Raw genomic sequence first — 238,868 nt, 5'->3', positions numbered from 1 at the left:
AAAATCCTGAGTTTTATAAGAGAAGTGGTTGGCAAATGGTAAGGTAATAGTCAGAGCTTGCCTGAAGTAGATGAGTGAAAAAGTGGATTAACAGAATATCCAACACTTGCTTTCAGTCCTTACTCTTCACATACCAGGTAGAGACACCCAAAGGTTATAAGCATTAAAATGACTCCAAGGTGAGGACCACTAGCATTGAGTTGCACCTTCATGATCACAGCACTGGGCCAGTGCCTTCCCATCAGTGACCCTGAGAAGTCCACACCCAGACCAGCAATGGAGACCTTGTCGTGAGGTCTCAGGTGGCCCCCGCTAATGTATATCCTAAACACTTGAGTATACATGGTTTAAAGATGGTTATTGATATTTAACATGACACGTTGGAACAAATGTTTTCAGAGAACCCACACTGAAGCACTGATGTAAATGTCATTTTGAAAACTGCCTGTTTGCTGGAAATAGCCTGGGTTTTAGAGGCCACAGACCTGGGGTGGGGTCTGTGGGTGTTCGGGGAATTTTGTGAGGTGTTTGCTCATCTATAGTAGAGCACTTGGCTCCTAAATGGTTCTTGAACATGGGTTCTCAGTAAATGTTTCCTTCCCCATCAGATGAGGTGGCATTTTTGTCTCTGGTTTCTAGCAGACATTGGAACTGTCACAGTCAGCCATGTATTAAAACTAGGTCCTACCCTGGCTTCTTCCACCTTACAGGGGTAAAATTTTGACTCCCGAAGCATTCTGAACTGAAATTTGCACTAAACTGCAAATGTATCATTAGCCAAAGACAAAAGTTCATATATGTATTAAAGAATTTTTTTTTTTTTTGAGACAGAGTTTTAGTCACTTTGTTGCCCCAGTAGAATGCCGTGGCATCATAGCACACAGAAACCTCAAACTCTTGAGCTCAAATGATCCTCATATCTCAGCCTCCCTGGTAGCTGGGACTACAGGCACCCACCACACCACCACACTAGTTTATTTTTAGGAGAGATGGGGTCTTGCTTTGCTGAAGCTGATCCCAAACTCCTGAGCTCAAGCAATCCACCCATCTCAGCTTCCCAGAGTGCTAAGATTATAGGCGTGAGCCACCATGTCTGGCCAAGACTTAATTTTTTAACAGGTAAAGGTCTGCATGTGTACTGATGCTTTAAAGTTGTATAAAGGGAATGGGATGCTTAGAGAAACTGCTTGCTGGGGTTGAAGCAGCATTTAAGAATTCCTGAATCCTGCCATGCCAGCAGGATTGTGGAGACTGATGTAGCAACTGATAAATTTTAGGTTCCTGACCAAAGGCAGAACCAGGAGATGTAGACTAGCTTTCTAGGCTGAAGAGTGGGGAGGGCAGAGCCAGTGGGCCCATCTCATGCTGCAGATCCCTGAGGTAGGAATCAGAGCCAGCCTATGTGATCTTACTGTCCCTGTAAGAATTCCAGAGCCCAAAACTGGAAAAACAAGTGACAGCCTTGTGTTCAGATGGCCCTCCCTACCATCTACAAGGTGAGAGAAGCCCAAAGTTGCTGGATGTACTTAAGATGGGTCATCAAAGTTAAAATAAACATGAGTTAGTGTTAAGTGGGTGCTCCTCTGTATTTTGCCAGTTGGAAGATCAATCCTTGGAACTGGAGGTTCTTTTGAGTCCCCCCGAAAGTGCTGGGACCAACTGGCGTGCACTGTACTATGACAGCTCCCACTTAAGAAGTTCTTGTGAGCCCTCAGGACATGATCTGTGTCCTCAGGGGTGGTGTGATTTCTTTCTGTTCTTTTTCATTTGACTTGATACAATAAAGCAGGTAGTTGCTGTCTCAGACTCCTGGCTGGGTCTGAAGAAGACAGCAAGATGTCAGCTCGCCAGCCTGTATAGCCGAAAAGATGAGGAATGACGTGGAGGCCAGTATTGCCTCTGAATCGTTGCCATGGACCCCTAGAAAGGCATCTTAGTTTCAGTCGGTTGGGGGAGGGAAGGAATGGGGAATTAGACAGCCTTGCTCTTGGAGAAGCAGCCCAGAGGAGCCGAGAGGTGGCCCGTGGGGTGCAAGGCCTTAAGTAATGCCTCTCTGCTGACAGGAAGCACTGCCCAGCCAAGAAGGCAGCCACCTCTAGAACCAGAGCACACATCCAAAGAGATGCTCCTATGAGGGTGCCCTCAGGATGACTCAGGAGGTGGGCACTGTGAGGGCTGAGTGACAGACCTCAGAATGGCATTTCCTTGCTACATTGGCATCTTGGAAGCCTGGCAGGGGAAGCTTGACAGAGGAAGCTTGGTAGGGGAAGGGTCAAGAACCAATGTCACCAGCAGTGCTGCTCTTTTTCTTCTTCGCCTCCACTATCCCTTTCTCTTCCCAAATACACAAAGGATCTAATGTGATCCCCTGGCTTTGGTCACCCAGGGCATCATACACCTTCAGGTCAGTGAACTGGCCATATCCACACAGTCACCTCAAGGAGGCAGGACAGCTGGCTGGGACACCAGTGCTGAGTGGCTGAGTGGCTTTGAGTAGATTCTGGTTTTTTTTTGTTTTGTTTTTTTATCCAAATAGGAAACAGGAAACACATACCAGTCTTGCTGCTGCTCATGCTGAGCTGGCGGAAGCAGGTGCACACCTGGCTGCTGGGCTCTGAGGGCTCAAGGCAAGAAGTGCTCTCCCGGCCCCTCCTTGCCCTGCCAAGAAGGGGCAGAAAGAGGCTATGGGCATTGTGAGGGACTTTGAACAACCCAGTATGTGAACGTTTCAGTTTACAGAGCATTTGGGAGACTGTTTTCACTACAGAAAAGATTTTACTATAGAATATCCAATAGTATTTTGCATTTTAAAATACACAGACTTCATACAAGTAAAATTCCCAGTACCTAGAGGTAACTGAATTAACACCTTCATTCAGCGGGCTGTCTTCGTTTTGTTTTTTAAGAAAGCTATGCACTGAGCTTTACTTGTTTGCAGTGTCTTTTGCAGACTAGTCAAACCATGGTACAGGTGTTTCCACTAGAAACCCGGGGGTTAGGGAACAGAAATGGTTCAGTAAGTGACAAAGATGGTGACTTTGCTGACAGTCCTCCTGTCCCTGCCCCCTAGGTATGGTGCCCTCCTCACACACGCTTCCTTAGAGAAACAGACCTGTTATATACACAGAATAGATGCTATCAGGCTTTGTACCACGACCATCATGACTTTAACCTCTTTTTTTCCTTGCAACTGTGTTTAGCTGGCCCCTTGCCCTATTCCTAAAGCTATCCAGTTCTCCAGCCTGAAGAGCAAGTTCTTGCAAGTCCCCACCTCCAGCAAGTACCCTGTGTTGATCCTTCCCTTTCACCATGAAACTCCTAGAAAAAACAGCCAGTTCTATACACTCTGCAGCATGCAATCTTGCTGCCCCTTTGGCTGCTGCTTCTGCCCCTCCAACTGGCTTGTCTGTGGGACGTTTTGTTTGTTTGTTTTTTTGTGTTGCATCACAGCTCACAGCAACCTCAAACTCTTGGGCTTGTGATTCTCCTGCCTCAGCCTCCCAAGTAGCTGGGACTACAGGTGCCCGCCACAATGCCCAGCTATTTTGTTGTTGTTGTTGCAGTTGTCATTGTTGTTTAGCTGGCCCACTCCAGGTTCGAACCCGTCAGCCTCATTGCATGTGGCCGGTGCCATAACCACTGTGCTACAGGCTCTGAGCCCTGTCTGTGGGACTTTGCTGGCAGTCCTCCTATCCCTGCTCCCTAGATATGGTGCCCTCCTCGCACACGTGCTTCCTTAGAGATATAGACCTGTTGTTATTAACCACAGTTGCATATGAGTCTCTGCCAGGGATGCAGCAGAGGCCTCCTTCTCCAGGTACTTGGGGAGACTGTGAGAGCACAGGTGTCCCCACTGCACCAGCCTTTGTGACCACGCCTTGTGTACACACCCTGCTCCCCTACCACTATGCAGCTCTGTGGTATTAACTCAGGACTAGTTCTCATGGGCCAAAAGGATGTTAGCCCAGCCTTGTTAGCCAGAAGGAGGGAAGAAATAGGTTCACCTGAACCAAAAGGCCTGCTGCACTTGGCCTTGGCATTTGTCCTTTGCTTGCATGATGGAATCAGTGCCTAGAGCAGGGATAAACGTTTGGGGCCAGTTTGCCCTTGTCTTTCTCTACCCCAAGTAGGAAGTTCACCCATTTCCATATTGTAGTTGAGTTCCCCTTGACATCACCAAAACTTCCTGGAACCAGGAGAATTGGGAGTAGGAAAAGCTTTGTCACTCATTCTGTTTATGAAGCTCAGTTGTAGGAAGTTTTGACCCCTACCCAGTAAGAATAAACCAGAACACCTAAAGCTACAGCTTCTGTGTGCTGCCCTAGGTGAAGGCAGAGGAGCTGGCAGTAGGCTCTCTGCCTCTCCTTAGCTGGGTCTCCCAGAACACCCTTGCCAGTCTCATGTTCTTCTGGTGGCCCTGCTGCCCTCTAGGGCACTCTGTACCCTCAGAGATCATTGACAAAGCCTGAAAAGCTTGGACTGGGCTGAGAATAAGTGCTTAGCTATCTGCTCCGTCACCCCTTATTGCTTGGGGACCCTAACCAAGGTTTCCACCATGGGGTCTTGGCTTCTAATGGCTCTGGATATGTGACTCATTTATTTAATAAGTAATTGAGGGGAGAAGCTCTATGCAAACTTCGCTGGTGACTCAGACACATCCCTGCCCCTACTGTTCCATGAGATGACATGGCACTTCTGTTTCAGGCACTGTTTGCTGTCTAGTGTGTGCTGCCTATTAGAGAACATCAGACAAATATATTCGAAGACTCTCATCCCAAAAGAACAGGGACATGAAAAAGCCTCTTATAGTCTCCACTTAAAATGGAGACAAAGTTTTACATAGCAAATAGTTAGAAAGGTTTGATCAGAATTTTACCTTGCAAAATGAAACTATTATTAAAAGAAGTTCCTCTTTTTGAATTAATTTTAATTGACAAAAACTATATATACTTATCATCTACAACATGATGTTTTGAAATATGTATACATTGTGGAATGGCTAATTGAGCTGTTAATGCGCATAAAATACATGCATTATCTCACACACTTATCTTTTGTGGCAAGAACATGTAAAATCTACCTTCCTAGTGATTTTCAAGAATACATTACATTGTTTTTTTTTTGGCCGGGGCTGGGTTTGAACCCGCCACCTCTGGCATATGGGGCCAGCGCCCTACTCCTTTGAGTCACAGGCACCGCCCAAGAATACATTACATTATAATCAACTAAAGTCACCATCTTGTGCAACAAACCTCTTGAACTTATTACTCTTATCTAACTGAAATTTTGTATCCTTTGACCACTGTATCCCAAATGTTTTGTTAAAACAAATATCTTTTTTTTTTTTTTTTGCAGTTTTTGGCCGGGGCTGGGTTTGAACCCACTACCTCCGGCATATGGGGCCAGCATCCTACTCCTTTGAGCCATAGGCACCTTCCTAAAACAAATATCTTTTAACAAAATGTAATTGTAACTGTGGGCTAATTCTTTGAACAAAGGGAGTATTTTAGGTGTATTTACCTCCCCAAATAATTGTACGATTGCACAATAGGACATCATTTCATGTTTGATTTTCCAAAGTGTAATAAATCACAGGATCATTTTTGCAAAAGTTAAGGGCTTCTTTAATTTCCCTTTAATCATTTAACCATTGATATTCGTCATCTTCTATGAAACACCTAACTGGTTAGTCTATTGCCTCTTCTGTTGTTAATGGACCTACTATTTCAGATCCTTATTTGCCAATGGCTATACTCATCTGAGCAATTTCCCCACATAATTTTCTTCAACTTTATGAATTATGCATGTTTTACAAAACTTAGTGTACATTGGCACTTATTTTGTATTTTCAATGTCAGAAGTTTATAACATCTCACAATCCATTGACAAGCAGGAGAGTTGGGCTATGGTGGATGGAGTGTTACACAGGTAGAAATGTTAAGAATAAAGTTCTAAGTGGACGAGTTGTGTCAAGAACCTTTTCCTGTAGCCGGGCGTTGTGGCGGGCACCTGTAGTCCTAGCTACTCAGGAGGCTGAGACAAGAGAATCGCTTAAGCCCAAGAGTTTGAGGTTTCTGTGAGCTGTGAAGCCAAGGCACTCTACCAAGGGTGACATACTAAGACACTGTCTCAAAAAAAAAAAAAAAAGAACCTTTTCCTGTCTGATGATCTTAGCTTTCCACCACAACTTTGTGGCTACAGGAATTTGGATACTGACAAGTTTAGATGTATCTTGGAGGAAAAAGAGACTGCATTTGATCCGGGGAGCCTGCCCTTGAAGGGCAGCAGTGGCTTCAACAGATAGAAGGCAAGAGGCCATGTTTGGGGATCAGACCCAGAGGGCATGAGTCCCAACAAGGGAAGGCAGAAGTATGTGTTAGAAGTGTAGGGTGATAAGGTCCTATGTCAGGCCAAACATGGGTCTGAATTCTATAGCTATTTGAGGTTTGTGAACAGAAAATGGAACAAGATGATGCCACTGTTTAAGTACTTTCTGTAAATTCACACTTTTAATTCTCCTAAAAGCCTGATGAGGTCCTATCACATGCTTATTAGAAACTAAGGTGACTGAGACAGTAGAGCTGTTAAGGCCCTTGCTCAAAGTCACCGAGCAAATACACAATAGAGCCGTGCATGAATCCAGGCCCTCCACCTCTAGAGGTCACAATGTCAACCACTGCACTACCAGGTCTCTCCCAAGTCCTGGCCAGCTAGGAGGCAAGACAAGATAAGATGGGAAGAAACAAAGTGCTAGTGTTATTATAATGGATTTACATAGGACTACTTCTTTCTGAAACTCAGAGCTATATTAAATTATGCATAAAGCAGTCACCACTGCAAGAGGAAATCAGCTTCTCATTAAAATTCACTTTGTTTCTTAGGAGGAGCTCTCTCCCTCACATACAAGTTTTCTGTCTAACACAAGGATAAATCCACATTTAAGATCAGTTTGCAGCAGACAGCAGTTCTGTGAGGTGTTGAGACAACCTCAGCCTGAGGATGCTAGAGCTCAGAGTCTGCCCAGCTCCGTGGCAGCCAACAGAGCCCCAACTTGGGGTTGTGGGACCTGTGTTCTAGTCCCCTTAATAGCTCCTCTGGATTAAGAGTCACATAACAAAAAGTAAGAGCTCATGGAGTGAGCTCTCACTCTGTGTCAGCTACCCCATTAGGCACTAAAAGCCAGGATCCTTGTCCCAGTGGAGAGGACTGTTAGGAGCTAAGTGTGAAGAATGCTACAGAGCAGTCTGGAGGCCTGTGGGAATCTGGACTGAGCAAGTCAGGATAGGGAAGTCGTGTCTAAACTAAGGCCTGAGGAATGAAGAGGGAAAGACAGGGAAGATGCTGAGCCATGGTTGTCCTTTCATTTAGCCCTGAAAACAACCTTTTAAGGTGGGTATTGTTATTCTTATTTTATGGATGAGGAAGCTAAGGCTCAGAGAGGTGAAAAGTCCAGGTTAAGGTCACACAGCTAACATGTGGCAAAATAAGAACTTTTAACTCACTGGGTGTAGTGGCTCACACCTGTAATTCTAGCACTCTGGGAGAACGAGGCAGGTGCATTACTTGTGCTCAGGAGTTCACGACCAGCCTGAACAAGAGTGAGACCCCCATCTCTACAAAAATAGAAAAAACTAGCCAGGCATTGTGGCGGGCACCTATAGTCTCAGCTACATGGAGGCTGAGGCAAGAGGATCACTTAAGCCTGAGTTTGAGGTTGCTGTGAGCTATGATGCCATAGCACTCTACCCGGGGCAACAGGGTCAGACTCTGTCTCAAAAACAAAAACAAAAAAAAATAGAACTTTAAATCCAGTCTATGTGACTCAACCCATAAGTGAGGGGAGGCTGTTGTCATAAGGCCAGGAATGGTGGCGGTGTCAGTGGTTATGGAGCACAGTGGATGTGCAGCTCAGGAGCAACTTGAGGGTAGAAATAAATGATGTCCTATGGACTAGGGAGGATCAATCAGAGATGACGCCCAGCTTCTGCCCTGATTATCTAGGTCAGTGGTTCTCAACCTTCCTAATGCCGCAATGTATTTTCATTGTTAAAAAGGGGTCACGACCCACAGGTTGAGAACCGCTGATCTAGCTGGACGGTGATCCATGTTCACCAAGATGGAGAAAGCGAGGTTTGGAGGAAAAAAAATCATTCATCTAAATTTGATACATTCTATTTCAGTTTTGTTTTTTTTTAAAAAAACATTATTTAAATGAAAACAAAATGGAGACGGTTCCATCCCTAGAACCCTGGCCCTGTGCCACCTCTCCTTCAATTTCAGCATTCTCACAGACTCTTCATGCTTCTTTCTAATGTCCTCATGTACCCTGGTTCTTTCTGATCCTTGGGCCCTCTGATACTCAAGTCCAAGCAGTTCACATCTGGGAGGATCACCCAGAGGATGATGCCCTTGGCCATACCACCCACCACCTCACCTGCACTTTCTCCTGGCCTTTCCCAGACTCTCCTTCCTCTGCAGACGCTCTACAAGGGGAGGGACCACTTGTGTTCCTGAGCTCCTTTGGATAGAGTCCCCCTGTTCTTCTAGTCCTCAGACCACTCTGTGTGTAAGGCCAGCATCAAGGACATGCAACCTCTGCTGTCGTGCAGGGCCCCGAGCTCAGAAGGGCCCACCTTTGATTTAATGTTCCTCTCTTGCAGTCTCGAAATTCCTAATATATTTAACAAGGAGCCCTACATTTTCATTTTGCACTGGGCTCCCCCAAATTATGTAACTGGTTTTGTACATAATGTGAGCCAGTGAGTGGCAGCCTTCCCTCTTGGTGACAACGAACCTCATTTGTAACTAGGAAGAGACACTGCTTCAAATTACAGGGAGATAAAAAAGAGCTCACTTCCTTTGTTTCTATGAAATACACAGTTTTATGTGTAGCTTTATGGGTAATAATTTAGGAGGGAACTCTTGGGAGTAGAATACCAAAATAATAATTTATGCACCATTAACTGTGGCTAATTGTTCCTTTGCAGCTTAGAGTGCAGGCACATTTGAATTGCTTTGGCACTCACAGTTACAGGTAGGGAGGTAGGTCTGCTTAAATACAACGTAGGGCCCCTGGGGTAGGCAGAGGGAGTGGGAGCAATTTAGTACAAGTTCAGCATCTGAAATCCAAAAGGCTCCAAAATCTGAAAGTTTCTGAGCACTGACATGACACTCAAAGGAAATGCTCAGTGGAGCATTTTGTATTTCAGATTTTCTGATTAGAAATGTTGAACTGGTAAGTATAATGCAAATATTCCAAATCTCAAACAGTTACAAACAGGTACAAAACCAGTTAAAAACCAAAATCCAAAATCTGAAACACTTAAAAGGTCCCAAGCATTTTTGGATAACCTGTTATCCCAGCTTAGCTTCTGAAGCATAAAAGCATAGTAGCAGTCAAACACCTGGTTTGACATGGTTGAATAAAAAGCGTTTCCTGGGTGGCGCCTGTGGCTCAAGGAGTAGGGCGCCAGTCCCATTTGCCGGAGGTGGCGGGTTCAAACCTATCCCCGGCAAAATAAAAAAAAAAAAAAAAAGTGTTTCCTGTTTCACAGAACCCTTTTGTTTCTTCCCCTTTTTGCCCTGACAGAAAGCCATACAAGGATGTGTCTGGGACTATCAGAGCCCTCAAGAGAAAAGTTTGTTGGTCTGGTTCGTGCTCCCCCTAGAGCAGAGGTATCCAAGCTTTTTTTTTTTTTTCTGCCACATGTTAGAAAAATAAGTGTTGTCTTGGGTCACACATTAAATACACAAACACTAATGAAAACCAATGAGCAAAAGAAAAGATCCATGCATACCTTCTGCAATGTCTGATGTCACAGAGAAGAAAAACAGTCCTCAATAATCTGCATGTGGCCCATGTGCTATAGCTAAACACTCATGACTTAGAGGCAGGCCCAGGACTATTCCCACAGTCCAGACTAGAACCAGGAAGCCAGGCTAGGGATGGGTGGGTGATGGGTAGGCATGGGCAGAGAAAGAGGAAGACGAGAAATGGGTATCCCAGGTATCCTCTGAGGGTGACCCTACAGAAAGACAACTGGATGGGAAAATCAAGAAATGTTTTTACCACCCCCCGGACTCCACGGGTGTGGTGCTGGAGATTGACTCTGAGCAGGCTAAAGGGACAGCTTCTTCTATTTGTGGCAGGGTTAAAATTCCATGCTGTAATACGCTGGACAGTGAGTCTTCAACAGAGTTCAAAAGTAGGACTTTGACATACAAAAACGATTTTTCAAATCTTCAAGTTTTCTTTATTTGTGACTCTTTTGGATACTTTCAGGTCTTATGTCCATCATTTGGAAAGACAAAGCTCACAGCTGACCAATTCGTTGTTAGCATAAAGAATTCTGCAAGGATCACTGAACATAAACTGTGCTGGTTTGGGAATAAGACAAAAGAAAAACCACTCTTTCCATGATTGTGTGCTAGCCTAGAAGTACCTAAGCACCTTAGTAACTTATTTGACCTGACTTGACATTGATTTGATGTGATCTACATCTCTAAGTGGCTGCTCCTGGCTCTGTGCCCGTCCCAGGTCTGCTCAACACACCGTCATCACTCTGTATGCCAGACTTTGACTTACTCCTTCTTCTCACAGCTTCTTACAGCTGGCTTGTGGCACATGGGGTCGGTTTGCACTTCGCAAGAGTGGGCCAAGCTACCTCTCTGGTAGTGCTCTCTGAAGTGGCTGTTGTTTCTGAATGCAGAGCTCTATAATGAGCAGATACTGTAAGAACTGTTGTTCTGAAGATTAAATTTCATGTATCTGGACATTACTGAAGAAGGCTTTTCACTGAGCATGGCTAATGCTATGAATTCTTGCTTTCTGTTGATCCATTCTTTTTTTTGGGGGGAGGGGGGTTCAGGGAAAATGAGGTCTTACTATGTTTCCCAGGCCAGCTTCAAGCAATCCTCCTATCTCAGCCTCTCGAGTAGCTGGGATTATAGGCACATACCACAACACCTGGCTTATCAGTTAATTCTTAGTGTGCCAAGTTGTGTTTTAGCTGTACCAAAATAAAGGATCATGATTATCTTCTAAACAAAAAGAATGAGCTTCTTCTCTTGGGTCTAGGCACTAAGGCCTTTCCCTGCTCACTAATGGGGTTAAGGGTATTCTCGTTTGTTTACTGCCCATTGTGAAATTCTTATCTTTGCCTATTTTTATTTTTTTTTATTTTTTTGAGATAGAGCCTCAAGCTGTCGCCCTGGGTAGAGTGCTGTGGCATCACAGCTCACAGCAACCCCAAACTCTTGGGCTCAAGTGATTTTCTTGCCTCGGCCTCCCAAGTAGCTGGGACTATAGGCACCTGCCACAATGCCCAGCTATTTTTTGTCATAGTTGTCATTGTTGCTTTAGGTAGCCCAGGCAGAGTTTGAAGCCGCAAGCCTCGGTTTATGTGGCCAGCGCCCTACCCACTGAGCTACAGGCTTTACCCATTTTTATTGGGTTGTCTGTCATTTGTATAAACAATTTTTTTTCGTGGCATTCCTGTCAGTTACTAAGCTATGGCTCTCAGCCTCCAACCTGCCATTCTACACTCTGCTCTATGATGCTGGATCTGAAACAGCAAAACTGTAATTCTCCTTAGCCAGCAGTCTTCTTGATAGGTCTTGTGAGTGGGAAACTTGAGACTAGAAGGCAGGAAGAGAGCAGAGGGAGTTCCTCCTTCCTGGCTCTTGGTGTTCCGTCTGTGTCGCTCCAGCATTGGCTCCTTACCATGAAGACAACATTTAGTTCAGTTTCCACCTTCTTGTAGCAGTCCCAGTATAAACATCATTACAACTCTGGGAATTCCCAACCAGGTTGTACCTGTGCTAGGCAGAGCAATGGCCCTCCAGAGATGTCCACATTCTAATTCCTGAGACCTGTCAAATATATTATTCAACACTGCAGAAGAGATTTTGCAGATGTGATTAAGGTGAGGACCTTGAGATGAGAGATTATCCGGAGTAATCTGTCTGGGCTCAGTGTTATCATAAGGGTCTTTAAAAGTGAAAGAGGAGGGGCTCAGCATTCAGTGGTTAGGGCGCAGGCCACATACACTGGGGCTGGTTGGTTTGAACCAAGAGGGGCCTGCTAAAAACAGTTACAACTACAACCAAAAAATATCTGGGCATTGTGGGGGTCGCCTGTAGGCCCAGCTACTTGGGAGGCTGAGGCAAGGGAATTGCTTAAACCCAAGAGTTTGAGGTTGCTGTGAGCTGTGACTCTATGGCACTCTACCCAGGGCGACATGGTGAGACTCTGTCTCAAAAAAAAGTGGAAGAGGAAAACAGAAGAGTCAGTATCAGAGTGATAAGACATTTGAAGAATTCAACTTGCTATTGCTGGCTTTGAAGAAAAAGGAAAGAGTCATAAGTCAAAGAATGTAGGTGCTAGCCGGGCGTTGTGGTGGGCACCTGTAGTCCCAGCTACATGAGAGGCTGAGACAAGAGAATCAGCTAAGCCCAAGAGCTGGAGGTTGCTGTGAGTTGTGTGACGCCACGGCATTCTACCGAGGGCGATAAAGTAAGACTCTCTCTCTACCAAAAAAAAAAAAGAATGTAGGTACCTGTAGAAGCAGTAAAAGGCAAGAAAAATGAATTTTCCCAAGAGTCTTGAGAAGGAAACATAGCCCTGCTGGCACTTTATTTTTTAGTTCAGTGAGTTAAGCCAAGAATGGCTGTTGAGGTGCTAAGGAGAGCAGTGTCCTGAGGGCCTGAGTTCTAGTCTGGTTCTGCCATTGGAGACAACATGGCCCCTCTCTGGCCCTTAGTTTCTTCACCCACTGTATACTAGGCACCATTATGTCACAAAACAAAGTGAATGTATTTCTCATCCCTAAAAGGCTTTAAGTGGGGAAGGAGAATGATCAGATTTGTGCCTGAGAAAGATCACTTGGGCTTCAGCATGAAAAGTGGTTGACTCTTTCTTCTCATCCATAGTTGTCAAAAATCTTACCAATCTTTTAAAGCCCAGCTCAAATTTGCCTCTTCCACAAGTACCCTCCCTACCTTGTTGGACCTCTTAGTGGAAATTATTCTCTAACTGGTGCTCCCCATAAAACAGAGAACTACATAGGCTGCAAACCCCTTAAAATTGAGAATCATTTTCATCCATACGTGCTCTACATAGATCGGTCCATCCAAGGACTTAATAAATGTGTATAGAACTATCCTCTGCACTAAAAAGCCATTTTCGTGGGATGGAGGTAGGAATCAGTGAGCCACTCAATACTTGTTTGGGACTCAAGCCTTCTTTTGATAAGGGAGTTTATCTGCAACTTCAAGATGTGTGTGATTAAGCACGGCAGGATGTGTTTCCCCTAGCTTTGAAATGTTCAGATTTGCTGGGAGTACTGATGTTCTGGGAAACAGGTCCGAAGGCCAGCCTGGTTTATTGTCAAGGAGCATTAATCACATCCTGCAACTGACCTGAGAGCTTTCTTTTCACCTTGCACAATACAATGTGAGCTTTGCCTAGCTGGATTATTGGTAAATGGAAATGAGCAACAGTGACCTGCTTTTTCTTTGCTTTTGAGAGTTTTGCCCATTAAATATATTATTCTCCAGATCCATGCAATTCAGTATTATGGAAATAAAAAGCTTTTATCGAACACCTGTTTTCCAATTTGAAGATTAGTTCTCCTGTTTCATGATTTAAAATTACAGGAAAAAAACCCAAAATATCTATTATTATCTAAGGAAAACAAGAAAATTTCTGTGACTTCTACAGAGCCTATAATTAAGAACAGTGGGCCTAAGACATCCAGAAATTTCATAAATAACTTTAAGAAGTATTTCACTGCATATCAGTTAAAAAGTATTCTGGGATTGATTTTTATTTATTTAATTTTTTAAATTTTTTTATTTTTTGAGACAGAGTCTTACTATGTTGCCCTGGGTAGAGTGCTGTGGCGTCACAGCTCACAGCAACCTCAAACTCTTGGGCTTAAGTGATTCTCTTGCCTCAGCCTCTCAAGTAGCTGGGACTACAGGCTCCTGCCACAACGCCTGCTATTTTTTTCTTTTTTTCTTTTTTTGCAGTTTTTGGCCGGGGGTAGGCTTGAATCCGCCACCTCCAGCATATGGGGCCAGCATCCTATCCCTTTGAGCCACAGGCACAGCCCCGCCCACTATTTTTTGTTTGTTTGTTTGTTTGTTTAGCAGGCTCGGGCTAGATCCCCACCTACCAGCCCCAGTGCATGTGGCTGGCGCTACTAACCGCTGAGCTATGGGCACCAAGCCAATTTTTTAATTAATACTTTGAGAGTGTAGTGAGGAGAGGGTTTGATTGAGCAGGGGCATGGAAGAACTTTCTGTAGTGATAGTCATACTTTATAACTGGATACAAGATACGTATGTAAATACAGTTGTCAAAACAGACTAATTATAACAGCAAATTATAGTGATCAAAGTCACCTTGAATCAGAGTTCAGTCCTTGCCACACTCACTGTCCTGAGGCTTTCATGATGCTTTCATCTACCTGCCAGCCAGCTGATTAGAACATTGCCTTCACTGCAGACAACTGGGCTGAGAGAAAAAGACATGTTGTTTTCAAAACTGCAGGACCTGGAAAATACAGGAGATATAGTGGTAGAACAGTGGAAAATGAGAAAATACTAGTGAAGCTGTGAAATAAATAGTACCTAACAAAAGACCCAGTCAATACTTGGGTATTTTATTTTTCTTCTAGCAGCATGCTAATACAAGCATCTTTAGGGGGGTGGATCAGAGCAGCAGTGCCCAAGGGGTGGTGAGGGGGGACCCTAAAGGCTCTGAGAGTCTTTCTGAAGGTCAGGAAGTCTAAATTATTTTCATAATAATATTAAGCAGTTATTTGTCTTTTCACTTGCTTTTTCTTACAAATGTACAGTGAAGTTTCCAAAGGCTGAAGGACTTAAGGGATTTTAACAAATTAAATGCAGAGGCAGGTTTGAGATTCCAGCTGTCTTCTTTTAAGCTAGACATTAAAGAAATCTGCAAAGATGTAAAAATGTCACTCTTTCTTGCTGTCACTGGTGTCTGGGGGGAAAAAAGGAAAAAATGTCATTTTTCTCACTAATTTTTTTTTCTTAATGTATGATGAGCTTATTGTTATTTTTAAATGAGTTAAATATTTTATAAATTTTCCATTTCAGTTTCTAATATGGTGAAGTTTGATAGCTATTACATAAATAAAGGCTCAGTAATTTTTTTTTTTTTGGAGACAGAGCCTCAAGCTGTCACCCTGGGTAGAGTGCGGTGGCATCACAGCTCACAGCAACCTCCAACTCCTGGGCTTAAGAGATTCTCCTGCCTCAGCCTCCCAGGTAGCAGGGGCTACAGGTGCCCGCCACAATGCCCGGCTATTTTTTGGTTTCATCCATCACTGTTGTTTGGCGGGCCTGGGCTGGATTCGAACCCACCAGCTCAGGTGTATGTGGCTGGTGCCTTAGCCACTTGAGCCACAGGCGCCGAGCCAAGGCTCAGTAATGTTTTACTTAAATTTTTTAAAAATTAAGCATAATTTACGCACAGTAAAATACAGAAATCTTAAAAACACAGCTCGATTAATTTTTACATATGTATACATCATGAAACCACCTAATTCAAGATATAGACCATTTCCTTTATCCTGGAGAGACCCCTTCTGCTTCATTCACTCAATCCCCAATCCATCAGAATAACGATCATTCTGACATCTATTAGCATATATTTCATTTTGTTTGTTTTCAATTTTATGTAAGTAGAATCACGTAGTATGTGTTCTTTTGTGTTGGGCTCTTTTTCTCTCAGTATGAAGTTTTGGGGATTCATCTATGTTGTTCTGTGTATCAGTATTCTGCTCATTTTTATTGCTGTTGGTAGTTTTCCATTGTGTAACTATATCACAAATTGTTTTATTTGTTTGTTGATGGACATTTGGATTTGTACTGTGAACATTCTCACACAAGTCCTTCAGTGGATGTGTGAATTAATTTTTCTTGAGCGTCTGCATGGGTGCGGAATTGCTGGGTCCTAGAGTAGGTGTATGTTTGGCTTTAAAAGAAACTGCCAAATAATAATGTATGAGAATTACAGTTACTCCTCATCCACAGCAACATTGGATAATGACAGTTTTAACATTTTTAGCCATTCTACTGAATGTGTAAGGTAGCTCAACTATGATTTTAATTTGCATTTCTTTGATGTCATTCTGCATATATTTTACTATTAAATATGTGTTTTAGTCATTTGAATATCTTCTTTTGTGTAATGCTTGTTTAAGTCTTTTGCTAATTTTAAAATTGAATGTATTTTGCTCATTGATTTTTAAGAGTTTTTTTGTATACTCTGTGTATGACTTATTTATCAGTCCATAGCTTGCCTATTTACTTTTGTGAGGATGACTTTTGATCGGATTGCCTTAATTCTAATTAAGTCTAACTTATCAATTTTTCTTTTTAGGTCTACTGAATATTTTGATCTGATTAGGCAATCTTTACTTGCTCCAATATCAGGAAAATATTCTTTTATTTTTATTTGGAAGTTGGATTAGTTTTTGAATTTAGCTCTAGTTTTGAATTTAGCTCTAGTTTTGAATTTAGCTGTAACTTAAAAGCAAATCTCAGTGTATAGTTAGAGTTAAGAATGGGGGTTCAATTTTTTTCCATATACATCTCCTTATCCAAATACATTTATTAAAAGATCATCTTCCCCTATGTAATTAGAATGGCACCTTCAATGTGAACTGGGAAAGCATGTATCTGTGAGTGTATTTCTGGACTCTTTATTCAGTTTCATTTGTCTATCTTTCTTCCAGGTACCCTTTTTTAAATTCTGTAGCTTCATTGTAAAACTTGAAACCCGGTGATGAAGTCCTTCAACTTGTTTTCTTCATCAAGATTTCCCTGATATTCTAGTTCCTTTATACATAAATACACATTCTGGCTCAGACATATATAAAGGGTTTCTGAGACCAAAATGTTTGAGAGACAGTGATAATTTAAAGCATGGCTTCAAAGGCAGAAGCCTAGGATCAAATCTTAGTTCCACCATTTATTAAATATGCAACACTGGCAAATGATGTAATTTTTCTGTGTCTCTATTTCCTCATCTTTAAATTGGGACAATAATAGTACATGTAATACAGAGTTATGCTTGTCAAATATTAAGCATTACATGAATGTTTTATGTTTTCTTTTTTTTGTTGTAGAGACAGAGTCTCACTGTACCGCCCTCGGGTAGAGTGCTGTGGCGTCACACGGCTCACAGCAACCTCCAACTCTTGGGCTTACATGATTCTCTTGCCTCAGCCTCCCAAGCAGCTGGGACTACAGGCGCCCGCCAGAAAGCCTGGCTATTTTTTTTGTTGTTGCAGTTTGGCCAGGGCTGGGTTTGAACCCGCCACCCTCGGCATATGGGGCCGGCGCCCTACTCACTGAGCCACAGGCAACGCCCAATGAATGTTTTATGTTTGTTAAAACAAAGGGGACAGGCACATAAATTTTTTTAAAAAATACAAAGCCAAAGGGATACAAAGTCTAACAAATCAGAAAGGAAACATGTAACTTTTCACAATTTCAGGGTGTTTAGGATCCAAGTATATCAGCTTTATATAAAAATAAAAATTGTCCAGGATTGGTAGCTCATACCTGTAATTTCCACTACTTGGGGGGCTAAGGTGGCAAGATTGCTTGAGCCCAGGTGTTCCAGACTAATCTGGGCAACACATCAAGACTTCATTTCTAAAAAACAAACAACTGGTAATCAAGATCAGAAAAAGGATAAGGATAAACATATAGATCCACGGAATTGTACAGAGAGGCCAGAAGTCAACTCATACATATATTGTCAATTAATAAGGTACTAACATAACTCAATGGAAAAAAGGAAAGTCTTCTATAAAATAGTACTGGAGCCAGGTGCATTGTCTCATGCCTGTAACCCCAGCACTTTGGGAGGCTGAGACTGGGGGATCACTTGATCCCAGGAGTTTGACGCCAGCCTAAGCAACATAAGACCCTCTCTACAAAAAATTGAAAAAATTAGCCAGGCATGGTGCCATATGCCTGTAGTTCTAGCTACTTGGGAGGCTGAGGCAAGAGTATGGCTTTAGCCCAGGAGTTCAAGGTTGTAGTATATTTTACCTACGTTATAGAATGACACTCTGTCTCAAAAAACAAAGCAAACATGGCGTATAAGGAACTTACTTTAACACTATTAAAGCCATATATGAGGCTGCAGTGGTTCATGTGTATAATCTCATGCCTATAATCATGCCTAGCACTCTGGGAGGCCAGGGTGGGTGAATTGCCTGAGCTCACAGGTTCGAGACCAGCCTGAGCCACAGCAAGACCTCATCTCTGAAAAAAAATAGCCTGGCCAAGTGGGGACCTATAGTCCCAGCTACTTGGCTAGCTAAGGTAAGAGAATTGCTTAAGCCCAAGAGTTTGAGGTTGCTGTGAGCTATAACGCCATGGCACTCTACCGAGGAATACAAAGTGAGACTCTGTCTCAAAAAAAAAAATAAAATAAAATAAAATAAAAAAATAAAGCCATGAATGATAGGCCCACAGCAAGTATCATACTGAATGGGGAAAAAATAAAAACCTTTCCTCTAAGATCTGGAACAAGATAAAGATGCTCACTTTCACCAATGTTATTAAACATAATAATGGAAGTTCTAGCTAGAACAATCAGACAAGAGAAAGAAATAAAGAGCATCCAAATTAGAAAGGAAGACATCAAATTATCTTTGTTTGTAGATGATAGGATTTTATATCTAGAGAAACCTAAGGAGTCTGCAGAAAACCTATTATAACTGAAAAATAAATTCAGTAAAGTTGCAGGATATAAAATCAACAAATAAACATCAGTAGCATTTCTACTTGCCAACAGTAAACAATCTGAAAAAGAAACCAAGATGGTAATCCCGTTTGCAGTAGCTACAAGTAAAATAAAATATCTAAGAATAAACTGAACCAAAGAAGTAGAAGATCTCTACAATGAAAACTATAAAACACAATGAAAGAAGTTGAAGAGGACATAAAAAAGAGAAAGATATTCCATTCATAGGTTAGAAGAATCAATATTGTTACAATGTCCATACCCAAAGCATTCTACATATTCAATGCAATCTCCTTCAAAATACCAATGACATTTTTCACAGAAACAGAAAAAAAAATAATCCTAAACCTTATGTGGAACCACAAAAGACCAAGAATAACCAAAATCATTCTGAACAAAAAGAACAAAACTGGAGGAATCAAATTACTTGACTTCAAATTATACTACAGAGTTGTAATGACCAAAACAGCATGATACTGGCATAAAAAGAGCCACTCAAACCACTGGAATAGACTGGTATACCCAGAAAAAAATCTGCACATCTGTAAGTGCCAAGACATGTAGTGGGATAGGATACTTTATTCAATAAATGGGAAAACTGGATATCCATATGTAGAAGAATGAAACTAGACTCCTATCTCTTGCCATGTACAAAACCCAAATCAAAATGGATTAAAGAGTTAAATCTAAGATCTGAAACTATGAAACTACTAAAAGAAAGAACTAGGAAAATGCTTTAAAACATAGGTCTGGCCAAGGATTTCTTGAGTAATTCCCCCAAAGTACAGGCAACCAAAGCAAAAATTAGACAACAGGATCACATCAAGCTAAAAAGCTTCCACACAGCAAAGTTAACAGTCAACAAAGGGAGTCACCCACAGCATGGGAGAAAATATTTGCGAACTACCCATCAGACAAGGGATTAATAACCAGAAAATATAAGGAGCTCCAACAACTTGATAAGAAAAATCAAATAATGTAATTAAAAATGGGCAACAGATCTGAATAGACATTTCTCAGAAGAAAAAATACAAATGGCCAGCAGGATACGAAAAAAATGCTCAACATCATTAGTCATTAGCGATTACAAATCAAAACTACAATCAAAACTATCATCTCATCCTATTTAAAAGGACTTTTATCAAAAAGGCGTAATGAACACTGGTGAGGATAGGGAAAAAGGACTGTTGGTGGCAATGTAAATCACAGCAACCACTGATTGGAACAGTATGAAGGTTCCTCAATAGGAACTTCTGTTTGTAGTTTTCTTGTAGTCAAGAAACTACAAACAGAATTACCAAATGATCCTATAATCCCACTGCTGGGTATATATCCAAAGGAAGGGAATTCAGTGCATCAAAAAGATATCTGTGCTCCCCTGTTTGTTGTAGCACTATTCACAATAGCCACAATTTGGAATCAACCTAAGCGTCCATCAACAGATGAATGGATAAATTATGATACATAAACACAATGGAATATTATATAGCCATGTATAAAAATAATGAAATCCTGCCATTTGCAACAACGTAGATGGAACTGGAGAATACCATGTTAAGTGAAATAAGCCAAGCACAGAAAAGCATACATCATATGTTCTCACTCATTTGTGGGAACTAAATATTAATAACAATTGATTTTATGGAGACAAAGCAGAAGGATGGTTATCAGGCTGTGATGGACAGCAGGGAGTGAGGGATAAAGTAGAGATAGTTAATGGGTGAAAAATGCAGTTAGATTAAAATGAACAATATTTAATAGCACAGTAAAGTGACTATAATCAATAATAAGTTAGAATATACTTTAAAATAACTAAATGAGTGGAATTAGAATGTTCCTAACACAAAGAAATGATACATGCCTGAGGTGACAGATACCCTAATTACCCTGATTTCATTAATTCACATTGGATGCTGGTATCAAATGTAACTTATAAATACATACAACCATTTTTACCCAAATAATTAAAAATTTAAAAAAATGGAGCAAAAAATGACAAGATAATTGAAATGGTACACTAGAAAATATCTACAAAGAAGACAGTATAGGAGCAATAGAGAAATACAAAGACTTTAGACATATAGAAAACAAATAGCAAAATGCCAAACATAAATCCTACTTTGTCAATAGTTACATTAAACGTAAATGAATTAAACACTCTAATCAAAAGGTAGAGATTGGCAGTTGGATAAAAACCATATGATCCAACTATGTTCTGTCTATAAGAGATATCTTTTAGAATGAAAGATGCAAATCGATTGAAGGTAAATAATAGAAAAAATATCTTTTTGATAAATGAAAGATGCAAATCGATTGAAGGTAAATAATAGAAAAAAACATCTTTTTGATAATTGTCAGAAAGCTGGAGTAACTATTTCAGACAAAAAAAAGACTTTAAGATAAAAATAGTTACTAGAGGCCAGGCACTAGTGGCTCATACCTGTAATCCTAGCACTCTGGGAGGCTGAGGCAGGAGGATCACTTGAGCTCAGGAGTTGGAGACCAGCTTGAACAAGAGTAAGACCCTGTCTCTATTAAAAATAGAAAAAATAACTGGGCATTGTAGTGGGCACCTATAGTTTCTGCAAGCTACTTGGGAGGCTGAGACTAGAGGATCACTTGAGCCCACAAGTTTGAGGTTGCTGTGAGCTGTAATGCCACAGCACTCTACCAAGGTGACATAGTGAAGCTCTGTCTAAAAAAAAAAAAAAGTTACTAGACAGAAAAAAGGACTTTTGATAATGATAAAAGGTCAATCCATCAAGATATAACAATTACAAACATATATCCATCTAATAACAGAGCCCCAAAATACATGAAGTAAATCGTAACAGAAATAAGGGGGAAATAAACAATTCAACAGTAACAATGGAGATTTCAGTCCTTCCCTTTCAATAGAACAACTAGATAGAAGACCAAAAAGTAATTAGAACAATTGAACAATACTATAAGCCAATTAGACATAGGAGACATTTACAGAATACTCCACCCCCAAACAGAAAAATATACATTCTTCTCAAGTGCGCATGGAACATTCTCTAGGATAGACCATATGTTAGATCTTAAAACAAGCAATTTAATGCTTTTATATAAAAGAAATTATACAAAGTATAATTCTATGACCACGATAGAATGAAGAAATCAATAATAGAAGGAAATTTAGGGAGGTTCACAAATATGTGGAAATCATAGAACATGTTCCAAAATAACCATTAGGTCAAAGAAGAAATCACAATGGATACTAGAAAATACTTTGAGATGAATGAAAACAAAAACACAAAATACCAAAATTTATACAATGTGCTAAAACAATATTAAGAGGGAAATTTATAGCTGTAAATGCATGGTAGCTTGTTCCTGCAATCCCAGCTACTAGGAGGCTGAGGCAGGAAGGTCGCTTGAGCCAAGGAGTTTGAGGCTGCAGTGAGCTATGATTGTGCCACTGCACACTCCTAGGTAATAGAACAAGACCCTGTAAATTAAATCCAAAGCAAGCAGAAGGAAAGAAATAATATAGAGCAGAAATAAACGAAAAATAGAACAGAAAAACAATGGAGAAAATCAATGAAACCAAAAGTTGGTCTTGTGAAAAGATCAACAAAATTAATAAATATTTTGACAGACCAAGAAAAAAAAAACTTAAGTTACTAATAAAATAGCAACATTATTACCAACCTAAAGAAATAAAAAGGATTATAGGCAAATTTTATAAACAATTATGTGCCAACAAATCAGATAACCTGCATGAAATGGGCAAATTCCTATAAAGACACAAACTCAAATTCCTCTAAAGACACATTACTCAAGAGGAAAAAGATAATCTGAATTGGCCTATACTAAGCAAAGAGACTGAATAATAAATAATAAAAAAAAAAAGCTCCCCACAAAGAAAACCCCAGGAACGGATAGCTTGCTTTTGAATTTTACAAGACATATAAAGAAGAATTCAGTCTTCCAAAAAACAAAAAGGGGGACAGAACACTTCCCAATGCATTCTATGATACTAGTATTGTCCTGGATACCAGATAAAAGACATCACAAGAAAAGAAAACTATAGATCAATATCCCTTAGGAATACAGACACAAACATCTTCAAAAAATACTAACAAACTGAAGCCAACAACATATTTATAGGAGTATGCACAATGACCAAATGAAATTTATCCCAGGACTACAAAGTTAGATCAATATATCAAAATCAATCAATTTAACATACCATATTAAAAGAATAAAGACAAAACCTGCATGATCATCTTAATAGATGTAGAAAATGCATTTGACAAAATCCAATACCTATTCATGACAAAAAAAGCACCCACTTAACTGGGAACAGAGGAATATGCCATCACCCTGATAAAGGATATCTACAAAAAGCTCTAGCTAACATCATACTTAATGGTGAGAGATTGAATGCTTTCTCCTAAATCGGGAATAAGACAAAGATGTCCTCTCTTGCCACTTCTGTTCAATACTGTACTGGAAGTTCTAGCCAGGGCAATTAGTCAAGAAAAAGAAAAAAAGAAAAGAAAAATCAAAACTATCTCTATTTGCAGATGACAAAATCATGTATATGGAAAATCTACTTAAAAATTTATCAAAGTGGCTTGGTGCCTGTAGCTCAAGTGGCTAGGGCACCAGTCACATACACCAGAGCTGGTAGGTTTGAATCCAGCCCAGGCCTGCCAAACAACAATGACAACTACAACCAAAAATTAGCCAGGCATTGTGGCAGGCGCCTGTAGTCCAGCTGAGTGGGAGGCTGAGGCAAGAGAATTGCTTAAGCCCAGGAGTTGGAGGTTGCTGTGAGCTGTGATGCGACAGCACTCTACCCAGGGTGACAGTTTGAGGCTCTGTCTCAAAAAAAAAAAAAATCTATGAAAGCTCTAGCCCTAAACCCAACTCTGCCCCTACCTCTAACTCTAACCCTAACATCCTCTAACAACAATAACAAAAATCCATAAGAATTAGTAAGTTCAAAAAAGTTATAGAATCCAAGATCCCAATATATAAAAAGCAAGTATTTTTCTATGCACTACCAATGAACAATCCTAAAGTGAAATTAAGAAAACAATTTCCTTTATAATACCATTGTTATGGACTAAATTGTGTTGGTCCCCTACCACCTGTGCCTCCCCAGAACCCCACCCCTCACACCAATTCATATGTTGAAGCCCTAACCTCCAACATGACTCTATTTGGAGACAAGTCTTTTAAGGAGGTAATTAAGGTCAAATGAGGTCTTAAGAGAGGGGCCCTAATCCAAGAGAATTGGTATCCTGCTTGGGAGGCTGAGGCAAGAGGATCACTTGAACACAGAATTTGAGATAGCTGTGAGCTAGGCTGACACCATGGCACTCTAGCCTGGGCAACAGAGTGAGACTCTGTTTCAAAATAAATAAATAAATAAATAAATAAAAATGTTAAGAATAAATTTATCCAAAGAAGTGAAAGACTTATAAACTGAAAACTACAAACATTACTGATAGAAGTGAAAGAAAATCTACATAAATGGAAAGATATCTATGTTCATGGATTGAAAAACGTATTATTAAGGAGGTGATACTCCCCAAATTGTTGTACAGATTAAATGCAATCCCCATCCAAATCCAGGTTGTGGTCAGGTGTGGTAATTTATGCCCATAATCCCAGCACTTTGGGAGGCCAAGGCAGAAGGATCTCTTAAGGCCAAGAGTTCAAGACCATGGGTGGCGCCTGTGGCTCAGTGAGTAGGGCGCCGGCCCCATATGCCGAAGGTGGCGGGTTCAAACCCAGCCCCGGCCAAACTGCAACAAAAACAAAAAAATAGCCGGGCGTTGTGGTGGGCGCCTGTAGTCCCAGCTGATCGGGAGGCTGAGGCAAGAGAATCGCATAAGCCCAAGAGTTAGAGGTTGCTGTGAGCCATGTGACGCCACAGCACTCTACCCTGGGGCGGTACAGTGAGACTCTGTCTCTACAAAAAAAAAAAAAAAAAAAAAAGAGTTCAAGACCAGCTTGGGAAACACAGGGAGATGCTGTCTCTACAAAACGTTTAAAAATTGGTCAGGTGTGGGTTTGGCGCTCATAGCTCAGTGAGTAGGGCGTCAGCCACCTGCGCTGAAGGTGGCGGGTTCAAGCCGGGCCAGGGCCTGCTAAACAACAAGGACGACTGCAACCAAACAATAGCCGGGTGTTGTGGCGGGCGCCTGTAGTCCCAGCTACTTGGGAGGCTGAGGCAAGAGAATCACTTAAGCCCAAGAGTTTGAGGTTGCTGTGAGCTGTGACACAACAGCATTCTACCAAGGGTGACATAGTGAGACTTTGTATTAAAAAAAAAAAAAATTTGATCAGGTGTGATAGTATACATCTGTAGTCTTATCTACTTGGGGGGCTGAGCCAGAAGGATTTCCTGATCCCTAAAATTTGAGGCTGCAGTGAACTATGATCATACCAATGCATTCCAGCCCGGGCAGCAAAGTGAGATGTAATACCAAAAGAGAAAAAAAATCCCAGTTGTCTTTTTCAGTTGGAATTGACAAGCTGATCCTAAAATTTGTATGGAAAGCTAAGGAACCCAGAATGACCAAAACAATCTTGAAAATGAACAAAGATAAAAGACTCACACTTCTCTAATTTCAAAACTTACTGAAAAGCTGTAATAATTAAGACAATGCGGTAGTGGCATAAGGAGAGACACGTAAATCAATGAAACAGAAATGATAGCCCAAAAATAAACCTTCACAATTTTGGTAGACTGATCTCTGACATGCGCAACAAGACAATTAAAAGGAGGAGAGTCTTTTCGATAAATTGTGCTTGGATAATTGAATACTCACATGTAAAAAAATGAAGTTGGATCTCTATCTCACACTATATATGAAAATTAACATGGGTCAAAGACTGAAATGTAAGTATAGCATTCTTAGTAGAAAACATAGGCATAAATTTTTATGGCCATGAGACCAAAAGCATAAGAAACAAAATAAAGGGCGGCGCCTGTGGCTCAAGGAGTAGGGCGCTGGTCCCATATGCCGGAGGTGGCGGGTTCAAATCTGTCCCCAGCCAAAAAAAAAAAAAAAGAAACAAAATAAAAATGGATAAATTAAAGACGGGTTTTATGCTTTAAAGGATATTATTAGGAAAATAAAGACAATCTACAGAATGAGAGAAACTATTTGAAAATCATATATCTGCTAAGGGACTTGTATCCAGAAGATGTAAAGAATTCTTACAATGCAACAATAAAAAGACAGCCCAGGGTGGCGCCTGTGGCTCAAAGGGGTAGGGCACAGGTCCCATATGCCAGAGGTGGTGGGTTCAAACCCAGCCCTGGCCAAAAAAAAAAAAGACAGCCCAACTTCTTATTCAAAGAAGATCTATAATGGCCAACAAGAAAATGAAAAGATGCTCAATATCATTAGTCATTAGGGAAAAGCAAAGAAACCACAATGAGATCATCACTTCACACCTACTACAATTTTTTGTTTAAGGAAGAAATGACAAGGTAAGAATGTGGAGAAACTGGAACTCTCATACACAGCTAGAGTGAATGTAAAATGGTGCAGTTGCTTTGGAAACAGTTTGGTTTCAAAAAGCTAAACACAGAATTACCACATGACCCAGCAATTCTACTCCTAGGTATATACCCAAGAAAAATGAAAACATATGTCCATACCAAAACATGTACATGAATGTTCATAGCAGAACAGGAAAGGTGAAAAAAAAACCCAAATGTCTGTCAACTGATGGATATACAGACAAAATGTAGGAAAGAATGGAATATCATCCAGCCATAAAAAAGAATACATGTACAACAAGAATATCATGCTTTAATTATTATTATATTATATTAAGTGAGAGAAGTCAGACACAAAGGCCATAATACATGATTTCATTTACATGAAATGTCCAGAATAAGCAAATCCTTAGTTGCTTATTAATGGTTGACAAATTCTGGGGAGAAAGGAATGGCGAATAACTGCTAAAAGCATGGAGTTACTTTTGGGGGTGATAATTTTCTGGAATTAGGTACTGGTGATGGTTGCGCAACTTTGTGAAAACCCTAATAAACACTGATTTGTACACTTTAAACTGGTGAATTTTATGTATATGTTAGTCAAAAGTACATTATAAAAAGAAGATGGATTTTTGTATGCACACTATATTTGAATAAAAAATTATACACAAACGATAATGGTTTCAAATTAAGATAAGTGGAAAAATAATAAGCAGCACATTTGCAATGTAACTTTTCAGAGAGCAACCCTATTATGCATAATTTGAACATATCCTAGTAATTTCAGTAAATCTCAGTTAATGATTGGGATTTTTCCAACAACATATGTACATTCAGCCAACATGTGCTTTTTTTTTTTCTTTTAGTTTTTTAGAGACATTGTCTGGCTTTGTTCCCTAGGCTGGAGCATAGTGGTGGAATCACAGCTCACTGTAGCCTGGAACTCCTGGGGTCAAGTGAACCTCTTTCCTCAGCCTCCCTAGTAGCTGGGACTACAGGCACACATTTACCATACCAGCCTAATTTTTCTATTTTTTTGTAGAGATGGGGTCTCACTGTATTGCCCAAGCTGCCCTTGAAATCCTGGGTTCAAGCAATCCTCCCACATTGGCCTCCCAAAGTGCTGAGATGTGAGCCACCATGCTCAGCATATATTTATAAAGTATGTATACCAAAGCACTCTTCAACAAAAGGGGAGGGATCCACAGTTATTGATAAGTAGGGGTCACACTTTGGATTCTCCCAATCATAAAAAATCTTTCTGTACTATGCACTGAGGTTAACACAGCTGCGGGCACATGTAAAAATCTGGCTTCCAAGAAAATCTGGCTTTCTCTGAGAAAGACAGTTTCCTTAGATATAAGTTCTAGCAAACCTATAATTGATACCTTCTTCCAATTCTTTCTCTTTACCATTTTATTGTTGTTGTTGTTGGAGGAGGAGGAGGAGACAGAGTCTTCCTCTGTCATCCTGGGTAGAGTGTTGTGGCTTCATAGCTCACAGCAACCTCAAACTCTTGGGCTTGAGCAATCCTCTTGCCTCAGCCTCCCAAGTAGCTGGGACTATAGGCACCCACCATAACACCCAGCTTGTTTTTCCATTTTTATTTATTTATTTATTTAGAGACAGCGTCTCAAGCTGTTGTCCTGGGTAGAGTGCCATGGCATCACAGCTCACAGCAACCTCAAACTCTTGGGCTTAAGTGATTCTCTTGCTTCAGCTTCCCAAGTAGCTGGGACTACAGGTGCCTGCCACAACACCTGGCTATTTTTTGGTTGCAGTTGTCATTGTTGTTTAGCAGGCCTGGGCCGGGTTCGAAAATACCACCCTTGGTGTATGTGGCCAGCGCCCTGCCAACTGAGCTACAGGCACCACCCTTTTTTCTATTTTTAGTAGAGATGGGGTCTTGCTCTTGCTCAGGCTGGTCTTGAACTCCTGAGCTCAAGCAATTGAACTGCCTTGGCTTCCCAAAGTGCTAGGATTACAGGTGTGAGCCACCACACCCACCCTCTCCCTACCACTTTTAAAGCTGGGTAGGTAATTTTCCTGTGATGCCTTTCACTTTCCAGCTATTTACCCTTTTTTTTGGCAGGAAGGAATTGGTTTTTGTTTGTTTAATGAAAAAAGATGTAAGAAAAATCTGCCTCAGATTTCTCATATTATTGTGCTCAATTTTGTTAAGATCATAAAATTTCTGAATCTTAAATTAGGGACCTTCTCAATACTCACAAATTTAATTATCGTTGTTAGTATAAACCAAGGCAAGAAAAAAAAGCTGGCCAAGACTGCAATATGGTCTTATAGGAGTTCTAAACCATTTTGGTGTTATTTGCTAAACACCAAGAGGTACAGAAAATAAAGGGCCTAAATTTATAGGCTGTCAATAGTGTGATGAATTTTGAACATCATGTTAGATCTCTATGCAGATCTATCAAGTAGCAATCATGGAAAACCAGTTTAAAATCTATTTCATTTGCAACTTTTCTCCATTAAATGATAATCATTAAGAGGAACGACATCATTTTATATGTCACCAAAACTTCATATTCAGCCGACCAAACCAAGTAACCAAACAGAACATTTCTATAATGCTTGAGAATTCAATATCTTCCCAAATATCACTTCTTAGTCTGAGCACTCAAGCAGGCAGCAGCCTGTCTGTCACTTACAGCCGGTCATTCCTGTTCCAGTTCATTAAACCCTAGGCTTTCCCCAGAAACACACACTCACATGGAGATCCTTCTGCCACTCAGAAAAGATTTATTCAAAGGAGGCAGAAATTGATATGCAACTCTGAGTGAGCATGAAGGCTATAATGGACTTATATTTTGTAGGTTGACAAAATGTGGGCCGAAGCTGCAGGAGCTTATGTTTAGACCTTATATCATAGCTGGGGACTTATTTCATATTGACTGGCTTCTCCTTGGCTGCCAAAGGATGGAGGTCAGAAGCTACAGCCAAGCTGGCAACCCTTTACCTTTGCTGTTCTCTCTAATAAATATCTCAAATAAGTTAGCAATATATCCAATTTACTCACAGAGACTTGATTCAAAACTTTAGTTCTCTAAATTGGTTTACGTCTCTTTTCTTTTTAGTGATGCTTAAAGTTCTAGGACTCCAGAATTGCATTCATAAATAGATTTATAAACACCACTGGCCACTTCCCCCAATCCCATGGCTTCTGCATGCCCCAAGGGAAACCGGAATAAAATAATATCCTTACATAGAAAAAGCTGTTTTAAAATAATGGAGTCAAAAAAAGAGTCACATTTGACTTACCCTTGGTGAGGAAGGAGAAAAAGATGAAAGGGGACTCTAACCAGCTCTCTTCTTAACCATGAGTGAGGCCCTTGGAATTGCAAAGGCAACATTTAGCTTTCAGGAGCATGTTGCTGCCAGGAACAGAAAGGATCTTATACCTTCATTTCTCTCTTGGTTCTAAAGGAGTAAGCAAAAGGTCTGATTTGATTGGTTTGAAGTGGTCTAATCATTGCCAAAGAATAAATGACATACACATGCTCTGCCTCTAAAATGCCACCTTCTTTGTGAAGCTGTCTTCATTGTCAGCTCAGAATATATAACTTCCTTCTCTACACTTTATCATACAATTTACACCTTCATTAATATTTGCACACTATTTTCTATGTGAATAATGTGTTTATAGGTCTCCTCTCAATAAACTGTAAAATTTCACAGCTCAAGGACCAAGTCATTCTCTCTGATCCCTGTTGTACAAAGTAGAGTGTTTTATAAATGGTAGGTACAAAATAAATGCTTGGAATAAATATGGTGGTATCAGCTTCATGATGACTAGAAGTTACGATGCTTCTAAGAGTTCTAATAAAAATTGAAAGCAAACAGGATAAAGGAACCACCCTTCTTATTTAGCTATTCCCTCCAATCTCTTTTCTCTGTATTTGGTATCATGATTGTGTACATTGAAGGCAGACACATCTCCTAGGAGACATCCTCCTAGGAACACATTTTATATTCAACATGTCAATCTCTTTTTTTTTTTTTTGTAGAGACAGAGTCTCACTTTATTGCCCTTGGTAGAGTGCCATGACATAATGCAGCTCACAGCAACCTCCAACTCCTGGGTTTAGGTGATTCTCTTGCCTCAGCCTCCCGAGTAGCAACATGTCAATCTTGATAACACTTAAACCATCTTTGGGAGAAGATTTTAAAATGTCAAGATTTTAAACTAAACTTGATGGGAAATGTTCCAACCACTCTAGGTAGGCAAATGATAGCTCGGCTTCCTGTGACACAGTATGCTGTCAGATGCCTCAGAAGAAATTCCAAGATTCTAAAAGGTGAGAAAATGACTCCCTAAGACTCTACTAACCAGGTGCTGCCTGTATGAAATGTTCTTACAAAGAAACCTCCAATTCCTTTAATTGAGGATCCAAAAATGGACCTTTGCCCTCAAAGGACAAAGGTCTATCTAAAGCAATGATTTTCAACCAGCAAAAATGCTGCAAAAAATTTTAAAGACCATTAATTAAATTATTTTTGAAAGAAGTTCAAAGCACTGTAAGTATATTCTTTCTTTTATTCTTTTTAAAAAAATCAACATCAGTGTGCTGCAGAAGTTTAACTATAGGTTCAAATATGCCATGAGATAAAAAACATTAAAAACACTCATCTAGAGACTATTATATCAGGTACACAGTGTTTAAAGGTACAAATGTGTTTAAAGAGAGGAAGGTTAAATTTAGCGAATAAAAGTCATCTCAAATAATATTTTCTCCCTTCTCTTTTGACTTCTTTCATGTGTTCTTTTACCACTGAGAAGAGTTTGGTGAAACTTTAACAACCAGAGAATTTTGACAAAGGCCAAAATACTGGTTATTTGGAAATTTCTAAACAATGATCAATTTCTACCACAAAGCACAGTTTATCCTTCCAAAACAAACAAAAATACTTTGCTTTGACAGGGACAATTTCCAGTCTCTTATTACTGAAAGGTACAAAAGAAGCTGGGAAATTATTTGAATATCATAGAGCACTTCTGAGCTCATAAGACCATTATCCCCAGGGCTGGCTTTAATCAAAAGGCTCAAAGCTGTTTAGTTGACAATAAGCAAGTATTGGGCTTGGGATTTCGGTGTTTGAATTGTAAGTCAGGTTCATAAAAAAGTAATCAGAAACTAGCCTGGCTGGAGATAAGAAAGAGCATTGAAATAGGAGGTGTGAGACCATGACTTGTACTTGTGACTTGATCTCTTAACAAGCTTAGGGACCTTGAGCAAATTACTTAAACTCTCATCTGTAAAGTGAAGGACTAGACTTGATGATTTCTAAAGCCCCCAGTAGCACTATCAATTTTTAATTGTCTAATGTTGTTCCTTAAGTCACTGATTAGTTTATTCAACTATGTATTTGAAACATAATTTAAAAAAGTGAAAATTACAGCTCCTCCCATCAGGAATTGATAAGCCAACAGCAAAGGTGAAGGCTTCACCCACAGCTTCTAGCACGGGGATGGACACAGTTACTCATTCACCCATTCAGGCTCTAAACAAAAGTTACAGGAATCCAGCAAGGACTAAGGAAGGAAAGGAAGAAGACAAAGTCCACAGAAAGTTCCTAGGAAGAAGAGAGGGTAATTTATTGCTCCAGTTCACCAAAGTTTACTGAGTGTCTGCTGTGTGCCAGCACTGGAGATCCCATGGTGACTCAGTCAGACCAGGCCTCTGATGAAGCCTGCTTACTTACTTTAGGTGATAGAGAAAAAAAAGAAAGCTCGGTGCCCATAGCTCTGGGAGTAGGGCGCCGGCCACATATACCAAAGCTGGTGGGTTCGAGCCTGGCCTAGGCCTGCTAAACAACAATGACGACTGCAACCAAAACATAGCGGGGTGTTGTGGCAGACACCTGTAGTCCCAGCTACTCTGGAGGCTGCGGCAACAGAATTGCTTAAGCCCAAGAGTTAGAGGTTGCTGTGAGCTGTGATGCCACAGCACTCTACCAAGGGTGACATAGTGAGACTCTGTCTCAAAAAAAAAAAAAATAAGAAAGAAAGAAAGAAAAAAGAAAAGACTGCTTGGTGGCTCACGCCTATAATCCTGGCACTGAGAAAGGAGTAGATGGGACTATGGCTTGAGCTCAAGAGTTTGACACCAGTCTGAGCAGAGACTAGTCTGAGCGTGAGCAAGACCCTCTCACTACTAAAAACAGAAAAGAAATAGCTGGCATGGTGGCACAGCCTGTAGTACCAGCTACTCAGGAAGCTGAGGCAGGAGGATTGGTTGAGTCTAGGAGTTTGAGGTTGCTATGTGCTATGATGACATCACTGCACTCTAGCAGAGGCAACATAGTCTGTGCCTCAAAAACAGAAACAAAACAAAACAAAGAACAGAAAACAGGTTAACAAAGAAATGAAATCCAGATTGAGATAAATTCTACGAAGGAAACAGAATAATAAATGAAGGGGGAGTAGACTGCCATTAGTATAGGGCTGAGGGGTAAGGACTTAGGACATGTTGATAGTTGATGAAGCTCAGACCTGAAGGTAGATGAGAATTAGAACAGCCAGCATAGAAGGGCTAGTGGTCCAGGTAGAGAAGTAGGTAAGCGCTAGGCTGGAGAGTACTGGTGTAGAAAGACCAAGCTAGTTGGTGCTTTAAAAGCACTTACACTTTTGAAAACTATGTGATTAAAGCAGTAGTTCTCAATAGAGGTCGATTTTGCCTCCAAGGGCCATGTGGCAAAATCTGGAGACATTTTTGATTGGGTAGGTTGGAGGTATACTATTGCTTGAGATTGAGAAAACTTGTACTTAAGGTATATTTTTGCCCAAATTTTGGTACTAGTCATTATGTTCTAAACTCCTGTTCTCATCAACTTGGATCTTGTTTCCCTTTCCCAAAGAAACAAAATACGAACAGGTTTCAAGTGGCCTACTCCTCCACCCACTTTTGGGACATACCATTGCAGAGGTTCAAGGAACTCCGGGAATCTTTGGAAAATGCCACAAAATACCAAATACCTACTAACCACAGGGGAAAGGATCTGCGGAGACACACCCTCAGCTGCTCCGGAGGGTTGCCCAGGCAGAGAGGACTGAGATAAGGGACCGGGTAAAAAGGGCAATGCATTCATGTTTTATTTGGTTAACTTGCATAATTATGCGTTATTGTTAAAAGGAATACAAGGTGGGTTCCAGCTCTGGTTGAAAAGGTAAGAGATGTCCTCAAAGATCGGAAAGCTTTGCCCTCTGGACCTCCAGCTCCAGCTCCCCTTCCCCATGCGCTCCGTGCTGGCCTGGGGCCTCTCTGGGACTCTTTGGCCCACGGCTCTGGGCCGCCTTAGCACACAGAACCCGTCGGGCTCTAACCCCAGCCTGGCCCGACGCCTCACCTAGGCGGCCGGGCGCTACCTCTGGAAGCCCGGGAGCAGGCTGTCCTCGCGGTGCAGATTGCTCCGCTGGCGTCCGTGTGGCGCTCGGGGCGGCTCAAGCTCGGCTCCCTCAGGCCCTGGAGCGTGGCGCGAGCCCTCGGAAGGGCGGGAAACGCGTCGGGAGAGACGAGGCGCCGGCGGTCCGAGAGCCAGCGGACTCGAAGCCGCATCCCGGCGGGGCTGAGAGGCCGTGACCGAGGGGGCCCGGCCAGCGAGGGGCCAGCGCGCCACGCTTTCCTCTTGGCATACTCAGGAAGCCGAGTGAGGATGGTCACCTCAGCAAGCCGTGGGGAGATAATGAATTATTCATGAGCAAGCGGCTGGCCCCGCCCAGAAGGGCTGCTGAATATTCATGAACCCGAGGAGAGAGTTCGGGCCGGAAAAGGCGGTTGAGTCGCGGTCGGGAGGGGAGCCTCGGCGACCTGAGGTAAGCGGCGGCTCAGAAGCTGCGTCGCCTCGCGAGGCGGGCGCTTGGTCTTCTAGTTCTGTGGTCTTTGTGTCTAGTTGGTTTTTTTCTTCTTACTTGAGGCTTTATGTTTGATTTGCAAGTGTTTCTCGGGGGCAAAAATACTCTGAAGAGAAGCGGGAAGGCTGGGGTCTGAGGAGGAAGACAAAAGGGAGAAAAAGGAGAGCGCTGAGTTGGACTAGGAAGAACAGCTGCATTCCCACCGTCTAGGGGTATCTTTAAAAGTCAGATTTTTGTGGAGAAGAGGGTATAAATCAGCCTTGGTGTGGAGGCTGGAGCCATAATTAGGCACCGGTCAGTTGGTCAGGCTGACGACGTCTGTGTCACCGTGTTGCAAGTAGTGTGTGGAACTTTTGCAGTTTACCTTACCCGGGCAGGTTTTTCTCCAGCCTTTGAGATGTTCCGCCATTATCAATGCCTGGTACAGATTAAGAGGGGAGGGAGGTGGGGATGATCCTCCCTTCTTCTCCTCCTGCGACCTTACCTCCTCTTTCACCATATTGAGGACTTGGTGTTCAATCTCTGCGGACTTTGGCTCCCTAAACAGTACAGGGGAGAGAGTGTCTTGAAACTCCATATTAGCCAACCACCAAACGTGTTCCAAAGTGCGAGAGCATTGGACAGGCTGTGCGGTACATAATGTCCTTGGCTGGGGAAAATGAAGTAACAGTGTGATTCTTGCTCCCACCCGGCTTTCTAATTCCATTAGGATGATAATCTAATTTCTCCCCCCTTGGATCGTAAATCTCTCCAGATGGGAACAGTATTTTACATTCTGCAATCTTGCCCGTTGCCCGGCACATTGTAGTTGCCTAGTAAATGTTGAATGATTGAATAATTGAAATAGCATAGAAAAGGTATTAAAAAACCAAAAGAGCAGGAACAGATACCCAATTAATATAGTAGGAATCATTTACTCTGAGTGAGCATAGAGTAAGGGAATTATCAGGGCTAAATGGAACTTGTTAAAATGGTGAATAAAAATTTATTGAAGCAAGCTCTGTGGAAGGTCTAATTAACTGAAGTTTGGCAAACCAAGTTTCCCTTGCTGAGCTTCATTTTCCTTTTTTTAAATAGTTTTTTGGTTATGTTTAGATCCATTATCCATTTTGAATTAGTATTTGTATGCAGTATGAGATTTAGGTTGAAGTTCTTTTATCTCTTTTTTTTTAGCATTTGGAGGCATATATATATATATATATATCTACACACACACACACAGCCTATGGCTGTCCTCTTGTTCCAGCACCATTTGATTAAAATACCCTTTACTCCAGTGAATTGGCTTGCCTCTTCTTTAAAATGAAGGAGTTGGATTAGTAGTAGAGGACATCCCTGTTCCTCTTGAGCTTTTTGAATCTGCTGAACCCATTTATGTTGACATGCACTTCGTTTGAGTAAAGCCATCCTTTATTGATGCACATGTAAGGAAGGTCATCTAGTTACATTTCAGAGTCCAGCTATGGAATATTGTTCACTTGACAGGAAGGGGATTTTCTTGTTTTTTTTTTTTTTTAGAGACAGAGTCTCACTTTATGGCCCTCTGTAGAGTGCGGTGGCCTCACACAGCTCACAGCAACCTCCAACTCCTGGGCTTCAGTGATTCTCTTGCCTCAGCCTCTCAAGTAGCTGGGACTACAGGCGCCCACCACAACGCCCGGCTATTTTTTGGTTGCAGTTTGGCCGGGGCCGGGTTTGAACCCGCCACCCTTGGTATATGGGGCCGGCGCCTTACCGACTGAGCCACAGGCGCCGCCCGGGGATTTTCTTGTTAAAAATATGGTTTGGGGCCAGGCATGGTGGCTCACACCTGTAATCCTAACACTCTGAGAGGCTGAGGCAGGTGGATTGCCTAAGCTTAGGAGTTTGAGATCAGCCTGAGCAAGAATGAGACCCTGTCTCCCTGTCTCTACTAAAAGTAGGTAAACTATCTGGCTTTGTGGCAGGCACCTGTAGTCTCAGCTGCTTGGGAGGCTGAGGCAAGAGGATCGCTTGAACCCCAGAGATTGGAGTGAGCTATGAAGCCACAGCACTCTACCCAGAATGACAGAGTGAGACTCCGTTTCAAAAAAACAAAAATGTTTTTGGAAGATTAAGAAAGATGGGTAGAGACTCATCATAAATCAACTGGGATGATCTTTGGGAAAATGCAATAAAACTTTGATTTCTGCTTCACTTGGACAGGCCAAAGAAAGAAAGAAAGAAAGAAAAGGTGATTTAAACCTTAATAACTAAACAAAAGCTGTTGGTTAATCTTTATGTGAATCTTGAATTCATGAATAGAAAGGGTAAAATAGGAAGTAACTGTGCCACCATTTAAAGTAGGTCAAGAAGTAAGCCTAGAGTTAATCTTTATCAGAAGGAACACAGAAATCTTGACTGTTTTTCAAGAGGATCATAATCCTTGTCACAAAGTGGACCTATCAAACATAAAAGAGAATCATATTGATGCCCTGTAAAGTTTCAGATGTTTGTGTATCTAAGTTCGAAGCAAGTATTTAAGTGAAAGACATTTGAAAGTTAGAGTTCAGTTCTTAAAATCCATAGTTATAAAATCTCTTCTAGGTTTTTAAATAATGAGTCAGAACAAAGCAATTACAAAAAAATTAGACCTATTCTCTGAGAGTGCTTGATCTCTAGAGTCATACATCCTGGGGCTATCAATTTGTGAGCTTTCAAAATTAAGCAGGGTTTGTACTTGAATAGCAGTCCTCCACAGAACACCTGCTCAAAGGGAAAACAACAGTAGAAACGGCATAGTCAGAGGTTGAAAGGAGCCTGGTTATTTTGAATAATGATTTAGTTATTTTTGTGTTCCTGAAGCAAGCTCATTCTAGAACACCAGAAACAGACACTACTATGTTTAGAAATAAACAAGCAGGACCAACAAGTAGGGAGGCACTGGTAGTGCCTCATATTAGATAGAATGAAAGTAAAAAGGAATTTAATTTGGAAGAGACAGTCTAGAAAATCTCCTAAATTGTGAGTCAGACCACTTGAGTTTTAGTCTCAGCTCTGCCATTAACTGGCTGGCCAACACTGGGTAAGTCAATGATTTTTCTGGATCTTGATTTTTTCATCTAGAAAATTAGATGTTTGAACTAGATGACTATCTTAGTCCATTTTGTACTGCTATAATAATACCTCTTACTGGGTAATTTATAAAGAACAGATATTTATTGGCTCATAGTTCTGGAGTCTAGGAAGTATAAGATTGAGTGGCTGCATCTTGTTTTTTTGTTTTTTTTTTTTAAAGGAATATAAAACTATTGACCACTGTTCACTATTATTTACAATAAAAGTAAACAATATACAATTAGATAACATTCTGATTATTATGACTTTTTTTTTTTTTTTTTTGTAGAGACAGAGTCTCACTTTATGGCCCTCGGTAGAGTGCCGTGGCCTCACACAGCTCACAGCAACCTCCAACTCCTGGGCTTAAGCGATTCTCTTGCCTCAGCCTCCCGAGTAGCTGGGACTACAGGCGCCCGCCACAACGCCCGGCTAATTATGACTTTTTTTTATGGCTTCTGCTCAACCAGTAACCCAAATACTGAAAAGTTTGAGTCTACATGTAAGGAATGAGTTGCAATAAGGAAAAAACATGCACGTCAATAGTTTTAGATTACAGAGTTTGTTCACACATTTATGTAAAAAGGTATGAAACTGCCAACATGGTTTAACCATCTGATTAGGTTTCTGTAAGCCAAGCGTAGGAGTGGATTACCACAAGAATCTTTAATGACCATTTAACTAAGTCTTATTCATTTACCTCATTAGAACACACCAGGATTTGTCTAGTTTCCTCATGTGAGTGGGTAGGTTATTGGTTATGATAAAACTTTTCCTTTTAGAAATTTTGTAAACACAATTTTGCATTTATATGACTATACATACAGATTCTGACATGGATGTTTTTAAATTATCCATTTAAACTGTCGAATTAAGAATCAACTATTTAATTTGAAACATTATGGCTTCAGGAAAATTTTCTATTATTACATTGCTCAGAATGATGGTATTGCAGACACCTGGGCTTACCTGTGATTTTTGTTTTGGTGAATGTTTAAAAACAAAGAAAATCATTTACATATGAATGTCGCGTATACACATACAGAAACAAATTAAAAAAAAAAAAAAACCAGAATGGTCCTTAGGCAAAGAGTTAAACACAAGTTCTTACTGAATAATGGCTATGGAAATTTCCCTCAGTATTTAGAAAAGCTGTTTTCTTTTTCTTTTTTTTTTTTTTTTGTAGAGACAGAGTCTCACTGTACGGCCCTCGGGTAGAGTGCTGTGGCATCACACGGCTCACAGCAACCTCTAACTCCTGGGCTTACGCGATTCTCTTGCCTCAGCCTCCCGAGCAGCTGGGACTACAGGCGCCCGCCACAACGCCCGGCTATTTTTCTGTTGCAGTTTGGCCGGGGCTGGGTCCAAACCCGCCACCCTCGGCATACTGAGCCACAGGCGCTGCCCAGAAAAGCTGTTTTCTAATGCAGAGGAAATAATATACCATGGTATCAAGTGTTTTTTTTTTTTCTGATAAAGGAAGCAACTAGAGAAATCTTTTATTTGTTCAAAGTAACCAGTGCTATTGATGCAAGCCCCCCCCCAACGATTCTCCCAGTACTACTTTCAAAATGAACATATCAAACTTGATTTATTAGAATGTAGTTATTTCTTCACACTCTCAAGACCCAGATTTTATATATATATACATATATATAAAAAGCAATGCAAACAATTATTGAGCTTCATCTTCTGGACAAGAATGCCAAGTTAGTCTCTCTTCATAAAAAACAATAACAATTTGAGGACACTTCATGTTTGCTTCTTTTGCCAGCACCAAATCTGCCTCATCTGAATCTTTCCACTTCATAAGAAACATTAATTCTCCACTGCTGTCTGTGGCACCAATTATTCTTTCAGGATCAAGACCTCTGGCAAAGCCTCTTGGTTTGTCAGCAGCATCTCTTTTCTTTTTTGATTGGCTATCATTCGATTCACTGTCAGATACAGATTTTCTTTTTGTACCATCCTTTTCTTTACCAGCTTTTTGAGAATTAAGAAATGCTTCAATTAACTCTGGACAATCTAAATTTTCTTCAGGTTCCCAAGTATTATCAGCATCTGTAAATTCCTTCCACTCAGGAAATACTCCACCTTCCCATTTACTACTCGTCGATCCAGAACTTTTTCCACCACAAATTCTTCAGGCTCTGCCTCTTCAACCTTTTTACTCTTTCCGTTCTGCTTCTTTCCCATTTTTTGCAAGGTAGTTTTATTGGAGGCCATTTTTTATTGCAGACTTGAAGAGCTATTATTCACCGGCTCCGAGCTGCTCCGGGTCGCGAGTCTGCGGCGTCTCCCGAGTGGCTGCATCTTGTATGGGTCTTCTTACTGTACCATAAGATGGCAGAAGGCATCGCATAGTAGGGGTGATGGGGACAGTGCAAGGGTGCTGAACTCGTTTTAGTAACAAACCCATTTTCTGCATAATGATCCCACTCCTGGGATGACATTAACCTGTTCATGAAGGCACATCCCTCACGATCTAATCATCTCTTAGAGGTCTCACCTTAACACTTGCCCTGAGGATTATATTTGCAACATACGAACTTTGGGGACAAATTCAAACCATAGCAATGGCATTTAAAATTCCTCCTGCCTCTAAAATTTTCTGGGATTTTTAGACCCTTAGTTCTTCCTTGTTCTTCTAGTTTTTCTCTATTGACTTAGCAGTTATATATTGAGGATCTGCTTTATTCCAGTATTATGCTGCTGAGGATACAAGAATGAACTAAACAAGACACAAAAGGTCACATATTATATGATTCCATTTTTATGAAATGTTCAGAATAGTCAATTCCATAGAGATGAAAGGTAGATTGGTGGCTGCCTAGGGATGTGGGAAGGAAGGTATAGGAGTGACTGCTAATGAGCATGGGGTTGATGATGTGTAGTGATCAAATTGTTCTGGAATTATATTGTGGTGATAGTTGCATGATTTTGTAAATACACTAAAACCAACTGAATAGTACCCATAAGACAACATCTAGAAATAATGAGCTAGACAGATAAAATTTTGCCCTCATATTAGCTCACAGTAGGTGGTAGGATACATAAAGGCAACTACAAGATGAGTACGGAAGATAGTGCAAAGAGCACACAACCCAGACTTAGTAGTGGTAATCAGGAAACTATTTCTTGGGAAAATTGTACTAAACCATATCTGGGAGATAAGTAGGAATTGGGAATGGAGAAGAATGTTTCAGGAAGATGGAATATTGCATAAACCTGCAAGCTAGAGGGACTAGTCCTTTAGGGTAATTACAGCAGGTGAGAATGTGTGCTGCATAAACCTGTAAGGCAAAATGGTTACAGATGAGGCTAGCGAGGCATAAGCCAAATCTCGAAGCCATGTTAAGGATTTTGGATTTTATTCTGAGGGAGATTATTGAAGTATTTAAAATTACATAATCAAGTTTGTAATTTAAAAAGAAAACTCTGACTGCAATATAAGGAATAGACTGAAGAAGAGTAAGATTGCTGGGGTTACAGAGGTCCAGGTAAAAGATAAGGCTGGTTGATCTTAAGTAGAGATAACAACAACATGGAAAGTGAGGAGTGGACACATTTGAGAAATATTAAGGTAATTGAATATTAAGATGAGGAAGGGATCAGGGCTGAGTCACAGGTTTTAAGATCGGACAATTAGGTATTTGTAGATGTTATTCACTGAGCTAGGGAACAGAAATAGATTTGGGGGAAAAAGAATTCACATTTGGATGTGCTGAGAACATCGAAGTGGATCTGTCTTATGGCCAGATAGAACAAATCAGCAACTCCTGGGACAGAACTGGGCAGGGATACATAAGAATTTTTAGACTATAAATAGTGATTGAAACAACAGGAGTGTATTTGTTCATCCAGGTAATGTGTTTAGATGTTAAAAAAAAAAAAAGAAAAAGAAAAGAAAAGATAAAGAAGAGCTCTTAGGACAGAACCCAAAGAACACCAAACTGGCAGGGAAAGAATAGTCAGGGAAAAATGTCTGGAGAGGACAGTAAGAAGGAACAACTGGAAGGCTAGAGGAAAACCAGGACACTGAACACTAATCTGAGATGTTTTTAAGCAAACATGCCTTTTAACATATTTTTTTTTAAAGTGTGTCAGAAAGTATTGAGGGGAGGGCGAGTGGTGAAATTGGGGAGATGCTGGTCAATGAATACATATTTAGTTAGATAGGAGGAATACATTTAATAGTGACAATAGTTAATAATAAATGCTAAGAGTGGGTGGTAAGTGTTCTTACCACAAAAATGATAACAATATGAAGTAATGCACTTGTTAACCAGCTAGATGCAACTATTCTACAGTATATATACTTCAAATCATCATGTTGTAGAAAACAAATATATACAATTTTATATGTCAGTTAAAAACAGAAACTAGAAGAAAGGGTTAAGGGTTAACACAATCTAAAAAAGAAAGTGTCCCAAAGGCTTTACAAATAATGAAATAATGATGAATTCTTGAAATAACCCTGTAAGTAGGTACTATTATTATTTCTACTTTACAGATGAAAAACTGGGGCACCCAATTCACTCAAAGTCTTGTGTTGAACGAATTTCAGACTGAGATTTGACCCTGAGCAGTTTGGCTCCAGAAGAGTCCATGTGCTTAACTACTATGCTGTGCTACCTCATCAGATGAACACGTTTGGATAAACACCAAAAGAGCCCTGAAAAGTTGGATTTATTGTCTTCATTTTAGAAAAGAAAACTGAAGACTAGAGAAATTAAGTAATTTGGAAGGTTCACACAGATGCTATATAGTGGAGACAGAATTTGAACCCAGAATTTGAATCCAGATTCCTTAACTTTAAAGCCTCTTTCTACTAGATTATACTGCTGGTTATTTTTTTCTTAATGTACATATATGTGTGTATTAAATTTAAATTTACTCTTATAAATGTTAATTCCTAAGGAATTTACCAAATGCTAATAGTAACTAGCTTGAATCCTTTCTCAAAAGCAAATGTCCTGGATGTTTCAAAGTTTTCAGTGTTATCTATTTAATCCAGGCCGTCCATACATTGCAAAAAATATGGGTATAGTAATGCATGGTGTTCTAGTTGATTGATGCTATTTTCAGGGCTTGATTCTCTAGAAATGTCATCAGACTATCTTATGATCATAGAGAAATTTAAAAAAAAAAACACCAATAAAGAAAGTTTAAAAATCTTTTTTTTTTGAGACCGAGTCTCACTATGTCGCCCTCACAACAACCTCAAACTCTTGGGCTTAATTGATTCTCTTGCCTCGGCCTCCCAAGTTGGTGGGACTACAGGTACCTGCCACAATGCCCGGCTATTTTTTGTTGTTGTAATTCTCATTGTTGTTTAGCAGGCCCTGGCCGGGTTCGAACCCACCAGCCCTGGTGTATGCGGCGCCCTAAACACTGAGCTATGGGTGCCGAGCCTAAAAAATCATTATTTCTCTTATGCATTGTCTCTAAAGACTAATAACTATCCTAGTAGGGGATAATTTACCTTGGTTTACTAGGCTAGGACTATAACTTAAATTCTTATAGCTACTTTTTTCCCATTTTATTTTTTATTTTTAGAAACAGAATCTGTCTTTGTTGCCCAGGCTAAAGTGCAGAGGCATGATGATAGCTCACTGCAGTGTTAAACTCTTGGCCTCAAATGATCCTCTTGCCTTGGGCTCCCAAAGTGCTTGGCATTGTAAGTGTGAGCCCCATCACCTAGTGCCATTTTATCTCCTGAAATTTAAGGGGGATGCCTGAAGTGTTGAATCAGATTTGAAGGTTATACTCTGAAGTCAACAAAAGATACTTGGAATTTTCAAGGATCAAAGGACTATTAGGTACTTTTCAGACTCGTATATAAAATATTGTCAAAGAGTGTCCCCTAGTGCCACTCTTAAGAAGTAATTTGAGAGAAATTAAATATTACATGTTTATAATCTCTATCACCACCTTGTGGCAATGTCCTCAAATAATTCTGCCCTCTTATTGGCAAAATATTCCAGAATCTTGCATTAATCAATGTACAAAAACAGATCACAGGCTATCCTGGGCAATCCAGAGTGGAATTTCTCTGAAGGGATTATTTGACAAGTATTTTGGTCAGAACTCCATAAAATCTTGAAAAGAAGCCCTAGTTGAAATTAAATTAAGGCCTTGGAAAAGAAAAGGAATTTGCTTCTTTTTTATATTAATGAAACAAGAGAGTTCAAAAATTAGATGTATTTTAAACATTTATTTTAATGTGGTAATCTATGCATAGCATAAAACTCAGCCATCTCAAGTGTACAATTCAGTGGCACTAAACACATTTACAATGCTTTGCAACCATCACCACTATCAATTTCCAAAACATTTTCATCTTCTAGAACAGAAACTCTGTACCCATTAAAAGCTTCATTCTTTCCACTCCCCTAACCCATAGTAACATCTATTCTACTTTCTGTCTCTATGAATTTGCCTATTGTGGGTACTTCATATAAGTGGAATCATATAATATTTATCTTTTTGTGTCTGACTTTTTTCATTTACCATATTTTCAAGGTTGATTTGGAATCTCATTCCTTTTTAAGAATGAATTATGTTGCATTGTATGTACCATGTTTTATTCACTCACCTGTTGATAGACATTTTGATTGCTTCCATCTTTTAGCTCTTTTGAATATATAGTATACCTAGAGTAGTATCAACCCAAAAGAAAGAGGCCGAGGCATAAAATATATCTTACTTTATTTTTTAGAGACAGGTCTGGCTCTGTCACGCAGGCTGAAATGCAGGGATACAATTATAGCTCATTGTAACCGCAACTCCTAAGCTCAAGCAAGCCTCCTGCCTCAGCCTCTCAAAAAGTACAGACTACAGGCATACACCACCATACCCAGTTAATTTTAAAATTTTTTGTAGAGACAAGGTCTCATTATGTTGCCTGGGTTGGTGGCTGGTCTCAAATGTAATAAAAAGGGGGACAGAGAGTGGGCTGATAAAAAGTTGTTTGGTGCCTTCTTCAGCAGCATGTATACTAAAATTGGTATGATCCGGAGGAGATTAACATGGCCCCTGTGCAAGGACGACATGTAAATTCATGAAGCGTTCCATAGTTTTTATGGCACACTTCCTGGGTGAGGGCACAACTACAACAGGGACCTTACCTAACAAACACCCAAACATTGTAACCTAATCGTTTGTTCCCTCATATTAATCTGAAATTTTTTTTTTTTTTGTAGAGACAGAGTCTCACTGTACCGCCCTCGGGTAGAGTGCCGTGGCGTAACACGGCTCACAGCAACCTCTAACTCTTGGGCTTACGCGATTCTCTTGCCTCAGCCTCCTGAGCAGCTGGGACCACAGGCGCCCACCACAACGCCCGGCTATTTTTTTTTGTTGCCGTTTGGCCGGGGCTGGGTTTGAACCCGCCACCCTCGGCATATGGGGCTGGCACCCTACTCACTGAGCCACAGGCGCCGCCTTAATCTGAAATTTTTTTAAAAGTTGTTTGTTCAGGAATTTTCATTGGTTTATAGAAATAACATTTATCAATGATTGGCTGTAATTGTTAAGCTATAGGATGTGGGTTATAGTGTCTGGTTCAACATTATTAGTTTAATTTATAGCTATCTGTGGCAACAGCAAGCAGTTTCAAGAGATGAATACACAGCTCAAAGTGGGAAGTAGGATGAGACTGCTGTCTAATTTTAATTTCTCTTTGTGCCTGATAATTTAAAAGGACTTATATTCCTCAGATAAAAGTTTTTTTTTTTTTGGGACAGAGTCTCGTTCTGTTGCCCTAGGCTAGAATGCTGTGGCATCATAGCTCACGGCAACCTCAAACTCCTGGGCTCAAGAGATCCTCTTGCCTCAGCCTCCCTGAGTGGCTGGGACTATAGGCCTGCGCCACTGCATCTGGTGAGTTTTTCTGTCTTTGGTAGCAGTGGAGGCTCGCTTTTGCTCAGGTTGGTTTCAAATGCCTGAGCTCAAGCAATCCACCTGTCTGAGCCTCCCAGAGTGCTGGGATTACAGGCATGAGCCACCTCACCCAGCCTTAAAAGCTCTTATTTCTCAGATGGAAATACTGGATAATATGGCAATTCATTTAATTTTTTGAGGAACTCCCATATTGTTTTCAAAATGGCTGCACCATTTTACATTCCCACCAGCAATGCCGAATGGTTTTAATTTCTTGTCCTTATCAACGTTTATTATTTTCAGTTTTTAATAGTTATTTATATATTTTTAATTGACACATAATTGTACATACTTATAGGGGACACAATGATATTATAACACAATATATGTTTACAACGTGTAATGATCCAGAGTAATTAGCATATCCATCACTTCAAATACTTATCATTTCCTTGTGTTGGGAACAATCAAAATCCTCTCTTCTAGCTCTTTGAAAATACAGGGTGTCCATAAAGTTTGTGTGGAATTTAAGTTGCACACGAACTTTACGGACACCCTATATACAACAAATTATTGTTAACCGTAGTCCTTCTGAGGTGCTATGGAACGCTAAAACTTATTTTTCCTATCTAGCTGTAATTTACTATCCATTAACTGACCTCTTCTATCCTCCCCTCCTCACACCCTTCCCAGCCTCTAAGAGCTACAATTCTACTCTCTACTTCTATGAGCTGAACATTTTTAGCTCCACATATGAGTGAAAAACGTGACATTTTTCTTTCTGTGCCTGGCTCATTTCACTTAACATAATATCCTCATCCATGTTCCCAAGAATGACAGGATTTCATTCTTTTTTATGCTTGAGTAGTGTTCTATTGTGTGTACATACCACATTTTCTTTATCTATTAATCTGTTTGTGGACACTTAGGTTGATTCCATATCTTGGCTATTGTGAATAGTCCTGCAATAAATATGGAGGTGTAAATATCTCTTTGATATACTGATTTCTTTTCCTTTGAATAAATGCCCAGTAATGGGATTGCTGGATCATACAGTATTTCTATTTTAAGTTTTTTGAGTACCCTCTGTGTTGGTTTCACAATGGTTGTACTAATTTACATTCCTACCCATGATGTAGAAGTGTTTCATCTTCTTTCCCAGCATTTGTTTTTTATCCTTTTTTTTTTGTTGTTGTTGTTGAGACAGGGTCCCACCCTATGCCCCTGAGCAGAGTGCAGTGGGTGTGGTAGCTCACCACAACCTCAGACTCGGGCTGCCTCAGCCTCCGGAAGCCGCTGGGATTACAGGCGCTCGCTGCGGCGCCCGGCTGGGTTTTTCCATTTTTTTCACGAGTCGGGGTCTCACTGTCGCTCAGGCGAGTCTCGAACTCCTGAGCTCAAGCGATTCTCCCTCCTCAGCCTCCCACAGTGCTGGGATTACAGGCGTGAGCCACCGCGCCCGGCTGTTTTTTATCCTTTTGATCATAGCCATTCTACCTGGGATGAGAATGGTATCTTATTGTGGTTTTGATTTGCATTTCTCTGATAGTGATGTTGAAAATTTTTTCATATTCTTGTTGGCCATTTACGTCTTCTTTTGTGAAATGTCTATTCAGATCCTTTGCCCATTTTTAATTGGGTTATTGGTCGGGTTTATTATGGAGTTGCTTTATTTTATCTTATGTTCTGGATATTAATCCCTTGTTGTACGAATAGCTTGTAAATATTTTCTCCTATTCTATATAGGTTATCTCTTCACTTTGTTGATTGTTTACTTTGCTAAGTAGAGCTTTTTAGTGTGATAAACTCCATTTGTCTATTTTTGCTTCTGTTGTCTATGTTTTTGGAAGTTTTATGTACAAAATATTTGCCCAGACCAATGTCCCAGCATTTCTTCTGGGTTTTTTCCCAAGTAGTTTTGTATTTCTGAGTCTTACATTTAAGTCTTTAATCCATTTCAAGTTGAATTTTGCAGATGTTGAGAGTTATGAGTCTAATTTTATTCTTCTGCATGTGGATATCTAGTTTTCTGAGCACCATTTATTTTCTCCAATATGTATGTTCTTGATACCTTTGTCAAAAATCAGTTGGCTGTGAACATATGGAGTTATTTTGGGGTTCTCTATTCTGTTGCATTGGTGTATGTGTCTCTTTTTATTATACTAGTACCATGCTGTTTTGGTTACTATAATCTTGAAATATATTTTGAAGTCAGGTAGTAGGATGCCTCCAACTTTGTTCTTTTTGCTCAGGATAGCTTTAGCTATTTGGGGTCTTTTGTGGTTCCATAGGAATTTTAGGATTGTATTTTCTATTTCTGTATAAATATCATTGGTATATTTTTTAAATTTATTTATTATTAAATTATAGCTGTGTACATTAATGCAATCATGGGGCACCATACACTGGTTTTATATACCATTTGACATATTTCATCACACTGGTTAACATAGCATTCCTGGCATTTTCTTAGTTATTGTGTTAAGACATTTATATTCTACACTTAGTAAGTTTCTTTCTTTCTATTTTTTTTTTTTGCAGTTTTGGCCAGGGTGGGCTTGAACCCACCACCCCAGGTATATGGGGCCAGTGCCCTACTCCTTGAGCCACAGGCACTGCCCTATATTTAGTAAGTTTTACATGTACCCTTGTAAGATGAACCGTAGGTGTGGTCCCACCAATTACCCTCCCTCTGCCCATCCTCCTCTCTCCCCTCCTCTTCCTTTCTTCTTTCCCCATATTCTTAGGTTATAGTTGGGTTATAGCTTTCATATGAAAGGTATAAATTAGTTTCATAGTAGGGCTGAGTACATTGGATACTTTTTCTTCCATTTTTTTTTTTATGGTTGTGATTCTTATCCTTTAATGAGATCTGTGGGAAAGACAACCCACAGCAAGTGTTGGAGGGAAGCTGGTATAATGGCAACTTATTAAATCTGAATTGCACAACAGCTCTCCTGAAATGAAGAAAAGGTAATTGTTAAGGAAGAATGGTATTACTAACATCTTCTCCCAGCTCTACACTACTACCCTGTTTCCCTGAAAATAAGTCAGTGTCTTATTTTAAGGTGTGCTCCCAAAGATGCACTAGGTCTTATTTTCAGGGGACGTCTTATCTTTCCTGTAAGTAGGTCTTATTTTCGGAGGATGTCTTATTTTCGGGGAAACAGGGTAGTTTATGTGATTGCTAATAGGGGCATTTCATGACACTGCAAAGCCATGAACCAGAAACTTAAAAAAAAAAAAGCCTGTCATCTGCATAGAAATGATGCAGCAACCCAACAGTAAAGAATGAGGTGGGATCTCACAAGAATTTTTTTCTTCATTGAAGCAGTTTGAAATGCAAGTAGTCAAAAAAAAAAAAGGGAAAAAAGTTTTTTCTTGCTAAGATCCCACTACCAACACAGAATAAATTGTGTCATGAATAAAACAGTTTAAGGTGGCCATTTTCAGAAGGTAATAATAACACAAATACTGAGATTTGCAATGGAAGTCCATTTTATTGAAGCTGCAAAGCATCTCAGGAGCTTTTAGAGAACACTAGACAAACTAGTTGAACTAGAAAGGATAGCCAAATAGAATTATTATGGAGATATTGTGAAATGGTATAAACCAAAAACTTAAGACATATCTGTAAAAGCCCCCCAACCCCAAAGGGATCTATTCTTTCAAACCTGCTTCTTTGAATAAAAAATTTCCTTGTTTAGATTTCAATCCAAGTGCAGACTGGCCCAGACCACACATGTTGGCTCATGCCTGTAATCCTAGCTCTCCGGAAAGCCAAGGCGGGTGGGCTGCTTTGAGCTCAGGAGTTTGAAATCAGCCTGAGTAAGACCAAGACTCTGTCTCTACTAAATCAAAACACTAGCTGGACGTGGTGGGACACACCTGTAGTCCCAGCTTCTCAGGGAGGCTGAGACAAGAGGTCTCTTGAGCCTAAGAGTTTGAAGTTGCAGTGAGCTAAAACACCATGGCATTCTAGCCTGGGGCAACAGAGTGAGAGACTGTCTGAAAAAAAGCAGCTGTCCCAGAGAAGAATGGTATGAAATAGCTTCTTTGGCTCCTAGGAAGAGGTGGAGGGTAAAATATAAAAGCAAACACAGAAACTGTACAGATGGCATAAATTATAAAAGTCAAACAAGGCAATTCACCTGAGCTAGGTATGGAATTTTGGTTTGCCTTTTTCTACTTTTCTCAATTAAAATCATTATTTGCTTAAAGGCACAAAGTAAAGGAAACTTAATATATCTTAGTATTCCTATCATTTTTCAATTTAGGTTTAGCTTAGTGGGGGGCATACAAGGAGGCTTTCAAAATCTGTTCCTTTGCTTAAATTATTGTGTAAATTTAGAGCAACAAAGTGGTTTAGGTCAGTGGTTCTCAATCCTTCCTGCATAGCAGAATCACCTGGAGAGCCATAAAAAATACCAATGGCGGCGGCACCTGTGGCTCAGTGAGTAGGGCGCCGGCCCCATATGCCGAGGGTGGCAGGTTCAAACCCAGCCCCGGCCAAACTGCAACAAAAAAATAGCCGGGCGTTGTGGCGGGCGCCTGTAGTCCCAGCTGCTCGGGAGGCTGAGGCAAGAGAATCGCGTAAGCCCAAGAGTTAGAGGTTGCTGTGAGCCGTGTTATGCCACGGCACTCTACCCGAGGGCGGTACAGTGAGACTCTGTCTCTACAAAAAAAAAACAAAAAAACCGATGGCTAGGCCCCACTCTAAGAAAATAAATCAGGATCTATGGAGGTGTGGCTCAGGCATTAGTATTTTTATTTTTATTTTTTTTTAATTTTATTTATTACTATTATTATTTTATAATTAAATCATAGCTGTGTACATTAACGTGATCATGGGGCACCATACACTGGTTTTATAGACCGTTTGACACATTTTCATCACACTGGTTAACATAGGCTTCCTGGCATTTTCTTAGTTATTGTGTTAAGACATTTACATTCTACATTTACTAAGTTTCACATATACCCTTGTAAGATGCACCACAGGTGTAATCCCACCAATCACCCTCCCTCCGTCCCCCTCCTCTCTCCCTTGCCTCCCTTTCCCACTTTCCCCTATTCTTAGGTTATAACTGGGTTATAGCTTTCATGTGAAAGCCATAAATTAGTTTCATAGTAGGGCTGAATACATTGGATATTTTTTCTTCCATTCTTGAGATACTTTACTAAGAAGAATATGTTCCAGCTCCATCCATGTAAACATGAAAGAGGTGAAATCTCCATCTTTCTTTAAGGCTGCATAATATTCTATGGTGTACATATACCACAATTTATTAATCCACTCGTGGATCAGTGGGCACTTGGACTTCTTCCATGACTTAGCAATTATGAATTGGGCTGCAATAAACATTCTGGTACAAATATCTTTGTTACAGTGTGATTTTTGATCTTCTGGGTATATACCTAGTAGAGGAATTGTAAGATCGAGTGGCAGGTCTATTTTTAGATCTCTAAGTGTTCTCCAAACTTCTTTCCAAAAGGAAAGTATTAGTTTGCATTCCCACCAGCAGTGCAGAAGTGTTCCCTTTTCTCCACATCCACGCAAACATCTCTGGTCTTGGGATTTTGTGATATGGGCTAATCTTACTGGCGTTAGATGATATCTCAAAGTAGTTTTGATTTGCATTTCTCTGATGATTAAGGATGATGAGCATTTTTTCATATGTCTGTAGGCCATGTGTGGAAGGCTGACACCACAGCATCTATTTTATAGGCCAAGTGCTGACTTTGACCTTGAGCTGTTTTATTCTCGGTTTGTTCTCTGGCTTAACTTTCTGCCAAAGAGTAGGCGTCTTTTGTTACTCTCTGTTGGGTTCCTCATCACTGTCTAGTGAGATAAGATCCTCTTGCTCATTAAGCCGACAGCTAGGAGGAGTGCTTCCAGCAGCCCCAAAATCCTGGGACGGATCTTGGGATTTAATATCCTTTTCTTTGTGGTGATATAACAGTTCTTCTCCCTTTTTTATGACATCCGCAACCGTGGGACAAACACTGCAATAGCTAATAATATCATTAATGAGATTCCAGTACGAGAAAGCAGTGACTGGTATTTTTTCTGATTCTATATAAAACGAAGTATTATTTTTTTGAGATATCTCAAGTATGACAGTGGAGCTTTAATAGGGATTGCATTAAAATTGTATATTGCTTTGGGTAGTATGGACATTTTAACAATGTTGATTCTTCCCAGCCATGAGCATGGTATGTTTTATGAATGTTGATTTTGTAACCTGAGACTCTGCTGTATTCCTTTATCACTTCTAAGAATTTTATAGTAGAATCCCTGGTGTTTTTATCATTGGTAGTTTGATAGATTGCATTGAATCTGTAGATTGGTTTAGATAGTATGGTTATTTTACAATATTCATCACTCTTTTATAGTTTTCTTGTAGAAAAATAGGTTAACTTCCCTGGTTAAATTTATTTCTAGATTTTTTTTATGTAGCTAATGTAAACGGGATTGCTTTCTTGATTTCTTTTTTAGCTAATTTGATGAATAACCATTTTAGTGGATATGAAGTGTAAATATTCACTTTAGAGATGAATTTGCAAATAAATTACACATGAAGTTAAATTCAAGAAATGTTTTGAGGCTTGGCGCCTGTAGCTCAGTGATTAGGGCACCAGTCACAAGCACCAGGGCTGGTGGGTTCAAACCCACCCAGGGCCTGCTAAAAAAAGACAACAATAATAAAAAAATAGCTGGGCATTGTGGCGGGCCTCTGTAGTCCCAGTTACGTGGGAGGCTGAGGCAAGAGAATTACTTAAGCCCAAGAGTTTGAGGTTGCTGTGAGCTGTGACTCCATGGCCCTCAACCAAGGGTGACATACCAAGACTTTGTCTCAGAAAAAAAAAAAAAAGAAAGAAATGTTTTGAGCCCTTGCTATATACAGAGCAGTATACTCTGAGGCAGAAACAAGGATGAATAATATATTGAGTCTTTAGGTGATTTTCAGTTTAATTTCCTCCTCTCAACATACAAATAAGTAAATCATCTTATAACTTTTCCTGGATGGTTGGAAAAATTAATCTAGAAACTGTATGCCAAATTTATCAAAAATTGATGATGGAGATACAAATGTTTATTAAATGTATTTCCCAATGAATATGGTCAAATTCTAATTACATTGTTCTCCTTTGGAAAATTCACAGTAGGCATTTTTCCAATTCATTTTATTGTTTAGATATGTTCTTATAGAATTATTTTAGTATTCATTCTTACTTTTGTTTCTTCAAAATAGAGCTTGGTAAATTGCTCCCTATTCTGAATAAACTGGGAAACAGCTTATACTTAACTGACTTTGATTTTAGTTTTTATGTTTGTTTGTAGAATTTTTCAGTTCTATTAAAGGGAAGAGTAAGACAGGAAGTATTATTTTAGCCAAAGTGTCTAATTTTTTTTGTTTGTTTTTTACAGGTTAGAATTGTTGAAAGAATTCTGATATATTTCTACAATGGCCACTGCCCAGCTCTCTCATTCATTCACAGTACAAAAGGCATCTAAGGTATCTGTTAAGAATTAAAAGAAAATCAATGACAATTTAGTAAGTTAGTTTGGAATCATGATTTTAATCTTTGGTGTTTTTTAAAATTTTAAGCAGCAATTTTATCAGTTAATTGGCGCATAAAATTCTGGGAGAGTATGTGTTCATTTTAACTGCCTAATGGACTGAAGATAAGATATTCAGAAAATTAAAATAGATTTCTACAAAGTAACTTACTGGTTGCTTGTTTCATGTCTATACAGTACATTTAGATCTTTCAGAGCGAAAGAAATCAGAAATAAGTACACGTTTAAAGAAAATAGTTCTTTGTTAGACATTTACTTCCTGAAGCAATTAGGAAACTTTTGTTGCACACTGTGATGTAATTATAAGAACTGAAGGAGAGGACACTGAGAGAAACAGATGCCAGGAGCCTGGGGAAGTATGCCCAGGCCCGGTGACCTGGCTGGATTCATCTGGATAAGTTTAGCTTGTCCCATGACATTCATTAATGCATCATCTGTTTATTCACTGAGACTCAATAATATTTAATATATGTAATGCTGTGTTATTCACTGCAAGAATACAAAAGAAAAGATCATCAAGAAATTTATAATCTGGTTAAGGAAATAAGATCTATAGGAGTTAAGTCAAGATGAAAAGCAGCATATGATTTATATATTTATGGAAAAGAGTAGGGCAATACAAATCTTAGTAATTTAGAGATTTAGTGTGGACTGCAGTAGTCCTCTTGAAAGACGTAGGCTTTAAGGTGGACCTTGAATGATGAAAAGAATTGGAGTAGAGGAGAGAGAATTCCATGAGGAAAACCTAGCATATGTTTTGTGAATGGGAAATAAGCACAACATATTTTAGAGAATAGCAAAGAACCCGTCCTTACTGGAGTGGAGGGCTCTTTATATTGGACAAAGAAATAAAATTGGATAGGCACTTTAGGGACAAATTAATATAGATCTTAAGAGCCAAGCTAAAGAATTTATGCTTTATTTTGTAGTCTATGGAAAGTCAGATAGTTTGATTCAAGTAAAATAATTATTTTACAAAAATTAAGCTGTTGCAGAGGTAGAAAAGATTGGAGTTGAAGGAGAATTAGGACAAAGAGAAAACATCATTTTCCTGACTTATATTCAATATACTTACCATGCAGGTGGCTGATTTTATTTGGTTTCCTAAGTGTGCTTACATCCTGGGGGAAAAGACTGAGCTGGGTATGTGAATTGCAATCAGCCTGGCAGTTATTTTCCTCACTGTAAATTAACAAATTGACCTTTTAATAAAAACAAATCTTTGTTGGTTGGACTACATGAGCTACTTGCTGCAATAAAATTTAGGTGACTGTATGATTTTTGCTACTTAATACTAACAACAACACCAATAATAATTATAAGATCTGGGCGGTGCCTGTGGCTCAAAGGAGTAAGGCACTGGCCCCATGTGCCAGAGGTGATGGGTTCGAACCCAGCCCTGGCCAAAAACTGCAAAAAAAAAAAAAAAAAAAGTTAAAAAAAAAATTATAAGATCTAACATTTATTCAGCACTTACCATGTGCCAGGTACTGTGCCCAGGGTTTTATGTTATTATTTCAATTAAACCTTGCAATGGGGAGGGAACTAAAGCTCAGAGAAATACAGTAGCTTGCCCAAGGTCATGTAACTTGACAGGTAAACTGTCAAACATCACTTATATTAGAACTGTATTTCATTAAAATAATTGACAGTAGTGTTTTCTGTTATCAAGCCATAGCGTTTTCATAGAAATTTATAAAAACACTGATAATAATTCTGAAAGTATTATTCCAGCCGAGCTGAGAAAAATATCCCTGGAGTATATAGAACTCCAGAGGGCTTTTCCAACCATTGATCTTCATTACTACAAAGGACCTCTTAGATTTTTATATTTGAAGTAAATGTCTTTATACTTCCAAGTTATTTAGTCTTACAAATGGATTATTCAAATATTGACACTAAGTTTTGGAATGTTTTCAATAAGTTACTACATGCATGCCATGCTGCCTATTACCCAGTTACTCACAAAAACCTTAATTTTTCAGTATCTGTGGGTGCAAAAACCAATTTTCTAAAAAATTTTACACATGCACACATCCTCCCAGGACATCATATATGCAAGAGTAAATGTTATTATATACCTTTTAAAGAACTGACTGTAATATGATTTGACAAAAAGAATGGTGTGGTAATATATTGCCACTATATAGTGTACCAAAGAAGAAGCATTCTTCTTTTTTTTTTTTTTTTGCAGTTTTTGGCCAGGGGCTGGGTTTGAACCCGCCACCTCTGGTATATGGGGCTGGCGCCCTACACCTTCGAGCCACAGGTGCCGCCCAGAAGAAGCATTCTTATATAGCAAAATCGTGTCTAGAATGTCCAAAAGATATTCTAGAAATATGTAAAATATTTTTGGAAGTTCTTTTTCATCTAAAGGCATATTTGTGTCAATATCTGCCTCTAAGTAACAGACTTACGAAGACTTCAGCAATTGAAACCAAGTCAGTATAGTAAAGAGACCCCTGAATTTGAATAGTAAGGGAATCAGAAGCTGAGAGTTAACACTAGCTCTGTCATCTGGCACTATAACTACCTCTCCAGATTTTTTTTTTTTTGTACCTGTGAAATTGCATTATATTACATTATTTCTAAGATCCTTCCAATTTTAAAATATTGTGCAAGGTTAAAAAAAAAAAAGGAATTTGGATTTGATTTACCCAGGCAGTTGTCTCCGCTTTAATCTGATGAAGAAAGAGAAAAACTCTTCTGCCCATTTGTTATTAAGGCCTTGACTATTAACATTAAAATAATTCCAACTAGATTAGTGTAGTGTTTTCTCACTAAAATTGTAACAGTGGTAAACTTATTCTGTCACTAAACTTTGGAAACCTCCAGAACTTAACCAAATACATTTTAGCATCTGGAGGCTTACTAGTAAGTTGTAAGACTTGTTCTTAAAAAGAACTTCATCAACTTCTGAGGACTAAGTACTTAACCACACATGTAAGATACTTCTGGCAGTCCTAGAGCTGGAGTGATTTTCTTTTTTACTAAAGCATTTAATTTTGGAATCTTGATTATTCTAGTTTCAGGGATTTTCTTTCTTTTTTTTTTGAGACAGAGCCTCAAGCTGTCGTCCTGGGTAGAGTGCGGTGGCATTACAGCTCACAGCAACCTCCAACTCCTGGGCTCAAGCGATTCTCCTGCCTCAGCCTCCCAAGTACCTGGGACTACAGGTGCCCACCACAACGTCCGGCTATTTTTTTGGTTGCAGCCGTCATTGTTGTTTGGCGGGCCTGGGCTGGATTTGAACCCGCCAGCTCAGGTGTATGTGGCTGGCGCCTTAGCTGCTTGAGCCACAGGTGCCGAGCCGTTTCAGGGATTTTCTGTTGCTTTCAGGATTAATCCAGTTTCTTTAACTTGGCATTCTAAATTTGCCACAATTTGACTTCTACCCACTAGTTCTTATATTCTCTCCCACTCTCACCTGCTCAGACTCTCAGCCTTAGCTAAACTGGTATAATCCTTGAGCCCCAGGTATGTCATAACATTCTTGCCTGGTTGCATTTATTAATATTAATGACATTCTTCTTCCTTGCCACTTATCTGAATCCTGCCTTTCTTAAGGGCCCACCTAAGTCTCTCTTTATCTACACATCCTTTCCACTCAGAACTGTTTTCCAGTAACCAGCTGCTCCCACAGCCTCTAATGTCTCTATACTCATTTGACACTAAGGTTCTGCTATCCTGTGTGGTAACTCTTCTTTATGTTCAAGTCATTTCTCTCCAGTTGGTTTGTAAATTCCATGAGGGCAGAGGTGTCCTCTTTTACTTTTGGTTTTCTTTTGGCAGTTTTTTTTTTTTTTTGCTGGGGCTGGATTTGAACCCGCCACCTCTGGCATATGGGGCCAGCGCCCTACTCCTTTGAGCCACAGGGGCTGCCCTACTTTTGGTTTTCTTTATTTGATATTTTACAAATTACTGAAGTATTTCATGATTGTTGAAACCTGTGAAACTAAACACAAAAATAACAAACTGTTGAACCAGGTACTATTTTAAACATCTTATAGACATTAACTCATTTAATCTCACAATAAAATAGATATTATTCTTACCCACATTTAATAGAGAAAGGAATTGAAGTAAAGGGAAATAAGTAACCTGTACAAAATTAGGAGCTTTCTATCAGTTCTTATAAATAAAGTATTATTGAATCTTAGGTGAACCCATTCAGTTACTAAGAGTCTATGGCATCTTTTATGGGACAATGGCAGAATGTGTTGTGCCCAAGTCACTGGATTCCCCACATAAATCACCCAGAGACCAAGTCTGATGCAAAAGCAAGAGGTTGTTTATTTACAAGCTCGAGCCTGGGCTCCTTGGTCCTGGCACAGCAGGAGAGCAGAGAAGCCCCGATCTCAAAAAGGAGGGAGGTTTTTAAGGGTACAGAAAGGAAAAAAGGGAGGGGGTGAGGTGAGCCATTGGGGCGAGCTGATAGGGGGGTTAGCGGACTGAGCACTTGTCCTTGGTTGTCTGGGAGAGTGTTGTGCAAGGGTGAGGATCATGGGGCAAGGACGGAGGGAGGGGGAGGGAGCAGGTTGCCTAACGCCTTTGGTATGCAGCTGCAAAATGAAGACTGAGGAACAAGATGAAGTTAGTTTTAACAAAATGGAGTTAACTTGGTCCTTACATTCCCCCTCTTTTCTTGTGCCTAGAAGATCCAATCATGGGTCTTCAGTGCCTTTTATGAGCCCTAGCTCTATGCCACTGCTGGTGTGTTCAGTGCTGAGGGGGGTATACTGTGCCTGTAAGACCATTAATTGAACAGTATTAATTCTAGCTCAGATGAAAGCCAGTAATTTATTAATTATGCAGGGGCCGAAAGTTAATAGTAGTAATAGGATTACAAGTGGGCCCGCTATGGTTGAAATTAAAGTTGTGAGCCAGGGTGACTTGCTGAACAAAGATTCATACAAGCTCTGAGACTGTTCCCTCTCGAGTTTTCTTTTGTGGAGACCTTTTCTCACTAACTCCATGGACTATTTGATTACTCCTGAGTGGTCAGTATAAAAACAGCACTCTTCTCCTAGGGCTACGCATAATCCACCTTGCTGAAGTCTAGTCCTCGCCTATTTTGGAGTACTACCTCAGAGAGGGACGTTAGGGACTCTTGAAGGTGGGAAATGGAGTTTTCTATTCTTTCTATGTCTAAGTCTATTGCAGCATGCAGAGCTCCGTAGTTCTTGTCTTGTAGGACTAAGGAGGAGATTACCGTGCCTGCTCCTGCTATACGTAGTCCTATGAGCATGGTTAGAGTTATTGCTGTGACTGGTTCTCTCTTGGTTCTTGTAAGTGTGCCTGCAGCTGACTTGTATGCCTGATATAAGTCCTCTTCTGAGTGATAGATTAGCTTGGGGATGAGCTGCACTAAGACACAAAAGCCCCGGGTTAAATCAAGGACTGCCCCATGTAGACACGGGGTGAGCCCTGTTGAGCAAGCCCACAGGAATTGGTAGGAATTATATATCCAGTCCTATCCCAGGTGAGAGTTTGATTACATGGATGTTGATATTGGTGGGTGTCTGACCTATACAGGTTCCTTATCCTATAATGGACTGTAGGGTGACTCGGGGCTTAGACTGTGCCAATGGCAGTCGTGAGCCTGGGAGCTGATTTTAGGTTTGCTTATTAGGGCAATTCCCTCATAGTATGGGGGTCTGGCTTTTATACATAACCAACAGGACTTAGTAAGGTCTGGTCTGGAAGTATTTAAGACTTGGTATGTAGCACTGACTAATTTCCAAAGTGGATTGGGATCTGTGGTAGGCACAGGTGTGGAGTTTAGAGTTAGATTTTGGGTACTGAATGCTTGGTCCGGGGAGTCAGGGGAGTCACGGAGCTCAGGGGTGACTACAGGGGGAGGCTTAAACACTATATCAGGGCCTACTGCAGCAGGCTTATTATTAACAGGGGTGTATAAGATTTTGAGTTGGAAAATATTGCCTGGGTCTGCACCAAGTGTGTTGTACAGTCTCACACCCCACCATTTGCCGAGTTCCCAATCTAGCATTTGCTTTCCTTTCTCCGTAAAGGTGATACTGACTGTGTCAGGTTTGAGGCCTCCTGCACAGGAGTGCCCTCTCCAAACAACCCTTCCTCTTTACTTGGATCAAGTCTCCTTGTCTCGGGGGGTTCCACCATAATTGCCCGGTGGAAACACAGTTCCATGAGTTACAGAAATATGAACTTGCTCCTCCACACTTATTAGGAAGGTGACCGGGGCAGACATAAAAGTACTTGGTTAGAGTATTTCTGGACCAATATGACTGCCACCCTGAGGGGCAGGGTCTAATCCCTACCAGATTATGTAGGTCGACTAAGAGCTCTGGGAACCAAGTACCCTTATGGTGAACTCCAGAGGTCTGGTTGAGCACCGTCTCTGTGCTAGCATGAGTGACTAGCCACGTTATCTTAACGGGGCGATGAGGGTTAGCAGTGAGGGGTATAATCAGCAAGGCAGAGTAAGTCAGTAAGTGGTACACATACGGTGGCATTTCTGCAGTTTGAGCTTCAGTGGGTTATCAGGGTCCCATCGGAGTTTCCACTGGGGAGTGGAGTCTTCTTTGATGGTGAACAGGTCGGCTAGGTGAACGTGCATGTGATGTATCCAGGAGGTGATGCCGTCAACCTTGAGTGCGGTGAGAGTAACGAGGACCACGGTGTACAGGCCCTTCCACTGGGGCTCCAGCGGTTCTTGTCCGTGACGTTTCACGTACACCCAGTCTCCAGGCTGGAAAGCGTGTAGTTCAGGGACAGGTCCTGAGCTGTAGAGGGCTATAAGTTTCTCCCAATCAGCTCATTGTGCCTTTTGATAGAAATGTAAAGTTATTGCATAACCTTTCCAAGCTTTAAGATCCAGGCCCTTTGAAGTGAGGGCATTGTAATGCAACTTAGGGACTTTAGGGGGTTGCCTTCCAAAGAGAATTTCATAGGGAGTTTTTCCGGTAAAGTAGGGTGAGTTTCGCACTCTGTACAGGGCAAAGGGGAGGAGAGACACCCAGTAACCGCCTGTCTCCATGATTAATTTAGTCAGGGTCTGTTTTAGGGTATGGTTCATCTGCTCTACCTGCCCTGAACTTTGGGGACGATAGGCAGAATGTAATTTCCAATTAGTCCCCAAGGCTTCCGCTAGACTCTGCACTACTTGAGAAGTAAAGGCTGGGCCATTATCTGATCCTATCTGATTGGGAATTCTAAACCTAGGCATATATCTTCTAGTATTTTCTTTGCTGCTACCTGCACAGTCTCATTTCTGGTCGGAAATGCTTCTACCCATTCTGAGAATGTATCTACGAAAACAAGGAGATATTTGTATCCATATTTACCTGGCTTAACTTCAGTAAAGTCCACTTCCAGTATGTACCTGGCTCCGTCCCACGTTCTCTGGACCCTGGATTATGGGAGCTAGATACACTGTTAGTCACAATACATACTTCGCATGAAACTACAACTTTGTCAATTTTAGTATTCTGGTTTTGTATTTTGATTTTGGCGTGGCGCAGCAAGTCTTTCATTTTGCATGACCCTAGGTGGGTGGATAAATGGATTCTATGGAGGATTTCCTGTCCTAGTTTTGCTGGCACAAGTGCTTTGCCATCACTTGTGACATACCATCCGTTGTACTTCTCGGGGGAGTGGGCTTGTGGGATCTGCTTTATCCATTTTAGTTCCTCCGGAGTATACTCCGGGGGAAGTACTGGGAGTCCAGGGTCTGGCAATGTAGTAATAGGAAGCTCTTGGATAGCCGAAGTGGCTATAGTCCTGGCGACCTGGTCGGCCCACCAGTTGCCTCTGGATACAGGGGAGTCACCCTGCTGATGGCCAGGGCAATGAGTGATGGCTGTTTTCTGGGGAAGCCATAAGGCCTTTAGGAGGTCAAGTATTTCATTTTTATTTTTGATAGTCTTTCCCTCCGCTGTAAGGAGTCCTCTCTCCTGGTAAATTGCCCCGTGTATGTGGGCAGTGGCGAAGGCATATCAGCTATCGGTATAGATGTTAAGTCTTAGGCCTTTCCCCAGAATCATGGCTTGTGTTAGAGCTATGAGCTCAGCTTTTTGAGCTGACGTCCCAGCTGGGAGGGGCTCTGCCCATACAGTCTCGGTCTTAGACACTACTGCCGCTCCTGCGTACCTGCATCCATCTTGTATGAAGCCGCTCCCATCTGTGCACCAGGTGGCCTCCGCATCAGGAAGGGGCTGGTCTGTAAGGTCCTGGCATATGCTGTGAACCTGGGCTAGGATGTTAACACAGTCATGGAGGGGGGCGTCCAGGTCTGGATTCGGCAGTAGGGTTGCCGGATTGAGAGAGGTCTTTGGTAGGAACCAGATTCGTGGGGGGTTCAGCAGAAGGCCCTGGTAGTGGGTGAGTTGGGCATTGCTAACCCACTGATCCGGTGGCTGTTTGAGGACTCCCTCAGCGGCGTGAGGGGTCATGATCAACAGTTCTTGCCCTAAAGTTAATTTATCTGCGTCTTTAACTAGCAATGCAGTAGCTGCAATGTTGCGTAGGCATGGGGGCCAGCCTGCCACTACAGGGTCTAGTTTTTTTGACAGGTAGGCGACCAGCCAGGTCCAGGGACCAAGCAATTGAGCAAGCACTCCTTTTGCTATGCCTTTGTGCTCCTCTACATACAGATGAAAGGGCTTGGTAATATCTGGGAGTCCTAGGGCTGGGGCCGAGACCAAAGCTCGTTTCAGGGCCTGGAAGGCTCTTTTTTGTTTTGTGCTCCACTGGAAGGGCAGGCTGTGCCGGGTGGCTTCATAGAGGGGCTTTGCTATCTCCGCGAACTCCGGAATCCACAGCCAGCAAAACCCAGCTGACCCAAGGAACTCCTGGACTCCTTGCTGTGTTGAGGGGTGGTGGTGGATTTTCAGAACTGTTTCTTTTCTTGCCTGGGACAGCCACCACTACCCATCTTTAAGGATGTACCCTAGATAACTCACAGTTTGTTGACAAATCTGAGCCTTCTTGGCAGAGGCCCGGTACCCCTGAGCTCCTAGTGCAGTCAGCAAGTCCTGGGTGCCTTGGTGGCATTCTGCTTCTGTCTCGGCTGCGATCAGAATGTCATCTACATACTGTAAAAGAGTCAGGTGAGGGTGCTGCTGCCAGTACTCACTCAGGTCCTTGTGTAGGGCTTCATCGAAGATGGTGGGGGAGTTCTTAAACCCTTGCAGCAGCCGGGTCCAGGTAAGTTGACCATGGATCCCTTGCTCTTCATCGTTCCACTCAAAGGCGAACATTGCCTGGCTCTGGGGGGATAGTGGGAGGCTGAAGAATGCATCTTTTAAGTTGAGAACAGTGTACCACACTCGATCAGGGGTGAGAGCACTTAATAGTGTATAAGGGTTTGGGACGGTGGGGTGGATGTCTAGTACCCACTTGTTGACCTCTCTTAAATTCCTGGACTGGTCTATAGTCATTAGTCAGTGGCTTTTTTTACAGGCAACAGGGGAGTGTTCCATGAAGATTGACAGGGCACTAGTATCCCGCTCTTAAAAAGCCTCCGGATGTGAGGTGTGATGCCTCGCCAGGCCTCTTGAGACATGGGATACTGCCGTACTCGTACAGGTTCAGCCATTGGTTTAAGCTCTACGATGACCAGTGGTCAGTGGGCAGCTAGCCCCACTCCTCCAGTCTTAGCCCAGGCAAGTGGGTAGGTTTTCAGCCATACAGTGACATCTGTCGGCTGATGGCCCTCAGGCTACTGCTGGTGCAATCTGTACTCATCTTCAAGTACTCACCCTCGACAGGGTGAGTATTTGTATGGGACTCCCATGCTGGTCTGTGACAAGGGGTCCTTCATCTTTGAAGATGATATGAACCCCTACCTTAGTTAGGAGGTCTCACCCAAGAAGAGGGTAGGGGCAGTCTGGGATAACCATGAATGTGTGGGATACCCGGCCCACACCTAAGTCAACGGTTCTTCAGGTAGTCCATGAATATTGTTTGATGCCTGTGGCCCCCTGGACCCATGATTTCCTGGGATCCATAGGGCCATGGTCCTGTGTCAGGACTGAATGCTGGGCTCTGGTATCTACCAAGAAATTAATTGGGGTCCCCTCCAGTCTGAGAGTTACCCGGGGCTCGGGGAGGGGTGGCGAGCCCTGACCCCCCTACCCTTCGAGCCCGCTCAGTTCCAAAACTGGCACTGAGGGGTGGGGGACATGAAGGTCTGGGAGGTGGTTTCTTGGGGCACTCCGGGGCCCAGTGTCCATGTTCCTTACAATAGGCACACTGGTCTTTCTGGAGGCGGAGCCTTTCCCCACCTGGGGAGCCCTCTTTACCTCCTGCCGGCAGCTGGCACAGCCGCCTGTTTCTTTCATCCGAGGTCGCGGCTGTGGAGGCCAGGAGGATCCTGGCTAATTCCTGGGTCTGTCTTTTAGCCGCCTTTGTTTGCTTTTCTTCAGGGGTCTCACGGTTGTTGTAGACTCTTTGAGCAACTTCTAGGAGATCCTGCAAAGACTTCTCGCTCAGTCTATCTATTCTCTGCAGCTTGCGCTTAATGTCTGGAGCTGACTGATTAACAAAGAACATGACAACTGCTGCTCTATTCTCCTCAGCTTCAGGGTCTAGGGGTGTGTGCATACAGAATGCCTCCATAATCTTTCTAAGAAAGCTGCTGGGGATTCTGCCTTTTCCTGCTGCACATTACCTACCTTGGCCAAATTAGTCAGCTTTCTAGCCGCTTTACGGAGACCCCTCATTAGAGTCTGGTGGTAGACTTGGAGTCTTACCTGACCTGTTCCTGTATTAAAGTCCCAATTGAGGCGAGAAAGAGGAAAAGTGGCATTGATGAAAGCCTAGTTGGTGGTGGGGCTTCCGTCTGTGTCCTCCACAGCCTTCCTGGCCTTAGCCAAGATGCGGTTCCGTTCCTCAGTGGTGAAAAGGACCTGTAATAGTTGGTGACAATCATCCCAGGTAGGCTGGTGTGTAAAAAGAATTGAGTCTAAGAGGTCAATCAAGGCAGTAGGTTTTTTGGAGACCTTAGGGTTCTGCATTTTCCAGTTATAGAGATCACTTGTGGCAAAGGGCCAATAGTGGTACGGCTGATTCGGGGGGTTCACTCCATCAGGGGGGTCCGAAGCGCGGAGAGGCAACACTGTGGAGTCTGCCGTCAGATCGCGCAGGGATCTATGGCGGGTGTGAGGTGGGCTCTGGTGGCTACCCTTTGGACCTAGGGCTGGAGTGGCCTCGCTGCCTGGCGGACTCTGAGGAACAGGTGCCTCCCCAGGTGAGGGTTGATAGGGAGGGGGAAGAGCACTTCTGGATCAGTTCCTTCTTGGAGGACCGGGGGTGGGGTGGGGGGAGGGGCAGTGGGTTCAGGGGACTTCTCCTTTTTCTCCTTCAAGGCTAGGAGTTTAGCTACTTCCTTGCCTGACGGAGGAAGGAGGGGTTTTAACCAGTATGGTGGGTTCTCCACGAGGTCCTGCCAAGCAGTTATATATGGGATCTGGTCCGGGTGCCTGGTCCCAGATCTATAGACTATATCTTTGACCTGAAAGATAATGGGGAGATGAAAAGTACCCTCTGGTGTCTATCTGACATGGTATGCCGGCCATTCAACCCTGCAAAAAAACACAAGTTTTCCTCTGGACACGTTAAAGCTGTACTCTTGGGCTTTGTCTTTGAAGTCCTGGAAATGAGTCAAAGTTAGGGAGTGGGGGTCATCTGCATCTGTCCCATGTTGCCCTCCAAATATAATAAAACACAGACAAAACAAATAACACCCAAGATTCCTCCAGAAGACAGAAGCCTGCCCTTGCGAGTTTTCAGGCAAAACTGAAAATGAGATGACGGTGTAACCCCGTCTGGCGGTCACGACCCGCCTTGTCTCTCAACCAGAAGGATCGCCTCTCTGTGGTCTTCTTGACCAGAGACTGGGGAATCCATGTTCCAGTCCCCCATCCATGGGGCGTTCCCTCTTCTACTCTGTTGGGGATTCCACATCCCAACTACAGATTTAACAAATGGAACCAACATGGAACAGGACAAGACAAATGCCGGCACACACACACTCACCTCTGGAGCAGGTACTTGGTGATTTGGGGGTTTTTTCCCAGATGAGCCCCCAAATGTTGTGTCCAAGTCACGGGATTCCCCACATAAATCACCTGGAGACCAAGTCTGATGCAAAAGCAAGAGGTTGTTTATTTACAAGCTTGAGCCTGGGCTCCCTGGTCCTGGTACAGCAGGAGAGCAGAGAAGCCTCAATCTCGAGAAGGAGGGAGGTTTTTAAGGGTACAGAAAGGAAAAAAGGGAGGAGGTGGGGTGAGTCACTGGGGCAAGCTGATAGGGGGTTTAGTGGACTGAGCACTTGTCCTTGGTTGTCTGGGAGAGTGTTGTTATTGCTCGGAGCAGACGTTGTGCAAGGGCGCAGATCATGGGGCAAGGACGGGGGCGTGGGAGGGAGCAGGTTGCCTAACGCCTTTGGTATGCAGCTGCAAAATGAAGACTGAGGGACAAGATGAAGTTAGTTTTAACAAAATGGAGTTAACTTGGTCCTTACAAATTAACTACAAAGCCTAAAGTATTTATTATCTGGCCCTTTACTGAAAATTTTTGCTGACCGTTGCTCTAGATCACATAGCTTATTAGCAGCCAAACAAGGATTTGAACCTGGCTCTTTGGCTCCAGAGTTCATACTCCTAAGCACTGCACCATGTTGCCTCCCTCATCTTCCTCCACCCTCAAGCCACCCTCTGAGGTGACTAGTGTTAACAACTTCACGTGCTGCTTTCCACACCTTTTTTCTTGCACACCTTTTCATACAAATGTGCACAATCATCTATCAATACACAGAGTTGATTCTAGTTATTCATAGCAGTCATGTTCTATAAGTTGCTATGACAGTAAATTAGTGAATACTAAACTGCTCTTCTTAGGGGAGCTATAGGGTTAGGATTTTTATCAACCAGTCTTTACATAACTTGTGTTATGTCTGTTTCTATTTAAAGATACCTATTTAATATGTATTGCTTGTTCATTAACTTAAACTCACAGGCAACAGCAGTATAATTCATGAATTCATGTCTGAATTAAAATTATCTAACACATATATTTCCCTGTAGGGTATATCACAGCGTTCTTGAATTTAAGAACGTCAGCACTATAGTTGGGAGCCATTTTAAGTAGCAAAATCACTAAAAACCAACCAAACAAACTCACAGAAGTATATAAAACTTAGGGTACAAAATGGACCAAGGAAAGGATACATTGGAGTATGAGAGCTGAAACAAGAAGGCAGAGCATGGCCTTGTTTGACCTCAGCTAGAAATGTGCACTTCAGTGACTTACATTTGTGATCACTCTGCACCTAACTATAGGTGATCACAAAAATTAAAAAAGTATGGATTTGGGGGTTACAAATAAATTTTAGTGAGTAAGCAAATTCACAAATAAGGAATCTGCTACTATAAGGTTGGCTAAATATGTGTAAGGTGATATCCTCTATATGGATTTATTGATTGATTCACTTTACAAAATAGTTATTCCGTATACATTACTCAGAAATTTGCTTTTTGGGCGGCGCCTGTGGCTCAAGGAGTAGGGCGCCGGTCCCATATGCCAGAGGTGGCGGGTTCAAACCCAGCCCCGGCCAAAAAAAAAAAAACACCAAAAAAAAAAAAAAAAAAAAGAAATTTGCTTTTCTTTGATTAGGTCATTAAATATGAAACATTCAGTTTTTTTTTTGCGGGGGGGATGTCATTTATTTTATTCAAATACAGTATATACATGCATTTTTGCTTTAAGGTTTGTGACCAACATTGTATAAGATCAATGTTTGGGCCTTATGTTAACTTCTCCACTGGGACTTACACACAGCAGAAAATGTTAGTGTAACTTTTAATTTTTCTTTTTAGATGAATAGAATTCTAAAGTGATTTAGCCACCTGGAATATTTATGTAAAATATAAAGAGAATCTAGATCAGTGGTTCTCAACCTTCCTAATGCCACAATGTATTTTCCTTGTTAAAAAGGGGTCGCAGCCCACAGGTTGAGAACCGCTGATCTAGATGATTTCAATGTATTATAGATTTCTGGAATTTTATATTAAAAATACAAAGGGCTTATTATACAATTTCTCCAAAACATAGCATTTATTACAGTCTACTCAAAATCAGATATATCTTTCTCTGTAAATATTTTTAAAGCTATTTTAAAGTTTGGTCCCCTAAATGAGCATGATGAACAATATTAATAAAATTGCTCAAGAAATTTTCCCTTGAAAAAACTTTCTTATTACCGTCTTTGAAAAACAATACATCTACTTTAAGAAATGCTGAAATATAGCAATTTGAATTTTACTCATTTTTTCCACCAAAAAGATATTTCTACTTTAAACACAATAAACTTAAGATTTTACCTTGTCCCTATGAAGAGCCTAATAAGCAATGTGCTAATTCATATTTAGAAACAACAAAAAAAGAAAGACAGTGGTAATGCAACTAAGATCTAATTAATGATTCTGGATGTTCAAGTAAAATTGGAATGTTTATATTCTCAACAAAAGAAAAAAACGATTGAGCATCTGACTTAAGAAAGCCAAAATATTTTGTCAGTGCTCAGATGAAACATGGGGATCAAGAAATTAATAAGCTATATGTACTTCTGATAACTAGATTAGTGAACAATTATAACTTAAAAATGACATTTAATTTATTTAATTAATTAACCTTAATTAATTAAGGTTGAAAATGCCATTCTGAATTAAACCAGTTAAAGACATAACAAAATTAAAATTTAAAAAAATTCTTAGTTCAAATTGGCCACACAGTTTTAATGGTTGTAAAATATTTCAAATTGCTAAAATTTCGGGCGGCGCCTGTGGCTCAACAGGTAGGGCGCCGGTCCCATATGCCGGAGGTGGCGGGTTCAAGCCCAGCCCCGGCCAAAAAAAAAAAAAAAAAAAAAAAAAATTGCTAAAATTTAACTGAAGTACTGTATTTATGGCACAGTACTGTATTTTTTATAACAAAAACCTAATTTAGTGGTAACGTCCTAGGTGACAAAACCTTTTAGACAAAATGACAGATGGCTATCTTTAAAAAAGAAAAGCATAAGGAGAATACCATTGCCCCATCCTCCAAACAGTTCCCCTGGCAATTCCAACATCAAGATTCAATTTCTCTCAAATTTATACTATATATTTTAATCACTGTTCTCCACCTTTTAAAATTATTCCCTAAGGAAGTTTGATAGGTTTTTCAGTCTCAATCAACCAAACCTCCCCTACAGTTTCAATATCACAGGTAAAGAATCTGTTTATGTATTACATGCATACTTGTGTTTTATGCATAAAAAGATTTTTTTGTCTCCCAAACAAATTTTCACTAAGAATACATGATATAAACAGTGAAAAATTTACAGTATTACAACTTTTTTTTATTTGACAAATAAGTGGGGAGAAGAGAAATATATGTATTTTAGCACTTAGATACGCAGATTATTTCCAAAATAGTTTAACACTTAACTGGTCAGTTGTATTCAAATCAGTTTTCCCTGAAGTAGGCATTATTCCCAGCTACAGCCAGTCCTCCTTTTGTTGGAATGGTGTGGGACTGTAAAAATGGCCATGTGAAGCAATCTTAATAATCCATGCAGAAAAGTGTGATTGTTTCCTGACCTTCAAAAATCAATTATCCAGCATGTTTGCTATGAATTATTTCTCCCCCTTCACTTTCGATTTGCTCATATAACCACTTGCGGTCACAGCGGCACTCAGCTCCACATTTAGTAGAACCACAGGAAGGACAAGCAAAGGTCCATTCCACTGAAAATCAGGAGGCCCTGGCTGTCATAGACCTTACTCTTCGCCAGTTTCACTTGTCTGTCTGAGCCAGTAGATGTATTTTTTGTAAGCCTTCTTTTTTCTCTTTTACCAGTTTCTGGAGTCAATTCAATTCAATTTTTGCTTTCCTGGATTTGTGAATTGTAATGACCTCAAAGCTTTAGCAGTTCTTCCATCTGATTCAGGTTTTCTTTTCTGGCGGTCCTCAGAATCAACATCCACACTTCCATTAGTTATCTGTGTACATTTTGTTTTTTCTTTTTTTTTTTTTTTATTGTTGGGGATTCATTGAGGGTACAATAAGCCAGGTTACATTGATTGCAATTGTTAGGCAAAGTCCCTCTTGCAATCATGTCTTGCCCCTATCTGTGTACATTTTGGACAAAGCTTCCAACCAGGTACAAGTTGTCTTCCAAATTTTGCACTCAGAAAAGTGGCATCATGTAAGTCAATTACATGCAAATTTTTTTTGGCTAGTTCTTTGTGTATGTTAAATGGGTCACAACATGATTTCTGCAAATCCTCAAATCTGTCAAAGTAAATTTTTACATGATGAAAGCAAATTGTATTGTTCCCAGAAAGTGTCATTCCAGTTCTGAGTTGAAGTAAGAGCATATCATTTGATGATAATTCTTGCAAAGTCTTGAAACCTGTGTGATGAGTATAGTAGGATTTTTTTTTTTTTTTTGAGTATAGTAGGTTTTGTGGCACTCATTTGTGGTACGAAGCTGGACTCCAACTGAACATGGATCCATCATTCTTGGTTCCATCTAATCTTCCCACTTATTTTGTTTGGAGATCTCTCTTTAGTAGATCATGTGCTGATCACCCTTAGCTTGAGCGGTCCTCCACCAGTTTCGAGCAGGACGCCAGTCCCCACTAGGCCAGGCACAGTTCCCTGCCTCCCAACTAGTCCTGTGCTACCCGAAATGTTCAGTTTTGAATCAAAAGTGTAGTTTATTATATCTTAAATAAGAAGCAGCACAGTTAATCTAAGTATGCACTAAACAAAGGACACAGTTTTGCCATTTTTTTTTTTTTTTTAGAGACAGAGTCTCACTTTGTTGTCCTTGGTAGAGTGCTGTGGCGTTACAGCTCACAGCAATCTCCAGCTCTTGGGCTTAGGCAATTCTCTTGCCTCGGCCTCCCAAGTAGCTGGGACTACAGGCGCCCGCCACAATGCCTGGCTATTTTTTTTGTTGTTGTTGCAGTTTGGCCAGGGCCACGTTTGAACTCGCCACCCTTGGTATATGGGGCCAGCACCCTATTCACTGAGCTACAGGAGCTGCCCCAGTTTTGCCATCTTAATGGTAGCTTGCATATGCCAGCAGTGAAGAAGCCTGGAGAGGAAGTGGCTATGAAATCACAAAAGGTGTTTTCCAAAGCTTGTTGAGAATTGAATATTTTTCCTTGTAAGAAGTTGTCCAAAGCCTGGAAAAAGTGGTAGTCAGTTGGTGAATATGGTGCGTGACAGGGTTTCCAAGTCAGCCTCTATCATTTGAGCAGCAGTGTTCATTGAACAGCATTGTCTTGCAAGAGGATTGGCCTATCTCTATTGACCAATCTTGGCTTCTTAATCACAAACATCTACATCATTTTTCACCATAAGCTTTTTTGAGAATATTCTCTTTTGGGCTGAGTTTCAGTACTTCATCTTTATCCAACCATTGTGCTGAACGCTTGTGATTGTCAAAAGGCATCCATTTTTCATCACACATAAACATACGTATAGAAATGATTTCACTTTTATGTTGTGACAGCAAAGAAAGACAAGTTTCTAGACAATTTCTCCTTTGATGCTTGTTTAATTCACGCAGAACCCTTTCTGATTTACTTCAACTAGTCCAATATTGTTGGAATAGTAATGTCAAGCCTTGCTGCTAATTAATGCATAGATTAAGATGGATCTGCTTCCATTACAGTTTTTAGCTTTTCTTTATCCATCTTGGTCTTAGGTTGTCCACATGGCTCATTTTCACAATTAAAATCACCAGAATGGAACTTCTTAAACTCTTGACATACTGTGCATTCATTAGCCACATCCTTCCCAACCATGATGGAACTCATATTCAAAAATAACACGAATCTTATACTTATCCATGGTTTCACAAAAATTACTCTGAAAACAATTTGAAAGACACAATCCAAAATGTGCATTTGAGAAAATGAGGATATACCTTTATGATAAAAAAAAAAATCAAGAAGTGTCAAAGTGCAATGCTAGAGATAACCAGCTGTCAAACTTAAGGAAATTAGTCATTTCTTACTTAATAACCTAATAACAATGAATTATATTTACAAAACTTAGTAAATATAAACCTTTTTCCTTCTTTCTTTATGTCCCCATATGCTACCACACATGTTTTTTTAAATTAAAGGTGTTTATATACTAAATGGCTAATCTTTTTTATCTCTTAGCATTCTCAATGTGTGGCAATCAGTAAATGTTTGTTGTTTAGTTTAGCAAACATTAATTTATTGACTAAGATGTGCCAGACAGTACGCTAGGTAGGGGGTTCACAAAAGGGAATAAGACGTGGCACTCTGCCTTCAAAGATTGTATTAGCTGGTAGTAAGTATCATCTTTGCAGTGAAACAGAATGTAAGATACATGAGGGAGGGAATTTTTATCTGTTTTGTTCACTGCAGCATCTCAGAATCTAAAACAATAGCTAGATTACACTGAGAGTAAATAAATATTTGAATTAAGATTTCCATATTTGGGTACTGAAAAGAAAAGCATTTCTGGCTGAAAGAACTGCATAAGACCACATTTTGTGAACTTATTTGACCAGCAAACACTTAAATTTTTTTTCTGAGAATCTATGTTCATAAAATGCATATAAGTGTACAACTAAATGAGTTTTTACAAACGACACATTCTTAAAACCAGAAGTCAGATGTTCAAAAAACAGAACAGTACCAACACCCTCTCTTACGCTTCCTTCTACTTGTTATCTCCTGTTCCTACCAAGAGAAACCACCATCCTGACGTCCATCAGCATAATTTCGTTTCACCTACTTTAGTACTTTATGTAAATGAAATCACACAATAGTACTAGTTTGTATCTGGTTCCTTTTGCTCAGCATTACATGTGAGAGTCATCTATATTGTTAAGTATAGTTATAGATCATTCATTCTCATTGGTATTTCCAATTTGGGGCTATTACAAATAATGCTGTTATGAACATTCTAACATATGTCCTTTGGTGAAATGTATGTGTTGGGTATATACTTATGAGTGGAATATGGGTTATAGGATTTGTGTATATTTAGCTTTAATTTTACAAAGAGGTTGCACCAACTTATAGTCCCACAACCAGTGTTTAAGAGTTTTGATTGTTACACATCCTTAATAAATAACATTTGATATTTTCTGATATTTAAAATTTTTAGCTATTTCAGTGGGTGCGTAGGTTCTCTATGACTTTAATGTTCATTTTCCTGATGAAGTTCAAATACATTTTGTTAGTTGGCCATTTGGATGTGCTTTCTTGTGAAGTGTCTATTCAAGTCTTTGCCTACTTTTCTATGCAGTTGTCTGTTTTAAGGAATTTTGGGAGATCTTTATATATTCTGGATATGAATCCATTTTTCAGACATATGTATTGAGAATATTTTCTCCCATCCTTGAGTTGCCTCTTTGTTCTTAATAGGGTATCAGTGAGTAGATGATCTTAGGTTCATATAGTCTAACTCATCGGTATTTGGAAAATACTTTTCTTTTTTGGAGACAGAGTCTCACTCTGTCACCCTGGGTAGAGTGCCATAGCATCCTAGCTCATAGCAACCTCAACCTCTTGGGCTTGAGCAATCCTCTTGCCTCAGTCTCCCAAGTAACTGGGACTATAGGCATGCACCACTACGCCTGGCAGTATGGAAGAGGGATGAATAAAAGTAAAAGTGGAGATCAGGGGCCACTGCAATATCCAAGGAAAGATCCGAGTAGGTCCTGAGCCAAGGCAGTGGCCGTGAGAAGGGAAAGGAGAAAACAGATTTGAGAACTCTTTTAGAGAAAATTAGTAGAATTTAGTGAGAGACAAAGCTGCTTCTAGCCTGGATAACTGGAGTAGATGATGATTCACTTGTCTGAGAATGAAACTTAAGGTCCAGTTTTAGAAGTAGTAGAAATAAAATGAATTTAAGGGATCTACAAAGTGATCTAAGGTGCAGATGTTCAGAAAATAGAAGTGTAGATATGAGACTCAGAGCAGAAATGGGGACTTGCAGTCCTCCCCGTATAAGCCATAGTTGAAACTGTGAAACTAGATGAAATTATCCAAGAAGAGAGCTATGAAAAGAAAATAATTGAAGACAGAACCCTGGACAACCAACATTTAACGGGAAGAACAACTGGAAAAAATAAAAGAGACTGAGACAGATGTGTAGGGATAGGTAAAAAACCAAAATAGTGTTATGGTAGCTTGAAGAAGAAAATAGAGTATGTGGGCAATAGTGTCAGTTACTGCAAAGAAGTTACGTATTAGGAGGAATGAGAAGTCAATGGTAAGAAATACTTGGTGACTTTAGAGAGAACGGTGTACAATGAGGGGAGTAAAGTCAGATTCTAGTGGGGTCTGAGGACTCTCTCAGAAGGAAGGAGATTATATAATCATAATAAAACTTCAGTTTTGCTTCATATCCATAGATCATTGTGAAATAAATTGTTTTAATCTTGAATTATTGGGTAATTGTTTGCCTTTCTGCTGTGCCTTGCTTGTGAAGATCTAATTGAACGCAGTTTTTAAAGCTTTGTTTTCTTCTGGTTACCTATACAGTATCAAATTAGAAATGTTAGAACATTTTTTCATCATTTTTATGGTTAGTGGTGTGAATATACTAAAGAATAATAATCTTTTTTTACTTTTGTTGTTTTTCCAGGAAACAGTTTTTCCGTCTCAAATCACTAACGAGCAGGAGTCATTGATAATGGTGAAGAAACTTTTTGCTACTTCTGTCTCATGTATAACATATCTAAGGGGACTGTTTCCAGAGAGCTCTTACGGAGAGCGCCATTTGGATGGTAAAGTTAAACTAAATGATTATTTTGGCTGTTGTGGCCCTTATTTCTATTCAGCAGGAGTAAACCTTTCATTTCTCACAGAGTGTGCTAATTCCAACTCCTGGGCTTGTTCTCCAAGACCAATTTGCTAATCTATTTTCCATTTGAATTTTGCTATTTTTAGTGATTTTACTTATAGGAACCATTAGTTCCTGACTAGATATCAAATGACAGACTGAGGAAAAAAGAAATCTGTATGGATAAGGCCATTAATTCTAAATTACACTTATAAAAGCAATAGGCAGATCAAAATCTATTTGAATGCTATAGATTTGTGCCTCAGTTGAATTTGTTCTTTGAGGTATACTTTGGCATTGAGGAAGTTCAAAGTTCAAAAAGCTCTTCTCCCTGTTAATATATATAAATATGCTGAGAAAAAAATGCCAAGCTTATCTTTTTTTCTTGGCAAAAATGAACCTCTAATATTGCTTAAAACACTGAAGAGTAAGTTAAAACATGCTAAGAATCCTTTGCTGTGATAGTTAATGATTGTAAGCTTGACATTAAGGATCTTTGAATTTTTGTTTAAACAGTCAGACATGCCCTCATATTTCTCAATTATTAAAAGAAAAATTGGAGTTTTTTGTTTGTTTGTTTGTTTGTTTGAGACAGAGTCTCACTTTGTCGCCCCTGGTAGAGTTGTGGCGTCATAGCTCACAGCAACCTCAGACTCCTGGGCTCAAGCAATTCCCTTTTTTTTTTTGTTTTTTTTTTTGAGACAGAGTCTCACTTGGTCACCCTGGGTAGAGTGCCATGGCGTCATAGCTCACAGCAGCCCCAAACTCTTGCGCTCAAGTGATTCTCTTGCTTCAGCCTCCCAAGCAGCTGGGACTACTGGTGCCCGCCACATCACCTGGATATTTTTTTTAGTGACAGGGGTCTTACTCTGGCTCAGGCTGGTCTCGAACCTGTGAGCTCAAGCAATCCACATGCTTTGGCCTCCCAAGTGCTGGGATTACATGCATGAGCCACCATGCCCGACTCAAATAATTCTCTTGCCTCAGCCTCTCTAGTAGCTGGGACTACAGGTGCCCGCCACGACACCCAGCTGTTTTTTTTGGGGGGGGGTTCGCTCTATCTTAGGCTGGTCTCGAATCTGTGAGCTCAGGTGATCCACCCGCCTCTGCATCCCAGAGTGCTGGGATTACAGGCATGAGCCACCATACCTGGCCAAAAATTAGAGATTTTTAAATGAAGTATGAGCCTTAGTCTTCCTCTTCCTTTCTCTTTTCCTTTCCAAGCTCATTTTTGGTTAGCATGGATATTTATTCTAATCAGTTACATTCTTTTCTTAATTGCCAGGTTTTCTACTTTTATTCCTTTTGTTTTTTGTGCCCTTAAACTGTTAATCTCATTGCCTTATATTACAAGCTGTTTCTGACTCTTTTCCTTCTCTTGTGTATATATATATATATATATATACACATATATAAAAAGCTAGGACTCATCAATTTTTTTTTATTAAGTCATATACACATAGATCATGAATACATTTATGCATATGTGGGGTACAATGTTGTTTTTTTATACAGTCTGACATGCTTACATCAAACCAATCAACATATCTTTCACTTCATTTACTTGATTATTGTGTGAACCTTGTTGATTTGTCACTATAATAGGAACTGTCAATTGGAAATAAAGATATACAGATACAAATTTCCTTATGAAATGTTATTTTTCAAACCCTAATTTAAATTTTTTTTTTTTTTGGAGACAACTTCAAGCTGTCACCCTGGATAGAGTGCCGTAGCATCACAGCTCACAGCAACCTCCAACTCCTGGGCCCAAGCCATTCTCCTGCCTTTGCCTCCCAAGTAGCTGGGACTACAGGCGCCTGCGACAATGCCCGGCTATTTTTTTGGTTGCAGCTGTCGTTTGGCAGGCCCAGGCTGGATACCAACTCGCCAGCTCAGGTGTATGTGGCTGGCATCTTAGCCACTCGAGCCACAGGCGCCGAGCTCCTAATTTAAAATTGATCACATCTGTATCTAATGATATACCTTAGCCTCATTACAATTTAATCGGGTTTTTTGGGTTTGGGGGTGGGGAGGTTGAGACAATCTCAAACTGTTGCCCTGGGTAGAGTGTCGTGGTGTCACAGCTCACAGCAACCTCAAACTCTTGGGCTTAAGCAATTCTCTTGACTCAGCCTTTCAAGTGGCTGGGACTACAGGCACCTGCCACAATGCCCAGCTATTTCTTGGTTGCAGTTGTCATTGTTGTTTAGCAGACTCGGGCCAGGTTTGAACCTGCCACCCTTGGTATATGTGACTGGCGCCCTGCTGACTGAGCTACGGGCACCGCCACAATTTAATATTCTTAAGCAATATTTTATTCTTTTTATGAGCGTCAGTAAAATGCATGTGTGCTGTAAGTATATAATTATGATATTTGCAATTATGACAACCTCGTTTTTATTATGACCTCTTTTGGTCTATGAAATACAAATCTCTAATAGTGAATGTGTTTATATCTAGCATATAGTTGCAGTTCCCCTTATGTTTGGAATATAGAGTCAAATTCTTGTTAGAAAGAGTTTTCTTCAAACTCTTGTTTGAAAAAAAAGAGTCATATGGGCTGGGTACAGTGGCTTATACCTATAATCTTAGCCCTCTGGGAGGCTGAGGCAGGTTAATTGCTTGAGCTCGGGAGTTGGAGACCAGCCTGAACAAGAGAGACCCGCTCTGTACTAAAAATAGAAAAAAGTAGCCCAGCATACTGGTAGGCACCTGTAGTACTAGCTACTCAGGAGGTTGAATCACTTGAGTCCAAGAATTTGAGGTTGCTTTAAGCTATGATGACACCACAGCACTCTTCCTAGGGCTACAGAGTGAGACTCTTGTCTCAAAAAAAAAAAAAAAAAAAAGGGTGGTGCCTGTGGCTCAATGAGTAGGGCACTGGCCCCATATACCAAGGGTGGCAGGATCGAACCCACCCCCAGCCAAACTGCAACAACAACAACAATAAAAAATAGCCAGGCGTTGTGGCAGGTGCCTGTAGTCCCAGCTATTTAGGAGGCTGAGGCAAGAGACTCGCCTAAGCCCAAGAGCTGGAGGTTGCTATGATCTGTGATGCCTAAGCACTCTACTGAGTGCGACAAAGTGAAACTCTGCCTCTTAAAAAAAAGAAAAGTCATTTTTTTTGTAATTAAGCACTTACTATGTGCCATTCACTACCATAGGCATGTGGGTAATACCATTCCTTATGTTGTGGGAAGACGAGGCCCACTGAAGAAAACAAACACTGTCCATATTTAAGAGGAAAAAGGCTTTTTTACTCAGCCAGCAGAGCAAATGGTATAGAAGAATTCAAAATGGCCATGCTCCCCAACTGGCTAGGTCTTTCCCTTTTTATCTTCAGTCAAAAAGTTCCAACCCACAGGTATCTTTCTCATTGGTCAGTTTGAATTAAGCGGGAGAAACTGTTCCAGCCCCCACAGAACTACAGGAGAAGAAGCGGAAATTTCCAGGTTCCAAGAAGTTAAGTTTCTACAAATTCCTAAGAGTTGAGGCACCATGGGGAGGACCCCTCAGGTGTATCCTTGGGGGTCTCCTTGAGAAGACCTGTGCTCTAGATCTTACCCTTCCTGGGTATCCTTTCTCCCTTATAGCTTTATTATTATTGTTGTTATTATTATATATTTTTAGAGACAGAGTCTCACTTTATTGCCCTCGGTAGAGTGCTGTGGCGTCACAGCTCACAGCAACCTCCAACTCCTGGGCTTAGGCGATTCTCTTGCCTCAGCCTCCTGAGGAGCTGGGACTACAGGCGGCTGCCACAATGCCTGGCTATTTTTTTGTTGCAGTTTGGCTGGGGTCCGGTTCAAACCCGCCACCCTCTGTATATGGGGCCAGCGCCCTACCCACTGAGCCACTGGCACCGCCTGAGCTTTATTTATTTATTTATTTATTTATTTATTTTTTGTGGCAGTTATAGTGGAAGTGATGTCTCTCTCTCAATGTTTGTCTTTAGTGACCATCCTAAAAAAAATGTTTAATACTCCTGTGTCATTCTTTCTGGTAATCTCTCAATGTTAGAAAATTATTACCAACGTGGAATAATTTTCATATCCCTCAACAGAGGTAGAGTGACATCAATTTTAAGATAGGAAAACAATATGCAAACATGAAGTGACTCATGCAAAAATCATACATGAATCAGTGATTGATCTTGGACTGATCTAAACCAAAATTTTTTTTTTTTTTTTTTGAGACAGAGTCTTACTTTGTCACCCTCAGTAGAATGCCATGGCGTCTCAGCTCACAGCAACCTCAAACTCTTGGGCTTACGCAATTCTCTTGCCTCAGCCTCCCAAGTAGCTGGGACTACAGGCACCTGCCGCAACGCCCAGCTATTTTTTTTGTTGTAGTTGTCATTGTTTGGCAGGCCTGGGCTGGATTCGAACCCTCCAGCTCCATTGTATGTGGCTGGCACCCTAGCTGCTGAGCTACAGCCACCGAGCCTAAACCAAAACTCCTTTAATAAGATATTCCTGGCTCAGCGCCCCTAGTACAGTGATTACGGTGCCAGCCACAGGCACCGAGGCTGGCGGGTTCAAACCCGGCCTGGGCCAGCTAAACAACAATGATAACTGCAACAAAAAAATAGCCGGGCGTTGTCGTGGGTGCCTATAGTCCCAGCTACTTGGGAGGCTGAGGTAAGCGAATCACTTAAGCCTAAGTGTTTGAGGTTGCTGTGAGCTGTGAAGCTGTAGCACTCTACTGAGGGCAACATAATGGACTCTGTCTCAAAAAAAAAAAAAAAAAGATATTCCTCTTCTCCAATTATAGAAAGGTAGTTAGATTTTACATGGAAATAAATATTTGAGATTATGTAAAATTTTTTCATTCTTTGTTTTCCATTGAGAGGTAGAGAAATGACTTAAGATTGAGGTGTATGTTTTGAATTGGTGACTTAGAATTTAACAGGCAAAGAAGAGATGCAAATTGATTTTGCAACCAACTCAGCTGTACTACATTGTAAACAGGGCAGACTGCTACCCTATAGAGAAAATTGAGACAAAACTGATTATTAACATAGAATTTATGTTTCAAGTAGATATTTAGAGATTATAAATGTTTTTATAAGGTATAAAAAACAAGTTATATGACTTAAAATAGTTAAAGGAAATACCCTATTTAGCATGGACAATATCAGTACAGCAGTCACGTTGTAGATGAAAATAGTCTATGTTTCTATTTTTGTAGACCTCAGCATAAAAATCCTCCGAGAAGACAAAAAATGTCCTGGATCACTGCATATCATCAAATGGTAAGTAATTGGAATTCCACAAAAGTTAAACAACATTATTTTTATCATGTCTAAAATTACCCATAAAATTCATTTGGTGAGATCATTCCCTTAAAATCATTTTTTCTTTCCCTCTTTCTTTTTAAAATAATTTTCTAGAAATTTATAACGATTACTCAATATTATTTTAGATTGTTTTTAAAATAAAATGAACTTGTATAAAGATAAAATATATCGATCAAAATTTTAACATTCATCATATTCGTGTCAGTGTACTAAACATTAACGAGGGCAAAAAAAAAAAAAGATGTGGTTCCTACCTTAAAATTGCTCACATCAACATATTAAAAGATGCCAGGAGTTTTTAAAAAAGATTAATTAATTAAATAGGAAAGGTAAAAAAGTTATCAATTTAATGTGCTTCAAAGCAAAATACGTAAATGAATTCTGTACTCGGAATTTTTTTGGCTTTGCATCTGGTCTGAATTGACATCAAACATTTGTTTCTTGACAGGATTCAAGGTTGTTTTGATGCTTTGGAAAAGAGATACGTAAGAATATTTTAAAATTTACACCAGGATCAAAAACTTGTCTTTTATCCTTTAAAAAAAGAAGTTTAGACTTTTATTTTTTGTTGTGTTTCGCAGTGTAGCAGTGCCTACACTTGTGTTCATAAACCAGTATCTTTTTATTTTGTGTCTTTGTTGTCCCATTGATGTCTCCTTTACATCGATTAGAAATAAAACCCTCACTTTTCTGTTTGACATACTCATATCTTTTTGACCACAGAATTTCCTCTGAAGTCACTGGAAGAGATCCACAGGATGTGGGACAGGGGAGACAAGAATTTGGCATTTAGTGTGTTGAACATGTTCAGAATAGCAGTGATTGAATTTGCAGATATGAAAGGAAAAAATGGACCTGAATAATTGGTTTTTATTCTTAGTTATTTTGGTAACTATGTTTGGTTTATGTATATAACCTATTCCCTTGAAACAGCTAGTCTTGTGCCCTGACTTTTTAAAAAATGTAGCTTAAATTTTAGGTCCATCTCATCTTTCATGCTGCCCAAGACAGCTATGAAAGATGTAAAAACTGGAGGCTCTAGTCCTCATTGAAGAGACAAGCTACAACATATATAAATGAAATTTCTACCACTCTTTTCTCCCCTTTTTCCTAACTGTGGCTTCTTTTTATTCCTTTTCAATTCAAGAAATTCTTAAAGTTTCTTTAAGAAATCTTGAGGCGAGCAAGTCCTACCGTGGATTACTTAGCACATTTATACATTTCTCTTTTCATGCAGTTTTTACTCGTGATTTATTCAACACTGACCCGAGGGACTGAGGGATACAAAGATAAAACAGATGTGAGAAAGAACTTATAAACTATGGGAGAAGATAAGTGATGTTCATATAAAGGGCTGATGATCACCTGTTGCACACTGGCCCAAATGTACCTACTATTAAAATATTGAAATACTTCTGTATCGGTAAACAACTGCTTTTCTGAGACCTCATGTGATCCCCACCAGTATCCTCTTCCTCACCTCACCAGTGTCTGTTTTGGGGTCTCCCTAGACTGGTCTTAAAAACTAGCAACTAAAGGATTAATACGTAGTCCAAAGGTTGTTTCCAGGAACCAGCCTGTAGAGTTAAATTGGCATCCTTTCTAATTGTGAGTACCTATGCCATTGGATTAGGCTTTAAATATTGATTTTTTTCATATCAATTTGATATTTATGTCAGAGATATTTTGACTATCACTCCTATGCAAGTGTAAGTAACCATAACACTCATTAGAAAGGACAAATACCAATCATGTGCAATGGTATGTGTGATCTTTGGGAGAAAAATAGCTTTTGGGCTTTGAAAGCCTTGAGTATTTGGACAAGTTGATAGGGGGAGAAGACCATCACTGGCATAATGAATGAATAGTGCTCATTCTCTTTCCTCCATTCATTTAGCAACCTTTCTTGAGTGTCCATCACTGAGGGGTGGTACAATATAGTTAGAAGCTCCAAGTTTTGGAGTCAAGCGTCTGAAGTGAGTTCCAGTTCTGTCACTTAATACCTTGTGTGACCTTGGGCAAGTAATCTACCTCTTGGTACCTTACTTTCTTTACATATAAAATAGGGATAATAATAGAACCTATCTCTTAGTGTTATTTGAGAAGTAAATGAATTAATAATCTAAATCAATAGTTCACAATAGTTTGTATCAGAATCACCTGAAGGACTTGTTAAAACAGATTACTAAACTCCACCCCAAAATTTCTAATATGACAATTTGCATTTCAAATAAATTCTAGCCGACACTCTGACTGCTAGTCTAGGGGCCATACTTTGACAACCATTAATTTAAAATGTTTAGAACAATGCCTGGTACATAATAAAGACTATGTAAATGTTAAACATCCATTCATTCTTTCTTTATATATTGGTTATTTACTCTGTGCCAGACATCGTTCCTAGGCACTGAATGAGAGTTTCCAGTCTAATAGTCACTTCTTAAATAAATAATTACAATATTAACATAGCAATGTAATGTACAAAGCAATGTAATATACAAAGAGGCAGTTTGATGAATTTTATATTCTTAAATTATTTAAATAAGCATGTATATGTATATATATATATATATGGTTTTTTTTTTGTTTGTTTGTTTGTTTTGAGACTGAGTCTCACTTTATTGCCCTCGGTAGAGTGCCATGGCATAAGAGCTCACAGCAACTTCGAACTCTTGGGCTCAAGCGATCCTCTTGCCTCAGCCTCCAAAGTAGCTGGGACTACAGGCGCCCACCACAACACCTGGCTATTTTTAGAGACAGGGTCTAATCCTTGCTCAGGCTGGTCTCAGACTCCTGGGCTTATGCAATTTACTGACCTCGGCCTCCCATAATGCTACATATTTTTAGAAAATTATTATAAAAACTAGACTACCTAACTTGCCTCCTTATTCCCATTCTCAGCCTCTCACCATTCCAGCCCATTGTTCCACACTATATTCTTTTAGAAACCTGAGTCTGACCATGTAATTCTTTTGCCTAAACATCTTCTAAGGCTTTTAAAATATAGTTTTCAGTCCTTCACATAAACTGCAAGGTCTATATGATCCCTATCTGACTTTCCAAGGCATCACTCTCACTTCTGTATACAAGCCACACAAGAAATCTAGAACATGCCAAATTCTTTTAACCTTTGTACATATGTTCCTTTTGCCTGGAAACTTCTCTCCCCTACTTCATGTACTTTGCCTGGCTAACTCTAATTTATCCTTCAGGTTTCACCTTAAATACTTACTTCCCCAGGGAGGCTTTCCCTGACACACCCCCTCCCCCAGCCTTTAAACAGACATTAAACAGATTGTCCTTCTGTTTAATGTCTCATCATCTGCACTGCTTCTTCATAGTAATTAACACAGTTGTAATGATGTTGATGTAGGTGTCTGTGTTATATTTTTGCATAATGTTGGTCTTCCCTGAGATCAGAGGTCATGTCTATTTTTGAGTGAATGAATGAACTATTAATTAAATAATTAATATTAATTAGAGTTTCACTGTGTGGTCTTAAAACCAATTATATGCAGTAACCAAAATAACCACACAGTGTCAGTAAAGATTTAATTCTTTGATATGAAATCATGGTACTGAAATTTCCCGATTTGTTAACAGTTTTTAAAAAAATGTATCATAGGCTTACTTATATCTCTACCTGTACATTCTAATACTCTTTCAAGCAGAGAGAATGTGTTTGTAGTAGTGTCTATGTAGAGAGTAAGAGTTTTAGAGATGTATCACACTTTTAGATTTTTATGTTAGTAGATTAGTTTCAAAGGGCACACCTTTTTGAGGTACTTGTAGCTTATTTAATTTTTAGTAATAATGATTTATTTTGCCTCTCAAACTTGAATGTAACATTTTGAGAGTAGGGATAGTTAACCTTTTTTGTATTCCTCTCCTTTCCAGCAGAGGCCTATGTGTGTAATAGGCATTCACTTGAGTGAATGAATAATTAGTCCAGTCAACCCTCCATGTCAGAGCATTCAGCATCTGCAGATTCATCCAAACACGGATTGAAAATTATTTAGAAAAATATCTGATAAAACATAACAATACAACGATAAAAATGATACAAATTTTAAAAGGTGTTATAACTATTACATTGTGTTTGGCATTATAAGTAATCTAGAGTTGTATAGCCGAACTTATTACACATGTGTACAGGTATCAAAATATCACGTGTACTCCCCCAAACATGTATAACTGTTATATATCAATTAACAAATGATAGGAAAGAATCAATTTTTAAGTATCTAGGAAACATTTTAATAATACAAAAAGTTAGTATGAAATAGTTAATATACATATATTTTTAAAATACAATTAATTTTGACCAAAAAAGTACAGTTGACCATTGAACAACTGTGTGGGTCCTCTTATACATACATATGATTTCACTGGGCTCTGATTTTGGTATATGCAGGGGGTCCTGCAACCAGTCCACCCTGAGAACCTCTCTAAAGTAATATTTTAATTAACCTCCATTGAAAATAACAATAATGAAAGTGCAAGTATAATAACAATAGTTTTTTTCTTTCTCTTAAAGCTACACATGGCAGTACTTACAGTAAGTATACATTTAAAGACTAAGTCTCTGTCTCTGCTTACATTGTCTTCAGGCAAGTGAAACATTAAAATAGTATGCTCTCATTTCCTCCCTGACTTTATCTATGTTATGACATTTTGGAATTAAAAAATAATGACTATCAGAAGTTTAATAAAAGATTACAAACTATGTATTTCTTTGGTATATTATCATACATGGGAAAATTAAATCCAATATACTATTTGTTTCATCTATTGGCTCTCAAGATTTCTTTTTTTTTTTTTGAGACAGAGTCTCATTATGTTGCCCTGGGTAGAGTGCAGTGGAGTCAAAGCTCACAGCAACCTCAAACTCTTGGGCTGAAGCGATTCTCTTGCCTCCGCCTCCAAAGTAGCTAGGACTACAAGCACCCACAATGCCCAGCTAGATTTCATTTTTTTAGTTACTTAACAGACTCAAAGATTTTTGGTTTTGAAGTTTTGTAGACTTTTTTTTTTTTGGCCGAGGCTGGGCTTGAACCCGCCACCTTTGGCATATGAGGTTGGCGCCCTACTCCTTTGAGCCATAGGTGCCGCCTGAAGTTTTGTAGACTCTTAAAAAAAATTTTTGTGAGGGGCGGAGCAAGATGGCAGCCGAGTAACAGCTTCCTTGCATCTGGGCACCGTGAGTCTGGGGAGATAGGACTTCAGGCATCTCTGGCTGGTGGGAACTGCCTATCATCACTCCTATGAGGATACAGGGAGTCAGCGAGAGACTTCTGGACCCCAAGAGGAGGACTAAAACCGTGGAAAACCGGCAAGTGGTCGCGTGTGTTCAATCCGTCTAAACCCGCCCACAACTGTAAGTTCAGTAGCAGCGAGACTGCAAACCAGAAAGGCCTTACCTGTGAACTGTTTTGATGTCCTTGGACTTGGCACTGAGTTGAACTGCCTTGGGGAAGGCCTGAGCGGGAGTGTGGAAAACTTTGGCCATTGTCTAGGGCCCCAGTCTGAGCCGCTGAGCCAGACAGAGCTAATAGTGTTTGGCGGTGGGTCACACGGATCCATTGTCAGTGATCTGCCCCGGCAAGCTCCGCCCTCAGGGTCACAGAGCTAGAAACGGGTGGGAGCTGGTAACCCAGCAACCAAGTAGCCTAAGGGTGGGGTCTGAGCCGCCTTGCAGCCCTAACCCTCAGGGGCAGAGTGAGACCAGTTTTGGCACACTGGGTAAGTGGATAGCCACTTCAGCAGCGATTCCAGCGAGAAAGCTGGGAAAGCTTCTGTTCAGCAAGTTTACAAGTTCAAAGTGCCTTTTAAGTAGGCCGAAGAGAGATTTAGGGTGTCTACCTGCTGGGGTTTGAGAAATCAGCAGCCTCCAGTCGTATCAGAACTGTGACTAACATCTCATACCCCAGAAGACCACGTGCTGCCCAAACAATATTCAACAACATATACATACTGCTTTGTTTTTGGTTGTGTATTTTTTTCTTTTTTTTTTTTTTGTTTGGTTGTTTTTTTTGTTTGTTTATTTTGACGTTGCCGATGTTCTTTTGTTTTTTTAATTTCAATCTTTTCCACACAGATCCCTTTTTCTTTCTCAATTTTCCTAGTTTAATTATAATTTCCCATTGCTGCCTTTTTTAATAACTTCAACTTCATTTTTGCTAGTGTTTCTACCGATATCATTTGGTTTTTCACCCAATTTTATCCCTGTAAAGTTTTCTGTTTGCTTGTTTTGGTTTGATTTATAGCATTTTTGTCTTTCCTCTCTACTTGGTGGAGGTGGGGTACTGTGTCTGACCAGGTTAGCAAAGAGCTGCTGACCTCAAGGGAACCACGCAACTGGGCACCCCCAGAAGGTGGGGTTTTTTAAGGTTGTGTCAAAGTACCCTACTGTACACCTATATTGCCCTGTCTCCCTCTTTCTGTGCCTCTCTTCTTTTTGTCAATATTCCTTATACCCACCCCCTCTCCTTTCTCTATCTTTCTTTTTTTCTTATCACTCGGTCCTCCTTTCTTTCATCCCCTTTTTTTTGCTCTTCAACCTTCTCACCCTTCTGGTCCTGTAACCCTTAGTCCACAGGCACAAGAACTTAAAGAGCAAGAGGAAGTGAAAGGAAAATTAGGGCAAGGAAACAGATAAAAGAAATCACTCATGAGGAAGAATCAGCAGAAAACTCCAAGCAACATGAAGAACCAGTCTAGCACAACCCCACCAAGGGACCATGAGGTAGCTACTGCAGATGATTCCACCAGTATAGAAATGTTAGGAATGACAGAAAGGGAATTTAGAATACACATGTTGAAAACAATGAAAGAAATGATGGAAACAATGAAGGAAATTGCTAATAAAGTGGAAAATAACCAAAAGGAAATCCAAAAACAGAATCAAATAAGAGATGAACGATATGAAGAATATAAAAAGGATATAGCAGACCTGAAGGAACTGAAACAGTCAATTAGGGAACTTAAAGATGCAATGGAAAGTATCAGCAACAGGTTAGACCATGCAGAAGAAAGAATTTCAGAGGTAGAAGACAAAGTTCTTGAGATAACTCAGTAAAAGAGGCAGAAAAGAAGAGAGAGAAAGCAGAATGTTCACTGTCAGAATTATGGGACTTTATGAAGCGTTCCAACATACGAGTTATAGGAATTCCAGAAGGGGAAGAAAAATGCCCCAGAGGAATGGAAGCCATACTAGAGAATATTATAAAAGAAAATTTCCCAAACATCACCAAAGATTCTGACACACTGCTTTCAGAGGGATATCGGACCCCAGGTCGCCTCAACTCTAACTGAGCTTCTCCAAGACACATTGTGATGAACCTGTCCAAAGTCAAGACACAAGAAAAGATTCTGCAAGCTGCCAGGAGTAAGCGCCAGTTGACCTACAGGGGCAAATCCATCAGAGTTACCGCAGACTTCTCTAATGAAACTTTCCAAGCAAGAAGACAATGGTCATCTACCTTTAATCTACTTAAACAGAACAATTTTCAGCCCAGAATTCTGTACCCTGCTAAGCTAAGCTTCAAAATTGACGGAGAAATCAAATCATTTACGGATATACAAACATTGAGGAAATTTGCCACAACAAGACCAGCTCTACAGGAAATACTTCAACCTGTTCTGCACACTGACCACCACAATGCATCAGCAGCAAAGTAAGAACTCAGAAATCAAAGGACAGAACCTAACCTCCACACTGATGCAAAAGATAAAACTAAGCAATGGACTCTCACCAAATAAGACGAATAGAATACTACCATACTTATCAATTATCTCAATAAATGTTAATGGCTTGAATTCCCCACTGAAGAGACATAGATTGGCTGACTGGATTAAAAAACACAAGCCATCCATTTGCTGTCTGCAAGAAACACACCTGGCTTCAAAAGACAAATTAAAGCTCCGAGTCAAGGGTTGGAAGACAATTTTTCAGGCAAATGGAATTCAGAAGAAAAGAGGAGTTGCAATCTTATTTTCAGATACATGTGGATTTAAAGCAACTAAAGTCAAAAAAGACAAAGATGGTCACTTTATATTGGTCAAGGGAAAACTACAACAAGAAGACATTTCAATTCTAAATATTTATGCACCCAATTTAAATGCTCCCAGATTCTTGAAACAGACCTTACTCAGTCTGAGCAATATGATATCTGATAATACCATCATAACAGGGGACTTTAACACACCTCTTACAGAGCTGGACAGATCCTCTAAACAGAAATTAAAGAAAGATGTAAGAGATTTAAATGAGACCCTAGAACAATTATGCTTGATAGACGTATATAGAACACTCCACCCCAAAGATAAAGAATATACATTCTTCTCATCACCCCATGGAACATTCTCCAAAATTGATCATATCCTGGGACACAAAACAAATATCAACAGAATCAAAAGAATTGAAATTTTACCTTGTATCTTTTCAGACCATAAGGCACTAAAGGTGGAACTCAACTCTAACAAAAATGCTCAACCCCACCCAAAGGCATGGAAATTAAACAGTCTTCTGTTGAATAACAGATGGGTGAAGGAAGAAATAAAACAGGAAATCATTAACTTCCTTGAGCATAACAACAATGAAGACACAAGCTACCAAAACCTGTGGGATACTGCAAAAGCAGTTTTGAGAGGAAAATTCATCGCTTTAGATGCCTACATTCGAAAAACAGAAAGAGAGCACATCAACAATCTCACAAGAGATCTTATGGAATTGGAAAAAGAAGAACAATCTAAGCCTAAACTCAGTAGAAGAAAAGAAATATCCAAAATCAAATCAGAGATCAATGAAATTGAAAACAAAAGAATCATTCAGAAAATTAATGAAACAAGGAGTTGGTTTTTTGAAAAAATAAATAAAATAGATAAACCATTGGCCAGACTAACTAGAAATAGAAAAGTAAAATCTCTAATAACCTCAATCAGAAACGATAAAGGGGAAATAACAACTGATCCGACAGAGATACAAGAGATCATCTCTGAATACTACCAGAAACTCTATGCCCAGAATTTTGACAATGTGAAGGAAATGGATCAATATTTGGAATCACACCCTCTCCCTAGACTTAGCCAGGAAGAAATAGACCTCCTGAACAGACCAATTTCAAGCACTGAGATCAAAGAAACAATAAAAAAGCTTCCAACTAAAAAATGCCCTGGTCCAGATGGCTTCACTCCAGAATTCTATCAAACCTTCAAGGAAGAGCTTATTCCTGTACTGCAGAAATTATTCCAAAAAACTGAGGAAGAAGGAATCTTCCCCAACACATTCTATGAAGCAAACATCACCCTGATACCAAAACCAGGAGAAGACCCAAGCAAAAAGGAGAATTTCAGACCAATCTCACTCATGAATATAGACGGAAAAATTCTCAACAAAATCCTAGCCAATAGATTACAGCTTATCATCAAAAAAGTCATTCATCATGATCAAGTAGGCTTCATCCCAGGGATGCAAGGCTGGTTTAACATACGCAAGTCCATAAACGTTATCCACCATATTAACAGAGGCAAAAATAAAAATCATATGATCCTCTCAATAGATGCAGAAAAAGCATTTGATAAAATCCAGCATCCTTTTCTAATTAGAACACTGAAGAGTATAGGCATAGGTGGCACATTTCTAAAACTGATTGAAGCTATCTATGACAAACCCACAGCCAATATTTTACTGAATGGAGTAAAACTGAAAGCTTTTCCTCTTAGAACTGGAACCAGACAAGGTTGTCCTCTGTCACCTTTACTATCCAACATAGTGCTGGAAGTTCTAGCCAATACAATTAGGCAAGACAAGGAAATAAAGGGAATCCAAATGGGAGCAGAGGAGGTCAAACTCTCCCTCTTTGCTGACGACATGATCTTATACTTAGAGAACCCCAGAGACTCAACCACAAGACTCCTAGAAGTCATCAAAAAATACAGTAATGTTTCAGGATATAAAATCAATGTCCACAAGTCAGTAGCCTTTGTATACACCAATAACAGTCAAGATGAGAAGCTAATTAAGGACACAACTCCCTTCACCATAGTCTCAAAGAAAATAAAATACCTAGGAATATACCTAACGAAGGAGGTGAAGGACCTCTATAAAGAAAACTATGAAATCCTCAGAAAGGAAATAGCAGAGGATATTAACAAATGGAAGAACATACCATGCTCATGGATGGGAAGAATTAACATTGTTAAAATGTCTATACTTCCCAAAGCAATCTACCTATTCAATGCCATTCCTATCAAAGTACCTACATCGTACTTTCAAGATTTGGAAAAAATGATTCTGCGTTTTGTATGGAACCAGAAAAAACCCCGTATAGCTAAGGCAGTTTTTAGTAACAAAAATAAAGCAGGGGGCATCAGCATACCAGATTTTAGTCTGTACTACAAAGCCATAGTGGTCAAGACAGCATGGTACTGGCACAAAAACAGAGACATAGACAGTTGGAATCGAATTGAACACCAAGAAATGAAACTAACATCTTACAACCAGCTAATCTTTGATAAACCAAACAAGAACTTACCTTGGGGGAAAGACTCCCTATTCAATAAATGGTGTTGGGAGAACTGGATGTCTACATGTAAAAGACTGAAACTGGACCCACACCTTTCCCCACTCACAAAAATTGATTCAAGATGGATAAAGGACTTAAACTTAAGGCATGAAACAATAAAAATCCTCCAAGAAAGCATAGGAAAAACACTGGAAGATATTCGCCTGGGGGAAGACTTCATGAAGAAGACTGCCATGGCAATTGCAACAACAACAAAAATAAACAAATGGGACTTCATTAAACTGAAAAGCTTCTGTACAGCTAAGGACACAATAACCAAAGCAAAGAGACAACCTACACAATGGGAAAGGATATTTGCATATTTTCAGTCAGACAAAAGCTTGATAACCAGGATCTATAGAGAACTCAAATTAATCCACATGAAAAAAGCCAACAATCCCTTATATCAATGGGCAAGAGACATGAATAGAACTTTCTCTAAAGACGACAGACAAATGGCTAACAAACACATGAAAAAATGTTCATCATCTCTATATATTAGAGAAATGCAAATCAAAACAACCCTGAGATATCATCTAACCCCAGTGAGAATGGCCCACATCACAAAATCTCAAAACTGCAGATGCTGGCGTGGATGTGGAGAGAAGGGAACACTTTTACACTGCTGGTGGGACTGCAAACTAGTACAACCTTTCTGGAAGGAAGTATGGAGAAACCTCAAAGCCCTCAACCTAGACCTCCCATTCGATCCTGCAATCCCATTACTGGGCATCTACCCAGAAGGAAAAAAATCCTTTTATCATAAGGACACTTGTACTAGACTGTTTATTGCAGCTCAATTTACCGTTGCCAAAATGTGGAAACAGCCTAAATGCCCACCAACCCAGGAACGGATTAACAAGCTGTGGTATATGTATACCATGGAATACTATTCAGCCATTAAAAAAAATGGAGACTTTACATCTTTCGTATTAACCTGGATGGACGTGGAAGACATTATTCTTAGTAAAGCATCACAAGAATGGAGAAGCATGAATCCTATGTACTCAATCTTGATATGAGGACAATTAATGACAATTAAGGTTATGAGGGGGGGAAGCAGAAAGAGGGACAGAGGGAGGAGGGTGGGGCCTTAGTGTGTGTCACACTTTATGGGGGCAAGACATGATTGCAAGAGGGACTTTACCTAACAATTGCAATCAGTGTAACTGGCTTATTGTACCCTCAATGAATCCCCAACAATTAAAAAAATAAAATAAAATAAAATAAAAAATTTTTGTATACCTCTGAGTATATTGTGATGTATGTGTTTAAGAATAGAAAATGAGAAGATACCATTTAGAGTCTTAGAAACATGATTTATTTAAAAATTTTAAATCATAACAAATTATTTAGAGTTGACTTTTATTCAGCATTCATATAATAGTCTATAGACTTTGTTTACAAAATAAAAGTATATCTTTTCTCTAGCTTGAAATATATTTCAGTAATTAAAAGAACATAAATCAAACTCTTTATAGAGGAAAAATACATTCCATGAGGAGTAATCTAGTAAGTTTCAGAAATGAAATGCTGTTTATTTTCCCTTAGCTTTACGCAAATCCCAAGGAACCTGAGGTAAGAAGACACACATATAGGTGGGCAGTATGTGTGTGTATATATATATATATATATATATATTTAGTATAAATATATGTTATATTTAAATATGTTTACCTGAGTTGAGGCCATAGATTGTTACTAGACTACTGTATGAGCAAAGGAACTCATAGTGAACTCTTTCAATACATTTTATTATAAAATTTCATTATCATGAAATTTTCAAAAACTTTCTATGAGTATTGAGAGAAAAAAAGCATTGAGTAGAACTGAGCCTATTCCCTAACAAGTTAACATTAAGACTCTCTCTCTTTTTTTTTTTTTTTTTTTTTTTAGAGACAGAGTCTCACTTTGTTGCCCTTGGTAGAGTGCCATAGCGTCACAGCTCACAGCAACCTCCAACTCCTGGGCTTAGGTGATTCTCTTGCCTCAGCCTCCTGAGTAGCTGGGACTACAGGCGCCCACCACAACACCGGGCTATTTTTTTGTTGCAGTTTGGCCGGGGCCAGGTTTGAACCCACCACCCTCGGTATGTGGGACTGGCGCCCTACTCATTGAGCCAGAGGCGCTGCCCAACATTAAGACTCTTTTAATGTGCAAATGTATAAGATCACATTTGATTATTATTTATTTTAACAGCTTCTGAATCCTTTCAGTTATTGGCTTTTTGGAAAAATAAATGAAATATGGCACAATTCCATACTTTTTTTGCCAACGATATTCTCTCCTTTTTGAAGTTTTCATAGATTTTCAGAGCTTCATCCTTTTACTTCTCTCTCTAGATTTCTTCCCTCTGCTTAGTGAATCCTACTCATTTTCAAGGCCAATTTATATTCAAGTCTTTCATGAAAGCCTTTTTGGCTATTTTAGCTACACTAACTTGTCTAAATTCCTTTTCTAGAAGAACTTCACAATTTAACACTCTCAATTGATTTATGTAGATTACTTTATCCCTCCTAAGCAGATTGTGAATTCTTGTGGACAAGAGTCTTGTCTTGTTTTCTCTGTGTATCTACCGGAGTGAATATCAGCCCTGGTCACCTAATAGTTACCTGTGCCACTTTGTATGGTGGCTGTGACTGTGGCCCAGAAATGGAAGGAGAATCCTTTTGTTCTTCTCATTCTATCTGTGTCTTCCTCCTCTCTTTCTTTCCTTTTACTTTGCTTTCAATTTTCCTTCTCCAAGCCTATGGATTTAGGCTAATGGTGGTATTGAAGATTAAATTAAATGTTTTTTAGCTCTTAATATTCTTTCTTTGTATAATAACACATAGCTGTTTAAGCAAGGGAAAAGAAAATTGTATATAGGTGGTAGCAGTTCACCAATGCCCAAACTAGTTCTATGTCTTTTTATCTTTGCTGCTTATTTAGTTTTGAAATATTTTTTTCTCCAGTAGCTTTGAGAGGAAGTTTCCCAAACTAAAACCTCCCAATAAATTGTTAATAATAGGTATTTTTCTTAGGGCATTGTTTATCATGTTTTCTTCTGCATGCAAAACTCCTAGTTTGAAACTATTGGTTTTTGGGGTAGTGAAATTTTTTTTTTTCTCACATAAATTGGATTTAATTTTGACCAAAGTAACGTTACTTGAACATTAATTTTTAATTCAACTTGTTAATATGTTGTTCAGGATATTGCATCCTCATTTATAAGTGAAATATGTTTGTAATTTCCATTTATAATATTTTTTTTCCAATTTTAATATCAGGTATATCTACATGAAGTAGAATGATTTTGAAATAGTTTTTCTTTTTCTATTGTCTATAAAATTTGGCATGATCTGTTTTTTGAAATTATCTTTTATTTTTATTTATAAATATTAGTTGTCTATTTTTTGAGACTTTGGAAAAAAAATAAGTTAACTGATGGCTCCATACTGAACCTCAGAGTCAAAGCATTCTATGATAGACATACTGTTATCTGACAATGTGAATGTTACTTTTTTTGCATTATTATTATTGCTCAATATTTCTTTGCAGCAATCGTCAGATTACTTTTCTGAATGTATTTATCTTCATTCTTTCTTTATGAGGTTTTCATTTCTAGTCCTTATCTCAAACATTGTTATTGTTATTAAAATTTAAACCTTTTTAATTTTGTGAAGGCAAAAAGTGGAAACCAAATAAACACATGTATATGTATAGAGAAAAAAAAAGTTGAGGAAAATGGGAAAACACAGACAAGCATAAAGGAAGACATTAAAATGATCTATAATCCATGTATATTAGTTTGCTACGGATGCTGTTACGAAGTATCACAAACTGGCTGAAATAAAAGAAATTTCTTGTCTTATAGTCTGCAGACTGGAAGTCCAAATTCAAAGTGCTGGCAGGGTTGGCTCCTTTGGAGGGTTGTTGGGGTAGTGAAATTCTGAGCAAAGTGAACTTAACTGAGTTTTTCTCTTATCATATGTGTATGGTTGTTGTTAATCTACAAATTTCAATTTAGTATTGAGTACATGGGATGCTTGATTTTTTCCATTCTTGTGATACTTAGGAGGTGTTCTCCAAATTCATTGAAGTTGTAAAAAATATCCATCTTTTTTATGGCTAACTAGTATTTCATGGTATACATATACCACAATTTATTAATCCATTCGTGTGATGAAGGCCATTTGGGTTGTTTCCACATCTTTGCAATTGTGAATGAGGCTGCTGTAAACACCTGAGTGCAAATATTCTTATGATAAAATGACTTTTTTTTCTTTTGGGTAGATACTTAACAATGAGATTGCAGGATCAAATGAAAGGTCTATTTTTAGTTCTTTGAGGACTCTTCCATATTTCCTTTCGTAAAGGCTATACTAATTTGCGGTCCCACCCACAGTGCATGAGTGTTCCCTTTTCTCCACACCCAACAGTCAATTTTAATAGACTGCTTCAGGAACTGAATTATAAGTGGTTGCTGTTTCTAGTTACAATATACTTTTAGAGAGTTTGTTAAAATATAAAATCTTTGTAAAATGAAATCCTAATTGATCATGAACTCTATCCTGGCTGAATATTTATTCATTCAGCAAATATTAAGTGGGTTCCTTTTATGTGCCTAGCACTGTTGAAGGCAAAAAAAAAAAAAACAACCCAGGAGGGAATGGGATAGAAAAGGTCCCTGCTCTCTAGCAGCTTACATTCCTATGAGGGAGGATAAACAGTAAATAATGAAAATTAGTACAAATAGTTTCAGATACAGTGCAATGAAGAAAATTTTAAAACGTGCTGTGCTGGAGAGTGCTGAAATAGAAAATGAAGGAGGAATTGGACTGCTGTGTTATGTTGGGCAGTCCCTAAAAGGCCTCCCTGAGGGGCCAGAATTTGAGCTGAGACAGAATGACCTGAAGGTGTCAGAATGCCCAGGTCTGTGAGGAGCAATGCATGTGAAAGGCTGAGAAATACAGTATTTCAGAGTGTTGGCTACATGAGAATGAACTGAAAGCATTCAAGGCAGTGCCTAAATATTATTATCATAAACTGGAGACAGCATGTTCCAGAGTATAGCTGTGCAAAGGCCCTACGACAGGAAGAAATCGTGGGTGTTTGTGGGCAGAATTGGTGATATCAGTACAAGGGTGAAAACTGGTCAAAGATACGGCCAGAGAGGGAGGCAGGAAACAGATGAGTAGGGCCTTCTGGATTAAATTAGTGTTGGGATTTTATTCTAAGAGCAATGGAGAGCCATTAGGGTTTTTCTTTTTTTCTTTTTTCTATTATTACTATTTTTTTTTTTTTTTTTTTTTTTGAGGCAGAGTCTCAAGCTGTTGCCCTGGGTAGAGTGCCATGGCATCACAGTTCACAGCAACCTCCAACTCTTGGGCATAAGTGATTCTCTTACCTCGGCCTCCCAAGTAGCTGGGACTACAGGCGCCTGCCACAATGCCCGGCTATTTTCGTTGTTGTTGCAATTGTCATTGTTGTTTTAGCTGGCCCAGGCCAGTTCGAAACTGCCAGCCTCGGTGTATGTGGCCAGTGCCCTACCCACTGAGCTACTGGCACTGCCCCCATTGGGGGTGTTAAAGCAAAGGAGTGACATGGTCTGATGTGTATTTTTCAAAAACTTGTTTTGGCTATAGAACAGAGAATAAGTGTCAGATGTTATTCTCTTTGAATATAAACCTGAAAAGTCTTTTAGTGGATTGGAATGTGCAGGGAGAAGGAAAGGCTACATATGTTAATGTTGCTTTGGTCTAAGAAAGTGAATATATTTAATATGATCAATAGAAACTGTCAATGAGTAGTTTAAAGGTTTATTTTTATTATGCAACACATTAGTCTAAAAAGCGACTTAGGAAGTGTTTAGAAGAAAATATACTTTCCTTAATAGAGTCAGATTTTAAGGATCATCATAGAACAGTTATAAACTTAACTCTTTTATTAGTTGCTTCAAGGATCACATAATAAAGTGTAAATAAAATGATATCAATTACCAAAGGAGCTATCCTTGACAAAATTTATATATATATATATAAATATATATATAATACATGTATATAATACATATATATGTATATGTAGCTCAGAGCATTAAAAAAGCTAGAGTTGCCTGAGAAACAAAGACAGGCAGAAAGAATAGGCATTGTGTGCTTGACAGGGCAATTATACCCAGCTTTGGCTAAGAGCAAACTCTGCCTCCAGCCTATGTGGAGTGAAGCTGCTGCCATAAGCATCTGGGCATCTCTAATTTCACATGTCTTTCCTACCATATTCACAAAGCAGCCTTCTGAACTTTGATTTCTCAAGTAGATTGTCTTATTGGAAAAAATACTTTTCTCTAAAAATTAACCCCATTATAAATCGGTCTCCTCCTGCAGGGATGGGGACCCTACTGCCTTAAGACAAAATGTGGCCTTCTGGGTCCTTAAGTGTGGCCTTTTGATGGAATCCAAATTTTGCAGAACAAATCCTTTTATTAAAAGAGGTGCAACCAAGAAAGATGAAGCTTTTCTTGCCTCTTTTGGTGCTTAAAAAAGAATCTTGAAGTCAGAAGGCTGCAGGTTCCCCACTCCTGCTGAATGAGCCAATTTTCCCAGGACCTGTTCACCTGTGACTAAGTTACATGTTAAAGTTTAAGATCAGCACAGTTGGGAGACTAAATCTTAGAGAAGGTAACAGGAACACTGAGACTTTTTCTGATCAATCTAGCATTCTTATTCTCACATTGTCAAGGATCATACATTGTCAAGGATCATACACTGAACCAGATGAATGAGGCGCATTTTTTTTTTTTTTAATGATTTAAGCTAATACCCTTTACCTGTCTTTAGCACCTTCTCCAGTTCTGTGGACAAACTGTATAACATATTTGGGACAAACACTTGCTTTAACTGCTAGACAATATGTATATATTTTTTGAGACAGAGTCTTCCTCTGATGTCCCATGTAGAGTGTAGTGGTATTAATCATACCTCATTGCAACCTTAAACTCCTGGGCTCAAGTGATCCTTCTGATCCTCCTGCCTTAGCCTTCTTCCTAGGTAGCAGGGACTACAGGCACACCCATCATGCACAGTTAATTTTTCTAATTTCTTTTAGAAATGAGGGTCTCACTCTTGCTCAGGCTGGTCTCAAATTCCTGACCTCAAGCCATCTTCCCACATTCCCTCCTAGAGTGATAGGATTATAAGCATGAGCCACCAAGCCCAACCTAAGACAGTCACTTTATTTTAAATGGAGTATGTCTCATATGAGGAAATTTGTCCCTTTTATTTCTAGCTTTCTTTACAGTGAGGAGAGCACATAGCTGTAGTATCTAGTTTTTAGTGTAGGATTGAAAAAATAAGGCTTAATATTGTAGACCCATGTTCCTTTTCTAATTCTTCTAATTTTTCTGTTGACTTTCCTGTCTTCCCCAAATTACTGCGTGGCATCTTAATAACTCCCATGGCTCCTACTTCTTCCCCTCTGTAATTTTAAAGAAGCAAGGGTGATCTCTCACCTGCTTAAAACTCTTCACTAGACTTCTGGTTTACTTAGAATAAAATTCAAACCCCTTACCATGGTCAATAAGGCCTCTACAACGTCATCTACCTTGTCCCCTTTGCTCACTCATCTTTAGCCACTTCGCCTCCTCTCTGATCTTGGAAGAGGCATCCCTCCCCTCTTTAGAGCCTTTGTATTGCTATTTCCTCTGCCCAAGGCACCCCAGCCCCCAGATGTGCACATTGCTGGCTGCTCTTAAGGTTCAGCTCAAGCATCACCTCTTCAGCAAGGCCTTCCTTGGCCCTTCCAAACCAAATTGCCACTTCTCTCCTTCATGTTTTTTTGTTTTTTTTTTTTTAGAGACAGAGTCTCACTTTGTCGCCCTTGGTAGAGTGCCATGTAAATAGCCTCAAACTCTTGGGCTTAAGTGATTCTCTTGCCTCAGCCTCCCAAGTAGCTGGGACTACAGGCGCCTGCCACAGCACCCAGCAATTTTTGTTGTTGTTGTTGCAGTTCTCATTGTTGTTTTAGCTGGCCCAGGCTGGTTCGAAACTGCCAGCCTCTTGGGCTTAGGTGATTCTCTTACCTCAGCCTCCCGAGGAGCTGGGACTATAGGCTCCTTCATATATTCCTTATTGCAGCATCTGTTGCTTCTTATTCACAGCACTTACACTATCTGAACTTATTTTATTTGTTTACTTATTTATTGACTATCTCCCCAACAAGACTGTATATTCCAAAAAAAGTAGGGACCTTTTCTGTCCTATTCACCACTGTGATTCCAGTGCCTGGCCCAAAGTAGACCTTCACTAAAATATTTGTTACATGAACAAATGGTTTTTTGACTGGTTCCACTGTCATTTGCATAGTTAGTTGGGTTGCTTCACCCTGTGCCTTAGTTTTCCCAGCTTTAAGATGATAATTTCAATATTTGCCATCTAACTCTTTTTTAGCATAGAGAAAAACTAAGTTGTGTTTGTATTTAGAAATATTACTGCTGACTAGTGTAATGCTGTGAAATAAACAGATGTGTAGGAAGTGGTTATATGAAGAAAATGTTCCTTGATTATTATCTTGATTATTATCAGGTAAGATTCTAGATTTCTTTTCTAAATTAATTTCTTTCTGTATTCCTTTTGGTTTTTCTAGAAAGTGACTGAAATATACCAGTTCAAATTCAAATACACAAAAGAAGGAGCCATCATGGATTTTGACAGGTAGAATCTAACTGTTTAATGAACACAAGAAATAGGATTGAGGTAAACATAAGTTTCTTGAGGCTGGAGAAAGGTCTTATACTTCTTTTGTAATTTCCCCACAAACCCTACTATATATAAGAACCCTACTATATATAAAAAGAGGCTGTAGTAATTGTTTAAATCCCTGAAATCCTTAGACTAGGCTAGTGGGAATAGGGCAATGTTGGGCAGCATAGCAGTAGAAATTCTATTAATAAGGCTGTCTGAGTGGTAGTTATTGAAGAACTCCATAAGGCTCTGTTTAGTCATTAATCTGAAGTTTCTCACTGCTATGCCAAGATATTGATTGTCTCCACCTTTAATATAGCCAGAGTGGGCCTGGGGTAGATAAAGCACCTGCACTGTTTGCCTACATGCACAAATATTCTCATCTGCTTACTCCAGAATGTCATACAAATGCCATTTTCTATGTGTTTGCCTTTATGGAAAAGAGTGGAAAGCCTTGCCGTTTCTTATCACGTCTGAAACTCATGTTTTAGATACACTAATGGGTTCAATAGCAAAGACAATGTTCGCTGTGCAGATGGAGATGTTTTATTGAAGAGCATCATTTATTTTTCTCTCAGTACCTTTAGGATTCAGATCAGCCAGGGGGCATAAAGAGCTGAGTATTGATAATGAGATGTCATAGTAGCGAAAGGTGCAGGGATGGTGAGAAGCCCTGGATAATAGAAGATAAGGGGGATGGGTGTCCCTGAAAGGAATGACTCTGAAAAGAAATGTGGCCTAATTCTTTCTATCTGTCTATCTATCTCACTTTGTCACCCTCGGTAGAGTGCTGTTGTGTCACAGCTCACAGCAAGCTCAAACTCTTGAGCTTAAGCTATTGTCTTGTCTCAGCCACCCAAGTAGCTGGGACTACAGGCGCCAGCCAGAACATCCAGCTATTTTTAGAGACGAGGTCTTGCTCTGGCTCAGGCTGATTTTGAACTCGTGAGCTCAGGCAATCTACCTGCCTCAGCGTCCCAGAGTGCTAGGATTACAGGTGTGAGCCACTGCACCTGGCCTCTGCCTAATTCTTATCATTTACCGTGAGCATGAGGATTTGTAAAACCTACAGACAATACTAAGATCTGAAGAGAAAGTCACTTCCAAAAATGGGAATTAAAATATTATTCACCATTAGCTAACATGCAAGTGTATGTTTTTTAGCTTATACGGCACTTTGTATAAATTTTTTGTCACACATAAAACAGTTGGCTTTTACTCGCCAAAACTCAAATTTAATTACTACTGATGACCAGATTAATCTCTTGTTTTGAAGGCACATATGCCAAAAGAAAATAGAAATGGCTGAATCTTTTACATACTAAGGAGGAGAGAAGATAGTGCAGATTACTCATTTCCTAGAAAACAAAGGTTGGCATTTGCTTAAATGAGAGTCCTGGATATGATTTCACTGATGTATCCCAGAGGATCCCAGGAGTTACATGGCCATTCACTCTGGTTACTTATTTTCAAATTGGTTAAATCTTCGTAGACAAAACTTTAAGTTGTTGAAATTGAAAAAGGAGCTAATATATTCACTTAATAAATGTTTGCTTTATGAATTCACACTGCCTCCAAAGATCAGTTGATTTATTGAGTGCTTACTTTGTGCAATACAGTGGGAAAATATACTGTTGTAGTAGTCTTCCCCCAGAAACTACTCACACATGTGAAGCAAATTAGGGAAGAAAACTTTGGGGAAAAATGAAAAAGGTTTAGAATTAGAAAATAATTTAGTCCAACTTCTCCATTCATTCATTATTTCAGTAATTGTTTATGGAATTGCTGGGCACCAAATGCTGCACTATGCAGGCGAATGATATAGCCACTTAACAGTTTAGAGAGAGACAATTACTTTGAGGCCAAGGTGAGGAGATTACTAGGGAGAGACTTCCTTGAACAGGTGGCATCTGAGCTAGGTATTAAAGGATGAATTTGAGAGAGGAAGAGAAGTGGAAAAGCACAATACAAGCAAAGTGAACGGCACATGCAAATACATGTGGATGAGAGAAAACTGGGTAGTAGTTGCAGGTGAGGGTATGATTGGTCATGAAAGGCATTGTGTGCATACTACACTTGAATAATCAAATCACTATGGTAATCCATGGCAAGAGTGAGGAGGGGATACCTTTGAAGAATAAACAAATGGTAGAAAGGCCCAGAGCTGGATTTTGATTTTATGTCTGGAGAGCTATAGAAATGTCTGTAAGCTTATCTCACAAATTGAGCTAATTGATGTAGAACAGGGGTCCTCAAACTATGGCCCACGGGCCACATGAGGTGGTGTGATTGTATTTGTTCCCGTTTTGTTTTTTTACTTCAAAATAAGATATGTGCAGTGTACATAGGAATTTGTTCGTAGTTTTTTTTTAAACTATAGTCTGGCCCTCCAACGGTCTGAGGGACAGTGAACTGGCCCCCTGTTTAAAAAGTTTGAGGACGCCTGATCTAGAATGATCAGTTCTAGTCTAAGTGATTTGACTGAGGTCTTTTAGCTAATTAGCAGCAGAGCCAATATTAGATACCAGATCACTTAATCCAAATCCATTGTTCTCACTACTATGGCATGTGGTTATTTGTAAATCAACTTTAAAAAATATATAAGGTCATATTTTAAATGACTTACAGGTCTTTGCTACTTAAGAGAAATCTTTTCTATGTACATTGTAAAAAGTACAACCGTTCTAATTTAATTCTAAAAATAGTCTCAAAATATCCTGACATTTAATTTGTATTTATTTATCATATAGTCAAAAAATTTGTTCCTTTTCAAATAGATTGTCAATGTTGTGTATGATTTAAGAAGTATGCCGTTTTTCTATGTGGTTATAGCAGCACCACAAGCTTTGAAAGTGGGACAAACAGTGAAGATATTAAGAAAGCCAGTGTTCTACTGATCCGTAAATTGTATATGCTGATGCAGAACCTTGGACCTCTTCCCAATGATGTTGTACTTACTATGAAACTCCACTACTATAATGCAGGTAGGTGGAGACCTTTAATCAATTTTTTTCCTAAGTACCAAACTAACATTTTATATGAGTAGAATTTTGCAAGCATCTGAAAAAGTTGTCTATTGCTACACATGAAAGATTAATCAGACCTATTCTATTGAAACTCATTTTCCATGGCCTTTTGCCTTTTTCATTTTGCAGTGACACCAAATGATTACCAACCCCCTGGGTTCAAAGAAGGGGTAAATTCACACTTTCTGCTGTTTGATGGGGAGCCTGTCAACCTGCAAGTGGGCTTGGTCTCCACTGGCTTTCATAGCATGAAAGTAAAAGTCATGACTGAGGCTTCCAGAGTATCTGATTTGGAGAGCAACCTCTTTCAGGAGAATAGCACTACTGAGATTGCCTATCAGGGTCTAGACTGTGATGAGGAAGAAGAGGAATGCAACAGTCATGTAAGGCAAAGCTTTAGTGATTCTCCATTGCTTTGGTTAAACACTGTTGACATGTTTTAGTACCTGTACGGGTCACCTCACATGAAAGGTGCCAGATATAAAAACCGAAACAAAACTAGTCACTGATGTCTAGAAGTTTTTAATCTAGAAATGTATAGTCTTCAAGAAGGAAATATACTTTATTAGATGAAATTGGCCGGGACAAGGAGGGAAAAAAAGATTTTCCAGTATATTTCTTTAATGGTTCTCATGAATTTAGAAAATTTGAGGTTTTCTTCCTTTCATTTATAAGTTACATAATTTTAGGATTTAAAAAATTATTCTGGGTGGTGCCTGTAGCTCAAGTGGCTATAAGGCACCAGCCACATACACCAGAGCTGGTGGGTTCGAATCCGATCCGAGCCTGCCAAAACAATGACAACTACAACCAAAAAAAAAAAAAATAGCCAGGTGTTGTGGCGGGCGCCTCTAGTCCCAGCTACTTGGGAGGCTGAGGCAAGAGAATCGCTTAAGCCCAGGAGTTTGAGGTTGCTGTGAGCTGTGACGCCACAGTACTCTACCCAGGGCTCAGGGCGATAGCTTGAGGCTATCTCAAAAAAAAAAAAATTATTCTAAGTATTAATACTCATTGGAAGTATAAATCAGTTCTTGGGTAATTGGCTGAGAGGAGTTTGGGCAAGATAAAGTTTATAAACCCAAGGTAGAATGAAAACACTGTGGAGCGAGACAAGCTCTGAGGCTAGATCATTGGGGAAAGCCATGGATTTGGAGCCATTGCATCCAAAGAGGCAGGGCTCTGATTCCACCAATAGAGACTTAGGATTGGATACTTGCTAGGATCTCCTTATGCCCTCAGTAAATCCACATCCTTAACGGGCTGATGTCTGGATAACGTTTGCTGTATGCTAACGTTGTATTAAAGGGTTCTGAGTTGGGACGTGCTTGTACTCAATTTGTACAAAAAACAAAGCATGTAACATGTAACCCCCTAATATTCTGGAAAAAAAGAAAGAAAGGGTTCTGCCTTAGACACAAAAAGTTCAGACTGTTCAGTGGAAAATATTTTAAAACTGGAATAACTTGTTTGCTTGAGATAATTTGAGTTCGATTAAACTTAGATGACTGTACTAGGTAACTTCGATGTTTCCTTCTTGTTTTTTAACTCTGTGTTACATTTAATACAATGAAGAGAGGTTCTAGTTTTAATTCAAGTAATATAAATAATATAACCAAACTTTTTTTCATTTTTCATTTTTCACAATGTCAGACATGAAAATGGCTTTAAATTTTGGTTCAGTTTTTTCCTTCTGATTCTGCTCAAACAAGTTATAGCTAACATAGAAAGATTTAAAAAATAAAAGTTAATAAAAGAATGTTGGGCCGGGTGTGGTGTCATCCTAGCATGTTGGGAGGCTGAGGCAGGTGGATTGCCTGAGCTCAGGAGTTCAAGACCAGCCTGAGCAAGAGCAAGACCCCGTCTCTAAAAATAGCTGAGAGTTGTGGTGGACACCTGTTATCCCAGCTACTCAGGAGGCTGAGGTAAGAGGATCACTTGAGCCCAGGACTTTGAGGTTGCTGTGAACTGTGATGCCAGAGGACTCTACCGAGGCCAACAAAGTGAACTCTGTCTCAAAATAAAAATAATTTTTTTTTTTTTTTTTTGCTGGGGCTGGGTTTGAACCCACCACCTCTGGCATATGGGGCCGGCACCCTACCCCTTTGAGCCACAGGCGCCGCCCAAAATAAAAAATTTTTTAAAGAGAATGTTTCAACTAGATTTTTACCTTTTAAATATTAAAAATCTATTTCTCTTTTACCAAGTGAAATGAAAGCAGGGCAGCCTGAGAAAGGATAATTCAATTGATAGATTAATAAGGTATTTGATAATACTTCTCAAGCTATATTTAGTAGAAAGTATATGTGTAAGATCTGGTCTTTGTGGTAAACTCAGTTTATTGAAGTTATTCTCATAGCCAGCCAGTCATATGAGAGAACTTAGTAAGTCAAGTGAAGTGCTTACTGACGTTTTCCCACAAGGATTTTTTTTTTGTATTCCTCATGAAACACACACACAAACACCCACATACTCATATATATATATATATATATATACATGTGGAAACTTTATTGCTTTAAAAAATTATTTTATTTTGAAATGTATCATGCATATAGTACATAAAATATTATGTACAGTTTACATATTATTCTCATTAACAGAATAATGAGAATATCCACATACCCTCTGTTTCGACTAAAAAGTAGAACATTGCCATTACCTTAGAACCCACCATGAGCCCCTTCCCCTGATTGCACCCACACCCTCCAAAGGTAACCATTGTCCTGACTTTTATGATAACCCTTCCCTTGCTCTTCTTCAGAATTTGACCATCTATGAGTGTATCTTGTTCTAACATTATATAAAATTAATCATACCCTGAGTGTTCTACAATTTTCTTCTTTTGCTTGACTATCAAAATTGACATTCATTCCGTGTGATCGTTGTTCTTTACTTTTCACTACTGTAGGGTATTATTTATTTATTTATTGTTATTATTATTGTTAGAGACAGAGTCTCACTTTGTTGCCCTAGGTAGAATGCCATGGTGTCATAGCTCACAGAAACCTTAAACTCTTGGGCTCAAGCAGTCCTCTTGCCTCAGCCTCCCAAGTAGCTGGGACTACACAGGTGCCCACCACAAGGCCTGGCTTTTTTTTTTTTTTTTTTTACAGTTTTTTTTTTGCCAGAGCTGGGTTTGACCCTGCCACCTCCGGTATATGGGGCCAGCACCCTACTCCTTTGAGCCACAGGTGCCACCCAAGCCTGGCTATTTTTTAGAGACAGGATCTCTCTCTCTTGCTCAGGCTAGTCTCCAATTCCTGAGCTCAAGCAATCCGTTGGCCTTGGCCTCCCAGAGTGCTAGGATTGTAAGTGTGAGCCACTGAGCCTGGCCTTTTTTATGAATTTAGTATGGCCTGAGTGTATTGTGAAGATGTACTACAAAAAAACAAAAATGTAAAATATCTCAATTTCTGTATTGATCACATGTTGAAATGATATTTTTTACATATTGGGTTAAATAAAATACTAAAATTTAATTTTATCTGTTTATTTTCACTTTTTTTTTGAGACAGTTTCATTACTGTCACTCTCAGTAGAGTGCTGTAACATCAGAGTTCACAGCAAACTCAAACTCTTGGGCTTAAGCGATTCTCTTGCCTCAGCCTCTCAAGTAACTGGGACTACAGGTGCCCACCACAAGGCCCAGCTATTTTTTAGAGACAGTATCTCTCTCTTGCTCAGGCTGGTCTCCAACTCCTGAGTTCAAGCAATCCATTGACCTCGCCCTCCCAGAGTGCTAGGATTACAAGCGCACCCGGCCCTGCTGTAGAGTATTCTACTCTTGACATACCCACAGAAGAAAACATCTTTTCTTCTTTTTAATTGTTACGAACATTCCTGTACAAACTTCCTGGTATACTCCTGGTCAAACAGCGTCTCTTGGGAGTATAGCAAAGAATTTTAGACTTGCGTATTTTCTTCTTTATTGGGTTACACAAAACTGTTTTCCAAAGTGGCTGTACCAACTTATACTCTACCAAGTTGAGTGGAGGACAGTACCTCACATGCTTGTCAATACTTAAGTTTGTCAGAATTTATGTTTTCTGCAAAACTGCTAGGTATGAAATGATAATACCTCATGATTTTAATTATAATTTCTCTGATTATTAGTGAGTTTGAGCATCTTTTCTTTGGCCATTCTGGTTTCTTATCTATAAAGTAGCTGTTCAAGCATTTCTTACATTTTCTTCTATTGGGTTATCTTTTCCTTGTTGATTAAAAAAGTAACATTTGAATAATAATTCTTTTTCACTTTCTTATGTTGCATTTCTTTCTTTTAGTTTTGTGGCTTATCTTTTTCTTTAAGAGGTCTTTTGGTAAAGATAAGTTCTTAATTTAAATGTGGCTTAATCTTTTCCTTTAATATGCTTTTGGATAGTCTTAAGAACCCTTCTCTACTTGAGGTCATTAGTACTATTCTCCTATATTTTATTCTAAAACTTTTTAAGTTTTTCTTTTCACATTTAGATTAAAAAAAAAAAAAACAATAGCTGGGCGTTGTGGTGGGTGCCTATAGTCCCAGCCATTTGGGAGGCTGAGGCAAGACAATCGCCTGAGCCCAAGAGTTTGAGGTTGCTGCGAGCTGTGACATCATAGCACTCTATAGAGGGTGACATAGTAAGACTCTGTCTCAAAAAAAAAAAAAGTTTAGAGCACTTCCTAAGAGAGCTGGAAGTGGGTTCCTCTCATGAAGGGGAGGTGAGAGAGATGGAAAGAAGGTAAAGGCGATGCAGAGGTATAAATATATTTCTCTTAGTTTGAAATCCATCGCAACTCTGTCATTGGCAACACTGCTTGTTTAGGCATTATTGCCTATTCTTTTCTTTTTTGAGTCAGAGTCTCATTTTGTCACCTTTGGTAGAGTGCTGTGGCATCACAGTTCACAGCAACCTCAAACCCTTGGGCTCAAGCGATTCTCCTGCCTCAGCCTCTCAAGCAACCTGGACCATAGGCATTGGCCACAACGCCCGGCTATTGAAGTAGATACTGTTGTTACCTTGATTTTACAAGTAAGGAAACTGAGAGAAATTAGCCCAAGGCCTTATACACAGTGAAAGGTAGCAGGGCCAGAATTCGAACCAAGGCAGCTGGACTTCAAAGTCTGTGCTCTCAGGATACAGAAATAAAGATAAATTGGCACTGTGTGGGGAGGATTCACTGAGTTGGTGATTTTACGGATGAATCACATTTTGATTGGGAGAGATTTAGGCAGAGGACATTCTAAGCAAGTTGGAAAGTTGAGTGTGGTAGCATCAGAAATTCTGTCTTTGTAATTTGGAATTCCAATACTGAGGTTTCCATGCCTTTCCTACATGCTGAAACTTCTTTACTTTTGGTACCCACTAATTCAGATATTTTTAAAAACATTTTAAAATCATAAAAAAATTTTTATTAGAAAGTTCACAAAATCTTGATCGAACATTATGCTACCTTTTCACTAATGAAGAGATTTAATACAATCTTCTTCTGAGACTATTATAAAATTAAAAATGTAAAGATTTTAATATAATTATCTTTTTTCAGGTTATTCCTTATCTCAGTTGCAGAAAGACAAATATAATACAATTTCTACCAATACCTGAAATCATTCAGTAATTGTACTGTTCACTTTCTGGTGTGATCTTTAAGATTCAAGGAATAATGTGAAAGTGAGATTGTAATTTGATGAAGGACTCAGAACTGATAAAAACATACACAGTTGAAATTTAAAATTCTTAAATTATAAGAACTCTGAAAATCTAGCTTCATTTGAAAAACAGAACATGGAATGCAAATAGGAGACCAAGGAATCCTAGGACAATATAAAATTCTACAAAACTATCTGAAAAACCCTATCCTAAATGAGACCATATCATTTTATCTGCCCCCAATTATACATTCCTAACAGGAATGGTTTGGGCCTAAGGTCTACACAAATACAATGACACATCACAGACCTCTGGGAAGTTGACCTATCTTTCCTGTCATAGTCAATTGGACAGACAGCAGTAGACAAATATACCGAAAGTACCTTCCCCCAGAGAAAGACCTTAGACAGTCTTCTTCAAAGAACTTACCAGTAATGTTGACAATCACCACATATTATGGAATTGGATATAGAATCTTGCTTAATTTATGCTAAAAAATTTTTTTTGAGACACCCTAGGTAAAGAGTGCTGTGGTATCACAGCTCACAGCAACCTCAAACTCCTGGGCTTAAGGGATTCTCTTGCCTCAGCCTCCCACGTAGCTGGGACTACAGGTGCCCGCCACAACAGCTGGCTATTTTTTGTTGTTGTTGCAGTTGTCATTGCTGTTTTAGCTGGCCCTGGCTGGGTTCAAACCCGCCAGCCTGGGTGAATTTGGCCGGTGCCCTACCCACTGAGCTACAGGCACCAGCCAATTTATGCTAAATTTAAATACTGAAAGAAAGATACTTTCCTAGTAGGGATAATTAATCCGGTCTCTTTTAAAAGTCTCTAGTAATTATTGACACATACAGACAGCTATAAATTGTTTGGCAGGTCAATTTGGGAGATGGTTCTAGTTTATGAAACCATTATAGTTCTTTGGGAATTAATATGTTTATCATATTTTTAGTTAGGAGTTTATATGCCATAACTTTCTTTTCTTTGTTTTTTTTTTTTTTTTTGAGACAGAGTCTTAACTATGTCACCTTTGGAGGAGTGTCGTGGTGTCACAGCTCACAGCAACCTCATACTCTTGGGCTTAAGTGATTCTCTTGCCTCTACCTCCCAAGTAGTTGGGACCACAGGCGCCTGCCACTATGCCTGGCTATTTTTGTTGTTGTTGTTGTTGTTGTCATTGTTGTTTAGCAGGCCCTGACCAGGTTCAAACCTACCAGCCCCAGTGCATGTGGCCGGCACCCTAACCACCGAGCTATGGGTGCTGGCCTATGCTATAATTTTCTAATTTTCTAAAATCCTTATGAGGTCTTATACCTCCATGTTAGAAAGAGTTGCTAGATATTCTGCACAGACTTTTTTCTGGGACTTTCCTTTGTAACTAGGAATCTTGATCAAGGATTGTATATTTTTTCATCTGTAACACATTACTTTCCCTGAAGCATAAACAATTCGTAACAGTGATGCTTTTTTGAGGATGACCTAAAGGCAGAAAATACTGTTTTTTTATAAGAGCCACAAGCTTTCCTAAAGTTTATTCAGTAGTTTATCATTTGATTTAGTTACAATGAATGATTTGCTTTTTAAGCATATTCCAAACATAAATACTGTAGTCCACATTTGCATTGTGCCAGGATTTATGCATCTTATTTCCATTTAAAAATAATGATTTGAGGTGGGTTTTTCCTTTTTGATGAATTCCATGAAAGAATCCATAAATTATAAAATTGATAATTTACTTGGATACATTTTTTTTTACCTCCTGAATTCCATTTCTCACCCTTTTGTGCTAACACATTTAATTAAAGTACAATTTGTTTTGTTTTTTTTTTTTGTAGAGACAGAGTCTCACTTTATGGCCCTCGGTAGAGTGCCGTGGCATCACACAGCTCACAGCAACCTCCAACTCCTGGGCTTAAGCGATTCTCTTGCCTCAGCCTTCCGAATAGCTGGGACTACAGGCGCCCGCCACAACGCCTGGCTATTTTTTTTTGGTTGCAGTTTGGCCGGGGCCGGGTTTGAACCCGCCACCCTCAGTATATGGGGCCGGCGCCCTACTGACTGAGCCACAGGCGCCGCCCAAAGTACAATTTGTTTTTAAGAAATTAGAATGTCAAGTACATTGATGCTAAAGTAAATGGACACATTTAAGTATAGATTAGAAAGATTTTTTTCTGAATTCCTTAGAATTGCTTTGTATTCCAGCTAGTAGATTAAAAAAAGAGCTCTTTTATTCAGAACCTATTTTTTCTACTAAACTCTGAAGTTTTGAATTTTTTGAAATATAGTCCGATGATTTTCATAGCACACAACTCATGAAGCATATAGTTCTTGTTTGATACAATGTAGTGTTGGCAAGAATATCTTAGATTCTTGGAAGTGGAGTTGATTATTGAAAACATTGAAGGAGAGGCTTGGTGCCTGTAGCTCAGAGGTTAGGGCGCCAGCTACATACACCAGGGCTAGCAGGTTCTAACCAGCCCAGGCCTGCTAAACAACAATGAGAACTACAGCAAAAAGGTAACCTGGTGTTGTGGCAGTTGCCTGTAGTCCCAGCTACTTGGGAGGCTGAGGCAAGAGAATGGCTCAAGCCCAGGAGTTTGAGGTTGCTGTGAGCTGTGACACAACAGCACTCTATTCAGGGCAACATAGTGAGACTGTCTCAAAAAAAAAAAAAAAGAGAAAAGAAAAGAAAGCATTGAAGGAGGCACATTATCTACAGAATATATTCAGCCTTAAAAACCACACATCATTCTTTCTTCATCATGGGACTGTAGTCCTTTTCATGAAATTTCTTTTGGTCAAATAGGAAATCTTTTTCAATTTATTTTTCTGTTTTGCAACAGAATATAATAGTTATCTCTGTTAACCATGCCAAAGGGAATGAAAGTTATTTGGCTTTCTCATCAGTCTTGTAAGTCATCTCTATTTTTATATGAATCATTCTATAGCATATCAGAGAATTATTTTCTTCCTGTTGTGAGTGGGAAGAACCAAATTATTGATCTGTATGTATTTCACTTATGTTTAAAAAAAGAGTGCTCTCTTGGAGGTGGGACTTTATCTAACAAATGCAATCAGTATTACCTAATTCTTTGTACTCTCAATGAATCCCAAACAATAAAAAAAAGGAAAAAAAAAATTAAAAGAGTACTTACATATACAATAGCAAAAGAAAAGTCAAACATAGGGCGGTGCCTGTGGCTCAAGGAGTAGGGCGCCAGTCCCATATGCCAGAGGTGGAGGGTTCAAACCTAGCCCTGGCCAAAACCAAAAAAAAAAAAGAAAAGTCAAACATAGCAAGTAATCTTAGGGTAGTATGAGTGTGAATGTGTCCTGGAACCAATTCCCCAGGGATACCGATGGACCACCTCAGACATATTTATTCCTGCATTATGGAGGGCTCTTCCTGCTTTAATAGCCAAATTTAGTGCTTAGGGCACTGTTTTGACATTTAGACAGGGCTACATGAAGTTCATTGTGAAGAAAGTTTAAAATAATATTCTGGCTGGATGCAGTGGCTCATGCCTGTAATCCTAGCACTCTGGGAGGCTGAGGGAGGAGGACTGCTTGAACCCAGGAGTTTGAGGTTGCTGTGAAGGCTGATGCGATGGTATTCTAGCCTGGGCAACAGAATGAGACTATCTCAAAGAAACTAAACTAAAATAAAATAATAGTCTATTAATAATATATTCAAATTAATCATAAGTTATCAGCATATATTCAGTCAACAGATTTATCTCAAAGCCTACCATGCTTGAGTCACCACACAAAGATAGTGCACACAAAGAGAAATAGGCCAAATCCCTGATTCAAAATTGATTAGGGGAAGTCAACCATAAACATACAGCTATTATATGAATAATAATAATAGCCACCATTTATTAAGTGCCCACAAAGGGCTTTATATACACATGACCTCAATTAATCCCAGCAATAACTTTGCATAACATTTTGTAGCTGGAGAACAGAAGTTCAAAGACATTAAGTAGCATGTCCAAAGTTGCCCAACTAGAAAGCATCAGAATTGGTATTTGAACCTAGTCTCTCTAGCTCCAAAGTTCATACTAACCATTAAAGGACACATTCACCCATGTAGGAGAGAATGTGGGAAATTTCACAAGAGATATAAAAACCTTGTAGTAGAATGACCAAATTCCACTTTCAGTCATGAAAGAATAACATATCAAAGTTGCTCTCCTGTTGTAAACCACTAGTAAACTGGGCAAAATATATGAAGCAACTATTTTCAGGTTGACATTGGACAAGACAACAGAGTAATGTGATACTTTTTTTTTTTAATTTTTTTATTTATATACTTTTTTTTTTTTTTTTGAGACAGAGTCTCACTCTATTGCCCTATTGCCAGGGCATCATAGCTCACAGCAACCTCAAATTCTTGGGCTTGAGTGATCCTCTTCTCTCAGCCTCCCAGGTAGCTGGGACTGAAGGTATGCACCACCATGCCCAGCTATTTTTTCTTTTTTTTTTTTTTTTTTTAGAGACAGGGTCTCACTTTGTTGCCCTTGGTAGAGTACCACGGTGTCATAGCTCACAGTAACCTCCAGCTCTTGGGCTTAGGCCATTCTCTTGCCTCAGCCTCCCAGGTAGCTAGGACTACAGGCGCCCACCACAATGCCCAACTATTTTTTGTTGTTGTTGCAGTTTGGCTGGGGCCCGGTTCAAGCCCACCATTGTCCGTATATGGGATTGGTGCCCTACTCACTGAGCCACAGGCACTGCCCAGTTTTTCTATTTTTGGTAGAGCTGGAGTCTTGCTCTTCCTCAGGCTGGTTTTGAACTCCTAAGCTCAAGCAATCTACCCTCCTCAGCTTCCCAGAGTGCTAGGATTACAGATGTGAGCCACCGTGCCCAGCCTGTGATCCTTGATTTAAAAAAAAAAATGAGATGAGCCTATAAAATTGCTCCAACTGTCTGCCAAGAGGCACCTTTCAGAGCATTGGCATAGGGAAGGAGAACCCACATACATCATGGCAGTTTTGCTAGATTGAAGAAAGAGATTGGCATCTGGGAAAGCTAAGGCAGCTGGAAACAGAGATCTGAGGGAAAAGAGCTATATAGAGAAAGAGCTCCAGAAATTGGCATAAGGGCTCCTTGAGACTTTAGTTTAATACTGAACTTTTTAGATATGGGTTGAAACTCCACAGTTGTGCAAAGAAAACTGCAACTATAAGCTAAATATTTCCCAGAGCTATCACAGAAATGGGAGATTTTCACATAATGACCAAATAGAAAGACCTGACTAAACACCTGCAACATTCAGTAGAGACTCCAAAAAGGATATACCTTAGCAGTAGACCAGCTTATATAACAGAGATGTAATTCAGATACCATGCAATTGCCCATTAAAGAGGTAAAATTCAGGGCGGTGCCTGTGGCTCAGTCGGTAAGGCGCCGGCCCCATATACCGAGGGTGGCGGGTTCAAACCCGGCTCCGGCCAAACTGCAACCAAAAAATAGCCAGGCGTTGTGGCGGGCGCCTGTAGCCCCAGCTACTCGGGAGGCTGAGGCAAGAGAATCGCTTAAGCCCAGGAGTTGGAGGTTGCTGTGAGCTGTGTGAGGCCACTGCACTCTACCGAGGGCCATAAAGTGAGACTCTGTCTCTACAAAAAAAAAAAAAAAAGGTAAAATTCAATGGTTTTTAGTATATGCACAGAATTTTGCAACCAAAACTATAATTAACTTTAGTTTTCACCACTTCAAAAATAAAAATAAAAACAAAAGCCCATACATACCTTTTAGATTTTACCTCTCTATCTTCTCATTTCCCCTCTCCTCTAGTCCTGAACAACCATTAATTTATTTTTTGCTTCTAGTAGATTTGCCTATTGTGGATATTTCAGATAAAAGAAGCCATGTGGTATGTTGTCCTTTGTGACTGGCTTTGTTCACTTAGCATTATGTTTTCAAGGCTCATCCATGTTAAAGCGTGCATCAGTATTTCATCCCTTTTTATGACTGAATAATATTTCATTTTACAGATCATTCATCAATGATGGACATTTGGGTTTTTTCACCTTTTGGCCATTATGAATAGTGCTGCTATAAACATTAGTGTGAAAGTTATTTATTTAAATATCTATTTTCAGTTTTCTTGAGTATATACCTAGGAGTGGAATTTCTGGGTAATATAGTAACTCTATGTTTGATTATTTGAAGAACTTCAAGTTATCTTTCAAAGTGGCTACGTGGGCCGGGCACAGTGGCTCATGCCTATAATTCTAGCAGTCTGGAGGCTGAGGCAGGTGGATTGCTTGAGCTCAGGAGTTCGAGACCAATCTAAGGAATGTTGTCCTTAGAATGTTGTCTAAGGAAGAGTGAGACCTCGTCTCTACTAAAAATAGAAAAACTTAGTCAGGCATGGTGTACATGCCTATAGTCCCAGGTACTAGGGAGGCTGAGGCAGGAGGATCTCTTGAACCCAAGAGTTTGAGGTTGCTGTGAGCTACAGAAGTCTACCCAGGGTGACAGAGTGATACTCTGTCTCAAAAAAATAAATAAGTAAAATACAAAATAAAGGGGCCAGGTGCAGTGGCTCATACCTATAATCCTAGCACTCTGGGAGGCTAAGGCAGACAGATTGCTTGCACTCAGGAGTTGGAGACCAGCCTGAACAAGAGTGAGACCCCGTCTCTACTAAAAATGAAAAAATGAGGCAAGAGGATTACTTAAGCCCAAGAGTTTGAGGTTGCTGTGAGCTACAACACCACAGCACTCTACTGAGGGCGAAAAAGTGAGACTCTGTCTCAAAAAAAAAAAAAAAAAGTTTTTTAGATATTCTGGGTATGATTTCTTTTTTTTTTTTTTTTTTTTTTTTTTTTTTTTTTTTTATTGTTGGGGATTCATTGAGGGTACAATAAGCCAGTTACACTGATTGCAATTGTTAGGTAAAGTCCCTCTTGCAATCATGTCTTGCCCCCATAAAATGTGACACACACTAAGGCCCCACCCTCCTCCCTCCATCCCTCTTTCTGCTTCCCCCCCCATAACCTTAATTGTCATTAATTGTCCTCATATCAAGATTGAGTACATAGGATTCATGCTTCTCCATTTTTGTGATGCTTTACTAAGAATAATGTCTTCCACTTCCATCCAGGTTAATACGAAGGATGTAAAGTCTCCATTTTTTTTAATGGCTGAATAGTATTCCATGGTATACATATACCACAGCTTGTTAATCCATTCCTGGGTTGGTGGGCATTTAGGCTGTTTCCACATTTTGGCAATGGTAAATTGAGCTGCCATAAACAGTCTAGTACAAGTGTCTTTATGATAAAAGGATTTTTTTCCTTCTGGGTAGATGCCCAGTAATGGGATTGCAGGATCGAATGGGAGGTCTAGGTTGAGTGCTTTGAGGTTTCTCCATACTTCCTTCCAGAAAGGTTGTACTAGTTTGCAGTCCCACCAGCAGTGTAAAAGTGTTCCCTTCTCTCCACATCCACGCCAGCATCTGCGGTTTTGAGATTTTGTGATGTGGGCCATTCTCACTGGGGTTAGATGATATCTCAGGGTTGTTTTGATTTGCATTTCTCTAATATATAGAGATGATGAACATTTTTTCATGTGTTTGTTAGCCATTCGTCTGTCGTCTTTAGAGAAAGTTCTATTCATGTCTCTTGCCCATTGATATAAGGGATTGTTGGCTTTTTTCATGTGGATTAATTTGAGTTCTCTATAGATCCTGGTTATCAAGCTTTTGTCTGATTGAAAATATGCAAATATCCTTTCCCATTGTGTAGGTTGTCTCTTTGCTTTGGTTATTGTCTCCTTAGCTGTACAGAAGCTTTTCAGTTTAATGAAGTCCCATTTGTTTATTTTTGTTGTTGTTGCCATTGCCATGGCAGTCTTCTTCATGAAGTCTTCCCCCAGGCCAATATCTTCCAGTGTTTTTCCTATGCTTTCTTTGAGGATTTTTATTGTTTCATGCCTTAAATTTAAGTCCTTTATCCATCTTGAATCAATTTTTGTGAGTGGGGAAAGGTGTGAGTCCAGTTTCAGTCTTTTACATGTAGACATCCAGTTCTCCCAACACCATTTATTGAATAGGGAGTCTTTCCCCCAAGGTAAGTTCTTGTTTGGTTTATCAAAGATTAGGTGGTTGTAAGATGTTAGTTTCATTTCTTGGTGTTCAATTCGATTCCAAGTGTCTATGTCTCTGTTTTTGTGCCAGTACCATGCTGTCTTGAGCACTATGGCTTTGTAGTACAGACTAAAATCTGGTATGCTGATGCCCCCAGCTTTATTTTTGTTACTAAGAACTGCCTTAGCTATACGGGGTTTTTTCCGGTTCCATACAAAACGCAGAATCATTTTTTCCAAATCTTGAAAGTACGATGTAGGTACTTTGATAGGAATGGCATTGAATAGGTAGATTGCTTTGGGAAGTATAGACATTTTAACAATGTTGATTCTTCCCATCCATGAGCATGGTATGTTCTTCCATTTGTTAATATCCTCTGCTATTTCCTTTCTGAGGATTTCATAGTTTTCTTTATAGAGGTCCTTCACCTCCTTCGTTAGGTATATTCCTAGGTATTTCATTTTCTTTGAAACTATGGTGAAGGGAGTTGTGTCCTTAATTAGCTTCTCATCTTGACTGTTATTGGTGTATACAAAGGCTACTGACTTGTGGACATTGATTTTATATCCTGAAACATTACTGTATTTTCTGATGACTTCTAGGAGTCTTGTGGTTGACTCTTTGGGGTTCTCTAAGTATAAGATCATGTCGTCAGCAAAGAGGGAGAGTTTGACCTCCTCTGCTCCCATTTGGATTCCCTTTATTTCCTTGTCTTGCCTAATTGTATTGGCTAGAACTTCCAGCACTATGTTGAATAGTAAAGGTGACAGAGGACAACCTTGTCTGGTTCCAGTTCTAAGAGGAAAAGCTTTGAGTTTTACTCCATTCAGTAAAATATTGGCTGTGGGTTTGTCATAGATAGCTTCAATCAGTTTTAGAAATGTGCCACCTATGCCTATACTCTTCAGTGTTCTAATTAGAAAAGGATGCTGGATTTTATCAAATGCTTTTTCTGCATCTATTGAGAGGATCATGTGATCTTTATTTTTGCCTCTGTTAATATGGTGGATAACGTTTATGGACTTGCGTATGTTAAACCAGCCTTGCATCCCTGGGATGAAGCCTACTTGATCATGATGAATGACTTTTTTGATGATAAGCTGTAATCTATTGGCTAGGATTTTGTTGAGAATTTTTCCATCTATATTCATGAGTGAGATTGGTCTGAAATTCTCCTTTTTGCTTGGGTCATTTCCTGGTTTTGGTATCAGGGTGATGTTTGCTTCATAGAATGTGTTGGGGAAGATTCCTTCTTCCTCAATTTTTTGGAATAATTTCTGCAGTACAGGAATAAGCTCTTCCTTGAAGGTTTGATAGAATTCTGGAGTGAAGCCATCTGGACCAGGGCATTTTTTAGTTGGAAGCTTTTTTATTGTTTCTTTGATCTCAGTGCTTGAAATTGGTCTGTTCAGGAGGTCTATTTCTTCCTGGCTAAGTCTAGGTAGAGGGTGTGATTCCAAATATTGATCCATTTCCTTCACATTGTCAAATTTCTGGGCATAGAGTTTCTGGTAGTATTCAGAGATGATCTCTTGTATCTCTGTGGGATCAGTTGTTATTTCCCCTTTATCGTTTCTGATTGAGGTTATTAGAGATTTTACTTTTCTATTTCTAGTTAGTCTGGCCAATGGTTTATCTATTTTATTTATTTTTTCAAAAAACCAACTCCTTGTTTCATTAATTTTCTGAATGATCCTTTTGTTTTCAATTTCATTGATCTCTGATTTGATTTTGGATATTTCTTTTCTTCTACTGAGTTTAGGCTTAGATTGTTTTTCTTTTTCCAATTCCATAAGATCTCTTGTGAGATTGTTGATGTGCTCTCTTTCTGTTTTTTGAATGTAGGCATCTAAAGCGATGAATTTTCCTCTCAAAACTGCTTTTGCAGTATCCCACAGGTTTTGGTAGCTTGTGTCTTCATTGTTGTTATGCTCAAGGAAGTTAATGATTTCCTGTTTTATTTCTTCCTTCACCCATCTGTTATTCAACAGAAGATTGTTTAATTTCCATGCCTTTGGGTGGGGTTGAGCATTTTTGTTAGAGTTGAGTTCCATCTTTAGTGCCTTATGGTCTGAAAAGATACAAGGTAAAATTTCAATTCTTTTGATTCTGTTGATATTTGTTTTGTGTCCCAGGATATGATCAATTTTGGAGAATGTTCCATGGGGTGATGAGAAGAATGTATATTCTTTATCTTTGGGGTGGAGTGTTCTATATACGTCTATCAAGCATAGTTGGTCTAGGGTCTCATTTAAATCTCTTACATCTTTGTTTAATTTCTGTTTAGAGGATCTGTCCAGCTCTGTAAGAGGTGTGTTAAAGTCCCCTGTTATGATGGTATTATCAGATATCATATTGCTCAGACTGAGTAAGGTCTGTTTCAAGAATCTGGGAGCATTTAAATTGGGTGCATAAATATTTAGAATGGAAATGTCTTCTTGTTGTATTTTTCCCTTGACCAATATAAAGTGACCATCTTTGTCTTTTTTGACTTTAGTTGCTTTAAATCCACATGTGTCTGAAAATAAGATTGCAACTCCTCTTTTCTTCTGAATTCCATTTGCCTGAAAAATTGTCTTCCAACCCTTGACTCGGAGCTTTAATTTGTCTTTTGAAGCCAGGTGTGTTTCTTGCAGACAGCAAATGGATGGCTTGTGTTTTTTAATCCAGTCAGCCAATCTATGTCTCTTCAGTGGGGAATTCAAGCCATTAACATTTATTGAGATAATGGATAAGTGTGGTAGTATTCTATTCGTCTTATTTGGTGAGAGTCCATTGCTTAGTTTTATCTTTTGCATCAGTGTGGAGGTTAGGTTCTGTCCTTTGATTTCTGAGTTCTTACTTTGCTGCTGATCCATTGTGGTGGTCAGTGTGCAGATGGGTATGATTTCTTATCAGACATATGATTTACAAATATTTTCACCCCTTTGTTTAGATTTTTCTTTAATTTCTTTCTTTTTTTTTTTTTTTTGTAGAGACAGAGTCTCACTGTACTGCCCTCGGGTAGAGTGCCGTGGCGTCACACGGCTCACAGCAACCTCTAACTCTTGGGCTTACACAATTCTCTTGCCTCAGTCTCCCGAGCAGCTGGGACTACAGGCGCCCGCCACAACGCCCGGCTATTTTTTTGTTGCAGTTTGGCCCGGGCTGGGTTTGACCCCGCCACCCTGGGCATATGGGGCTGGTTGCCCTACTCCCTGAGCCACAGGCGCCGCCCAGATTTTTCTTTAATTTCTTACAGCATTATTTGTGGTTCTTAGAGTGTAAGTTTTGTGCCTATTTTAAAAAATTTATTTCTAAGTATTTTATTCTTTTTTTTTTTTTTTTTTTTTTTGGCTGGGGCTGGGTTTGAACCCACCACCTCCGGCATATGGGACCGGCATCCTACTCCTTGAGCCACAGGTGTCGCCCTAAGAATAGAATTTTTAAAATTTCATTTCATGGGCGGTGCCTGTGGCTCAGCGAGTAGGGCACCGGCCCTGTATACCAAGGGTGGTGGGTTTGAACCCAGCCCCCAGCCAAACTGCAACAACCAAAAAAAAAAAAAAAAAAATACAGCCAGGTGTTGTGGCGGATGCCTGTAGTTCCAGCTACTCGGGAGGCTGAGGCAAGAGAATTGCCTTAGCCCAGGAGCTGGAGGTTGCTGTGAGGAGTGTGACACCACAGCACTCTACCGAGAGCAATAAAGTGAGACTCTGTCTCTACCAAAAAAAATTCATTTCATTTTATTCATTGCAAGTATATATAAATGCAATTGAATTTTGTATATTGACTTTGCATTCTGCAACCTTATTGGGATTGTTAATTGAATGTGTCAATTTGGAGGGTGGTAGTAGATGAAGGTAACACTTCTATTAATGAACTTTAAGCAAATTACTCTGAGTAAAGTAAAACTAAGAATCCATTATGTGGGTAGGTGTCACCCAATCAGTTGGCCTAAAAAGAACAAAAGGGCTGGCTTTCCCTGAGCAAGAGGTAATTTTCCGGCAAACTGATTTTAGACTTCATCTGCACATTGACTCTCCCGTATCTCCAGCCTGCCCGCCTTCATTCTACCACTGTAATTTTTTTTTTAAGATAATCTTTCTTTGTCACCCTCAGTAGAGTGCCCTGTCATCATAGCTACAGCAATCTCAAATTCTTGAGGTTCTCAAGAATCAATTCTCTTAAGTGATCCCTTCGTCTAAGCCTCCCTAGTACCGGGGACTACAGGCACTGGCCACAATGTGCAGCTATTTTTAGAGACAGGGTCTTGCTCTAACTGAGGTTGCTCTCGAACTCCTGAGCTCAGGCAATCCAACTGCCTTGGCCAGAGTGCTAGGATTACAGGCATGAGTCACTGTGCCTGGCCTACCACTGTAATAATTGACTTTCTTGGGTTTCAAGCCAATCGGCTTACACTGTAGATATTGGACTTGCCACCCTCTGTAACTGCATGGACCAATTTCTTATAATCTCTTTCTATATATGCTATCCTACTAGTTCTGTTTTTCTGGATAACCTGATCATAGATTTGCTGAACTCATGTATTAGTTCTAACAGTTTTTTAAAGGATTCCTTAGGATTTTATATATACAAGAGCATGTCATCTGCAAATAGATATAGTTTCAATTCTTCCTTTCCAATCTGGTTGCTTTTTATTTCCTTTCTTGTCTAATTGCCGCAATTAGAGTCTCCATTACAATACTGAGTAGAGGTGATGAAGAGTGAACATCCTTGTCTTGTTCCTGATCTTAGGGGAGAAGCATTTAATCTTTCGCAATTAGGTATGATATCACTGATGGTTTTTTTTGAGATGCTCTTTATCATATTAAAGAAGTTCTCTTCTCTTCCTAGTGTGCTGAGTGTTTTATCATAGAAGCTTGTTGGGTCTTGTCAAATGCTGTTTCTGTGCCCCTTGAAATGATCATGTAAAATGCTTTTTATTCTTTTGATATAATGTTTTATATTATGATCAAGCTGCATTCTTGATCATAGCATATATATGTATTTTTTATGTTACTAGATTTGTTTTGCTAGTATTTTGTTGAGGATTTTTGTGTCCAACACATAACAGATATTGATCTGTAGTGTTTTTTCTTTTTTTAAATTTTTAATTATTATGGGTACATAATAGTTGTATATCTTTCATAGGGTACATATGATGTTTTGATATAGGCATATGATGCGAATGAATCAAATCAGGATAATATTCATCACCTCAGGCATTTATTGTTTTATGTTAGGAACATTCCAATTAAACTGTTTTAGTTATTTTAAAGTATATCCTAATTTATTATTGGTTATAGTTATTTGGTTGTGCTATCAAATATTATTCATTCTCTCTAACTATATTTAGCACCTATAACCATATCCACTTTATCCCTGCTTTCCTGCTAGCCTTCACAGCTTCTGGGAAACCATCATTCTACTTTGTTTCCATGAGATCTATTGTTTTTGATATTTAGTTCGCACATATAAGTGAGAACGTGAAAGATTTGCCTTTCTGTGCTTGACTTATTCACTTGGCATCATGCTCTCCAGTTCCATCCATTGTTATTGCAGACCATAGGATTTTGTTGTTTATCATGGCTACATAATATTCCACAGTGTTTATGTACCACAGTTTCTTTATCCATTCATCTGTTGATAGACACTTAGGTTAATTCCAAATCTTGGCTATTGTGAATAGTGCTGCAAATAAAATGGAAGTGCAGATATCTTTTCATTTCCCTTCTTTTGATATATACCCAGCAGTGGGATTCCAGGGTCATATGGTAGTTCTATTTTTAGCTTTTTAAAGAACCTCCATACTGTTCTCCATAGAGGTTGAGCTTATTTACATCCCCACCAACAGTGTATAGCAGTTTACCTTTCTCTATATCCTCAACAGCATTCATTATTGCCTACCTTTTTTTTTTTATAAAAGTTATTTTACCTGTGGTGAGATGATATCTCAATGTAGTTTTGATTTGTATTTCTGTGATGACTAATGAAATTGAGCATTTTTTTCATATACCTATTCACCATTGTATGTTTTATTTTGAAAAATATCTATCCAGATCCTTTGCCCATTTTTAATCAGATTATTCAATATTTTCCTGGTGAGTTGTTGGAGTTCCTTATATATTCTAGTTATTAATTCCTTGTCAGACAGGTAGCTTACAAATATTTTCTCCCATTATGTGGGTTTTTCTTCCCTTTGTCGATTGTTTCTGTTGCTGTGCAGAAGCTTCTTAGCGTGATGTGATCCTATTTATCTAATTTTGCTTGGGTTGCCTGTGCTTTGAGAATATATTACTCAAGAAGTCCTTGCCCAGTCCAATGTTTCCCCAAATTTTTCTTCCTTTCTTTCTTTTTTTTTTTTCGAGAAAGTCATAAGGATTTTTGTTGTCAAAATAAGAGACAGAAAACACAAATAAATTAATTGTTCTGATAATTTAAGACTCCAGGGCATCTTTATGGAAAGGTAAGCTCCCTGTGTGCTAATAAAATACTATCCATATCAAGTGTGAGACAGTGTTCAAGGCAGTGACTGAACATGTACACAGTGAGGAGAACTAAAAAGGCAGTTTCCCTATTTCCTTTCCCTTTTTTCGCTGCATAAAGGTAAGAGGCTCATTTTAGTGACAAATGCTTTCATAAAAAGAATTTTGAGTTCTTCCATCTCTACCCCCCCAAAAGTTTTAGGCTCTGACCTGATGATGAACAAGGAAATCAAAATAAGGTGATACTACTTTCATATGAACTTAAGACTAGCTAAAGTTACCATCTTAACATCCATTTATCAAACCAGTAGATTGAATTTTCTCCCTTAGAAAGTTTTCAACCAAATTGGAGTTATCTCACATTAAAGTACAAGAAAACATATGCAAGACTAGTGTTTGTTCTGTGGCATAAAAAAGAAACATTCTCCAGTAGCACTGGCCCAAGAGGTACCACAGGAAGAAGTGGCTGTAGGACAAAGTATTAGATCTACCAAAATGCACGATAACTCAAGTTTCAGCCTGAAAAGAAAGGTCCCTACCAAGTCTAGCTTTTAACTGTACCAGGTTTGAAACAGAAGTTAGGCCCATCTACCTGACAAGGCTGGAACACAGCACTAGCAGTCAAGAGGCCTAAAATCGTCTGAACTAGTCAGTGAGCAACTCTATGCCATGATTTGTCAGGGCTCACATTGACAGTGGTGAAAGGAGAAGTTTGTGTTTTTAGAGCAGCACAAACATTAATTGCCTCAGTAAGCAATAATCCAGGTCCTATCTAGGGTAAATAATATAAAAATAGATCATGAAGTCCCCATACACAACTGCTGAGATTTAATCTAACTTTAAAGCAGTACAAAATGGCTTCTTTCACACAAGGGCAAACTCTGCACTACTATTTCTCAAAAACCAATTATGTCTTCAGGTGTAGCTTCAGTTTAAGAGATTTTTTTTTTTTTTTTTTCAAATACACCTTTCCTATGTCAGAGTCAAGGTAAAAGGGAAGAGGGGCTCTAGAATCCCTGGCACAGAAAGAATTTAGGAAGCCAGTGGATGTGAGCACATTCAAGTCACAGGGTTTGAGATTATGGGTCCATGGTGATTGTTTTTTCCCTTCCATCACTGGGATGTCCAGCTTGGGCGGTTTGAAGCTTGTTGGATCTTCAGACATCCTAGTGCCTGGGCTCGGATCAGTTCCATTGGAGAGGGTTTCTGGGCTCCTTGGTAGGCCTGGGTGGTAAAACTTCCTGAATCATACTTCTGAGGGATCTTGGTTCAGTGAAACTCCATTTAGCTGATGGATTTCTATCCTTTATCCCCACTTCCGGAATCCATGGTGCTGGGATTTGGGCTAGGTAAAGCTATGGAAAAACCAGAAATGAACCAGCCTCTGGGCCTATGCTTGGGTCAAGAATGGCGGGTGCTGCTTGGGGTGGACTGGGCTGACACAGACTGCTTCTCTTCTTTTGTTATCTCTCCACTCTACAGCTTTCGTTTGTGGAGTGCTTCTGCCACTCCAAGGTACTTGCTCTCCTCAGTGGTGAGGCTCTTGTGGGGTGTGTAGCCAGCATCTCTCAGCCCTGCCTGTTGTTCAAAACGCTGAATGCTCTCCTGGGTCTGTTTTGTGATCAGAGAATTAATGATGACATGGGTAGTTTTAGCCTTCACCACTGGGACCTTATCTGTACTGTCAATGGCTGATGACAGAGTCCTAGCAGGGGAGGATATACTGGCCTCTTCTTCCTGATACTTGTGCTCTGGAATCACTAGCTTCCAGGGGATGCTGCCCGTGACCAATAGAGGAGGACTCATGGGCGTAGGGTCCTCCAAGGCATCATCATAGCTGAATGCCCAGTGGTATATCCCGATGGGCAGGGACATCTTGCTTAGAGGCCCACTAGGCTCAAGAGCAGGTACTTCTCGTCTTGTAGCCATTGAAAGACTGGGATCCAGGTGTTTTCTATGAAGAATTTCGAGCTGAGTCCCTGCCACCACAGTGAAATTATGTGACGATTATGTTGACAGACACAAGTTAATGAGGAACATTGTCCAACTGCTGCAAATTAGCAAAACTTCCCAGGAAGGGTCCATCCAGAGATTCTGTTCTGTGGCTGCTGCAGAGCTGCCTGCAGCCCTAAGTCCAATACTAAGGTGACTCTGAGGACCCACATCTCCCGAGAGGTTGTAGCACAGTTTGGACCAAAGCCATGGTGAGAGCGGCGGTGACACTGAATGTTTCCTGACAGCCAGGTTTCCCCAATGTTTTCTTTCAGTAGTTTTATAATTTCAAGTCTTACATTTAATCTTTAATCCATTTTGATTTTTTTTTTTTTTTGTATATGGTGTTTCATTCTTCTGCATATGGATATCCACTTTTCTTAGCACCATTTATTGAAGAGACTGTCTGTTCCTCACTGTATATTCTTGGCACTTCTGTTGAGGATAAGTTCATTGTGTATGTGCAGATTTATATCTGGGTAATGTAGTCTGTTCCATTGGTCTGTTAGTCTGTTTTTATGCCATTAGTATGATGTTTTGGTAACTACAGCTCTGTAGTATAATTCGAATTCAGGTAATGTGATTCCTCCAGTTTTGTTCTTTTTGCTCAGGATGGCTGTGGCTAGTCTAGGTCTCTTATGGTTCTATACAAATTTTAGGATTATTGTTTTTATTTTTGTGAAGAATGTCATTGGTATTTTGAAAGGGATTACATTGAATCTGTGGATTACTTCGGGTAGTATGGACATTTTAACAATATTGCGTCCTCCAATCTATGAGCATGAAATATCTTTTTTTTAAATATTAAATCATAGCTGTGCACATTAATGCGATCATGGGGCACCATACACTGGTTTTATAGACCATTTGACACATTTTCATCATACTGGTTAACATAGCCTTCCTGGCATTTTCTTAGTTATTGTGTTAAGACATTTACATTCTACATGAGCATGAAATATCTTTACGTTTTTTGTGTCCTCTTCAATTTCTTTCATCAGTGTTTTATAGTTTTCAGTATAGGGATCTTTTGCTTCTTTAGATAAGTTTATTGCTAGGTATTTTATTTTACGGGGTTAGCTATTGTAAATGGGATTGCTTTTTTGGATCCATTTTCAGATTATTTACTGTTAACAACTAGAAATGCTACTGATTTTTTTTTTTTTTTTTGAGACTGAGTTTCACTATGTTGCACTTGGTAGAGTGCTATGGCATCACAGCTCACAGCAACCTCAAACTCTTGGGCTTAAATGATTCTCTTGCCTCAGCCTCTTGAGTAACTGGGACTACAGGTGCCCACCACAACACCCAGCTATTTTTTGGTTGCAGTTGTCATTGTTGTTTAGCAGGCCCGGACCAGGCTTAAACTCACCAGCTTCACTGTTTGTGGCCAGTGCCCTACTCACTGAGTAGGTGCTGAGCCAATGCTACTGATTTTTGTATGTTGATTTTGTATCCTGCAAATTTACTGAATTTGTTTATCAGTTTTTTGTTTTTTGTTTTCTTTCTTTTGAGACAAGTATCTCACTTTCTTGCCCCTGGTAAAGTGCCCTGGTATCATAACTTACAGCAGCCTCAAATTCTTGGGCTCAAGTTATTCTCCTGCCTCCTAAGTAGTTGGGACTGTAAGTGCCCGCCACAACACCTGGCTTTTTTTTAAGAGACCAGATCTCATTCTTGCTCAGGCTGGTCTTGAACTCATGAGCTCAAGTGATTCACCCACCTTGGCCTCCCAAAGTGCTGCGATTACATGCGTGAGCCAGCAGAACTGGCTGTTTATCAGTTCTAACATGTTTTTTAGGTGGAGTATTTGATTTTTCTCGATAAAAGATTCTATCTATGCAAACAAGGATAATTTGACTTCTTCCTTTCTAATTTGGATCCTCTTTATTTCATTCTCTTATCAATTGCTCTAGCTAGAACTTCCAGTACTATGTTGAATAACAGTGGTGAAATTAAGCATGCTTGTCTGATTTCAGATCTAAGAGGAAAAGTTTTTATTTTTTTTCCCATTCAGTGTGATTCATGCTGTGGCTTGTCATACATGACTTTAATCATGTTGAAGTACGTTCCTTCTATAGCCAGGATTTTGAGAGTTTTTATCATGAAGTGATGTTGAATTTTATCAAGCACTTTTTCAGCATGAATTGAAATGTTCATATGGTTTTTGTCCTTCATTCTGTTGAAATGATGTGTCACATTGATTTATATACGTTGAACTATCCTTGCATCCCTGGGATGAATCCCACTTGACCATGATGAATAATCTTTTTAAAGTATTGTTGAATTCAGTTTGCTACTATTTTGTTGAGGACTTTTGCATCAGTGTTCATCAGAGATATTGGCCTATGGTTTTCTTTTTTGTTGTATCTTTGGCTGGTTTTGGTATCAGAGTGGTAACAGGTCTCATAGACTGAGTTTGGGAGCATTCTCTCCTCATTGATTTTTTTGGAATAATTTAAATAGGATTGGAATAATAACTTAAATAGGATTTGGAATAATTTAAATAGATTGTTCTTCTTTGAATGCTTGAAAGAATTCAGCGGTGAAGCCATCAGATCTTAGGCTTGTTTAGGTGGGAGATTTTTTCTTACTGCTTCTATGTTGACACTTGTTACTGGTTTATTCAGGCTTTGGACATTTTCCTGGTCCGTTCTTAGGGAGTTGTATGTGTCTAGGATTTAATCAGTTTATCCTAGGCTTTTCCAATTTATGATAGTTTAGAGACTATCATAGTAGTCTCTAAACATCCTTTGGATTTCTGTGGTATCAATTGTACAGTCTCCTTTTTCATCTCTGATTTTATTTATTTAGGTCTTCTCTCTTTTTTTCTTAGTCTGACTAATGATGTATCAATTTTGTCTATCTTTTCAAAAATCAACTCTTTGTTTTGTTGATCTTTTATATTTTTGTTGTTCATTTCAATTTTGTTTATTTCTGCTCTGATCCTTATTATTTCTTTTCTTCTACTAATTTTGGACTTGCTTTGCTTGTCTATTTCTAGTTCTTTGAGATGCATCATTAGGTTGTTTATGTGAAGCTTTTCTACTTTTTTGATCTGGGCACTTTTTGCTATAAACATTCCTCTTATTACTGCTTTTTTCTGTAACCCATAAGTTTTAATATGTTGTGTTTTCATTGACATTTGTTTCAAGGAATTTTTGTTTTTTTGCAGTTTTTGGCTTGGGCTGGGTTTGAACCTACCACCTCCAGTATATGGGGCCTGCGCCCTCTCCTTGAGCCACAGGCACCACCCCAATTTTTTTTTTTTTTTTTAGACAGTCTCACTCTGTTGCCCTGGGTAGAGTGCTGTGGCATCACAGCTCACAGCAACCTCCAACTCCTGGGTTGAAGCAATTCCCTTGCCTCAGCCACGCAAGTAGCTGGGACTACAGGTGCCTGCCACAACACCCGGCTAGTTTTTCTACTTTTTGTAGAGGTGGGTCTCACTTTTGCTCAGGCTGGTCTTGTACTCCTGAGCTCAAGCAATCCACCCACTTCAGCCTCCAAGAGTTCTAGGATTACAGGTGTGAGCCACTATACTCAGTCTTTTAAGGAATTTTTAAATTTCCTTCTGAATCTCTTCATGGACCATTGTTCATTCAGGAGCATATTGTTTAGTTTCCAGTGTTTGTATGTTTTCCAAAGTTCCTCTTGTTATTGATTTCCACTTTTGTTCCATTGTGGTCAGAGAAAATACTTGGTATGATTTCAGGTTTTTTGAATTTCTTAAGACTTGTTTTGTGGGTTAATAAATGGTCTATCCTTGAGAATGATCTATGAAGTTGAGAATAATATATATTCTTCAGCTGTTGAATGAAATGTTCTGTAAATATCTAGTAGGTCCATTTGGTTCATAGTTCAAATTAAGTCCAATGTTGCTTTGTTGATTCTCTGTCTGGATGATCTATCCAGTGAGGAAAGTGGGTGTTGAGGTCTCTAACAATTATTGTTTGGGAGTCAGTCTCTCTCTGATAATCTTTGCTTTATATATTTAGGTGTTCCAGTGTTGGGTGCATATATGTTTAAAATTGTTATATCCTCTTGCTGAATTGACATCTTTACCATTACATAATAATGATATCATTTGTCTCTTCTTTGTCTCTTTCAACATTTTTTCTATTGAAATCTATTTCATCTGATGGAAGTATAGCTACTCCTGGTCTTTTGTGGTTTCCATTTACTGGATTATCTTTTTCCATCCCTTTATTTTCAGTCTATGCGTGTCTTTATAGGTGCAGTGTGGTTCTTGGCTGTTGTTTTCTTTATCCTTTTAGCCACTGTTTGTCTTTTGACTGGAGAGTTTGGTCCATTCACATTAATAGGTAAGCACTTACTACTGTCATCTTGTTATTTGATTTCTGATTGTTTTATGATCCTTTCTTTTTTTCTTACTTCCTCCTGTCTTCCTTTGTTAAGTGATTTTCTCTGGTAGTGTTTTTAATTTCTTGGTTTTTATTTTTTGTGTATCTGTTTTAAACCTATTTTAAATTTGAGGTTACCAAAAAGCATTTCATAACCAATTATCTTAAACATATGACAGCTCTGCTTATAAGCAAACAAGGAAAGAGAAATCTAACAGAAATTCTACGCTTTAACTTCATCCCACCCCCACCCAGCTTTTTAACTTTTTATTATTTTCATCCATATCATTTTTTCTCTCAAAAAGTTGTAGTTATTTCTGATGTTTGTCTTTTAATCTTCCTACTCAAGATATAAATGGTTTATGTGCCACAATTACAAAAACAGAGGATTTTGTGTTTGTGTATTTACTCTTATCAGTGAGTTATATACCATCAGATGATTTCTTATTGTTCATTAACGTCTGTTTCTTCTATATTGAAGAACTCCTTTTAGCATTTCTTGTAGGGCAGGTCTGGTGTTGATAAAATCCTTTAGCTTTTGTTTGTCTGAGAAACTCTTTGTTTCTCCTTCATATTTGAAGGGTGTTTTTGCATGATATAATATTCTAGAGTAAAGGTTTTTTGTTTTTGTTTTTGTTTTTTTTAGCACTTCTGTGCCATTCTGTCTTGGCCTATGAGGTTTCCAGTGAGAAGTTTGCTGCCAGATTTATAGGAGCTCCTTTATGTGTTTTTTATTTTTTTTCTTTTTCCCTTGAAAAAGTCTTTATCTGTGACTTCTGGGAGACTACTTATTAAATGACTGGAAGCAGTCTTGTTTGAGTTAAATCTGGTTCATGTTCTAGGACCTTCTTGTACTTGTACATTGGTAACTTTCTCTAGGTTAAGAAAGTTCTCTGTTATTATTTCTTTATATAAACCTACATCAGTCTTTCTCTTTACCTCTTCTTTAAGGCCAATAACTCTTAGATTTTCCCTTTGGGTGCTATTTTCTAGATCTTGTAGGTATTCGTATTCTTTTTTCTTTTTTCTCTTCTAGCTATATATTTTCTTTCAAATAGTCTGTCTTCAAGCTCACTAGTTCTTTCCTCTGCTTGATCAGTACTGTTGTTGAGAGACTCTCATGCATTTATCAGTTTGTCAATTGAATTCTTAAGCTCCAGAATATCTGCTTGATTTTTTTAAAAAAATTTATTTCAATATATTTGCTATATTTCTCTGATAGGCTTCTGAATTCCTTCTCTGTGTTGTCTTGAAGTTTGTTGAGTTTCTTCAGAAGAATTATTTTGAATTCTTTGTTAAAAGGTCACGTATTTCTATTGCTCTAGGATTGGTCACTGATATCCTATTTAGTTTGTTTGGTATCATCATGTTTTCCTGGGTGTTCTTAAATCTTGTGGCTGTTTGTTGATGTCTGGTCATTAAAGAGTTAAGTGTTTGTTCTAATCTTTGCAGTCTGAACTTCGTTAAACCAACCATCCTTGTGAAACTTTTCCGGATATTCAAAGGAAATTGAGTGTTGTGATCTAAGTCTCTGGTCACTGTAGCTATTTCAGCACTGGGGGTGCCCCAGGTGGTACTGCCTCAGTGGATTTAGGAAAGATAGGAGAGAATTCCCTCGATTCCCAGGCAAAGTCTTATTCTTCTCCCTCATTCTCTGTGCTGGGCTACTGGAGTTGCAGGAAGAGTGATGTGGACCCTCCCTTGTGGCCACCAGCTCTAGGTCACACCTGAAGCTAGACCAGTCTTATCCAAAGCCCATGATGACTGTTGCCTAGCTACTCTGATATTTATTCAAAGCCTAACAGCTCTTAGTCAGCAGGTGGTGCATCCTACCAGAACTGGGTCCTTTCTTTAAGTGTAGCATGTTTCCTTCTGGCTCAGGATGGGTCTAGAAATCCCTTCTAAGAACTAAGGCTTGATCGCTGTAGGCTGGTAAGGTACTTTATTTTATTTCAGTCAATCTGGTCCTCAAGTTACAAAACAAAGTCCTCTGGACCTTTCCCTTTCTTTTCCCTACATAAAAGGAGGTGGGGTGGGAAGCGGAGGTGATAGAGGAACTGGCTTTGCTGCCACAGCTGGTGTCTTACTTGGTCATGTCCACTCCAAATCCACTGGCTCAAAGCTGCTGCAGCTATAGGAATTGCTCAAGGTCTGTAGGTTTTGTGGACTGTCTGCCTTATGACAGTCTCCAGGCTTTTTGTCAGCTGGTGATGGAGCTAGCCAAAACACAGATTTTGGAGTGAAAGATTTCTTTATGACCTGGCTGTTCTAAATGCTCCCTCTCTGGGCACCAGCAAAATTCTTCCTTCTGCTGCATTACGCTGTGCCAGATGGCCCTGAGTTTCAATGCAAAGTCCCACAATCACTTCACTCTCCCTCCCCAGTTACATAGATTCTCTCTCCACTGGGCTTATTGGTGAGGCATTGGAGGGCTTTGGGGACCCTGGGGTGAGTTGGGAGGGTTGGGGTAGGTGTGCTGTGGGCAATGCAAAACTGTCTTTTCTGCCCTCTTCAGCGCCTCTTTCCTTGAAATAGTGTTACCAGGTACTGTGATCATCCACCTGATTTTTGGTTCTTCTGAAGGTACTTCTTTGTGTGGATAGTTGCTGGATTTAGTGTTCATGCAAAGGGAGGTTGCTGGAGGTTTTATTCAGCCATCTTGCTTTGCCTCTATCCTAAACTCTTGATCTATAATTTTCTTTTGTTCTCTTTGGTTTTGGTGTCAGGGTAACGCCAGCTTCATAATGTAAATGGGGAGTGTTCACTCTTCTGCTTCTTTGAAGAATTCATGAAGAGTTCTTAAAATGTGAAGCTATCTGTGGCTGGGCTTTTCTTTGTGAGTGGTTTTAAAATTTAGTCATTCAATGTCTTCACTTTCTATAGATCTATTCTGATTTTTATCTTTCTTCTTGAGTTGGATTTGGTAATTTGTGTAATTTAGGAAATTTCCATTTCCATGTATAATTTATTGACACATAATTTTTCATAGTATTCCTTTATAATACTTTTAATTTCTATAAGGTCATATAAAGTCTACAATGTAGTGATATTGTTCCTTTCATTCCTTATTCTAGTAAATTTAATATTCTTACTTATTTTCCAAGTCAGCTTAGCTAAAGATTTGTCAATCTTTCAAAGAATTTGTTTTTGGATTCATCAATTTTTCTTATTGTTTTCTATTTTCCACTTAATAAATTTCCATTCTAATCTTTATTTCCTTCCTTGTGCTTGTTTTAGGTTTAATTTGGACTTTTGCTTGTTTTAGGTTTAATTTGGACTTTTTCCACTGTTTCAAGATAGGGTTATTTAAGATCTTCTTTCTTAATATTGTCCTTAACAGTTGTAAATTTCTCTAAGCACTGCTTTAGCAGAGCTATATTTTGTTATACTGTGTCTTCATTTTCCTATCCATATTCCATGTTTTCATATTCTTATCTCAGAATATTTTCTGATGTATCCTTTGGTCCATGGGATATTTAAGAGTATGTTGTTTAATTTCTACATATTTTTTACTTTCTCAACTTTTATTCTTTTACTGGTTTTTATTTCATTTCAGTGAAGACAGAGAACATACTTTTTTTTTTTTTTTTTTTTTTTGAGATAGAGTCTCACTTTGTCACCCTGAGTAGAGTGCTGTGGTGTCTTAGTTCACAGCAACCTCAAACTCTTGGGATTAAGCAATTTTCTTGCCTCATCCTTCCAAATAGTTGGGACTATAGGCACCTGTCACAGTACCTGGCCAGTTTTAGAGATGGGGTCTCGCTCTGGCTCAAGCTGGTCTCAAACCTGTGAGATAATCCACCCGCCTCAGCCTCCCAGAGTGCTAGGATTATAGGCATGAGCCACCACACCCAGACTAGAGAACATACTTTTTATTATTTCTATCCTTTTTAATTTATTGAGTCTTATTTTATGCCTTAATAGATGGGTTATGCTAGAGAATGTTCCATAAGCAATTGAAAAAATGTATATTCTGGTATTATGGGTTTAGTGTTCTATAGATGTCTGTTAGATCTGGTTGGTTTAGACTGTGGTTCGGATGAACTATTTACTGGTTAATTTGCTTAGTTTTCCCATTCATTACTGAAATTAGAGTATTGAAGTTTCCAACTATTATTGTTGAGCTGTCTGTTTCTATCTTGATTGCTATTATTTCTTCATATATTTTTGTGTTCTGACATTAGGTGCATGTATTCATTTTTGTCTTCTCAATGGATTGATCCTTTTATCATCACAAAATGTCCCTCATTATCTCTATTTATGATGTCTGCTTTTTGATTAGTTTATTTTGCCTATTCACATTTAATGTCATTATTGATATAGTGACATTTTACTTATTTTTTTGGAGACAGAGTTTCACTTTGTCACCCTTTGGTAGAGTGCCGTGGCATCATAGCTCACAACAACCTGAAACTCTTGGGCTTAAGTATTCCCTTGCCTCGGCCTCCTGAGTAGACCACCACAACACCTGGCTATTTTTAGAGATGGGTCTTGCTCTTACTCAGGCTAGTCTTGAACTGGTGAGCTTGAGCTCAAGCAATCTGCTGGCCTCGGCCTCCCAGAGTGCTAGGATTACAGGTGTGAGCCACTGTGCCTGGCTACTTTTTATTTTCTATGTGTTTCATATTCTTTTGTTGTACCTCCTCTAATCCTCCTTTACTGTTTTCCTTTGCATCAAGTAAATGAATCATTTAAATTTCTTTAATGATTTTTTTCATTATATTTTAATTTTTTTTAATTGAATGATTGCTTTAGGAGTTATCATTTACATCATAACTCATCAGAATCAGCTTCAGATTTCACTAGTTTAATTCCAGTGAGTCATGGAATGTTACTCTTTTTTTTTTTTTTTTTTGTAGAGACAGAGTCTCACTTTATGGCCCTCGGTAGAGTGCCATGGCATCACACAGCTCACAGCAACCTCCAACTCCTGGGCCTAAGCAATTCTCTTGTCTCAGCCTCCCGAGTAGCTGGGACTACAGGTGCCCGCCACAACGCTCAGCTATTTTTTTTTTGTTTGTTTGTTTCATCCGGGGCTGGGCTTGAACCCACCACCCTCTGTATATGGGGCCGGTGCCTTACTGACTGAGCCACAGGCGCCGCCCGGAATGTTACTCTTTTATAGCTCTAAGAGCACATGTGGTGAAAATAAGATGGAGTAAGTTAGACTAGGGCCAACATGATACAGCAGGTATGGTTGAGTTAGGTCTTAAGTGACCGTTACCTCCTATCTCCCATTCTTCTTGTTTTGTGAATTTAGCTCCGACCCTAAAGATGCCTATTTTGAGTAGTTTAGAAGGATCAATTTAGGAGATTAACTTTTGAATTGCAATGCTGTTTTGGATTGTGGGTTATGTTGATTATTATTATTTAAGATAAAGATTAACATGGTTTTTACTTTGAACTTTCATATATAAAACTGTCATTTTGGAAATGGTAGAACAGAACAGTCTTGGAGATGCTACTCTCACTGTTCTCCAGAATCACTGGCCTTCTGACGAAAATTTGGTAGACTTATTCCTATCTCTGCATAATGGCTGACAGTGACAGGCAGCCAGACCCTCTTCATCCAATAATAGCTCTAGTCCTTTGTCTCCTTTTTGGGGGTATAATTGTTATTCACATTATATCTGTTAATGTTACAACAATCGTTATTATAATTATTACTTTGCTATCTCTAGCCATTTTCTTAAACGCAGTACAACGTTCTCGCATGTTCTTTGTGCTGTTATTAGCAAACATGTTACATTTCTTTATGTTTTACTTCAAATAATACATCATATGCATATTATTTTATATATAATAATTTATTGTATAAAATTCATGTAAGAGAAGAAAGAAGAATAATATGCATTTACATTACTTTTTATAATTGTGTTACAAGAGCTGTTTTACTGGTGCTCTTTGTTTTCTCATGTTAATTTGAATTATTGTCTGGGATCCTTGCTTTCAGCATGATGAATTTCTTTTAGTATTTCTTATAGTATTTCAGATTGCTTTCAACTAATTCTCTTCATTTTTGTTTTTCTGGGAATGTTTTTATTTTACTTTTTTTTTTTTTTAAGTAGCTTTGCTGGATAAAGGACTCTTGGTTGACAATGGGTTTTTGTTTGTTTGTTTGTTTTCAATTTGAGCACTCTGAATATGTAGTCTCACTCCCTAACTGGCCTCCACTAATTCTGCTGGGAATCCAACTATTTGCCTTTTTGGAGTTATCTTATCAGTGATGAGTCATTTTTTATCGTTTTTAAAATTTTCTCCTTGTCTTTGGTTTTCAGCATTTTTACTATGATGCTGACTGTAATCTCTTTTGTACTCTCTTTTCTACTCAATGCAGCCTTGGTTATGCCTACATTATCCCAGGATAGTGGTAGTTTTATCCAGGCTTTCATTGACTATCTCTTTACCTGACTACATCCAGTTATTAAGCTCAGGGAATTGCTGATGATTGCTCTGTTGTTCTAAATAGTTCCCCAGGTATGATTACTCTACAGTCTAGTCCAGCCCAATTTGAGTTTCTTTGAAAGGATAGTTTCTGAGATTCCAGTGTTTGAAATTTTTTCTGACCCCAAGAAGGCTTCTCCCCTTTATCTACTTCCTGATTCTTTCCTGCAAACTAGTCAGCCTAAAGTTTAACATATATTTCTAAAGAATCTGTCAATCTTCTCTAAATTGCTTTCAATGCAACCTCCTCTGTATTTAAGCACCTGATTAGCCTTGAACTTCTCCATGCTCCTATTATAATAAAGTCACTGTCCTTGGAAAGAAATTAGGAGCTGTTTTATTCCCAGCTTCTCCCCCCTTGGAAAATTCTCCAGGCTTAGATCTAGAGATGGAACATGGCATGCTTCTTTCTGAGTGGCATTGCTGCTTTAGGAGCTGAATGATAAGTAGAGGGGGACAGTAGACTTGGGTCTTCTCAGCTTGCTTCTTCCGCTGTGGAGCAGTTGCTTTACAAGTCAGAGTATGAGTGATTGGGTCATAGAATTCTCATTGGTGCTATACCCAAGGTAGAACCTTCATCTCATCAGTGGGGACTAGGTGGATAAAAGGAGCTCCCACTTCATGGCTAATGGAATTCAGCCTCAACAATAGCAAGGGCCAAGATGAAAAATGCTTAATGTCTTTCTTTTCCCATGGAGAGAGTTCTCAGAGTGAGAGCTTGTGAGAGAAGAAAATTTGTGTTCCCAGCTACACCAGCATATAGTGGAATGGTGTGGAGCATCACTGAACTGGGAGAGCAGAGGGAATGGTCTTAGTTCAAATACCACTAACTTTTCTTGTTCTTAACAAATTTTGGTAGATACTTTTGAATAGAGGCTTTTTCACCTGCTGTATGTCTTTAGACATACTGGAGACTTTAATTTTTAAATGGTTTTTACCTATTTTTCTGGGAAGCAGATCTGTGGAGCTTGATACATTGAAATGTGGGAAATTGATCTCTTTTACAATATTTTTGCAAAGGCAAAACAGTAAGGACAGAAAATACATCAGTAGTTACCTGGAAATGAGGTTTATCTAGAAAGTGGCATGGGGATGTTTTGGGGTTGATGTAACTAGTTTATATTTTTATTATGTATATGCTGGGGAAGAAAGCTATTATGATACACTCAAAGATTTAAAGGAAAACATGAATATAATGAGAATAATGGAATGTTGTTAAAATGGGTTAAATAGACCCTACATTGAAAAATACCATATTTGAAACTTAAAAATACCACTGTATGGGTTTAGCAGCAGATTAGTAGCTACAAAAGAATAGATCAGTGAACTTGAAGATAGAGCAATAGAAACTATTTACATTGAAGGATAGTGAGAAAACAAACAAAACCAATAATGCCTCATTGACTTGTGGGACAAGAATGTCAAGCAGGCTCGGCGCCCAAAGCACAGTGGTTACGGCACCGGCCACATACCCCGAGGCTGGCAGGTTCGAACCCAGCCCAGGCCAGCTAAACAACAATGACAACTGCAACAAACAAAAATAGCTATGCATTGTGGCAGGAGCCTGTATTCCCAGCTACTTGGGAGGCTGAGGGAAGAGAATAAGTTAAGCCCAAGAGTTTGAGGTTGTTGTGAGCTGTGAGGCCATAGCACTCTACCAAGAGTGACTTAGTGAGACTCTGTCTCAAAAAAAAAAAAAAAAAAAAGACTCTTCTTACTTCTAGTCAACATTATACCAGTGGCCCGATCAATGAATTAGAGTAAGAGTAACAAATAAGAGGCATGTAGGTTAGAAAAGAAGAAGTAAAACTGAATTCCTTTGGAATCTATAAGGAAGACACTACCAGTACTATGAATTTAGCAAGGTCATAGGATACAATATCAATACATAGATATTTATTTTATTTCTTTATACTATCAATGAAAAATTAGAAATGAAACTTTAAAATATCTATAATAGCCTAAAAATTCATGAAATATTTAGGGCCAAATTAATAAGACATATGCCAAGATATGTGTAATGAAAACTATAAAACATTGCAAGAAAAATTAAAGGAGACCTAAATAAATACATATTTGTCATATTCCTGGATTGAAGTTTCAATTAAGATGTCATTTTCCTCCAAATCAATCTAAACGTTGAGTGCGATTCTAGTCAAAACTTGGCAGTGTTTTTATTTTTATAGAAAAAAAAATTTTTTTGAGACAGTCTCAATCACCCTGGGGAGAATGCTGTGGAGTCATAGCTCACAGCAACCCCAAATTCTTGGGCTCAAGTGATCCTCTCGCCTGAACGTCCTGAGTAGCTGGAACTATAGGTGCCTGCCACAATGCCTAGCTAGTTTTTCTATTTTTAGTAGAGTCAGGGTCTCGCTTTGCTTAGGCTGGTCTGGAACTCCTGAGCTCAGATGATCTGGTCCACCTGCCTCATCCTGTCAGAGTGCTTGGATTACAGGCATTAGAATCAATTTGTCAATTTCTTTTTTTTTTTTTTTTTTTCCACTTCTGTTTTTGAGACAGAGGCTCACTATGTCACTCTTGGTAGAGTGCTGTGGCGTCACAGCTCCAGCAACCTCTAACTCTTGGACTTAAGTGATTCTCTTGCCTCAGCCTCCCGAGTAGCTAGGACTATAGGTGCTTACCACAATGCCCGGCTATTTTTTTGTTGCAGTTGTTGTTTAGCAGGCGCAGGCTGGGTTCAAACCCACCAACCTTGGTGTATGTAGCTGGCACCCTTACCCAGTGAGCTATGGGTGCCACCCAATTTGTCAATTTCTATAAAAATATGCCCTAACCTATTTTTATAGGAATTGACAAGTTGATTCTAAAATTTAAGAGGAAATGCACAGGACCTAGAAAAATCATTAAATTAAAAAAAAAGTTTGAGAACTTACTCTATCAGATTTCAAGATGATAAAAGTACAATAAATAAAATGTGACATTGAAGTAAGGATAGACTTATAGATCAGTGGAATAGAATGAAGTGTTCAGAAGAAGATCCATACATATATAATTAAAGTTACCAAGTTAAAAGATAATCTTTTTTTTTGAGACAGAGTCTCACTATGTTGCCCTTGGTAGAGTGCTGTGGCATCACAGCTCACAGCAACCTCAATCTTGGGCTTAAGGGATTCTTTTGCCTCAGCCTCCCAAGTAGCTGGGACTACAGGTGCCTGCCACAACACTCGGCTATTTTTGTTGTTGTTCTTGTTGTTGTCATTGTTGTTTAGCAGGCCTAGGCCAGATTTGAACCCATGTAGGTGGCTGGTACCCTAACCACTAACCTACAGGTGCCTAGCTGACATCCTCATGTTTTAAAACATCAAGAATTTGAAGACATCTCAACAAAAATAAGTATCAATGGCCAAAAAAGTTCATGAAAAAGATGTTCAGTGTCATTATTCATGAGGGAAACACAAGTCAAAACCAAATGATATACTAACCTGCATTGCTAGAATGACTAAAATAAAAAATATTGACATTACCAAATGTCATCAAGGAAGTAAAGTTTTGGGATTCTCATACACTAGTGGGTGTGTGTGGTGATGGGTATGTAGAATGGTATAATTACTTTGGAAAATATTTTATCAATTTCCTGTAAACCTAAACATACACTTACTATATGATTCTGCAATTTTCACTCCTTTACCCAAGGGAAATGAAAACATACAGTCACAAAAATACTTGTACTTAGCCTGGCATGGTGGCTCACGCTTGTAATCCTAGCACTCTGGGAGGCCGAGGTGGGTGGATTGCCCTGTGCTCAGGAGTTCGAGACCAGACTGAGCCAGAGCGAGACCCCATCTCTATAAAAAAAAAAAAAAAGCCGGGCATTATGGCAGGCACCTGTAGTCCCAGCTACTTGGGAGACTGAGGCAAGAGACTCCCGTAAGCCCAAGAGTCCGAGGTTGCTGTGAGCTATGACGCCATGGCACTCTCTCAAGGGCGACAAAGTGAGACTGTCTCAAAAAGAAAAAATACAAAAATACTTGTACTTGTACTTGTTTATATAACAATTCCAAATTGAAATCAACCCACATGTCCATCAAAAGGTTGAAGAATCAGCAAATTGTGGTACCTTTGTACCATGAATTATTACTAGCAATAAAAAAGAACAGACAACCAATACATGCAAAAATGTGAATATATTTTTAAAAGTCATTGGATCTGTGTCTTTTAAAAATAAATAATAAGTGTCAGGAAAAAGTCAAACACAAAAGAGTAAATACTGTATAATTTCATTCACATAAAATTTTAGAAGCAGCAAACTACTTCTACAATGAGAGGAAACAAATAGGTGTTTACCTGGTGGGGGGATTTAGTGCAATGAAGCATAAGGGAACTTTTTAGGGTGATGGAATGTTCTGTATCTTGATTTGGTAATGGTTACAAGGATGTATACATTTATCTAAATACAAAGAAATATACACTTAAAATGGATATATTTCGTACATTTTATTGCATGTAAATTTTGTCTTATTATAAGTTGAATTTTAAAAAGCAGTGATCCACAATGTTAATTATTAAAGTCCTATTTATAATTGTCCCCAATTGAAGGACAACCTAAATGTCCTTTAATGAAGGATTAAGTAAATTAACATAAAGCATTATGTAGCCCAGGGGTCCTCAAACTGCGGCCCGCAGGCCACATGAGACGGTGTGATTGTATTTGTTCCCGTTTTGTTTTTTTACTTCAAAATAAGAAATGTGCAGTGTGCATAGGAATTTGTTCATAGTTTCGTTTTTTTTTTAACTATAGTCCAGCCCTCCACTGGTCTGAGGGACAATGAACTGGCCCCGTTTAAAAAGTTTGAGGACACCTGATAGCCCTTTAGAAACATATTAGGCTGAGTGTGGTGGTTCATGTCTATAATCCCAGCACTTTGGGAGGCCAAGGCAGATGATTGCTTTTAGCTGGGAGTTTGAGACCAACCTGGGCAACATAATAAGACTAGTACCTGTGGTCTTAGTAACTTGGAAACTAAGATAGGAAGATCACTTGAGCCCAGGAGTTCCAGATTCCAGAGCCATGGTCATGCCACCACATTCTTGACAGGGTTGACAGAACAAGACTGTCTCAAACAAAACAAATATTAGACAAAAAAATTATTAACCTGGAAAACATATTTGTACTTTTTTGATAAATGAAGGAAAAAGTAAAACAAAACACCTAACAATCTGAGTCATGTAGTAAGCTATGACTGCTTTTCCTTTCTGGTACAGTTTTTTGTTTTCCCTACAGTTAGTAATTGTTTTTCCTTTTCTTTGTTTTCTCCTTACTTATTCCTAATTGAACTTCAAATTTAGTCCTGATTATCTAAATCTGCACTGCTCAAAAATTAAAATAAATTATTATTATTTCTTTTTTTTGAGACAGAGTCTTACTGTCGCCCGGAAGAGTGCTGTGGCATCACAGCTCACAGCAACCTCAAACTCTTAGGCTTACGCGATTCTCTTGCCTCAGCCTCCCAAGTACCTGGGACTACAGGTGCCCACCACAACACCCAGCTATTTTTTGTTACAGTTGTCATTGTTGTTTAGCTGGCCCAGGCCGGGTTGGAACCCTCCAGCCTCAGTGTATGTGGCTGGCACTGTAACCACTGTGCTACGGGACCCGAGCCAAAATAAATTAATTTTAATTAAAATAAATGATAAGTTCAGTTTCTCAGTCACATTAGCTACATTTCAAGTGCACTGGCTAATGGTGACTGTATTGGTACTAATACAGAACATTTCCATCATCACAGAAAGTTTTAATGGAAAATGGTAGTCTAAATTGCCTCTCATTTATTTCACAAATAACAATTTCATCCTCAGTGAAAAATGTCTTCTGTAACTTTTCACCTTTGACTAAATCTCTCTGTCTGGTATTGGGCTCTTATCCTGGAATCTTCCTCCACAAACTTCAAGGGAATTCTTTGCTCTTCTCCTGTGTTAGAGCTCTTGTTCCTTATTCTTGGTTTCCCCTCTCATTTTGGTGGAGCATATCCTCTGGTAACTTCCTTAGAAAGGATTGCATGGAAGGTAAGTTATTGAGATCTTACATGCCCTAAAAATAACATTATTCTACCCTTATACTTAATTGAGAGTCTAGGTGAAAATTAAAATTAAGGAGGACAATTATTTTTCATGTTAATTTTTGAACCATCGTTCCTCTCTCTTCTATCATCCAGTGTTGCTGTTGAGAATTTCTGATTCTGAGTTTTTGTGCATTATCTGTTTTCTCCTATCTGGAAGCTTTTTCCTCAAGGTTCTGAAATTTCATAATGGTGTGCCTTAATGTAGGTCTGTTTTTATCCATTATTTGTGCTAGGAACTCAGTGGCCTGTTTCAAACTGGTAACTCAGATACTCCTTCACTCTGGGAAATTTTCTTGAATTATTTCTGTGATGAAAATTATGTACCATCAGATTTCTCTGTTCTTTTCTTTCTAGATCTCCCAATATTTTATCCCAGGAAGGGAGAGGAACACATTTGGGCCTACTTAGGTGGGGAAAGGATCTGAGGATTCCAGCTGCTTCATAAATATCTTTCAATAGATCTTCCTTGTTTTAGCTTCTCTACCCACCATCTTTATCCTTTCTCCAAAAGTTCCTGATACTGGAAATTCTTTAGAATGATATACATTTAGTTGGTCCTTGGTTTGGTCCACTGCTGGTTTAGGTTTTTCAGGTCAAAAATTTCACTGCTCTTAAGAAATGTGAGCAGTGAAAAAGAATTAAATAAATAAATAAAATTTCATTGCTGCTATTCTCCCTTTTATTCTTTCTGCCCTTTTCAATCTTTGACTTTTAAATAAATCTCTTTAATGTCATTCTAGAGGGCTTTGGGTAGAAAACTAAATAAATGTGTATGTCAATCTGTCATCTTTATCTGGAAGTCAGTAAATACATACATTTCTAAAAATATAAATATGTCAAGAGTTAGTTTATGACAAGCAATGCATTTTTTTTCCTGAAGCATTTTGGTCTGAAGAGTAAAAATTATGTTACTTGCCTCATATAGGATTCCTGAGAATTGGTAGAGTATTGCTTAAGAATTTAAATACAAAACTATTCATAGTATCATAAAAATACTACAAAACTGTGTTTAAGAATTTAAGTTAATGGCTCGGCGCTTGTAGCTCAGTGGCTAGGGTGCCGGCCACATACACCAGGGCTGGTGGGTTTGAACCCAGCCCAGGCCTGCCAAACAACAATAACAACTACAACAAAAAAATAGCCGGACGTTGTGGCAGGTGCCTGTAGTCCCAGCTACTTGGGAGGCTGAGGCAAGAAAATCGCTTAAGCCCAGGATTTTGAGGTTGCTGTGAGCTGTGACACCACAATACTCTCCTGAGGGTGACATAGTGAGACTCTATCTCAAAAAAAAAAAAGGCAGCGCCTGTGGCTCAGTGGGTAGGGCGCTGGCCGCATATACTGAGGATGATGGGTTCAAAACCAGCCCTGGCCGAACTGCAACAAAAAAATAGCTGGGCATTTGGCAGGCACCAGTAGTCCCAGCTGCTTGGGAGGCTGAGGCAGGAGAATCGCGTAAGCCCAGGAGTTGCAGGTTGCTGTGAGCAGTGTGATGCCATGGCACTCTACCGAGGGCAATAAAATAAGACTCTGTCTCTACAAAAAAAAAGAATTTAAGTTAAAATAGTCTCAAGAAGAGAATATTAGCTCATAGTCCTCCACTTGAAAAATACTTCAGCTGGTTAGAAGGCCACTGAATATAATAAATGATATTATATGAATATACTTGCATGTTTTTTTATTTCTCACTCATACTGTTTCTTTTCAGAGCTTGCCAAAACATCTCTGGTTTTAGTTTAACAATAACAAAAAAAGTGAAAGATGGTTTGAAAGTCAATATATATACTTTCCTATTAATTTATAAGAACACACAGAGAGAAATGAAATTCTTCTACTTGCTTTTGGATGCTTTGTGTCATAATTCTGACTTTGTTAAAAAGTAGGTCTTTGAGGGGCTGGATGAGGTGGCTCATGCCTATAATCCTAGCAATCTGGGAGGCCAAGGTGGGTAGATCACCTGAGCTCAAGAGTTTGAGAACAGCCTGAGCGACAGCAAGACTCCATCTGTAAAAAAAAATAGCTGGAAAAAAAAATAGTTGGGCATTGTGGTGGGCACCTGTAGTCCCAGCTACTTGGGAGGCTGAGGCAAGAGGATTGTTTGAGCCCAAGAGTTTGTGGCTGCTGTAAGCTATGACGGCACAGCACTCTACTGGCGGCAAGAAAGTGAGACTCTGTCTCAAAAACCCCAAAACAACAAAGTAGGACTTTGAAATTCTCAGAGTAGAAGAGGAGAAAAAACTGAATGAAGCTGGTCTAAACATAACATAGAAAAAAACCTTCAAATGATCCTGATTATCCCTCTACTGTCCTGTTTCCTGCCTTTCCTTGCTGAATTTCTCACAAAATGATTTCTATTTACTATCCCCCTCCTTAGCCATTTTTCCATGCAGAAAGCTGGCTTCTTCCCCCACTTTCACTTTTCTAAATAGTCTCTTCAAATAAATAATGATCCTAAAATATCTCACAGTCTTTGTTCCTTTTTCATTATTCTTAACGTAATTTTTCTTTTTTTTTTTTTTTTGCAGTTTTTGGCTGGGCCTGGGTTTTGAACCTGCCACCTCCGGCATATGGGGCCAGCGCCCTACTCCTTCGAGCCACAGCACCGCCCCCTTTTTCATTATTCTAATCTACCTTACAATGTTAACTAATTTACTCATTTAAAAACATTTATTTCTCCACACATGATCTTAGCCCAAAGGCTGTGAAGCGATCCTTCTTATTTCCCTGATATTATCCTGTTTTTATTCTCTTTCCATCTGTTGGACCCATTATCTGTTTCTTGCTTTTGCTTTTGTTCCTCCTTCCTCCTCAAATTGTAGGCATCCCCAGCATTCCCAAGGTCTTTGACCATATGCTCTTCCATCTCTATAGGCTTGGGTTCCTTTCTCAGGGCTTTGAGGATCACATGTATGCTATTGACTTCCAAATGTCTTATCTGAGTCTTGACCGTGCCCAAGAGCTCCAGTTCTATATCTTTAGCCTTTAATTGGGCATTTCCACTTTGATGTCCTAATAACATGTCAAATCTAATATGCCCATCTTTTTTTGACTACTGCTCTCCTTCTTCAACACACACAAGTTTTCCTACCCAGTTTCCTTGACTGTCAGCATTACCTTTATCTCATTGTCTTAAGTTCAGAGTCTTGAAATTGCTCTCCTGCATTCTCCTTATTTAGTCAGGTATCAGAATTCCCCCAAGCCTTTCCTTTCCAGTCTGTTCTTATTGCCAAAACTCGAGTCCAGACTTTTATTCTCTCTTATTTGAATTACAACCACAGCCTTTAGGCTTTCCCACATCCTCCTGCTCTGTCCTGCATACCACTGCCATCTAATCTTCTTTAAATATAACTTTTATCATATCACTTCCCTAATCAAAAATATGTCATGACTCTGTCATGACTCTACTACATCAAGTCTAAACACCTCTTCCTGGCTTTCAGGCTGCTCATAAACTGGCTCTACTATACCTGTCTTATTTCCTACTATTGCCTAACATGCTCCCCTTCCTTGAATTAGGTAAGTTTTCTTGCTGTCATGAGAACAAGCCAAGTTCATTTCTGTCCTCACGTTGTAATAAACATATTTTTTCTCTCTAAAATGCCTTTCTTTCCATTGACCCAAATAATATCCCATCTTGTAAAAGAATTGTATATGCGGGTGGCGCTTGTGGCTCAGTGAGTAGGGCGCCAGTCCCATATGCCGGAGGTGGCGGGTTCAAACCCAGCACCGGCCAAAAAAAAAAAAACCACAAAAAAAAAAAAAATAAAGAATTGTATATGCTTCCTGTGTCCATTTCCTTGCTTTCTATTCTCTTTTTTTTTTCTTTTTTTTATTGTTGGGGATTCACTGAGGGTACAATAAGCCAGGTTACATTGATGCAATTGTTAGGCAAAGTCCCTCTTGCAATCATGTCCTGCCCCCATAAAGTGTGACACACACCAAGGCCCCACCCCCTCCCTCTGTCCCTCTTTCTGCTTTTCCTCCCCACCCATAACCTTAATTGTCATTAATTGTCCTCATATCAAAATTGAGTACATAGGATTCATGCTTCTCCATTCTTGTGATGCTTTACTAAGAATAATGTCTTCCACGTCCATCCAGGTTAATACGAAGGATGTAAAGTCTCTATTTTTTTTAATAGCTGAATAGTATTCCATGGTATACATATACCACAGTTTGTTAATCCATTCCTGGGTTGGTGGGCATTTAGGCTGTTTCCACATTTTGGCGATTGTAAATTGAGCTGCAATAAACAGTCTAGTACAAGTGTCCTTATGATAGAAGGATTTTTTTCCTTCTGAGTAGATGCCCAGTAATGGGATTGCAGGATCAAATGGGAGGTCTAGCTTGAGTCCTTTGAGGTTTCTCCATACTTCCTTCCAGAAAGGTTGTACTAGTTTGCAGTCCCACCAGCAGTGTAAAAGTGTTCCCTTCTCTCCACATCCATGCCAACATCTGCAGTTTTGAGATTTTGTGATGTGGGCCATTCTCACTGGGGTTAGATGATATCTCAGGATTGTTTTGATTTGCATTTCTCTAATATATAGAGATGATGAACATTTTTTCATGTGTTTGTTAGCCATTCGTCTGTCATCTTTATTGAAGGTTCTATTCATGTTTGTTGCCCATTGATATATGGGATTGTTGGCTTTTTTCATGTGGATTAATTTGAGTTCTCCATAGATCTTAGTTATCAAGCTTTTGTCTTATTGAAAATATGCAAATATCCTTTCCCATTGTGTAGGTTGTCTCTTTGCTTTGGTTATTGTCTCCTTAGCTGTACAGAAGCTTTTCAGTTTAATGAAGTCCCATTTGTTTATTTTTGTTGTTGTTGCAATTGCCATGGCAGTCTTCTTCATGAAGTCTTTCCCCAGGCCAATATCATCCAGTGTTTTTCCTATGCCTTCTTTGAGGATTTTTATTGTTTCATGCCTTAAATCTAAGTCCTTTATCCATCTTGAATCAATTTTTGTGAGTGGGGAAAGGTGTGGGTCCAGTTTCAGTCTTTTACATGTAGACATCCAGTTCTCTCAACACCATTTATTGAATAGGGAGTCTTTCCCCCAAGGTATGTTCTTGTTTGGTTTATCGAAGATTAGGTGGTTGTAAGATGTTAGTTTCATTTCTTGGTTTTCAATTTGATTCCAAGTGTCTGTGTCTCTGTTTTTGTGCCAGTACCATGCTGTCTTGAGCACTATGGCTTTGTAGTACAGACTAAAATCTGGTATGCTGATGCCCCCAGCTTTATTTTTATTACTAAGAACTGCCTTAGCTATACGGGGTTTTTTCTGGTTCCATATAAAACGTAGAATCATTTTCTCCAAATCTTGAAAGTAAGATGTTGGTATTTTGATAGGAATGGCATTGAATAGGTAGATTGCTTTGGGAAGTATAGACATTTTAACAATGTTGATTCTTCCCATCCATGAGCATGGTATGTTCTTCCATTTGTTAATATCCTCTGCTATTTCCTTTCTGAGGATTTCATAGTTTTCTTTATAGAGGTCCTTCACCTCCTTCGTTAGGTATATTCCTAGGTATTTCATTTTCTTTGAGACTATGGTGAAGGGAGTTATGTCCTTAATTAGCTTCTCATCTTGACTGTTATTGGTGTATACAAAGGCTACTGACTTGTGGACATTGATTTTATATCCTGAAACATTACTGCATTTTTTGATGACTTCTAGGAGTCTTGTGGTTGAGTCTTTGGGGTTCTCTAAGTATAAAATCATGTCGTCAGCAAAGAGGGAGAGTTTGACCTCCTCTGCTCCCATTTGGATTCCCTTTATTTCCTTGTCTTGCCTAATTGTATTGGCTAGAACTTCCAGCACCATGTTGAATAGTAAAGGTGACAGAGGACAACCTTGTCTGGTTCCAGTTCTAAGAGGAAAAGCTTTCAGTTTTACTCTGTTCAGTAAAATACTAGCTGTGGGTTTGTCATAGATAGCTTCAATCAGTTTTAGAAATGTGCCACCTATGCCTATACTCTTCAGTGTTCTAATTAGAAAAGGATGCTGGATTTTATCAAATGCTTTTTCTGCATCTATTGAGAGGATCATGTGATCTTTATTTTTGCCTCTGTTAATATGGTGGATAACGTTTATGGACTTGCGTATGTTAAACCAGCCTTGCATCCCTGGAATGAAGCCTACTTGATCATGATGAATGACTTTTTTGATGATAAGCTGTAATCTATTGGCTAGGATTTTGTTGAGAATTTTTGCATCTATATTCATGAGTGAGATTGGTCTGAAATTCTCCTTTTTGTTTGGGTCTTTTCCTGGTTTTGGTATCAGGGTGATGTTTGCTTCATAGAATGTGTTGGGGAAGATTCCTTCTTCCTCAATTTTTTGGAATAATTTCTGCAGTACAGGAATAAGCTCTTCCTTGAAGGTTTGATAGAATTCTGGAGTGAAGCCATCTGGACCAGGGCATTTTTTGGTTGGAAGATTTTTTATTGTTTCTTTGATCTCAGTGCTTGAAATTGGTCTGTTCAGGAGCTCTATTTCTTCCTGGCTAAGTCTAGGGAGAGGGTGTGATTCCAAATATTGATCCATTTCCTTCACATTGTCAAATTTCTGGGCATAGAGTTTCTGGTAGTATTCAGAGATGATCTCTTGTATCTCTGTGGAATCAGTTGTTATTTCCCCTTTATCATTTCTGATTGAGGTTACTAGAGATTTTACTTTTCTATTTCTCATTAGTCTGGCCAATGGTTTATCTATTTTATTTATTTTTTCAAAAACCCAACTCCTTGTTTCATTAATTTTCTGAATGATTCTTTTGTTTTCAATTTCATTGATCTCTGATTTGATTTTGGATATTTCTTTTCTTCTACTGAGTTTAGGCCTCAATTGTTCTCCTTTTTCCAATTCCATAAGATGGCTTGTGAGATTGTTGATGTGCTCTCTTTCTGTTTTTCGACTGTAGGCATCTAAAGCGATGAATTTTCCTCTCAAAACTTCTGTTGCAGTATCCCACAGGTTTTGGTAGCTTGTGTCTTCATTGTTGTTATGCTCAAGGAAGTTAATGATTTCCTGTTTTATTTCTTCCTGCACCCATCTGTTATTCAACAGAAGATTGTTTAATTTCCATGCCTTTGGGTGGGGTGGAGCGTTTTTGTTAGAGTTGAGTTCCACCTTTAGTGCCTTATGGTCTGAGAAGATACAAGGTAAAATTTCAATTCTTTTGATTCTGTTGATATTTGTTTTGTGTCCCAGGATATGATCAATTTTGGAGAATGTTCCATGCGGTGATGAGAAGAATGTATATTCTTTATCTTTGGGATGGAGTGTTCTCTATGCGTCTATCAAGCACAGTTGTTCTAGGGTCTCATTTAAATCTCTTATATCTTTGTTTAATTTCTGTTTAGAGGATCTGTCCAGCTCTGTAAGAGGAGTGTTAACGTCCCCTGTTATGATGGTATTATCAGATACCATATTGCTCAGACTGAGTAAGGTCTGTTTCAAGAATCTGGGAGCATTTAAAGTGGGTGCATAAATATTTAGAATTGAAACATCTTCTTGTTGTATTTTTCCCTTGACCAAGATAAAGTGACCATCTTTGTCTTTTTTGACTTTAGTTGCTTTAAATCCACATGTATCTGAAAATAAGATCGCAACTCCTCTTTTCTTCTGAATTCCATTTGCCTGAAAAATTGTCTTCCAACCCTTGATTCGGAGCTTTGTCTTTTGAAGCCAGGTGTGTTTCTTGCAGACAGCAAATGGATGGCTTGTGTTTTTTAATCCAGTCAGCCAATCTATGTCTCTTCAGTGTGGAATTCAAGCCATTAACATTTATTGAGATAATTGATAAGTATGGTAGTATTCTATTCGTCTTATTTTGTGAGAGTCCATTGCTTAGTTTTATCTTTTGCATCAGTGTGGAGGTTAGGTTCTGTCCTTTAATTTCTGAGTTCTTACTTTACTGCTGATCCATTGTGGTGGTCAGTGTGCAGAACAGGTTGAAGTATTTCCTGTAGAGCTGGTCTTGTTGTGGCGAATTTTCTTAATGTTTGCTAAATCCATAAATGATTTGATATTTCCGTCAATTTTGAAGCTTAGCTTAGCAGGGTACAGAATTCTCGGCTGGAAATTGTTCTGTTTAAGTAGATTAAAGGTAGATGACCATTGTCTTCTTGCTTGGAAAGTTTCATTAGAGAAGTCTGCTGTCACTCTGATGGATTTGCCCCTGTAGGTCAACTGGCGCTTACTCCTGGCAGCTTGCAGAATCTTTTCTTTTGTCTTGACTTTGGACAGGTTCATCACAATGTGTCTTGGAGAATCTCTGTTAGAGTTGAGGCGACCTGGGGTCCGATATCCCTCTGAAAGCAGTGTGTCAGAATCTTTGGTGATATTTGGGAAATTTTCTTTTATAATATTCTCTAGTATGGCTTCCATTCCTCTGGGGCATTCTTCTTCCCCTTCTGGGATTCCTATAACTCGTATGTTGGAACACTTCATAAAGTCCCATAATTCTGACAGTGAACGTTCTGCTTTCTCTCTCTTCTTTTCTGCCTCTTTTACTATCTGAGTTATCTCAAGAACTTTGTCTTCTACCTCTGAAATTCTTTCTTTTGCATGGTCTAACCTGTTGCAGATACTTTCCATTGCATCTTTAAGTTCCCTAATTGACTGTTTCAGTTCCTTCAGCTCTGCTATATCCTTTTTATATTCATGGTCTAACCTGTTGCTGATACTTTCCATTGCATCTTTAAGTTTCCTAATTGACTGTTTCAGTTCCTTCAGCTCTGCTATATTCTTTTTATATTCTTCATATCGTTCATCTCTTATTTGATTCTGTTTTTGGATTTCCTTTTGGTTATTTTCCACTTTATTAGCAGTTTCCTTCATTATTACCATCATTTCTTTCATTGTTTTCATCATGTGTATTCTAAATTCCCTTTCTGTCATTCGTAACATTTCTTTACAGGTGGAATCCTCTGCAGTAGCTACCTTATGGTCCCTTGGCGGGGTTGTTCTGGACTGGTTCTTCATGTTGCCTGGAGTTTTCTGCTGATTCTTCCTCATGAGTGATTTCTTTTATCTGTTTCCTTGCCCTAATTTTCCTTTCACTTCCTCTTGCTCTTTAAGTTCTCGTGCAGTTGCGGGCAGGTTTAGACCGATTGAACACACGCGATCACTTGCCGGTTTTCCACTGTTTTAGTCCTCCTCTTAGGGTCCAGAAGTCTCTCGCTGACTCTCTGTATCCTCATAGGGGTGATGATAGGCAGATCCCACCAGCCAGAGATGCCTGGAGTCCTATCTCCCCGGATTCACGGTGCCCAGATGCAAGGAAGCTGTTACTCGGCCGCCATCTTGCTCTCCTCCTCGCTTTCTATTCTCTTAATCAGAGTACCAGCACTACCACTCCACTGTCAAGGTCATAATTAGTATTTTCCTGTTGTAGTCACTTCCTCAGTCTTTGCCATTTTAGTCAATGACATTGTCATTTACATAGTTGCTACAAACAAAACCCTAGGAATCACCCTTAGTTCTTCTTCCTCATAATTCATGTCTGGATGGATGTATTGTATCACACCTGTAATATGAGCGCTTTGAGAGGTGGAGGCAAGAAGATTGCTTGATCCCAGGAGTTGAACACTGCAGTGAGCTACATTTGTACCACTGCACTCCAGCCTGGGTGACAGAGCAAGATCCTGTCTCTAATAAATAAATAAATGCATGCATACATACATACCATCCTGGGTGATAGAGCAAGACTCTGTCATAAATAAATAGGCCTGGGTCTTGTCTTCTCCTCTTCAGACATCATTCTTCACCACTCATTCCACTGCCTTCTCCAGCAATTACTGGTCCCTGGGCTCAGTCCAGGCACCCAGCTACAGTGTCTGGACTGCCAGCAGCGCAGTCAGTATCTATGCGGGTACTCGGGGCTCAGGCTCCTGAATCTCCGTGTCCCATTCCACCAGCTTCTAGTGTGACTGGGGGTCCAGGGGGATAGCCGGGATCTGGTGGGAATGGGGAGCATCCAGACCAAGAAGGAGACCATGCAAGAACTGAACAACTGGACGGTGGAGCAAGATGGTGGCCGAGCTTCTTTGTAACCAGGCGTGGCGAGACTGGGGAGAGAAGACTTCAGGCATCTCTGGCTTGTGGGCTCCGCCCAGAATCATCCCTTTGGGGATGCAGGGAGACAGCAAGAGACTTCTGGACCCAGGAGGAGGACAAAAGCAGTGCTGAATGGGCAAGTGGTTGCATTAGGGTAGTTGCTGCCGCTGCTGTATCAGCAACAGCAGGGAGATTGCAAACAGGAAAGGCCTTTCCTGTGGGTTGTTTTGTTTTTTATGGACTTGGGCACTCAGTTGAACTACCTTGGGAGAACTTGGGTGAGAGTGTGAATGACTTAAGCATTGCCTAGCACCCTGGACTGAGCCACCGAGTCTGAATGGAGCTAATATTGTCCAGCTGTGGACCATGCACAGCCATTATGGGATATCTGCCCATTGGAGGCTACGACCTCAGGGTCACAGAGCTAGGCTTGGGCTGAGAGACCTTGGGTGAGTGCTCTTGTGACTGAGCAGACCAAAGGTCGGGATTAAGACACTGGGGAAGAGCCGAGCATTCAGGATTTGGCAATAGAAAAGCTGTCTTGCAACCTCAGCCATCAGGGACATAGACTGAGACCAATTTTGGTGCACTGCATAAGTGGGCAGCTACTTCAGGAGAGATCTCAGCAACAAGTGCTTTCCTGGGAAAGCTTCTGCCTAGACAAGGTTAACAGTTTAAAGTATCTTTTAAGTGGGCTGAGGAGAAATTTATGCTCTCAACCTGGGGGTTTGAGGAATCAGCAGAGTCCTCCAGTCTCCAACTCATATAGCTATATCAGCATTGCGATTAGCACTTCATGCCCCAGAAGATCACCTGTTGCCCAGACACCAGACAATATTCAGCATGAGTTATATACTGCTTTGGTTTGTTTGTTTATTTGTTTAATTTCAACATTTTTTCTCTCTTTTTCTTTCGTTCTTCATTTTTCTACTTTAAATATAATTTTCCATTGTTGCCCTCTTTAATAACAAGAGCTTCATTTTTGCTACTGTTTCTGCCCCTATTATTTGTTTTTTCCCCCAATTTTATCCTGTAAGGTTTTTTGTTTGTTTGTTTTGGTTTTATTTTTAGTATTTTTGTCTGTCCTTTCTATTTGGTGGAGGTGGGGTACTGTGTCTGCTCAGGCTGACAAAGAGCTTCTGTCCTCAAGGGAACCACCCAACCCAGCACCCTCAGAGGTTGGGGGGTTTTAAGGCTGGGTTGAAGTACCCTGCTGCACACCTTTATTACTCCTGTCTCCCTCTTTCTGTGCCTCATTTCTTTGTGTCAATATTCCCTTTTACTCATCCTCTCTCCTTTCTCTTTTGTCTTTCTTTTTTTATTTTATTTTATTTCCCTTCTTGCTCTTCAATCTTCTCATCCTTTTGGTCCAGTACCAAAAGGACTCATTGAAATGTAAGGCCAGAGGCACAGTAATTTAAAGAGTAAGAGAAAGTGAAAGGAAAATTAGGGCAAGGAAACAGATAAAAGAAAACACTTATGAGGAAGAATCAGCAGAAAAATCCTGGCAACATGAAAAACCAGTCTAGAGCAACCCTCTGCCCCCCAAGGGACCAGGAGGTAGATACTTCAGAGGATTCCGTCTATAAAGAAATGTTAGAAATGACAGAAAGAGAATTTAGAATACAGATGGTGAAAACAATGAAGGAAATTGCCGATAAAGTGGAAAATAGCCAAAAGGAAATCCAAAAACAGAGTCAAATAAGAGATGAACGATGTGAAGAATATAGAAAGGATATAGCAGAGCTGAAGGAACTGAAGCAGTAAATTAGGGAACTTAAAGATGCAATAGAAAGTATCAACAACAGATTAGACCATGAAGAAGAAAGAATCTCAGAGGTAGAGGATAAAGCTCTTGAGATAACTCAGATAGTTAATGAGGCAGAAAAGAAGACAGAGAAAACAGAATGTTCACTGACAGAATTATGGGACTTTATGAACCATTCAAACATATGAGTTATAGGTATCCCAGAAGGGGAAGAAGAATGCCCCAGGGGAATGGAAGCCACACTAGAGAATATTATAAATGAAAATTTCTCAAGTATCACCAAAGATTCTTACACACTCCTTTCAGAGGGTTATTGGACCCCAGGTCGCCTCAACTCTAACCGAGATTCTCCAAGACACATTGTGATGAACCTGTCCAAAGTCAAGACAAAAGAAAAGATTCTGCAAGCTGCCAGGAGTAAGCGCCAGTTGACCTACAGGGGCAAATCCATCAGAGTGACCGCAGACTTCTGTAATGAAACTTTCCAAGCAAGAAGACAATGGTCATCTACCTTTAATCTACTTAAACAGAACAATTTCCAGCCCAAAATTCTATATTGTGCTAAGCTAAGCTTTAAAATTAACAGAAAAATCAAATCATTTGCTGATATGCAAACATTGAGGAAATTTGCCACAAGACCAGCTCTGCAGGAAATACTTCGACCTGTTCTACACACTGACCATCACAATGGACCAACAGCAAAGTAAGCACTCAGAAATTAAAGGATAGAACCTAGCTTCCACAATGATGTAAAATATAAAACTAAGCAATGCACTTTCACAAAATAAGATGAATAGAACACTACCACGCTTATCAATTATCTAAATAAATGTTAATGGCTTGAATTCCCTACTGAAGAAGTATAAATTGGCTGATTGGATTAAAAAACACAAGCCACCGTTTGCTGTCTGCAGGAAACACAACTCAAAAGCCTCAAAAGACAAATTGAAACTCCAAGTTAAGGGTTGGAAGACAATTTTTCAGGCAAACAGAATTGAGAAGAAAAGAGGGCTTGCGATCTTATTTTCAGATACATGTGGATTTAAAGCAACTAAAGACAAAAAAGACAAAGATGGTCACTTCATATTGGTCAAGGGGAAAATACAACAAGGAGACATTTCAATTCTGAATATTTATGCACCGAACTTAAATGCTCCTAGATTCCTGAAATCGACCTTAATTAGTCTGAATAATATGATATCCTATAACACCATAATAACAGGGGACTTTAACACTCCTTCCAGAGCTGGACAGATCCTCTAAACAGAAAGTAAATGAAGATATAAGGGACTTAAATAAGACCTAGAACAACTGTGCTTGATACACATATATAGACCACTCCGTCTCAAAGATAAAGAATATACATTCTTCTCATCAGCCCATGGAACATTCTCCAAAATTGGTCATATCCTAGGACACAAAACAAACCTCAACAGAATCAAAATAATTGAAATTTTACCTTGTATCTTCTCAGACAACAAGGCATTAAAGGTGGAATTCAACCCCAACAAAAACTTTCAACCCCACACAAAGTCATGGAAATTAAACAACCTTATGGAAATGACAGTTGGGTGCAGGAAGAAATAAAAAAGGAAATCATTAATTTCCTTGAGCATAACAACAATGAAGACACAAGCTACCAAAACCTGTGGGATACAGCAAAAGCAGTCCTGAAAGGAAAATTTATCACTTTAGATGCCTACATATGAAAAAGAGAAAGAGAGCGCATCAACAAACTCACAGGCCATCTTATGGAATTGGAAAAAGAAGAACAATCTAAGCCTAAACCCAGCAGAAGAAAAGAAATATCCAAAATTAAATCAGAGATTAATGAAATTGAAAACAAAAGAATCATTCAGAGAATTAATGAAACAAGGAGTTGTTTTTTGAAAAAATAAATAAAATAGATAAACCTTTGACCAGACCAACTAGGAATAGAAAAGTAAGATCTCTAGTAACCTAAATCAGAAATGATAAAGGAGAAATAACAACAGATGCCACAGAGATACAAGAAATTATCTCTGAATGCCGGAACTCTATGTACAGAAATTTGACAATGTGAAGGAAATGGGTCAATGTTTGGAATCACACTCTACCTAGACTTAGCCAGGAAGCAACAGATCTCCTCAACAGACCAATTTCAAGCACTGAGATTACAGAAACAATAAAAAAACTCTTGACAAAAATATGCTCTGGTCTGGATAGCTTCACAACAGAATTCTATCAAACCTTCAAAGAAAGAGCTTATTCCCATACTGCAGAAGTTATTCCAAAAAGTTGAGGAGGAAGGAATCTTTCTCAACATGTTCTACAAAGCAAACATCACCCTGATACCAAAATAAGGAAAAGACCCAACTAAAAAGGAGAACTTCAGACCAATTGCACTAAAGAATATAGATACAAAAATTCTCAATAAAATCCTAGCCAATAAATTACAGCTTATCATCAAAAAAGTCATACATCATAATCAAGTAGGTTTCATCCCAGGGATGCAAGGCTGGTTTAACATATGCAAGTCCATAAATGTTATTCACCATATCAACAGAAGAAAAAACAAAGGCCATATGCAGAAAAAGCATAGATAGATGCAGAAAAAGCATTCAATAAAATCCAGCATTCTTTTGTAATTAGAACACTGAAGAGTATAGGCATAGGTGGGACATTTCTTAAACTGATTGAAGCTATCTATGACAAACCAACAGCTAATATTTTACTGAATGAAGTAAAACTGAAAGCTTTCCCACTTAGAACTGGAACCAGACAAGGTTGTCCTCTATCACCATTACTATTCAACATGGTGCTGGAAGTTCTAGCCAATACAATCAGGCAAGACAAAGATATAAAGGGCATCCAAATGGGAGCAGAGGAGGTCTAACTTTCTCTCTTTGCTGATGATATGATCTTATGCCTAGAGAACCCCAAAGACTCAACCACAGGCTCCTGGAAGTCATCAAAAAATACAGTAATGTCTCAGGATATAAAATCAATGTCCACGAGTCAGTAGCCTTTGTATACTCCAATAACAGCCAAGATGAGAAGCTAATTAAGGACATAACTCCCTTCACCATAGCTTCAAAGAAAATGAAACACCTAGGAATATGCCTAATGAAAGAGGTGAAGGACCTATATAAAGAAAATTATGAAACCCTAAGAAAAGAAATAGCAGAGGACATTAACAAATGGAAGAACATACCATGCTCATGCCTAGGAATAATCAACATTATTAAAATGGCTATACTTCCCAGGCAATATACCAATTCAATGCCGTCCCTATAAATACCAACATTGTACTTTAAAGACTTCAGAAAAATAATCCTTCGTTTTGTATGGAACCAGAAAAAGCCCTATATATCTAAGGCAGTTCTTAGCAATAAAAACAAAGCTAGGGGAATCAGACTTTAGGCTGTACTACAAGGCCATAGTGGTCAAAACAGCATGGTACTGGCACAATAGACATTTGGGATTGAATAGAAAACCAGGAAATGAAACTAACATCTCATAGCCACCTAATCTTCTATTAACCAAACAAAAACATACACTGGGGGAATGAACCCTTGCTCAATAAATGGTGCTGGGACAACTGGATATCCACATGTAAAAGACTGAAACGGGACCTACACATTTCTCTACTCAAAAATCAATTCAAGATGGATAAAAGACTTAAATTTAAGGCATGAAACAATAAAAATCCTCAAAGAAAGCATAAGAAAAACACTGGAAGTTAACGGCCTGGGGAAAGACTTAATGAAGAAGACTTCGGTGGCAATTGTAACAACAATAAAAATAAACAAATTGGGGCGGCACCTGTGGCTCAGTGAGTAGCGCACCGGCCCCATATGCCGAGGGTGGCGGGTTCAGACCCAGCCCCAGCCAAACTGCAACAGAAAAATAGCCGGGCGTTGTGGCGCGCGCCTGTAGTCCCAGCTGCTCTGGAGGCTGAGGCAAGAGAATTGCGTAAGCCCAAGAGTTAGAGGTTGCTGTGAGCCATGTGACGTCACGGCACTCTACCCGAGGGCGGTACAGTTAGACTCTGTCTCTACAAAAAAAAAAAATAAAATAAAAAAATAAACAAATGGAACTTAATGAAACTGAAATCTTCTGTACAGCTAAGGAGACAACAACCAAAACAAATAGACAACCTACGCACTGGGAAAGGATATTTGCATATTTTGAATCAGACAAAAGTTTGATAACTAGGATGTATAGAGAACTCAAATTAGTCCACATGAAAAAAGCCAACAATCCCATATGTCAATCTCGGTGATGCCCTGGACAGCAGCAACTCCATGCAAACCATCCAGAAGACTATCACCCACAGGATAGTGGATGGCAAAGTGGTGTCTGAGATGAACGATGCCAAAGTTCTGAGACACTGAGGTAGTAAGACCAGTGTGCCCTTATGCCAATAAAGAGTTCAGAGGTCACTGGAAAAATAAATAAATAAACAGCCAACATCAAGTCCATCAGCAAGTCCAGTGACTTTCTATCCAAAATATATTTCAAATCTGACCACGTCTCGCTATCTCAGTACTACTACTCAAACCCAAGCAAACTGTACTCTGCAGTGGTCTCCCTACCTTCATTATTGCCCTTGCACAGATTTATTTGACATAAATCATCTGTAAAGAAATGAATCAATTCATGTCACTTCAACAAGTTATAACTGTAAGGCCATAACTGATCTGCTGTAGCCCAAGTCTCTGACCTTACCTTCTTTTATTTCTCCCTATTTCTTCATCTCTAGATTCTATAGCTTTTCTTTCCATGTTTTTCTTTCTTTCTTTTTTTTTTTTTTTTTTGAGATGGTCTCACTCTCTTGCCCAGGCTAGAGTGCCATGGCCTCAGCCTAGCTCATAGCAACCTCAGACTCCTGGGCTCAGGCAGTCCTCTTGCCTCAACTTCCCAGGTAGCTGGGACAACAGGTGCCCATCATAATGCCTGGCTAATTTTTCCCCCCCATTTTTAGTAGAGATGGGATTTTGCTCTTACTCAGGCTGGCCTTGAACTGCTGAGCTCAGGCAATCCACTGCCTTGGCCTCCCAAAGTGGTAGGATTATAGGCATGAGCCACCGCACCCAGCTCTTTTCATTCATAGAATAAACTAAGTTTATTGTCACCTCACTTACACATAAACATATTTCAGAATAGTCACTACATAGGTTAGAAAAGAATAACTGTCTTCCTTTTCCACATTACTTATCAGTAAAACATACTATGTCAACAGGAAAAAACTTCTAAAAATCAGTATTTTTGTGTAAATTTATTTTTATTCTGGAATAATCTCAAGCTTATAAAAAAGCTGCAAATACAGCACAAATCATGTTTTTTTCTGAACCTTTTCTTTCATCACCCCTGAATACTACAGTATGCAATTCCTAGGAATAAGGACTTCCTCCTACATGATCACAATACAACCATCAAAACTGGGAAATTAACTTTGGTGCATTAATACAACTTAACTCTCAGACTCCATTCAGGTTTGCCACTTGTCCCAATAATGTTTATTATAGCAAAAAGATCCAGGTTGCAATCACATGCTGCACTGAGTTGTTAAATTTCTTTAGCCTCCTTTAGCTTGGAATAGGTCTTTTCTTGACTTTCATGTCCTTGACATGTTTTAACAGAATGAGCTGATTATTTTTGTAGAATGTTCTTCAATTTGCATTTGTCTGATTATAGATCTAGGGTATGCTTTAAAGAGAGAGAGAGAGAGTGTCTTGCTGTGTTGCCCAAGCTAGCCTCAAACTCCTGGGCTCAAGTGATCCTCCCATCTCAGTCTCCCAAATAGTTGGGCCACAGGTGCATGCCACCATACCTGGATTTCAGGCATATGCCTTTTTAAAGAACACAGTAGCTCTGGAGTTCACCTTTCTCTTATACCTGAGGCTGCATCGGTTGGATTTGTACATGGGAATAAAGTCACTTTCCTCCAAATTAAAAAAAAAAAAAAAAGGAACAAGTGAAAAGTGGGGCTGAGTAATCATTACATCCTTTCAGTGGCACATTATTTTGATCTCACTACTGATTATGTTTATTTGGTCACTTGATTAGGGTGGTGTCTTTCAGGCTTCTCTAATGTGAAGTTACTCTTTACACATTGTAACTAGTAAGCAATTTATAGGAAAATACTTTGAAACTATACAAATTATGCTGATCCAAATCAAACTTCCCATTTACTCATTATTTATATTAGTATGGACTCATGAGTCCTTATTTTATCCATTACTGTCATCATTTATTTTGATGCTCACATTCTGTAAGATTTTGCCAGTGAGCACCGCTTAGAGTTGGGCCCTATGTTCTTTGCTATGTTCCTCTAATTCATTGCACACTTCCTTACATTCTGACTCACCAAACTGTTCCAGACTCTTCGTATACTTTCTCTGATTTATTCCTGTAATCAACCATTCCTTTGAGGATCCCTGGTTTTTTTAGTGATTCCCTTTAGTAGCCAAGATGTGGGTCCCTTCACTGGGCAGAGCTAGAGAATGTATGTACATAGTTGGACAATGAAATTCACAAATTCATCCTAGAAACAGTGCTACATATCTCATTGCTGAATATCACTACAGGCATCAGATGGCCAAGGGGAATACTTCAAAGGTGACTGTAGTGATATTTAGCAATGAGGTGTGTAGCACTTTTTCTAGGATGAGTTTGTGAACTTCATTGTCAGACCACATATATAGACACACACATACACAAACAGCTATATTCATTCCTCTGTATGAAAATCCATGAATTTACACCAATACTACCAATTATAATCCAATACTATAAAGGTCATTCTAGTTTTATCACTTTTTTATTTTTATTTCTTTTGAGACAGTCTTGCCCTGTTGCTCTGGGTAGAGTGCCATGGCATCATCATAGCTCACAGCAACCTCAAATTCTTGGACTCAAGTGATTCTCTTGCCTCAGCCTCCTGCATAGCTGGGACTAGCGATGCCCACCACAGTTGCCAGCTAGGTTTGAAATTTTTAGTAAAGATGGGGTCTTGCTCTTGCTCAGGCTGGTCTTGAACTCCTGAGCTCAGGAGATCCACTTGCTTTGGCTTCCCAGAGTGCTAGGATTACAGGCATGAGCCACTGTGCCTGGCCTTACTTTTTGTATTTGTAATTTCTTTCTTCCTCAGTGAGAAATCTGGCTGCCATTATCCTTAACATATTTATTCATTTAGTAAGTTTCCTCAAGTATAACCAAAGTCCCATACTTGCCACCCTCCTTGCACACATATAGATAACCCATCTCACATCGCCATGACTGACTTTCCTCCCCGGATTATCTCCTCACCCTGCTCAAGCTTTGACTCTTTGCCCTGGGTCTTTTCCCCATGTACATGCCTCCCTCACCCTGCTTCGGCTCTGACACCCCATTGTGGGTCACCCACACTTCTAATGCCCTCCTTACTCCATCTGGGGTCTGACTCCTCAAGCCATGCTTGTCCTCCACATGGCTGCCCTCCCTTGGACCAAAGTTAGTTTTGTCTTTTAAAACTGAGAAATCCAAATGTGTAATCACAATAACATTACTGGCTTCCAGTTATACCACAAGATTCTACATTGAATTGATTATCCCTTAGAACGTTAGAACTAAAACCTCTGCAAGATCTCCCTTGATAATCTCTTCACAGAGATGAAGCACTAGTGAGGAGTTAGGACATTGCCATCAAAGAGATGAGACTCCTGCAGACTATAACTTTCTCAGGAGAAAAATATTCAAGTTTCTCTCCAAATCTTTTCAACATTTGAACTAGCAATTCCAAGTAGTAGCTTTGTCATTCCTACTCTTACTCCAAATTTTGTTTGAAAGGCAAATTTATCTTTTTTTCCTATATCAAGATATGATCTGATTAGATTTTTGTTTAATTCTAAGCCAAAAGTACCCAAACTCCCACTGTATTCCTTGGAAGCCTTGAACGCTGTTGAAGTGCTCTCTTGGCTACATCTCTCTCCCTTAGGGAGTCAACACTCTCCGTCTGTTTGCTCTCAGAGACCATGAAAAGGGAAAACGGCCTCTGTGACTTCTCCAACCAGGTGGGTCAGATTAGCTTTACAGTCCACTTATGAGGAAGCTAACAAGGCTCCTCTGTAGGTATTTGAGCACATTTTACAAAACTGCTGATGACCTCATGAGCCAGAGAAACCAGGTCTCATATTGTGAACTAAGCCTAAATATTAATACTACTTTATATTTATGTAGTGTCTTTTTTCCAAAGGACTCCAACCTCTTTACAGACATTATGTCATTAATCCTCAAAGCATCCCTGTTTGGTACATGGCAAATATTATCCCCCTCCCTCTTTTTTTACTGTGATGGAAACTCGCAAGTCGATGATGGAACCCAGTCCCTGGTTCTTAGTCTATGTGCTATATGATGAAAAAAGCCAGACGAACACTTTTTCAAGCTTATTCATTGCTTCTTGGGTGGGATTTGAGAGGATGTCTCGGTTTGAATGCATTTCAGTTTTCAGTTTCTCTAGCTTCTATATTCTTTTCCTCCTTCATTTTGTCAGGCATGTTTAAACATATGTACTTTATTTTCTATTGCATTTATAGGAATACTAGAAGTGCGTATCTGAAATTTGAAGTGAAATACTTTGGGGATTTTTTGTTGGTTTTGTTTGTTTGTTTGTTTGTTTGTTTTGTTTTGTTGAGACAGAATCTCACTCATGCCCTGGGAATAGTACAGTGGTGTGATCATAGCTCACTGCAAACTCAAACTCCGGGGCTCAAGCAATCCTCCTGCCTCAGCCTCCAGAGTAGTTGAGACTGCAGGTATGTACCATCACACTGGACTAATTATTTCTCTTTTTTGGTAGAGACAGGGTCTCGCTCTCGTCCGGCTGGTCTCAAACTCCTGAGCTCATCTCAGCCTCCCAGAGTGCCAGGATTACAGGCATGAACCACCACACCTGGCCTAATAGTTTAGTGTAGAATATATAATTATATAATTGCACTTATCACTCAGAGATCCTTTACCCTTTTCATACCCCAAAAGAAGTTAGATCTTCTTTTAAACAATATGCCAGCTCAGGGTACATTTTCTTTATAGCAATTGCTTGTTCACCAAAATTGGGTAATATTCAACTAGCTACAACCAATTTGTATGGAATGATTAACTGTAGCACATATTGTGCCAAATATTTTCAAATATACCATCTTATTTTACATATACATATATGATATTCCATGTAAACCCATTAGATTTAAGTCCTAGGTATGTGGAGATACTCTCCTATAGTAGGGCAAGAAAAAAAGAGCCACTATTAGAAATATGGCTTCAGCTGCCATATACAAAAAAAAAAAAAAGAGCTCCGTCAATTAACTCTCGATCTCTTAGTGGAAATCTCTAGTGTAAATATTTCCACAAAAGAGGAAAATATGGGTAAATTCTAAAAGTCACTAGGAATAAGCTTAATACCCACAAAGCCAAAACACTTAAAAAATTGATTCTTGCATAATCAACAACTAATGCAAAGCACAGAGAAAAGAACAAAACACAACCATGTCTAAGAATGACAAATACTTCTTGATTTCAGTCAGTTAGACACTTGCTAATCAGGATTATGAACAACCAGGAATTATGAACTATAATGGCATAACTTTAAACACAAAAATCAATTTCACATCTCATTTTAAAAAATTTTTATATGACCTACTATCATGTTGTTTTTCACACTGATGGACCTCTATACTTAGCTAAATTAGGTAAGAGCAGTGAAATGGGAAATACCCAGGAAAAATCAGAAGAGCTCTTATAAAACAAGGCAGAAACTTTTAAACTTCAATCATTAAATTCTAAAAGCCTTGCAGTAAATACATGCCGTATGACCTGCAACCACACTGTTCTGCTATGCTCACTAGCCTAGCTAGATTTGAAATAGCCCTACATTTCCAGATAAATAGTGTTTAATTTGAAAGCGAGCAGCCCTACCACATCATGGAAAATCTTTATGGGTTGGAAAATATGTATAGCATGCCACACTCTAGCTCTATAATCTAGCCATATTCTGTAGCATAACTTTGCTATAGTTTATACTCAACAACCTTAAGTTTTTTTTTTTTTTTTTTTTTTAATTTGGCCGGGGCTGGGTTTGAACCTGCCACCTCCGGCATATGGGACCGGCGCCCTACCCGCTGAGCCACAGGCGCCGCCCCCAACCTTAAGTTTTAAGAAAATAAATTTATAACATTCCAAACGTTTGTTTTTTTCTTGTCATAGGACATATTAGCCAAAAGGAATACCCTGTATCCCAAATAAAAATTTAGTGATAAGGAAATTTAGAAAGTATTAGTCAAAAATGGAATGTCTGCCCTAGCAGGGTTTCCATGTATGGTTATGGTGATTGTGCACTGCACAATTCCAGGGACAAACATGTGAATGGCACCCCCTAGAGTCCAAGAATGCCTGGTAGCCTTCATTTTAACTTAATAGTACAACTTTTGAAAATGTTCACTTTTTTCTGTGATTAAAAACTAAAAACCAGGTGTGAGCTGCAGGGAGGCTTTTATTCCTCTTTTTGTGTGTATATGCAAGGTCCTTAGTTTTTTCCTCTCCATGTTGGCTCCAAAAGACTTCCTGACTGACTGAGCTTCAACACACTGCTCTGGCATTCTCCCAGCCCTAGGTTTTCATGAGTAAGGGAAAATGTGTGCCCTCTGAGAACCTCGTCAGACGTGCCTAACCAGCCCAGAGTTAATTTATAAAGTCCCTCCCTCCATTCTCCTTCTCCCTGTACATTCCAACAGCATGCCGCTTGTACCTTTATTTAGCCCTGACATCATCTTACCTTTGTTATACATCTGTGTTCCTCTCTACCTTGAAATGCTCTACTGCCTGTCCCTGCTGTCCTGCTGCCACTGTGCCCTTCCCATCACCACCATAGCACTTAGCAGGTACTTTGGAGCTTCAGCTTTCCTCTCCCTCCTCCTTTACCCTTCCACTCTTCCATTTCCTTTACTCAGAAGGAAAATGTGTGGTCTCTAAATGGGGAGAATAACTGGAGGCAATGTCTAGGCTCAGCACCCATACCACAGCACCCAGCACTGCCATACAAGATCAACGGTGGCTCTATAGATAGGCCTGTTACTCTGCCACAATCCTCCACTTCCTCATTTACTCGTTCTGTGGCCAGACCTGGTCCAGCCTTAATTACACAACTTGAAGAGAATGATACCATGCACTGTATAGCAGTTTAAGGTTTTAGTGAGACAACTGATTTCAAAACAAACACAGGCCAGAAGGTTTTTACAAGGATGTACAAGAAACTGGTAACAATGTTTGTCTTCTAGGAGGGAAAGTGGGCAGCTCTGGGATAGCAGGGAGAGTTTACCTTTGTATTACCTTTTGAATTACGTATTATTGACTGCACTAGCTACAGAAATAAACAAACAAATGTGGAAGCAGACAAGTAACTAGACTTGATGCTGTAGAAAATTCTGTTAATTATAGGAAAGGAATAGAAGTAGGTCAGAAAGAGAGATATAATTATTTTCATTTTGTATTGGAAACTCTGAAAATGTTTCATCATTTGCTGGAAAAATAATATAAAAATTAAATTTAGGTGTCTGACCTTCACTCTAAACACCCAACCCAACTACTTTTCTTTAGGGGTTTTCCTTTGCTTTTTCTATTTCAGCGTATTTAGTACAAATTATAGAGAAAATCTGACTTCTTAGTGACTGTATCTTGCAGCCTGGCCTTGCCTTGTATGGAGGAACTTTTTAGGGGATGCCAGTGTTCCTAAGAACTCTGGAAACAAGAGTAGGCAGTTTTGACCCAAGGTTTGTAAATCTTACCAATAAAGATCTTCCATCGTAGACAATCATCCTGCCAAAGTGGTTGTTTTCTGTATTTTTTTATGGAACCTATCTCTATAGTCATTTCTGTACTTACAGTTATACTGTGTTCCTTTCAACACTTAGTACAGCCCTTATGGGGACTCACATTCAAGCAAATGACCTACATACCACGTCTGTGAGAAGGAGGGTATTGCATTTCCAATTCTGTATCTATTATCAGTTCATCTCTTTTTTGAAGAATCAGCAAACTTATATCAAATTTTATACAATAACAGCATCATGTCATTGCCTGTAGATTTCCTCTATTCATGCCATAAACCAAGAAGCAACTTTTTTCATTTTTATAATTACTTCAAGAATGTGCTTGAGTGTGTTTTCGTGTTTAATATGTCTACCTTTAGCTATCACAGAATTCATAATTAATCAAGCATTTGAAAGTAGGATAATAATTGAATTTTCTGTTTAAAAGGATCTATTAATATTTTAGAATTTTATAATTTTAAAAGTAAGCCAATAAACTTTGTTTTTTTAATTTTTTTTATTACTTTTCCAACTTGCAAATAAAGTTTCCTAATAGAATTTTATCACATTGAAATAAAGGAAAACAAAGAGATGAAAGTAATAAACATGTTGATTATAAATATCAAATAAGAAAAGACATAATTTTAACAGGATTCATAAATAAATTAATATGAAACTTCATAATTTTTAATTTAACTTTAGTTATATAAGTTACATATGAATACATTCTCATAGTTAAAACTATCAAAGGATATTCCATGCCTTTTACTTTGTATTTAAAACACACACATACATACACACACACACACACCATGTGCTGCTCTTCATGGCAGCCACTAGACATGTGATTTTTTTTTTTTTTTTTTGCAACAGAGTTTTACTACCTCGCCCTCGGTAGAGTGCAGTGGCGTCACAGCTCATAGCAACCTCCCACTCTTGGTCTTAAGGAATTCTCTGGCCTCAGCCTCCCACGTAGCTGGGACTATAGGTGCCCGCCACAACACCCAGCTATTTTTTGTTGCAGTTGTCATTGCTGTTTAGCTGGCCCCAGCTGGATTTGAACCCTCCAGTCTTGGTGTATGTGGCTGGTGCTGTAACCACTGTGGTATGGGTGCTGAGCCTAGACATGTGTTTACTGAGCACTTGAAATGTGGCTACTTTGAATTGAGATGTGTTGTAAATATAAAATACATATTGGATTGTGAAGATGTACTACAAAAAAACAAAAATGTAAAATATCTCAATTTTTATATTTATCACATGTTGAAATAATATTTTTTGTATGTTGGGTTAAATAAAATATTAAAATTTAATTTTATCTGTTTCTTTTTACGTTTTTTGTTTTCTTGAGACAGTCTCACGATGTTGCCCTCGGTAGAGTGCCATGGTGTCACAGCTCACAGCAACCTCAAATTCTTGGGCTTAAGCGATTCTCTTGCCTCAGCCTCCCAAACAGCTGGGACTACAAGCGCCTGCCACAACGCCTGGCTATTTTTTTTTTTTTGGTTGCAGTTGTCATTGTTGTTTAGCAGGCCCAGGCTGGGTTCGAACCCACCAGCCCTGGTGTATGTAGCCTGAGCTATGGGTACTAAGCCTGTTTCTTTTTACTTTTTAAAATATATCTGAAATTTTAAATTTCAGATGTAATTGTGTCTTCCATTCTAATTTTATTAAACAATACATCTATATATAGATACATGCATAAATTTGATTTGTGGATATCTTAAAAGCAAGAATGGAATATTGTCTGTTTTTGGAACTTGCTTTTTTTGCTTAACATGTATCTTAGACATGAACCTCATTCTTTTTTTTTTTTTTTTTTTTTTTGAGACAGAGCCTTAAGCTGTCGCCCTGGGTGGAGTGCCATGGCATCACAGCTCACAATAACTCCAACTCTTGGGCTTAAGCGATTCTCTTGCCTCAGCTCTCAAGTAGCAGGGACTATAGGTGCCCGCCACAATGCCTGGCAATGTTTTGGTTGTAGTTGTCATTGTTGTTTGGCAGGCCCAGGCTGGATTTGAACCTACCATCTCTGGTGTATGTGGCTGGCGCCTTAGCCGCTTGAGCTACAGGTATCAAGTCAACCTCATTCTTTTTAATCATTCTTTTTAACTGTGGCATAGTAATTCTTAGTATTAAAATACTTAGTTTGTTTCAAGTTTCTGCTATTGATTTAAGTTGTTTTTACTGTTCCTTAGAACACTGCTTCAGGGAATGTCCTTGAACATGACTTTTTGAGCCCATCTGGGAGCATCTGTCTAGAATAGATGTTTAGGGGTCAAAAGACATGTGCATTTGGAGCTTTTGTAAGTTATCCAGATTTTCCACCACTATTCATTTCCAGAACTTTTTTGGTCTTCCCAAACTAAAACTCTATGCCCATTAAACATAACATAATAGAACATAACTCCCATCTACCTTTTTCCCTGATGCTTGGCAGCCATCATTCTACTTTCTGTCTCTATGAATTTGACTACTCTAAATACCTCATGCAAGTGAAATCGTACACTATTTGTTCTTTTGTCTCTTATTTCACTTAGCATTTAGCATAATGTCTTCAAGGTTTATCCCTGGTTTAAGCACATATCAGAATATACTTCTTTTTAAGGCCAAATAATATTCCATTATATAGAGAGAAGGTATGTTATTCATTCATCCATTGATGTACACTTGGGTTGCTTCTACCTTTTGTCTATTGTGAATAATGCTTGTTTCAAGGTGCTGCTTTCAGTCCTTTGGGGTATATACCCAGAAGTGGTATTGCTGGATCATATGGTAATTCTATTTTTAATTTTTTCAGGAACTTTCCTATTATTTTCCATAACAGCTGCACCATTTTATCTATCTTTCTTTTTTCTGTTGTTCTTTTTTTTTTTGAGACAGAATCTCAAGCTGTCACCCTCTGTAGAGTGCTGTGACGTCACAGCTCATAGCAACCTCCAACTCCTGGGTTTAGGTGATTCTCCTGCCTTAGCCTCCTGAGTAGCTGGGACTACAGGTGCCCACCACAACACCTGGCTATTTTTTGTTGCAGTTTGGCCAGGGCCAGGTTTGAACCTGCCACCCTCGGTATATGGGGCCTGCACCCTACCCACTGAACCACAGGTGCCGCCCCATTTTACCTTTCTATCAGCAATGCACAAGTGTTGCAGTTTCTCCACATCATCCCCAACATTTGTTTATTTTTTATTTGTTTTGTTTTGGATAATAGCCACCCTATTATCCAAAACATGAAGTGTTTTTGGCATGAAGTGCTCTATCATTGTGGCTTTGATTTGCATTTCTCTAATGATTAGTGATGTTGAACATTTTTTTCACGGGTTTATTGGCTAATTGTTTATCTTCTTTGAAGAAATGTCTTTTCAAGGGCTTTGCCCATTTTAAAACCAAATTGTTTCAGTTGTTGTAGTTGAATTATAGTTCTTTGTATATTGTTAATATTAACCCCTTATCAGATATATGACCTGCAAATATGTTTTCCCATTCCATGGGTTGCTTTTTCACTGTCTTCATAGTGTTCTTTGATGCACAAAAGTTTTCAATTTTGATAAAGTCCAATTTTCCTGTGTTTTCTTTCGTTGCCTGTGTTTTGGTGTCATATCCAAAAAATTCTTGCCAAATTTAATGTTATGAAGATTTTCCCTATGTTTTCTTCTGTAAGTTTTGACTCTCAAGTTTAGATCTTTGATCCATTTTGAGTTAATTTTTGTGTCATCTAAGATAAAGGTCCAACTTCATTCTTTTGCATATGAATATCCACTTCACTCAACAGTGTTTCTTGAAAAGACTGTCCTTTCCTCATTGAATGTTGTTGGCACCCTGTTGAAAATCACCTGACTGTGTATGTCAGGGTTTGTTTCTGAGCTCTCTATTCTATTCCATTGGTCTGTATGTCTGTTTTCATGCCAGTACTGCACTGTTTTGGTTACTGTAGCTTTGTAGTAAGTTTTAAAATCAGCGAGTATGAGATCTCCAACTCTGTTCTTATTCAAAATTGTTTTGGGTATTTGGAGACCATGATGTTCCATATGAATTTGAGCAGGGGTTTTTCTACTTCTAAAAAAAAAAATTATTGGGATTTTGACAGGGATTGCATTGAATATGTAAATTATTTGGGGGTAGTATTGAATTCTTAACAATGTCAAGTTTTCTAGTCCATGCATGTGGATGTCTTTCAATGGTTTCATCATTTTATGTTACTTAAGAAGATCTTTCCAATGCTATTTTTCCAATGAAAAATAAACAATATTTTCCTCTGATAAGCTTATAGTTTTTTTCCCCCTATATTTGGTTCCTTATACTAGCTGGGATTCTTTTTCTGGTATGAGACTTTTTGCCATTGTATTGGTACCAACTGAATAGTCTGTCCTTTCCCTTCTAATTGAAATGCCACTACTATCATAAACCAAATTCCCGTATATTCCTAAGTTTGTTTTTAGACTTCCTGTTCTATTTCACTTATCCATGTATCTATTCTTATACATTGCTATCATGTTTTAACTTTATAGCAGTTTTTGATATTTGGTGGGGCAACTCTTTCCCCTCATTATTCTTCTTTTCAGTGTTTTTAAGTTTTTCCCATAAATTTTCTTTTCCATATTACTATTAGAATCAGCTTAAGTTCCAGAAGATATATTAATGGAATTTGGTTGAGATTGTATTGATTTGATAAATTAATCTTGGGAAAAATTGACATTTTTATAACAATGTCTTTGTATTTTTAGGAAACATTATTTCTGGTATCTATGTTTCTATTATTAATATAATCCTAGGAAATTTTCTATGTATTATATCCTCTGTAAAGCCACTCTGCCCAATAGAATGTTCTTTGATGATGAAAATGTTCAAATACGGAACAAATATAGTGATGTCTAACAGATTGGCACTTACCGCATATGGCTACTGAACACTTGAAATGGGGCTAATGCAACGGAGGAATTGAATTTTAAATTTTATTTCATATTGATTCATGTAAATATAAATGGCCACATGCAGCTAATGGCTACCATACTGGACAGTGCAGCTTTTGAATATATTCACTGTTTGAACACTTTTTTAAGTAGTAGAGGTAGGGTAGTAAAGCATTATCGATACCTACTATGTGAAAGACACTGCAGAGAAGCTAACCACCATAAAATTAAGACAAACACATTAAAACTTAAAACCTAGTTCCAGGTATAGGACAAATTATTTATAAATATTGATGGTGTCAGAAAAATACAAATACAAAAATGTGCTGGTATTTGTTGGAAAGAAAGCTTGTATTAGATTAAAGTAGCAGGAGAGGCTTTGAAGATGAAATACTATTAGAAATTGGACTTGAAGGAATTATTCAAATTTATAAGAAAAAAATGAAAGATTTCTGTTTTGTTAAATATGGAGGAAACAGAGAAGGAAAAAAATGTGGGAAATTGTGAATTTACGTAATAGTTCCCTTGGCTGGTGTAACTGATTACTACTAATTTGGTGGCTTAGAACAATAGAAGTGTATTCTCTTTACAGTTCTAGAGGCCGGAAGTCCAAAATCAGTATCACTGGGCTAAAACCAAGGTGTTGGCAAAGCCATGCTTTCTCTCAGGAATCTAAGGGAGGTTCTACTGACTTTGCCTCTTCCATATTATGGTAGTGGCTAGCATTCCTGGTCACGTAACACCAATGTCTGCCTTTGTAATCACATTGTCTTCCTTTTGTGTGTTCAAAACTTTCTCTGCCTCTTTCTTATAGTATACATATGATTATATTTAGGGCCATCCCACTTGGAAAATTAAAAGTAATTATTCTATCTCAAGATCCTTTTTTGTATCTGTAAGAATTTCCCTTTTCATCTTTGCCATATCAGTTCACATTCACAGAATTTAGGACATGGATATCTTTTGGGGCCCATTTTTCAACCTACCCCGAGGGTCCAATTTGATTGGCGTTGGGGATTCATTCCTGTGACAGTAGGAATGATAATACTATCAGTGACTGACTTAAACATGTGAAATATTATATCATGTTCTCTATCTGTGCTATTCCATTTACTCATTACAAGAACACTGTGTAGGTAGGCATTAGGAGATGAGGGAGGAATCAAAGATGACTGCGTTTTCCACCTTCATGACTGGGAAGTAATGATTAACAGAAAGTATAGAATCGTGAGGAAAAATTGGTTATAAAGGAAAAACAATGAATTCAACTTTGGTTGTGTTTGGGTTAAGGTGCCAGTAGGCTATGCCCAAGAAAGGGTCAATCCCAGATAGAAGGCTAAGAGCCTTACAAAGAGTTCTGATGGCCTCTCCTACAATTTCCTACCTTTGTTTTCTACCTTTGGGTTCAAGAAGCGGATTATAAGATGCACTAAATTTGAAATCAGGAGAACTGGGTTTAAGACTTCCATTTACTAAATGTGTGAACTGGATAAGTCATTTCACTTCTCTGAGCTTTAGTTTCCACATCTATAAAAGAAGAATAAAATGTCCCACTCTCTGATCTCACACAGTTATTGTGAGGAATAAATGATATAACGTGTACTGTTTTTAGTATATGGTCCATTGTAAGCATTCAAATATTTGTAACTTGCAGAGCAAAACATGTCAACCTTAATATGTCAACCGTAAGGGTTTCAATTTGAAAGTAATTTATCTTGAAGCTATTTGGATCCTAAGCAATAGTCAACATTATTTTTATAAAGTCTATGATCAGTTTCCTTTCCCATTGTCCAAATGACTATTCCATACTTTCATCACTTAAGTACCACCCAAGACAAATTCCCTCCCCTTCCAAACAGATGATCTAAACTCTGTTTCATAGAAATAAGTAAGGTCATGAGGCATGAATCATTCAACTTCCTGCCCTTGTATTTAAATATTTACCTGTGTCTATATCCACTTCACTGCTTTCCTTCCAGACCTCAGAAGAAGTAATATTTCTTCTTTTGTCCAAAGTGAATACTTCTTTCTCTGTGTGCTCTTGATGCTGTTTCCTCCACCCTTAGCTCCAGGTCATGCAATCAATGCCTGGATATCTTACCTCCAATTCAGAATCTGGAAAACAGTCAATTATTTCTCCATCTATCCTCCCTACATGTTCCCACCTCCCACTCTCTTAACTTCTTCTCTTTCCCATCTTAGTCAATGGCATAACCAGAAACATGGGTAATTTTTGTCCTTTTTGACTTCTTTCAACAGACCTGTGCCTATTCCAGTTAATGGTCAAGTCATAGTAGGGCTCAGGTGCCCCCTGTTCATGTTGACTCTTCTCAGCCCTCTAAGCCCATTAGTGCTCTCTAACTTCATTGCTACTCTTGTCTTGGTCAGATGATTCTCTTCTGAAGTAGTCTTATTCCTTCTCATCTTGCTTCTCCCTGATCCACCCTTCACACTGCTGCTATAGGGGTCTTTCTAAAGCAGGTTGAAATTGGAACCCTTCAGTGCACTCCATTATGGAGCAAATTCCAGACTTTAAAGAATGACGTCTGACCCAGCCCACCATACCTGCACTCCTCCTGTTAATCCCAGTGAACTATTCCAAATCCTCCAGAGTTATTCTGGTTTATATGCCTGTTCTCCTTCTGTATAAAATGTTTTCTCTGCAACCCCATTCCCTAATGCTATTTGCCTAGTGAATGTCTACTCATCTTGCACTACTTAATTCAAACTTCACATCCCTTTTGAAGCCTTGCTAGAAAGAACTGATAAGATCTTTTTGGAACCCCTCTATACCCTATACATGACTCTCTCATGTACAGAGTACATGGCGACCCGTTTATAACCCATTTGTTTTCCCCTACCAGGCCCTCTTTGAGGACATGAAGTATATCTTGATCACTTTGTATCTTTAGTGTTTAGTACAATGTCTTGCACAAATAATGTATTCAGAAAAACAAGTGTTGAATAACTACATTAATTATAAAACTTTTAAAGTCATATAGTACTTTAGAGAAGGGAAGAAGGGAGGACTGATATAACTTTTAGAGATAAATGAAAATATCTGGCCATGATGCTCAGAAGAATACACATTTACCTCCTAAATGGAGATAGTCATGGTCCAGAACTCTGGTTATAAACTACAGAAAATAAAGAAATTAAATGAATGGGCAAACCTTTTATAAATCCCAGTAAGACATTGGACTTTCCCAACATATCAAGAGAGTTTACAGCTCTACTGAAGTTGGGTATTTTCTTTTGGCATTTGCTTTCTTCCTGCTCATTCATCACAATGAAAACGTACATTAATAGCATTTATTTTACATTGTTCCAGAAGGATGAATGCTAAGGGAAAGATATCAAAACTAACATCAGTAATATAACTTATTTATAGGGACACTGACCCTCTGAACCATAGAATTCCTGGATCTGGGAACTGCCGATCCCAAAAATTCTAGGCTTAAGATTTAATCATAAATTTATACTGGCAAAGACTGGTTTCTAAAGAGAAAACATTTTGCCAGATCTGATCTAAAAAATAACTTTGACATAGCAAAATTCACTGCACTCTTACCCTAGGCACATCAAATATTCACAATTTATTTCCTGGTTGCTTAAGGCTAGCTTCTACATTGATCACCCACGTACTCTCTCTCTTAATGCAAAGCAAATACTGTGCCCTGAACTGCTCTTTCTATATTGAACATATTATGTCTTTTTCTAAGGCCCTGTGTTCAGCAAGCTGCCTCTTGGAGACCATTTGATAAGTTAATTTATACTAACATCATATTGAGAGGAATTTACTTTTGCTTTGTTTTGTTTTGAGACAGTCTCACTCTGTCACCCTGGGTAGAATGCCCTGGCATCATCATAGCTCACAGCAATCTCAAGCTTTTGGGCTTGAGTGATCTCCTTCCCTCAGCATCTCAAGTAGCTGGGACTACAGGCGTGCACCACTACGCCCAACTGGGTTTTTCTATTTTTAGTAGAGATGGAGTTACTCTCTTGTTCATGCTGGTCTTGAATTCCTAAGTGCAAGCAATCCACCAGCCTCAGCCTCCCAGAGTACTAGGATTACAGGTGTAAGTCACCACTCCTGGCCCAGAATTTACATTTTTAACAGGAGTATGGTGGATCCATAACACCTAACCCTAAGAGCCAATCTAATAAAAGGACATTTCTCACTGTCTCATATGCCTTTCATGTCTTTTCATGATTCCCATTTTCTTTAAACATGCTAAACCTTTGGCCTAGAAGAATAACCTCTCTTGCCCCTACCGTCACTTCTAGTCTGGTAAATTGCTATTCATCCTTTAAGACTCAGAGATCAATGTCCCTTTTCTAAGAAGCCTTCTCTAAATTCCCCAGGCAGAGTTAGTCACTCCCTCCTGACTTTTATAAACTTTGTGTACTTGTTGCCTCAATTTCTTTTATCTATGCACTCCTGAAATGATTTCAATGTGACTTCTGCCATCCCCAATCTAATTCACTCAGTAACCTCCATGTGGCTAAGTCAAGTGGACATATTTCAGTTCTCATCTTTCTTGTTATCTCAGCAACACTTGATGCTATTGACCACCACCTTTTATTTTCTTCACTGTCTCTTATTGAAACTCTCTTCCCTTGACTTCCTTAACATGACAGTCTACTAGAATTCTTTTATGGCGTTCATTCTCAGTCCCCTTTGTCAATACATCCTCTATCTGATAATCTCTAAATGTTGGAGTTCCTTGAGGCTATGTCCTGGCCTCTTTCCCTTCTCACTCTTTGATCTCTCAATAAGAAAATTCTTCCACACCCATGGCATTAATTATCCTCCATATACTTGTGACTCTCAGATTTGCATCTCCAACCCAGACCTCTCTCCTGAGCTTCAGACTTCCAAATACAGCTGTCTATTTCAACATGTCCATGTGGAGGTTTTGCAGGTACTTTAAACTCAGCAGTTACCAGGTTCCCACTGTTCTCTACCTGAGAGAACAGCACCGCCATCCATGCAGTTAGCCAAACTAGAATCTGGAGTACTCTTATTGACTCCTCTACCTCTCTTACCGTCATATCCAATTGGCCATCTTTCTGCTTCTACCTCCTAAGTATTTCTCTCAGTGTTGACTACTCTCTACCTCCACTGCCACCCAAGTCATCACCTGAATACCACTATGGCAGACTCGTCACCCTGTATCCACTTAATGCATGCCTCCAGCACATTTCTACACTGCAGGTGGAGTGCTCTTTAAAGAGTCATTCATTAATTCACTCATTGTTCACTGGAATTGAATTTATTGAGCCCCTACTATGTGCAAGGTTCTTACTAGCTGTTGGAGATACAAATGTGATAAAGAAAAAGTATGTTCCTGATCTCCTAGAACTCTATAGAGGTCAATGACTGGGAGACCTAACTAAATTGGGATGGGAATAAGAAAAGTTTCCTTATGGAAATAATTTTTTATCTGAGATCTGAAGAGTAAGTACGAATAAACTAGGCAAAAAGGAGGGCTGGTGAGGGAGAAAGAACATTTTAGGCAAAAGGAGCATCATGTGCAGAGGTCCAGAATCAGAAAGAAACAAGGTATGAGAAACAAGGTGTAAGGCTGGGCATGGCTAGGTCCTGAGGAGTCATAACTCTAATTGGGAGGCTTTTTGAATATCTAGTAGCTGCTCAGAAGGCCTGCCAAAGTAGGTAAGTGTGTGAGTGGTGGCATGAGCATTTTTCTAACGACGGAGTACATAACTTTCATCAAGGCTTTCCCTTTCCTGAAAATGTGAAGAACCACTGCTGGGGGTATGTAAGGCCATTTTTAGACTTTGTCCTAAAAGCAGTGCTTGCCATTAGAAAATATTAACCCCAAAAGTAACATGGCCAGATTGTAAAATCCACAGGGATTTTTCTCTCTTTTGTTCACTAATACATCCCAAGTACCTAGAACAGTGCTATGCACATAGTTGGCACTCAATAAATAACTGCTGAATGAATGAATGGCTATTTTGGCATGATATTGTATTACATGATGTTTTACTCACTTGCTTAATTCCGTTGCATTGTAAGGCTCAATCCTGGAAAACCAATTATGCCTTATTCATCTTTATATTACTAGAGATACAGTATTAGTGCTCAGTACAGCGCCTGACTAAAATCATTAATTCAGCCAATTCATTAATTCAGAGCATTACCAGATGCCAGGGAATTGAGAATTCAAAGATGGTATTGTCACTAGTCTCAAGGAGGTTACAGTCTGGAAAGGAAGACTGGTAAGTAGTCCTGATCATTCTATGTAGTAAATTCTATAAAAAGAATAAGGTCAGAACATAGTCCTAAGAGTGTCAGAAAGCCCAGCAGGCAGAAGGAATTCCAGAGCTGCCCCTGGGTCAGGTTAAGAAGTGAGGAGCAGAGCATGAGAATGGACATTAAAGGCAATGTAGGAGGTGGGCAAACAAGACCTGTTAAGACTACTGCAAGTGGTTAAGTAAGTACAGGGCAAGATGAAGCTACGGAGATGGGCCAGTGCCATAAAACTTTATCCTGAGGACAGTGGGACATTAATATATGAATGACAAAGCAGAGAATGAAGTGGTCCAGAGTGGAGAATGGATTGGAGAAGTAATAATGGGTGGAGGCACTAACAAATCAGCAGCATATCCTATCTGTGCGTAAGGCAAATCCTGCTCTTTGGCTTCTCAAATACAGAATATGTTACTATGCCAAAAAAAAAAAGAAAAAAGAAGAAGTAGGGAAATGTGTATCTTCAGGGCTTATTTTCACACACATGTGTGGATACTCTATTCCTAAAGTTCTGTTAGTAGACAGACGATAGTAGCTTCTGGTTAGTCTGCATCAAGATACGCTTTAAAAACTATGTGCTTTATTAGGGAAGACATTAAATGTTGAATTTGAATAAAATTCTTCCAGCATTTTTATACTTTTAAAAATAAAAAAAAACTATGTGCTTAAAATAGAATCTGAAATGCTTTAGAAGTCATATGATGTTGCTCAAATCTTCCAGATAATCTGTCTACCCTGCCTGATGGCTGGCCCTTTGCTTAGTTGGTTGGCTTTAGCATCAAATCTGCAAACTCATCCAGTTGGATATATATGTGAAAAATGTTTTTCAAATGTGGATAAATTTATTGGTTTATAAAGTTCATGTAGATCAGGGATCCTCAAACTGCGGCCCGCAGGGCACATGAGGGGTGTGATTGTATTTGTTTTTTGACTTCAAAATAAGATATGTGCAGTGTGCATAGGAATTTGTTTATAATTTTTTTTTTAAACTATAGTCTGGCCCTCCAACGGTCTGAGGGACAGTGAACTGGCCCCCTGTTTAAAAAGTTTGAGGATGCCTGAATTATTTATCTATGCTAGGAAGTATCTGCTAACTGATAAGTACTTACTTTTGAACTCACTAGTTTTCTATAAACCATGAGTTCCCAGGCCTCACTGGTTGCCTTCAATACTATTGTATATAGTATTGAAGATGTTTTGACAGACATACTGCAATAAAATTGAAATTCTACAACTTGCAATAAAACTCTGGTTTACTTGAACAATAGAAGTATAAGAGAACAAAATTATTAAACCCATCAGGTCAGCTGGTCATATGAGAATTTGTGCACTCACCTTCTCTTCTTTCATGTGTACAAGATTTGATAGATGTGAGGATAGTTTGGTTTGAATGAAAAGCATGCCCAAGCTTCATTTCCAGAGAAGCTGACTTTTACCAAGTACATTTTCATGCAGCCAAACCAAAACACACTCATCTCTTAGATAAAGAAGGTGGTTCTTGTGTTTTAGGTTTTTATGTCTCTATTTCTGTTCCTTTGGAGCAATCCATTTCTAACTTTTACATGTATAAGCAAAGCAATTATTTGATAAGCTGCTTTATTTATTTTCTCAGAAGTTTAATGTTTTATATAGTTAATGTTTTAGTTTAAGCCATAGGCAATTTTTGGTTTCTGAGATCAGGAACTCGACTGCTTTCTAAAAGCAGAGAATAAATTATGGCTTGAATTAGACCCAATCTTTGTTTAGACCCAATCTTTGTTTCTAAACGGTGGTTAAATGTTCTATTGACATTCCCACTATTTTGTAGTGGTAACATATCAATAATAATAATAACATGCCTCTATTACAAAAGAAAAAAGGATAATGTTGGAATTTTTACTATATATTCTAACAAGTCTTACTTTGAAATATATATCTTATTCCATTTTCCTTCCAAAGAAAGAAGAGAGGACATAGAAAAATATTTCCTCCTGGTGGTGCCCATAGTTCAGTAGGTGGGGCATTGGCCACATACACCAAGGCTGGCGTGTTTGAACCCGCCCCGGCCAGATAATCACTTAAGCCCAGGAGTTTGAGGTTGCTGTGAGCTGTGACGCTACAGCACTCTACCCAGGGCGACAGCTTGAGACTCTGTCTCAAAGAAAAAAAAAATCTTTCCTCCCATCTAGAATAGAAAATATATAAATGTGTTTCTTGGAATTCTAGGCAGTAAGGATTATCTGATAGATTATAATGTATCCAATTGTTCATCATTGTTAAGCAAAAGTAAGTTTTAAAATCTTTACCAAAGCCGAATCCAATGGAGAAATACATCTCTGTGATGATTCACTAATCAACTTCCCTTTAATCAATAACATATACCTCTCTTCAGTAAAAAGGTCATGGTCCTTCTTAATTCATTAATCTGAACATACGATAGAAAAGACAAGGCTGTATGTCTCTGCTAACTGAAATTGGAACTTAAATTATATTTCCTTCAAAGCAATGAGTGTACTAGAATTCTCCTGACCCTTAATTGCTCCTTGTTCACCCCACACCTTGACAACCCTTCCCTCAAGAGTTGGATGTGCTGAATTCTCTAGAGAGAGCCAAGAAACTGTCCCAGAACCTGGCTGCTTCCAAGGGACCTCAACTCCTGAAACTTGGAATACCAGACTCTGATACTGGCAGCAGGGCCTCTGTGCAGGGCCAAACCAACCCATAGGAAAGCAGGTTTGGATCCGTTATGCAGCTCAAGGGATTAATGCTTGGTCTACCTGTCTTATGTATGTCTTGTGCAAATGTCAAAATCTCTGCTGAATTGTACCTCTCTCTGGTGATTCTCACAGATTCAAAGAAGGAATTTTGTGCGCCATCAGCAAAGTTTCGAAAACTTCAGGAAGAAGAGGAAGGTCAGCGAACCAGAGAAAGTCTTCATCCCTAACAGAAAATGAAAGTTCAATACTTTTGCTACATGTATTTGAGAATAATTTTATTTTGCGAAAACACATGAAATGCCTTAGTAGGGAAGTAAGTTGTTATTACCAAAACCTTTTTCTAAATTTGTTACTCAACTTTTCTAGTCAGTTTACTAAGTGCTAAATTATGGGTGGGACATAGATTCACTCTGCTACAAGAAACAAGGTCACCAGGGCTGCCTTGGGATAGCGTTACTTCAAAGCTGAGTTAGACCTTCTATATTTGTAAAAGAACCGTGCCAACTATTTTGAAAAGAAATAAGCTGTTGTTCTCAAAGGAAAGAAGGATTTTTTTTTTTTTTTGCATAATTAAACTCTTCAGGTATTTAGACTGCTGTGAAATGTTTTAACTTGTTGTAACCTGTCTACTGGAACCCTCTATAGCTTTATTAAAATTCCCACAGGGTTGCATAGGATGTGTGTGGAGGTGCTTATCCAGGTGTGATTTATGTGTTAACTTCAATCACAGGGTTGATCAGCTAATTGTGGGACCAAAATGTGCTCTCCTTGTAAAGTTCCTTAGCTCAGGCACTGTTCTATTAGCCAATCCAAGACAGGGGACATGCTGCAATTCAGAAGCCTGGCTCCCTTTTTAAGGTCTATGTTCATTTCCCAACAAGCACCTTAGTTTATTAGTCCGTAACCTGCAGATGTGTCTCTCCTTATTCAGGAAGAAGTTTGATAGACTTAGTGATTGGTATGAGTTGAATAATAAATACCTTAAAGTCTTATTATTTATATAACACAGGATTTAGTAATTTAATTTAAATGCATAAAACCAACAAGTTAAATGTTAAGTGTGTGTGCTTTATGGTTAAATAAAACCAAAATGCAAGGTATTGTTTTACTTTTTTCACACTGGGAAGAGTTTCTTCGCTACGTCAGCGTTTCACCATATGTAAAGTTTAATCAGGACATCAGCACCTAGGCCTGCTTTACTCTACTAAATCAAACTCCCAGTGGGTGGGCTCTGTGGAAAACTCTCCAGATTCTAACAAACACACAAAAATGGAAAATCCATGACTTCTGACACAGACTAAGGAGAGTTCAGGGCCAGCAGAAAGCTGTGTGTTACAGTAACAGAGAGGAAAATCCAAGGGAACCTGCCTGTCCAGCACTGTCCTTTACCAGGTTCTCATCTGCTTCTGACCATCCAGGACAGCCAACCAACTGGGTCCTTGAATTGGGCTGTAGCACCAGGGCCTGCCAACAAGGAACATTTTCCCTTCTCCCAGCATATTAAGTGGACTCATGTAAACCTGCTCTGCCACTGAAAGGAAAGGAGGGTAAAGCTATGGAGTTTATTATATGCTTGATAGAACTGTAGTCTGAGTCACCATAATTTCTTTTAAGAGAATCACATAAAGAGATTAGCTGTCTAGTAGAGGGATTAGGTTTATTTTGTGTCTCTCCAGAGGGCAGATCTAAGACCAAATTGGTGAAAGCTACAGGAGGTTAATTTGGCTCAGTATAAGGAAGAGATTTTTAACTCCACAGGTTGTCAGAATTTTGAAATGGGCTATCCGCTGAGTTATAGAGCTTACCTTCATAGCAAGTGAAGAACTTGAATACAACAGAGCTTCACAAAGACTCTGAATTTCAAAGCAAATTACTTACACTAAATAATTAGTCAATCTGATTTCAGAAGGAACCATTTTGTTCAAAATGGGAATTTAGTTCTCAATCTATATTCATAATTTTCACAAACTTAGCTCAGGGTTGATAGATACTTTAAGTCAAAGTCCAGAATCTAAATCTGTCTGAAAAATTCTATAGTGATTTTATTGTCTCTGTTAATACTCCCTTCCCCACCATAACAGTCTATCACTGCCAATAGGTGAAATGTACATTTCTTTTTATTTTGCTTATGTATTTCTTTTTTTAATTCATTGTAGAGGCAATGGCACAATCATAGCTCACTGCAGCCTTAAACTCCTGGCCTCAAGTGATGCTCATGCCTCAGTTCCCATAGGCCCAGCCACTATGCCCAGCTAATTTTTTTTCTTTTTGTAGAGGCAGGTCTCAGTATGTTGCCTAGACTGGTCTCAAACTCCTAGCTTCAAGCAATCTTCCTGCCTCACCACATGTTCTGGGATTACAGGCTAACATGTGTATTTCTGATGTACTATGTGTGTGAGAGGCAGCAGAAAAAAGTTGCTGGTCTTATGCCCTTGGCTGAGCATGCAGGAAAGGAGATCTGTTATCAAGAGGATCTGAGACAATGAAAATGTGAACTAGCTGATTTTACATAGCATAGCTTATATATGCAAACAGCTATCAAGCTATCAATTCTACTTATTGAATGATTTATTAGAAGGAAAGAAGTCTTTTTATTCTATTCATTATGTCCTTAATTACAATGGGATGAACACAAATGCATCAATGAGCTGGCACTTCAGTGAAAAGAATGAAAACTTATTTAGACCCAAGTTGGGAAGCCTGAGCTGTACCAGAAAAGCCATTCCCTCAGCCTGACTGTTCTTGGTTCATCAGTGTGATTACACAGATTAGATGATGATATCTTAGAAACTGGGACACTGTTAAATTAAAAATTAAGCAGGGGAAATGTGAATTCAGCTGTTTGGGGTTTTTCTATCTTTACAGAAAGTTGGTCTAGCTGGAAAGAGCTGGGTTAGGCTTATGATTGCCTCTAGCCTTTGAAGGCAGGCACCGAAACTGCATCTTCATTTCCCCTCTTGCAGGTCCCTCTAGTGTCTGGGTTCTTTCGTTCTCCAGCTCATCTCTGCCAGGAAGAGGCTGGAAATGTTCATCAGTATTAAAGTTGCATTTGCATTCACAGAAGTTGAGAGTTGTATAAATGTTTTTGAAATTCCACTAACCATTACAGCCAATTTTCAATATGTCTTAAAATTGTCAATTTATGATTTCAAATCAAATAGTTTTGAATTGTTAGGGACTTCCATAAATTCTTATAGTAAAAATAATTCTCAGTTATAATCATCATCATTTAGAAGGAGGTTGCAAATAATAAAATGAAACAACACACTATGACTTATAAGTGTTAAAGGCAAAATCCTCCACACTGTACAATACTAGATTTTATAGAATTGAGAAAATGTCTAAATATATCCCCTTTAGAAGTCATTAGTTTGTTTTCTTTAAAAATGGTAATATTCTCAGTGTGACTGTGGTTTCTGTACTGAGGTCCTAGTTGAGACCTGCTAGGCAATTTTTAGTTTCTATAGAAGATGAGGGCACCGTTGCGTTGGTTAAAAAGAAAAGAAAAGCTTTTATTAGTGGGCCTTTTGGTTATGCAATGATAAAGTAAAGCTCCTATTCAAAACTGGTGAGACTTATAGTCCTACACTAATCTGCTCATATAACATTCCTTTGGGTGCACTACAGCTCTGCAAATAGGGTTTCACCCTGGAAGTCAAACTCAGTCTTGTAGCAGGTGATGGCTCCCAAGTTACCGCTGGGTGTGTGTGGGACTAGGGTAAATCTGTCCCTGCAACCTAGCTGGAAGTTGCACATGAGATTTACTCAATAGAGGACCTAGAGAAGGTCTGGGCCACCAGTTCTGAGAATAGGCTGATTGCTTGGCTTCAGGGTTTTTTTCTCTGTTATAATTCCATTATCTTACCTCTGAGCCTTCAGTGAAATCTCATGAAACATTTTAGTCTGGTCTTGTCTGTGCCGTAGGGTTCATCAGTACAACAGTTTCTCCATGGCAGGAGGGGAGAGGCAGCTGGTTGAGATAGCCAGAAACATCTAGGGGGTACTAGTTGAATATTCTTTGGGGTTTCAAATACTTATGGAAACGTGGTGCAAGAGTGGATTTTAGGGGGCTGTTACTTGAGTATTTCAGGACTCCTGAAGGCTAGAGAAGTCGGGGGCATCTAGTACCATTTAGATAATTACTAATTGACTCAAGGGTAAGAAGGTAAAGTTAGTTTTCCATCTTCCTTTTAGCAAGGTGGTTAATGAAAAACCTGGGCTGCTGAATCAAAACCTATCATTTTCTAGATAACTTATTTCATCTCTCTGGCCCCCAGTTTACTCAAATGTGGATAATAATGGTACTTGTGTTGTTACGAGGATTAAGTGAGGGCATTTAAGAAAACTACCCAGCATGGATATAGTCAGCACTCAAGAGATGTTCAGCACTATTGCTAGTTTTTAGCTCTTAGCATGTCCACTTCCTTAATCTCCAGGAGCTTAGAATCCCTGTGCTGCTTCCTGCCTCCCCAGAGCTCCTACATCAATCTCCTCTCCAAGTCTCAGGCTAGCACCTGGATCACCCATTTGCCTCTGTTCTCAGCCTCCTCCCCATTCCTCTTCCCAAATCTAAATTCACATTCCCTCAAGACAGTGTGACAGAAGGGAAGTGACAGAGGACACTTAGTGTGCTGCCACCCACGTTTACATTTTAAAACAGTAGCTTGTTAATAAGAAAAAGGAATCTCACTTGGGGGCTTTGGTATGCAACCAGATGGAATAAACAGGGAAGAACAAAGTTTAAGGAGACTTTATGGCTGTCTTCAAATATATGAAGGGCTGTCATGAAACACAGGGAACCATAGACACATTTTGTTGCTCCAAAGAGCAGAACATGGACCCAGTGGGAGGGTGTTGCAGGAAGGCAGATTTGGCCTTATCGTATCAAAGCGTTTTTGTTTCATGCTCTAGCAAAGTGCTTGACGTGACAAGTACTATCAACATTTGGTCATTTTATTAGCTATTACTTCTGTCAGATGCTGACTGCTTCTGCTGTAACGAGTTTCTTCTCTCTACTTTTCAAGCGTGTTGTCCAGGATGTTGTCCATTTGCGTAAGAATCGAACCAAGTGAATCCTAAGTCTCTTCTAGATATAAAATTCGATGACATTTTTATTAATAGTAGAATTTCAACAGAGAGATGTTGGAGCAAGGGAAAATTTTATAAATGCTTTGTCCAAAAGGCACTAAAGTGGTTTGAAACAAAGGGGCTCTGGAGTTAGGCATTATCTGAGTTCAAACTCTGGTCATCCCACTTACTAGATGTGTGACCCTAGGCCAGCAGTTCTCAACCTGTGGGTCGCAACCCCCTTATAACAATGAAAATACATCCTGCATATCAGATATTTACATTACGATTCATAACAGTAGCAACATTACAGTTATGAAGTAGCAATGAAAATAATTTTATGGTTGGGGGTCACCACAACATGAGGAACTGTATTAAAGGGTTGCGGCATTAGGAAGGTTGAGAACCACTGTCCTAGGCAAAGTATTCACTCTGTCTGTACATCAGTTTCCTCATCTGTAAAGTGGAGGCAATAAAAGTGTCTTCCTCGCAGAGTTATTGTGAGAGCTGAATGAGTTAATACAGGAAAAGCACTCAAGAGAATAGTTGGCACATAGAAAGTTAATGTTCAATAAACATTAGTTCTGAGGAATTATCTGATAATCCTTGCCACATCTACAACTTTTTGCGTCTTCAGTATGTGGAAGAGGAGGTCCTTTGAAGCATAATTGGCCATGGCTGCTGTGACTAACCAGTGGTCCTTCTCCCACAAGCAAGCTTTAAAGCTAAACAAGCAGACAGGGCCTGTGACGTGCAGTGTGTGGAAGATCCCACCGATGAAACACAAACATGGCTGTGGATACTAACCCTGCCATGTGCCCGGCAAGAGGCAGATACCCAGTAAATATTTGTTGGATGAATAGACGAGCTTGGCAGGGATCTTATTATTTCCTACATTTTATTTATTTATTTTTGATTAGGTAATACCCTCACATGATTCAAAAGTCAAAAAGAACAAAGGCATATATAGAGAAAAGCATCCTCCCACCCTGTCTCCCAGCCATCCAGTTCCCTTCCCCACAGGTAAGTAATATAACCACTTTCTCATATGTCTTTCCAAAGCTATTTTAGGCATAAACAAGCAAACATACTTGCTTACGCACATCCATTTCTTTCCCTCCCTTTTAAATAAATGGCTTACACACTGTTCTAGGCACGATTACTGAAGTGGCCCCAGAAGTGGGGGTGAGCGTGGGCATGCTAAGAAGGAACTGGTTAAGAATGAGCTCAGAGACAGAAAATCGGCAGGAGACTGTTGCATTAAGACAGATGTAAAGTAGTTAGTGTCTGGACTAGTATATTAAAGGTAATCATGGAAAGAATTACTTAATGGCTTTCTTTGTTGTTGTTTTTTGTTTTAAGACAGAGTCTTGTTCTGTGGCCTTGGCTAGAGCGCAGTGGCGTCATAGCTCACTATAACCTCAAACTTCTGGGTTCAAGAGATCCTCTTGTCCCAGCCTCCCAAGTAGCTGGGACTACAGGCACACACTACCACAACCAGATAATTTTCAAACTTTTTTGTAGTGACAGGGTCTTGCTATTGCCCAGGCTGGTTTGAGTGTTTTTTAGCTCACCACTATCTATAATCAAGATATAGAGCATTTCTGTTAACCCCGCCCCGGAAGTTCTCTTGAGTCCGTTTGCAGCCAGTCTGCACTCCCCAGACACCCACTCCTTTGCTTTGTCAGAGTTTTTCAGCTTTCGTATTTACAGACCTACATGCCCGTGGTGGGTCTTCCACTCAGCAGAGCTAATCACAGTGTCAGTCAACATCAGCAGCTCTTTTTCTGGGCCAGGCTGTCTACTAAACATCTACATGTCCTCATTGGTTTAATCCTTCCCACCACCAACTGAAGCAGGTATTCCTGTTATCTCAATTTCAAATGAGACATCTAAGATACAGAGAAGTTAAATCACTTGCCCAAGGTTGCACAGCTAGAAATAGCAAAGCCAGAATTTTGAACCCAAAGCCATCGCCTCTAGAAATCATATATGAAAATAATAAAGAAAATATTCAAATTCCAACAGAATGCCTCTGCTGCTCTTCAGCAAGATCAAGGGTGAAAAGCAATCCTCAGTAGATCGTATAGAAAAACTTGTCCTGCAGCCTTCAAGTGTGCTTCAAACAGCTGGTAGTAGCCTTTCTTCATAGGCATTAGCCAGTGGACAGAATTTCACTTCATTCCCCTGCCTGCAATGTGTACATAGGCCAAATTGCTTTCTTCTAAGAAATTGTAACATTTAGAACTATCTCTTTGTGTTAAAGAACTAGTGTGGTCAGGACATTACTAAGAATGACAACTATCTCTGCCTATCTGTGGGTCCCAGAATATGCATGTCATTCTCAAACCGCAAGGAATGTGGTTAAGTATCTGTTTTCACTGTTGCCTCCAAAGAGCTTTTTTCCTGGACTAAGATGTTAATTCATACTGATGTCTACTAATGGACCTTCCCTAAAGAGGAGACTATTAAAGGAATGAATTACATTGCATGTACAGAAACTTCTCAGTATAATGAAATGATTCCATACCTCTAATAGTATGAGAAGGGAACCACTGAACTAAATCATAATGGAGACAAGTTCCTATAAAGTGAGAAATAAATTTGCTAGGATAGCTGCAGACTGTCTGAGAAACAGGATAATAAAAATGTTAACAGTGAAATCATTTTTCACTCATTGATGGGGTTTTATTAAATATAGATCATATTTTTCCAAACGTTTTAAGTTATTACCATCTGTTGGTTGAGACCTAAGTTTGCCACTTGTTAACATTACCAATTAAACTTAAAATGCAGTTGAAATGTTTTGTGGTTTTTTTAAAGAACATAGTTAGCTTCAGTTAACATAGAATAAAAGAAAAGGGGGTTAGGATGCATTAGGTGGCAAGCAAATTTGGACACACGGTGTGTTTTCTGGAAGTCTAGATGGATATTGACATTGTGCTGCCTAAAACCTGGGGAGTAGATTAGACAAATTTCTGCTCTCTTATTCCTCTATATGGTCCATTTTCACACTACAAATCCCCAGAAATGACTATAGCAGAAGAAAAACATAATGGCAGGTGAAGTGTGGTGCTAAGGATTGTGCTGGTAACTGGCATACCAACCAATTCATTGGTTTCTAGGGGATGGAGGAGCAAGGCATTGTAATGTGGAGAATTCACTAGAGAAAAAGTCTGAATTGTAATCTTAACCTGGATTCTCCTTTTCTTTCTGGACAAGTTTTTTAGATCTGTATTCCTCTCTCTTTTTTTAGCTGCAAAATGTGGATGCTGAACCTGTCTCCCACCTGGGGTTTTTAATAATCAGGAGGTAGAAGCAGTGGGTTAAGACGCTCTATTTTAAATCTGGTGCAGTATTTGGGTCCCTCTGCTTGGGCTTTGGGATAGTTTGGAGAAGGTGTGGAGAGCTCCCTTGGGGGGCCCAGCCCATTAATCAGTGGTTCTAGAGAGACTTGATTCCCGGGAATCGGGAGCCTAGGCAAGTCCTCTGGCCCCTTTTCCAAGCATGGGGGTTACTGGAGCAAAAGCGAAATTTATCAAAAGCTGGTCTATGGTTAACTGAAGCATGGGCTTCAGTCAGAAACAACTCAGCCTTAAGGATGGGGCTCAGGAGGAAGTTATTTTTATTAATGAAATTAATTTAAGGCCAGGCATGGTGGGTCACACCTATAATCCTAAGCACTCTGGGAGGAGTTTAAGACCAGCCTGACCAAGAGTGAGACCCCTTTTCTACTAAAAAATAGAAAAATTATCCAAGTACTGTGTTGGGTACCTGGAGTCCCAGCTGCTTGGGAGGCTGAGGAAGGAGGATGGCTTGAACCCAGGAATTTAAGGTTGTTATGAGCTAGGCTGATGCCATGGTACTCTAGTCTGGGCAATAGAGTGAGACTCTATCAAAAAAATTTTTTTAATTTATTTTATAGTCTATAAAACAATCATTTGCATGCTATAAACTCTTTAAGAGATTATAGTGATGATACACTGTGTAAAGAGTAAAGTTATAGAAGTTGTAAGATGGCAAACACCTTTCAGTGTCTTGCTGTTATTTAGATTTTAAGTGTGTCTTCTAATAGAATGTATAAGCTAAATAAAATCTAACATAGTTCTAGATGAAAGTCATAACACTTCTGATGGAAACTGTTAAATCAGTTCTGCTTAACCAAAAGGATAAACAGCTTAAAACTTCCAGGTATCAGTATTATTGTAATATTCCCTTTATCAAAAACCTATAACTGAAATTTATAGGTAAGAATTTACGGTAAGTGGCAGGTACTTGGAAACTTGTCAGTTAAGGTTTCCCATTATAGAAGAACTTCTGCTGTAAGCTTTTTAGCTCTCAAGTCAAGAAAATTAAAAAAAAAAAACCAACTTTCACAATTAGTTTCTAAGGAAATAATATAAAGGTCATGATACTAAGAGAAAAGCTTTAAATTGTCATTTCCAATAGGACATGAGTTTCTTATAGGAGGGAAAACTGACATTGATCTTTTAGGGAATATATGTAGATAATAATCAAAATCTATTTTCTTGATTTACTTCTAAAGGAGATAGTTAATTAAATCACTTCAAAGTGACTTCATTTCCTGCTGCTCCCAACCTCCACAAAATTGAGAATACAACAAATATTTGCATAGGTTTATTATTCACATTTAATCATGAATAATTCACTTTGTACAGACAGCTGGGTAAACAAGTGATCTGGAATTTCCTTTTTGTAGAATATTTTTCCATTGGCTGAAAGCAAACAGCATCAGTGGTGATTTTATATGATTTTCAGCGCCATCTCTTCTCTCACTTGGGCAGAAGACCCCTTTTCTCCCTCCCTTCTTTCTGTCAGTCCTTGGGCTACATCTTACCCACATTTGTTTTAATACAATGAAAAAATAGCTCAACTTTTTCTCTGCAAGACAACATAAAATATGTTTTTCACTTTCCACAACACAAGAGTTTTTTGTAAACTATGGATTTGCTTTTGTGTGGAAACTCTCTTAATGGAAAAGATCAGAACTCTTTCTGCCTCATCATTACCTCCTTCATATTTTTCTATCAGTCATTAACAATTTCACAATTATTTGACTATCCACCACAAAGCCGGTTCTCACTTCCCTCTGCTCCTCCCAGGCCTACGTGACAAGGTGAAGCACGTCTCACCGTCTCACAGAACCCAGGTTTTCCCAAGGCATTTCAACTCCTGGGCAAGGGGGCATAATTTACCAAAGGTCAAGTGTCCTTCCAGTTCTGTGAATGTCCTTAATCAAATTGTGACAGTATAACCTGTGGTTTAGGAGAGGATTAGTCTTGCCATAATACATCTATGACCAGATTGGGGTGGGGGTGGGGGTGGGGGGTATTCACAGTATATCCTTGGGAAATATCTCCTTCCTCTCTTGTTGTGACCTAGCAAACAATTTCAAGAATTTTAGCCACCCACCAAATGTCATGTATCCATCCTAACTCTATTAGTTGAGAACAAACATAGGCCTACAGGTAGAAATATGCATCTTCTATTTAGCAACACACGTCACAATTTGACTAAATTAAAGATTAGTATTGTCTCCCTTTAACAAACACTTAGTGTTTACCATGTACTAGATGTGTTCAAGGCACTTTATACATACTGTATTATCTCTTTAGTTCTGATAACAACCCTTTGAGATAGGTACAGTCCTTATCCTGATTTTATATGAGGACACTGAAGCCCAGAGAAACGAAGTAATTTGCTTAATTTACCACAGGAAGTGGTAAAGCCAGAATTTGAACCAGGCAGTCTTGGCTCCAAAGTCTGTACTTTTAACCACCATGTTCTGCCATGAATAAAATACCTGCTTATGATAGAAATTTTGGAAAAAAATAAGAAGACCTTAAAGAAAAAAAGATTATCTGAAGTTCTACCAGCCATTTGAGTGTATTTTGTGTGTGCGTGTGTGTGTGTGTGTGTGTATATGAAAGCATTAATGGTCTTTCTCTCTCTCTCTCTCTCTATATATATATATTCTCTCTCTATATATGTCTCTCTCTTTCTATATAGATACATATATGTATATATATATTCTTTCTTTCTTTTTTCCAATTAACTATTCTATCATAGAAAGGTATTAACTTGATTCAAGACATTTTCTTAGTCTACTTCTAGGTACAGGCCCAGCCCAGTTTGGAAACACTTATGATTGATGAAATTGAGTGGGGGTGTGGGCCTGCTGATTTATCAAATGCCTTATTTCCCTAACTCAAAGAGCTGCCCTAAAAATGGACTAAATACAATTTCTTTTAAGTAAACTGAAGAAAAGTGTTTTAGCCTAGAAATGCAGCGTGACTTTTTACTTCAAAGGGCTTCATATTGTTCACTTTTCTTAGGAGCAGGGTTTAGGGTGGTGGCAAGGTGGTGAATCTTGGTGCAAAGAAAAATGCAGGCTAGTCAACAGGAAACCCAGAGTCCTTGACACAGCACAATGGCCCTCTAATTGTGCTTTGGCATGGCCACTTTCTCTTTCTTTGATAGGTGTTGCAAAAATAATAATAACAACATTTTTTTAAAAATTTACCTGGTAAAGTGTTGTTATAGCCAAGACATTAAACAGCACTCCCTAAAGCCAAGACAGCAGTGGTCATTGCCATGGCCAGCTACAGCCTTTAGCCAAGTCACATGCCATCCCGTCAGCAGCCAGAGAGGTAAACAGCACAGAGAGATGCTGACCTAACTTCAAAATCTCTCAGGAGCCCAAGGAATTTGGCTTGAAAAGAATTCCTCTTTTTCCCTCCTTTTTAATTGAATTTCTGTTTCTAATTAAAGAGGCAGAAACAGAAAACTATATTCAAAAGGGAAAGTCAAAGAAAGCTACCCATCTCTGGGGGGAAAAATATCAAGTCACAAGAAACACAGCTGCATTGATCCTCACTCTTCCCTGAGCTGTTTTGACCATTTCAGGTGAGGAAGTGAAGAGGGGGTGGTCAGGGCCTTCTCTGGGAATTGCTTTCATATGCACATAAATTTTCACAGTAAGTATCTTCTGGAGTTTTCATGCAACTGAGTCGCTTCTTGTCCAATGTTCTAACTTGAGTTTTGCTACCAGAAAATTGGGTATATCTCAGTTGCTAAGTCGAACTTGGCTTTTTTTTTTAGAAACCAAAACTCACTAACTTGAGCCCCTAAATCTACCCAATGCCTTTATTGTTTTTTCCTTTAAAATACCTTTTCCCCACTTCCTACAGTCACTGGTCTTAGATCCCCTCATAGCCACTGCAGGCAGGAGCTATTTAAAATTTAAGATGCAGTAGCAAGCAACCAAATGGATAAAATGAAATTTTTCTTTAACCCTCAAACTAAGGTCAAATCTGTCTCTGTTTCAAGTATTTTGAAAACTAGTTCTAATTTTGTCTAAGTCTTCCCTTCTAGTCTTGGGGGAATGACAAGGCCTCGGGACAGGGAACTAATCAGCTTTTCCAACCAACTGTCTATCAGCTGTCGAAGGTTATCATTTAGATTCCAAAGAGACTTCCTTGAGGGAAGGGTTGAAGGTTTGGGGAGCAGTGAGTGCCAAGGACCAGACTAGAAATCTTTCTCTAGAGGTGACTTAAGTAGGCAATAGCCACAACTCAGGATGGTACAGCACTCACAAACAGATCTGTTAAATGAAGCTGTTGAGTAGTCAACATTTGGATTTGATGTCTGTCTACATTCTTTCTGCCTACTATCCTCGCCTTCTCACGCCATACCTGCCAGCTCCCAGGACTCCCTGAGGCCAGAGCCCACTCAGGCTTCCTCTCCTGGAATACCATTTGTGACTTGAATCTAGACCTTTCTCCCACAGTTACACTCACTGCCCCAAGTCTCATCTAAGTCCTTCTAGGGGGTCTATTTTTGCTAAGAAGCAATGAGATGGCAAGGGCAGGGTATTCCAATACTCCACGCCCCTCAGGACCACGTACTAGCTGTGTGAGCTTGGGTGAAAAATTTGGCTCCCCTGAAAATCACCTGTAAAATGAGGATAATAATTCTTTATAAGGGAGGACGATATGAAATCATTTGGAATGTAGTATATATCAATTGAATTTGTTCTCTCCCTTCAATAGATTTCAGGGTATCCTTATCTCCTGCCTAGATTACTCAGCAGCTTCCTGACCAGATTCCCTGCCTCCAGGTCTGGTCCCCACTACACATTCTCCCCCTGGCCAAGGGTATAAGCATGACCAGGTTTGTCCCCTGCCTAAAACTTCCAGAAGCTTCCCAATGCCTCAGGGTGGAGTCGAGAAGCCTTCCCATAATCCACAAGACCTACACACTCTGGCTCTTGCACACCTCACTAGCGCCCCCTGTGCTGAGCTCCTGGCATATACAATTTTCATTTTTTCCCCCTCTTTTAAAATTTTTAAGTATTATGAGTATTCAATAGTTGTATATCTTTATAGGATACATGCTGTTAGAAGCATACAATGTGAACTAATCAAATCAGAGTAATTAAGGTATCCATCGCCTCAGACTTTTAACATTTCTTTGTGTTAGGAATGTTTTTTTTTATTGTTTCAGATTAATTGAGGGTACAAGAATTAGGTTACAATGTTTGCATTTATTAGGTAAAATCCCTCTTATAATTGTGTCCTGCCCCTAAGAGGTGTGCCATACACCCCAACATTTTGCCCATTAAGTGGGAGCACACCCATTCTTCTCACTTGCTCCCTCATTCCCTTGTCCCCCACGTTGAATGATTTGAGTTTTTCTCTTATATGGGCGTGTATTAGATCATCGACTGGCTTCATATTAGTATTGAGTACATTGCATTCTTTCTTCTCCATTCTTGGGATACTTTACTAAGACGAATGTGTTTAAACTCCATCCAGGTTGATACAAAAGATGTAAAGTCTCCATCTTTTTAATGGCTGAATAGTATTCCATGGTATATATGTACCAGAGTTTATTAATCCATCCATGGGTTGGTGGGCTTTTAGGTTGTTTCCACATTTTGGTGATTGTAAATGAGCTGCGATGAACAGTCTAGTGCAAATATCCTTATGATAAAATGATTTTTTTCATAGATGATTTCATCTGTTTTCCTCAGAGAAGATTCTGTTCATGTATCTTGCCTAGTGATAGATGGGATTGGCATGTACTATTTAAAAAAAAATAAGAATCAACTGACAATGAATGGATAAAGAAAATGTGTTCTAGATTGGGCATGATGGGTCACTCCTGTAATCCTAGCACTCTGAGAGGCTGAGGCAGGTGGATTGCCTGAGCTCACAGGTTTGAAACCAGCCTAACCAAGAGCAAGACCCCATCTCTAAAAATAGCTGGACGTTGCGGCAGGCACCTGTAGTCCCAACTACTTGGGAGGCTGAGGCAAGAGAATTGAGCCCAAGAGTTTGAGATTGCTGTGAGCTATGATGCCATGGCACTCTACTGAGGGTGAAAAAGTGAGACTCTGTCTCAAAAAAATAAAAAAAGTGTTCTATCCAAACAGTGGAATACTATTCAGCCTTAAAAAGGAAGAAAATTCTGTTACATGCAATAACAATGATGAACTATTATGCTAAGTGAAATGAGCCCATCACAAAAGGACAAATATTGTATGATCCACTTATATGAAGTACCTAGAATAGGCAAATTCAGGATAGAAAATGTAATGGGGGTTGCCAGGGGCAGGGAGGAGAGTGGCAGAGTTAGTATTTAATGGGTACAGATTTTTGGTTTTATAATATGAAAAGAGTTCTGGAGATGGATGGTGGTCATGGCTGCATGACACCATTAATGTACTTAATACCACTGAACCACTTAAAAATGGTTAAAATGGTAAATCATATGCAATGCATATATATATATTTTTTTTAAATTTCAGATTAATATGAGGGTACAAATGACTAGGTCACATTGCTTGCATTTGTAATGTATATTTTACTAAAATTTAAAAAAACAGGCAGCTCACACCTATAATCCTAGTACTTGGGGAGGCTGACATGGGTTGAGCTCAGGAGTTAGAGACCAGCCTGAGGTAGACTCTGAGTAGACCCCTGTGTCTACTAAAAATAGAAAAACTAACCAGGCATGTGGCAGGGCACCTGTAATCCCACCTACTCAGGAGGTTGAGGCAAGAGGATCCCTTGAGTCCAAGAGGTTGAGGTTGCTGTGAGCAATGACACCATGGCATGCTGCCCAGGGCAACAGAGTGAGACTGTCTCAACAACAACAACAACAACAAATAAAAAATTTCTCTGCAGTTCAAGTAGATTTCATTTACCATTTTGTAGCTGGGAAGACACATTTACAAATCAGATGGTTTCTGGACATTCAGTTCCTCCAATTGCTTTAACCTTATGACTTGGGCCACCCCAGAATGGTTATGTCTGGCAATGACTGCCCTTATGCCATCTCTGTCTTTTGATGGTACTACAAAGTCACCATCATGCCTCAGCCCAACCCCTGCTCAGGGGGCCACAGGGGCACCTTGCTTCTAGTGAGGTGGAGGCACTCATCTCGTGGAGGCTCACTCAAGAGGGAAAGAAAAGCAGAAGGAAATGAGGGAAGGAAAGGTGGAGGCTGGAAAGACGCTTTGGAAACTGTGAAAGTGGCCCTGAGCTCACATGAAATGCAAGCCAGCAAAAGTGTTGAGATTGGAAACTTTAATGTGGCCCTTTTGAGAGAACAGCTGTAGCACTGCAGTTTCCTAGAAATCTGGATGGACACGTTTAAAGACAGTGAAGCCCCGAATGGAAATAACCAAAAAAGAGGCTTCCTTCTGATCTTGGAATGTCCTATCACAAAGACATTGTAAGAAAGAGCAAAGCTAAGAGCACATTGTAAATTTGATGTGTAAAGCTGAGAACCCACATTCCATCCTTAGTCAAAAAAAGGGGAACATGGGTGACTTGCTATGAGCAAGAAAGAAACAATGGAGGAGAGGTCAGTGCCGGCTTTGGGGAGTGAAATTATAATGAGTTTTTTCTTTTCCTGCCCTGAGAAGTTTATCTGGTGGTCCCAAGTTCCTGGCATTGGGCAATTTTCCAAATCTTTGGGGAAGTTACTCATGAAGAAGAAGCCAACTCCAGACAGTTTGTCGGGTAATGTGGAGAGTCAGTGCCTGGGTGGTTTTCATACTAATCCAGGATTTATTAAAGCTCAGAAAGCAAGCTGCAGAGAGGGTTTTTATAATGAGACATTTTGCAAATAGAGTCATCAGCATTTTGATAGGAAAGTTTTTCTCTGAAGCTTTCTGAAGGAGGTGGCTGGCCTGGAAAACTGGGAAGAGGAGGGGGCTCCTTCTGTGAACGCTATGGCATGGGGTGGGGGGACTCCAGCAATAGAGACCCATCACTTTCTAAGTCCCCTCCCTCACACAAAGTTTCTTTTTGCAGTTGGAAGGAATTGGACTCAATGACCTAATAGAGCTAACTTTTTCCTCTCAAATACGGCATGAAGTGGCACCTCTGCCAGATACCGATGCTTCCGGGGGGAGTTAAATGCAGGTGAACTTTGCTTTATTACGTTGACTTCCAAAGTTGTATGGAAATTAAATTGTTTTCAATCTACAAAGTAGTTAAAGAAGAACTATTTGAAACCTTTTATAAATCTAAATATGCTTCTGGAAAGTAAATAAGACATTTCTGGAAACGTTTTCCTTATAGCTCTGAATTTTGATTTGTCTCCTTTGCTGCTGGAACATTTACGGCCCACAGGCCGCATGCGGCAGTGTGATTGTATTTGTTCCCGTTTTGTTTTTTTACTTCAAAATAAGATATGTGCAGTGTGCGTAGGAATTTGTTCATAGTTTTTTTTTAAACTATAGTCCGGCCCTCCAACGGTCTGAGAGACAGTGAACTGGCCCCCTATTTAAAAAGTTTGAGGACCCCTGGTTTAGATGAATCATCTGTCCATACCCAGTTTGACTCCCCAGAATATTATATCAGACAGATTGGTTTCCCTTAGGGCAAAAAGAAAAAAAATTTTCAATAATTCTGCAGCTTCCCTAGGTGTTTATCATTTTTTACTTTTTTATGGGCACACACAAGGTAGCAAATACAATTTTTTACTTAAAAAGAAACAAAAATATTTTAAAATTTTCCAAACATGTTTGAAGACAGCCTCATCTGGCCCTTGAATGACAGCTTTGGCAGAAGTTTTCATGAGGGACTACCAGGGCCTGAATAAGCATCAGTTGATACTGATTTTCAGAGGTTAAGTCAATGCGTATACCTTGCTGTGAGAGGGTTCAGTACAAAGCCCCAGGTGGGTACCATGAGAGGAAGGCCTGGGCCATTGAGATGGTCCAGCCTAGGCAACAGCAACAAGCCCCAAGAAGGAATTGAGTTGTCAAATGCTGCAGGACTCAAAGCTGCAAGGTCTGGCAAGGTGAGGGAAAGCTTCAGAGAGAGGAAAACTTTCGAGCTGCATCTTGAGGATTTGGACAGTTTAGAGTTGTGCAGAAAGAGCATTTCCTACTAGGAGAAATAGAGAAGCGACCGCCCAGAAGTGTGAGGATAGAGGAGGGTTTATTGACAGAAAATAGACCAGTGGGGCAGGATTTCCAGAAAAGAGATCCTGAAAAAGTTTCAGAACAAATTATGAATTAAAGGTTTTGTAAGCACTGATGAGAGAACAATAATTGTTGAGAGTCAAGCATGGGTTCACTTGAGAACTAGTCATTTCCTGTTTTGTAATAAGGTCACTAGACTAGTAAACTAGAGGATGTTGTCAAAGGGATTCTGGTGATAGGGTGGACTTTGGTCTTTTCAAATGTGAAATTTCTGTGGTCCTAAGCGGGAGTAGCATGGAAGGCCTCGGGTCACTGATGCCACTCATTTCACCAGGATATCTGACATAGGCTCTGTGATAGTCTTTTTTTTTTTTTTCCCCGAGGTGTGAGTTTCCTCTTTTTTTATTAAATCATAACTGTGTACATTTATGCATTTATGGGGTACAATGTGCTGATTTGATGTACAATGTGGAATGCTTACATCAAACTGATTGACATAACCATCATCTCACTTACTTATTTCTTGTAGTAAGACATTTATACTCTTCATAGTTTTGAAATGTATCATTACATTGTGCCCAATAGGTGAGATCCCACCCAAATACCCTCCTCCCCCCACCCTCCACCCTCCCCTGCCCTCTCCTTCCTCTTCCCTCCTTCTTTCTGGACTATAGTTGTGTTTTATCATTCGTATGAATGTGTAGGTGATTATATATTGGTTTCATAATAGTATTGAGTACGTTGAATACTTTTTCCCCATTCTTGAAATACTTTACTAAAAAGAATATGTTTACTAAAAAGAGGTGGGAAGTTCCATCCATGTAAACATAAAAGATGTATGGCTGCATCTTTTTCATGGCTGCATAGTGATATTCTTGGATATGTCCAAGAATATCCACTGTAGTCTGGATAAGTAAATATTCATCCCCAAAGAGAACTAATGGTGGGTGGATGGCAGGATAGAGGGTGGCTTTTGTACAATGACAGGGCTCTGCTTGGGCCATGTCTTTTTTCCATCTTCATTCCTGTTTGTCAATGACATAAGGAAACACACAGGACACAGCTCTCTGAGTTTCAGATAATATGATACTGGAAAGGATGAATAAAATGTATTCATTGATATATCAAAAAAGATCTTTTGCAGCTAGAAGGACAGACAGAAACAAGCAGCTGAGATATGTAAGGTAACTCAATGTAAAATACTGTATCGGGGGTCGAAAAAACAAGCTCTCAAAAAGCAGATGAAGAAATATTTCTCACCTACAGTTGATGGGGAAAGAGACAGAAGGCTTCTAGTTTACCCCAATAGGACCCAACAGTGTAATATGCTTGGCAAAAAAGGCTACGTTTAATAACCATACCGAGTCAATATGTTCTTATGTAGCCCCTCAGCATGTGTCAGGCACACACAGAGAACAAGACAGGGCACCTGCCTGGAAGCCGGCTGTAGTTAAGTATTACCAGGGAGAGAAACAAACACATGAAATCACTAAATCTTGTGACAGCGTTCTGGAAGGAGACAAATAAAGGTGGGAAAGGGTGACGAGGGACTTGCTTTTCACCAAGTGGTCAGGGCAGGCCTCTCTGAGGAAGTGGCATTTGTGCTGAGGCCATGAGTAGAGGAAGGAGAGTCAGGGAGGCAGAATGATCCAAGCAGGACATGAGTGCATCAGCCCCGAGTCTGGAAGGAGCTTGATGGGTTCTTTGAACTGAAAGCCAATGAGGCTGGTCCCTTTTGTGGCTCCCAACTTCCATTTTCCCCCTTTTCCAGCCTGTCTGGCTGTACCAGCTTCCTTTGGAGTCAAATATGCCCATGGGACTGAGTTCTTATGAGTGGAACTGGGGGCCTTAAGAGGTGGTAAGACCCCTCCTCATGCTCTTCCCTTTTCATGCTGGCCACATCTGAGACTTAGCAGCAACCCGACTCGTACCAGAACACCCCATGGAATAGGAGAAACCCGAAGGAACCTGGGTGGCTGAATGACTGCAGGGACAAGAACCACTTGTTAACCTGGATCACTCACTCGGGCAAAAAAGAGAAAAAAATGTTTTATATTCCTTAAGCCACTTAAGTATTATATGGTATCTCTTACCTAAACTATAATTGAAACAAAGGAGATTCTAGTGCCACCAATCAGTCCACGTGTGCATTTAGTTCAAAGTGTCACTTTTTAAAAAGAGACAGTGACTGCTTAAAGTACATCCATGGAAAGATAACAACAACAACAACATTTAGGAGTCTGAAATGAAGTCAATGAAGATCTGTTAAAGATGTTATAGTTGTTTCGTCTGGAAGAGAGGTTTCTCAGGGATGACATGATAGCTGTCTTCAAACATCAAGGAAGAGGAATGAAAGTGAACTGGGGTAGCTTCAATAGGACCTTGGGTTGGGATTTATGATGAAGCAGATTTTGACTCAATATAGGGAAGAAAGCTGGAGATAGTGGCACACGACAGTAGTCCCAGCTACTCTAGAGGCTGAGGCAGGAGGTTCACTTGAGGGCAGGATTTCAAGTCTGGGCAACATAGCGAGACTGTCAAGGAAGGAAGGTAGGGAGGGAGGGAGGGAAGAATGATATATGTATTTATGAAAGAAATTTCTAATATTGAGGCGTGATTAGGAAAAAGTCGGATTGCTTTACATGTTGGAGGCTTCTCCCTACCACCGCATCCAATCGGAGGTGGGCCACCCACTTGTAAGGAGATATTGGAGGGATAATTCTAATATCACTGTAGAGAGTCCAGTGAATTCCAGGATTTTATGTAGGAGAGGTAGTAAATAATGCAAGTTGAAACCAGGTCATAATGGAAATTGAATGTCAGATTGGACTGAATCCTGGAGGCAAGTGGGATCTTGACAGTTTCTGAGCAGCATAGCAACATGATCAAAGCCATCTACAAGCCACACTGTTTTGGCAATATAGAGGTGAGAAAGTCCTGATTTTTACAACTCGTGTGGTCATCTTGTGCTTATATTCCCTGAACTAGTAGAGAATATTGATTTTCTTTCTTTTATTCTTGAGATAATCCGAAAAATATTTATGAGCAAGCATCTTTTTTAACTTATCTTCCAAGATGAATGATCTTTTCATTCCAAGGAACTCAAAGTACTTTACACCCTAAGTTTCATTCAAGCTGTCTGAACTGCTATGTCAAGGGCAAGACTTTCAAACCTCCCCACCTCCTCTCTCAGAGATAAGGAGGACTCACAAAGAGGGGAAATGAGTTGTTCAAGGTCACGATGAGTCAATGGCAGGGCAGCCTCCTTGACTGAGGACTCTCAAGCTTGCACCCAGCCCTGAACCCACACTAAGGGTGCCCTCAACGAGGAACGTCCCCCACATGCCAGAAAAACCAACCCGAACTTTCTTTCTTTCAGGAATTGGAAATTACCCACAACATTTAAGATTCAACCAATTTCATTTTGCTGATGAGGAAAGTGAGACTTATTGAGGTCACATGGGCGAAGGCCTTTCAAAGACTTGAAGCCAGGTCTGGGATTCCTTGTTCTAGATCTTTCCATGCTACCTACCCACAAAACAGTAGACCCAGGAACCCCCACACAATTAGCTAGAATCAACTGGGCTATTGCCACCAGCTCTGCTGTCTGGAAATAAAAAGGCTCATATTGGCTTTGGCCACCAAAGAGAGGAAATATTCTGCAATCCTTAAAAACTCACAGCTGAGGGGGGGTGGGGGAGAACTGTTTGAGCCTTGTACTTACAAAGTCAAAAGGGAAAACATGTGTTTCACATTTGTCTTGGGATGGGAAAGAAAAACTTTTCCTTTCATTTAATCTTGGTTTAAACAAACAGACTGCCCTTTTTGTAAACTCACCGAATGTCAAATATTGTTCACTAGCGTGGCATCAGCTTACTAAGATCCACTACAGAGCCACTTTCCTCACGTAATCCCTTCAAGCAGAAGGCAGTTCAGCTTGAAGAGAGTCAACTGAAATAATAATACACATCTCCTCGGGTGAACTGAACAAGAGTCAGCCGATAGACTCAGCTTCCCAAACCTACAACCTCTAGTTTCAGCCAGAGACCTGAGGCAATAGGGCTTCAGTTATGACTCAGGATTTTGTAAGTGAAAGCAAGCACGTCAAGTGATGTAAGAAAATTCCCCCGTTCCTCCATCCCACTGGCCTCCTCCTCCCCCGGGGATTTCACTTTGAGACCATTGTGTGTTAGGGGAGGTGCAAGGGGGATGTCTTGTCATTGTGTGTTGAGTTGCCAGGCGCACCTCCTATCACCACTGCAGTGGCCAGCATCATTGCCTGACAAAGGAAGTGCTTAGTTACCATTACTTTCCTGTTGGCTTCTGTGCTCAGATAATTGCTTTGCAATGTGTGTGAGAACCTCATAAAGTAAACCAAGAGACAGAGGGGCCAGGTCTGGGCTAAAGGGAAGTGTCAAGTCGGGGAGCCTAGTGATGCAAGCCTACCTTTGAAGTCACTTTGTTTGTGAAAAGTCTGCCGTGCTCTTTTAAGGAAACTCCACTGGAATGAGGTTTCTGTGCATGTGGGGTTTAGGGCTATTGTTTTTGGCTCTGATTTTCACCTCAAGCCCTAGCTAGGACATGTATAAATCCCATAACAACAGCCTGACATGAAATTGCTCACCCTCTCCTTGCATCAGGGGCCTTTTACTCAGGCAGAATTTGAATGCCTCATTGTTTAATAGGACAGGAAGTTTACTCTCAATGTAAATGAGGAATCTTTATTTTTTTTTTCCCCTTCCCTCCTTGGAAGATTTTTACAGAGGGCTGCCTTGTTGTCCCTAGTCTATCTCTTGTCTAGCTTCTTCCATGACAGCAGCAGCTGCCCAGCTTCTTTCTCAGAGTAGGGGTTTCCTTAGCACCAGAACACTGGGCAGGCTTTTCCCTGCAGGGAACAACTTGGTGATGGGTTAAGTAAGAGTCACCAGGGACAGGGCAGGGTTGGATCTTCTGAAAAGCATTGGGTGATCTCTTCTTAGTGTCTTCATTCTGATCTGGGCATAGGTTTGTTTATTACACAGAGAGTAAAGCCCCGTCCCCAAACCTTATGATGCTTTTTACCCTTGGCATATACCACATGGTGGCCAGCTCACATTGGAAATATCAAACTAGGACTCCAAAGATGAAATGTGTCAGACTGATTAGCTTCAGCAAGAAAATGGCTAAGTCAGAACCATGACCCTGCCCTCTATTAGAGCAAACCTCTGAGAAGAATAGAAACTTCTAGAAAAAGCCTGTGGGCCTCCTCATCTCCACCCTCAGTAGGCAAACCCTAAAGGAAGTAGGAGTGTGACCCTCTCAACACTGCTGAGACCCACAGCCAAGAGAGGAGCTGGGAGAGGCCTTCACGGAAAGGGTCTCAGATGTAACTACCTTTAGACAAAGGAAACCAGATAAAGACAACAGACAACAGAGACACTAACTCTGTAAGACAAGGAAGTCCTAGTTTATTCTTTATCTCCAGAATCTGAAAAGAAATCAATAATGGGTTGTTACTTTGTTTTGTTTTTGAGAAAGAATCAAATCAAGCCTTTGCATAGACCTAGAGATTAGCCTAAAGTTGAATTATCATCCCAATTGTCTTCCACACACAGCTTCCTCATCAATGGAGATACCTGACAGCTGATAAGAGGTTGACAATGAAGTTCATAAACTCATCCTAGAAAAAGTGCTACACATCTCATTGCTGAATATCATTAGGGTCACCTTCGAAGTACTCCCCTTGGGAAGCTGCACACCACCGATGCCAGAGCCTAGTTCACCCTTCAAAGCACTTTTTCCAGGATGAGTTCAGGAACTTAACTGTCAGCCCTTGTACGACAAAAACTCTAATGGCCATTCCAGGAAAAGAATTGCAAAATTGTTTTGAGGGGTGGACTAGGTACAGGTGTCAGTGCATAGCCTCCCCAGGGGAGTACTTTGAAGGTGGCCATAGTTATATTCAGCCATGAGGTACTTAGCACTTTTTCTAGGATGAGTTTGCAAACTTCATTGTCCGACCTTATATGCTAAAGACATTTTTTTAATTGCAATATTGGCCAGAGTTTATGTGTTTAATGTATATGTGATTTTATTTGCACCAGATTGGGTACAATTAAGAAAGAATTAGCAAATTTACTGCTGGCTGGAGATATGTTCTCAGATTTGCTTTCTCATTGGAATCACCTGCAGAGGTTAGCCACAACACACAGATGCCTAACCTAAATGTCCCAGCGTTTCCCTCAGAGATTCTGATTTAATTGGGCTGGCCTAGGATCTGGGCACAGATTTTTTTTTTTTAAAGCACCCCAGGTGATTATGTGTGTCCACAGTCCCCATCCACTGAAGTAGGCCAGTCTGCAGTATGCATCCCCCTCCACCGGCCTGGACAATTCAGCCACATTTGCCAACTCCTTGAACAATCTCCTCTCTTATTTGAGCACTGATGTTCTCTCATCTCACTGGTCCTAACCCTGGCTTCACCCCAGACTTCTGCATCTGGGATTTGGCCTCCCCTATAACTATACGACGGTTAAAAAAAAAATAAGGGCAGCACCTGTGGCTCAGTGGGTAGGGCGCCAGCCCCGTATACCGAAGGTGGCAGGTTCAAACCCAGCCCTGGCCAAACTGCAACAAAAAATAGCCAGGCGCTGTGGCGGGTGCCTGTAGTCCCAGCTACTTGGGAAGCTGAGGCAAGAGAATTGCCTGAACCCAAGAGCTGGGGGTTGCTGTGAGCTGCGATGTCACAGCACTCTACAGAGGGCAACAAAATGAAACGCTGTCTCTAAAAAAAAAAATCTCCCTAAAATGCCCTTAAGTATAATTAACATTTTAAGTTACTCCTCCTTATTCAATAAAAATGATTGTATTTATAAATTATCTAGTCATTCTCATATAATGAAGTGAGAAAAGCCAAGCTGTATTTAGTGGCCTGTGAGTACTTGGCTGGGCCCTTCCTCAGCAAGTCTGTGGACCAGCTTCCTTGCAAACGGCTGGTTCGAATCCATCCTGTGCAAGGCACACACAGCCTTTGTGAACCTTCAGGGACCTCTGTGGCCTGGCACAGAGCTTGGCACATCATAGGTGCTCAAAAAACTTCTGATGAAACTGAGAATATGTCTGCAAATTCAGGTTGCTTCCTCAACGTAATTTGTTTCTGGAAATGGAAATAACTGGACTGAGAAAAAGTTGTCCACCAAACCCCCTCCCAGAGAGCACAACAAGTGCCAGAACTAGCCAAAGGAACGTCGGTGAGATCCGCAGATGTAAGCTCGCTGTCATTTGCAGACACAGGGTGCAGGCTTCCTTCCCGCCAAGAAAGCAGCTCGGTGGAGTTTTAAAGCAGGACCTCTCTGGGTGAGGGTGGCACTCCTTGTTGTAGATTGTAAATGGTGAACAAGGGGATTCCCTTTAATCTGTGTGAGCATGTAAGTGCCCCCAAAATTCTCAATATTACTGTCTTCCTTAGGTCCTGTCTTCCCCATCTCACCTCATCAGAGTTTGTTTCTGGAAGGAGGTAACAGACATTGCATTGAATGGCATCTGTAGGTTTATAGTTAATTTTCTAGTATACTCAATCAGGGGTCCTCAGACTTTTTAAACAGGGGGCCAGTTCACTGTCCCTCAGACCGTTGGAGGGCTGGACTATAGTTTAAAAAAAAACTATGAACAAATTCCTGTGCACGCTGCACATATCTTATTTTGAAGTAAAAAAACAAAACGGGAACAAATACAATCACACTGCCTCATGTGGCCTGCGGGCCGTAGTTTGAGGACCCCTGATAGTATATCTAATGTCTGGTAGGACAGGTTGGGAAGGACTCTCCCAACCCCATCTCATCCCTCTATTTCAGAAATATCTTTATCATTTTCTCTCACCCATTAAATACAGATTTTTAAAAAATCAACAAATCATGCTGGGGTTTTGATTGGAATCATACTGAACCAGCAAATTAATTTGGTGCTAAAGAAATCCGAGGTGGATGAATTGCCTGAGCCCAGGAGTTCAAGACCAGCCTGAGCAAGAGCAAGACCCGGTCCCTAAACATAGGCGTTGTGGTGGGCACCTGTAGTCCCTGTTACTTGGGGAGGCTGAGGCAAGAGGATCAGTTGAGCCCAAGAGTTTAAGGTTGCTGTGAGCTGGAATGCCACAGTACTCTACCCAGGGTGACATAGTGAGATTCTGTCTCAAAAAAAAAAAAAAAAAAAAAAAGGCTTCTGGCTGAGGCCTGTGAGCAATAAAAGATTCAGATTCACTGAGAGCCTTGAAGCCTGTGTTAAGAAGTCTGGGCTTTGTTCCATGAGTAATGGGGAGACATGTTGGTCCTTACAGAAACCTGCATTGATCTTTTGGCTAAAGACAGCTTGTTGTCACCTTGGAGCCAAATTAAACCTAGTCTCGTCTTTAGGGAAATTTTATTTCTTTCAATATTTTTTCTTTTTTTTAAAAAGGTCTTTACAGATACATTTTCATTTTATTTTTTATTTTTTATTTTTTTTTATTTTATTTTTTTTTTTTTTGTAGAGACAGAGTCTCACATACCACCCTCAGGTAGAGTGCCGTGGCATCACACAGCTCACAGCAACCTCTAACTCTTGGGCTTAAGCGATTCTCTTGCCTCAGCCTCCCGAGCAGCTGGGACTACAGGCACCCGCCACAACGCCCGGCTATTTTTTTGTTGCAATTTGGCCGGGGCTGGGTTTGAACCCGCCACCCTCGGCATATGGGGCCGGCGCCCTACTCACTGAGCCACAGGCGCCGCCCTTTATTTTTTATTTTATTTTATTTTATTTTTTTTTGAGACAGAGCCTCGAACTGTCACCCTGGGTAGAGTGTTGTGGCATCACAGCTCACAGCAACTTCCAACTCCTGGGCTCAATCGATTCTCCCGCATCCTTCTCCCAAGTAGCTGGGACTACAGGCGCCAGCAACAATGCCTGGCTATCCCCTGGTTGCAGCCATCATTGTTGGTGGCCGGGGCTGGATTTGAACCTGTCAGCTCAGGTGTATGTGGCTGGCGCCTTAGCCGCTTGAGCCACAGGCGCCGAGCCTCTTTCAGTATTTTTTCAATGTGTAGTTTATACTCTGCATGCACATTATACATCTGTACATGTTCTCTTAATGCGTCACAGGAGTGTCCTCATGTCATCAAGTATTCTTCAACATGATTTTTAATGATTTCATAAAAAATAAATAAATTTAATTTTCTCATTTGACAATGCTTATTTTATTCAAATCTCTTTTAAAATTTCCCCAGTAGGGCGGCGCCTGTGGCTCAAAGGAATAAGGCGCCGGCCCCATATGCTGTAGGTGGTGGGTTCAAACCCAGCCCCAGCCAAAAACTGCAAAAAAAAAAAATTCAGGCGGCACCTGTGGCTCAGTCGGTAAGGCGCCAGCCCCATATACCGAGGGTGGCGGGTTCAAACCCAGCCCCGGCTGAACTGCAACCAAAAAATAGCTGGGCGTTGTGGCAGGCGCCTGTAGTCCCAGCTACTCGGGAGGCTGAGGCAAGAGAATCGCTTAAGCCCAGGAGTTGGAGGTTGCTGTGAGCTGTGTGAGGCCATGGCACTCTACCGAGGGCCATGAAGTGAGACTCTGTCTCTACAAAAAAAAAAAAAAAAAATTCCCCCATAAAATTGTGTAGTGTTCTTTATCAAGATCCCAAACAAGTTGACTTCAGATACTATTGTGAGCAGGATATTTTGATTGTGGTTCTCAATAGCCTACCTAGTAAAGATTAATACCTTGATCTTGGTGTGTTTAACTTGTGTCCAATCATTTTTTCTAATTTCAGTAGTTTCTACCTTGTTCCTTTATTTTTTACTTATTTATTTTTTTGAGACAGAGACTCAAAGTGTCGCCCTAGGGAGAGAGCCCTGGCATCACAGCTCACAGCAACCTCCAACTCCTGGGCTTAAGCGATTCTCTTGCCTCAGCCTCCCAAGTAGCTGGGACTACAGGCGCCCGCCACGACGCCTGGCTGTTTTTCAGTTCTAGTTGTCATTGTTGTTTGGCAGGTCCGGGCTGGATTCAAACCTGCCAGCTCTCGTGTATGTAGCTGGTGCCTTAGCCACTTGAGCCACAAGCGCCATGCCTACCTTGTACCTTTATGTTTTTTAAGGATGCAACCACGTGATTGCAAAGAATGTTGTTTTATATTAATGCACTAGTCAAGGGGTGGTGGTGCAATATACGTGCGTTTAATGCTCACGGCTGTCATTAACAAAGTGGCACAAACTGAGTGATTTGAAACAATAAAAATGGATTCTCGGATAGTTATGGAGAATCCATAAAATCCACAAAATCAAGGTATTGTTCCTTCAGAAGGACAGATCTGAGGGAGAATTTGTCCCATGCCATTTTCTTAGCTTCCTATGAAAGCTGCCATTGCTTGGCTTATAGGAACATCACTCCAATCTCTACCTCTGCCTTCCGGAGGCTGCCTTCCCTTCAGTGTCTGTGTATCTCCAAATTGCTCTCTCCTTATAAAGGCATCCGTCACTGGAGTTAGAACCTACCCTAATCCAGTATGACCTCATCTTGACTTGATTATATCCACAAAGGCCCCATTTCCAAATCAGGTCACGGTCACAGGTACTGGAGGTTAGGACTTCAACATATCTTTTTGAGAAACACACTCCTACAACCTCCAGTATGCTTGTCCCTGACCAGGCTAGATCTAGGATTTCAGGTCCGGCTCATGAACCATATTTCAAGATGGACATTGAAAAATCATGTGTGTCCTGACCAAGGTGACCATGGAGTGAAGGATCTTGCATCTGTGTGATGGGAATTATGTGAATGGTTATGGGGGGTACATTCAGCTTGGATACAGGCCTTTGGAGGACTATAATGTCCCCCTTTTATGTAGGTACAGGGCTTTCATGGTACACCTAATCTGTGTTGTTTCAGAGAGTGGCATTCAGACGGAAGTAGACTTTGGCTCAATGTAATTTTGGCTTAAAGATCCAAAGGATCTTTGGATTCAGGTCATCTACCAAGGGCTATGCACCTACCGCAGCGGAGACTGACTTACCTCAGCCTTTACTCATCTGAAAAATATGCATGAGGCTGGGCAGCACCTATGGCTTAAAGGAGTAGGGCGCTGGCCCCATATGCCAGAGGTGGCGGGTTCAAACCCAGCCCCGGCCAAAAACCGCAAAGAAAAAAAAAATGCGTGAGGCGGATTATGCACTAGGCAGCCAGCATGGAGTCAGACATTAGGGCAGTAACAGCCTTAAGAGAGACACCAGCCTCGCCCTCAGCAAGCTTACCGTCTGGTGGACCCTGACAAGGTCCGAGCAGGCTGAGTGGGCATGTTTCAGAGCAGGAATTGTTTCAGAGCTAAGGCATCATGGTCTTTACCATGCTTGAGAGGCAGTATGTGAATGAAAGCAGGGGTTTGGGGAAAGAAGTACGAGTGGGGGGGTGGAACGAATTAAGAAAATAACAAAAAAAAATGAACACAGAGGCTTTCCCTGGCAAGATGCATACAAAAAATGCTTTTTGTACCTTTATCGGCACACGTCTCAGATTCCACTCTCCTGCTTCCCACCAGAGTTCTCAGCATTACTGTCCCCCCCCCATAACAAATACGCAACAAACAAAAACGTGGCTGCTCAGGCCAGAGCCGCTCACTGGAGAGAACAAATCCTTCTCTCAAACCTCAACAGACAAAGTAGCCCAGGCCCTAGGTGTTTCCCCTTCTGCCTAGGACATCCTGCCAGGGAAAGCGAAGGGAGAAGCTTAAATCAAGTGTTTCAGCAAAACCAGGCCCAAGGGTGGAGGGAGAGGCCTCCGCTCTCAGCAGCTGCTCCTCCTTAATGAGCCAAAACAAAGCCAGTGCCAGGGAAGTTAATCTGCCCTGAGATAGTGGAGCCACTGCCCGAGGTGGAGAGGGAGCTGTGGGCCCAGGGCACCGTCTGGCCTGGGACACTGGCCTGCCAAGGTGCACATAGCCAAGGTAAACCTTTCCTGTGAAGCCCAGGTGAAAGCAGGTCCAGTCCTCCAGAAAAATGAACCCCCTGTGTGCTTGAATGCTGCCCTTTGACTATATGAGAAGATAAATACATTTTTTAAAAGATCGGTCACAGGTGCTGGGAAACGTCTGGTACTCAACACCAAGAGGTCTTGAAAAACAAAAGAATCCATCTGGTCGGGATCACAGCGTTCCCACCCCCATCATCCATACTCTCTCTCCCTGCTTCACATACAAGCACACATCCTCACCCAGGCACGCACACATGCATGAGCACACAAGTGCACACACACCGGTGTACATACATTCACCCTTCCACACACTCATCCTTGCACATGTGCACACGTGTGTGCACTCCACATACATGCATGAGCACGCACACATCTTCACAGTCTCAAAACACACACCCTCACACACGTGTATACATACATGCACACACATATCCTTACACAGACATACACCCTCACACACTCATCCTCACATACACATATATACACCCATTTTTTTTTTTTTTTTGAGACAGAGCTTCAAGCTGTCGCCCTGGGTAAAGTGCCGTGGCATCACAGCTCACAGCAACCTCCAACTCCTGGGCTTAAGCGATTATCCCGCCTCCATCTCCCAGGTAGCTGGGACTACAGGTGCCCGCCACAATGCTCAGTCTTTTTTTTTTTTGGTTGCAGCCATCGTTGTTTGGAGGGTCTGGGCTGGATTTGAACCCCCCAGCTCTGGTGTATGTGGCTGGTGCCTTAGCTGCTTGAGCCACAGGTGCAGAGCCTATACACCCATTTTTGCTGATGCTTCTCCCAGAGTTGATTTGACTGTCTCCTCCTTGCCAAGGCAAGGCCAACAACTGGGCCGGGTTTCAGTTTGAAGCTCATGGCTTGATACCCAGTTCGGTAGACAGATGGTAGCAAAAGTTCCGACCACAGGGGAGCATCTGGCCTTCTATTTGTCAGGAAAGAGCCAGGGCTTTTGAGCTGGGCCAGTGTGGTCCTAACAGACGAGTTACACGACCTCCTGGAGTCTTACCTTTTCATCTGATAAATGAGACTGCTAACTAACACCTACTTCTTGGAATAGTGGAAGCCTGAGATGACACAGGTGAGATGGCCACGTGTAATGGGCATTCAGGAGAAACACCTCATTCCAATCTGGTGCTTTAGGTCACCAGAACTCCCCAGGCCACGATTTTCCAGGGAAATAATGAAGTCCAAGCATGAAATGCTGCAGGCAATTCACAGTTTACAAGTGTGTTCCAGCAGTCCCGGCCCTCCCTTTGTGAAGTCTGGCCAGCCAGGACATGTCCCGGGATCTACGGAGAAAGGACCCATGGTTGGGGTGATTTCAGACAGGGAAAAGATGTAGTTTTTCATTTATAAAGCTACAATAGCCAGTTTGGGGAAAGCAGAGGAAAGAGAAGCCGTAGGAAAGAAGATCCAAAGAAACAGAACCTGAATAAGCTCCTTGGGCTGCTGCTGCCTGAAACATTTGGAACCACGCTGACGGGCACAGAGGCAGAGAGCAGCGGCCAAGCCCTCTCCTGGCACAGGCTCTGGGAGCCGCCCGAGGCCGCTGCAGTAGACACTGTGGGACTTTTCCCTGAGTTACTGCACCTTCCTTCTGGAGCCGGCCTAGTGTGGCAGCTAAAACATGGAAAGGTCTGAATTCTCTTCCCACCAACTGCTGTTTAGGCCTCTGTTTCTCACTTTGTAAGGTGGGCAGTTCAGTGAAGGTGAACAAGCTGGTATCTCTGGGAACAAAATAAAAACATAACACTGTGAGTGACATACACCATGCCAAGTTCTGCACATTCCATCAACTCACTTAACCCTTAAAACTCTGGAGGTGGCAATTATTACACCCATTTTACAGAGAGGGTAACTGCTCTGAGAAGGTATACACCTTGCCTAAGGTCACAGAGCTGGCAAAGGGACGGGGTAGGGGTTTGAACTCAGAGCTGTTTGCTGCTAACCCCAGTCCTCTCCTGTGGAGGAAGGACAAGTGCTAATCTGCCCAGTGCCTCTCCCCACACCAGGGGAGCTGGAATGCCCTGGGATCAGGCTGCCAGAAACTGCATGACCTCAACCAGCCTCCTGTTTCACAGATGGGGAAAGTGAGAATCAAAGATTGCAGGCCAGTGACTGGCCCAACGTCACATTGCATCCGATATCGTCTCCTCATTCCCGGACTTTGCATTCCTCAAGGGTCCCAAGACAGAATCAGGGGGAAAATCTCCAGAGACATCCTCTTGGGAAGATGGCTTGAGGGTGGGGCCTGGCCTGGGGCTCTTGTGACCCCATGATGAGGAGGTGAGGTGGTGACGAAAGTACTGTATTTCCCCCTTTTGAGAAATGCTTTGGCATCAGACAAGTCTTGCGGGGAGGAGTGAGAGGAATTTGGCAGGGATCTAGTTATGAGCCATCTGGAGCCCAGTGTAAGGACCGGAAAGGCAGCTGCCCGTTCTGTTTGGTCTCATTCCCTGACTGTGGTTACAGTCCTCAGGGCTTGGGAAGCTCAGCCACTGCACAACTTCAGCCTGACAGGGAAATCAGAGAGAAATTCTATCCTGAATCCCAAGGCAAGGCAGGGACATTCCCCGGTGCAATTTTTCAGTCTCTGTCCCAGGGATGATCGCACACCCAGAAACTAGTCTCACGTCATTACATCAAAAGGGTGACATCCTAACACGAGTCACCATTGCTAAGCAACTTCCACATGGCAGGGACTGGGCTTGGTATTTACATTTTCTTGCTTCATCCTTGCCACTGCCCTGCGCAGGAGCTATTATCTACCCCCATTTACACATGAGGACACTGAGGTTTACGAAGGTGATAATGAATGGAGATGGCACTCAAATCCACATAGCTGAGGTCCCATCAGGCTTCTGCCGTGATGTTGTGCTGCACCTGTCACCACTTCCTCCTGGTGCCTCAAGTGACACATGAGCATCATTCAAGCAGAAATGGCCCATATCCTGGCAAACATCTCCTGTCCCACTTTCCTCTCTGACTTGGAGGGAAACAGAAACCAGGCCCCAGGAGGTTCCCCCATCCCCTCATGTTGGCCTTGTTTGCCCAGAGATGAGTCAGCTGGAATTCTTGGACATGTGGGCTCTGCGGCCATGGTACCAGGAGCCGTCAGGAGGCAGGAACGTGTGGAATGCGGCTCAGTGCACTTCCTCAGCCCCTGCCCCCCGCCCCAGACCAAATCTGCAGAGAGGTTGGAAGTTGAATAAGACAATGTCAAGGGGTTGGGAACGGCAGGTGCATGTGAAGAGGAAGACAAAGACTGATTCTTTACTCGGGCTGCTGGCTCAGTTTCCCATCCCTCCTACACATGTCCATGAGCCAGACCTGAAGGCTCTGTGCCCTGGGCGCTGGTGAAGGGCAAGAATCCACTGATTAGGAAGCAAGAAGAAAAAAGTGTTCCAGGCTCTTAAAAGATGGAATAGTTGACCTCTTTACCCAACTGCCAGCCTGAGACAGGATTTGATTCTATCAAAGTGCTCAGATGCCTCTATGCACCCCACACGGGTTTTCCAGCACTTTCTGTCTGCGGGGCTTTTCTGGGCACTGGAAAGAGAGTGATGAAAAAGATGATGACAGTCGTTCCTTCAAGGAGCTTTCCTTCTGGAGAGAGCTTCAGACACCAAATGAGTGAGCCCGTGATTACAGACTATCAGAGTGATAAAGGAAACAAGCCAGGTCTGTGACAGAAATTAGGGGAATGGGCTCCTTTAAAATGAAATTGAACCCTCAGAGCTGTATGCTGCCTAAATCTGTCACTTTACTGCCAGCTGGACACATCGCATTTCCCTGCCTCACCACCTTAGCACTTGTCCTTTCCTGTTCTCCTATCCTTTCCAGGTCCCCCATCCAAATCCTCGCTCACCCACTTGCCCTGTGGAAATTGAATCACCTTCTCACCCCTCTCTCTGGACTGTGAACCCCTTGGGGGCAGAATTATAGTTATCTCCTACGCAAAGCCACCTGGGAATACCCTCCAACACAAGCTCCCCAGAACCTTTTATTTTGGTGCCAGACACTAAGGAGGCACATGTTAAATAACCCAGACTTCAGCTGAAGGTGGAAGGTCAGGAGGACATGGGAATCTGAGCAAAGAAATCATGTTTAGGGAACGCTCGGTGTGGGGGCCAGCCCAGGCTCTGTGGATTCAGGAGGGTCACTGTCACCCTCATGCCGTACAGGATGGAGGAAGGGTTGAGGGCAGAAACTGTTTGATCAGCCCCTCTCCCGGAAGCTTGGGCCCACAGATGTTGCCTTGATTACCTATCAAAATGAGCAAATGCCAGAATTTACCCAAGGCCTTGCTGACGCAGGGCACTGGAAGGAGAAAAACCACTGGGATGATTATCTTGGCTTTATCCGCCACATCTGTTTTAGCTCAGCATCTCCGGTTTTCATCTTTAAAGAGATGGCTGCAGGATAATAGAATCTTAGAGCTGGATGGCACCACCAAAGCCCTCACATCTCACCTCTTCCCTCGGTAGATAAGGGACCTATATTGTTCAGGCTGTGATTCACCCAAGCCCACATGGCTGGGAGGAGGCCCAGATGGGTCTGGATCATGGTTCTCACCTTCCAGGCTAGAGACTTTTCTCAGTTTTTCTCCAAGCTTCCTCTTGGATCTGATCTAGACATTTTCACTTTGACCTCCATCAGGCCTTATTAGGAAGCGCCATTAGCTGTGGCCCTTTCTCACCCCCACCTCACTGCCTCACAAAAAGAGAAAGAGAGATTCTACTCCAGAACCAGAGATCATTCTTCTGGTCATTGGATGTCTTGTACTGTCCATACCAGGCTCCTCTGCAAGCACACAGCCACCTATGCTCACGTGGTGCATGAAAGAATGTCATTCACCCTCCTGTCAACCCTGAGAACAAGAGGCCGTTTCTCTGCTGGGGAGTCACAGCCACCATGAGTGCCATGGATTCAGAGGGACTTCCCAGACCAGCCACACTCTATTTGGCCAAGGCCTCCCAACCCATGTCCTGAGCCCCTCTGTTGGGACTGTCACCCTGCACCCAGGCAGAGATGTCAGGCTCTCTGGAAGGTATGTCACATCCATTCTGGAAGTGAGTGATTATTATTCCCACTCCTACCCTTTTTTTTTTTTTTTTGACAGATGTAGAAATTGAGGCTCTGAGAGGTTAAGTAACCTGGCCATGGTCATTCAGCTAGTGAGAAGTAGAGTAGTAGAGTCACACAATTAAAACCCAGATCCCAATGCAGAGCCTATCTCTGTCCACAAGGCTACCCCATGTGTCTCAAAGGAATTGGTCCCTAACTACATGCTCAGAATTAGGTCCCCCCATTGGTCTGCCCAAGTGCCTGAAATTCTGTCACTGGGGTCATCTCCCAGTGATCCCAGCCGTGGGTGACTAGGTACTCCTTCCTGATGGAGAAGGCTGGGGATGGATAAGAGGGGCTTATACAGGAAGACCTTTGGCTAAGGTTTGATTAGCACAGGCTTGACAGTAGGGCCCAGAGGTGAGGGCTCAGAAGGACTTGGGGTTGGCAGGAGGCAAGGAGGAGAGAGAGGGTACCACGGTGACCTGAGGCGGGTGGGGGCAGGGAATGGAGGCAGCACCAAAGGGGCAAAGGGGGAGCTGAGGACAAGGGGCCTTCCTCAAAACCCCCAGGGTCCAGCTCTGAACAGGATTGGTCTTCGGGTGGAAGGTGGATGGGCGCAGTGTGACTGGGACGCATTAGTCAGTGTGGAGGTTTATGAAAAGAGGGATTGTCTGAAGTCTCCTTACTCACCGGGCCAACTGGGTCGTCCCCAGGGCCCTGGGAGCAGTCCTGATATCAGAAAGGGACTGGGAACTCCACGTCACTCACTGCCCAGGTTGAATGGCTGGGGCCATGGGGGCCAAGCGTGGGGGCTCTGCCTGGCCTCAGCAGCCTGTGACTCACAGCCCACGGCTGAGTTTCCCCATTGTCCACTGTCCCTGGCAGTGGGGCCAGAGCTCTGGCGGGAGGCCTGACCCTCTCCCCTTGTGATAGAAGACCCAGGGCTGATTCACGGGTGCCTGTCCCTAGTCATAACCCCCACTGACCTGCAGCTCCCCATCCAAAGTGGCTTTGCAGCCACTCCTGGGAGACCCCAGGCATCTATCCATCCCTTCCTTCTTTAGCTATTCACACAGTTGTTCCTTTTGTTGTTGGCTTTTTTCCCAACTGCAAAAGTAATCTATTGGATATTATTCAGCCTTCAAAAAGGAAAACAATTCTGTATCATGAGTGAACTTGAGGACATTATGCTGTGTGATATCAGCCAGACACAAAAAGACAAACGCTGTATGATTTCACTTATGTCCCAAGTGAAGTCAAATTCACAGAAACAGAAAGTAGAGTAAAGGTCACCAGGGGGCTGGACCCAGTGGCCTGTAATCTCAGGACTTTGGGAAGCTGAGGCACAAGGATTGCTTGAGGCCAGCCTGGGCAATGTAGAGAGACCCTGTCTCTACAAAAACTAAAAGAAAATAGACAGGAGTGGTTGTGCACAGCTGTAGTCTCAGCTTCTTTGCAGACTGAGGCAGGAGGGTCGTTTGAACCCAAGAGTTTGAGGTTGCTGTGAGCTATGATGATGCCTCTGCACTCTAGCCTGGGCAACAGAGTGAGACCCTGCCTCAAAAACAAAAGTTTACCAGGTACATGGGGGTAGTTAGTGTTTAATGGGGACAGATTTTTTACTGGGGAAGATGAAAAAGGTGTGGAGGTAGATGGTGGTGATTGTAGCACAACACTGTACACTTCAAAATGGTTAAAATGATAATGTTGGCTCGGGACCTGTAGCACAGTGGTTATGGCGCCAGCCACATACACCGAGGCTGGCGGGTTCAAACCCGGCCCAGGCCAGCTAACACAACAATGATACCAACAAAATAGCCAGGCGTTGTGGCGGGTGCCTATAGTCTAAGCTACTTGGGAGGCTGAGGCAAGAGAATCTCTAAAGCCCACAAGTTTGAGGTTGCTGTGATCTGTGATGCCGTAACACTCTACCCAGGGCAAGATAGTGAGACTCTGTCTCAAAAAAAAAAAAAGAAAAGAAAAGAAAATGTTGTGTTAGGGACATTTTACCATAATAAAGAAAAAACAAACCGAAGTAACCTATTGTTCAAACAGTATATAAAAGATAATAGAAAAATAGATATCCTCAAAATCTCACCCTCTATTGTTCACAGTTTGGAATATTTCCTTTCAAATCTTTTCATGTTCCTGTGCAAACGTGTATGTGTGGGCAAAAACAGGCCCTAAAGTAAGAAGGGAATGTGGTCTCCAGGTGCTGGCCAAGCTCCTCATTTTTGTCTCTTTGCAGGACAATATCATGTAAGTCTCTGTCCTCAGGGGCTAGGTGACAAGGTCATGGCAAGGTCAGGGTATTGTGTCACTAATGATGATGTCTTAGACACGCCTGGCTCACTGCTAAGCCCTTTACATACATGAACTCACTTAATCCTTACCCCAGTGCCATGAGGAAGGTGAATTTTTATGCCCACTTCAAAGCCCACTTCATCAATGAAGATTCAGAGGCTTTGAGAGCAAAGGAGATGCCCAGATCACATCAGTAAAAGGAGGCAGAGCAGGGACGAACCGTTAAGTTGATGGGATTTACAGCAATGCCTTGGCCACCACAAGCTCCCCTCCTCCGCAGAGAGAGGCTGCAGGGGAACTTTTATGCTTCATAGGAATCCTTTAAGTTCTGGCTTCCCTGTTGACAATGGACATTCCTAGGGAGAGGACTTACACTGCCCTGGTGCCCCTTAGCCCTGGGCCACCTTAGGTGTTTGACAACTATTTGTGAAGAGAATCATTCCCATTCATTTCTCTGTCTGATCTTCCTCCACACTCCTATGAGGTAGCAGATTAGGAAATATGATTGCTGCTGGCATTAGTCATCTGGTTCTCGAGCGGGATGGGGTGACTTCCTCCAAGTCACACGGCTGGAGCCTGCTGAGCTGGAGTCTCGGGCTTCTGGCTCCCCTCCCAGCCCTTTCCAATCCTGTCCTCAAGACCTTGGCTCCTGTTATGAAAGGACAAAGATATTAATTGGGAGGAGGAGCTCTTTGAATCATTACATATCAAACAATAATAATAATCGCAATCATACTTCTCATAATCCTTAACTCATGTAATCTCTGTGTCCATAGCACTAACGAGGCGGGTGGTATTATTACCTCCTGTCGGGAATTCTCGAGCCAGACAGAGAGGTTGAGTAACTTTCTTAACATCACACAGCTAAGAAGTGACAGAGTCAAGATTCAGGCTCCATCTGGTTCCACAGTCCATAAGCCACATGTCGCAAACATTTCATGTGCCAGTAGCGTCCTCCACTGGACACAGAGAGACCCCTGGCAAGTTTTGCTGAGGGAGGGGGCTTCGTTCAGTCTCAGCCAGCGAGCATTTGCTGAGATCCAACTGTGTGCTCTGCCAAGTGTCTGGCCCTAAGACACAGCAAGAGCAGAATGAGACTCCTCCTGTCCCCAGGGAACCTTTGGCCAGGCAGAAGTGGGCAACATAGTTATGCAGTCTGATTGCCTCCTTAGAGCACAGATAAGTGCCATGGGGAGGGTGAAGGTGCTGTGGGTCTGCAGCCAGGGCTGAGGGCTGGGGTGGGTAGTCAGTGGGTAGAGTGGGACAGCACTGCAAGAGAGGGCACAGGCCAGGCAGGAGCACGGCTCTGAGGAGTATGAAAGCAATGGGTGGGGCTGGCACTGGTGAGAGAGGAAGAAAGGGGTAGGGCAGGGAATGCCAGGGGACAGGGGCCAGCGCCCACCTGCCAGGTGCCTAAGTCCTTCATACAGAACTGGGGCTTACCCTTATGGTCTTTACTTACTATTATCCTTAGAGAGCAAGTGGGAAGGACAGTGTTCAAAGTTTCCATTCCTCTGGCTGGGCACCTGCAGCTCAGGGGCTAGGATGCCAGCCACATCCCGCAGGACTGATGGGTTTGAATGTAGCCGGGCCTGCCAAACAAAAATGACAACTACAACAAAAATAAATAGTCAGGCGTTGTGGCTGGTGCCTGTAGACCCAGCTACTTCGGAGGCTGAGGCAAGAGAATCACTCAAGCCCAAGAGTTTGAGATTGCTGTGAGCTGTGATGCTACAGCACTTTACCAAGAGCGACATAATGAGACTCTGTCTCAAAAAAAAAAAAAAAAAAAGTTTCCATTCCTCTCTCCATTGTTGGACTTGGATGGAATCTTCAAGAAACATTTGTATGTTTTTTTTTATTTTTTTATTTTTTTGAGACTGAGTTTCACTCTTTTGCCCTGGGTGGTGGTGCTGTGGCATCATCGTAGCTCACAGAAACCTCAAACTCCTGGGTTCAAGTGATTCTCCTGCATCAGCCTCCTGAGCAGCTGGGACTACAGGTGCCTGCCATGATGCCCTTCTAGTCTTTTCTATTTTCAGGCAGAGATCGGGTCTTGCTCTTGCTCAGTCTGATCTCAAACTCCTGCGCTCAAGCAATCTACCTGCTCGGCCTCCCAGAGTGCTAGGATTACTGATATGAGCCACTGTGTCCTGCCTTTTTTGTTCAGAAACAGGATCTCGCTATGTTGCCCAGCCTGGCCTGGAACTCCTGGCCTCAAGTGATCCTCCCATCCCAGCCTCCCAAAGTGCTAGGATTACAGGCATGACCCTTGTGCCTGGCCTCCATTAAGCTTTTATCCCACCACATCAGTGTCTGCACAGCTGTTTGCACTTGACACATACTGACTATCTTGTGTGCACAGCCACCTGGAGGGAGGGACTGACAGCAGATGTCAGGCCCTGTACAGAGGAGGAAACTGAGGTGGGAAGCGGCAGCATATGAGGTCCAGGCTCGCCTTTCATGTGGCCTCTTCTCCTTCTCCCCACCTTAGTTGCTGAGGGTTACATGACATAATCCAAGTAAAGAGCTGAGTAGGTAGCCCTGAGTGGGTGACAGGGTCAGTTCTCAGTAAATGGTGACTGCTGTCATTGTCATTAACCATTGTGATGAAAATGTGTCAAACGGTCTATGAAACTAGTGAATGATGCCCCATGATCATATCAATGTACACAGATATGATTTAATAAAAAAATAAATAAACAAAAAGAACCATAATCATGTTTTGTTTTGTTTTCTTTTTCTTGAGACAGAGTCTCACTGTGTCGCCCTTGGGAGAGCGCTATAGTGTCACAGCTCATAGCAACCTCAAACTCTTGGGCTTTAGATATTCTCTTGCCTCAGCCTCCCAAGTAGCTGGGATTACAGGCGCCCGCCACAACACTCAGCTATTTTTTGCTTGTAGTTGTCATTGTTTGGCAGGCCCGGGCTGGGTTTGAACCCGCCAGCTCCAGTGTATGTGGCTAATGCCCTAACCGCTGAGCTACATGTTCTTATGACTCCCACACTCACTGTGCTGGGCCCTGTGCCAGGACCTGGGAGGCAGGGAGGTATAGGATTCGTCCCCTGCTCTTAACAAACTTACAGTCTTACCGGGAGGCAGTTAATTAGCGACCCAAGGCAGCCAGCAAAGCACCTAACCAAGGGTCAGGGGAGCCTTTCTGGCAGGCGTGGCAGGGGCCAGAATTGGAGCTGCTCTTGGAAAGTATCTTGAACTTCTGATCTGGGAAAGTGGATGGGAACTGTGCAAACACCTCAGACAGTTTGTGGTGGGTGTCCCTAAAGCTGGAGCAAATGGGGTGAGGCTGGCAAGTCAGTGAGGGTCGCCCCTGATGGGGCCAGAATTGTAGCTCCATGTCTAAAGGCACGTATTGGGGATCAGGTGTAAGACACACTGCCTGGGTGATCCCCTCAACACAGCAAGGAAAGCACAAGACTGTGTCTTCACGTGGAGCCTCCGCCAGCACAGCATGTTCTTTTTCACAGTAGCATTTATCTGGAATTCTTTTCTAATTATGGATGTAAATTGTGCTGGATGCAGAAAAGCTGGCACTTGTGCATGCACAGGTGTGTTTTACACACACACACAGTGGAGGGAAAGCCACTTACAGCTTGCCACCCCTGTTGGAGACTCCAGCCTGTCATCTATTCCCCAAGGGGTTGATTCCAAGTGCTGGCAGAAGGGAAGCCCCTAGAGGTTGCAGGCCAAGCTGGGGAAGTCTGAGCTGGCTTTGGGGAAGAGGTGGGATTAAGATTTAGCCTTAAAAAAGGGACAGGGTTTGAAAAGGCCACAGAAAAAGAAGAGGGATTTTGGATGTGGGGAGCAGCACAGCTAAAGCTCAAGGACTGGGGACATGAAGAAGGCATGTGAACATCTACGGAGCGCCCCTGGGCCTGCCTCTTCTACGTGAGACACGCGTTACCCCATTTGATCTTCCTGACAAGCCATGGAGTGGAGACAAGAGTAACCTCATTTAGGGTGGGGAGATGCCCACACTGCCTGGCCGGGCTGTGGCTGAGGTTCGGACCCAGGACTGGGTCACTTCCAGGGGGAGGGCAGAATCCTGGAATGGATTCTGCTTATTGAAGATTGGGGTCCCCTGAGCTCCAGTGGCCTGGGTTCTCGGGGCCTCATCCTTCTGAGGAAAGGGGTGGAGTGTAAGGAGCTGGGGCAGTACGGGAAAGGTGAAGGAAGGGGCGTGAGGGGGCTTTGCCTGCTACTGTCCCGTGCCAAAAAGGCTTTATCGGAGCACTGCAGACCCAGACAATCACCACTGCCCATCTGAAGCTGGGCTTCTCGGAGCATGTGCCTGCGCCCTCGCGGTGGGAGATAAGGCTGCCCTGGTCATGGGGCACTAACTGTTGGTGACACAAGGCCAATGGCTCACTGGGAGGGAGGCCTCACCAGTGTCTTCTGATCACCTCCCCTGGCTGCTCTTGGTTGGGGAGATGGAGAGGCAAAGGGCAGGCCAGGCGAGAAAAACAGCAGTGAGGATGATTTTGAAAACCCCTCGCTCTATGCTGTGCCTTTTGGTTCACAATGCATTTTTACTCCAATTCTCAGTATGAAAAAGAAAGGTGAGGCATTGGAGCCAGCCTAAGGTCTCGGGTGGGCCACCGCTTGCTGCCTATGGGACTGTGGGCAGGCAACATCACCTCTCTGAGCCCCAGTTTCCTCATCTATAAACTGACAATCATAACACCCTCTCTCCTTCTCTGCGTCCAATCATCCTGATGCCACCTTCCTCCCCACCCACGTCCCTCCCCTTTCTCTGGAGGGCACCACCTGTGCACTGTGCCAGACACCTCGGCCCTTGCCAGGCTAGAATTGAGTCAGGCCTCTGTCTCCCAACATACTGCTGGGGTGGACAGGCTCAGACAGCCAGGGGATTCTTGTCCTGACTCTCATTTCACTGTCAGTGTTTGCCAGGCCCAAGGGGAGGGGCAAAAGGGAGTGAGGGAGGAGGGAGGAGTGGAGGGGAGCCCTCGATGGGAAGGCTCTGATTTTGCCAGCGAAGGCTTTTGTGCTCTGGAATGCCAGGCCAGGGCAGTCAGCTTTACCAGTGAGGAGACTGGCCTCCAACAATAATGTTTTTCCCTGGATTTTCTAGAATGCATCAGCTGCTTTCTAATTTGAACCATCAGGAGAAGGCTCACATGTGCTGAGTCTCAAAATGCCTGTAGAAAGAAAACTGCTTCCCAAGCCAGACAAGAGCTGGCCTGGACAGTGCTTTAGCCAAGGGGCCCCTGAACATGAGACTGGGAGCCCCTCCCCATGCCTCATCCTGTCCAGCCCAGGCCCTCAGCTGGTGTCCTCTCCAGGACATGCTGGTGGCTGTTCACTCCACCCACTAGGCATTAGAACCTGTGTGAAGCTTTTGGAGCAATCGGCATAGCTGTTATGGTAGTTCATGTTCATGGGCATGCATTGCAGTACAGCAACTGTGCTAAGTATAGAACGTTCACACTCTCTCAGCCACCTACCATTATCTGGTTCCACAGAAAAGAGTGATGCCTAGAGTCCCCCAGCAGCAGTGGAGAGATAGACTTTCAGTCGTGGACCTGCCATAGGGCTCTACTCTCAGGCCTTATTGCCCAGCAAGTAACAAATTTAAGACTCACTACTTATACCAACTAGGGATGAGCAAAATCAAAAAGTCAGATAAGGTAGGGCAAGGTCGCTCATACCTGTAAACTTAGTACTTTGGGAGGCTGAGGTGGGATTACTTGAGGTCAGAAGTTCAAGACCAGTGTGGACAACATAATGAGACCCACATCTCTACAAAAAATAGAAAAATTAGCCATACAGAGTGGCTCGAACCTGTAGTCTCAGCTATTCAGGAAGCTGAAGCAGAAAGATAGCTTGAGCCCAGAAGTTTGAGATTGCAGTGAGCTAAGATGACAGCATTGCACTCTAGCCTGGGCGACAGAGTGAGATCCTGACTCAAAAAAAAAAAAAAAAAGAAATCAGGTAATTCAAAAAATAGCAGGAGGTGAGGACACTGCAACCTTTCTACATTGCTGGTGAGAATGTAGAATAGTGTGGCCACTGTGAAACAGTTCCTCAATTAAAAAGTTAACACATGAGCCAGCAATCCCACTCCTCGGTGTACACCTGAGAGAAACGAAAATGCACGTCCACACACAGACTTATACCGGATGCTCATGTGGCCCTATTTGTAATAGCCAAAAGGAGGAAACAGCCCAGATGAATAAAGAAAATATGGCACATCCATGCAATGGGATGTTATATAGCCGTAAACAGGAATGAAATCTTTTACATGATAAACAAGGACAAACCCTGAGAAATGTGAAGTGCGAGAAGCCAGCCCCCCAGGCCACATATTATGATCCCATTTGTATGAAACGCCCAGAATAGGGGCATCCACAGAAACAGAATGGAGATTACTGGTTGCTTTGGTTGGGGTTGGGGAAGGGAACATGGTGCGGGTCATAGACAAAGGATAAAGGCTTTCTTTTGAAGTTATAAAAATGTTCCAAGATTGGGCCAGGCACAGTGGCTCATCCCTATAATCCTAGCACTTTGGAAGGCTGAAGTAGGTGGACCCCTTGAGCTCAGGAGTCCAAGATCAGCCTGAGCAAGAGAGAGACCCATCTCTGCAAAAAATAGAAAAATTAGCCAGGCATTGTGGCAGTCCCAGCTACTTGGGAGACTGAGGTGGGAGGATTGCTTGAGCCCAGGAGTCTGAGGTAGCAGTGAGCTAGGATGATGCCATGGCACTCTAACCAGGGAGACAGAGCAAGACCCTGTCACAAAAACAAACAAACAAAATCTGTTCTCAAATTGACTATGGTGGCTCGGCATCCCTAGCTCAGTGGTTAGGGCACTGGCCACATACACCGAGGCAGGTGGGTTCAAATCCAGCCTGGGCCTGCTAAATAACAATGACAACTGCAACCACCACCACCACAACAACAAAACAGCCGGGCGTTGTAGCAGGACCTGTAGTCCCAGCTACTTGGGAGGCTGAGGAAAGAGAAGCCCAAGAGTTTGAGGTTGCTGTGAGCTGTGACGCCACAGCACTCTACCAAGGGTGACATAATGAGACTCTGTTTCAAAAAATAATAATAATAATGAATAAATTAATAAATAAATAAAATTGTGGTGATGGTTGTGCTTATTTGTGAGTACACTCAAAACCATGAATTGTACACTTCAAGTGGGTGCACTTTTTAATGTGTGAATTCTATCTCAATAAAGCTGCTTAAAAAAGAAAAAGGTTAAGATGTAGGCTTTAAGGAATTGGCAGATGAGGGAGGACAGAGATGCAGATGGTTTTAGTTGCAACACTAGCAAGAACAGGTGGGCAAGGTTGAGGAGAGGTGTCTGAGTTCTGGTGTGAAAGTAAGTTTTCGGCAAGAGGCCATGTCAGTACAGCGCAATGGGAAGAGATAGGGGACACTTCCCAGCCTAGGGAGCTGGGAGAGGAAATCTCAGGAAGGCTTCCTGGAGCAGGAGGTATTGGGCTGAGTCCTGATGAATGAATCAGGCAAGAAAGTAAGATGCAGAGAAAGATGCCACAGGTGGAAGGGACACAGTCAGAGAATGTTCTGAGAAGCCGGGTGGGGGTGGAACAGAGACAGAAAAGGGGTTTCTGCCTGGTACAGTGGTAAGGGCAGCTCCCCCATCTGCCTCTATTTCACTGTGTTCTCTCAAGTAAGCCCCTGTCCCTCTCTGGGCCCGGGTTCTGACCAAAGCCCTTCCATCTCAGAGGCTGTGTGTCTCTGGGGCTCAGAGTGGGATAGGTGGATAGCAGATGGAATCAGGAGGAGATGGGTGATGTCAGGGGTCAGGGCCTAGAGAGAGAGGGACTGAGGCCTCTGCCCAGCCTGGTGGAGCTGATGATGCCTGCTGCCCACAGGCCATGTCCCTGTCACCCCCAGGCCTCCCCAGGAAACACAGCGCCTGAGGAGAAATCGAAACAGAAACACAGGTGTTTCTCCTGGGGCAGATTCCAAGAAAGAAAAGAGAGTGGCTTCTAGAGGAGAAAACACATGAGCTTTGAAGGGAGGAAGGAAACCGAAGCCGCGAGAGGAAGTGAAAGAAGACGGTAGGTGTGAAAGAGAAGCCGGGGCCGGAGTGTGGGCCACACCAGCCACGGCCCACAGCCCACAGCCACCTCACCTGTTGGGGTCAGTGAACCTAACTACAGGTGGCTTTGAAGGGGCAGAGGAAGTGTATGTGTGAAGGAGCAGACCCTGGTGACAGTCCCTGGTGACTCTGTTCAGCCCCCCATGTGCTTAGTTCTATTCTGTCTTCCTTCCCCCCCACCCTGTGGCCTTCCTGAGTTGTGTGGCTCTGGCATTTATGGTCCCCGAATTTGAGGCCACAGGACCTGGCTTCAGTTTTGGCCCTGCCATGTCTGAGTTGCAGTCCCTGAGCCACTGTTTGCTCATCTGTAAAATGAGGCTCACTATTGCAGCTCAGGCTCTGTGATCAGCGAGTACCAGGTATTCTCTTGGAGGGAGGTAGAGGATCACACATTTGGTTTACGATGCAAATCTAAGGGAAGGGCAGATCACGGGTGTGATGGTATTAACCTCTTGTATGGTTTCTAGCAGTGTTTTCGCTTTTCCTGATCATCTTCCCATTTGTCCCCTCATCTGGGTCTCACGGCACCAAGCCAGAGAGCCCAGGCTGGTGTTCTTAGACTCATCTGCTCAGAGATAAATCTGAGGCTCCGAGAAGCGGTGTTGCACAGCAGTTAGGAGAGCTAGGGTGGGCTCCTGGGGGCCTGGACATCACCTCCAGCCTCTTCTGCTTTCCCTTGGTCCTGTTGGCTCCCATGCTGGAGTCATGAGATTCTGTCATTTTTCACAGGCAGAAGACCACGCCCACACCCCAAGTCAAACTTCCCTGTGTCATATGAAGGGTGTTCAGTCTGAGCAGGAAGATTCACAAGATGTCCTCAAATATTTGAAAGCCTCTTAAGTAGAAGCTGAACTAGGCCTGTTCTGTGCTGTCCCAAGGGCAGAATAAGGACAATAGCCCCAGGAGGTGATAGGAACATGGGGAAGGGACTTCAACTCATCGAGAAAGAACATTCTGATCTGATTAGAGACGGAACAGGCTGCCTGAGGGGTAATGAGCTCCCTATCACTGAGGTGCTCAAGCACAGGTCGAGCAACCCCAATGACAGGGCTGTCACTTGGGAGAGCTAATTCAGAGGTGATCCTAGCTGCCACTCTTGCTAGGGAAGCTGTCCTTGCACTGGAGGATGTCCAGCAGCCTGCCTGATCTCTACCCTACAGACCAGAAGCACCTCCAGCTGTGACAACCAAAAAGGCTTTCAGACATTGTCCCCTGGAGCAGAATTGCCCCTGACTGAGAACTACTGGCTTAAATACTTTTCAGATCCCCTAAGATCCTCTGATTCCATCTTCTCCACAAGGAACCACAAGAAGCACTGTCGTTCTGGGGGCCCCATGTGACTTGAATGATGCTCAGTGTCTTGCAGGCATCATCTCATTTAAGGTCGAAACCTTCTGGATTGGTCTCTATTCTTAGGTCTTCTGTCTGACCGATTGGCCTTTCTCCAGCTCCTCCAGACATCCCAGATTAAGTGCCACCTCTGCTGCAGGCCCTCCTTCCCCGCATCCCATTCACAGCTTCCCTCTTTTAAGTATTGCTCCCTTAAACAGCACGGTGTCTGTGCGCCTCCAAGTCTGTCTTCCCACTGGATGTCAGGTTCCTGGAAGGCCAGCTGGCTCTTACTCAACTTTGGGTCTCCACATTGTAGGAACTTGACACACATGTACTGAGGGACAGAGGCAGAGAGTTCAGCTCAGTGGTGTCAGCACACCTGCCTCGCTTCATAGCCCTTGTGTCCTCTGAATGCACCTTCAGGAAGCTGCCTGGGGTGCCCCCAGCTCCTCTGTACACAAGTCTCTGACCCAGACACGAGCCAGTGATGAGGGAGGGGACGCGGGGGCAGGACTCTGCCCTGAGGGAGGAAATGACCTGGATAGGGAGGGTGACCACAGCCTTGTCCTCCAAACCCCACATACCCAAGCTGGTCTCTTTCTTCAAAGCTGGGAGGAGGGCACTTTGGGAGGAATGAGGGACATGGTCAGGCATGGGGCTGTCTTCGTGGGTTTCTTTTGTAAAGGGAGGAAGATCTGAACTACATTGGTTTCCAAACCTTGTGGGTGTTTTTATTTTGTTTTTAAGCAAAAGAACCCTCTGCTTCTAAAAGAAATGCCCCACAACATCCCAACATGTAGAACCCATCCCCAGAGTGGCCCTGGGTCGCCTCTCAGCCCCACAGCTGTTTGAAGCTCCCAGGTTTCTCTGAGTCCTTCTAACTGCTATGGCCTGTGATTATGTAACCATCCAGTGGTAAAATGAACCCCAATGTTGGCCCCTTAGGGTCTTGCAGGGCTGGGGGTGATAGCTGTGACTTGGGTCATCCTGGAACATACTGAGATGGAAAATTCTGGTCATCTGAGCATTCTGTTTATTTCTGTGGGTCCCTGGGTAAACAGGAATTTACAGTACATAGCAAAGATAAACTTACAGAACTCATTACCCCAGAAAGGGTTAGAAACCAGGGACTTGAGTGCTCTCGGGCAGGGCTTTCTGTATTTGGATGACAGAGCCCAGAATGGAGACACCCTAGGTCTGGTCCCAGCCTAACAATGGGGGCCACCCCCCCAAGAGAGCAGCCATCACAAGGCCAGAGCCTTGAAAAGCCTCACAGCATTTTCTCATCCTTTTGAGGTTTGCCATACATTCTTTTCCCTTGTTTACTGATTAAGAAACTGAAGCTCAGGGAGATGAAGTCTCTGGCAAGAGGCTGAAACCAGAGTTCTCAGCTCCACTCTTAGGACAATCGCACACCATCCGCCAAATGGTCAGAGTAAATCTGACTTTGATCTGACTTCTAACCTGAAAACTGGGGCTGTTAGATGGGAGCCTGCCTTCCTGGGAATGCACCTGGGTTGAATGTTTTTTGTTCTGGGGTCGACATTGAGTTAGACACTGACAACAGAGATGTGAATCAAGATACGGCTCTGGGACAAAGGGCCCAGAGTTCACTCTACTGGGACACTGGTGTGGGAGCAAATAAAAAAGAGGGTTTCTCTGAGAGGGAGATGTCTGAGCCAGTCTGAAGGCTGAGTAGTCAAGTAACAGATGAAGACAGCAGGGAATAGCATTTCCCCCGGAGGGAACAATCTGTGCTAAGGGGAAGAGGTATGAGGAACTATCTTTTTTTTTTTTTAATTTCTTATATATTTATTTTTTCTATATATTTCTTCTTTTAGATATATTTTTTTAATTGTTGGGGATTCATTGAGGGCACAATAAACCAGGTTACACTGGTTGCATTTGTTAGGTAAAGTCCCTCTTACAATCATGTCTTGCCCCCAAAAGGTGTGGCACATACCAAGGCCCCACCCCCTCCCTCCTTCCCTCTCATGAAGAACTAGCTTGATAGATTCTTTCCACTACTGCCAAAGGTACTGGTGGGTCATTAAGGAATGATGAGGAGGGCGGCGCCTGTGGCTCAGCGGGTAGGGCGCCGGTCCCATATGCCGGAGGTGGTGGGTTCAAACCCAGCCCCGGCCAAATTAAAAAAAAAAAAAAAAAAAAAAGGAATGATGAGGAAAGAAAAGCGAGTGTCTCAGGATCAATACTTCAGAGGAGGAACAAATTCTCTGGCTTCAGGGACCCTGGGGCTGACTATGGGGAACATTTCTGACATTTGTGAGAATCTCTGAAGCTGTTCTTGTTGGAGCTGGGAGAGCCCTTTAGGGATTATATTAGTTTCCTGCGGTTGCCATAATAAATGACCACAAACTGGGTGGCTTAAAATAACAGACATTTATTCACTCACAGTTCTGGAGGCCAGAAGTCTAAAATCAAGGTGACAGCAGGGCCACACCTATCTGAAGGCTCCGGGGGAGGATCCCCCCTTGCCTCTTCCAGATGGCGTCTAGAAGGTGGCTCCGGGAGTTCCTTAGCTTATGGCTACATCACTGTAACCTTTGCATCTGTCTTCATGTGGCCTTCTCTGTGTGTCTCAGAGCTCTCTCTTACTTTCTCTCATAAGGACACTTGTCCTGGGTACAAGTTCCCCCTGGATAATCCAGGATGATCACATCTAGAGTTCCTTAACTGTACCTAAAAAGACTCTTTTTCCAAATAAGGCCACATTCACAGGTTCCAGGACGTAGACATACCTTTTAGGGGGCCACCATTCAAGTTACTACAGGGATCAACCATTCAACAACCTTATTTTGTAGTTGGTGGTACTGAGGCTCAGGTAACACAGAGATCCCCAAACTGTAACCACCATTGTCATCATAGCATAACACACATGTCATTTAGTACAGGCCAGATTTTGTTCTGTGTTGCACATCTATAGAATCAGAGTTACCCCATTCTACAGAAGAGGAAAGGGAGGCACAGAAAGGTCTAGGAACCTGCCCAAGGTCACACAGCCAATCTATGGGCCTGTGCTCTCCCCTGGGAGCCCCATATGTCCAGAACAGTCCTGACACATAGGAATCAGTACATATTTGTGAGCACCAGCAGTGCAGTGGTTCCCGGCATGGCTCTGAGGCCTTGGGAGGCTAAAACAAGAGTCCATAGTTTGTCTGGGGAGATAAACACACACAATATCATTACATAGACATGGGGGGAGAGGCCAGCCTAGGAGTGCAGGGGGAAATTCTCTCAGGGAAGAGGTCTGAGTTGAAACATCTCTAAGAAGGAATAAAACCCCTCAGAGGCAAAAGCTTGGGAAGGATGTTCCAGCCTGGTCAGGGAAGCAGGAATGAACCCTGTCCTGGAGACCACAGGCAGTTTGTTTTTGCTGGCACCTAAAGGGAAAAGTGGTCAGGAATAAGGCTGAGAGATGGGCAGAGCACAGGCTGAGGCTCTGGACTTGATCCTGAAGGGACTAGGGAGCCACCAAGGATTTAATCAGGTGCTACATCAGTAGTAGCATCAGGTGCTAAATACATTAGTGTATTTAGAGAGATTTCTCTGGCCTCAGTCTTGACTTATGTTCTAGACGAGACCTAGTGAGGCCAGGGGTGGGCGGGGGTATCTCTGCTGGGACCCCTTCTGCCGGTGACATGGGCCGTGCCCCCAAAGTTTATCTCAACTCCCTTGTCTGGCAGGAGTGGGATGAAACTGTCCTAAAAGGCTCTGAGAAATCTTGCTACAAAAACATCTTTTTGTTTTTGTTTCACCCAATGTTGGCCAATTTTTTTCTTTTTGATGTAATGTCTTTTTTTCTTCTTTGAACACTGATGAACCCCCTTGTGAATGGAGAACACCAGAACTGACGTTGAGCAATGCTGGTACAGAAGAAGCAGACCAGGAGCCAGAAGACCCAGGTGTGACCTTTGCCAATTTACCTACCACACCTCTCCATTTCCTCCTCACTACCTCCTATGCAACAGTTGTCTTCTTATTGCAATGAGCACATGACCTCCCCATAAAAGGAATCTTGTGTTCTCACCCTGGGATTCTTCAATACCTAGCAGAGGGCCCTGAATGAATATATGGATGAAAGTTGGAAATGAGACCTGCTTCTCAAATGGAGTTATTATGAAGTTAAGTAAACGAATGCCTCTGAGATGAGTTTTATGTTTGTAAACATTAAAGCCCTGTTCACCTGTAAGGGACAGTTTCTTAACATTGTATTGCAAGGGGCCTCACCCTCCACCAACTTGTCATGTGTCTGAAATTCCACAATTAGTCACTTGCTTGCCTTAGGTCAGTGGAGGCCCCAGTGAAAATGTAAATGTTCAACCTCGTGGTGGCTCCCTGGGGCATCCCTGACAAGCCCTTTGTCATCATTGTTACCATTTCGCTCACTGGATCAATCCAGTAGAAAACTGATCTGGATGGAATGACTCAGATCTGAGAGTGCCTGTGTGGGACAGGGGAATGTAGGGCATGAAATAATGTGGCTGGGCATTCTGGGGGCCCCAGGGAGTATGGGTAGACCACCATCACACCTCTAGCTGCACAGGCCTGGACCCTGTCTGCTACCTCCAAGGGCACGTGGGTGGGAGATTCGAAAGGCACCAGCCAAGGCTGTCCTTTATGGCTGGCAGTGACCTCTAGCCCATTTGCCAAGGGTGGCTGGTGGCACAGGTGGTCTGAGCTGCCCTCTGCAGGGAGCCTACCCCTACATGTCCCCTTCTCTTGGGCCAGAGGGTGAGATGACAGGCACCTCTCACCAGGGTCTTACCCAAAGGGGTTAAGAAGAAACATTGACTCTTGACCAGAGCCAACAATTCCCTGCCCTAGGCAGCTCTGGCAGCATGAAGGAGGAGGCAGATGGGGAAACTGAGGCTCTTCCTCCTCCATCAGGTCCCTGCTCAAATATCACCTCCCCAACCAGCCAGCTAAATCAGCACCTGGTGCCTCACATGACCCTCCTTCCCCCACTACACCCCCAGCTCTAGAAAACCATCCTCATTATTTCTTCCAGGACATTTTGTCACCAGCTGACACCACCTTGTATATTTATGAACTTGTTCATCACCTTTCACCCTAACTTGTATTGAAGGCCCACAAGAGCACAGACCCATGTCCAGCCAGTATCTAGCACATCATAGGCATTTTATAAACACACATATGTGTCAAACACATGAAGGAAGTAAGAACTGGCACCTGGAGAGGGAAAAGACTTTCCCAAGGTCATTTAAAAGTCAGTGAAGGGTGAGCTTGAGAACTCGGGCCCCTGAACTCCCAGGCCAGGGCTCTTCCAGGCTGCGTCCCCAGGGTGACTGAGAGTACCCACCTTCCTCTGCACACATCTCCTCTAGTTACCACCCCAAAAAGAGGACTGTTACTCTGTGGGCCCTGGGCACACACATCTACCATCTTCAGGCAATTATTTTCAGGGCTCTAAAAAGCTTTTTCTGCAAAGGGTCAGATACTATTTGAGGCTTCATAGACCAATAAGGTCTCTGTCACACCTATTCCATTCTCTTACAGCACAAAAATAATAGCCAGAGACAATATGTAAATAAATGGGCATGGCTGTGTTCCAATAAAGCTTTATTTACAAAAACAGGTGCTGGCCAGATTTAGCAAATCAAAATTCAGGAAATTTGAAATTCAGTGTTTTGTGTTTTATCTGTGACCCTCGTCTGGTAGGTCGTGGTTTGCTGTCCCCTTGGCATAGACTCTGGCTAGTGTAAACCTCACAGGGACAGGAGGACAACAACCATTGTGGAATGCCCACTGCACAGGGGCGCTGGGCTGGGTGCCCTCCGTGTATTATCTCATTTGTCTTTCCAGAAGCCCTGTGAGGTGAGGGTCCCTGTTGTGCATGCAAGGAAATGGGGACTTAGAGGGAAAAAGTCAGAAGTCCCAGTTCCCACAACTAATTGAGGGAAAGATCCAGGTTCCAAATCCAGAGCAGTCTGAAGTCTGAATTCTCATATACCAGCCTCACCTCCTGGTGTGGAAACCAAGGCTCAGAAAGGTCAAGTTTTGTGTCCAAGGGCACACAGCAATGGGGAGCCCTGCCAGGGACCAAGAGGAAAGACCTTCCAACTCCCCACCCCCAGAGCTTTCCAGGAGCTGCCCAGTGCTTCTGTGTATGAACTTGTATTGCTGTTGATCTCTTGGGTTCCTGTGTGAGTGTGCATGTGCACGCACGCACGCACGCACACACACACACAAACAAGTTCTGAAGCTCAGGCACCAGACCATCAGTTTTAGGGATCAGGATCTTGTCTCACATGTCACCATAACTTGGCAGCAAATTAGGTGCTGGGAGATGGTAGCTTGAAGGATGGGTTCATTTTGACCAGGGTTTCCCAACCACAGCACTGTGGACATTTAGAACTGAATGATTCTGTTTTGTGGCTATCCTATGCATTGTAGCATGTTTAGCAGCATCCCTGATCTATACCCATGAGATGCTGGTGTCACCCCGGCAGTCGTGTGAAATAACCAGAAACACCTCCAGATGTTGCAAGAGTCCTCTGGGAGGCAAAATCGCCTCCAACTGAGACCTACTGACTGTGACCACCTGAGGTTTGAACCTCCTCAAGGGGCTCATCCTCCCCACCAGAAGCCCCGAACCTCCTTCAAGCCTTTGGCAGAAACATTCTGGCATCTGGAGCAGTACCAGGAGCTATGTGGGAAATCCCAAAACTCAGAAGTGAGGGTTTGTCTTGGCCAAGCCATGATAAAATTAACTGTGAGCATAGAATAAAACACCAGCCACGTAGCCATGTTATACAGGCAGCAAATGACACTTGGAGCCAGAGATTCCTTGAATCTGCCTGTGCCTCAGATCATCCCAGGAGCGTATTCCGGGGCCTGTCTTCATGGACTCAAATGGTCCCGGAAACTGTCTTTCCCCCGTTTCTTTCTCAGCTCGCTCAGTTCTGTCCTCCAGGCAGGTGTGTGGGTCCAATTCCTGAAGGCCCCTCAAAGGGAATTAAGTGGAGAGAATCGGGGGGCCCAGGGCTGCCAGGAGAGGAGGTGGTTTGGAGAGAGGACATGGGCTGCGTGAAGCCTGCCATGTGGGTGGCTGACTTCTTTGCGTCAGGCTGGTCTGGTGGAGACAATGACCTCACCTGCTTGGAAGAGCCCTTGGCGGCTGCTTAGATTTGGGTTTAGGGGAGGGGTCCCGAGGGCCAGACAGAGAGGAGCTTGGGAGCTGAGAACACCTCCCCCTGCTAGACTGGCTGCAGCCCAGCGTGGCTGCCTGTGGTCTGGCCCAGGAACAGGGGACAGACCTCCCCCATGGCTGGCACCCGCTCAGCGGCCTCTTCCCAGCCACGGTGGGGAAAGCGAGAGGGGCTGACGTGGGGCTGACCTCACACCCGCTGCCCCCTCCACTAATGCCTCCCTCAGGGGTCCCTGCTGCTGGGAAGCAGGACCTCCCGGGGGCACTGGGGGATGGGGAGGTGAACTGAGTAGGGGGCACTGAGTCCCTAGCCAGAGCCAGGAGCTGGGGTCGTGGAGACACTCCAGTACCTCCTCTGTGGCCTCCAGGAGGTTTCCCTGAGGAGAATCAGCATGGTGGGAGGTCACGTGAGAGTTCTAGAAATAATCAAGAATGGATGGCCCTTATGGGCAGGGGCTGGGGTAGGAAAGAACAGAAGGGATGCACAAATAATTAGACTCTGCCTGCCTGGCCTACTCACCCCACATAGTGGGCATATGGCAGACATGTGATAGACCAGGAAACTGAGGCCCAGAGAATTTAAGAAAATTGCCTAACCTCCCACAACTGAAAAGGACAAACCCAGGACTCAAATGCAGGCGTGTCAGAGCCTGGCCCTATGCTGGGTACTCTACATCGGCTCCTGTCAGACCCTGAGAATCTCACTGAAATGCAGCTTCCAATTCTTCAGGTCTTGATGTGGGGCCAAGATACTGTATTTCTAAGATCCCAGGGGTGTGGACATGGTGGATCTGTGCCCTTCCTGTTTTACACAGTGTTAATACAGTCAAGTGCCTGGCACAGGCCTTTAATAAACAGAATTTACCTGGGTACAGTACTGAGCATCTGCTCTGAGCATAGTAGGCACCAAAGAAACAGTAGGTCCTTGTGAATCATAATCATATAAAGGATGAACTTGGAGACCTCTAGAGCCTTGTATAAACATACTGTTGGACCTAAGAAGGATTTAGGAGAGTCAGACATGAAGGAGTCAAGGAACACTTCATGGATGAGGGACATTTGAGAAGGGTCTTGAAGGACCAGAAACAATTTTCCACATGGCAAAGGAGAAAGAGAATTCTAGACAAGGGGAAGAGCCAGAACTAAGGTTTCCAGAGGTGAAATGAGATGACATTGAGCAGCAGGCCTCCAAGCCACTACCATGGCCTAAAGGAAGCAGGTGTGGGGGAGCAGCACCCGGAAGGTTAAGTTGGTCAGGACAAGCTACGTAATGTGTAGAAATACTGGGCCCCTATTCAAAGACATTTAAGAATTTCTCTCTCTCTCTCTTTTTTTTTTATACAGAGTCTCACTCTGTTACCCCAGGTAGAACGCTGTGGCATCATAGCTCACTGCAACCTCAAACTCTTAGGTTCAAGTGATCCTCCTGCCTCAGCTTCCCAAGTACCTGGGATGACAGGAAAGCACCACCATGCCTGGCTAAGTTTCTATTTTTGGTAGAGATGTGGTCTCACTCTTCTTTAGACTGATCTCAAAATCCTGAGCTCAAGCAATCTACCTGACTGAGCCTCCCAAGTAGCAAGGACTACAGGTGCCTGCCATGATGCCCAGCTAGTTTGTTTTTTTGTTTGTTTGTTTGTTTTTGAGACAGAGTGTCACTATGTCACCCTTGGTAGAGTGCATGGCATCACAGCTCATAGCAACCTCAAACTCTTGGGCTTAAGCAATTCTCTTGCCTCAGCCTCCCAAGTAGCTGGACTATAGGCACCTGCCACAACACCCGGCCATTTTTTGTTGTTGTTGTCATTGTTGTTTAGGAGGCCCAGGCCAGGTTTGAATTCACCAGCCTCGGTGTATGTGGCCGACGCTCTACTTACTGAGCTACGGGCACCAAGCCTAGCTAGTTGTTGTTGTTTTTCCCTATTTTTAGTAGAGACTGGGTCTCACTTTTTCTCAGGTTGGTCTTGAACTCCTGAGCTCAGGCTATCCTGCCTCTGCCTCCGAAAGTGCTAGGATCACAGACAGGCATGAGCCACCATGTCCAGATGACATTTCAGAATTCCAAGACATCAGAGCATTAAATAAGCCCAGAGATCTTCTACATGAGGGCCCTGGGCAGCTGTCCAGGCTGTGCACTCACCAAGTCAGCCTTCAAGTGGAGAACTAGACTATGCTCCACAAGGGTGAGCTCACCTTACTTTGTTGGCAGCTTGGGCAGGACACTGAGGCTTTTGAAGTGAAGTGAGCCATGAGTCTGAAGGCTGTGGCAGGACTGTGGCACAGGCGTAGAGAGGAGGAGATGGCCTCAGTCCACGTGGAGGTTGGTTTGAACAGATTCGACACAGGTGCACAGTAAACATTGGAAAGGTGAGGGTGAGTACACTAGTGTCCCAGGGCTGCCATAACATGTTACCAGAGACTAGGTGGCTTAAAACAATAGATATTTATTCTCTCACAGTTCTAAGGCTATAAGTCTTAAATCAAGGTTTCAGTAGGGACGTGCTTCCCTCTAGGGAAGGCTCCTCCCTTGCCTCTTCCAGCTTCCGGTGGCCCTAGGCATTCTTGGCTTGTGGGCGCATCACTCTAGTCTCTGCCTCCACCTTTTGCTGGCCTTTTCCTCCTCTCTCTCCTGGTGTGTCTCTTATAAGGACACCTGTCCTTGGAGTTAGGGCTCACCCAGAAATCCAGGGATCCATAACTAAATTACATCTGCAAAGATTCTTATTCCAAGTAAGGTCATATTCATAGGTTTCAGGGACTAGGCTCAGCCATATATTGGGGGGGGAGAGATGGGGGTCGCTGTTCAGCCCACTGCAGCAGGCAATGCAGGCAATACCCCCGTCTGAGGGGGCATGAGGAGAAAAGGCAAAGGAGGATGCCAAATTCTGCACCCATGCGCCACACCAGGCCCTTGCCTGTGCCGTGCTGCTCATCTGCCAAGAATGGTCCTTCTGGGGGGCTGAAAGGGTTTCAGCTGGCCTGCCGGGTCCCAAGGGATGGGGCCCTGGTGAAAGGGGCAGGAAAGGGCCTGCTGACAGGTAGAGCCCTTCCCAGCTTTGATTCATTGACTGTCTGGGCAGGAGCCGGACTGAGCTGCTAGGAATTACAAAAATGTCTCACACATATTTTCCTCTGGCTGGTGGTTTTATGCTTAGTTAACCCCCACTGGGCCACTGCGTCCCATCCCTTTGCTCATCTGTGGTTCTCCCCCTGCAACCCCCAGCCCCACAACCCCAGACACTCTCTCTTCACACCCCTCTCCTGGCCCCCAGTCGTTGATGTATGGCTGGAGTGGGCAGGGCTTGACCACATCCTCATAATTGAAATTTTTGGCCCCTGAAGTGAGTCCAAGGCAGGATGGTACTTCTCCCAAGTCAAAGGGATGAATTCGAACTGGGGCCTCTGCTGGGGCAGGAGGGGCTGGGGAAGTGTCCTAGATGCTGGAGCCAGTGAATAGTAAAAGGCTTTCTATCTGGGTTCCAGAGGACCCGTGAGGCCTTGGATTGAGGCAGAGACTCAAGGCCACCGATCCCCAAATCCCTGCCCTATTCATGGTGCCTTCCTTCCTGCTCCCTCCTGATGGCATTCCTCATAGACCATCTGTTGTCCTTCTAGCATTCACAGGCTCTTCCAGGAGGGTGGAAACTCCTCATCAATAAAAAGGGCTTTTTAAATTTGGGGATAGGGTGGAAGCTTCTGAGGCATAGTCTACCTCAGCCCCACCTTCAAAAGTCCATCCTTAGATTGGGCCAAAGCCCCAGTTTGTGCCTATGTCACCCTGGCCCCTTATAGAATCCCCATCATTAGATGTTATTTTAGTCTGTTTTCTGTTACCCCAACAGAATGTTACAGTGTAGATAACTTATACAGAAAAGAAGTTTATTTAGCTCCCGGTTCTAGAGGCTGGGAAGTCCAAGAGCATGGCATCTGTATCTGGTGAGGATCTCCCTGTTGCATCATTACATGATGCAAGGAATCACATAGTGAGAGACCGGGAGTATGTCTCCCTTCTTGTTATAAAACCACCAGTCCTGGCTTGGCACCTGTAGCTCAGCAGCTAGGGTGCCAGCCACACACACTGGAGCTGGCAGGTTCGAACACAGCCTGGGCCTGCCAAACAACAATCACAACTACAACCAAAAATTAGCCAGGCCTTGTGGTGGGTGCCTATAGTCCCAACTACTTGGGAGGCTTACGCAAGAGAATATCTTAAGCCCAAGGGTTTGAGATTGCTGTGAGCTATGATTACACAGCACTCTATCGAGGGTGACATACTGAACTCTACCTCAAAAAAAAAAAAATGCCACAAGTCTGTGGCGATGCCTTTGGCTCAAAGGAGTAGGGTACCAGCCCCATAAACCAGAGGTGGCTGGTTCAAAACTGGCCCCGGCCAAAAACTGCAAAAAATAAAAATAAAAAACCACCAATCCTATCACTGGGGCTCCACCCCAATTATCCTATCTGATCCCAATTATCTCCCAAAGGCCCCATTGCCAGTCAGCATATGAATTTGGGGTTAAATTTCCAAAACATGAAATTTGAGAGACACATTCAAAGTATAGCAGGCTGCATTGAGTGTTGGGCACCAGCTTTTGCAAAGAAGGCTGCAGAACAGGCCCTTAGGAATCCACACATCTGTGCAAAAGGTCATGTCTGCAGGAGGGGGCCCAACATGTCACCCACTGCTACCCACTATAGGTCTCCAGGGAGAAACTCTCTTTCAAACCCAGTTCGAGGACAGGCTCTTCTTTCCCTGAGACTCTTCTTTTCTGATTACAAGAATCTTATAACAAGATCACATTTCCCTGTTTCTTTTAGCTGCCAGGAATTTCAGAGCCAACTTTGAAGCTCAGCTGTGGTAATCACAGCTACAACCCCTTGGGATCTGAAATATTATTTTCTTTCTCTCTGTGGTCTTAGTTTTCTCTCTGTGTTTATATTTTCTCCGATCCTGATTCTGTATCTATTTTATCAGTATTTGTATTATGTACCTTCTGTTATAAGCTGGTTTCCATGTTGTTTGCAACAAATAGGACTATTAATGGGGATATAAATACATGGTAGTTCCATTATGAAATTAATATTTATTGCTGAAAGTGTGGCTGTTTAGCATAATAAATTATTTCCCTTTCTGTGTTGTATTTGGACTTAGAGCAGAGGTTACCTGGGAGATTCTTTTTTTTTTTTTCAGTTTTTGGCCAGGGCTGGATTTGAACCTGCCACCTCCAGCATATGGGGCCAGTGCCCTACTCCTTTGAGCCACAGGCACCGCCTGGAGATTCTTTCTTTTACCAGTTATTAACCCGTGAATACCTGTGATGTCCATGAAGATGCACAAACACCAAGAGCGCCTCTCACAAGCTGGATGACATCAGGATAGTCCCTGGGCCTCAGTTTCCTCATTTGTGAACGGAGAGAGTAACCAAACCCCAGCCTCATAGAGTGGTTGGGAGGTTCTCATGACAGGTGAAAAAACTCTCTGAGCTATAAAGTGCAGGTCTAATTGCGCCCTCACAGGATGGATGTTGGTGATTTGTCCCCTTGGGATGTGGGGGGTCCCATGTCCCATTGAATTCCTGAGAGCCAGGAGGGGAGAAGATTCCACTGGATATCTGGGCTTTCCAGTTGACTCACCATATGCCTGAGGTCAGGGGTTTTCTCTGTCCAGGAGTCCTCTGAGCCTAAGACTCAAATTACCATCAGGATCAATCAGCTGGGATGTTTGTACATCCTGCTTACACCCTCCCTGTCAACTTGGTGGTGGCTTTGAACTCAGGGCTGTCAGAATCCTTCCTTCCGTATTCACAGGGGGGGTTTCTGTGACCCCTTTTCCCCCGCAAAGAGGGAGCTGGGTGTCTGAGATTCATTCTGCCTTGCTCATCTTCATCTGTGGATGGGAGGGCTGTGCCCCAAATTCACAAGGTGTTTCTATCTCCCTATTTGTTGGCTCCTTATGAGGCAAATAGGATGGTGCCCATCACTGACTATTGCAATTTCACAGATAAGAGAACTGATCTCAGAGAGGGGCTTGGTCCCATGCATGTGGTGCAGCCAGGCCAGACCAGCCAGACCAAGGACCCCAGTCTCAGGGGCAGGACTCTCCCAGCAGAGCACAGGCCTTCCTTCCTCTGGTGAAATGATTGTTTTTGGCCTCTTCTTTGGAAGGTGACCCAATAGCCAATTAACGGTCTTTTGTTCTTTCTGGCCAGGGCAGGGCCCTCTCTCAGTCTGGAGAATTCTCCGGACAGAGACAGGGAGAGACCTCTAGTCCCTGCCCCCCTTCCTGAGCCCCACAGAGCCTCAGTTAGGATCTGACATCCCCATAATTCCCTCCCTTTCTGTACTTTGGCATTTGTTTTGTTTCGCTCTAGTTTCCTAGTGAAGGTTTCTTTTGAAACGCTTCAACTTGGTCTCCCCTGAGTAGAAGGGAGGGGTGTTTCCAGTCCTGGGCAGCTGGGACTGGGAGGACTACTGAGGGGTGTGGCTGAGGGCCCCAGCCAGCCCGGAGGGGCAGGAGACGCTGGAGCTGCACTTCAGGGGGGAAGACTCAGAAACAGCTGTCACCCTGACTGCCTTGGTGATCTGCACTTGGCTGTGGACTCGGGAGAATGAGAGATGAAAGCGCAGGGTGGCTGTTCTCCAGCTTTAATGTGTACACAACTCACCCGGAATCTTGTTAAAGGGCGGGTTCTGGGGGGGGGGTGAGGCCAAGATCCTACATTTCTAATCAGCTCCCAGGTGAAGCCAATGTCTCCTGTCCAGGGCCTTCATTGCAGAGGGAGCAGAGGGGACCACAGCCCAACCCCCTCCTGTCTCCTGGGGTCATGCTCTCCCCACCCCGAACTCCCCACCTGCTACGCACCTGGTCCAGCACGCACGTCCTCCTGCAGGGGGTTACTGATTGTCCCTACCAGCCTGTGAACTATGGACCGTGTCCTATTCATCTTTGGAATCTGGCACAGAACCTGACCAACATCCACAAAATGAAGAAGTAACTCTCTGAAAGACTGCCAGATCCCCAAGATGAACCTCAGCTGGGGAGCCCCAACCCCAGCCCCCAGAGCAATGCACAGGGAGACGCTTGGGGCCACTCCAGACCTCCAGTGTCTGTGGCTTCCCTTCCAAGTTCTAACCTCAAGTTCCCTAAAGAAGAGGCTCCAGCAGGCCGGGAAGAAGGTTGCAGTGGAACGAAGTCTCTGAGGGTGAAGCAGGAGGAGGGATGGCATGTCCCTTGTGGGAGAGCTACTTAGGTCCAGAAAAACCATCAGGGTGGGCACAGTCATCCTTGGTTCTGGCCCCAGCATCCTGTGTGATTCTGAGCAGAACCCTGCTCCACATCCTGCTCTGGAGTGAACCAGGCCTGAGTGTCAGAGACCTAAGCAGCTGGTATCTTCTAGGTCCCTGAAGTTCCAGGTAGGGAAAGAGCATGAGATTTGTAGGCAAAGGAGTGGCTCTAAGCATTTCAGGTAACTGTGAGCAGGTGTTTTCCTCTCTTTGAGCCTCAGTTTCCTAATCTGGTAAATGGGAATGATTCTATGGGAGTTAGGTG

The 238,868-nt window shown here is 40.9% G+C and overlaps 1 protein-coding gene, 1 non-coding gene and 3 pseudogenes across 14 annotated transcripts; 2 read left to right on the top strand and 3 right to left on the bottom strand.

Moving 5' to 3' along the window:
* Positions 1–34,035: 34,035 nt before the first annotated feature.
* Positions 34,036–178,805, top strand: HORMAD2 (HORMA domain containing 2). 13 transcript variants are annotated; one of them, XM_053588011.1, is made up of 12 exons: positions 34,071–34,119; positions 41,747–41,969; positions 52,550–52,637; positions 73,373–73,514; positions 78,764–78,827; positions 79,321–79,357; positions 83,410–83,430; positions 90,989–91,015; positions 98,060–98,127; positions 100,990–101,141; positions 101,313–101,566; positions 177,934–178,805. In XM_053588011.1, the coding sequence occupies exons 3-12, from the start codon at positions 52,587–52,589 to the stop codon at positions 178,036–178,038; spliced, it is 921 nt and encodes a 306-aa protein (XP_053443986.1). In that variant the 5' UTR covers positions 34,071–34,119; positions 41,747–41,969; positions 52,550–52,586; the 3' UTR covers positions 178,039–178,805. The 13 variants fall into 13 exon arrangements, 12 of the variants coding, with proteins under 12 accessions (XP_053443982.1, XP_053443981.1, XP_053443990.1 ...); XM_053588010.1 differs by having other exon boundaries at positions 41,747–42,913; XR_008379507.1 differs by lacking the exons at positions 41,747–41,969; positions 52,550–52,637 and adding an exon at positions 177,688–177,817 and having other exon boundaries at positions 34,036–34,119.
* Positions 38,615–41,718, bottom strand: LOC128583630 (chromobox protein homolog 3-like; annotated as a pseudogene).
* On the top strand, positions 44,210–44,316 carry LOC128585174 (U6 spliceosomal RNA). The gene has a single exon (XR_008379910.1). It is a non-coding gene; the product is annotated as a U6 spliceosomal RNA (small nuclear RNA).
* On the bottom strand, positions 68,065–70,762 carry LOC128583631 (ARL14 effector protein-like; annotated as a pseudogene).
* On the bottom strand, positions 118,294–126,181 carry LOC128583626 (putative monooxygenase p33MONOX; annotated as a pseudogene).
* Positions 178,806–238,868: the final 60,063 nt, after the last annotated feature.

Source organism: Nycticebus coucang, chromosome 4, assembly GCF_027406575.1.
Source record: "Nycticebus coucang isolate mNycCou1 chromosome 4, mNycCou1.pri, whole genome shotgun sequence".
Classification (NCBI taxonomy): Eukaryota; Metazoa; Chordata; class Mammalia; order Primates; family Lorisidae; genus Nycticebus; species Nycticebus coucang.
This window is presented reverse-complemented; position numbering and strand designations above follow the sequence as displayed.

Excerpts from the sequence above, each read along its gene's own strand:
- HORMAD2 (XM_053588006.1), top strand. The coding sequence starts at position 34,045 with ATGAACCCGAGGAGAGAGTTCGGGCCGGAAAAGGCGGTTGAGTCGCGG. Across the intron at positions 83,431-90,988 it reads TACACATGGCAGTACTTACA|CTTTACGCAAATCCCAAGGA; the intron begins GTAAGTATACAT and ends ATTTTCCCTTAG. Across the intron at positions 98,128-100,989 it reads GCCATCATGGATTTTGACAG|CAGCACCACAAGCTTTGAAA; the intron begins GTAGAATCTAAC and ends ATGTGGTTATAG.